Source organism: Urocitellus parryii, chromosome 9 (genome assembly GCF_045843805.1).
Source record: "Urocitellus parryii isolate mUroPar1 chromosome 9, mUroPar1.hap1, whole genome shotgun sequence".
Classification (NCBI taxonomy): Eukaryota; Metazoa; Chordata; class Mammalia; order Rodentia; family Sciuridae; genus Urocitellus; species Urocitellus parryii.
Genome location: NC_135539.1, coordinates 10,576,040 through 10,864,397, shown reverse-complemented (window position 1 = coordinate 10,864,397; position 288,358 = coordinate 10,576,040). Strand labels below are relative to the sequence as shown.

Here is a 288,358-nt window from a genome sequence, read left to right as displayed (position 1 = left end):
CCAGACCTCCTCCATAAGCGTTGGAAGAAAGATGCTTTGTCAAGAAACAAACCGGAAACAAGCCCAGCCTCCATCTCTTGGTCGTTCTTGACCTTGGTAAGTTCTATGTACCCGGGCACCTCAGTTTTCTATTCCTCAGTTTTCTCTGTACAATACCAGTTTGTACAATGGGGGTCAAGTTTATGGGACACAGGGCACTTCTTTTTTTATTTTTTTATTTTTTTGGTTGTCAGTGGACCTTTATTTTCCTTATGTGTGGTGCTGAGACTCTAACCAGTGCCTCACACCTGCTGGGCAAGCGCTCTGCCACTGAGCCCCAGCCTCAGCCCCTTATGCCACATTCTGGTTTTTTGGAGGCCCCTCCTCTTATCTCTCTGCCTTAGCACAGTGAAAGGTCCCTGTAGTCATCTCCTGGGACCCTGACCCTCATGGAGGAACTGGGAGAAAAGTCCAGAGAGTGTACCCCTGGGTCCCCCAATAACGTGTGCACCTAACTCAGGTCAGGACTGAGACCCTATTATTACCTTTCCCCGCAGGATGCGGGATTTACATCAGCCTGGAAGAATGTGGACTTTCAAATCATTTCACATACGATGAAACCTCAGTATTTCAGAATAGCTTATGAGAAAGTAAATGTTCTGGGGAGTTCAAAAGAATTGATAAATCTCAAGATTATTTTCCCCTTTAATCTCTTTTTAAAAAAATATTTTGTTTTTAGTTGTAGTTGGACAAAACACCTTTATTTTATTTTTATGTGGTGCTGAGGATCAAACCCAGCACCCCAAACGTGCCAGGTGAGTGCTCTACCACTGAGCCCCAGCCCCAGCCCCTAATCTCTTTTAATAATTTTAGAAATGGCTGGGGTGTAGCTCAGTGGTAATGTGTGAGCTTAGCGTGCACCAGGGCCAGGGTTCAATCCCCAGCACCAAATTACACACACACACACACACACACACACACACACACACACACACACACGATGTGCTGATGTTCCTGCTCCCTATTTATATTGGGGAACTTAATAAAATATTCAGAGAAGGCTCCGCTGCATTATTAAAAGTCTTTGCTAGTCTTTTGAATTTTGTAAAAGCAGCAATTTCACTGAAAATCAGAGATTGGGGGCAAATGGATATATATGCTGGGTTTATCTCTTATTGAATGCTGTGTTAACATATTTTTGGAGGCTTTAAAGATTGACATTACTAAGTGCTCAGCATGAAGCTGCAGAGGCTCATTAGGGTCCTGCTTGTAAAACACAGAGAGCCCTAGCCACGTGGAAGCTGCAGGAGCCCCTGGTGGCTACCGTCCCTGGGAGCAGTGGACTTAAAAAATCCTCTGTGAACTGGAGGGATACACAGAGACCAGCACTGATTCAGAAGATGGTTGCAAGAGAACGCTGCGTGGAGTTTGCACACCTCTCCTGGGACAACAGACTGAGCAGAAACTGCTGTGTGTGTGGTTGTGCACGTGAGTGTCTGCGAATGCGTCCATGTACGTGCGTGTGCAGAGCGAGGCTTTGGGTGGACAAAGAGGGAAAGGAGGCAATGGATACTTCTGATGAAGAGCAGCTGGGAGCCGGGGGTGTGTGTCCAGCTTGTCTTCACAATGAGTGTTTAAGGACCCTCCAGCTTAGCGACAGAGTTGGGGAACTGGTCCTCCGTGATTATTTTCCTAAAACTGAGTTCTGCCATCGTGTTCCCTGGTGGGAATCTGAGATGCTGGAACGATATAATGATTTGGCTGTTTGCTCACAACTGGCTTCTTGCAGGTAGTGTCTGCCACAGGAAGTATCACCACTGGGTTTTTGTGACCCTGCATGGCGTTTACCTGGTGGCAAAGGTCCCCCAGCCCTCTCCTTCTCAGACCTCACACGGTGGCCTTGTAACCCCAGAGCTGAAGCTGTGTGCACAAAGGTGACTGGTCCAAGTGTGCTGGCATGGGGACCCCGTGGGGACCCCGGGTGCTCCAGCAGTCAGTCCCCGTGGCTCTCTCCCTCAGCCCCGCCTGGCCCCACTCTCTGTCGCCTGTCTGGCCCTCAGTCCTGCGGGTGATCACTGTTGCGATGAGCCATGAGTGTTCTCCTCTGGTGATTTCAGAATACGAAGTCGGTCTCAACCAGAAGGTGACTGGGAGGATACGCTGTCTCACCTGGATGGGGGAACAGGCCCATGAGGACAAGGTGGGCTGAACCTCATTTGTGGGGTGGGTCACAGGAAGCTGCGGAGCTGTAGAGAGACCCTGGACCTCCGAAGAGATTCCCTAAGAGAAGGCCCCAGTTTCAGGACCGCAGCAGCAAATGAGTGACCGCTGATGTGGCCAATGGATGGCCATGTCTCTCAAGCCTGGACAATCGGAAGCCTGGAAGAAGTGACTCATGGCAAGAGCAGACCGGATGTCAAGTCAATGGCCCAGGGAGAGAGGTTAGTCCTGCGGCTAATCCACGTGGACACCTCACCTGAAGCTTCTAAAGAGCTACGGGGTGTGATACCGCATTAGCGAGAGCCCCTGCGCCAGGCACCCTAGGACAGCCGAGGACAGGGAGCTGCAGGGGCCTCCAGAGGCTGCTGCCCTCCCAAAGCACGGATCAGGTGGACGAGTTCCACCCCACAGACGTGGCGGTTTCCAGTGTCATCATCCACCATGTCTCTAAATCAAGTGGAATGTGTGGTGAGCCTCCATCTGTTCTGGATTGGGGGGTCAGCCATCCTGCCCCAGAGTTGGGACAATATCTCAGGAGCAGACAGGGTGGGATACGTGTGGGAAGGCCCCCCACTCTCCAATCCACCCCCAGCCTGCTCTGTGCTCCAAATCCAGGCTCCAAGGGCCTCGAGACCAAGCTTGGGACCTTCCCCAGCGGCCGAGGCCCAGAGCCCTGTTCTTAGTCCTGAGTGCTCTCACTCTCCCTGGGCCCCGTGGCAGGGGACGCTGCCAAGCCCCAGGCCTCTTCCCAGTCTCGGGGACTGGTCCCAAGCCTCCTCAGCCATCTGCACCATCTCTCCATCCCAACCCGCGCCCCTTCCCTTTGCTGTCTAGCCAGTCAGTCTTGCCCTCAAGGGAACACCCAGAAACTGAAATGCTCAAAATGGGGGTGTCCCTGGACGCTTCCTTGTGTCCATTAACCAGGGAGCATGTTTTCCTAGCCCGGTGCCCGCTACAAAGTCAGAATGGCGACCTTGGGGGAGATGGCCCACGCTCAGCAGACCTCGGGTTCCATCTTGGTCTCCCTGGATCCCTTCCACACCACACGTCAGCTCCTTCCTGTTCTCCCTGACAGAAAACCATCTCAAACTCGCTTAAGCAAAAAGGGTCCCTAATGGCTTATGCCACAGAGGTGGCTGCAGAAATCCTGGAACCGGGTGCTCAAACGTGGCTCCCGGATCCCCCCTGGCTCTTGTCTCTCTCTTCCCTGAAGCACAAGTCCCCTCCCCACAGTGGCAAGTTGGCTGCTTGTGACACCAGGCTTATGTTCAAGCCCCCAGGGGTAAGTTCCCCTAGAAGCCCCAGCTGCATCGTGTTGGTGCTGACTCGTCATCTGTCCACTGTGTCATGTTGTTGGATTGTCCAGGCTCGAGAGACCCGGCCATCCCTGGAGCTAGGAATGATGTCATCTCCACCCAAACCCTGAGCACTGAGAGAGGAGGAGGGGCAAGTGTTCAAGGGAAAACCCGCACTGGAAGAGGAGGAAGAGGTCGGGCAGACTTCTGCCCCTTGCCATCAGCTCCTGCCCTGGCCAGTGGTGGCTGATCAGTCCTTCCTGTCCTTCCGCGGTCAACCAATATTCACCGACTGTCTTGGATGTCTGAGTGTGTGTGTGTGTGTGTGTGTGTGTGTGTATGTGTCTCGGGTCCCAGGGAGACTGGGGTGGAAGAAGGTAGACACAGTCTTTGTCCACGTGGAGTTTACAGTCCGGCAGGGTGGCGGTGGGCTGAATCGTGGTCCTAAAAGAGGTATGTCCAAGCACCAACCTCGGGCAGTTGTGAATGTGACGTTATTTGGAAAAAAGAGTCTTTGCAGATGTCATTCAGGATCTTAGCATGAGATCATCCTGGATGTAGAGCAGGCCCTAAAACCAATAACAAAGTGTCCTTACAAGAGAAAGAAGAGGAAGGTCTGAGGCACTCACAGAGGGGACACACAGGACAGGCCATGTGACAGAGGAGGGAAGGCTGTGATCTACCAGCTGGGAAACCCCAAGGACTGCCTGCAGCCACAGTAAACTAGGAGAGATGGACCGACTCCCCCACGTGGAGCCTCCAGGGGTCAACCCTGCCAACACCTTGAGTCCCTCCAGAACTGGGAGACATCCTTCCTATTGTCTTAAGGGACAGAATTTATGGTGATTTGTTGGGTGCCCCTAGGAAACCAATACAGGAGCAAACAGACTGATCAGTCAAGCAAACTGTGAAATTGCACGGTGGCAGGGAGGTGCAGGGTGCAACGAATTCCTGAAACTTGAAGTCAAAGGAGTTAATTAATGGTGTCGGGGGACGGACGTTCCAGGCAGCGTGGGGGCGGCACAGGCAAAGGTCCTGGGGTGGGCAGCTCCCTCTGTAAAATCAGCAAGTCTTCGGGCCACGTAGGTTTCTCGTAGGAGTTGGCCTGGCTGCAGGCGGCTTTAAAAAGCCATGAAACTGGACAGGTGTCCCTGCTCATGGTAGGAACGGCAATTTGGCGTCTGTGGTTTCAACTCCACCCGTTTCAGATGTTGACGTTACCAGACTGGCCCCTGAAGGGAATCTGCTTGCCAGGCCCTGACCTGCCGGGCGCTCGAAGCGGCCTTCGCCAGCATCTTCTGACCTCCACCCTGTCTGGCAGAGCGAGCGCCTGTTTGCCCAGGCTGGCTGGGTGGGGGGCCGCGGGGTGTTCGCTGTTTCCAGCAAACAAAAGCACAGAGTTTACTGCTGCTTTCATGGCCCATCGCCTTGTGAGAGCTCTGAGCCTGGCTGGAGGTGTGGCTGGCATGAAGGGTGCCAGACCCGCTGTTTGGAGGAGCACTCTCCCTGCAGGAACTGGGACAGAGCCAGTTCTGTGGCTTCTGGTCCTGGACCCGGGCTGAGCTTGGGGCGGGGCCTCCCCATGTCTAGGGGCGGGGCTTCCCCTTGCCTAGGGGCGGGGCCTCCCTTGCCTGGGGGCGGGGCTTCCCCTTGCCTAGGGGCGGGGCCTCCCTTGCCTAGGGGTGGGGCCTCCCTTGCCTAGGGGTGGGGCCTCCCTTGCCTAGGGGCGGGGCCTCCCTTGCCTAGGGGTGGGGCCTCCCTTGCCTGGGGGCGGGGCTTCCCCTTGCCTAGGGGCGGGGGCTCCCTTCCTAGGGGCGGGGCCTCGAGTACTTGAAAGAAGGAAGCTGCATTCGCTTGGGGGCAGGGCTGCGGGCTGCCCAGGACAGGCAATGTGGTGGGGTGGGGTCTCAGGCCATTTAGGAGGTAGGAATGATTTTGCTTCCTCCGGAAAGCTAGCTGCAGGGCCTGGGACGCGCCAGCTCCCTGCTTGTTTTCCCATCAGTAAATCCAGAGCAGTCCCTCTCATCAGCTCTTCTCCATGGAACAGGGTCTAAGACTACACCCCCTCGGTAAGCAGTTGTGAGAATTAGGTGAGGGGACTTGCTTTCATTCAACAAATATTTCTGGAGCAGCTACCAGGTGCTAGGCCCTGTTCTAGTTACAAGGAATGTTCCAGCAAACAAAATCAGACAGCCTTAAATGCTCCTGTAGAACTGGTGTTCTAGAATGGGGTCTGCAAATTGGGGCTAGTGGGCCAGATCTGGTTGGCTGTCTGATTTTGCATGGACTGTGAAACAGGAATAGTTTCTTTCTTTCTTTTTTTTTTTTTTCAATTTTATGCACTTATTTATTCATTTATTTATTGCAGCACTGGGGATTGAATCCAGGGGTGCTCTACCGCTGAGCTGCATCCTTACCTTTTTTATGTATTTATTTAAATTTTGAGACAGGGTCTCACTAAGTTGCCCATGCTGGCTTCAAACTTGCAATCCTCTTGTCTCGGCCTCCCAAGTACCTGGGATTACAGGCGAGTACCACTGCACTCAGCTTTATATTGTTTTGAAGAAATGTTTCAGTTTATGCTTCGGAGAGATCATCAAACACCCCCCAAACCTGCCCCAATTTTTTGGCATGCTGCTGAAGCCTGTATCGTATCCAGGGCCTCATGCATGCTAGGCAAGTGCTCTATACTAAGCTGTTCTGCAGTCCTTTTCTGTATTTTTAAATAGTTAAAAATAGTCAAGGGTAACAGGATTTCTCCGACATATACAAACTCTAGGAAATTCAAATTTCAGTGTCATAAATTTTAAATAAGCTTTTTTAAAAATGTTTTTTTAGATGTTGATGGACCTTTATTTATATGTGGTGCTAAGAATCAAACCCAGTGTCTCACACATGCTAAGCAAGCGCTCTACCACTGAGCCTCAACCCCAGCCCCATAAATAAGCTTTTATGGTAACATAACCGTGCCTATCAGGTACTAGCTGACTGCTTTTCTTTTTACTTTTCTTTTTTTCGTACTAGGGATTGAACCCAGGAGCACTTAACCACTGAGCCACATCCTCAGCCCTTTTTTATATTTTATTTTGAGACAGGGTCCCACCAAGTTGCTTAGGATCTCACTAAGTTGCTGAGACTGGCTTTGAACCCATGATTCTCCTGTCTCAGCCTCCTGAACTGGAATTACAGGAGTGTGCCACCACGCCTGGCTAGCTGACTGCTTTTTTTGAGGGGGAGTGTACCAGAGATGGAACCCAAGGTTACTTAACCACTGAGCCACATCCCCAGCCCTTTTTATATTTTATTTTGAGACAGGGTCTCCTAAGTTGCTGAGGCTGGCTTTGAACTCATGATGCCCCTGCCTCAGCCTCTCCAGCCCCTGGGATGACAGGCGGGCGCCAGCACGCGCAGTTTAGCTGAGTGCTTCTGAACCTCGGCAGAGTTGAGTGGTAGAAACAGAGCCTACGTGTAAGGACCACGAGGCTGAAAATATTTGCTGTGAAGCCCTTTGCAGAAGAAGTTTGTCGACCTCAGTTCTAGATTCTTGCAGTTCCAAGTGTGGTCTTTGGATCAGCAGTCTGGGTGTCACCTGGGCACATGTTGGAAAGCCAGACCTCGTGAGCCCGAGTCGGGGGCTTAACAAGATGCCCAGGTGATGTGGGTGCAGCCCTGAGATGACGCGCAAAGCTCGTGCCGGCACTCAGCGCTCTGCACTCCGTGACCACTAGCAATTGTGGGAAGTGGAGTAAAGGTCCCGGGAGAGGGCCCAGCCTCAATCCTTGGAACCTGTGAGTTTGTCCATTTACGTGGGGAAAGGGACTTTGCAATGATGGTTTGGACCCCTCTGAATCTGAGCTTCCTCACCTACAAAATGCGGATCTGACGGTGCCTCCCTCCCAAGGCTGCCTTGAGGCTGAAACGGACCCTGAGCCTAACTGCCGGCCCAGGCTATGCCCAGGGGAAATGGTGTCTCACGCCCGACACAGAGTGGGCTCTCTAACCCGGGCAGGCCCTTCCTAGCTGCTCTGATTCAGGTCCCAGTGTCAGCTGGGCTCACAGGGGCTCAGATGATTCCTGTTCCTTGTGCCCTTGCCAGAGACTGCTGCAGACCCTCCGTGGGGTCTCTGCGCTCAGGGGGCCAGGGGCACAGCCAGCTGGCCGAGGAGGGGAAGGGGCTGCTGAGCCACGGGGCATCTGTGCTCAAGGGCCAGTCCTGTGCTGAGCGAGCAGGGAGTGGCCCTCGGAGGCCTGGCCAGGGAGCCCGCTTTCCATCGGGCTGGGCTTTGCTGGCTTTGCGGCTGCGGGTCCTGGGCTGGGCTCCCTCGGTGTCTGTTCCACTGGCTAGAACCATCTGTCCCCAGGGGCTGCTCCTTAAAGGCAGATTTAGTGCCACGGTCCCCCCATGCCCAGCACAGGGTCTGGCACATGGGAAATACTCGCTGGACCCCTGAATGAATGACCAAAGGCTCTGAAAGTCCCCAGCACAGTCTCGTCTGGAGTTGGTGTTAGGGAGCCTCTCCAAGGCCCCCGGAAGTGTTGACTGGCCAGGAGCTGGGTGTCATGGAAGTGGCTTAAACTCTGAAGACGGGAGGTGGCATCTGCCCAGGGCCTGCTGTGTGCCAGGGGTGAGGCCAGGGCTAAGCCCAGCGCTCCTCTCGGCCTCGTCCTTTCCCGGTGAGGGCCTCTCTTTTCTATTCCAGAGACCTGGGGCTCAGAGAGGGTGAACAACATGCCCGGGGCTGTACAGCGGGAAGTGAGTGCGGGCTGAGGCTGGGGTTGGTGGCGTGGATGCTCCCTTAGGGACCTGGGCAGCGTCCTGCAGGAAAAGTGGGGTCGCTGAAGACTTTGGGCTCTCTCTCCTTCTTGGGTTGTGCTTTTCCCCAGCAGGATTGAGCATCTTTAGGGAATTTGCTCTGGACTAATGGCGTCCAGAAGCCTGGTGCAGACCCTCGGAGAGGAGAGATAATCTGGGAATCAGGGCCTCCTGGACACTCGCACCTCACCATTCAGTCCCCTAGGATGACGAACAGTCCCAATTTGCCCAGAAGAGTCTTATTCTAGCACGGAAATCCCCACATCCCAGAAAATCCATCGGTCCCCATCACACAGGGATGGCAGGTCACCCAGTGACTTCAAGCTGGCCCTGAATCAAGACTGCAGGTTAATGGAAGAGCGTTGGCCCCCCGTGGGAGCCAGGGGACCCCCTTTTTGCTACAGGAGGACGAGGAGGGCTCAGGTGTGTCTGCCCACTGCTGACCCCTGGGGAGAGGTTTCCACCCAGGGTCTGCTCCTCCCCTGCCTGTACCCCAACTGTCACCACCCGCCTGCCCTCCGCCTGGCCAGCTAGTGGGCTGTGGGGAGGTGGGCAGCTTGGCTCCATTCTGCAGCCTCCTCCCTCCTGTGTATCGGCCTCCATCGGGGAGCACGGTGGATGGGTGATGCTGGAGGGTCCTTCTTTGACCTGTCCTTTGTCCAGGGGAAGTCTGCTGCCATTCTGAGACCTGGGGCCGGGGGTTGTTGGGGGAATTGTCAGCTCGGGTTGGCAGGCCTGGGTGGTGCCGCAGGCCCAGCAGGTTGTGAGCTAGGGACCAGGTGGGAGGCGGGGGATGGGCAGCTGGAGGCTCAGGGGCTGCAGGCGAGTGCCCTGTCCCCGGGCAGCTCTAGGACCAGGGTGCCTCCTCACCTCTGCCCCTCCTGCTCATCGCGGGGCGTGGCATGTGTGGCTCTGTCGATCCTTTTCGGATGGGTGGGTGTAAGTATGGGGCCCCCTGGGCGAGTCCCTGGTCCCCCTGCGTCAACGCTTCCCGCTGCGGGAGGGACACACACCCCTGCAGAAGGCCCGAGGTGTCTCCAGCCCCCATCCGGAGCCGACCGCTCCACCCAGCTCCTTTGCATCGTGGCTGCTGGACGCCCCCAGGGCTGGTGCCCCATCACCCCCACGAGTCCCCTGCAGTCCCTGCCCCCCAGCTCTCCTGGGTGCCACCCCAGCTCTCCTGGGTGCCCCCCCAGCTCTCCTGCCTCTGGGCCTCAGCTCTGTGGCCCCGTCCCAGCTCACGCCCAGACCTCTGCCCACACAGGCGTCTGAGCCCCTTCCCGACCTCCCCGTCCCGAGAGGACACCCCCCATTACTCCCTCCCAGGCACCTGCTCTTCTCCCTTGTGGGACTGTCCTGATCTTTCATGACAGGTTCATTTTCTTTGGGGGCAGGGCCAGTCTGTCTGCGCCCCAACTCTACTGTCTGTCTGGCAGGCAGCGGAGGATCCCCCCATACTGTTGAGTGAGTACCTGGCCGAGGGGGACGTTACTGGCCTCTGCTCCCCGGCTGCTGCCCACCCCCCATGTCACGTCTCAACAATTCTGATGACAGGGGGGTGCATCTTGGGTGCCAGGCACTGTGCTAAACCTTCTAGGGCGCAGCATTTTGAGGGAAGTACTGCCACTTCCTGAATTTCACCGGTGGGTCAGCTAAGACACAGAGAGGTGAGGCAACAGGCCTCGGGTCACACAGCACCCTGTGGGGAAGCCGGGATCCTATTGAAGTTGTTCCAACTTGAAACCCATTTATGAGTCTCCACCTAGGCCTCCTGAGGTCCCAAGTGGCTCCCGCATCCTGGCCCCTGCCCTTTGCAGAAGCAGGCTCCCTCAGAGGCCCCACCTGGTCAGTGGCCTGGCTCGGGCTGACATGCCTCCCGGGCCCCAGGTGGGCTCCACTCTGCTCACGGGCATCCCGGGCCCGGGGTTTCCACTGGGAACCGGCCTGCTGGGCCCACGGCTCAGCATCCTGCTCTGATTTCCCCCTGGCAACCGCCTTGCTGGGTGGCCATCCCCACTTCACAGCTGAGGAGCCTAGAGCTCAGAGAGGTTGGTGGATCTTCCCAGAGCCACACAGAAAATAAGGGACAGGGCAGAATCTGCACCTGAAACTGCTGGTCATGACATTGACCTCTTCTGCCCTGGTCCTTTCCAGCTCTAGGCACAGGCAGGACCTGGCCCAGGGGGCCCAGAGAAGCAAAAACCCAGAGGTTGCCCACCAGGAGCTCCAAGACATCCAGAGACCAGATCGAGTGCCCCTGGGGATCAAAGCTGCGCCCGCCCACATGAGATGATGCGTATTTTTAGACGGAGGGTGAATCAGTCCTGGCTGACTCACAGGCCTGGCGAGGCTTGCAGGGCAGCCCCAGGCCACGAAGGGCAGGGCACAGGGAGACCTGGAGGGCTGGCCAGCCGGGCCGCCTTTCCATTTTCCGACGTTCTGTCCAGGGCTGGAGCTGGGCCCCACAGGCCTTCCTCACGTGTTAGGAGGATGCGTTCTGAATGACTCTGGCGGAGAGCTCACGCTCACAGAAATAGAAAAGGAGCCGAGTGGAGCCTCACGTCACCTGGCAAACATCCGCTGGGGCCTGGGTGCCGCGGGAGCGGTGGACGGCAGAGGACCCACCGACGGAGCCCAACCCTGAGCGGCCAGTTTTCTAGAACAGACATCGGTGTGCCCTCTCCATAGAGGGCCAGAGAGTGGACAGTCCAAGCTGTGCGGTCCCCCAGGCCTCCACGGCCCCGGGGCCACGGGGAAGCAGTGAGTCGGCAGCACAGCTGGGTTCTGATAAAGCTTTATTTAAAAATCAGAGGGCCGGGCCGGGCCTGTGGGTGGTGGGCACCAGCCCCTGTTCCAAAAGACGCCTTCACCCGCGTCCCGGCTTCTCTCATTTGCTCTCCACTGTGCGTCCTTGATGGACCAAGTGGTGAGCAGGATTCAGCGAGGCCCCTTCCTGGAGGGTTTCATGGAGAGGGACCTTTGGGGGCAGTAGCATCCCTGCGTCCTTCTGGTGTCCGGCTCAGTGCTTGGGCCACGGTAGGGGATGGACAGATACTTGCAGAATGAACTTCCCGGCCCTGCCCAGCCCTCTCTGTCTTCACTGTATTTGAAACTGACCAAAAAAAAAGGGACTCGGCCTGGCCTCTCGTGGGCAGGGTAGCTGAGCGGCTCCCTCCTACACGATGGCTGCTGAGGCCCACGTCCACCAAGGAGGCTCAGCCGCTGACAGTCAAGGAGAGCTGTCAGGTGGCCCTTCCGAGGGGTGGAGCTGGCATCACGTCTACAGAGGCGGAACAGGGGCTGGGGCATGGAGGGACTGGCCACCTCTAGTAAGAGCAGGGTGGCTGTCGGAACCTGCCTCCCTGGTCTCCTTGACCCTGGGCCACCACCGTGAGTTAGCGGCCTGGTGTCGGGCCACCATGGTTTCCCATCAGGCAGGCAGACTTCTCTCTCACACCTCCCTGTCCCCACTGAGCAGCCAGGGGATGGCTCCTCACCAGCGGGGCCCTGGGAGCGGGCGGGCGGGCGGGCAGCAGGGTGGAACCCTCCAGTGGCCCCCTGTCTGCAGGCGCCTGAGGCCTGGAGTCCGGGGGGTGGCCGCAGGGCTGGCGTCCACAGGCCCGGGGTTCAGGTCCCTGCAGGATGGCTAACCCTGACCTCAGGGAGCGGCGGCCCTCCCCCAGTCTGCGTCATGGCCATGGGAATGACGCTGGCGGGTCCCTGGAGCTGGTGGGGTCTCTGTGAACAGTAAAATGGCAAACCCTGAACTGTCACCCAGGGGAATGAATGGACCGTCCCCGACTTAGGGCCTGGGGATTTTTCCACTTTACGACGGTGCAAAACCACAGGCACCCGTGGAAACTGGGCTGGGAACGGGGTCTCCGCCCGGCTCGCAGCCTGTGCGTAGAGTCCTCTTCCATGAGGCTGGGCAGCGGCAGCTCGTCCCCAGTCGGCCTTGTGATCGGGAGGGGATGGGGGTGGTGCGTGTGCTGTGGGGCTGTGGCATCCAGCAGGCCCGGTGTGGCGATCCACCCCAGCTACTGAGACTTACCACAGCTTCTTGGGGTGCACCCCCCACTCGAAGCTCTTAGCCACAGGAGGTGGGGGGGGGCTGCGGGGTGGGACCCCTGAGCCTCTGTCTCCTGGTTCAGAATCTGCTCTGTCCACGGTTCCCAAAGCCTGGGCCCTGAGATGGCTGGGTGCTGCTTCTGAGCCTCACGTGTGTCCACCGCGTCTTGTGTGTGACGGTTGCTACCGCTGAGAGGAACCCCCCACTTGGGCAGGTGTCACCTTATGCTGGGTTCCCAGCCGACCTCTGCCACCGTGCCCCCTCCATGGATACCGCGTGCTCTGCTTCCAGCTCCCCCATCTGTTACGCCTGCAGTAAACCGGAGCTGTCATCTCTACCGGCAGTGGAAAAAAAACTGTCAGTAAAACGAGGCCATCGTTCCATTTTCTCCTCTCAAGTGGGATTCCCATATTGCTTCACAGGGTATAGCACGTGCAAATGCCCGAGGCAGTGCACAGAGATAGTTAAGTGTTCGATCAAAGCTTGTCATTGTTGCTGTCAGTCTTGGATAAAAATGAATCCACATAGATACTTTTTCTCGCAGTCCCTAAGAAATCGCCATCTCACCATTCTCAAGGTCCAGCTATAGTTTACTATAGACGTGTGGACGCGGGAAGTATATGGTACGTATCTACGTATCTCGACCTGGACAAAGTAAGAAATGATCAACCCAGAAAAGCAATAGTGTGTGGATCATGGGAAACAGTCTTGCCCTCACGGGGCTGGGCTCTGCCCTGTAGGGGACCCCCAAAGCGAGGAGGGTGGCTGAGAGTACATTGTGGGCCTAAGGATTGGACAGAGAAGGGTCAGTGCTGTGGCTTGGCCTCCTCCTGGCCTTGGGACAGGGGATGGCTGCTCAGTTACCCTGTAAAGGAGGGTGTTGATTGATGTCACAAGTGCTCCACCCCCTGCCTGGTGGACGGGGACATTCAACAGTGGCTTCTCCTCTCCCTTGTTTCCGTGGTCAGAGCCTGTTACGTGTTGTGGTTACGTGACGTCCTGGTTGAGAAGAGTCCTCTGCCGAGCACCGCTGGGTTCCCGGATGGCTGGGCCCTGCGCAGGTCGGGCAGACACACCCCCTGGCTCCCTCCCATCACTGCCTGCTCCTCCCCTCTCCCAGCCGCCTCCCCAGGCCTGCTGTCTGTGCCTGTGTCCTCCGAGCTGACCTCCTGCGTCCTGCCCTTGTGGCTCTGTCCTTCCTGTTTCCTTGGGTCCCTCAACCTTCCCTCTCGTCACAGAGTCCTTCAGTCATCTGTTGACTCAATGCCCTTGATTGGACCCCTGGTCCCTGCCAGGCCCAGGCTCTGGGCCACAGAGTTGAGCCAGGAGGACCCTGGTCCCCTGAGGGCACAGTGCAGCCAGGGAAAGAGCCTGCTAGGCCTGAGTCCTCGCTCCGCCCACAGCCTGCTGTGGTCCCCAGTTAGCCGAGGTCTGACCTCCTGCCCACTTGGGGCCGTGGGATTCCACAGAGCCTCTCTCTGCTGCCTCCAGAAAGATCCAGGCTCAATGCAAAAGATGGCCCACTTCCTTCGCGCTCTGGCTTCTTCTCATCCTTGGCCGTGACCTTGACATGTGACGCTGGGATGTGCCAGGGCTGGGTAACTCCAGTTCCCGGGGAACCTGGGAGTGTAAGAGGGGACTGTCCCACCCTAAGGTGTTCCTTGGTGCTACCCCATGACTCAGTCTCAGGACCCTCCCAGGACGGGAGGAGGGTGAGTGCAGAGAGAAGACTGTCCCCAGGCACCTGAGTGTCTCTAAGGAGGCTGTCACAGAGGCTGGCTACCAGCAAGGGGCTGGACCTGGGGAGCAGGGGCCCCCATACCATGGGTTGTTGAAACCACAGAGGGTCTGGTTACAGTGGGGAGGGATTCACTGGCCCTGTGACTCCCTGTCCTGTGCCCAGCTGTCCCTCAACTTGCCACAGCAGTGCAGGAGCCCCCGCGCCCATCCTAGAGGCTCATGAAGCCCTTTCTGAGCCAGCGCCCACCCGACCTGGTTATCTGGGCCGTGTCCCCAGCCCTGCGGCCGGCCTGGTCGGCTAAGTCCCTTTCCTCTGCAAGGCGAGGACTTGATTCCTTGGGTGGCCGGGGACCCCTCCGCTGTCTGTCTGTCCCGTCTGTGGACATAGGGGGCGTTTCCATTTTTGACCATTTTGAATAACGTTGCTCTCATTTTGTGTACAACTTTTCGGGTGGGCTTTTGTTTGAAATCCTCTCGGGTACGTGCCGGGGAGTGGGCTGGGTGGGTCCCGGGGTAACTCTGCTTTGCATTCCTATTTATTCTGTGGCCCTGGGACCCGGCCTTGCCCACTGAGCCCCACCCCAGCCCTCCACACTCCAGTACCAGAGGGGCCGCCCACCTGACTTGAGGGGCCTGTTTGCATTCTCTAGACTCTCTCCCCTCTTAGGGTTCCCAGAGTTTAAAAAGCAGCAAAAAATGACCCCCTGTTTTGCCAGACAGCCTCAGGGATCCTTCAGGCCTGCCTGTCCCTTCCCGCCCTCCAGTTCCACCTTCTGGGCTCTGCAGTGGGCCAGCGCCTTCATCAGGAGATCTATGAGATGATGAGATTTCCAGAACATTCTACGCCTACTATTTCAATCCTTGCTGTAGGCTCCCAGGTGGGCACTGTTACCCTGGGGGCCTTTTTTTTTGGATAAGAACTTTGGCTCAGAGAGGTTACAGGTCTTGCCGGTTGTTGAACAGCCACAGAGAGGCCCAGCTGGGATTCGAACCCAAAAACCTGACTCCCAAGTCCATGCTCACACCGCCAGCCCATCTTGCCAGTGTCCTTGTCCCTGAGTGCGCGGGAGCTGAGGTGAGGGAGGCAGGCCCTCTCTGTCCTCTGGCACATCGTGGGTGGACGGACCCTGATCTGTTTGGACAACCTGAGGGTGGAGGGTCACTGCCGATGGCCAGAGGCCTCCTGCCCTGACCCCAGGGGAGGAAAGTTGGGGGAGGAGTGTGCTCCTCTCTGGTGCCCTCGCCTCAGCTGGCACCGATCTCCCTGCTTGCTGCCCAGGCCAGCTGGCTGAGGAGCCACGGCTGCCCCCAGGAGGCTCTTGCGGCATCTGAATGAGCCGATGACCCACAAACCCTGGCGGCTCCCCTGCCCGCTGCCCCTGGGCTGTGTCCTCAGCTCGAGGCCCTGGCAGAGGGAGGGGCAGCTGGGCTCGGCCCACTCATGGCTCCCCCTAGAGGGAGGTGCCCTCATCTTGCCCAGGACTAGGAAGGCCACCTGGCTGGGTCACCAGGTCACACAGGGTCGGCCTGGGCCCTGGGAAGCAGACTTCATTTCAAGAGCTTTATTGATGTGTTTTACTGCTGTGGTTGAGATATGAGGTGTCCCCCAAAAGCTCATGGGTGTGACAAAGCAAGAAAGTTCAGAAGTAAAATAATCGGGTTGAGACCCTTGGTGGAGTCGGTGGATCCATCCACTGATGTGGATTAACTGTGGTAACCGTGGGCAACTAGGGTGTGGCTACAGAGGGGTCCCTGGGGGCTTGTCTTTGGGGTTTATACTTGGTCCCTGGTGAGCAGAGCTTTCTCTGAACTGCTTTCCTCGTCACACCCTTCTTCCCTAATGCTCTGGCACCCTCGGGGCCCAGAGCGATGGAGTCCGCCGTCTGTGGACTGAGACCCCTGAAACCACGAGACCCGGAAAAACTTTTCCTCCTCTAAAATCGCTCTTGCCAGGTCTTTCGATCACAGCAGCGAAAAGCAGACTGAAACATTTACCTACCGTTAAAACTCACTCGTGGAAAGTGCATGATTCTATGAATTTTAGTGAACCTGTCGGGTTGTGCAACCATCACCGCTGTCTGATTTTACACTCGTTCCCTCTCCATCCATGTTGGCTCTGTCCCCAGGCCCTCAGTAGATGCCTGAAACTCAAATAGTGCCAAACCCTGTCTAGATATGCTGTGTTTTCCTGTATGTACGTACCTATGGTAAAGTTTAATTTATAAATTGGGCATAATAAGAGGCTAAACATAATTAATAATAAAATAGAACCATTATAACCAATATACTTTAATAGAAGTTATGGGGATGTGGGCTCAATCCTTCACCCTTTCATTTCTTTTTCAAAATATCTCATTGTACTTTTACCTTCTCACCTACAGGAAGCACTTGGCTGCTTCTCTTTGGCATACCCAAAATTGTTAGCATTGCTACTCTTGCACTTTGAGACCATTATTAAGTAAAATCAGGATTTCTCAAAAACAAGCCCTTCAGTACTGAACTGAGATGGTTACTAGATGACTAACGGACAGGTAGCATATATAGTGTGGATACTCTGGACAGAGATGATTCCTATCCTAGGCATGAGAGAGCAGGACAGCACAAGATTCCATCATCCTATTTAAAATGTATAAAATGGTTTATTTCTGGAATTTTCCATTTACTATTTTTGGGACCCAGGGTTTAGCTACAGGTCATGGAGACCTCTGAAAGGAAAACGGGGGGTGATTCAGGGATTCCTGTATAACATTTCCATTATTCTAAAAATAGAACAGTTGTCCACTTGCAGTCATTTCCATTCCGACCCCTAGTTCCAGGCAGGTCACGAGCCGCCTGTCTGTCTCCCTACAGATTGTCTTTCCTTTTCTGGGCCTTTTATATAAATGGGATCACATAACACATGGTCTTTTGTGACTGGCTTCCCTTAGCATGTTTTCAAGATTCATCTCTGTGGTAACACGTGACCGTACTTCTTTCCTTTTTATGCATAATAAGAGTCCATTGTGTCGATTGACCACAACTTGTTTACCCACTCAGCTCTCAATGGACATCTGGGGTATTGAACTGAGTCTTGAACCCAAGAAGTGCACTTTATCAAAGAGTCACCCAGTCCTTTTTATTTTGAGACAGAAACTCACTAAGTTGCTGAGGCTGGCTTTGAACTTGTGATCCTCCTGCCTCAGCCTCACAAGGCAGTGGTATTACAGACGTGCAATATTCCCCTTTGGGACTATTTGTAATCGTCAAATATTACAAAGAGTCACACTGGAGAACTGTCACACTGTTTTCCTGGGCGGCTGCTCTGTTTTACCCGAGGGTTCCAGTTCCTCCCACATCCTTACCACCATTTCTGATGTCTGGGTTTTGACTTACAGCCTTCCTGGTGGGTGCAAGTGGCATCTCACGGTGGCTTTGCTTTGTATTGCTTGGTGGCTAATAATGTTGAGCATCTCTTTCTGTGTTTGTTGGCCACGTCCCTCTCTTTTGGACAAATGTGTCTTGATACATTTTGGTCATTTTCTATGGGGGTATTAATTGTCATCTTATTGTAAGAGCTTCTGTGTATTCTGGAGGTGGCTCAGGCCCAGGCTCGAGGGTAATGAGACCTCACAGAGTGCCTTTGCCTGGGCCCCTGAGCCAGCACCTGCCAGGGCCAGAGGCCAGGGCCAGCTTGGCTGTGGAGGCCTTGGATGAGCACCTCAAGGGCTCTCAGGCGCCTCCTTGGGATTGCAGTCAGAGTGGTGGTGGGTGGAGACAGCTAAGGCTAGGCGTAGGCTTCTCGTACCTGCTGGGGGTGGGGGTCCTCCCCTGGCCCTGAGTGCTCCGTTTTAGCAAGTGCACTCTAACTCTGTGCCTTTCTCTCTCAGAGCCTCCAAGCTCCACCCTGACCCTGGCTCTCCCCAGATGATGTCCAAATGGCCTTTGGGGTCATGTCCCCTCCAGAGCCCCAGACAGGAGCCATCAGCTCTAGGGTGTCCTTCCCTCAATGGCCCCCCCTCTGCCTGATACCAAGCACCAAGAGCCACTGGAATAAAGGGCTCAGTGTGCGCCCAGAGGCAGCCAGTCCCTCTGCGCTCACCAGCACAGACTCTGGGGGAAGGGGAGCGTCTGAGTCCACGGCTGTGTTCCGCTCTCAGTCTGGAGCCTGGGTGCTGAGACATGTGACCTTCTGTGGCGAAAGTCCCACAGCAAAAGAGGGTCTTCTAGCCAGGCACCTGGTGCCCACCTGTCATCCCAGCAGCTGGGGAGGCTGAGGGAGGAGGATCACAAGTTCAAAGCCAGCCCCGGCAACTTAATGAGTCCCTCAGAAACTTAGCAAGACCCTGTATCAACATTTTAAAAAATGGCTGGGGATGTGGCTCAGTGGCTAAGCACCCTTGGGTCAATCTCTGGTACCAAGAAAAAAAAAAAAAGCGGGTTTTCTACTCTCTCAGCTGGAAGCTGGACTGGCTAGTATCCAAGCTGACATTGGCTCCGATGTCTGCTGTGGAGTGGCCACAAAGGTCCCTCTGAACAAAAGAGATGTCCCACCCCAAAGTGCTTCCCAGGGTAAATGAGTTGGAGGCCCCGGGTTCGAGCCCCTCCACCCTCGCTGCTTGGTAGGAGGCAGGGTCACCTCCCTGTTTCCTCCCCCATCAGATGGGATGTGAGACAGCCCACCGTCTTGTCAGTGGTCAGAGAATCAGGGGGTCCGGCTAGTTAACTGTCACCTGAGAAGGTGGCTCTGGGGTGTCGCTCCCTGGCCTCGCTGCTCCCAGGTAGGGCAAGGGCCTGCTCCTCTGGACGTCCGCAGCCCTGTGCCTGGTGCAGGTCCCTGTGCTGGTCACACGGGAGCGTCCTTGCCTCTGTCTCCCTGCCTGATCTGGGAGTTCTTGGGGCCAGGACGTGCCACCCCCTCTGTGTCCCCAGATCCTCTCAGCAGGTGGCCGGGACTGAAGGTCTGAGCCCACCATCCCTCCTCCCACGGTGGTCCCTGGGTTCGAACCTTCAGAAGGCTGGGCTCGGGGTCCCAGGAGGGGTGGGCTTGGGCTTCATCCCTGTCCCAGTGGCTGAGGACAGCGTCAGGCCGGGCTTGGGGCTGGCGAGGGCGTGCCGGGAGCCCTCAGTGCACGGGCAGGTCAGCCCTGTGTTCCCGGCCCTGCTGTCCCTGTTGGGGGTGAGCTTGGAAGGGGTGCTCCGTTTGAGTCAGTCTTTTTACCACTGTGACAAAAGACCTGACAAGAACGATTTTAGAGGACGGAAAGGTTGCAGTCTCAGAGGTCTCAGTCCCCCGACGGCTGACCCTGTTGCTCTGGGCCCGAGGGGAGGCAGATCGTCTGGAGGAAGGGTGTGGAGGAGGAGGGCAGCTCAGGACAGGGCACCAGGAAGTTCACCAGGCACAACATGGAACCCCCCAGGCACGCCCCGTGACCCTCCTCCTCCAGCCCCACCCAGTTAGTCCATATCCGTGGATGAATCTAGGGATGAGGTCAAAGCTCTCACAACCCAGTCAGTTCACCTCTGAAACGCTTGCATCAGGTCACACGTGAGCATCCGGGGGACACCTCGCAGCTTATGTCTGGAGGGGACGCTGGGAGACCACCTGGCCCACGGTGAAGAAGGGGCCAGTTATTGTGGGTCCTGAAGGCCACCTGAGTCTCAGGAGCCTCAGTCCCTTTGTGTCCCTCTTAGACAGGGGTCTCACCACCCTCACAGACGGAGGGGCTGAGGCAGGGAGCCCCTGTCTGACATCGAGGGGCCCCTGAGGAGCTGGCTCTGGAGCGCTCTGTGTTTGCCTCGGTCGCTCTGTCGGTGCCTGAGAGTTTACAGGGCTGGGCTGGCACGGCCCGTGCCTGCCAACCGGGAGGGCCGGGCACCTGGGTCCCTTTCACCTGGGGATGGGAAGGTGGTCGCTAGGCACCGCCACCCTTTGCCAGGGCCCACGGGAGGCTGGCAGCTACATTCCAGTAGCGGGGGGATTATTCCCGCTCATAAGGGTGGCCCCACCTGGGGAAATGACAGCTCAGGGTGGAGTGGTGACTGGGTCTCCTGGCTCCTTTCCAATCCAGGTGGGGTTCCGCCGCCTCGGCAGCCCGCTGCCAGCTGAAGGTGGGTTTCCAGGTCTCGTCTGAGGGAGGAGGGGGTTCAGCTCTGTGACCTCACAGGACCAAAGGAAGGTGCTGGAAAGCAGACCTCTGAGGGCTGGGGGTTGAGGAGGGAGGGACGGAGATGCCCTGGGCACTTGTACTCCTGGTAAAACCGGTGGTGGCCCTAGGTGGGCCGGGGTGGGCCGTATTTTCGCTGTGTGGCCGGTCACTCACCATAAAGCCATGGGGGACAAAAGCGTAAGTTGCCCTTCCAACGGTGACCTCTCCAGGTGGCCATGGCTCGTGTCCAGTTCTGATGAGCACAGGCCATTTCTGTTGAGGTGGCCTTAGGGTAAGTGATGGTGGATGCTACGCGGGGACAGGCCAAACCTCAAGGGACCTGGAGCCGGGGATGAAGTCTGGGAAAATGTTCTCTGTGGAGGCATCTGGAAGCCGTGGCCCAGAGTCCCCCCACCCTGGGCTTCCTGGCCCCGGCTGCAGCCAAGCTCTGCTCATGGGGTTGGAAAGAGTGACTCCCTGCTGGCCTGCCTTGGAGGTCAGGGTGACTGTGAGCCGGGCTCCCTGCCACCACTCAGCCACTGCATACCCAGCCTGGCCAGCAGCTCCTGTGGCCCTGGGCCCTTCCCCATGACCTGCACTGGTCAGGTGCCTCTGGGCCAGGGCCCCACCGTGCAGACTCCCTCTGCTGATGTCTGGGGACCTCTGGGCCAGTCCCACGTTCCCTGGGTGAACCCTTCTCCCCCACCATCCTCCGGCAGCGAGGGAGGGCAAGCTGGTGCCCGTTCCACAGAGGTCCCCTGCTAACCGGGTGCCTCCAGCAACCAGGGCCGGGGTCCCAGCTCCACCACCTGCTCAGAGTCTCCTGAGGCCTTGTGCGTGTGGCTGGCGCCGTGCAGGTGTGTGTCACCAACGTCACTGTTGTCCAGCTCCTGGGCTCCAGCCACTGCGCTTCCTTGTGTGTGGTCACAGCATCTCTGGTGTCAGACCCCAGAGGTGTGGAGGGCGCCGGGCACTTCTCCAGGTGGTGACTGGGTTCTGCCCCTCCCCCAGCTCCTTCCTTCCTTTGGTTGGCACCAAGCCAGCTGGATGGGGTGGGGCACTGGGGAGGGGGGGGCGAGGAGCAGAAAGAGACCTTCAGGTCAAGCCTGGAGTTGCATCCCACCCCGGGGCACCTGCTTGCTCCAGACCCTCCGTCCTGGACAGGTGGGTGGCAGGGAGGCCTTGGTCCCAGGGCCTGCCTTGGCCCCACATCTGCATGACCCACCTCCCTGAGTCACGTCCTGGGGTGGCGAACCTGGCGAAGGTTCCTGGGGGACTCACCACCTGGGTGGGCGCTTCTGCAGAGACCAAAGCCGCCCAGTCCTCCTGGGGGAGGCTGCAGGGCTGGGGGCAGTGTGCAGCCAGCGTCACCCTGACCGCACGGCCAGCTGGTGCAGGACGGCTGGGCACAGGGGAGGCGCAGCAGCTGGTGTGAGTCTGACCCTGAGCCTTGGGACGTCCCTCCAGGTGCTTCTCCTGCTCACCCTCACACGCCGCCCTCTTTTTCTCACAGGGTGTGACCTCTGTCCTTCCCTGTAAGGAAGAAGTGCTCCAGGAAGCCCCATTGTGCAGGGGGAACTGAGGCTTGGCCACAGCAATGAGCCAGGAGTTGGACGCTGTGGCAGCTGGGCTGGGGACACAACACCACCATTTTATTATTTTTACGAGGTGCTGAGGCTCAAACCCAGTGCCTCCCACTTGCCAGGCAAGCGCTCTGCCCTGAGCCACAGCCACAGCCCCTGGACCCATTTATTTATTTATTTATTTTAAGTTGAGGAAACTAAAGCCCCTGGTCAGGCACATGACTTCTCCCCAGATCAGGCCTCATTTTAAAATTCCGACATCGTGACATCAAGGGGATCAGACAAGGTGCACTGGCACAGCCCTCCCCGTCTCCCACCAGGCACAGGGGGCTGTTCTGCCGTCCCTACAGTGACGTCTGCAGCCCCCAAAACTCCGGGGCCAGGGACTTCCCAGACCCTTCCCATTAGGAGCCATCTCGGTCCCACCCCACCCACCCAGCTTCAGAGAGTTCAAAAACCACCCTGGACCCCTCTTGCCCCCGCCTGCAGGGGGCACAGCTGGAGTCCACGCGGGTGCTGCGGGTGCTTAAGCTTTATTTGCTCCTTGACTGCACACGTGCGTGCGTGCGTGCGTGCATTCCTGGGCTCGGAGCAGCGAGTCAGGGCCCTGGGCACCGGCCTGCGGGGGGGGGGGGGGGGGGGGGGGGCGGCTCTGGTGTAGTGAACCCACTCACGCATGCGCATGCGGGCTTCGTAAGCTTCACGTCTTTATTATGGGAAAATTTGAAAAATGCACGGGGAGCGAGGACCTGCCAGTGACTCCACCGTCCCCCCCCTTCTGCTCTGCAGCAGCCACACTATTTCAGGCAGATTGCCAGCTCCATCCCTTGCCTGTCAGTTCTTGGAACTCTTAATTTTGGAATCATCATAGATGGACAAGAGATCGGGAAGAATGGCCGCGTGATCCTGACGGTCAAAGTGGTCACCTGCTTTCCCTCCCGGTTACACCTCACATCATCTGCAATATCACATCTCATTAGCCACGGTACCGACAGTCAGAAATGGACTGTGTGTGTGTGTAGTTCTGTGCATGTTGTCACCGTGGCCATCACGGGGGAGACCAGAGCGGTTCTGTCTCCACCAAGATCCGTTACAATCAAACCAACCCCCTGCCCCCTGCCCCCTGCCCCCTGGCAACCATGAGTCTGGTCCCGGTTCTGGGTTTTTGTCATTTGAGGCTGCTAGAGAGGTGGACTTGTCACCGCTCAGTGGTATGGACTTACCGCAGTTGGCTGAGCGCTGGCCGGCTGAGGGGCATCAGGACTCTGGCCAGCCTGGGGCTACTAGGAGTGAGCCTGCTGCTGCATGGTCAGTTTTCATTTCTCTGGGACAAGTGCCCAGGAGTGTGATTATATAAACGTCTAAGTTTATATTCAGCTTTTAAGAAACAGACAAGCTCTTTTTTCCAGAGTGACTCTATAGATACATGATTGTAAGGAGAGGCATCTGTTACTAAGCGGCCCCCCGGGGTGGAGGGGGCTGGCCCAGGGATCCAGGCTCACACCTATGAAGCACTGGGGACCAGGCGCGGGGCCAGGCTCCTGGTCCTCAGGGGATGTTTAGTGCCCACCTCACAGAAGAGGAAAGTCCTTTGGGTGGCAGGAATCGGTGCCAATGCTGGGGGCCCGGAGAGTGAGCAGACTTGGAGTGTCAGAGTGAAGGAGGAGGGCGGGGCCTGTGGAGGCTGGCCCCGCCCTTCTCCTGGCCTGGCTGCCCTTGGTCCCCGCCCCTCCCCTCTCATCACACCCAGGGCTGATGCTCTACTGGCAGCTGGGTCCTCTTAGCCTGCAGGAGTGGCCCTGACCTCCCTGGACCTCCAGCCTGCAGGAAGGACACCCACCAGTCCTGTCCCCATCAGCTCGAGAAGCTGTGGGGGACGCCAACTGTCCTTTGCTGTTATCCTTCCTTCCTTGCAGAAAGCCCTCAGCCCCCACCTCTGCGAGGCTCCGAGTGGCCGCAGGGTGGGAACATCTCCCAGCACTGGGCTCTGCGCTGGCGCCTGCGTCTGTGGGCCCAGGTGCTCAGATGACCACTCTGCAGCAGGCATCACCTCCCCGCCTTTACAGGGTACCACGGAGGCCCACAGGTGACACTCGCCCAGGGCACAAGTGGCGGAACTGACACCAAAACCTGGCTGCTTCCCTGCCAGGCCAGTCGGGATGGCCTGTTGCCAGTCCCACTGAAGAAGGCTTGTTTTCATGCCCAGGACAGGGCCACCTGGACTCAGATCTAGGCTCTAGAGCAGTTGCCTGCCACCCTGGCTGAAGGGTCCTCAGGGGTCCCAGTGCCCCCCAAGGGGACTCCTGCTCAGAGTCACAGGAGGTGCCCAGCAGAAACCCCATGGTCCTGCTTCATCCATTGCTCAGGAGTGAAGTCCCCGCCCAGGGCTGAGGTCCCCGGCCTGCCTTCTCTCACTCATTACCTCCCTAAATTGTGAGTGGCTTGAAGTCACCGGAGCAGGTGACTTGGGCTCCGAGCCTCCTTTCTGTTCCCCGTGGGGAATCAGCTTTTCCCCTCCCTGCACCCTAATCCTGGCCTGGCCCTGGTCCCTACTCACAGCGCGTCCCTGAGCCAGTTGCTCTCGCTCTGGACCTCTGTTTCCTCTCAGCCAAAATGGCTGTGACGGTAGGATTTGCTGAGCTGACTCATGAAACCGCTCTTTGTGAACTCCGAGGCACTACACAAATATGGAGTTCTTCCAGTCTACCAAACCATAAGCCTGCGGCTCTGCATTTGTTAATTTCTGAGCTTGCTTCTCTTCTGTGAATTCAGTTTTGTGGGTTTTTTTTTTTAAAGTTCTGTTGGACACACATATTTCTGACCAAGTCACAGTGTCTGCCCAGCTGCAGGAGTCGGGATGGTTCTGGCTCCTCTGTGTGCCTGGTTTCATGTGGCAGCAGTGCTGGGGGTAGAAAGGGCGTCTGCCCTGGAGGGACCCATTGGGCAGTGTGTGGCAATGTGGGGCCAGGTGCACAGCAATGGAAGGACGCTGCAAGAGGGACCCCAACAGCCCAGTTAGGTGGAGGAAGGGGAACTAGAGGAGGAGGAGCTTCCTGGAGATGCAGAAGCCCAGGATGAGCTGTAGGTGACGGAGTGGGGCTTGGACAGGCAGAAGAGTGGAGAGGGATGTTCTAGGCTGAAGGAAAAGCCTTCAGGTGCCAAGACACACCCCTCCCCACCCCACCGTCCAGGAGTGTGAGCTGTCCACTTGCCCTCCCCAGGGGTCTTCTTGCTAGGTGCTAAGTTTTGCCTTAAGCCTGGGCTGCTTCTAGCTCTCCCGGCTGGCACCTGGGGACCATAAGATGTCCTTCCCTATATTTACAGTTTTCCAACACCGTCCATCCATCAATCCATTCTTCTGTCCATCCATCACCTGTTCACCCATCTATTTATTTATTTATATGTCCTTCTATTGCCCATTTATTCATCTATCCATCAGTCTGTCCATCATCTTTCTACTTACCTGTAAATACAAACATCCATTCACCCATCCATTTATTCATCCATCTAGCCAATACAGCCACCTATTTGTCTACCCACACAGCCATTTGTGTGTCTGTCGATTGATCCATCCATCCAACGAACACTTATAGAGTGGGGATGATGTGCCAACCCTCCTGGGCTGAGCCCACCCCAGGGAGGTGCAGGGCAAGTGATGAGCAGCTGTGGGCTGGGCTTAGCCTCCTCCCCAGCCTCCACCCTGCCCAAGATGGGCACAGACTTGCTCCTGGAGTTCCTCCCACTCCCGGGCTGCCTGGTCTTGTCAGCAGGTAGGCGGCCCTCGCTTCCCAGCTTGGGAAAATGTCCCTCATCACTTTCTGCACTGAAGGGCATAACCTCCCCAGACAGAGGATGAGGAGATCAACCCAGACTACAGACAGTGGCTCTCTCTCCAGGACCCGGCCCTCCTGCCTGGCGCTGCCGAAACACCACCCCTTGCTGCCTTTCTAGGGATGGCTGAGACTCTGGGCGAATTTAGTCGCTGCCCCACCCACCCCGGTATCTGGGCTCCCAAAGCACCCATATTTGTGCTGTCCATTGAGCGTCTTGATAATGGCTTCCCAGCGGGGCCCAGAGTCTCAGAGTGGCCTTTTTAGTGGTGTCTTAAAGCAAGTCCCCACCAGTGGTTCTTGGGCAACCAAAGTCATAACTAACCTGTCAATCCCTTCTGTTGTCCCTGAACCTAGAAGTCCCTGACCCATGGTTTCTCAGGCTCATGGGGTGGAGGCCAGGGGTTCCAGGGTGCAGATGGGGCTGGGTGGGGATGCACCCTTGCAACAATGAGGTACCAGGAAAGGTGGGCAAAGGGGGGCCCGGTGGGCTGTGATGGAGAGGGGAGAGGCTGAGGCAGAGGTCAGAGGTAGGATCTGGGCCAGCCTTCCAGGGTCAGGAGGAGCCATGGCCCACACATGGCCCACTCCTGTCATCAGGGTCCGTGTTTCCCCTGCCGGGGGTCCTTCTCCCTCTGGCTGGGGGCATGGTGTGTGGAGCTGTCATCCCTCATCTGAGGCCTTCCCAGTGGTCCTGGGGTTAGAAGAAGAGACATTCCTAGATCAATCCAGAGCTTGCACAGGTGTCTAGGTGAGAGGTGAACCTGGACGTCTTTCATAACCAGAAAAAGCGTTGAATTACATGCATCAAATGTACCAGTCTCCTAGGCCATGACCAGCCACAGACCAGTCTCCTAGGGCCATGACCAGCTGGCGTAAAACAGCAGAAATTGATTCTCAGTTCTCTGGGGGCCAGAAGTCCAAAATCAAGGTGTGAGTGGGGCCATTGGGTACATGTGCAGGTGCCTGGGATTCGAATATCAAGGTACCTTTTGGGGGGACACAGCACTATGGGATCCTGATTTTGTTTTAAAAAAATGCACACATAGTGGTATTTCTCCATCTGAATGCTCTGAAAATCCATCGAGCTATATGTTTATGATCCATTTACTTTTCTGCACATCTGTTTCAATTAGCGTATTATAAAACACAGAGACACTCTGCAGACGGACAGGCAACGAACACACGGCGGGTTTATAGATCAATTCCATTTTCTCCCCCATATGTTCCAAGTTTTCTACAATAAACCTCCATTAACTTGGTCAAATAATAAATACAGGCACACAATGAAAGGCGAGCTTCCAGATCCTTCCCTGTCCTCAAAGCTATTTTTAATAGGAGGTGGGAATCTGAATGGGAATTTGGCTGTCCCTAGAATTCTTTCCAAGTTAAGTATTTTTAGCACCATTACCCATCCTGTTCAAATGCCCAGCTAATGATTTGTGCCCTATCTGAGTCGTGTGGCTTGGGCAGTTAGCTCACCCATGTCCTCTTCCGGAGGAGGAGGGTAATAATAGCACTGAGCTCGGAGGTGGCTGTTGGCTCGGCTGGGATCATGCACACGGAACCGTGCGCAGGGCTTTGGCACCGGGCGCAGGCGGCCACGAATACCCTCCCGATGAGAACATCCTGCGGTGTGGGGCAGGCAGGGCGGTGTCCTTGTGCGCAGAGGGCCCAGGGAATGATGGCCACCCCTGTTCCACGTGGTCATCCCGGCCCTGGTGAGCCTTCCCATTTTGCCTTCTTGGTGCAAACCTTGGTGCTTTTCCTGCCTCCCTCCTGGCTTTGCACCTTTTCTCCTTGTGTGTTTGTGCCCTGGTCATGGTTCAGAAGATTCAGGAGGAAGCTAGGGGCGGGGAGATGGTGGCAGGCCAGGAAGAGATAGGGAAGGTATCTTTCTGCTTCCACTTGGGCTCATCCAGGTCCCGCCCTCTGGCCCCTCCCTCCACGGACACGCCCCCCAGGGGCGGGCCTTTGGCTCTGGCTCCCCCGCCCACCCCAGCTGCCCCAGGGCCTTGGGATCTGGACTCTGCTGCGCTCCAAACCAGGTCTCTTTTGGCTCTATCTGCCCAGAGGAGGAATGCAGAAACTATGTCCCAGCTGGGCTGCTGCCACTGGAGCTTGTGAGACCTTATTTATGTACAAGGTTATTGTTTGCAACATTGTTTGTAAGAGCAAAAAACAACCGAAAACCCCATCAGTAGGGCGCTGGTTAAGTAAATATCACGCTCCACATGATGGAATCTGTACTATAGAACTGCGGGAAACCACCTCTGAGGTTTATCAGGTGAGACAGGGAAGATTCCAATCAGCAGGCCGGCTATACCCCTTTTTGCAAAAAAGGGGGAGGGTGTGAGAAAATTTGCATTAGCTTGTATTTTGCAAAGAAGCTCTGGCCACACACTGACTGACCAATAGGCTCTTGTGGTGAGGACCATCCCTGTTCCCTCCAGTACCCCCCCATCCTCCCCCGCCATAATATCCCTCCCAGCATCCTCCCCCTCCCTCTACCCCTTGCTCCCTGTTGCTGCCAGCACTTTCCTGGCCAAATTGGGATGCCTCACCCCAATTCCCTGAAGCCCTAAGGGCTAGGGCCAGGTTTTTGCACAGTGCCAGGTAGTAAACATCTTAAGCTTTGTTGGCTCCACCATCTCCAGGTAGGTCAGAAGCCGCCATAGACATAACAGATGGGTGTGTCCCAATAAAACTTTATTTCCAAAAACAGCCCCCTGGAGAAAATCATCCACAGAGTGAAAAGTAGCACCTCCAGAATGGGAGAAGATGTTTGCAAGTCGGAGGTCTAAAAAAGGGTCAGTGTCCAAAATCTACAAGGAATGCCTGCAACTCGATTGTAAAACAAATCACCCTCAAATACTAAGTGGGATAAGCCAGGCACAGAAGGGCAAATACGCAGGGTGCTGCTTCTCGGAGGTTTTGCAAATAGCCAAACTTGTAAAAACGGAGGGTAGAGGGTGGTTGCCAAGGCTTGGGGGGAGGGGAAATGGAGAGTCATTCTTCAATGGGGTCAAGATTCAGTTGTGCAAGATGGGAGAGTTGTAGAAATCTGTGTAACAAGTGCTGATGGTTGATAGCGCTGTGCGGAACACCTGGGATTCTGTGGCGAGAGAGGGTCTGCTGGTAGTGATTCTCACTAGCACTGGAAAAGAAAGGCAGTGGCCTGAGTTTGGCTCTGGGGCTCTCCTTGCTCAGAGCTTTAGAATAACCGGCCCTGGAGGCAGTGAGCAGGAGCAGACTCTCAGCTCAGAAAGAGCCAGAGGATTAAAGAAAATCCGATTTCCATCTTTAAGGAGGGCTCATTGGGTGAATTCTTTTCTAAGTCCCATGTCATGCCCTGATTTACCTGTTGAGGGAAGACTCATTTTCCCATGAAGATTTGCCCAAAGCCACCTCTGCTAGGGGCTCCCGGGGTCATCAGACTCCCCAGAGCTGCTTCCTGAGCATTCTGAATTGTCTGCCTCCTGGTGGGTCACAGGGTCCAGATGGCCTGGGCTGGCGTCAAGTTCCCACCACTTCCTGCCTGTGTGACCTTAGGTGAGCTACCTGGCCTCTCTGAACCTCAGTTATAAACCAGAGAAAACTCACCCCACGGGTGCAGAGGGTGTGTCACAGGCTCCAAGGAGACACTGTCAGATGCTCTCTGGGGCCAGGTGGAGGTGGGTGTTCAGTGAATGTGAACCGACCACCCAGCACCAAGCTCCAGTGTATTCTGGAGGAGAGACTGGATCAGAGAGAGAGTTAGGAGGTGGCAGGGGCAGGAGTCGGCAGGGAGCTGTTCAGATGCCACCCATGTCTGGTGTGCCCCTGGGCAGGCCCTGTACGCTTCTCTGAGCCTCTGTTTCCTCATCTGTGACACGGGCATAATAAACTGGACCGATTTTGTGAGGGCTTCGGTGACAAGGTGTGCAATTCCTGGTAGACAGTAGGTGCCTAGCGAAGGGGGAGCTGTTACCTTGGAGGCCTGGATGTGACTTCGCCAGCTGGCCTCAGAACCCCCCTTCCCTGGTCAACTGTAGCCCTTCACCTCTGTCCCTTAGAAAGTTTTAAAAGTTGTTTTGATTGGAGAATAATTTTAGATTTACAGGAGAGTCACAAATGCAGTCCAGAGCGGTGTTCCCAGGTCCCTTCATCAGCCTCCGCAAGGCCGGCCCTCCCTAGCTCTGCCTCCCCTGGGGAGCGGACACCGGTCCTTCCTCTGCACTTCATCCTGACCCCGCCATTTTCCTGCTAACGCACCTCACCTCGGCGGCGGACGGCTCATCTAGGCTCCCCACCAGCCAACCCCTGGGGACAGTCTTGGGGAGATGGCCTCACTCAGGGGTCTCTGGCTCCTCCGGGCGTCACCAAGGGCCTGGCTCCCCCTTCCTGGGTCTGGGGCTCCCCTCTACGTGGGGCCGAGGTGCAGCTGGGTGCTTTTTGATGAACAACAGCAACAACAAAAGTTTTTTTCTGGAAAAATATGAAGCAAAGAAAGCTCGGGGGGTGGGGGGGGGTCCTGCCCCCGTGGGAAGCTGGGGGTCGGGTGCTGGAGGGTGACCTGGGAGACAGCAGGGAGTGCCTCGGGGCCTTTGGGACAAGGAGAGAGATCTCTGGCCTCAGCTGCTCTACAGAACAGGGCAGGGGGTGGCGGGAGAATCCAGAGAGCTTATCAGCAAGGGGTGGGGTTGGCCCAGGTCTGACGCTTGCGACACCCCACCCCACCCACCCGGACTAACTTCTAGGTGGGAGGAGAGCTCGGTGGAACTTGGCCTGGCGGATCGGGTCGTGGAACAGGAAAATGGGGGGGTCAGGATGAAGGCAGAGGGTGGCTCCTAGAAGGACCGGTGTCTGCTCCTCAGGGGAGGCAGAGCTAGGAAGGGCCGGCCTTGCGGAGGCTGATGAGGGACCTGGGAATACTCTGAATCGTATTTGTGACTCTCCTGTAAATCTCAATTTATTCTCCAATGAAAACAACTTTTAAAACTTTCTAAGGAGGGCTCTGCTGTCTCCAGGAGAGGGGATGCAGGGGCAGGCCCTTCCCCACGACTTCCTGTTCACCTGGCACAAGCAAATGTCACTTCACCCCAACCACACTGGGTTCCACTGATTGCCACACACTTTCTGGGCCCCCTCTGCTCTCACTGCCTTCCCCGATTCCACCTTGTCATCACCTTGTCCTGGGTGGGGTCTGGGAATGGCTTGGTGGGTGTGCAACCTGTGCAGCTGTCCGTGGCTGTGTTCAGAGAGGCCTGCCCTTGGCAGAAGGGCTGTGGCTGTTTCTAAATTCTTAATATTTGAACAAGAGAACCTGCATTTTCATTGATACTGGGCTCCCCAGTAAGTGTTTTTTTATTTTTCTCTCTCTGTGATAGGTGGATGCTGATCCAAAACAGGGAAGAGGGGGAGGCATGGGAAAAATGGAGGATCTTTGATTGGGCCAAAGGGAGGGAGGGTGGGGAGGGGGCATGGGGGCAGGAAAGATGGTGGAATGAGATGGACGTCGTTACAGGCAAGGCCGCACATAGGGTGCAACACTACATTGTGTGCAGCCAGAGAAATGCAAAGTCGTGCTGCAGTTGTGGACATCCAATCCCCAGTGCATTTTGCTGTCACATGTACCTAATTAAAACAAATACATAAATAGAAATTATTATCTATTTTAAAAATTTATTTTAATTTTTTAAATTTGTCCCAGTAAGTTCCATAGCGGATCCTGGCAGGATTTGAGGGTCACCCCGTCCTGCTAGAAACTGACGCTGATTTCCGATGGCTGCTGCCACACATTGGCAGTAAATTCCTAGTTGAACGCAACGCTCAACGTATTTATTATCTCATGGTTCTGAGGGTCAGAAACCTAAATCAGGCCGACCAGGCTGCCTCCCTCCTGCGGGCTCCGGGCGGGCCTCTTCCTCACCGTCCCTGGCCTCTCAGGCCGCCCGCCTCCTTGGTTCCTGGCCCCTGGTTCCACTTGCAAAACCAGCAGCAAGCTGTCCACTCTGCCTCTGCCTCTGTCCTCCTCTTTCCTCGCTCTGACCCTCCTCCCTCCCTCCCTCCCAGGACCCTTGTGATGACACTGGACCCTCTGAGATGTTCAGTGAATCTTATCCCCAAATTGCTGACTTACTCACGTTCTCCACGGTAAGGGGGGAAGGGGCGGTGTTCACAGGTTCCTGGGGTTAGGATGAGGGCATTCTTGGGGTGTTGTGAGAACTGGGAGGGCAGGGCCTCATCGGCTGCCCCCACAGCCCCCTGACCTGGCACAGTGCTGGCATAGAGTAGGTTCTCAGTAAATGGTTGAATGAATGAGGCGTCATGGACGGCTGGTGTATCTCAACAGGGGACCAGGGGACTGGCTCCAGCGGGGCCTGCACGGTCTCTTTTGGGGGCTGGAGCTCTACCTGTGGGTGGTGAGCCAAAGTCATCTCCCAGAAGTGACAGAACCCAGGAGAAGGTGGCTGTTCCCTGGGGCCGGCCCTGGGGCTCCTCATCTCTCCTGGCCCGTGGCTGGGCTGGGGTGGCCTTGGCTGCCTGATGGAAGCCCATGTGACCCCCCCCCCCAAGCTGCTGCCTCCTGTTCCCCAGGGTCACGGCCCTGCCTCTGGGGGAGGCAGGAGCAGGAGCCTCCCGGAGGTTCAAGGCCCCCGGCTGAGATGTGCGCAAAGGGAGTTATGTCACCAGTGGAGACGCAGGACCTGGTGACCTGGAGGTCACACCCTAGCCGCTGGCCTTGTCCTCAAGGCGACCTCGGGGTGTTTTTCCCTTCTGGTTATGGTAAATACTGAGCACCAACTGCATACCAGACATGTGCCAAGGTAGGGACAGAGCAGGGACAAGGCACTCTGGAAGCTGAGCCTCCTGGCGGGGTGGGGAGGGGGCGCTCAGCCTGTGAAGGGGAGGGTGGGACCACCACTGAGAGGGCAGAGCACTGGGAAGGAACTGCTAGGTGACACTGATGAGAGGAGCAGCCGGTCGGTGGGGTCCCCTGGGAGCTCAGGAGATGGCTGGGGCAGAGGGAGGGGGACCCTGAGCCTGTGCAGCCTGGAGGAGCCGGCTCCGGGGAGGGGCGGGGGGGGCATCTTTGTAAAGGATGGCACTGGTGGCCAGGAGTGGTGGCTTTAGTCGGCCTGAGAGGCAGGGAGGGGTGTGGGGCCGTGAAGCCGGGAGGAGCAGGCTGGTGTGGACGGTGCTCTGGGGTCAGCCTCCCCCGCCCGCCCCTGGGTGCTTGAGATGAGATCCCCTTCCCACGAAGTTCCCTCGGGGGTCCCCCAGCAGGCCCCATGCAGGCTCCACCCCAGGAGGAAGGGTCAGCTGCTCCTGGGCAGGGCGTCTCCCCAGCCAGGGCCCAGGGTCGGCCCCTCCAGCCCCTCCGGCCTCCTTCCCGCACCGTCTGCCTTGAGACGAAGCCGTCGGGGATGTCGGCAGCCACGGGCGCTAGGCAGGGCCCTGTCACCTCACCGTGGGTGACATCCCTCCAGGGTCCCCTCCAAGCCCCTAAGAGGCAGCTGGAGACTCTCAGGGTCCCTCAGGAGGGCCTCACGTCCCAGAGCTCAGCTGGGCCCGCTCTTCGCCCAGGGCAGGCACGGCTGACCCCGACACGGTGCCGGGGACAGCTCAGAGACAGTTCCGAGCCCTGACTAGGGAGGACACCGGCCCAGGAGCCGGAGCGGGCAGGCCTGGGTGTCCACGGGACCCGGCTCACCTGCCACGCAGCCCCCGTCCCAGCTGTTCCCCCTGCCGGCTGTGTCACCCGCCAACGGCTACAGCCCGGGACCACCGTCCCAGACCCTCTGGCACACCCCAGGACGCCTGTGACCCAGAGAGCCGAGGCTCCGCCCGGCCAGGGGTCCCTGCGCCACAGTGCGCCTGGCTTTGACTGGGGTCTGGCCTGGAGGTCACATGCTTCCGTATCACCTGGCCCCGTCCCCCGCCGACTGACTGAGGCCTGGGTCCACAGGGCTGGCCCTGTCCCTGCCTCTCCCCGTGCTGCCCAGGCGGCCGGGTGACTCGCGCCCCTGCGTCTCCTGGGTTCTGAACTGGCCGGGGGCATGGAGCAGGGGAGCCGCGGGGCACCTGCCAGGCGAGGGCCTTACGGATGTGGCCCGGGAAGCCCCCTCAGACCTGCCCCTTCCTGATGGGCTCGTCCCTCCTCCAGATCCCACAGGAACAGGCGCCTGGTGGGTCGAGGGGGCCGCGACTTAGCAGCAGCAGCCACCGAAACTCCGCTCACCTGTTCACTTGCTCACCCTCCGGCGCGCATTCGATGTGGGTCTGCTCCGTGTTGGCCACGGGTTTGGTGGCCGAGGGCCTGGCAGCGAGCGCGGTGGGCTAGAGAGCTGGGGTGTGGCCGTGGGCCAGGGCGGGCTTGGAATGGGGGCCGGATGCAGAGGCATGACCCCGGGGGTGGGTCGCTAAGATGGGGTGGGGGACGGCAGGGAGCCCGAGGGCCCACCCTGATGGCCCACAGGAAGATGGCAGGGGCAGGAGAGCCGGGGCCAGGAGCTCTGGGAACCCGTGGCGCGGAGCTCCGTGGCCACCTCCTCCTCTCCAGCTTCATCCTCAGAGCGAATCCTAGCAGGCAACATCCCTACCCTCCTCACTCTGCAGACGTGGACACTGAGAGGCAGAGAGGGCCAGGCCTCACCCAGGGGGCCGGCCCCTGTGTCTCTCACCTCAGAAATGAGGGCTGGGGTCCGACTCGAGGCAGCGCACCCGGGCACCCTGGGCTCCGCCTCCCCCGGGCCTCCCTGGGCCACAGCTCGATGGCTCCTCTGACCTCCCAGAGGCAGCCCCACCTGCGATTTCCTGGTATCACCTGTGCTGCTGGAACCACCCCTGTCCCTTTGGGGCATTGGCAAGGGACAAGGGTGACATGTGTCTTTGTTAGTGTGCCCAGCTCGGGAGCCAACCATGGCACCAGCCTGGTGTCAGGAAGTGAGTGCCCCATGGACACCCAGGTCCAGGGCCAGCTCCGGGCCCCCCAGTGCTGTTGGGTCACCGTCTTCTCCGGGTGCTCCTCTCCCTCCCAGCGGGTGAAACCTGCTCCTGCCATTCCGTCCCGTGTCCCGCCTGCCGTGGAGGCCATCGGGAGACTGACAGAGGTGGCAGAGAATCCTGGGCCTCCCAGGATCATCCAGTCACTCAACACACACTCACCGGGCAGCACGTTTTTATTAAAAAATACAAAGTGGAACTGTCCCTCGGACCCAGAACCACGCTGTGGGACTGTCCTGGAGGACGGGGCGACGGGTCAGGGCGGTGCTGCTGGTTAGAGGAGGGCTGGGAACAGCTCACCGTCCCTCAGCTGGGGGTGTGCTGAGGTTCATGGCCCAGGGGCAATGTGACCTCTCCGTGCTGTAGCCCCCGGGGAAGCTGCCTGTGGAATCAGCCAGTTTCTGTACCATGTGAGCCACGCGCTCGCGGAGGGATGCCTGCAGAGAGAGTGCGTGGAGGGCTGCCTGGCACTGCCACCTCCGGGGGGAGCTGGGGACAGGGAAGGGCCAGGGAGCCCGTGAGGCCCCAGGAGGGGAGGGGGCTGCGTTTTCTCCTCTCACTCCCTGCTGATGGGCTTGTTGGGAGGGATATAGACATTGCTTCTGGGGCTTAAAAGGAAAAATCCAATAAAACATATTTTTAGAAACGTCCCGAGCTGGGCTCTGGGCTAACGGCAGGAGCGTCCTTTGTGCCTGGAGCTGCTGGGCTCCTGCAAGCCGCTGTGAGTACCAGGTGGGGCCTCTGGTTTATCACCCCAGGAGACCAGGGCTCAGAGAGGTCGAGTGACTTGCTGGGGTGGGAGGGGGCACAGCTGGCCAGCATCACAGCGGGCATCTGGGGACAGAGAGGGAGGAATCTTATGTCACATGAGTCAGTGGCCAGGCAGTGGGGTGGGGGTGGGGTGCCACACATGGGGCCCCGTCTGGAGGAGCCTTGGCGGTCTCCCGGGGGCACCCACCTCTGCAGTGCTGGCTGAGCCAGGCTGCCCCTAGTCCCCAGAGCAGAGGGAAGGGCTGCTCGTGTCTGGCCGAGGTTTCCCGACTCAGCGCTCAGCTGGCCCGGAGGAGAAAGGCCGGGCAAAGCCCCCACCTGATCCCCGCCTCTCCCCCAGAGAGGAGCTTCCAGATGTGGGTCTGGGTCAGAAACCGAGATCTGGAAGGCAGCGCTTCCCTCTCCCCACTCCCAGAGCCGCCTCAGGGTCCCAGAGCCCAGGACGTGGCCAAGGAGACCGGTGCCAACTGGAGGCAGCTCTGGGAGGAGCAGGGACGTGGCTCGGCTCTGGTGACAGTTGCCAGGTTCCGTTTCTCTCCAGACTCTCAGCAAATGGTCCTGATGTTTACGGCACGAAGGGGGCAGGGGGCTTGCTGGGGTGTGCAGAGAGCCGACCCGCTCACCCCCAAATGCAGCCATGGTTCAGGGCAAACGTGGAGAGAGGCTGGAAATATCTAGCCGAGGCTCCGAGTCACGTGGGGGAATATGGCATCTGTTACCACTGCCATAGTCCACTCGACAAACGCTCTGTGAGTGCTTGTGGGACCCTGGGCACATTGTACACCCTGCCTTTGGTGTGTGGTGGTGAGGGGGGGAGGCCCAACCTCATGGAGTGTGCACTTGGGGGAGAGGGAGCAAAAACCATCATGTGAACCAAGGAAGGAAGAAATTGGCATTTGAGTTGAGCCATAAATGATGAGAGGAGTTGACCTCGCAAGCTCTGGGGGAAACCATGCTCCAGACGAAAGGAACAGTGCATGCAAAGGCCCTGGGGCAGGAAAGAGCTGAATGAGTGTGAGGAACAGACTATGAGGGAGCAGAAATGAGCTATAGGGAGGGGCTGGGACTGGCTGGGGCTCAGTGATAGAGTGCTAGCCCCATGTTTAAAAAAAATAAATGAAATAAAGATATTGTGTTCAATTACAACTAAAATACATATATATTTTTTTAAAAAAAGGAAATGAGCTATAGGGAATTGATTGTCAGGGGTTGGGATTGGAAAAAGCAGAATGATGTGGTCTCATTTTCCATAAAAGATCACTTTGGCTTTTGGACCAAGGAGGCTATCTGAGTCTGTTTTCTGTTGCTATAACAGAATACCTGAGACAGGGAGATGTATAATAGAAAAGAGGTTTCTCTTGACTCACAGTCCTAAAGGCAGGGAGGTCCGAGTGCATGGTCCTGGACAAGGCCTCCTCCTTCTTTAACTCACGGCAGAAGGTAGGAGCACAAACAGGCACAGGTAAAAGGAGGAAAGAAGGAGGAATGGTCTTGCGTATCAACCTGCTCTCAAGGTAACTGGCCCAGTCGGAAAAGAGTGAGCTCCTGGGGAACCCCGACAAGGAAGGCATTCGCCCCGTTAGCCACCCGAGCAGGCCACCCTCCCAACGCCCAAGGGCCGTTGAACCTCAGCACAGGTTTGGCGAGGACAAGCCACATCCAGGCCACATCCAGGCCAGAGCGGAGTGGGGGCGGAGTCAGGTGGGGAGGTGAGGGGGTGGTCCAGGTGAGGGGTGGGGGGGACTGGAGGAGGGAGACCTGGTTGGATTCAGAACCTTTTAGAGGCTGAACCAAGAAAGGACTCTCCCGGCAGCCCCCCGGGAGTTTGGTCTGAGGAGCTGGGTGGACAGTGGAGCCAGTGACCGGAGGACAGCAGGTTTGGGGAATGAAGCTGGGGCTCTCATGGAGGAGGAGAGTCACTGGAGGGGGAAGGTGAAGCCACGTGTCACATGTTGGGGACTCCGTGAACCTGGAACTGCTGCTGCTCAGAGCAGGAGTCCGCGGCTCATTGCTCACGGTGGCGGGTTCTGGCTGTGACCTGGAGGCCTCCCGTCCACCTGTCCTGCTTCAAGCGTCCTGGACCTGGTTCCTTGCCTCCCGATGTTCCCTGGTTCCTGGAGCCCGGCCGGCCCCATCGGGTGGGAAGTGAGAGTCCTGGGAGGCCAACTGTCTGGGAGCAGCCTTCACGGCTGACTGACGGGGAGATCCGGTGTGTAGATGCCCAGCTCCCGCGCCCCTCAGCTGGAGCACGGTCTCCTGAAGTCCCCCAGTGGGACTGACCACCAGCTGCCCTCAGAGGTGACCTGCTCTGGACCAGTCCCCTCCTGGATTCCTGTCTTGGCTCACTTCCCCCCAGCTTCCTGGGGTCCTGTACAACCCAGGTGACGCTCACCACCCAATCCTCCTTCTGGAGGAGATCAAGCTACTACCCGACGATCCTTCACACCCGCCTCAATCCATTCTCTAAGTTCTGTCCACTCTCACTCCATCTTTTTTTGGTCGTGGTGGGGGGGCTGGGGATTGAACTCTGGGACACTCAACCGCTGAGCCACATCCCATCCCTACTTTGCATTTTATTTAGAGACAGGGCCTCACTGAGTTGCTTAGCACCTTGCTTTGGCTAAGGCTGGCTTTGAACTCACCATCCTCCTGCCTCAGCCTCCAGAGCCACTGGGATGACAGGTGTGCGCCACTGTCTGAGTAGTTGGATGGACAGTTACTGCACCCAGCAACTCTTACTCCAAAACATACCAAGTCCGTGTAGCTCTCAACCCTCCCCTGCCCTGGTCCATGCCACCTGGCATCTCTGCCCCAACGACAGTGACCTCTTCATGAACGTCCCTCCTTCCTTTCTTGCCACCCTTTATAATCTGTTCTCCACCCAACAGAGGAATCCATTGAAATTTAAATAAGATCATGCTCCTCTTCTGGCCCACACTTCCCACCACTCTTCCAGAACACCAGGAGACAATGTCCAATGACCCCTGTGGCCTCCAAGCCCAGCACCGAGGGCCTAGTCCAGCCTGTCCTGCATCTGTGTCTGAAGCCACCTCCTCCTCCATCTCTCAGCTCCGGCCGGGCCGAGAAACCCACCTTTGAGCGTCCCCAGGGCCTTTCCCGACCTGGCTCCTCTCATCTGGGTTATTTTTTTGCAACTCTGTCTCTTTCTTGTGGACCAGCTTAAACCTTGTCCTCTTGGAGAAATCCGTCCCCATCACTCGGTTGACAGTGACCCCACCCTGCTCTTCCCTCCGTCTTCCCGGTTTCTCTCTCGGTGCTCCTCACCATTTTGGACATTGCTTGGTCGTGGCTTCCTTGGATCCATCTGCTAAATTTCAGGCTCCATGAGATCAGAGGCCACGCCTGTCGCTCACTGCCGACACCTGGTACAGTGACTGTCACATGGTAGGTGGGCGGCAGTGCTCCCTCTAAGTGGAAACACGTAGATCTGAGTCCCGGGAGCCCAGCTGGAGACACGCCTCTCGGCACCTGGGTGACCCTGCAGGTACTTGGTATTCGTGGGTATCTCTTTCCCTGGAGAGGAAAGGGGCTGTGTCCTCTTCAGCTCGGTGGCTACAGTCTCTGCCTCGGAGAGGCCCAGATTCTAGAAATGGGTGACCCGGGTTAGAATCCCAGCCTGGCCTCTTGATGTATCTGTTAGCCTCTGCCGCCTAACGAGCAATCACCAAAATGTAGTAACTTAAAATAACGGAATGTGATTTTTCATGATCCTCAGGGTGGGCTGGATGGCACCATTGCTGTCTGTATCTGGCCTCGCTCACAGCTCATGGCCGGCTGGAGGACCAGCAGAGCTGGAGGGGCCACAGTGGCTGTCTTCCCCCATTTTGGTGTGACCACTGGCTGCAGTTATTGGCCAGGTGGCCTCAGTTCTCATCTCTCAGTATGGTACACGGGGCCAGCTTCTTCTTACCAAGCAGAACTGGGGGAATATTCCAAGTCACCAACATAGAAGCTTCTGGAACATGACTGTAGTCAAAGTAAGTCAGAAGGACAGCTGGAGAGAGACTCCCCCTCCACGTGGGCAGAGCCCTGGGAATTCCTGGCCATACTGGATCTCCCGTGGTAGCCTGGGAAGTCTTCACCTCTCTGTGCCTGCTTGCCCCCTGTGAACTGGGTCTCAGGGCATCTATTTCCTAGGACCCTGTGGAAATTAAACCGACCGCCCATCCAGAGTGCTTGATGCCATGTCCTTGTCCCTTAGAACCACGGTTACTGTCACAGGAATCGTGGTGGGAGCTTGGTCATCCTCGGGCGGATGGCGAGTGGATGGCTTTTGATGTTCAGACAACATATTGTCCCCGATTGATCCGGTAAGTCGTTTCACTTCCTGGGATTGAGAATAAACAGCAGCCTGTTTTCTGTTGAGTTCAAACACCTTGATTTCCAAAGAGACCCGACCTGTTGCTCAATTGACCTTTTCATCATCTGTATTTGTCTGGGAAGAGGGTGGGAGGGCGAGGGCCAGGGCCACGCCGTCCGACTTTGTGTGTGAGAAATTATACAAGTAAGTGTGCGCTCGCTCGTGCTCTCTCCCTCCCTCCCTCCCTCTCTCTCTCTCTCTCTCTCTCTCTCTCTCTCTCTCTCTCACACACACACACACACACACACACACACACAGGGGCTCCCCTGCCGGCCCCTCCAAAGCAGAGCCTACCTCTTCCCAGGTCCTGCTTCATACCCTCTGGAGTGACAGCTGTCCCCAGGCCACCATGGTGGGACTGAGAGCTGTCCCCAGGCCACCATGGTGGGAGTGGAGGTCATCTTCCAGGCCAGGAGGCTTTGGAGGGCACTGTGCTCAGGGTTGGCCAGGAGAGCTGTGAGGAGGTGGGGTGTTGCCACTGGCTAGTGACCTGTTTTCCTGCACCAGCCCAACTCTGGGCGTGGAGAGGGGAGAGACGGGGACCCAGAGGAGAGGTGCCCGGGCGTGGACCACAACAGGAACACATCCCCTATTACTCTTCCCAGGGCTGGACGCTCAGGGGTGGGCGGGGCTCGCTGCCCAGGCCGCTCCTGGCCTCCCACGGTGGAGAAGCCAGACCCTGGTGTCCTCTGGCTGGTGGCTGCGACATTCCCACCTTTGCCCGTGTCACCGTACGGTCACTTTCTTTGTGTATGTCTCCGTGGGACCTCTCCTCTTCTTCGAAGGACACTAGCCATCAGATGTAGAGCCCACCCCAGTCCAGTGTGGCCTCGTCTGAACTTGATGACCTTCTGGGCGGGTGGCCTGCCTCTGTGCCCAATGCCAACGTGCTGGGGGGAAGGGAAGGAGGGGAGAGGCTGCTCTGTGGAGCGTTCCACCGAGACGCGGCCTTCCTTCCGTGTTGTGGTGAAGGTGTTTGTCAGAGAGGGAGCACAGCGTGTGGCTCCATGGGTTCTTCTAAGCACACAGACACCTGTGCATAAGCCTCGTTTGCATCCTTGCTTTGCACATGTTAAACGATCTGAATCAGGTTGGAAGCATCTGGAATCCTCGGGATGCACAAGTCCAGGGTCCTCCGGGGTTCTCCTGCTCTCTGAATCATGGTGTGTGTGTCTGTGTGTGTGTGTGTGTTTGTTGTTGATCTCCCTCTCTAGAAATATGAGCTTTATGAGAATAGAGGCCTTTTTCTCTTTGTGTCTGCTATGGGTTGAGCCTTCCTGCCTGTCCTTACTCCCAGTCGTCCCCGGAGCCCCAGCTCAGGGGAGAGTGCCGGGGAGACCCCAGCAGGTACCAGTGAACCAATGGTGGAATGGCTGAGGGTGCGGGGAGCTGTGTCCCTCTTCATCCTGGGGACCTCAGGCCAGGTAGCACCAAGGTCGCCTCCTCCTCATGACCTCTCCAGGTAGGAAAGTGTGTCCCGACGTCCTGAGACCCAGATGCCCCCAGCAAGGCAGTGTGACCAAACTGGCTTGTGAGACCCGTCCCCTCTGGATGCCGAGGAAGCTGTGTGTGTGTGTGGGGGGGGCAGGTGTAGGCTCAGGAGAACCAGCAGGGAGGCGAGTCTAGAAGGCCAAGGAGAAAGAGGGTGGTGTGGACGGAGAGAGAAGCGAGCCGTGTCCAGGGCTTCGGAGGAGCCCCCGCGGGGCTTGGTGAGGCTGGATATGGAGAGAGGGACAGGGATGGCACCTGGCTTAGAGGGACAGGGATGGCACCAGTGGACTAACAGCTGGGGACCCCAGAGGGAAACCAGGTGGTGGGGGAGAATCTTGAATTCCATTTTGGACGAGCTGAATTTGAGGGGTCACCAAGACAGCCCAGGTTTGAACCTCTGAGCATACGCGGTGACAGTTTTACCAGTCTCCCTTATCCCCTCCCGAGCCTCAGCTTCTCCATCTGTAAAAGGGAACACCCCCCCCCAGTGATTCTGAGAACCCTGAGTGTGGATATATGCAGACTGCCCACCCAGAGCCAGGCAGCCCTGTGGGGAAGTAGGTGTCCCTGTTTCTCAGCATTCGTCAGAAGCAACAAACACACTTGACCAACCGACTTAAGCAGAAAAAGAATTTACTGCTTCTGGCACCTACAATCCAGGGAGTATATCTGGCTTCCCCTCCAGCTGCAGCTGGGGCTCAAGCATTACCCCAGGGGCTCCATGTCTTTGAGGGCTTCACATCCTCCTCAGGCACCTTCTCCACGTTCCCAGGGGCCATCAGCTGAGCACACACGACCATCTGGGGTCTTTTTCTATAGCTGGTGCAGAAAAGTCTCAAGGAAAACTCCCATTGGCCCACCTGGGTCATGTGCTCATCCAAGAGCCAATCAGTGTGTCCAGGTCTGGTTCCTGTGACTTCCTTCTTCCTGCATCACGGCCCCCATCTGTCCCATGGGGTTTCAGGATGGGAAGTGCTGAGAATACTCCTCCTGGCACACAGTAGGGATTCAGTTGATGGTGGTGGTTTTCATTGAAGTTCTGGAGGTGACACACCTGAATTGTCCTCCCATCTACATTTTAAAGTCCTTTAGAGCCCGTAGTTCCAGCTACTTAGGAGGACAATGGCAAGAGCCCAGGACCTTCAGGGTCCTTTTGAAATGTAGCCTTCCCCCCAGCGACTCCAAGTTCAGTAGCGTGAAGTTTTCCTTCACCTCAGACCGGCCAGCCTGGGAAGTGGACATGAGAGGTCAGTCCTGAGGAGACTGAGGCATCCCTCCTGCCCCCGGTGGGAGGTCCCCACGGTCATCCACAGACAGGTCCCGATCACCCGTTAAGACCTGGAGATTCCCCGTTCCCTGGGGAATTTCAGGACCTGTGGCATCTCTCCTCAGCCGGCTCAAGAAAACAGGTTCTGCAGAGTTAGACAAAGACTCGTGTGGTTCATGACATCACCCAGAACATTCTGAAACCCCCGGGGAGGCCGGGAGGTGGACACTCCTTCCTGCAGCCTGGTTCTGATTGGAGCTGCCCAGGAGCTCTCGGCCAATTAGCAGCCACACTGCAGAGCCTGGAACTTTATAGCTTAGCAACGAGAAATCTGGAAGAACTCTGGAATTAATTTAAGGAAAGGGGAAGAAAAACATCAAGAAGGGAATTAGCAGCCAAGTAATCAGGCTGTGCATTCATATTATTACCTTTGTGGCCAAGACGAGGAATGAACGTTTTTCCATGTTAATTACCAGCAGAGCAGGAACCAGCCAGCCATCTTGACTTGAACTTGGGCTCCTATTTTTTTGCCTGGATTTTTTTTTCCTAAGCTAGTGCCAGGTGAGGGATGTGAACAGAGCTAAGGAGTGGGCAGAAGAGGGACACTAATTAACAACAAAAAATACCCCTGATCCAGGCTGCCACCGGTCATTTGGGGGGGATGATCTTCCATCCGGTGACATCATGAAGACCTTCCTGAAATTGAGATCAGGGGGTCTCGGTGGCTTCTGTGACTTCAGGTGGAGGTCGGGCTAGAAGGGGAGACTTGATATTAATAGTTGATTAGGTCAATCAACCTGTGATTCCAGTTATGCTGGTATCTTGGAAGAAAAGTGGTGGGGGTGGGGTGGGGGAGTCCTGGGGAGAGGGACTGTGGGGGAGGGAGGGAGTCGCTAATGCGTCTTAGGTGAGCCTGACCCTGCTTGGAATCTTGTAAGGGCGAGGTTGGTGCAGAGGGAGGTTCGGACAGGTGGTCAGGGACAAGCCCACCCAGGGGTTCCTGCACCTGCAAAGCTTCCAAAGCAAAAGAAAAATCTCAATGGGGAGCCACCAAGGTTTGTAAACCGAGGCAGAGGGTCATCCGATTGCAGTGTATAAAGGACAATCTGGCTACTGGGGGCAGGACAGATGGGAGGGACCTAAGAAAGGTGCTAAAGCCTCTCATGATGAGGGTGGTCGGCTTGCAGGGTACCAGCAGCACGGAGCCCCTAACCCTCTGTGAGGTCTCCCTGGCTCTCCTTAGCTGGCTGCATCCCAGACCCTTGGTTCCTGACGCGCCTGCATTTAGATGCCTCCCCTCTGTGGAAGGGAGTGTGAGTGAGGCCGTTGCACCCCACAGGTGGGGCGATGGCCAGGACCTTCCTGATTTAGCCCGGAAAGTCCCCAGTCCCAAGCTCAGCAGTCCCAGGCAAACTGGCGCAGCTGGTCACCCTACTCTGGGACAGGGTCAAACGGGGCAGTTAAGAGTTGGCTTCCCCCACTGTGTGGGGCTTCCCTGCCCTTGTCCCCAAGAAGCCTGGACATGGGCTTAGCTGCTCGTTGACTGTGTGTCCTCAGACATATGACTTGGCCTCTCTGGGCTACTTTGTTCCTTTGCAAAATGAAGCTGGGTCTGGGGAGACTTTTGGCTTCCTAGTAGCACTGATTTTCTGCTGTTACAGGACACAGACCCCAGAGCATAAGAGACAGGGGCCGTGTACCAACAGTGTGGCCTGGGTGGGCGACCTCTCTTCTCCAAGGCCACTGCTCCCTCCAGAGATGGTCCTTGCCCCGTGGAAATGGAAGCACCAAGCGAAGTTCTTCCAGTGTTTGCGGTAGTGAGGTGATGAGTAGCTGGAGGGGTGGTGACTTTGGCTCGTGGAAGGTGGGCTCGACTGCCAGTTTGATTCAAAAACTGGGACCTGACCTTCGATAGGGTCACCCCTGCCTCTCAATTTGATCCTGACTCTTCTGCGGTACTGAGATCACCCTTCATTCTGGGGGTGCCTGCCGGATTCCACCAGGTAGAGCTAGATCCTCCCCCCCCCTTTGCCGTGGATCTTCCTTTGCAAAGATCTGCTGAGTGCGTTGAGGGACCCTTATGCCCACTTTACAGATGAGGAACCCGAGACTCGAGGAGGTTGAAGGTCCGCATTTGAACCTGGATCTGATTCAGGGTCTCTTCTTCCCGCTAACTGGCCTCTCCTCCTTCAGGGGCTGCACAGAGGCAGAAGGGGGACAGGGTGCCGAGAGGCCTCTCTGGTCGAAGACCCATCTAGGGGACTCTCCCAAGGGAGCAGCGGCGTGTGTCCTGCGTGACCCTGGCAGCCTGGCCTGACCCTCTCGGGGGTGCGAGGCTTCTGGATGCTGGTTGCCATGGAGACGGGGGTGGGCTGCTTCAAGATGTCTATACTGAGCTTGCTGCCCAGGCTGGTCCCAGAGAGGCAGGCCCTGGGTTGGCCGATCAACCTGATCCCTTTGAGAGAAGGGCAGGAAAAGGCTAGTTTTCCTTATTTTTTCCTTTTTATTTTGAAAAGCTTCTTGCACACACAGGGGGGTGGGGACAGAGTGTGTGGTCAGGAGTCAGGAGCCCAGCTACGGCAATCGCCAGCCCTCGGCCGTGGACACCTCCTTCCCCTCCTCCCCTTCTCTCCTCCCAGACTATTTTGAAACAAATTCCTGACGTTGGTTATTTCTTTTGCAAATATTTCTGTATATGACTCCCAAGAAAAAAATTTCTTTTTACCTCCTCCACTCCTATAAACAGTAACTTTTTACTGACCTACGTCCCCAGTCCAACAGTGATTTTTTTTTTTTTTTTTTTTTTTTTGGTACTGGGGATTGAACCCAGGGGCACTTAAATCCCTGAGCAGCCACATCCCCAGCCCTTTTTTATAATTTTGAGACAGGGTCTGGCTAAGTTGCTCAGGGACTTAGCTAAGTTGCAGAGGCTGGCTTTGAACTCATGATCCTCCTGCCTCGGCCTCCCGAGCTGCTGGGATGACAGGCATGCGCCACGGCGCCCCCGCGACAGTGATGTTTTTAATATCAGCAAATATCAGATCAGGATCCCAATTTCTCTAGTTGTCTCGTCGATGTTTTCTTTATAGTTGGGTCCAATCGGGGTCCAAATGGAGCTCACAGATTTGGAGGATATTGAGAAACTACGTCTTCATGGAAACTGTCCCTATTAGATGATGTGTGTCCTTCGTCTCTCTTAATCTTTAGGTTCTTCCCCTCTCCATGTCTTCCCTTGTAATTTTTTTTGTTGAAGCAACAGGGTTTTGTGGAGCTTCTGGGGGGTCTGGATTTTGCTTGGTGCGCCCCCTGAAGGATCTTCTCTGTCCCGTGCTTCTTATAAGTTGGTAGAGCTGGAAGCTCACTTAGACCCCTGTCTGACTTCTCTCTATTTCCTAGTCTCGCTCTTTTGGATTCCATTCATTCAGGGCCCGAGCTCTGGTTAGCTTTCTCCATGACGTCAGCCCCCAGCACCACTGTGCGGTGACTACTCTTGTGGATGTCCAAGCTGTCCCTTTCGGCCAAGCCTCTTCGTGTGGTCTCCTGTGTCCTCGTGGATTTGACCCCAGGAGTCGCCAACACCTGCCTTGCTTCCCCATGACAAGATGTTGGCCGCTTCTCCACTGGCCGCTTCTCCACGGAGCCCCGAGTTCTAATGGACAGTGGTGTTTAGAGACCGTCACCCCGGGGTGACAGGGTGCTCCCTGCACACACAAGGAGCCGCTCGGTCTCACTTCTCCGTGGAGGGAGCCAGCAAACACGCGCTCCTGTCCGTAAGGATCATGAGAGCTTCCAGTTCAAGCCACAGGTCTTCACCCCGTCTCTGTGATCCCACAGGGACACGTGATCAAGTCTGGTGCCTAAAAGCAAAGCCCCCACTGTGTCTCGCATCAAGCTGGGAGCGCGTGAGGAAGCCCTGAAGTCTCCCATGGGCTTGAGCCTCGGCTCTCCCCCGAGGCTGCCCTGGGAGAAGCCCACCTCCTGGTCCCCAAGAGACCACGCAGCCCCTTCCAACATCCCGAGTGCGGATCCTCCCATCCAGCCGGTGTCCTTCCTGGCTGCACACTGGAGTCTCATGCGGAATTATAAAACCTTCCGATGCCAGTCCCTGTCCCCATAAATCACAGGACAGAATCTCCGGGCCTGGAACCCTATAATAAAAAAAATATATATATTTAAAAAAATTTTTTTAGTTGTAGATGGACATAATATCTTTATTTTATTTATTTATTTTTTATGTGGTGCTGAGGATCGAACCCAGCGTGGTGGCCACTGACCACACAGGACTACCGGGCACTTGAACTTGTTGCTAGTATCCCCCAGCCAGTGAATTTTTAAATATATTTTTAAATATCTAATTTATGCCAGTGGCTAGCAGCTACTGTCTTGGACCAGGTCGCTCTCGAAAATCACCTCCCGTGCCCCGGCTTCCTACGGTCACACAGGGAATAATGAAGGGTTATTTCACCGGGAAATTGTGGGGATTAGAGATAATGTATATAAAGTGCCTGGTGCACACGAGGCAGTCCATAAAACACTGCTTATTTTCTTTATTAACATCAGCCTGCCTGGATAAATGAGGGCTCAGAAGCACCCCACCACAGAGGCTAAAGATCCCAAGCTGTTCCAGAAAAACTCCTGGAAAACAGCCCTGAGTTGCAGAAGTCCGATTGCAGCAGGAGGCGATCGGTTACAAGGGCTCTGTTTCATTGCAGCCCTCGCCAAAAGCAGCTCAATAAATTAAGCAATCACTCCAAATAGCATGTTGCTTTAATCCCCTCCCTTGGCACCCGTTCAAGTTGTTTGGGGTTTACATCAGCCCAAGCCCTGAAAGGCCACTCACGGTGTCCTTGTGCCTCTCTCCCCCCTGATTCATCACCGGCTCTGGGAACAGCGTTGCAGCCTCCTGATTGGCAGGAGAGCGGATGCCAAGCAAAGCAGGTCTCCTTTTATCAGAACCCGAGTCTCTTCCACCCTCTGGCCTTGACACGCCGCACGGTCCCCCGGCTGAGATTTCTGGCAGGTCCATCTGCAACCGAGACAGGGACACCTCTCAGCGGCCGGCCGGGTTCTGGGCGTGGACAGCCAACGCGCCGCGCCGTGGCTTTTCCATTCCCATCCCTCTGTCTCTAGTGGTTTACAATCTCACAGCAGAATTTCGTTTCCCCTAGAAACTTGGCATCGGAGGTGTCAGCCTGGGAACATATTTGTTTGTGTAAATTAAAAAGAAGAATATGTTTTGACCATATTTAACTTCTAACCGTGCTGGAGAAATAAATACTGGCTCTCGCAGTGCTTCTTGCTGCACAGTTCTGGCTCACCTCCCCAAACCCTGTCTTTGTTTATAAAACCCCAAACTACCGAACGCTCCGAATGGCTCTTCTCCTAGGAAAGCTACAGGGTCAACCTCAGAGGCCACGACCGCCCCCAACCTCAGCCCACAGGAGAAAGTTCAACTTACCTTTTTGGGAATTTTTAGCTTCCGGCCACACGGCATCCTTGCTGGGGTAGGAAAGGGTGTCAGAAACAGGTCCCCCCACGTGACTTGTTCAGGGGCTGGAGAATGCTAGTGTGTTTTTAAAACTACACTGGGCAATAGTGTAGATTTCAAATGCACATATTTTCTGGGAGAGAAATTGCACTTCTAGGAATTTATCCTAGGTGGGTAAAGCAAAATCCTGGAGCGAGCACAAGTGTTAGCCAGTAGGGGACAGGTCACGTATGGTGGGATGCCGGACCCCGTTAGAAGGATGAGGTGGAGCTGAGTGCTGTGTGGTCTGCAGAATTTTTTGAAATGCCCTTGATCTTTTTTTTTTTTTTTTTTTTTGTATCAGGAATTAAACTCAGGGGTCCTTAACCACTAAGCCACACCCCCAGCTCTTTTTAAAATGGTTTTATTTTGAGATAAGTTCTCCCTGAGTTGCTTAAGGTCTTGCTAAGTTGCTGAGGCTGGCCTCTAACTTTTGATCCTCCTGTCTCAGCCTCCCCAGCTGCTCAGATTACAGGTATGAGCCCACCGCACCCTGCTGGATCTTCTTCACATTATGAGCAAAAGAAAAAAAAATGGCACACACCTGACCATGCTTACAAAACGCATGGAGATTGTACAAACTGCTCACAGTGGCTACTTCTCAATGAGGTTGGAATTAAGAGAAAAATTGCATATTTTTATTTATTTTCTCCGTTATTCTCTTTTGTACTATTTCCCTTAACCATAGGGCGGTGTAACTTTTAAATTTGGGGATAATTAAAAAACATAAAATGGTACCTTAAAAAAAAATCACTTCTACACTCTGAGTCGGAGCAGTGGAATTCAGTGACCCTTCTTTTTATTACACGGCTGTCAGGAGAATGGGGCGGGGGGACCGTGTCTGGCTCGTAGATGACGAAAGGGCTCCAGGGTCCACCTCCAGGGTCCACCGGGCCCAGGAGGCCATGAGGAGCGCAACAGGTGGATGAGGCCCTCCAGAGACCGGAGGAGCTTCGAGGCCTCCTCTTCTGGCCTCATCGAGTTCCGTCTGCCTCCCTCCTTCCCAGGGGAGCCGTTCACCCCTTCCCGCCAAGGCTTCCGGTGTGATGCACCCTGGGGGCACCCCAACACTTGGGGGCTCTGAATCTCTGGGTGTCGGAGTGGAGGACACTGTGAATCCTGGGGCTGAGGTCCAGGTGGGCACAGGAAGTGAGGCTCACGGGGTGGGTGGAGGCTGTCCTCCGAGGAGGATGACGGGCTCATGCCAGATCCGCTGTCACGGTGGGCTGCTGGCATCTGTCATGGCCACCTGCTCCTGTTGGGCATCCCTGGTCCCCTCTGCACCTCCTGCTGCTCGGCGGGTCTCTGTCCTCCACACTGCAGCCCTGTCACCCGCGGGGGTCTCAGAGGACACTCAGAATCCAGGACAAAATGGTGTGGCCAAATAAAACGACCGCGAGCTCTTAGGGGAGAAGGCTTAGGACAAACGGTGACTTATTTATGTTTTTTGTAAGTGCTTAGAACCCGCACATCACCCGGGGTCATCTTACTTTTGGAGATTCAAATGAAATGGCCTTAAATTTTGTCCCACATGCCATCGGGGACCCAGCAGTCCTCGGAAGCCTTCCTGGGATGAGAGGTGAGAGGTGTTTCTGTCCCCAGGCACCGAGGGCCTGAATTCCTGCATCTGCTGAATCAGGGCTGCTGGGCACCTGGGGCTGGCCTCGGGGCAGGGCTGGCTTGGTGGACCTGGAAGCCATGCCGTCACAGGGTCGTGCTTACCGCTCGGCTACGGCCACCTTGAACTTCTTAGTGTCTGAACCAGAACTCTGCATACTCCTTTCACCCTGGTGCCCCCAAACCACATACCTGGTCCTGCCTCATTCAAGGTGATTCCTGTCCCACCCACAAGTGACCCGCTGGAGGCAAAAGGAGGACCATCGCCCACCCCGGACGATGGGAACCTGAGGGTTTGGACAACATTTTCTCTACTTTTAGATATGGTGGGAACTTTCCATAATACAGTTGAAAAGACCTGGTCCCGGAAGTTCCTCAACATGTCAAACACAGGGTTGCCCTATGACCTAGCAAGTCCGCTCCCTAGCTCCATGCCCCAGAGAGATGAAGATTGTGCCCACACAAAACACACACAAATGTTCACAGTTATATTATTTATAATCACCCAACGTGGAGACAACCTTTATGTCTATCAATTGACAAATGGAGAGACAAACTCTGGTATGTCCATACAATAGAATATTATTCAGCCACAAAAAAGAATGACGTTCTGATATGTGCTACAATATGACTGAACTTTTGAGACCGTCATGCCATGAGAAGAGAGCCTGACCCAAAGGAGCACATATTATATGATTCCACTTATATAAAATGTCCAGAAAAGGCAAATCTATGGAAATGAAAGTAGATTAGTGATTGCCCAGGGTCAGGGGTGCTGGGGGATGTGGGGGATGGGGGTGGACTGCTATAGGGCACAGATTTCTTTGTGAGGAGTTGATAATGTTCTAAAATTCACTGTGATAGTGCTTGCATGATCGAGCATGCCCAAAGCCATCAAACTGTACACCTACATCGAGCATGCCCAAAGCCATCAAACTGTACACCTAAAACGTGAATGGATGTTACGGGAATTATATCTCAATAAAGCTATCAACAAGAGACACCCTGTTCCCCGATTCTCCTAATAGTCATCCTCTGGCTGTGGCCTCCAGCCCTGGGACCCTCCTTCTCCCTTGACTTCCCCTGCCTGGAGACCTTTCTGTACCTGAAAACATTTTCCTTTCTCTATTTTCATTCTCAATTCAAAGAAGGGCTTTCCACAGTAAAGTGCCTTCTGTGATATTATTCTAAACTACGACCCTTACTTTTCTCTTTAAAAATTACTGGGGGAACTGGAGTAAGTCCCCCAGGGTGTTCTAGGAGAGCAGTTGGTCACTAGTAAGTCCTAATAGGTGTGACTTCTGCTTAGAATTTCCCCCAAGGGAGCTAGAGTCAACTCAATCTCTCCAGAGACAGTGGCCATCTGCTCAGAAATGTGACTCTGAGTCACCTCACAGGTGAGGAGAGAACACGGCAGGGGCCAAGTCACGTTGGTCTTACTGAAAGGCAGGCTGTCAGTGTGGATCAGGGATGGACCAACCATGGCCTGTCGGCCACCTCCGGCCCACTCCTTGTTTTTATAAATAAAGTTTTATTGGAACACCGGGCCACAGCCATTCATTTCTGTACTCTCTGTGGCTCTGCTTGAGTTATTGTGGCAGAGTTGAGCAGTTGCGGCAGTCTGCAAAGCCTCCAATAGTTACTGGATGGCCATTTTCAGAAAATGTCACGGACACTTGAGATGGGAGATTTGGACCTGGAGCCCCAGCCTGTCCATGCCAGGTGTGAACTTGGACAAGTCTGGTCATCTCTCCAAGCCCATTCTCTTATCGGTAAGCAGGGGCCAGTGTTAGTACCTCCCATCCCTGTTAAACTAAAATGACTTCACACACGTAAGGTGCTTGGGGCATGCAAAGCACCCAATTCACGTTGATGGTGACACTTACTTCATAAGTTGTCATCTGAAGTGACGGATCTCGCCTGTGAGGACGTTTGTTATTATGATACCTATCTGAAAGGTTTTTGAGACGGTTCTTGGCTTCTTGGAATCATTGACACTTTGGACTTTTGAGAGTGTGGCTGAGTTTCAATTTCAGAGGAAAAAGGGATCCTTACCTTAAACCCTCTCATTTGACAGACAGTCCAGGAAACCGAGCCCTGACCTCCAGCTGGCTCAGAATGGAGACCTGAGGATCGTCCGCTGGGCACCCAGCCTCTTCCCCAGTAACGAGTCCCTGGGACTCTGGCCTGTGTGCCCTTAAGTACTCGTGTTGCCTTCAAGCTCCCACCAGCACCTGTGGGACAGTCACCCACTGCAAGGTGCTGGGACAGACCCCGGGCAGGGAGGACCTTAACAGACGGGAGCCTCGGCACGCCCAGGGCTGTCCAGGAGCCAGCGGGGGTGGCCAGAACTGAGACGGCAACGGCCACCTGCTTTCCCAGAAGGCGTCGATGAAGGAGGGTGGTTTGGGAGTAGCCTCCACTTCACGGCTCTGGCTCACAGCTCTTAACTGAGCACCTAATACATGCTAGGACCCAGAGACAGAGCCATGAGGGAGACGCGGGCCCCACCCTCCGCGGCCACGCGGCCTGCCTTCTCTTAGGAGCCAATGGGCAGCACAGTCTGTAACGGCCTTCAGTTCTCCTGGGGATTCCAACTGTCCTGCAGACGCTGTGGACGGACCCCGCTGGGTGACATACCGACAGCTTGACAAACAGGCTTGGCAACCTCCCTGGTGTCCCCAGCCTCTGTGGTGACCACAGTTCATTTTATAATCATAGTTCACCTTGATTATCAGGGGACAGCTAAGACCCAGCACGAGCGTCACTGCTTCTCGGTTCTTTATAGAGATGTGGGTTCATTCCCTCCTCACTGCGCCCCTCTGGGTGCCCCATTATTCTAGACAGAGAAACCGAGGCACAGAGACATGTCCCTCACCAGAGGCCACACAGCCGGTCAGCAGCCACGCTCAGATTCAGACACGGGACAGCTGGCTCCCGGGGGCTACATTCTTGACCGGCCCTGCGTCCCGGGAGCTGACACCTTACCGAGGTGCACACGTGCCTGACACGGAGTGGCGTCTTCTCCGTGACGGGGGACTGTCCATTACTTGGCCTGCTCTCGTGCCACCTCCCCTGGTTTCAGGGAGAGCCCTGAGAGGGCAGGGGCTATGTCACACCCCTGCCCCACCTCTAGCACCTGGCCCAGTGCCCCCTGCCTCACCTCCAGCACCTGGCCCAGAGCCCCCTACCCCACCTCCAGCACCTGGCCCAGACCCCCTGCCCCACCTCCAGCACCTGGCCCAGACCCCCTGCCCCACCTCCAGCACCTGGCCCAGTGCCCGCACACAGCAGCAGGCCTTTAACAGATCTGCCCCGGGCAGGAGGCAGCAGCCAAGGATCCGACTCGTCCCCGCGTTTCAAGCCTGCCTGGCCTAAAGACAGGTTTGGGGGAGTCCCCACCGGCTCAAGGGACCACCTGCCTGGTCTGGCTTTTCTCAGCTGGGGTCCTCTCCCGATGTGGGCAGAAAGGCAGCGAGGGGGCTCGACGGCCCAGCCCCCACCCTGAGGCTGCAAGGCAGGGGCAGGGGGTGTGTGCCAGCAGCTGGGCCAGCAGCTGTCCATGGGCCTCTGTACCGGCCCCAGCTGGCCAGCTGGGCCCCTCTGCCACCCCCCACCCCATGACGCAGCAGAAAGTGAAACCGCAGTGGCCTGCTGGCTGGGACTCAGTGTCCCCCGGCTGCTTCCCCGCAAAACCAGGGTCCTGGGGGGTTGGTGGCCCTGCCCTGCCTGGCCTGCTGGACCAGCGTCCCTGTGGCCTAGGGTGCCGTGGCACCCCCACCCACCGCAAGGCCCCCTGCTTCTGTGAGTGTCTCCTTAACGGGTGGTCCCCCGCGGGCCTGCCCGAGGCCTCCTCTCCTCACTTCCCCCTGAGGGAACCTGGGTGCAGAGAGGTGCCCGGCCAGGAAGGAGGGTGCTGGGTCACGTGACCCCAGGATGGCCACAAACCAGAGCTATGGGTGGGCCCCTAGTGCTGGTGAGCAGGGACGGGAGGGTCCACCCCACAGCGGGGGCCTCCTCCTCCCCCTCCCCTCCCCCTCCCCTCCCCTTCCCCCACCAGCTACAAGGTGCAGGGAATCCCCAGGAGAGAGAACAAGTCCTTAAAAAGTGGATGCGAGACTCCACAAACTCCCATCTGGACTTCTGCCCCACCTGTATTATATTTGCTTCTTATTTGTCTTTGGAGAAACCCACTCTTTTTTTGTTTACATAAATTGATGTGAAAAAAGTCCTATGCTCCTACCCTAACTGGAAACCTAGCTGATTGCCACAAATAGAAATTAGCTGCACAAAGAGATGCCTATTAGAATAACATCTCTAGGGGCTGAGGCTGTAGCTCGTTGGCACGGTGCTGGCTCACCCTGTGTGAGACACGGGGTTCCATCCTTAGCACCGCCTAAAAATAAGCAAATAAAATAAAGGCCTGCTGACCACCTATAACTACAAAAAATAAAAAATAACACCTTGACCCAGTTACCACTCAAAATCAGTAGGTATGCTCAAGAGACCTGAGAAACTTGTGAACCAACCTGTGGGTTTCATGCATGAAGAACGAGAGGCCCAGAGAGGTTGAGTCACTTCCCTGGGGTGACACAGTAAGACAATCACAGAGCTTGGGCTGGAATGCAGGTGTGGCTGCTTCCATAAACCCGTGCTCACTGCTAGGCTGTCTCCTCCTCCCGTCTGAGTCGACTCCGTGTGTTCGTGAACGTTAATATTCATCCCATCCAGGTTTTATGCATTAACTTCCCCATTTTCAAAATTTCCAAACCTTCAGAGCTTGTGTGTCACTTGAGCTCATGACAACACTGGCTGCGTCCAAAAACTTTTTGAGGATAGAGCAGAGGTGTGCCTCGCCCCCAACATGGCGGATGGGGAAACTGAGGCAGCGAGTGGCAAAGTGCCCTGTCTTAGGGAGTTGGCAGGAGGGCAGGACTGCCAGGGGCCCCCTGCCAAGGTGAAGCTCCCAGAGGCCCAGCTGGAAGACCAGCCTCGTCAAACAGGTAGCGCTTGTTTTTATTTCTCCCCTGCACCCCCCCACCCCCTCCCCCCACTCCCTGCAGAGGAGGACTCCAGCCACGGCACCTTTTTTCCCAGGCCCCATCTCAGGCTGTGCCCCTGGAGGGCAAAAAAGCGTGTTTAGCAACCAGTGTGTGTGCGGATGGCGGATGGCGTCCTTTTGTGTCTCCTGGTACCAGTCTGAGCCCAGCGAGGGGAGAGCTCCCAGGGAGCCCGAGGAGCCGTGGCAGAGTCTGGGGAAGACCTCTGTGTCTTTGAGCTGCTGGAGGAACTCAGATCGGCACATCTTCCAGGCCCAGGGACCCCCGAGGAATACTGCAAGAGCAATAAGGATTTTTAGGGGCATTATGATAGTGGAATGGAAACACATCTGCCCCCAAAAGTCCCTCATTTTCCCTGCGGTAACCAACCAGCCGGCAGGAAACGCTGGTTCTTAGAGCACCCGGAGCCAAGACTAAAAAGGAGAAAACGGACAAGGTTAGAGGGAGCTTCTACAGTGGGCGCCCGCTTCCGGGGAGTGCGGGGGAAGGAAGCATGTCGGGGTGGCAATCGTGGGCTACCCGAGACTCCACGACGCAGCTTCCGTTCAGAGGCGCCCCTTTCCATGTCCTGAGGACCCCACAGCAGGTTCTGGAAACGGTCACACGGATTATTCCTTAAAGTTGGGCCACCTGCAAGGTTGCGCCCAGATGCCAAACGATCATTCCAGCCCCTCCCTGATGATCCACGCCAACAACCACATCCATCAAGATGCCCCCTCTGCACCGTGGGAAGGCGCTCCGCTTGGGGACCCAGGGGAAACTATCTGGAAGGTGAGCAGCTAGTTCCGAGGCCAGACGGCTCGGGTAGGGAAGCCTGATGGTTATCGCTGAGAGGGCAAAGTCACTGCCAAGGTCGCGGTGCTCCTCTTGTGCTGGCCACTAAGTTCTGAGGATTTAGGGATTTGGGGGACAAATGATCTCAGAGGTCTTTGCAGAGAAGTGTCCCTGTGGCCAGCCAGCGCCCAAGGGCCCTGAAAGGGTTAACCCCTCCCAGCAGCTGACACCCGAGAGGAGGAGGCTGTTGGCTGGCCTGGCAGCTGGCATATCACCCTGGGCCATCTCGGAGAAGAGAGGGGCTCAAACAGCCTCTGTCAGTTCTGTGAATGGACGTGGCCTTATCGCCGTCAGGAGGAAAACGGGGTGAAAAGCCATCCCAGCACATTCCCGGGGTGCTCGCTGGCTCCCTGGCACCCGCCGCGTGGCCCTGAAGCTCTGGCACAGTCTCCAGGCATCTGGGCCAGGCCTGAGAGGGAGTGATCCTATCCCTGCCATGTGACGGCAGGCAACCCGGCCCACATCTCCCCTTTCAGGCAGCACCTAAAATATTCTCTGGGTGAACCTGAGACTAAATATGGCATGTCCCACAAGCGCCCGGTGGGGACCTTTTAATGCCATCTTAAGATACAGTCAGGAACCCACGAGGCCTTTCGGTGGCCTGGAGTCCAGTTACCGGGGCCAAATGGGAGTCCCAGGGCTTTGGCTGACTCAGGGCTGAGCCCAACTTCCCGGAGCGGGCATGTTCAATGCCAAGGCACGGTGGGCTGCAAACCTTTTCCCTGTAGATTTTGGCCCAGCAGGCCCACCCCCAGGTGGCTCAGATGTGAGCCCCCTTCTCTGTCCATCTGGCCCTCCTTCCGGGTCCTCCCAGGGCCTTCTCAGCACTTCCAGGCTCAAGTCCTGCCCCTGCTGGCCTGGATCTGCCTGCCAGTCTGATGACAGGAGTCGGCCCAGCTCCCAGGGTGGGTGGGTGGCTCCTGGGGCTGAGGAAAGCCAGCAGACAACTGCACGGCCACTTAGATGTGCTCCAGGGGGCTGCACCACACTGCCCACCCCAGAGAGAAGGGTCGCAGCCCTAGACAGAGGCTGCCAAGGCCCAGTCCGAAGGGGAAGCCCTGTGTGCTCAGAGTGGATCTGCTCCCGGCCTGTGGGGCCACCCCATCTGTTTCTGAGCATTTGGAAATCCGCAATGAGCAAAGTGGGGTTCTGCACGCTGACCGCCAGATCACCAGGTCACTGCCCTGGGGCGCCAAGCAGCCCACCTCATGGCTGAACCGGAGGCCATCTTGGTCCTAGGAGGAGGGAGCTTTAGGCACCTGTCTGGGATGTGTGTGGGCTCTTGGGCTCTAGCAATGGCGACAAGGCCGTGTCTGGGCCTGGGCTGGCAGCAGTCCAGACTGTCTTGGGCACAGATGCCAACAGGCCCTAGCACTGAGCTCGTGTAGGAGTCTAGCATCGAGCCCAGCTCGCTGCATGCATCTGAGGAAACTTCCACAGCCCGCTGAGCTGCTGACCAGGCTCGCACTGGCCACTCACTCTTGTCCCTGCCGAGGCCAAGTCCAGAAAAGCCTAAACAGGCCATGGCTCCCGTCTCCCAGAGCATTTTAAAAAATGGCCTTCGGTGACACCTTGGCATCTTCCAGGGAGTCCCTCATGCAGTGGTGCACCCAGTCGGGGCCACTCGCCGAGGGCCACAGTTTACTTTGTGGTTCCAAAAACTCAAGATGTTTTACATAAGAAAGAGGATATAAAATCAGAACCTTTGTTTTCAAACGTTCTAAGTGTTTGTCTGCATCCCATCTCTGGGGATATTGAGAAGGCGGCATCTGAACACCGACTGCTTTGGAAAGAGACCCTGAGCGGGGGAGGGGGGCTGGGTCTGGCAGGGGGGTGAGAGAGGGACCCCAAAGTCAACTCCCTGGAAGCTCCACTCTCTCCCTGGAAAGGCCTGAAGCTTACAGTTGTTTACATCATGCCGTGGGCATCCGTGTTGTTGCTTGTAATTTATTTTCACCTCATTCCAAATCGAACAAGCAAAAAGAATTTTATATTTTCCTGTGTTTGGTGGGCAAGACAGAAAATTCCAGCATAAAGGGACTCTGGTCACCCATGTTTTGTTTGGGCATACACACATTTTCTGGCAAGTGACTCCAAGTACAGAGTTTGTCTTAACTTTTCACTAAACTAATTTTTATCCCCAGGCCTAAAATAACTGTATTTTAAGCCACAGTCCAAATTAAGGGAGGGTGATCTACCCACCACGGAAGCTGTAAGTTGATCAGCTTCAGAATTTCTTGTTCTGAATGTTAGAGTTGGTTTGTGCCATCAATGCATGCTTTATTTTGAAGGAAGTATCATTTTTTTTTATTACAGCCTAGTCTCTATTTTACCCCCAACCATATTTTTTTCTCCTTCTATCAAAATATTTTTCCTGTATGCCTTGTGTATTGCTAAGAACTAAATTCAAAGTTGCTATTTTTGTTCTCTATCTCAGCACTTCTTTGGGGGTGGGGAAATAGCAACTACTTAATGAAATTTCCCACACACAGAGGCAAAAGGAGAAAAGTTCAAATGTGTTTAGCGTATTCAACAGTTGCATGTTGGATATTTTTAAAATTATTATTACTGGGGGAGGGTGGCAGTAAAAATATAAAAATCAGGGAGGGTCCTTTGCTGAATTAATGAAGAACCCTCCCTTCAAAATACTAATTTATGATCTCTTCTCTATACTCCTTTTCCTGTTTGAAAACTCAGGGAGGGGGGGAAGTTTGCTAAGTGTATTCATAATTACATGCACGGTTTCAGAGGGCTGGATTTAGGCAATGCCTGTGCTTTGGGAACGCTCACCATTAAAGCAGAAATCGTTTCACATTTAGCACTAAATTCCGTCTGATTTTCCACACTTAACAATTCAGTAATTTTAACATTCGGCTTCATCGCCTCAATTATAGCTCAGTATCTTGGCGCAACGTTCAGTGTTCCGGCCTCGTTAATTCACGTAAAACACCCTATTTGTAGACGTATCATTAAAGGCTAATTTGGTGAGATATCCTTATTTAGCAAAGCAAATAGGATTTGACAGTCAGCTCGGGGTGGCGATTCAGCAAAGCACAAACACAATTCACAATGTGACCATTTCCCATGGACGAGCCACGCTGGAATTGTGGACTCCTGAGAATTGTGCTGTTTCATCGTGTCCCATAATAAAGAGAAAGAACTCTGCAAGTGAAGAACTTTCTGCTAGGGCAGCACAAACCTCCCCTGTGTGTCCATGTGCCACGTCTGTCTATCAAATCACCACATCTTCCACCCTGGGACTCTGCTGTTCAAAAGTTGTTCAGGGACAGCTCCATTTTCTATTCCCTGCTGTGAGCCCTTCCTTAAAAATAATTTAGGCTTCAGGGATGCCTATATAGGTTGCAACTGGAGATCAGATTCAGTGAGAAGCACTACAACTTCATAATGTTCAAGTCCTGGGGTGGAGGGGGGGGGCATTTGTACTCCCCACTAGCCTTGCCTTAGAGATGCCCCCTGAACACACGATGCACACTTTATCAAACGCCTTCCACAAAGAGTCAGCAAAGAATTGCCAGAAAACTGCGATTCCAGGTGGAAGCCAGAAGCAGCCTGCTCCCTTGAAATCTAATGTCATCGCGATTTATGAGCTCATGGTATTTTATGGGGGGGGGGGGTTGGTTCAGACACTTGAATACAGCCAGCCCACGTGTCGCTCATCCCCCGCGGGTCCTGTCCACTACAACATCTCAGCAAGCCACGGTGCGGGTGGGTTGAGGGGGAGACCTTGTGCTCTCCACCTTCTGGTATCTCTTTGGCCTCCCGGGGAAGGAGAGGCCCTGGAAATCACAGCGGGGCTCAGCAAACCCAGAAGACACTTGCAGATCAGCACGCCCCCTGCCCACCGGCCTTTGACTTTTGGGAGAGTGACGAGCCTCCTGCTCTCCAGCCGCTCCACGCGCGCAGCCCCCGGGGCCTGAACCGCTCGCTGCAGAGCATGACCCCAAAAGCGGGACTTTGTGGGCCAGTTGGATAAAACATAAACACATCTCGCCCTCAAAACCCCGATTCTGGGCCCACCGCCTCGGAACCTTCCTCCCGAAGTGAGTCCCCTTCACAGCTCACCCCGCGGGGCAGGCTGCCCGACAGGCAGGATTTGGGAGAATCCTGGATAATTAAAGGAATCCTGGCTGGCTGCCCCCTCAGGAAAACCAGGGAGTCGCTGTGGGAGGGAGGGGCGCATTTGTCCACTCCAGGGAGTGTCCTCTACCTCCGGGGGACAGCCAAACACTCAGGCCTGAAAGCGTCCCCCAAATACCAGGGGCTCCCCCAAAGTCCCTTAGCAACGCATAAATCCAGTGTCTGAGGTGCTGCTTAAGCCCCACCCCCCCACCCCCAGCTAAATAAAGTTTAGATATTTATGCCCTTAATTGTCACTCATTAAAGTCAAATTTGCTGCTCGTCCAGATGGGGAGAAATGATTTCCACCTTAATAGCTCAATTAGCCTTCAGGTTCCGGAAAGGCCACCCTCCCGAGCACACCTTTTCCCCCCTACTTAACCCCCCTCCCTTTTTCACAACTTCTCCTAAAAATAAATTATAAATATGGATGTGTCCTCAGAGGATCCGAGCGGCACATTCCAACGCTCCCCTCGGTGGGGACTGGAAGCAGGAGAAACCAGAAACGCCACCCCCCTCCCAAATCAAAATGCCTTTCCTTTTTCTTTTCTTCTTTTTCCCCTCTAACTTTTTTCTTTTAAATTCTAACTTGGCGTCGTCTCGGGCCCAGACACCCCGATCGGCACCCCGGAACCGAGTTCTTCTTTATTTCACTCCTGTCCAGAGAGGCTGAGGCCAACGTGCTATGGCCGCCTGCTCCCAGAGGGAGGGGGCGCCTAACTTTATTCTTTGGGGGGGGGGTGAGATGGTAACTCTCTGGGGACTGTCCTCCCGGCATTCCGGAGTCCCCGGGGCCGGTCCCCCGAGGCGCGCGCGGCCCCCGCCGCCCGTGCCAGTCCGGCCCCGGGCGCACGTGGAGTGGGGCGCGGCGGGCGGGCGGGCGGCCTGCTCTCGGCACCGCATTGATATCGGGGTCACGCAGCGAGTCAGTTTCCCGAACGGGCTTTCCGGGGTGGGGGCGGGGTGCTGGCTTTCTACCGCCTGGCTCATTTCCCAGCCCCGGCATTATTAGGGGGGTGGGGGGCTGCCTCGCCCCCGGCCCACCTCCTGGCCTAACACGCCCCTCTGGGGACAGGGCTGGGGTGGGGGAGCCCGGCCCCGCCGCCGGGGGTGGTGGCAGCGACCGCGATCGCAGCCCAGACCAGCGTCTCGCACCGGGTCCCAGGAGAGCCGCGCGCTACCCCCGCCGCCACCTTCCTGCTCGGGTTCCCACCTCCCCCCACCCCCAGGCGTCCACCCCGCACCCTGCCGCGACCCGTGCCGGGGCTCGGGGAAGGGTGCCACGCGGGAGAAACCGGGAAGACTCACCGCCGCCGCCTCCTCCCGGGTGCGGGGAGCCCCCGGGGCTGCGCCTGCCAGGGCTCGGGGCAGGCGTGCGCGGGGCGGGGTGCGCCCCGCGGGCCCCGCAGCCTCCGCCGCGATCGGAGCCCAGCCTCGTTTCCCTCGCCGCGGCGGGGTCGGGGGCACTTCCAGGGAAAAGCCGCCCCTCCCCAGACAAGATCCAAGTGATGGGCAGGGGGCGCAGAGAATCCTTTTCTGCAGGGAGCGCCGAGCCGACGGGGCTGCACCGGGCCTCCGCGGTCCGCGGCCGCCACAAAGCCGCGCCCCCGCCCCGCCGGCCCCCGCCCCTGCTCCCCGCCCCCCCAGCGCCCTATGGTCGGCCCGGGGCGGGGGCTGGGCCGGCCGGGTTGGCCGCGCTGGGGAGGCGGCGGCGGCGGCCCTGGCGGCGGGGCGGCTCCTCCCCGGCCCGGAGAGGGCGAGAGCCTGGAAGCCAGCGCCGCCCGGGGGGCGGGGGAGGTGGGGGCGGGGACGGGGGGCCTTCCTAGAAACCCTCGCCAAATATAGTCTGCGGATAGGGGCATTCCTAGAAATGCGGCGGCGACGTCAGCCTCGACCCGTGGGGGCAGAGCCTGGGGTTCTCCAAATTGGGGGGACCGAGGAAAAGGGAGACTCCCCACTTCCAATGCCCCCATGGCTGGGACAGGGAGCCGAGGCTAGGCTTTCCTCCTGGGGGGCGGGGGGCAAGATTCCTCCCAACGCACTGGAGGGATCCCTGAGCGGGGGTCCGCGGGGGTGCCCGAAAGGGGGACGCATCCACTTAAGATTCAGACCCGCCCCCGGGTCTGCCCCCTTCTTTCGGGAACACCCACTGACGGTACCAGCAGGCGCTTTTAGCCCTTCCCCCAATTGCAGCACCCCCAACCCCCAGGTACAAACAGAGGCAGGAGCAGCATCCAGCCAGGCGGGCCCCCACCTCTTCCACCCACTCCTCGGCATCCCCTAACCTCCCGGGATTCTGCAGCCCTCTGGAAACCCCAGGTCCGAAATCGCAGAACTCCCCCAAATTCCAAACCACCTTAAGACCAGAAAATAAAGTTGTGTTTCCTTCTCCCCAATCCAGTGTCACTTTGTTAGTGCTTCCACAGCCCCTGGCTTTGAGGGGTGTGCTGGGAATGGGTCGGGGGTGGGGCCTGAAGGTCCACTTCCCACCTGGCAGAGATCTGACCTCTAGCGCTTACAGCCCCACGCCCAGAAGGTACGTTTGGCTTCGGCAGCGAGGGGAATGCCACTCCAGCTCAGCCCCCGCCTGAAATCAGCCCCACCCACACCCCTTCCCAGGGATCCCCAGATCCATTGCAGAAGCCGCTGCTTATCCAAAGAGGATCCAAATAACTGAGACATGACTTGTCCCTTTCCACCGCCCAGCCTCTCTGCGCGAAAACGTGACTGGACTGAGCCTCCCAGGATCATAAAAAATGTATTTGCTGTCCTCTGTTGGCCAACGGGTGTCACACTCAGAAAACACATCACCCAACCCAGCTGGTGTTCTAAGGATTGTGGGGGAGGTTCCAGAGGCCCCCTCCAGAGGGAGTGAGCCAGACCGCCCCTCCTCTCCCTCTGCCAGGCTACACCCCTGCCTGTTCTGCTACTTTGGGGTTCCTGTCGTGGTAGTCCCTGCACAGGACTTTGATTCACAGGCCCTGTGGCTCTTGTCCCCTACCCCCCAGGAGCTGTTCATCCCATAGCAACCTGGAGAAGGAATCTGGCAAAAGAGGGATAAGGTCAGACCCCTCTAAGGCAAAGGGCAGATCACCGATAACCACCCCCATCTCCTCCTGAAGACCTACTATGTGCCACACATATCAACTGTGCTGAGAAGACCAAGCCTTAGAGAACCAGTTGTTCATTGGACAATTTGTCCTCTCTGCTAGGCACGGCTGATCCTGGGACCACGGTGAAAGCAAGACACGACCCTGACACAGGAATCTGTCATCTAGGGGAGAGACCTGAGTCAACAGTATTTGTCATGTGGTCCAGGGCACTCACTCTGGAGCCTGCTTGTCTGGGGTCAGGGCACCATGAGAAATCGGGGCTGGGCGGGGACATCCCCACTGTGGGCAGTCTTCATGGTCGCTGCAGCAGCCTCACTAACCCCTCTTGGGGGGTCTGTTGCTATGTCCCCTCTGCTGCCTCTCCCCTTGGGAGACCCTGGGCACTTGGTTTCCTTATTGATAGTAGAAGTACGAGGCCTGCTTTAGAGGACTCAGGGGGATGGAATGAGATGACGCCCTGGAGGAGTCATTGGTGACAATGGTTGCTCATATTGGGCTCAGTACCTGGAAAACAGGAACCAAGCAAAGGAAAATACTGGGCCAGTGGGGGGTGGAGTCCAGGCAACAGGTACGGCAAGTGCAGAGGCCCCTTGGGCAGCTGAAGTAGCTCCTTCTTGCTGTGGTCATGCTAGGTCAGGGTCCTGCATGGTGCTGGCCTCCTGGCACTCCCACATCTGTACGCTGAGCCACAGGATTCTGGAATTTCATCATCCCCAGTCCAGCCCAGACCCTGGGGTTGGTTGGATGCTGCCGGAGGGAAAATCAGATTGCAGTCCACGCAGGGCCCTGTGGGTCGCACCTGGCTGAAGGCTGACCCTGGCCAGGCCTGCCTTGGTGGCCCATGACTCAGGCTGACGACTGGCCTGCAATTGTTAGGCGCTGGAAGTACCAGAGACTCCTCAAAACAAAAGCTCTTTGGCTTGAAGCCCCAGAGGCCCATGCTGCCTTCTCCCAGAAAGAAGCCCCACTTGTACCCAGGTTCCTGGCCAGAGGGTGATGTTAAGGTCCCAGCCAGAACGGTGGAGAAGCCACACCGGGGAGCAGGAGTCCTGGAGAACTTGGCCTGAGCCTCGGGAAAGCCCTGGACTCGGGCTCTTGGCCTGTAGAAAGACTCATGCCACCTCTCTGTGGCTTGGGGGAGGGGTCAGGAAAGAGCCCAGTTTTCCAAGATTCCCATAACATAAAAGCAAATTTAAAAACTTCCAAAGCAAGCATACAAAAATCACATTCACATTGAACAAATGTAAACCTGTAAAAAACAGGCAGAGAGTGGTTTGCAATGCAGGTACGTGAGATGCAGGAGGGACAAGATGCATAGAAAACGGACCCTTTTGCACCTCCGTTGGGATCTTGGGACAGAGTTTGAGGAGGCTTGATGGCCCCCTGCCTCCCTTGACCCCTTCAGGAGGCTGTGACCATCTTGTGATCTCCTTGAGAGATAATGTGAAGAATCTAATCTAAAAAATCCTTCTGAACACAAGGTCTTAGGCAAGTGGCTTTCACTTGACGAGGTCTGAAGTGCTCTGAGAGCCAGGGGTGCCCTGCCCTGCCCCAGCCTCGGGCCCTCTGCAGGAGCAATGGAGGGCCTTCCACTGTGCCTTGCCCACCTGCTCCATGATGTTTGTGTCCCCCACCCCCACCCCCCGCCACTACACACAAGGGCGGCAGAAATCCAGGTCAAGGGCAGCAAAGGAAAAAGACTCTGTGTCTCGGGTCCTCAGAGTCTGTGATGACAGGTGGGCAGAGACTTTCAGTCTTGCAATTCTTTGTGAGGTTAAAAAAAAAAAAAAAAAAAAAAGATCAGAGCAGAGCAGGTCAGGCGCAGTGGCACAGGCCTGTAATCCCTGCAAGGTGGGAGGCAGAGGCAGGAGGATCACAAGTTCAAAGTCAGCCTCAGCACCTGAGGAGGCCCTAGGTAACTTGCAAGACCCTGTCTCCAAGTAAAAATAAAAAGGACGGGAGACGTAGCTCACTGGGAAAGTGCCCTTGGGTTCAATCCCTGGTATAAACAAACAAACAAACAAACGAACAAACAAAACACTCAGGGCAAGTTGGGGCCCTGGGTGCCTCTGCCCTACTTGGTTGGCATCCGGGACGGACCCTATGATACAAACGATCTCTGATGGAGCCTGCGGTGTGCCGTCCTTCCACACCCTGAAGAACCCTCCACCATCAGGTCGACCCCAGGGAGCAGGAACTGTTCTCTAGGCCCCGTTGGCAGATGAGGAGACTGACATCCTGGTGGCAAAGTCACTTGCCCTAGGTCCTCTGACAGGAAGTTGCTAGGAAGGCTGGGGGGACCTGTGGATGCTGCCGGGGGTGGGGGGGCTCTGGCCCAAGGCTGTCCACTCTTGCATTCCTTGCGGGACACTCGGTGGTGTGTCACGGCAGCTTCCAGAGGTGGGGTTGCTCCCCCTTGGCAGAGAGAGGAAGTGACTTGGGTAAAGCCGGCTCTGGGCTTCCACATCTCTGATGAGACTCCCCCATGCCTCCGATGCTCAGATCCGCCTGGGAAACCTCTGCCCGCCTCCCCCGCCCCCCCACTCCAAACTCAGCCACGGGCTCTGCTTGGGCGAGTCCTCTCTGCTCACACGGTGCTTCTGTCCCTTTCTCTGTGTATTTATTAACCCTTTGCCATTTGTCCCTGAGCCCCTGGGGGTGGCCATGGGTTCTCTCTCGCGGTCTGTACCCTGTGAAGCCCCCGGCAGGGCTCAGAGCAGACTGAGCAGAGTGGCAGGAGGCCCTGGGAGAGAGACTGGGCTCTGGGTCATGGTGACTTCCCCTTTGTGGGTCCCAAGGTTCCCAGGAGAACCCCAGGCCCTGAGTGACAGAAAGACACGCTACTGTTTGGTTCCTGGTGGGCTGGGACACAAGTCCTTACCTGCTAAGGGGTAAGGACCCAGGCATGTAAGTCGCCGGTAAAGAGCCTGGCTTTGCCAGGAGGGGAGAAGCTGGAAATCCCTCCCTGAGTGGGACAAATCCAACGGCCCTCCTGAGTTTCAGTTCCCTTAGTGACAACCAGGGGGAAGTTAAAAGAACGACTCTGCGTGAGACCCAAGGAGTGCTTGTATAGGTCTGGCGCATACTAAGGGTACTAGATTGTAGTACACAATTTACATACTAAATTGTGGCAATTGTCATCAGCAATTCTATGCGATGATGATCATTTTATGCTATGGATAGTTTTACAATTGCAAAGACTTCTCCCTCCTCTCCTTTAAAATGTGGTGGCTGATCCCTGGCCTCCACTTCATCCCGCCCCCTAGTCCAGGGGAGTCAAAGTGGATGAGGCACTCGAGTGGCCTGACTGGCCTGTCCCTGGTCACCCAGAGACTCAGAATGGACTTCTCAGAGTTTCAGCAGAGTGGTCAAACTGTGTGGAGAAACTCGAATACCAAGAAGTCTGGCCCAAGTGGAAGCGAAAAAGTCCACTTCCCTGTGGGCGTGGATGGCTTCCCTGGAGCCCACGGGACGGTGACCACACCACTGACTCTCAGACCAACGCCAGTGTCAAAATAAACGCTGGTGGATTTGGAGCGTTTTGCCCAGAGGTTGCAATGGGCAGAGCACAGGGCCAAATTGAGCCCACAGATGTGTTTAATTTGGCCTGCAGAGCATTTAAAATAATAATAATAATAATAAATTTGATTCAGTGGCCAATATTTTTAAATCAGGAAATTTCATATATTTTTTTTAAAAAATCCAGACTTCTGGCTTAAAAAAAAATCAGATGATCTAAATATTTGGCAGCAAAGGGCCAGCTTCCTAGGGGACAATGGTCAGGTGGAGCAGAACAGTGGTAGCTGCTGTAACAGCTAGCCCCCATCTTTCGTTGGCTTAACACAGTGCAAGTTTATTTCTTGCTCATATCACAGTCCAAGCAAAGCGGGTTGGGGCATGATTCCCAGAAGGCCAGAGGCAAAAGGGAACATGGAATCGTGGGAAGGGTCTCTTGTGCCCCAGTCTGGCAATTTGCTCAGCAAAACGGAAGCTGCTTCCAGAGGCCTGCCACAGTATTTTCTTTTAAGTGCTACTCGTGCCTGAAATATGGTTCTGGTTTTGAAATGTGGTTCTCAGCTCATGAACGTATACAAACCACTTGCTCCCTTAATAAGCATCTCATTTTTTTAAAAATTCTTTAATGTAGTTTTTTAAGCACATGATGTCACACCAGATGGGGGGGCCTGCCAAGGTGGTGTGGACTGGAGGCCTCTTCTTGCAGAGGGTCACTATGGAGCAAGACCGAGCTTTGTCACTGGGGACTTGGCATCGTCTCCATGCAAGCGCCTTCTCTGTGTGAACAACCCTGCTCTCCAGAGGTCTCCCAACTGTTGATTCTTTACATTTCTTCTTCTCCCCTCACCCTGCTCCTGTGGTTAACTTTATAAGTTTGTACTGCAAAGGTTGTAAATAATAATTAAAAAAAAAATCACAGTGCTTCTCTTGGTCATGATACTAGGAAAAAAGTAGTGATTTTCCCCTGCAATTCTTTCTTCCTCCCGCCACATGTAGGTCTTCATTATCGATAGCCTGCTGCATGGGGCTTCCTTGGCATGGAACTGGAATTTCTTTAGAGCCTAAGAATTCAAAATCAATGCAGGCACATACAGGTAAATCTCTTGATAGATGTGGTTTTGTTTTTTGTTTTGCGGTACTAGGGTGGATCGAGGGCCTCACGCATGCTAGTCAAGCACTCAACTCCTGAACTGCATCCCAGCCAAAACGGGACCTAAAGTCACAGTTCCCTAAGAGCAATATATTCTGAAATCTGTTACCAACATAGTGCCTAAGAGTCAACGCATGATAGTGTACAGTTAAAAATTCATTAAGAGAAATTATTTCATGTTAAGTACTTTTATCACACCCAAATAAATGAATAAATATGTTCAAAGGGACTCAGGGAAACTCTCGGAGGTGATGGATATGTTCATTACCTTGTTTGTGGTGATGGTATCAAGGGAGTATGCACATGTCCAAGATCACCCAATTGTGTACATTAAATATGTGCAATTTTAATGCATATCATCATATTTTATTCCTTTTGGGGGGTGCTGGGGAGGGAACCCAGAGCCACTTGAATACTAGGCAAGTGCTCTACCACTGAACTACATCTCAGTCCCTTAATGCATCTTTATTTATTTGTTTTAGTACTAGGGATTGAACCCAGGGTGCTTTACCACTGAATTACATCCGTAGAGCTCTTTTGGATTTTTTTATTTTGAGGCAGAGTCTTGCTGAGTGCTTAGGGTCACGCTCAATTGCTAAGGCTGGCCTCAAACTTGCAACCCTCCTGCCTTGGTCTACTAAGTCACTGGGATTACAGGTGAGCACCACCGTACCCGACTTCCTTAATTCATCTTTAAAAGGCAAGATCCAAAATATCAATTTCTCTTACTCATCTGCATTCATGGTCACCCCTTCAGGTCAATGAATTGGTCACTCTTTCCAAGTCTACCTGCAGGGCCATGAATGGCTCTTTACCAAACCATCCTGGCTGGTGGACAGAAATGTAGGATGGTCATTAGAAGTCCACTACAGAGAAAGCCGGTGAGTGTGTGTCATTCTGATTTTACAGTGGGAGAAATTAAGGTACAAAGAGATTATTAGGTGGCCAGTCGAGATTCTTTTTTCTTTTCTTTTTTTTTTTAAGATGACATGTCCATGCCATGGAACATGTCACATGGCCTCTTTTTTAAAAAATTTATTTCGTAGTTGTAGATGGACAGAATGCCTTTATTTTATTTGTTTATTTTTATGGGGTGCTAAGCATCAAACCCAGGGCCTCATACATGCTAGCAAGTGCTCTGCCACTGAGCCACAACCCCAGCCCCAGTAGAGATTGGCCCCACTGAAGCCGTCTGGCTCTGCTCTTGCTTCATGCGGCCACTAGGTGTCGCTGTTGAAGTGGCTGCAGCATAGCCTCTGAGGGCAGAGTGGTGCTCCCTTGCTGACTCTGGGATGCTAGTGGGAACCTAGGCGCCCTCGGCCTCAGACACCAAAGGAATTGTTTCTCAGGCTGCAGCCTGGTGATCTGTCTCAGCAAAACTCAAGTTGATGCCTGCCCATGATTGACCTTGGATAACAGGGAGGGAGGTGGGAAGCGCTTCTCTCCCCGTTAGCCACTGGATCCTAATGCACATCTACCTTCTCACCATAGTGTGGTTGTCTTCGGGTTCTGTCTCACCTGCCTCCTTCCCTGCTCCACCCCAGCATCAGAGGCCTTCCTACCTTCCCCTTACCTATCTAAAAGAGACCTGGGGTGGGGGGAGCTGGAGGTGCTGCTCACTGACACGTGGGAGGCACTGGGTTCAATCCTTAGCATCACATAAAAATAAAACAAAGGTATTGTGTCCATCTACAACAAACTAACTAAACAAATAATAAATAAATAAGAGACCTGGGAGTGATTCTTCAAAGAACAAAGGCGGCTGACTCCAAAGTGACCTTCAGACATGAGATTCATACAAAAGTTATAGAAATCCAAACAAGGCTTTATCTATTCAAGAGCACAAGTGGTTTAAATAAACACAACACATCTTGCCTATTCCATCACATGATCAGCTTTATTCATCGAAGTGTAAACGGAACTTGAATTCAGGATTTTGCTCGTGAGTGTCTGATTCTACGCCGCCTGCCAAACTGGTTTTACAGCTCCATGGCATCCCCAGATTTCCACCAGAGGTGACAGCTTTGGGATTTGTGCATTACTTCCGAGGTTTAAAAATGAGAAACAAAACAGCAAGCACTTCTCCATATATGAATTTATGCGCTTAGTTATTTCATGTAATTTTTTTCTTTGCATATGTGGGGTCCAGGATACATTATAAAAATTGCCTTTTGCTAAAAAACATTCTTCACCCGAGACAGAGAAGCAGGGGTGTGAGAAGGGAGGGGTGGAGTGGGAAATCAGGGGAACAGCACCATGCTTTATAGATACTGGCCCACCTGCCCAGAGCAGAGGTATTTTTACCTTTTTAATGGGGAGGAATCTTAGGGGACAATCTTTTCTTTTTAATGATTTTCTTAGTTGTAGTTGAACACAATAGCTTTATTTTATTTATTTATTTTTATGTAGTGCTGAGGATCGAATCCAGGGCCTCACGTGTGTGAGGTGGGGGTGCTCTACTGCTGAGCCATTTGGGGGACATTCTTAATGGTGGAGAACATAAAGAACATAAAGAATATAAATGCTCTTTTGTGGCTCTTTTCAAAAGAAGAAGAAGAAGAATGGATGCACCAGTGGAGAGAGCCATCATTTGCCTATTTCAAATCTGGATTGTTCTAATATGCCTGTGTTCCATCTAATAGGCTGTGTGTGTGTGTGTGTGTGTGTGTGTGTGTGTTTTCCTTCTTTCTTTTTTTTTTTGGCACTAGGTATTGAATAGAGGGGTGCAGGGGTGCTTAACCACTGAGTCACATCCCCAGCCCTTTTAATTTTATTTTTTAATTTTGACACAGGGTCTCGCTACATTACTTAGGGCCTCACTAAGTCACTGCTGGCCTGGAACTTGGGATCCTCCTGCAGTGTGCGCCACCACATCCAACAATGACAACTTCCTCCTCCTTCTGTTTCTTTGATAGGGAGGATTTGTAGGTGACAAATTACCCACGTAAAACCGTTGTCTTGAAGAAGATCCAAACATTGTCCAGGGTAAGAAGGGAAGGAATCCTTTCAACAGCTTCCCTATTCTACTTCTTCACCATAAAGCAACAACAGTTATTTTGGTTTACCTCCTTCTCTCCATTCCCTGGCTGCAGCATCTCAGGCCCCGCCGCCCCCCCCCCCCAACTACAAAGTCAGAACCTGCTTGTGTGTGTGTGTGTGCTCTCACTCACACTACTGGGCATTGAACTCAGGCATCCTTTATCACTGAGCTACATCCCCAGCCCTTTTTATTTTAAAGTTGGTCTTGATAAGTTGCCCAGGCTGGCGATCCTCCTGCCTCAGCTTTCAGAGTGGCTGGGACTATAAACGTGTTTGGCCAGAACCTGCATTTTAAAGTGACCCTCAGGTTGAAATGTGAGAAGCTGCTCACTATTTTTGTGTGCATTAACTTATATATTTATATATGAACATACACATACGCTCCTTCCTGGGTTGAGGATGTGGCTTTAGAATGTGGCTCTTGGCAGAGGAATAATTCTCAAAGTGTGGCCTGGGAATTTTGCAATTTTAGCACCATTCCAGAACTTGTTAGAAATGCAAATGACCAGTCCCCGACCCCAGCCAGTGAATGCAGAAGATCTGGGGGTGCTAGCCTGCCGTCTGTGTTTTAACAAGCTTGCTACAGGCTCAGCTTCCCTAGCTCCTCCCTTGCAGCATAGGAGAGCCTCCTCTGGTCGGGCTGGTTCATCAAGATATGCAGAGTCCAGTTCCACCAAGCACACAGCAGGAGCTCCATTAATACTTTCTGCAGTTAGAAAGCTCAGCCTGACCTAGATCACGTGATCTTCGGTTTACGAGGCCGACGCCTTCCCCATTAGGAATCTCAGGGCGCCAGCCAGACGCCCGTTTTACGGAGGGGCCAATGGAGGCTCTGAGCAAGAGGTTTCTTTTCTCAAGTCAGAATTTCTTCAAGTCTGGGCAGGGCTCCCGCCCTCCCTCCCGAATTGCAATGCCTACAGTGGATTTCCTTTTAAAAATAGCAGCCAGACAGACACCAGCTGACTCTGGGTGTGGGCTCCATGTCAGGCAACCGCAGTCCTCTTATTGGGGTGGATAAGATTGGATTTTAATGTTCAGAAAAATGTGAAGTGGCCCGTAAGCCAGCTAAGTGCCACCAGCCAGGTGGGTCTGCTGGGGTGACCCCGGCCCCCGGAGCTCTGCACCTTCTCCCAGAGGTTGACGTCAGTAGGGGCCGTCTGCCAAGTTCGCTGCCCAAGCTGGACCACGCGGCCCTCCACCTTCTGCAAGACCTCGAGGGAGCAGCGATTAAGGCCAGTTAAAGAAAAAACGATCGCACCCCTAAGCATTTCAGGGAAAGGATTAAAGGCGGAATCGGGGGCGTAGAGGCCCTGCAGGAACCCTTTGGAGAGCTCATTTCCGCCTAAAAATTCTCACCCCCCCTGGATAAAGGATCGCGGCAGGCACGGACGGGGTTCGAACCCGTGATCTTCGGTTTACGAGACCGACGCCTTACCACTTGGCCACCGCGCCTGCGTTAGAATGGCGGCCCCGCGATCCTCTATCCTGGCGCCGCTCCCGCGACCAGCCCGCGGGCACGAGCGCGGCGCGAGCGCGGCCCCGCCCCTCGGCCCAGCCGGGCGGGGCTTCGCGGACGCGCGCCGGCGGCTCCCCGCCCCCACGGCGAGTGGGTGTCCCGGGCTTCGCTGGGGCGGCGTCCCCGGAGTCCCCGCGGGCTGCCCAAGACGCGTATCTGAAAGACCGAGCCAGTAGGGAGCCTGTTGGGTCTCGGAGTTCAGGGTTCGAATCCCGGCTCCGCCGGAGCTCGAGCGACCTGGCTCGGCTGGTCTCGGGAGCTAGATGGCAGCTAGTGGCAGCTAGATGGCCCCCGGAAGCGGAGGGGTGACGGCCGTGGTCAGGATCAGCCCGACCGCGGGGCCCACCGTGTCGCCCTGCTGCTGGTCGGGAGTGAGTCCGGACATTTAATAAGATAAGCCCCCACGCTCCTTCCCGCAGACTCCCCTGTTGGCTTTCGGTGTGTCCCTGGTCCCGGGACCAGAGCAGCGCCACTCCTCGGGTCCAACCCGACGGGATGAATGCAAAATTCTGGGTGCAGCCCGGCCCCTGGGTTTCGCGGGTGGCTGCTGCTGTGCACGGTCTGAGCCCCACCGCGCTCCAGGATTCATATTCACGGATTCCACCTCGTGTTCTTATCCCGATCGACTTCCCCGTCCTCTGCACTTTGATGTTTTCGTGTATTAATTAATGTGCGCTGTGCTAATCTAATGACTCGTGTGTAATACGGTATGATCACGATTAATACAAGCACGTGTAACTTAATAAACACGCGTTCTGTTACTCAACGTGTTGCATAATATCGACGCATACGGTAAATTATACACCCTGAAACATGTACTAAGATTCATGTGATCATGATGCGTGAGTGGGTTACCTTATCCCCTTTAATAGCCCCATGGCTTTCGGCTGAGTGTTTGCACAAGGGATTTAATCTGTTTCTGGGAGCTAGACGTTCGGTTGACTATTTTTTTTTCTTTTTCCTGCAAGAACATTCTACTACATGTGTCTCTGCTTGCTGGTACCAGTGACACCATATGATCCATAGAGACATCTATTAAGAATGTCCCCAGCTCAACATGCAGGTACAGAGGCAAGGAGGAAACTTCAAAATAACTAAGATCCTGTGTTCCCAAGTGGCTTTAAGGATCAGTGTTTGGGCAGGTGAAGAGAAAAGGCACAGGTATTTTCCCTCCAGACACGGGGACTGCAGCCCTGAGAACTTGCACCTGGAGTGTTTAAGATCCAAGTGCAAATCCCCCAAGCAGCTCCTTAATTAAAAAAAAAAAAGAAAGAAAGAAAAAAGAAAGAAAGAAAGAAAAAAACCAACATGATGATCCAGACCTGTAATCCCAGTTGCTTGGGAGGCTGAGGCAAGAAGATCTTAAGTTTGATGCCAGCCTCAGCAATTTAGGGAAACCTTGTCATAAAAGCAAACTGAAAAGGTCCTGGGAGGGTATCTAGAGGTAGAGCCCTTGTCTAACATGCCCCAGGCCCAGGTTCAAGTTCCAGCAACACGAAAATAAATAAATAAATAAATAAATTGGAGAAAATTTTTAGGATTAAAACACAAGTGAACGCCGAGGGGTCCGTGACAAACGTTGGCTTCATTGTCCTCCTCCTCTGTTGTTGTTGTTTGTGGTTGGTGTGTTGGAATCACTGTGCAGAAGCCGCAGGGACTTATAAAAAGTGAAAAGAAATTAGCAAATGAGGGGAAAATCACAGGGCAGCTGAGCCTAGAACTAACTGGAGGGGAAAATCAGATTTTAAGAGGTAATTTTTTTCAACTTTTTCTTCTGAGATGGAGGGAGGTGAGAGATCAGGGACATCAGGCACGTGAAAGGGTGTGTGCATCTGGGGGGCAGACAGGACGCCTTAGATACCCATAGGTCCAGCAAGGTGCAGAGGTATCTGACCTTCTACGAGCCCTAAACTGCAGAACACGGGTGCCAGGTGGAGGGTGTAAAGAAGCCCCGAGAGGTTGCAGATCATGGACACCTGGGACCTCGTGTCCCACGCCCTCATCCCAGAGTGCCTGGGAGAGGGAGGTTCTCAATAAATATGGCCGAAGGACTCAACCTGCGGGACTCTCTTCCAAGCAGTCCTGGGACTCTCGTAGGCTGGCACCCTCTACCTGTTTCAGTGGTGAACTTCGATGCTGGCCGGTGCTGCGGGTGAGTCGTGAGGGCACGCAAATAAAAGTGACCTCATCTCGGGTGCTCGGATGCTGGGGTGGGAATCAGGGTAGCTGAAGCAGGTGGTGTCTTAAGAGAGAAAGTGTCAAAACTGATCTGGTGGCAAAGCCAGGTGACGTGAGGAACACCTTTGATCTGTTTCATCTGTATCATTGAGTTGCCTCAATATGAATAATTTATGAGCACCTACCTTTCCTTTGTGTTAAAAGGTAGGGACTGTTTTTTCTTAAAATACATACATATAGCTTTTAACCTTTCCCCTGCTCTTTCTTGCATGGATTTCCTATGCCTGTCTCCAAAATAGGAATTTGAGTGCTACTCGGGCTCAGACCCGGGCTAGGGGCTCGAGGAACGAGCTCTTACCGAGCTACACCCCCAACCTCACCGGGTTTGGAAAGGACCTCCTGAAGGGCCACAATCCCTCCAAGCCCTTTTCCCTTCCTCCCTCCCTCCCTTCCCTCCTGATGGTTTGTGATTCACCTAAATCCCAGTGAGATGCAATATCCATCTAAAGCGGTTTGGCCAAGTCAGGTTTGCTTGAACACTCGTTTTCAACCAAGTGTCTCCAGGGTACCCCTCTCGGGGACAGCCTGTGGTCAGCTGAAGCCTCTGTCCTGGCTCCCTGGGCCTGTGTTGTGCCCTCCACAGAGCAAGGAGGAGCAGCAAGGGCCACCCCAGTCTACGTGGGGGCACCTGTGTTTTCTCAGTCACATCTTGGTCCAGCTGGGAGTCTGCCGGAGATTCCCACTGATGGTGCAGTGGTGCCCCCCCCAGATCTCGGTGAACACAGATGGATTGATTGGGTGGGTCTGGGTGGGGCCCCGGGTTCGCCTATCTAACCTCCCCAGGAATAGTAGTGCTGCTGGTTTGTGACCTGGATTACAGAACCTCTGAAGATGGTTTCAAGTATTGAAGTTTTTGCTCATGGAAGTGTGTGTGTGTGTGTGTGTGTGTGTGTGTGTGTGTGTGTCGGGGGGACTCCTCAGGCTTGGATTGAGGTCACCTGAGGTACTAACAGCAGGCTTTTAACTAATACACTAAATTAAGGCTTAATTTAAAGTGAGCCACTCACAGAATCCCAGCCCCTGGAGGCAGGGACTGCCTTGTGAGTGACAGTTTAGCTCTGGCTGGTTGAGTGGTGTAGGGCAGGGAGAGTGGGCCACCTGGGGCTGGGCGGTGTCGCACTGTTTAACGTCCTACCAGAAACACGGGGGTCCAGGCACCTCCCATCCTGCACGTCCTGCCTTTTCCAATTTTAGCCGTGCTGGAGGGCATGAGGTGCCCTTGGCTTCTCTGCATTTTCCTGGTGACTAATGTTAAGCACCTTTTCAGGTGCTTGTCAGTCATTTGTTCTGTCTTTTGTGATGTTTCCACTCAGTTCCTTTGCCCATGTTTATAGTTTGTCATTCACTATTGAATTATGAGTGTCCGTTTACACTGGACAAGTTTTTCAGGTATATATATATTATGAATATTTTTTTCCAATCTGATATTTCCTTTTTTTGTTGTTGTTACTAGGGATTGAACTTGGGGTGTTTAACCACCGAGCCACATCCCCAACTCTTTTTTAACCTTTTATTTAGAGACAGGATCTCACTGAGTTGCTTAGGGCCTTGCTGAGGCTGGCTTTGAACTCTTAATCCACCTGCCTCAGCCTCCTGAGCCACTAGGATTGTAGGTATGCGCCGCTGTACCTGACTTTTTTTTTTTTTTAATTTCCATTTTCTTTTTTTTTTTTTTAATATTTATTTATTTTTTAGTTATTGGCGGACACAACATCTTTGTTGGTATGTGGTGCTGAGGATCGAACCCGGGCCGCACGCATGCCAGGCGAGCGCGCTACCGCTTGAGCCACATCCCCAGCCCCTAATTTCCATTTTCTTAATGGTGTCTTTTGAAGCACAGGGAATTTAAGTTTTGACAAATTCCTACTTAGGTATTAATAGTGCTAGAGATCGAACCCGGGACCTCCTGCATGCTAGGCAAGCCCTCTACCATTGAGTTACATCCCTGGATCTTTTTTTTTTTCTTTTCTGCTCCTTGCTTGGTGCTGGTTCATCAAGATTGCAAAGCTTTTCTCCCAAGTTTTCCTCTAGAATTTTTCTCGTTGAACGTTTTACCCTTAGATCTACAATCCATTCTGAGTTGGTCTTTGTGTGTGTGGAGGTAAGACTAACGGCTGGGTATTTTTTCCTCCACATGCGTGTCTACTCGCTCCAGCACCATTTGTGGAGATGACTGTCCTCTCCCACTGAATTGCCTGGGCACCTTTGTTAAATTCCGCTGCCTGTGCCTGTGGGTCTGTTTCTGGACGTGGTGTCCTGCTCTGTGCCCTGGAGGTCCATCTGGATGCCCATTACCGTCTCATTATTGTCATCTTTATCCGAGGACCCAAGTTTTGTAAATCTTCCAACTTTATTCTTCCTTGGCAAAATCATTTTGTCTCTTCTCCACTTTTTGCATTTCCATGTTTTGGAATCCACTCATCAGGGGGTATGAAATGCCTCCTGGGACTTGGGCTGGGATGGCCTTGGATCTATAGGTGAATTGAGGGGAAATGGGTGACCCAACAATATGGTTCTCCTCTTTGTGACTGTTTCATTTCCCAGTTGTTTGCTGCTGATGCTGGGTCTTTGGTTCTGTTTTTGTTTTGTCTTTGGCATTGCATTAGGTGGATTTCCTGCGGATTCCTCCCCCCACCCCCAGGGGAGGAAAATCGCTTCCTTTTGGTGCTGTCTAGGCAAACCCCCCTGCCAGGTGTGGTCCTGTGCTGGTCTCTGCAGAGTGCAGCACAATGTGCTGCCTGTGTAGCCAGGGACCTCCCAGCCTGGAAGGAGGTGGTGATGGCTGGCTCAACACCCTTAGTAAATAATGGTGGCCACGCACAAAATGTTACTAAGACAAAAAAAAAGTCCACTTTTCTGCAGAGAAATGGCAGCTGTGTAGGGCATCCTGGTGCCACCGCGTCCAATCAGTCTTTGAACCTCTCACCTTGGCACCTTGTTTAAATTGGTTCATTCCAGAACAAGATCAAGTTGGCAGCTATGAATAATAGTTTTTTTTTCTTTTTCCCCCTCTTTCCTTTTTATCCCCCCCCCCTTCCCAGATAAGCTCTAGAAAGGTCAATCAGATTATCTGAGGTACAACATTAGCATGCTGCGTGGGCCGCGGGTTGCTGTATATAAGGAGTGGTAGACAGTAACAGAATAGAAAGGTATTTGTTTTATCAATCCTGCATGTAGCAGAGAACTTCTCCCTCCCAATCTTTCCCCCCTCCAAGATGACAACTGTTATGAGTTTATTTTGTCTAGTTACATATCTTTTTTCTTTGCTTTCATGTGGCCATGTATTATCTATAGAAATGGGATTATTTTACCCACAGATGTCATCGTACTGCACATATTTTTTTTCCCCTTTCAATACTTTATTCACACAAATTACTCAATACAATTTCACTCTATGGGTTCTTAATCAAGAAAATGACAATCCTTAATGTTAGGCACTGCAATAGACATGATCAACTCACAGCCAACAATTCTAGATTAATTAATTCATAGCAAACAATTCTAGATTAATTCTAGAAAAACACTTAATCATGATAGGCTAATGACAGACTTGCCCTCTGCAGGCTAAATTCAAAAGTCTTAAGCCTTAGGCTTTATGTCCAGCAGATGCACACTCACTTAGACGGTGGTGGCCAGGTCCGGAACCAAGGCGGGCCTTTCCTGGTGAGGAGTGGACGACCGGTTGAGGAGAAGGTCATAGGGAGGAGTTGCGGCTCTCGCCAAGGTCCAGATGAGGAGGTAGAGTTTGAGAGCTGTGAGGATTGCGCAGAGGATCAGGAACGATGACAAGGGATGGATGTCGGGTCCTTGCCAGGCTCTCCAGCTCAAGTGTACCCTTGTTTCAGCTGGCTGAATCCCTGTTCATTTGCTCTATTACTTATACTAAATTTTGGGGTTTTTTTTGACACCCCCCTCAATCCTTATCAGCTATCACTGGATTTCTCGATATCATTTACCCTGGGGTCATCTCTCATACAGCACATGTTTTTAACAGGTCGTTTTTATTTTACAACGTATTGGAAGGCCAGTGGGTTCCCCGTGGCTCCAGTTCCTTCCCCCTTCCCTGGGTTCTCATCCATTAGGTGACTGGACCAAGGTTTTCAATGGTTCCCCTGTGGCTGGCCACCTAGGTTGTCTCTGGTGTCTTTACTGCAGCACATTCTATTACGCGCTTCTGCACACGTGTCTCCATGGCCTGTGTGGAGAGTTCCTGAGCCCGGGAATCGGGGCTGGCTTCCTAAGGTAACTTCTCTGTCTAGGTTTCCCAGCTTTGAGCCACAGTTCTGTAACTACCGCTAATGGGTGAGTCAGCTGGCTGTCAGTCCCAGGGCTGGGGGACAGACATTTGATCTGGTGGAGCCTCATTTTTAGCTTGTGTGGGGTTGGGGATGGAGGCAGAAATAATCAGCCCCATACTTTGTGTGACAATGTGGCTGGGGCTTCCCAATGGGTTGACATGTGTTATGGATTTTGGTGTATTGGTATTAAACCATACAAATTCTTCTGGTTCTTTTCAGTGTTATGAGCTTGTAACAATATACAAATGTTAAAAATTGGTTCCTTCACCTGTATTGACGCTTCCTGTAAATTGCTATGAGCATCTCACATGATGGTGTGTTTTTCTTATAGGAAAAAATCATTTATTTTCCTTTAGGTTTATTGATATTATGTAATATTTCAAAATCTCAAAACTTATGTTGTCCAGGGAAGTTATTTTGATGGATAGGAAGGTAGATGGATAGAGACCTTTTTCTAGACCTTGTATGTTAAGATCATTGTTACATAAATGATACTTGATCTTCCAGGTTGCAAGATCCTGGTTTGCATTTTTAAAAAACCAATATAAAATGTTGTTGAAAAACTTCCCAGTAACAAGCATTAATTCATGTATGTGCCCCCTGCCTCCACACCTTTTCAATCTAGGTGTCAAAGCACTATATTCCCAATTAAAGATGGAATATATGTGCTGAAATTTTAAGTGACTGTTTAAAAATGTCATCTCCTGTCATCAGACACCAATTATCACCTCCCCGGCTCTTGGTGTGGGAGGTGATTATTCCCAGGGCGGTTCTTGGCAACCTGAAAAGATAAACGGGTGGAAGGAAAGGAAAACAAAATGTGCTGATTAGTTTGCTTAGAGCCCAATACATGCATACATATATACACACACGTATGTGTTGTATATAAAAATATGATAAATAATATATCATAAAACACACTTACTGTATATATTTTGCATTTCCCTCTTGTGACTCTGCTTGAGTGTAAAACAGGTAAAAATGCCAAGCGGGAAATGCGACCTTTCCCTTTTTCCTCCTGCCCTGTGCATGCGTTAGTGCGTTTGTGGATCTGTGAATAGGAGTTCATCAGCAGCTTTTCTTGCTGCTGCTCATGGTTCTTGAGAAGTGGTGGTTGTGTCCTCTGGGACAGTCTCCATGGCTTGCTGGACGCTGGCTCGCTGCTCAGGAATGGTTTTCCTTGGGTGTTTAAGCTGTTGCCAGTCACCATGGTGTATCAGTGCTATTAAAATATCACAAGGAAAAATCTGCATATGCTTACAGCCAGACCTCACCTTGTCTCAAACAAAACCCACCAGTTCCATCTGGTCGCTAAACCACTAAGCCACATCCACAGTCCATTATTATTATTATTTATTATTATTATTTATTTTATATATGATAGCAGAATGCATTACACAGCCCCTTCTTATATTTTATTTAGAGATGGGGTCTTGCTAAGTTGCTAAGTGCTTAAGTGGCTGAGGCTGGCTTTGAACTTAAGATCCTCCTGCCTCAGCCTCCAGACTCTTCATCTGCTTTTGAAATCCTTTCCTTACACACCCCCCATCACCTGCTGCCTTCTGTTGCTGTGGGCTCATTGGCACAGCTGAGGATTTATGTGACTGGCATCCAGCCGCGGATTCCCTCTGCCTGGCGCTCTGTAACCAGCATCAGTATCTCGAGGCCCGTCTACTATTGGATGCTAAGAACCCATCCCTTGCTGGAGCCCAGTGGTTTGGCCGTGTGAGTTGCTTCCAGTGTCTGGCTGTCACACATCACAGCAGTCTTATTTGTAGGTGCAAATGTTGGACACATGGAGGTTTCGCTGCCCTGGGGTAGATACAGCGGTGGCATACCTGTGTCACACGTATAGCTTTCTAGGAAATGGACGGACTGTTCCCAAGTGGTTGTGGTTGTACCATTCCCACCCGCAGTGGAGGGCCGTCTGGCTCCTTCACGTCATTGTCCCCGCTTGGCCACTGTTGTCTTTCAGCCTTTCCCATGAGGGTCTAGTGGTGTCAATTTTCCTACCTCCAGTAACTGAGCGTTTTCATGTGTAGATTTTCCTTTATCTTTGAAGTCTCTTCAAAGGCTTCATGCATTTTATGAGGTTGTTTATTGAATTTCAAGAATTCTAGATAGATCTTAAATATGCATCCTTTATCAGTTATTATTCATAAATATTGCTTTACCACTAAGCTACCTCTTCATCTCTTTTAATATCTGAGGCAGAATCTGTTAAGTTGCCCAGGCTGGCCTCAAACTTGTGATTCTTCTGCCTCAGTCTCCCAAGTCTCTGGGAGTAAGGCATGCACCACCACGCCTAACAATTTGTTTTTTAAAAGTTGTTTAGAAACTTTGTGGTCATGAGGGATATTGGTCAGTAATTTACTTTTTTGTAGTAATGTCTTTATTTTGGTCATTATCTTGATGTTGGCAACGTATTCTAAATTAGGAAGCATTCCTTCCTTTTCAATTTTCTAGAAGAGTTTGTGTAGGACTAATATTTCTTCCAAAAATGTTGATGGCATTTGCTAGGAAAGTCATCTGATCTTGGGTTTTTCCTTGTGAAAAAGACTTCTCACTGTTATTATTTACTGGGCAAGTCAGTATATGGATCAAAGAATAAATCAAAGAGAATACTTTGAACTGAAAAATAAAAACAGTATCAAAAGGTGTGATGTGCTGCTAAGGCAGCAGGGGAGGGGACAATTTTTAGCACTCAGTGGTTATATTAGAAAATAAGAGGGGCCTTAAATCAATGCTATTCCCTCCTTTAACTAGAAAAAAATGAGGGTCCCTAGTTGTATTTTTCAAGGACATTTTCTGTTTCATCTAAGTTGATGAACTTATTGATGGTTTCCCATGAAGACTTTCTGGCCCTGTTAGTCACTGTGTTTAGATGAAACTGGCAATGCCACCTCGCCTGTTGTTGGCAATTGACCTTTTCTCTTCATGGTTTCTGTGGTAGAAGTCGGTCAGTCTGATTGATCTTCTATGAGAATCTGCATTTCATCCCCTGGACTCTCCTCCAAATCTTCTGTTTTCTAGTTCATTGATTTCTGTGCTGATGGTTATTATTTCTGTTCCCCTTCCCTGCTGCCTTGGTAACACATCCCACTTTTGATACTCTTTATTTTCATTCAGTTCAAAATACTTTTTTAACTTTGAACTGTGGGTTCTATTTGGTTTTGAAATATTTAGGGATTTTCCCAGGGATCCTTCTTTTATCATTACCCTTTTCCTAATTTAATTTCATACTTTAATTTCACTGCGGTCGGAGAACATATTTTGTATAGTGTTTTTTTTTTTTTTAAATACAAGTGCATTGAGACTTGTTTTATGGCCCAGGAGATAATCTTCTTGATAAATTCTTCATGTGCCTTTGAAAAGAGTGCAGACTGTGTTGAGGAAAGTGTTTTATAAATGTCAGGTCAAATTGGTTGCTAGTATTGTGGATTTTCTTCTTATCCTTCATAATTTTTTTTTTCTTTTTTTTTTTTTTTTACTTCTGCCACTAAGAAAAGGGATTGAAATCTCTGACTGGATTTTTCTCTTTGACGTTCTGTGATCTACCCCACCCCCCATTGTTTTGAATTGGTTAGGTATGTAAACATTTAGTATTCTTTTGTCTTGATAAATTTATTGCTCTGAAATGGCCATCTAAACCCTGGTAATATTTTTGCTCTAAAAAATTTCTGAAATTTTGTCTGATAACACTAATCCATTGGTGGAATATTTATAACACTGCATACCTTTTATTACATGTTTACTTTTTGTGGTGCTGGAGGTCAAAGTTGGGGCTTCGAGCATGCTTCGTAAATGGTCTACTGCTGAGCTCTACCCCAAGCCCTCTGTATTTTTACTTTTGACTTACACCCACCCCACTTCAAATGTTAAGACATAGGGGTGTGTGTGTGTGTGTGTGTGTGTTTGTAGGCAACATAATTGGATGTTTGTACATTTTGAAAATCTCTGCATATTAATTGGGTTACTTATGCCATTTACATTTAGTGATAAATTTAAACCTAACCATATGGATAGTTATCTCCCTGTTGTTTTTTTTTTTTTTTTTGTCGTCGTCTTTTTTCTACCACCTTTGCATTTGTTGACTTTATTGTTCCATTTATCCCTTGCTTGTCTTACTAGCTATGACTGTCTTGTTAGTTTAGTACTTGCTATAGGATTTAGTATAAATACCTGTAACTTACCATAGTTGTCTTTTAAATGATGTTATACCAATTTGGAAAAAGTATATGCACTAAAGTGTGCTCCCATTCCCCACCATATGCCGTTTTTCTCACATTTTACATGTTAAAAATACCACACAACATTGTTATTTTTTTGAGATTTAAGCCCTAATAAAAACTGTTATGCCTATGTAGTTACCATTTATTGTTCCTAAGTTCTTTGTAGATTCAGATAATGTCATTTTCCTTCTCTCTGAAGGACTTTTCCAGAATGGCCACATGGTTCCACGTTTCCACGAGCAGTGTCTCACTATCGTCTTGATTATTCTAGTGATTGGAAAGTGGTATACTATGTGGCTTTGATTTTTGATATAAAAGCATCTTTGTGCATGTATTGGCCATTTGTAGAAACCAGAGTTGATTCCTTACCCATTTTAAAATTGGGTCTGTCCTACTGAGTTGTAATAGTCCTGTGAGGGAGGCTGTTACATCATGTGACCAGTGTTTTCCCCTCCTGATTGGTTGAGGCACTGTCAATCACCCCCCCCCCCATGATCTGGCTACTCTTAAGTTGCTGAAGACAGTAGCCCCAATCTTGAGGGTAGAAATAATGCAACCAATGTGTCTTCATGCGCAGGTGTGCCTTCTGCAGCCCCATGGATTGAGCTACGCTCACCTGTTCCTTTGTGATATTACCCTCTTGCCCTGTTTGGGATAGAATGTTCCATGGAAACGCCCCTTGTGTGTCCCCTTCTCTTACTCTGCCCTTGGGTGTGGCCTTCCTAGATGTCAGTCAACCTGCTGACAGTGGACATCGTGAAGATAGACTCGGCCCCCTGAAACCTGACCCCTTGCCCCATTTGAATGGCTTCTCAATAAAAGGGGTCGGCGCGAGCTCCCTTGCCCTTTCTGCGGACCCTTAAGGTCAGAGGAGCTGTCACAGGACCCCCAAAGAAAAAGGTCTCTGTGTCCTGTGTGGTTATTTCACGCAGCGCAGCTCCCCTGGAGTGACCCCCGAGTGTTTTTGTCGCCAGGAGCGCGGCAGTCCTGTGCATGTTTTAGGTCAGATCCTGTTAGATATGATTTAAACAATATTAATCTTCATGGACATGAGATGTCTTTCCGTGTATTTGTATTTATCTCAGTAACACATTATAGTTTTCAAAGTGTAAATCTTATAATTTTCTTGTTAGCTCCATTCCTAAGTATTCTTTTTGATTTGTTAGAATAAATTTTTTTGTCCATGGTTTATTCATTATTAACATACAGGAATGCAGTGGGATTTCATATCCTGTAAATTACTATGTTTAATGGTTCTCCAATTGGATGGCACAGGAGTTTGCAATTTTTGCGTTGTGATTTTGCGTGTGATTTCCTGTTAACGTTCTCAAATCTCTTACAAAATTTGAATTGCTGTGTCAATTTATGTATACTCAAGTTTGTTAGCTATTTTATTTTTGGGGGACCAGGGGTTGAAATAAGGGGCATTATAGCCACTGAGCCACATACCCAACCCTTTTTCATTTTTTGAGACGGGGCCCCTCACTAAGTTGCTTAGGGATTCACTAAGTCTCTGAGGCTGACTTTTGAACTCAGAAATCTTCCTGCCTCAGCTTCTCCTGAGCTACTGGGATTACAGGTGTGCACCATTGTGCCTGGCTGTTGAGATATTTTAAGAAAGTGAAACCACTAGCTGGGTGCAGGGGCTCACATCTCTAATCCCTGCAACTTGGGAGGCTGAGTCAGGAGGATCATAAGTTCAAGTTCGAGGCCAGCCTCGGCAATTTAGTGAGAGCCTGTCTCAAAAAGGGCTGGGGATCTAGCTCTGTGGTAAAGCATTCCTGGGTTCATTTCCCAGTACAAATAAAAAACATTTGTTTTAAACCACCACAGTTCTGCAGACATTTTTTTTTTTTTTTTAGTGCTTAAAGAATTGTAAGCAAGCCACTGTACCCCCCCTCAAGTGCAGATGAGCTCCCTGTGGCGTTATTTTCTCTGCCTGGAATAGTTGATGTTCAGTGTGTCTCCTGGGGGGCAGGATCTGTGTGGTGAAACGGGGTGGGGGGCCCATTGTGGATGGGTTGGCCCTGTGGAGGCATCACGACTTGCCCTTCTGTCCAGCTGCTCCCCTGCACCTGGTGTCAGTGAAGGTTTTGCTGTTTGGGTGAATGGGATTGATGGTCTGACCCCCTCTTCCCCCGCCGATTTCTTAATCAGATGGCAATGTCAAAATTTTGGCTGTCAACCAAGTTTATTCATCATTTTGTTTCTTCCAAGCAAAGAGGAAAATATGGTACTGTTCTCCTCAAAACTATTTTACCTTAGGCTTTCAGGTTGAAATTAAGGCTCATCTCAAAAAAACAACAAAACAACCTGAATTGTAACAACCATGTTTTATAGCTTATAAAAATGTCTTGGTTGCTTTTGGAAGTTGGTTAAATTGAAGGGTCCAATGCTGAGTCATTTAGGGTTTTAAAATTTTTTTTTTGTACTGGGATTGGATCCAGGGGTGCTTAATCACCAAGCCACATCCCCAGCTCTCTTTAAAATTTTGAGACAGGGTCTCACTAAGCTGCTGAGGCTGCCTGGAACTTGCCATCCTCCTGCCTCAGCCTCCTGAGCCCCTGGGCTTACAGGTGTGTACCACCGTGCCTGGCTCTTTCAGGAATTTTGTTGGTGTTTATTGCCATCAGAGTGAGTTGGTTTTCAGTGGGCATGTTGTGCAGTATGATCTGTGTCAACCCCTAGTGAGAACTACATATCTCACCCTCTTGCGTTTAGTTGATGCCTCCCCATGATTGTGGAGGAAAGCAATGACTGATGTGAATCATGGCGGTTTTCAACGTGGGCTTGCAGGTCAGGGTCTAGGACCTGATCTGTGAAGCACCCTGACGCTGCCCTTGCTGTGCTGTTGTGGGCTGTGTTCCTAAGGTGGCATTTTCTCCCCAGTCTGCGGCAGCCCCACTGACATATAGGGCGTGGTCTCTGCTCTGCACAGGAAAAACCACAGTACATCAAAAAAAATTTTTTATTTGAGACACAAAAATGCAAAATCGCTGAGATATATCAAACATTTCCCGATCAGCTACTATACTGCCACTATGTACAAAAGATCTGATGATAAATGTGCGCACATATAAAAATACAGTATGCTTCATCTATGTACAGTACATGTGCAAAATGTATGGCATTCAGACATGATGTGGAACTGGTTTCAGGGGTGCAAAAAGCAAATGAAGGCATCATGGTTTAAAAAAAAAAACACAATAGAAAGGCAATACATGAATGGACCCCCGACTGCCATAATTTTTAAATTTTTTAAACTAGTGCTATAATGAGCAGGGCTCTGCAGATTGGTATCTTTCTCCTTTTTTTTCCCATAAAGTGAGATGCTAAGACATAACGTGACAATGAAAATAAGAGAAACACCTATCACGCTGCATTTCTATTGCAAGCAAAAAAACTGATTCCTACAGGGGAAGGAAAAAAAAATTGTTGTTACTATTGAATATGTACTACTCCTAAACCAACAAAGCAACTCTAAACTATTTTACATGAAAATAGAGAATATCTACATCTGTGAAAATTACAACCTTAAATGGATAATACCTTTTTGGGACTGATATTTTGAGATCTCCATAGTCTCAAATTTTAAATAAAAAGTGCCTCCTTTTGGCAAATACTTGGCAATGCCTTTGGTTCCGTTTTAAAGCATTTTGCATCACTATGGGTTGCTTGAGGTCAAGTACTCTTGGTAGACTCTAAACCTTTTCCTAAGTGCTTCCTCTTCCTACCAAATTAGCAAGATTTCTTACAGCATAATGCAGAGAGGTAATTGTTCTGTTGGGGATTCTAGACACCTGGGTAAAGCTTAGTCTCAGCAGTTGGCATGAAGCTCTGTTACCCTGTGGCTGTGCTGACATCACCAATGGCTGTTTTGCTGGAGTCCAGGTAGCACCCGTGGATCTGCCTGCCATCCTGCTGTCACCAAACTCCGGTGCTTCCCATCACGTTCACAGAGCAATGTATGTGCATGGAGGATGAAGCTCTTTTGTAAACACGTGCAGCTTTTTGATTTACAGGCCTTAAAAAATCTCAGGTAGAAACCTTTGCAAGGATGCATTTTCTCAGATACTGCAAGAAAGGGTGAATGGGGAAGAAACATGGGCCTGCTTATTGCCACATGGTCACGTCACAAATAAGAACAGCAGCCCAGAAAGATTGTTCAATGAGCAAGTGATCAAAGATTGAACCAGAAAAAAAAGACTATTTTAATTGTTACTTTCCAGTTTTGGTTAAAGTCGCTTAAAAGACTGGCAGAAGTACAGCGAGGGTGCTCTCCAGACACACTTATGAACTTCGTTGGCGGTGCTCCTCGACAAGCCTAACCTTCCAGTTCATGTTCTTGGATCATCTTGTGCTAATTCTGCATCCTCTGGGGCAGTGGGTCAATTGCACTTGGCGTTCTGTTGCCAGTATTTGACATTCATGTGTATAGTGAATGATAGTGAAAAAGGGAGCTGTTGGTGAATCTGATTAAAGGACCTCGTGTTCTCCTGCTGGTGACACTGAATACCTATTCTCTTCAAATGTCCTTAAAGTCTCCAGTGTGCCACAGGCTCCTGCCTGACTGGCCAGGTACTTCTGGGGCTTCGACCTCATGGCCTGCAGAAATGGCAGGGAGGGTGAATGCTGACATGTGGGTTCCTCTGACATTTTCAACCCTGCCATAGTGCTCTGCCACCTCTGAGCTCAAGTCCTTCTCATCATCTGTGGGGACAGCTGCCGTGACTTGGTCAGCCTGGGAATTCTGAAAGGACTCTGAAGATGGCTGTGCTGCCTGGAATGACTGGGAGCAGGGGTGAGGGAAGCCCAAGCTGGCTCTGGCCACAAAATGGGAAACGTCTTCCTGTGCGCCACTGGGTGTCTGGACTGCATGGCCTGGGGACGCCACCTTATTTCTGTGACCTTGCCTTCTGTAGGCAGCAGCTGGGGCAGCACCTCTGCCACTGTTCCTGAATAGCACTCACAAGCCGGCAAGTGTCAGTTACACGGGTCACAGAACCCCATGGTTTTTAAAAAGGTAATTTAAATAAGACCTATTAATATTACAAAGATATTCATGAAACACATAGTAACTTCACAAAAAAATTCCACAAATTCTGAATCTATGTAGGTATGTGGCAAATCCTATAAGGTAGCTTGCACATTTCAGGGAAGATGCTGGAACATGATCTACCAACGTCGACCTAAGACAACTCCCAGGAGACGCTACAATGAGATGTGCAGGATGATACCCCCCCCCCCCCCCCGCCAGAGCCTTTCTAGGAGCTTCAGCATCGTTCTTTTTATCTACCCCACCCCCAATAAGTTGACCTGATTACAGTAGAAGGGAAGGTCTATGCTACTGTGTTGAGACTATGCAGGGAAATAAGATGGGTGTGACAATGTTTCTAGGCCTGTTTCCTTGGCAATGGAGTACTTTGCAATATGATGTACAACAGCAGCACATCTGAACCACACACATGCATAGCGAGAATTCGACTTTGTCCTCTTTTGTCCTGTGCTTTAATGGCTATGAAACTAGCTTCCAACAGCAGAAAGCCACCTTTAGTACGTGCACATCACCTCTGCCAGGTCAAAGGCCTGGTGTGCAGAGTGGTCTTTGGTTGTGTCACATGCGTGCCAACACACTGCCCATGTGCTCGCCCTTACATGGACATGGGGGTGAGGCCCTGGAAAGTGGCACTGTGTCCCAGGTGCCTGCTGGCTACTTGGGCTGGGAAAGGGGGGCCAAGTGGAATGGTGCGAGTGGGATGGCTGCTGGCGGGAGGTGCTGCAGGCCCACTGCCTTCTGGAGGACGAGACGCTGCACACCAAGGCTCGAGCGCATGTAGGCTGCTCTTTGACTACACACTGCTAACAAGCCGGCATTCTTTGTGCTGTGTGATGTGTTTCTGGAGAGCAAACTTTCGGTGGTGTTTCAAGTTCTCAGGTCCCTACTGATGAAGGGACCCGAGGGCTGGAAAACGATCTGTGCATGCAACTCAGGATTATGGAACCAGGAAGTCACCCAACAGGCGTTAGGAGCACAAGGTGTTCAGTTGCCTTCTACAGTCCCACTGCTAGTCGGTGCTAATTAACACACTATTAAGATCTGAACAAAGAAGGTGCTTGGAGACTGGACCTGATGAACCCCAGACAGAAGCCCTCAGAAAATCCAGGGCTAAGACCTTCCATAGGGAAGGTCACTTCCCAAGTGATAACCTGGCTCTGGAGACCATCCCTACCCGGGAACTGACCTGGGTCCCATTAGCTATGCTGGGAAGCCCTCATCTGCCTGGGTGGGAGCTGGTCATAGACTTGCCGTACCCTGGGGTGGGTTGCCAGTTTCATCACTGACTACGTTGAGCACAGTGGCCTCTGCCTTGCATGTCAGCACCATCAGCACCTTCAAGCCAGAAAGTGCAGTTAACAGAGGGCTCCAGGGAGCTAGTGTTGGAAAGGTGGACTTTTCTTACATATAGTAAAATTTATAGACCAAAAAAGAATTATATTTTTAGGCAAAACGCAAACCCAGAAATGATTCACAAATTCTTCCCAAACAATGGGTCAGGCTGCCTCTTGCGTGTCACTTGTGTGGAGCATCCACCATCTAATGACCCAGGAATCAACCTGGCCCTTGGGCCTACACAGGGTGAGGAGACGGCACAGTGTCATTATTTAGTAAAGCCCTCCACCCTTGTTTGGAAGATTTCAGTTTTTTGTTCCATTATTTACATTTTATATATACATAAAACTACTAGATCAAAATAATTTGGGAAATCTTGTGATAGTTGGCATTTCAGAATTTCTTAAACTACTTGACAAATGTGATAGTTTTTTTTTAAATATAGAAAAACATTAATAAAACCTCCAGTTTTTTGATATTTAGGCTTGATAATATAGTGAGAGCTTGGGTAGGACATCCAGTTACAAGCCTGTAAAATGATAACCAGGGACTGGTGACAAAGACGGCCAGAGCTGGGATCTGGTGGCCGAGCTCATGGACAGTCTAACTTGGACTTGAGGTGGGAATGTCCTGGTCCTGGTTCACAGAGGACTTTCCCCTTACCTTCCATTCTTCTAATTCACCAGCTCAGAAAGACATTTCATGCTAGCCTTTTCTTGGTTCATTGAGATGGGTCTGGTTACCTGAAAGTTAGTCAGCAATTCTTTAAATATGAAAATACATGTGGCTCAAGTACTCTAGAAATATTGAGTTCTTAAAGTAGGACCACTGGATACCCATTTCCTTACCCTAACGTCAGCTATACAAGTCACAAAGTCAGAGTGTACATATAAATGCCTAATATACACATTAAAACCAATCGAATCAACCCAGAGGGCTGCTAATAGAATTTTCAGTGTTATCAATATACCTGGACTTTTTACAGTGGATTGTCTGACAATATCTTGTAGACATATGGTTGTGGTGAAATATCTTCCATTTAAATTTGGAATTCTAAAGTAAGATTCCAAAAATTGCAAAATAAACTACAACAACAACAACAAAAAAATCACAGGTTTCTGAGTGGAGCAAAAGTCTTCCTTTGGAAGCTGTCGCACCAAGCTGGGCAGCCCTCTCCACTCTCCAACCCCCCGCTGTGCCCGGCTGGCTCAGGCCATCTCTAGGAAGTGGCTCCTACAGAGACCTCTCCTCTCCCTCACTGCGGCCTTGGTTTGTGAGTGGAGCTGTCTGCCTTTTATTTAGGGTCCCAGTGACCACAGAGGTTTACATGTAGTTGATTACCAGAGAATCCTAGTGTCATTTTCCTGCATGTCTTACCCTTTCTTATGTCTTTATCTAAAGGTACTTTTCCTTCTGTACTGCAGTCTGGAGAACCAGGCGAGTCTTCTTGGACTAGTGTTTCAGAAGGCCCTGTGCCATGTTATATTGTAGGAATTCACTGCTGAATGCAATGAAAGGTTTCAAACTTGGTTTCCAGGCCTTGACCTTCTTAGCTACTCTATCACATGTTTTAATTGCAACAATGCAACTATGGATCTATCTCTAAAAACTGACCTCTTAGAATCTTCTTCATATTCTGAAACCTCATGAATTCTGAGACAAGCAGCCTATGATGTTAGTCCCATGGCAGTGGGAGGTCCTGTGGGTCTAGAAAGTCCGCAGAGAACACGCTTGGTGCAGTGGTGCTGAGGGGAGTGAGCCCCGAGGATGTGTTGGGCATGGTGATGTCCAGCCACTCCATGCTGTCCAGGTGGGAGTCTGAGAGGTCGAGAGACAGACAGGGAGCCCCTGCGGCACACTGGGCCTCGGAGGTCTCCATGGGTGAGTGTGCGTGGCCCAGCATGCCAGAGTGACTCAGCAGCTCGTTCTGGAGATCCTCGATCAGGGAGAAGGGTTCCCTGTCTTCACTGCTACTTTGTAGTGGAGCCATTTCACTACCTGAAGGTAAAGTTCCGTCCAAGAAGGCTTCTAGTTGGTTCTCTAAGCTGGCGGATAAACTACTCATAGGTTCTAAGGACACAGGTGGTGCCATTTGAACTTGGGGTGGTGGCCGGGACACCACTGTGTTGACTGGCATGGTGGTGATGCTGGCTGTCACTGGCCTCATTTTGGAAATTGGGGAAGGCTCTTCTTTTATAGGGAGGGAAATCTCTGGAAAATAATTGAAGTAAAGATTTACTACTATTTTAAAATTTCTATTAGTAGGGCAGTTATTTTGCTATTTTGTGACTCTTATTCTCACCCCTCTTAGAGATGAGAGAAATGCTATTCGTCAAGTTTAATCCTTGATAATCTTTAGGATGATGAATCATTTTAGCTAAATAGATAACACATCAGAATGTAATAAGCTTTTATTTTTTCAGTTTTTTCTCAGTAAGACTAAGCATTGCAAGCTATAATATCCTACTTGACAGGAATCAAGGGCTTATTTAATTATTGGGTCCTTATTCTTAGTCATTAAGGTTTTAAGGAATGGCTCCTTTCTTATCTGACACTGTGAATCTGCTGATAACTGCATGAGAACCTCAAATTGAATGGAAATATTTCTCCTGAGTTTGCAAAGAGACCTGAAGTATATTCTTAATATTAAGAAAGATCTAATATTTTCTTTGAAAAAAAAAATCATTATAGTTGGACTGTGTCCCCAATTCAGCCATATGCATTTTGTATAAAGTTCTGAAAACATAAATGACATTTTCTTAAAAAAAAAAGAAAAAAAAAGAAAAAATAAATTTAGTTATAGGTGAATTCAATGCCTTTATTTATATGTGGTACTGAGGATTGAACCCAGTGCCTCACATGTGCTAGGTGAGCACTTTATCGCTGAACCACAACCCCAGCCCTACAAGTGTAAGCTGAGGCACAGATAACCTTGACACTTTTTTTTAAGACTACATATATACAAAGTTCTTTAGTATTATTGCTTTTGCCCAAACAGGGCAACATGGTTGTCACAGAATTAAAGTAGAACTGGAATGTTCTCATCCCTTGAAAACGAGTGATACTCGTGGGATACAATTTGAAATTTTCAACACGGAATTTAAATCCAGTTTTACTTTGTTTGGCAAGGAATCTTTTTCAGCAGGCAGATCTCTATGGATAAATCTAATGTAATATTACTGTTTGGAGCTGAATCAATGACGTTTCCTTGTTTAGGTAAATGACCTAAAGCTCTGGAGGAGACCTGTCACAGATGTGTGGAGAAGCTACTTCCTGGGGAGGCCGTGGGCAGCATGACCTCTGACCTACCTCCACTCTTTATGAGGATATCAAATAGGTCGTCCATCTGCTGACTGTGTGCGTTGGAAATCTACGGCAAAGGAGAAGATGTGTTAGCAGCCTTGCGTACGAAGGTGGGGGAACTGAGGGACTTCACAGAACATCCACTTCTAATCTGTAATTTGATGATTTGGAAAATGAGGTCACCCAAGAAGTTCAGCCATTTACCCCAAGAGTCACAGCTGGCTAGGTTGGCTAAGAGCTAAGTAAGAAGGGAATAAGATGTTAGCCCAGCTGACTTCCACACTTCCCTTATTTTCTATCACTGAATTGAATTTCAAGAAGTCTCTAATACAGTATATTTCATTTAGGTAAAGTTTTAAGTGTCTAAAGACGATCATCTTCGTTGAATTGTTAACTGCTGTGTTTCTGGTCATTACTGATGTGGTTAAATTTGGGTTTACCATTTTATTATTTACTAGTCGTCCTGTCTGGTTTTTTGTTTCCCTGTTCTTTCCTTCCTGTCCTCAAAAAATACTTTAGAAAAAGTTAGAACTTTTTTTTTTAAAAGTTTCATTTCATTATATGAAAAAAAATTGCTCCTATAGATATACAATACATATTCTTAGCTTTACGTCTACTTGATGTTGTAACAATACATAAAAAATAGGGAATACTGTAACTGTATAGATCCATTTATTTCCTCTCATTTATCAGTTGTAAATATTTAAGTTATAAAATCAAGACAATGCTATCTTTGATGAATTAGAACTTCAAAAATGTTATTTTACTCTTCTTTCCATACTTTTTTTTATGAAAAGTTGACATTAATCAACTTTTTGCCCTATATGTAATGTGTTGCTTTTTTCTTTATGCTTCCATTATTTTTTCTTTAACTTTTGCTCTTGATAATTTGACTAGGTCTCCTATTTACCCAATTTGGTGTTTATTGGGTGTCTCAAAGCTATAAATTTATCTTTCATTATATTTCTGGAAGTTTTGACATTACTTCAAATATCCATCTGTTTCATTCTTCCTCTTCTCTCCTTGTCTTATATCTGCATCATATTGTTACATAACAGGGCTCTGAGGCTTGGTAAGTAGACTGGGTAAGTTCTACTGAGCTGTCTTCCAGTTCACTGACTCTCTCCCCCCCCCCCCGCCCCGCCAACTGCCAGAATTTCCATTTTGTGAAGTTCATCTATGATTTTTTTTCCATTTCAGATATTTTAGTTCCAGAATTTCCATTTAGCCTTTAAAAAATCATTTCTGTATCTGTATATGTTTAGATCCCCTGTCTCTTCATTATAAATATATTTTGTTTCACATCATTGAGGAGGTGGCTCCTTTAAACCCTTGTTTGCAAACTCCAACATGTAGATCTGCTCTGAGTTGGTCTCGCCTCAGCAGCTGATGGCCTCTTCTGAAGACAGGCTGTTCTCACAACCTTGATGTTGCATGTTAGAAGTGGATGGTGTGGATGTTCTCATGGCTCTAAGATGAGCAGGTTCTTTTGGTTTAGCAAGCTATTAATGTGGTTGGACTTCGACTGAGAAACATCTCTGGGGTAGCTAGCTGTTCCATCTTGGTTTAGATTTGTCTTCACCTGAGCTGCTGAGTCTACCATGCCTATGTGGCTTAGGGGTCTGCCAGAGAGGCAGACAAGGTGGGACTCTTTCTGTTTCCCTTTGGCTGCTCTCAACCCTGTCCTCTGGTATCTAGACCACAGAGTGTCTAGGTCACTTTCTAAGAGTGACCCTGACACTTGGCATGACCCTGGAGCAAGAGGAGGGAACCCCTGCCATGTGACTTCTCTCTCCCAGTGTGGACCCTCACTGGAACGTGACTGCTTCTACTCGTCTTCAATGCCTTCATGTAGCTGCTTTTTGTATCGTGATCAGGATTTACAGCTGTTACCTGTGGGAAGACTAAACCAGGATAGCCTTGTTGAGCCACCCATGGCACTGGATGTCTGAGTAAATGTACTTCAGAAACAAAAAAAACCCACTGAATTTCTGGAGTTTGGGTGCTCAATGGCACATAAAGAGGGACTGTAGACACAGTGTTACTCCTACTCACAAACGGAGAACTCGTTCCCTAGGTCTGTAAATATGAACCCAGAGACACGTAAACCCCATGGGTTCCAACAAGTTGTCTTAGGTTAAAGAGAAAGCTGCTCCTTTCTTGTTACGTAAATCAAGGAGGCAGTGCTAATAAGCCTACACATGAAAGCCAGGTTTGGAAGGATCAGTTCTACCTTTCTATTTTCATAAAAACACTAGTTGAGCACTTGCCAACTCATTTTTGCTCCCTATGAAGAATACATGCTACTTTTGAGTGGACCATGGGGGAGGACAGTCTAGTTGACTTCTAGGTGACTCTTAATTGTTTCGATTTTCATTCTAAATGTTTAAACCTGTTTCTGAAATTTGGGTTTTTCCTCATGGGTCCCTTGTTGAGTCTGGAACTGAGGGAATGTTTTTACAACTAGAGAGGCCGTCTTCTCTTGGCACTAAGTGGATACTAGAAGCATATGGCAACTGTCTGTTTCCTCAGACAGGCAGTCCACCACAGGCCTGAGCATCCATGTGCCCTCCATGAGGGTGCCCAACTGCACACTGTCATCTGCCAGTTTCTATAGATGCTCACTTTGGCTATAAGGTAGGTTCAGCCAACTACGGTGTGATGACACATCCCCTTGTGGAGGGGGACCGGTTTATATGCTCTATGGGGCTGGGGTCCTTTCTAGAAAGTAAGTTAAGTTTTAAGCTTTGAAAGAGCTTTGGAGAGGTGGGGAGAGTCGGAGGTGTGTTTAGGGTAAGGGATGACGAGTGCTGCTAGGTCTGGGCTTTCGCCACAGGCCAGATGATTTATACACAGGGGCAGCTACAACTGTTCCTGTTTTTTCAATGAAACAAGGCTCAGAGGTCAATGTTGGTGGGCATAGGTATTGCAAAGCCTGGAGAACTGCAGGTCTGTCAAATCCACAGTGTACCCTGAGGGGCAGAGGGTACTAGAGACTAGGAGAGATGATGCAGGGTAAGGTGGCTTTAGAAATGAGGAAGCTGAATAAAATATGTGCCCTGCTATGGAGTACATGAGCCCCTAACATAACTGATCCCTCTGTAGCAAAGGAAAAGTTAGACAAACCCTGGATTCTGAACAAGCAGTACCTACAGGTAATTTCTCTACAGAAATGTTTGGGATTCTTCATAATGAGATCGAGATTTTAGATACCAGTTAAAATATGAAGCTCCTGATTATAATCTTTGTTTCACTAAGGCAAATCGGTCTCAGACAAAGGATCTGGTATGGGGCTGCTGAGGATGGGTGGGGGGAGCTCATGAAACACCAGTTTCATGAACTGTGACTGTCCACACTCACCTCTGGAAGGGACTGTGCACTGCGTGTCTGCTTGATGGCCTCTTCGTAGCGGGGTGGGTCTTTTGCCTTGGTGACTGGGGTCCCAAACAGAGAGTGCTGGATGACAAACTGTTGGGGTGGAGGGGGCGAGCTAGGCTGTATCAAATAGAGGAGGAGCATGAATTAGCTCTTGGCAGCAAGCTTGCTCCTGCCCTGGCTAGACTCCGCTCTGCAGTTCTTGCCAATCAAAGATCTTTAGCAGCAGCTCTTTAAGGACCTGGGCAGCTGAGGTCTCTGGTGGGCCACCTTGTGTGACCACAGCAGGGCTCCTCCTTAACAAGGTGCCATCACCCCACCAACACTGACAGGTGGTCATTCCCAGCCTAAAGGGTGGGGAACTGGAGTGCTGCCAATGTCGGCAAGCCCTGTTGGCTGAGGTCATTACAGGGTTACCTTGCTGGGAGCGCTGGGTCCGTTTTGCAGGGATGAAAGTGGAGGGTTTCTGGCCTGAAGAACAGAGTTGGAGGCCTTACTGATGAAGGGTTGCTGGACTCCTGGAGCCGGTGGCCTCTGATATGGAAGAACTGTATTTGGTGCCGAGTTTGTGAAAACCTGTAATGAATAAGTTATTTCTCATTCAATTTGTTCTTTTGCTTTTCCTAATGAAGTATTTAAAAAAAAAAAAGCCATGCTTCAGAGCAGGGTCAGCAAACTTCTGTAAAGGGCTGAAGAGTCCTGAGGTTAAGACGTGTGGGCCACGTATCTTCTCGGAAGTGCTCGCCTCTGCCATCCTAGCAGGAAAGCAGCAAGGACACCATGAAAAGAACAGGAGTGGCTGTGAGCCAACAAAATGCTACCTATAGAAACAGGAGGTGGGCTGCATCTGCCTGGCCTGGGGCTGCCTGACCTTCCTTTGGAGCACACACACTTCTCCTGAGCAACTTGCTGGTGCAGACAGCCCTGTGGGAGGTTTTCTCCAGGCTTCCCTCTAAAGTGACAGCTGAATTTCTGACCACCTTATTAGGTGATCTCCTCTCAGGTTTCAGGGTCAGGATGAGCTAATCATCCTCAAGCCTCTCTAGTCTCTTAACTTTACCCATCAGCACCAAGGCCTCTTCCACATCACCTTCCTGGACACCTCAAAAGTAGTATGAATTCTTCTCTGTATTCTCACTGGCCCAGCCTCTGAGCGGCAATAATTCTTTACTCTGCTTCAGTTCTATTTTCCTTCTTACACCTAGGTAAGAGTAGTATCAGGTCACTCTCGTCCCCGCTCAGCACTTGCTATCTAGTGATGCCTCTGGGCTTGGGCCTCTGTCCTGTCGTCCTGGCCCAGGTCCTTACTCAAGCTGGGAAGCTGCGGAGCCTCCTCGTTGCTCCAAGCACACACTGATGCGGCCCCTACCACACCCACTGGCTCTCTTGCCTTTAAAATCTGCCCCCTTCTGAGAAGCTGTTTCTGCTCTGTTAGAGGTGAGAATTTCCTCCTGTGGAAGGAAATTGCTGGGATTACAGGAACATTTTGTTTAGTTATATGAAGAGTCAGGCGTTTTGAGGATTTTTACAAATTTATATATTTTTACAAATACATGAGGATGTTGCTGATAGAGTACTGTATTTCATACAACTTGGTTTATGCATAAAAATATTTAATACACTTTCTTAGTGTTCTGAAAGAGGAAAAACCTCCATTTTTATCAAATGAGTATTTTATTTATTTATTTTTTTGGATACCAAGGATTGAACCCAGGGGTGCTTTACTACTAAGTCACATCCCCAGCACCCCTCTTCCCTCTTTTTTATTATATTTAGAGACAGGGTCTCAGAGTTGCCGAGGCTGACTTTGAACTCACAATCTTCCTGCTTCAGCCCCCTAGGCTGCTGGGATCACAGGCATATACCACTGCACCTGGTGCATGAGTATTTTTTTTTTTTTTTTTTTACTTGGAATTGAACCCAGAGGTACCGAGCCACAGCCTCAGCCATTTTATACATGTGTGTTATATACACATGTATATATATATGTATGTGTGTATATATACATATATAATTATAAAAAATAAAATTTAGAGACAGGGCCTTGCTAAGTTGCTTAGGCCCTCACTAAATTGCTGAGGCTGGCTTTGAACTTGAAGACTCCCAAGCTGCTGAGATTACAGGTGTGCACCACCATGTCCAGCATATGAGTATTTTCTTAAGCACAAAAGTTATACTTTTTGGATGGATACACATATATAACCTCTGAGTGAAGAGCTCTATAAATATGCTCCTACTGGAAAAAGCTGAATTTCCTTACATTTGGTAAAACATGATTTCCTGTAAGCTGGAAATGATGATTCCTAATTCTAGTATTTTAAGACTTGGTGAATGAACTTGTCATTCTGTGTCTATTTTCCTCTTTCTTCCCTAACCCAAAGAAAACTGTCTGAACATGTGAACACTTACTGAGCTCATAACAACAATACGACAATGGTACTGAGCTTTTCTGAAGCTCAGTGACATACAACTGTGGACAGTTAATGCTGTGTCTCCGAGGGGACCTGAGCCACAGCATGTCAGTATGACTGTTACTGCTAAAAATGGTCGTTGATCTTTGTCCTTCATATTGTCTTGGGTCCAGCAGTTAGGACTACCTCAAGGCGTACTGATAGCAGACCTAACTGCCTAAACCCTGGGACTCGGTTCTCAAAGTTTAAGATAGTGGTACCTGTTTTGGGGGCCTTTGGATTTTTCTGGCAAGAAGATGTGCACACAGCTCCACCTACTGGACAAGAGGGAATGTTGTTTACTTAGTGCACACCCTGCCCACCCCACCAGCCTGGCACAGGGTAGCCAAGTGCTCCACCTCTAAGCTACCTTCCCAGCCCACTGAGGGATGATAAAGATCGGAGTCTGGGGAAGGAATCTGTATTCAGGATGAGTCCTAGGCCAATACCCTCATATGAAGATGAGGAAGTGAGTAAACTGTGCAGGAAGCCAAGCACCCAGCAGTGGGGGCTGTGATGGTAAAAGCCTCTGGTTTCTGAATACCTACAGCATAAAGATCTTACTTGAGAGAGAAGTCAGAAGTATCCTTTCAATCTTCACATATCTTTCCCCAGGGAATAGCACATTTAACTTTACTGAGTTTTAAAATAAATTTCTTTAAATCTAGTGTATAAGGATTAAAAAAATACTTTTGAACCTTTTACTTGGGAAAGGATTTAATTGTTAAGCTATTAGTACTAAAGAACTCTCTCAATTCCAAACAACATCTGACCCAGGGCATGTTCTGTGGCAGAAAGACCATAAGAAAGAACAGTGGGGCTTCCCAAGGAGCAGGTGGGGAAGATGAGGAGATGACCTTTGGGATCAGCCACCAACCTTTCTGATTTGCTGGGGCTGGCTGAGCACGTGCTGCGGGAAAGCCTCCTGTTTCTGAGGTACGGTTGGGGCCAGGCCTGAGGGCAGGGCCGCAGCTGGTATTTGTGTAGCAGTTGCTGTCTGAGGCTGAGTCTGGATTCCTGTTTGTGGTGGAGTCTAGGAGGTCAAGAAAAATCAGTGAATTGTCAGAAGCAGAGCTGGATTCAAGACGTTAGATGTAAAATTAACTGAAAATCAAATCTAAAATGGAATAAGTATGTTTACAGGTACACACTCCAATTCATTTGCATAAAGCTGAAACTTAATAATCCATTGGAAATTTTTTGAACTTACATATAAAACAGAACCTAGACATATTAATAGGCTACCCATGTAAGGTTCCAATGCACATACTACTGTGTAATGTTTAAATCTGGTCAAACAGTAAAAAAAGAATGTTCTTGTGGTGCTGAGGATGGAACCCAGGGCCTTGTGCTTGCTAGAAAAGTGGTCTACTTCTAAGCTACATCCCAATCGCCTATCATTTCTTTGTAGTGAAAACATTCAAACTCCTTTCTTTTGGCTTTTTGAAATATATGGTACACAACTGTTATATACACTCACCCTCGTCTACAATAGCATGTTAGAACTTCTTGCTGCTATTTGACCAAAACTTAGTCAAATACCCACTGACCAACCTTTCATCTTGGAAACTTAACAATTCTAAATCAGTATCAAACACTAAACCAGTTATTTTCATGCCCTTAAATTTCTTAGTCGCATAAGAAATGATATCTGAAAACTGGGAAAATTAGAAAATGAAAATAGTAATACATAGATACTACATTTCATAGGTCAGGTACTGAAAAACATTTAATAGCAACTAGGAAATCTGAGGCCCATCTGCCCAGATTCCTGCTTCTATAAAGCTGCAGCAGATACTCCCTGGGGATGGCCTGCAATGCTCTAGGGTATACAAAGGCACAGAACAAAAGTCTTTGTTCCTACAACAACTCTAATAGAAGATTTGGATCAAAAAAACTTTAAAAGATATATTATGGAGTAGATCTTCAATGGCATAGATGCTGAAGAGCCAGAATGGGGAGACAGACTTTGTGCACATGCCAAGGGCCTTTGGGTCACGCCCCCTAACTACAGGGGGACAAGGGTATTCCTCTCTGCTATTAGAAGTACTTGGGTCATCAAGTACTGGTCCAAACGGCTTGTTTACTCCTGACCCACATTTTGTGAAAAACCTATTAAACTTTCATATACAAAACCTGCCTGTTTACCTGAGGTGGTTTATGTAAACACAAAACCTACCCTTGGGCGTTTTATCCCCTTTTCATGATATCCACACTCCTCCATCTGTGGTCATGGCCTCCTTAGTTGAGGCACCTTCACATTAATATGTGCCTTACAAGAATTAAGTCTGGGAGGCAGAATAGAATGGAGTAAAAGCAGACGTTTAGAGTCTGGAAGATCTGGGTTTAAACATCAGCCTTGTCCTTGAGCTCAACTGTTCTAGGCCTCAGTTTCCCCATCTAGAATTGGGCTACATCATGTGGCTCTTCTGGGGGAGGAAAGGTTAAGTGAAGTAAGCCACTTTAGTACCTGATGGGTATGGAAGCTGCTGCCATGGAGCACTTATCATTCATGACAATGCCACTGACCTTGAACCCATGAAGTCCCAAACTTTCAAATCTGCCAATATTTTGATGAAATTGTGATATGGGTACATTAAAATAGGTCTAAATTAAAATAAAATTAAAGGATTTATAAGCTCTAAATCCTTATTTTCATCAAGAATAAAGATAAGTGGTCCTATAAGTAGGACACTGAGATACTATCCTGACTTTCACATATATAAACTGCCCTACATATAGGACATTGAACAAATATACAAGGTGATGGGACAAAAATGGGTGAAAAGCATCTGTACATGATACTGCATTCATTGAAGGGAAGAGGTCAGAGAAAGGCACCTGTGTCTGTTTTTCACCATTTAAAATGGTCCTAGCTATTTTTTTTTTTTTTGAATGGTTCTCCTCACCTACATGTGTTCTACAGCTGTGACTCCTATGGATGTGTTCTGAAAGGACTTGGGGGGGTTCTGTCACTGGTCTCCATTCTGGGTGTGCTGTAAGGCAAATTCATGACATGCTTCCCACCTGGAGTTTGAGGCTGCCTACTGGCAGCTGCACTGAGGTGACATTCGAACCCTGGATAGACACCGGGAGCAGCAGCTGAGCAGTCTGCGTGGTCAGTAAAGCCTGGGGCTGAGCGACAATGGCAGAAGGCTGTCCCTGGGAACTCACATAAAACTGCGAGACCACACTCTGCTGTTCTGCTTGTGCCATGGGGACCTCTTGCTTGATGACTACAGCCTTTTTAGCAACCAGGGTTTGGCCACCTGTAGAGATGGGCTGGCCTACAGAGTGGCTGGCCACAGGCATATGCTGCTGGGGGCTGGAGCAGTCAGGGAGTGAGGCCTCGTCCTTGATGGAAGAACCAGGGCCGCCATGTTTCTGATCCGCTGTGACAGAGGGAGCAGGGGTGCCAGGCTGGGGTTCTGGTGGCCGCTGCTGCCCTCGTTTTTCCACCTCAAGTTGCATTTTCAGAACCTCCACAAGCTTCTGCTCTTGTTCCAGTTTCCTTTTCAGCTCTTCGATTTGCTTCTCCTTCTCCTGAAGCTTGCGATCCTTCTCGGCAGCATCCAGTTCCAGGTTTGACAGGGTGCTGCTGGTGGGGCTCAGGCTGTCTTCGTGGTTTGCCACTCTCAAGGGAGAGGAGCATAAGAACTGTGAGGGAGACATCATGGTCATGATCTCGGTGAAAGTGTCTGTCATGTTTGTGTCGTCAGTACTCAAATTGGACTGATCGGAGGGCGAGGGGGAGATTGGCATAGGGGAATGAATATTTTCAGCATGGGCTGTGTTGTTGGGTGCAGTAGTCGGCACTTCTGCCTTCAAAGTAGAGACTGAATTAGTCACAGCGTTTTGTGGGGTTGTGACTGGCAATGCCACAGTGACTTCTGGGTTATTGGTGATGATGGCCGATGATGACACTGCCACGATACTGCCAGAGGCAAGGCCACTGCTGTTGACCTCCTGGTAGGGTTTCAGGCGCTCAATGAGGTCCGGTTTGGTGCCCGACACCGGCAGACCCCTCAACTTTAGTTCTGTCTTCAGTTCCGATACCTGGAGGTACAGACAAATCAGGTCTCTTGGTTTTTATAACTTTCTGGCAGATCAAGAGTACACAGTGGCCCCCTTATCCATAGGGAATAAGTACCTGAGACTGTGGTGAGCACTGAACCCTATACTTGCGATGTTTTTTCCTATACACAAATACTGATGTTTAATTTATAAATTGGGCACAGTAAGACATAGCAATAATTAAAAATATGGAACAATTGTTAATACACTGCAATACAAATTATGTGAATGTGGTCTCTCTATGGTGCTTGTACAAAGCACATGCTAGGTAATTAAGAGCTCCTATTGTCCATCTTGAAAGATGCACAAGGGAAGTAGAGAGAAAAGACCTCTATAAGGCTTATCATTTTGCTGCTAAGGTTGAATGGCCACTGAAAACTGCACATGTGACAGACAAATCTGGCCATTTGTTCCCATTTTCTGGGCACTTACGTAAGAGTGGGGTCTGCCTGGAACCCTCACCTTCAAGTCATCCAAGCTGGAGGGCAGAGGTCCTGGCTTTCTCGCAGGGGCACATGGATTCTGTCTTGGTGTGCCGGGCATGCTATTGGTCAGAGCTGAACTCCCACTGTTATTTTTGTCATTTCTTCAAAAGAAAAAGAAAATTAGAGCTTATAGTAACTCATAGGTTTGCTATTGCTTCTATTAATAGTTTAACTTGGAACAGCCACGTCATGGTCATTTCCTTGAAGGACAGCAACACTGGAAGAGCCCTACCACCATGATCAGCATGTGATAGGAATCCAGTTATTTCAACAGTGTGGTGCTGAGGCAAGGACAGTACAGCAGACAAATGGGAAACGGGAGAGACTCCTGAAACAAATCTCTGCATACAGGGCCCCCGAGTTATCAAAAGGTTCGACTGCCATGTAGCAGGGAGAAGAGGGTTATCCTTCCCATAAACGGTGCTGGCCAAACTGGACCTTTACGTGGGGGTGGGGAATGTTCCATCTCGCATCATTCTCCCAAATCTAAAAGTGAATCATGAAAACAAGAAAGCTCTTATAAGAAAACTTAAGATAATATCCTCATGTCTTTTAGATGGACAAGGATTTCTCAAAATAGGACAGAACAGGCAGTAAATAAAAGGGGTATCTTTAAGATAGTGACAACTCAAGCCACAGAATGGAAAAAGGTGGTACTTTTATGTTCTGAGTCCCTTGTCAGGTATTAAAGAAAGCCTTATAAGTCAATGTTGTGTGTGTGTGTGTGTGTGTGTGTGTGTGTGTGTGTGTGTAGGGGAAAAGCTCACAAAAATACAAAACCTAATGGATAAAAGGGATGGGGAGCAGGAAGGAATCTTGGACAGGTATACAATAAAGTATATCTAAACAGTCACTAAATAGGTGAATAGGTGCTTAACCTCATTAGGTATAAGGAAAATGAAAATGCACATCACAAATAGCCTTGTGTACCTAGCAGAATTGCTATAATAATACCAAGCAACTGAGACAAACGGATCTCTCGGCACTGATAGCAGAGGCTTGATACAACCAGTTTACCCAACTGTGGAAATGGCTAAAGAAAAACGTGGCTACCCTATGACCCTTGCATTTCTGTTCCTAGGTAGATAACTGACTGAAAGACATACCTAACCCAAGAGTATGGTGGGTAGATAAACTATGGTATAGTCATACATAGAATACTAAGCAGAAATAAACATTACTGCTATTTGCATCATGAGGATGTATTTCATCAACAATGCTGAGCAAAAGAAGCTAAGTACATAAGTTTACTGTCGGGTTGCATGTATATGAAATTCAAAAACAAGGGCTGGGGATGTGGCTCAAGCGGTAGTGCGCTCGTCTGGCATGCGTGCAGCCCGGGTTCGATCCTCAGCACCACATACCAACAAAGATGTTGTGTCCGCCGAGAACTAAAAAATAAATAATAAAAATTCTCTCTCCTCTCTCACTCTTTAAAAAAAAAAAATTCAAAAACAAGAAAAACTAATTTATGGAGATAGACGTCGGGACCAAGAAAAGCCCCAAAGGGGATCTCTGAGGTCCTAGTGATGTGACCTTCTTTTGCTGGGTGGAATGTACTTCAGCACAGGTGTTCACTTATGACGCAGTTAGACTTTATTCGCAAGGAGCTAGTGGATCAGCTGTCAAGCTCTGGTATTAGGTGCTGTATCCGTGTCCTTATAATCCTTCCCATATCAAGCTGATCCCTCTTCAACCTCCTCCACCTGCGAGGCTTGTGGTGACCACATCATACCTCTCCCCCACAGTTGAAGACTCAGTGAGGGCGGTGGTTGGCATGCTCGCCCCAGGAGCTGCAGGGTGCCTGTGGTGGAAGCTAATGCAGCTTGGTCAACAGTTAACTCGATATTCATCTTGGGGTCTTATAAACCTGCCTGAATTTTGTTGAATATAGACTTAAAAAGTCTTGGAGATCAAGTTTCTTGAAATTTGGATGAAATGACAAGTATGTATTTTCATTTCTAAAATCACAACTTTGAAATCTCATGTTGGAGTCATGAAAACATCTTATTTAATTGGTGTTTTTCAGCCTTGTTTTTATTCCCTGTTGTTCTCCCCAAGGAGTCTCTAGTGCCTTCCCCAGGTCATTTTGCTGTCAAAGGTACTGCATGCACTGTGTGTGTGTCTGCTTAAGAGCATCCTCATCCATGGACCACCTGTTGCTCCCTTGTGATACTAATTCTTTTTGATTGAGATTCTACAATACTTGGGACCATGATTCAGAGTTTGGTTCAACGTTTAACAGAAATAAGTTAATCCATTTTCACTCAAAATCAGGAAAAGGAGGAGGAAGCTGACAGATATGACTACTGTGCAGTCTGAGACCTGAGGTTCTGAGGACTGCGGTGGGCCTTCTCCACCCTCTGTAGCCTCTGTCTCCTGACAAGGTGGTTTTAACTGAGGCCCAGCTGCTTACTCCTTCTGTGGCACAAAGGGCTACATGATGCAGGTGAAATTCGCTGCTATAGGCACGGTAAAGCTTCAGTTTTTCTGTAATGGGATTTTGGTAAAGATAAGCAATGTGTTACTAAGTCTCCATTTTTAGGATCCAGAAACTAGACAGAATTTAATTCAGGCTTCCTGTGGTGAAATAATACACGAAACAAGTATGCTTTCCTCCTCTCGTTCCTGGATCATATTCCCCAGGCATGTGGGTGTGGTTACTTTAGTGCAGGAGTGTATAAGGAGCTGGAGCCTTGGGGAAGGATAGGAGGAGCTCAGTGGCATCCTAGTGCAAGTTCCCATCCACAAAGCTGTCCATGCAGCCAAACTTTGTCATTATAGAAAAGATGGTTGCATTGACACTTCGGAAGAAAATCCTTCAACAGTTTCCTCATCAGGAATGGAGTAGCAATTCCTTCTGGATTAAGGGAGGGTGGTGATTCAGGGCACGAAGCACAATGTTAGAGCATCCTGAGTGGTAAATAACAAGGATGGTAACCATGACTGGCAGTTATTACTGGTGCCCAATACAAACGAGGGCAGCAGTACAGGGTACCTGCCCGGTCCTGGATGGAGCTATAAAGTAGCGGCAGTTGTCTTGGATACTGTTCTAACTCTCTGTAGCCTTCCCTGGTTCCTTTCCAATATTAACACCTCCCTCAGGCCTGGAGCTCTTAAAATATACTGCAAAAAAATCTTTATTCATCCCCATGCCCTGATATCTTAGACATGTACTTCACAATAAGGCCTCAATTACTAATAGGTCTGATCTTCCTCAAGATATTTGTATTTTCAGAGAAAAATAGTGAATTGATAATCCTTCACCTATGAAGGAGAGATTTCTTCACAGAGAAGCTTGTCAGTAGGTTTCTATCCTTCTCCTAGGAAATGGGGGCTATCTCTGGAGGGAAGTTTAGGTTACAAGAGGGAACAGAAGTAGCTTCTATGGATCATGTGATCCTAAACTGAATGGCTAGATCACAGAACACTTTATAATGAGGTTTTTGTGTTGTCTTCTAGAGTCGAATGCTGGCATTACTTCCTGGAAATTGAGGGAAGAGGACAGGTTCTTTGTATTTTTATTTGAGTACCAGAAAAAGCATAGTGGGAATGTGCACCTGGAAACTTCCTATATTACATCATCAAAACAAGTCATGGGCATCTTGCTGTGACTGTGGATTTGGTGTCGGACGCCTTGCTTCCCTAAGGCCCTCATTATGGGATCAAACTTCGGAACCATATTCCTTCTCCATAGCTGGGGCATCTAAGCCTTCACTGTCCATTCACCTGTTTCCTGCTCCTTTCATTCTGTGCTCTTTGTCCTCTTGGGTCTGTTCCCTAGTCTTGTGCACCACCACTGTCCTGAGCCACTCTGTCTACCACATCTTCCGTCCAACTTCAAATTCCTGCAGACACTGACTCTACTCAATTATCTCTCCCTTTCCTTAATCACATTCTCCATTCAGGCATTTTTCCTTACCATCCAGTACACAGTATTGCTTATCCATTCCTGTTCCTGAGCTGTCCATGTGAACATAATCTTGCCAATCTCACCAAACTATGTTTATACCCATCTCTCCTTTGTAGTTATGTTGCTTAGGTTTTCTCATAGTATCTGATACCTTTTTGAGTATACAACAGGCATATCTTTCCTCAATGAATAATTGTGAGAAGGTATGTCTAACTTGTGAAAGCCCAGCTCCTACTTTAGAGGACAAAACCTGCACTGAAATGTAGCCCATTCTCACTGTGTGACTTTAGACACTATGGTGAGGTGAGCTTTGATAACAAACTAAAAGTAATCACTGCTCACAAATAAGTCAGCACATCTGAACTTTGGTAACTTGAGGTCCTCCTAAAACCCACAATACAATCCACTTTATAAGTGCATCAACCCCGCCCGTACTTGATTGGTGCAGGCAGGATGGTCTGGTAGCTGTAGTGCTGCTGCTGCTGGCTCAGGATCTGCAGCTGCAGGAACAGCTGCTGCTGCTGGAGCAGGCGGGCGTAGTTGGAGTCCATCTGTGGCTCATTCTTCTCACCTTTCTGATCGGGTGGAATGTATTGGTGGTACTTTAACTTCTTTACCCGTGGTTTAGGATCTTTGCACTTTTTGCTACGGTGTTTGTCATTTGGATTCTTGGGATGGCTTTGCTATTTTTGAGGGGGAAAAAATATTTTTAAGAGATGTCATTCCATAAAATTGATTCTGCTATGAGTCTGAACGATAAAAAAGCAGTGTACCTTAGAACCCACTGTAACTACTATGGGAAGCAATATACTAAATAGATTTCAAGAGCCATAAAAACATCTCTATACTTACATTGACCAAGGCATTTTCTCCTGCCCCCACTGTTCCCTAAGGGTGCAGGCTGGATGCTTAGTCCAGCATTACCTCAAATTCCTCAAACGTGCACTTTGGTTCTGCTGTGTACACACACGTTATCTCCTAGTAAAAAACGGGCTGTACGTGAAATACACAATAGAGAAAAGATTAAGAGTATTTCACTAATTTCTTTTTAAATATGGAGAATATATAAAAACAAATGATTCTAATGAGAGTAAAGCAGAATATAAAAAAATCTAAAATATTTAATGTGAATTTAAAGACCTTTCAAACATATTACATTTTTACTTTGAAAATGGGGTGGGATACCATGCATCCCTCATCTTATGATTAAGAGTCGTAACTTTTTCTTGAGTAGTTCTTAATTTATAAATTATCAAATCTTTTTTTTTGGGGGGGGTACTAGGGATTGAACTTGGGGGCATTTAACCACTGAGTCACGTTCCCATCCCTTTTTAATATTTTAATTGGAGACAGGGTCTCTAAAGTTGCTGAGGCTGGCTTTGAACTTGTGATCCTCCTGCCTCAGTCTCCTGAGCTGCCGTGATTACAGGCGTGCACCACCCAAACTAGGTTCAAATCATTTTGTAGTTTTCAGTATTCATAGAGTAATTTCATCTGTGGAAACAGTCACCCCACCTCCCCCCAAAATGGAAAATCATTAGGAAATTATTTCTAAGTTGCTTTAGGTAACAATACAACTTAATAAAAAGTAATTTGAGAAGTACTTAAATGTTGACTGGTCACGTTATATATGTTCATATATAATTAGGAAACTGCACAAAAAGCCCCAAGAAACCAAAACAAAACTGCCACAGTGTATCAGACCAGAAATAGTCACTATTAATGTTCTTTTATATATTCTTCCGATATTATCTATGCTTACTAGAAATGTGCCTTTTTGTCCTCCACTTGATATATCAAGAATTTTCCCCTTGTCAGAACAACTCAGCAACATGGTTTTTGTGGCTATATCACGAAACAGTTTATGAACACAGTTAGTGAGGTCTGAGAGCCAAATGTATGCAGCTTTCCCAATTCTGCACTCAGTGATGGAGGGAACTTATACCAGGAGAACTGGCAAATGCTATGACTTATCTCTCTGACCCTCAGCCAAGTTGTTACACACTGACCAGCATGTCACTATAATAACATGATCTAACTAGTAGCCTAATTTTGAACACTTGTAAGAATTTATAAAAGGTAATTGTGGCTGGGCGCGGTAGTGCCCACCTGTAATCCCAGCAGCTTGGGAGGCTGAGACGCGAGCATAGCGAGTTCAAAGCCAGTATCAGTAATGGAGAAGTGCTAAGCAACTTAGACCCTTTCAATTAAAAAAAAAAAAGGCTGGGCATGTGGCTCAGTGGTTGAGTGCCCCCGAGTTCAATCCCTAGTACCATCTCTCCCTGCAAATAAAAAGGTATATGGAGAGGATTTATCCTCGTGACTCGTCCTCTCTCAGACTGGACCACATGACCCGGCTGTCTTCCAGTTCTTTATCAGGTCCGTAACCCAGCAATTCCTGTCTTACTTTCTCCAACACTTGTCATTACTCCCGGTGATTTTTGACAACCCTCCGATATTCTAGTATCAGTTCCTTGATTTCACTTCCTCTGGATAGCTCATCTCCTCTCCCAGCCACTCTCTCTGGTTAGAGCGAGATCATGTCTTCTACCTCCCAGCATCCTAACTGAATAACCACCACTTGTTATGTTGACTTGTTCCATCCAAGGTGCCACTTCCATTTCCCCAATGCCACCGAAGGCTACAGTCCACTCCACTCACACCTTTACACAGCTGTGCTCTCCTCTCCTTACCATCTCCCACGCTTCACTCACAGGCCTCACCCACCTTTGCCACTCTCACCTCCCAAACCCTAACCTGATTCTTTGCTTACTCTTGGGATTCTCAATAGTAGCTCTATCAACATTTTAAACCAGGTAATACTGGCTGTGGGGGCTATGCTGTGCAGTGCAAGATGGTCAGCAGTGTCCCCGGCCTCTCTCCAACAGATGCTGGTAGCCACCTTTTCCTGATGCTGTGACAACCAGAAATGTCTCTAGACATTGTCAACTGTCCCTGTAGCAGGGTGGCAGACTAGTGAGAACTGTTGGTTCATGCCATGCCTGTACTCACGGAGGTAGAAGTGCTGCAGGCAAAACACTTCCAACCCATCTCCCTTTAAATTCACGACCATCAACTTCAATGGCTGGTCAGTGCCACCTGACCATTCTACTACCTTGTTTTAATTCCATTATTTTCCTACTCTTCCAGAATATTACCATCTATCTTCTCCCCATGCTCACTGTCACCTGATGGCACTGTTTCCTAAACACTGAGGAAGTGACTGACACAGAGCTTCCTCACGTACCCAGTGCCCACCTGTTCCTGACACTGTAGGTGGCTTTCTTTCCTGTGGCTGAGAACCAGCAGTGGGTGCTGCTGCCTTAGGCCAGCACCTCGGCACTTTGACTGAGGCAACGTTCCCTTGCCCATACATAGTGATCACGTAGCAATGCCTGCCGCTCTCCTGGTTCTTCCCCGTGGGCTCACACAATTTGGCCCCACAGTCCAGTCAAGCTATGGGCTTCCTTTCTAGTAGAGGTCCTCAAAAAGGCTATGACACTCTCTCCTGTTCTCCCTTTTAATTTTTCACTCTCTAAATTTTTGCTTCTAGCACATAAGTGACGTTGCCAAGGAACAGATTCTCTTAACTTTGACGGTGCTAACCGCAGCACTCAGACCCAAAGCCGTGTCTGACGCAGCTCCTCTCTCCCTCTTCCTCGATGTTTCCCTTGGCTTTGTCCCTGGCCCACTTCCTTGCTGCTTCTCGTTGGGCTCTTTTGCCTGTCCTGCCCTTCCCACGTCCCCCTGGTGGCATGCCCAAGTTCTTGTACCACCTCTTCCTCTACATTGAGCCTAGGCAGTTTTTCTGGGCTCTTGTGGCTTTCGGGACTCAAATACAGTGATAACTTCTGTGTTTTTTGTCCTTAGCTGCTTAAGGTGTCTGCTAAGCACCTCAAACTCAGGTGTGCTCCCTCCATTCACAGTAATCCCCACTGCTTAGACACAAATGGCAAATGGTCCAGGACCCCTCTTACCCATAGGGCCAATCTGTTGGCAAACCCTGCCAGCTTATTAGCCTTCAAATTCCACTCAGAAGCCGGTCACTTGTGACTTCCCCGACAGATGCCACCTTCACCAGTTCTCTGCTTCCGCTGCTGCCCCTCCACGGTGTGTAACGCTGCAGATCTCGCCCTCCAGCAGCTTCTCCTGACAGCTATAGGCTCAACCCTTCTGTTCTCACTGCTCCCTAGCTATAGGGTTTGCTTTTTATCCTGGGCTGTCCCTGGCCAAGTTGTACTGGCTTCTTTCTCAGACTCATGGCTTATACCTTCACCTCTGTCAGATCTCCATCCCAAAGTCACCAGACTACCCTATTTAAAACAGAAGCACACCTTTGCCCCAGCACTCCCTATCCTGTGTTATTCTTTGTGGTCTGTTTATTCTAAGGGTGGGCTTTTGAGATTTTGCTCATTGCTTCATCTATCTCCTAGGACCCGGAACAGTGGCAGGCACCATAGAAGGTATAAGTAGTATCTAGTGGAGGAATGATGACTGTAAGCAGAAATCATTTTAATGATCAGGTACTTGAAGTACTTATCACTGTCAGAAAACATCTTTGCCTGATTAAGTACACCCGGTAGTATTAATTCACTATGAGCTGCTTATTTTTTATTATCAGTGATTTTAGTCTTTTCAAACTGATCATAAAAAATTAATAAGGATTATTTATACTCAAAATGTGGCTTGAGACCTATGACCTGCAGGTAGGAGCAGTGATCAGATCCAACAAGATGGTAGTGTCTGCAGCTTTGTTTTTTCTTTAGGGAAACAACTGTGATTGATTCTTTCAGCCCACAAGGTAAAGTTGGGTCTTAATGGCAATGTACACATATCTATCTGGTACTCTTGTTAAGGCTTTAAGACACTGCTCAGTTTACTGTGGAACAAAGTTAGTACCCTTTATAATTTTTTTTTTAGGTTGTAGATGGATACAACCCCTTTATTCATTTTTAGGTGATGCTGAGGATCGAACCCAGTGCCTCCCACGTGCGAGGCGGGTGCTCTACCACTGACCTACAGCCCCAGCCCAGAGCCTGGATACTTTTTAATCCTTTTTTTTTTTTCCCCATTTCCAAATTACTAGTATTTAAACACTTTTAGTTACTTTAGCCAGAAGGAGCCTACCACCTACGTGGGGTAGGGAGGGTGTTGCTTTGTTCTGGTTTTGGCCCTTTCTAGAAGGGCCAAAAAGATTAACAATGTGGAGAGGAGTTTAGACATTTTTCTTAACTAATTTAAGTATATTTTGAGTACAATTGTTACAAAGGGACCCAACCTGGAGGATTCATAAACGTAATGGCCAGTGGATTGCAGGCTCCATCTGCTATCCCCTAATGGCAGCACATGTGTTCTTTTAGTGAGGGTAGGAGACCGCTCCCCTCATAGCAGAGCCAAAAGAATCATGGTCCACTTCCTAACATGACCTGTCCTTCCTTTCTTGCCATTGTCCTAGGGTTCCCTACTCCACATTCTCCAACAGCTCCTCTAGAACCAAAGACCTCCTGAAAGACACCAGTGAAAAGCAGAAATTCAGAGGGGGAAGCAGGGAGCTAATTTTCACTGTTAGTAGATAAAGATGGGCTGGTATTCAGAGCGCTCTCTCTGCTGTCAGTGGAGAGTGTGTAGAGATGCTGGAAGAGGTGGCAAGGGCCGATTTTATTGGTGTAGTTGTCACTCATCACTCTTCCAGAGATGGTGACATATGCTTACGTATGTCCTAAAGCTACAGACACTTGGTCATGCTGACAGAGTGCCTCTCAGTAAGGACAAGCTCCAGTAGAGAGACGGGAGGGAGGAATATGTGCCACTCCAGTCTGAAAGCTACTCCCTTGCTTCAGAAGAGGTTGCAGTAGGCTGCAATGGTGGGAAGAAGGTTGAACCCAAACGTGGGAGGTGGCCCAGCCCCTTCCTGGCCTTGTGGCTTCTTGCTGCCTCTGGACCCCAGGGAGAGATCGCCTAACTCTCTAATGTCCCTCTTCAGTCCTAAAGGGCTGAGATATGTATTCTGGCAGTTTTGGCACAAGCTACCTAGGAAATGTTTAGACTGTTCCTTAGTTTACTCTCCCCATCTATTTCATTAAGAAGTTCAAAAAGGTACTGTCAAATTTTCTTTCTTGGGATTTATTCCGATTCACTCTGACCAAGTAAATGCAGGGAACAGAGCCACAAATCTAAAGCTTATCTGAGAACAAACCAAGCTTCATCTGGCCAAATCTGCTAAATGAAAAAACATTTGCTTCTCTAAAACCTTTAATCTGTCATGTAATCTATCCAAAATACCACGGAGATCAACCTTGTACACCAAGTTCCAAACCATGCTGCCTTAAAGACATCTGTTTGGGAGGCTTTGAGTCTCAAGTGCTGTGCTGAAGCAACTCCATCTTACCGTGCCCCCCATTTCATCTCTGTAGCCTGAGTGGCAGAACTTGGAACTGCTGATGAAGGGATTCCTGAAGCCTTGCCACTCTGCCCCAGCAGTTTTATGTAGGCCAAATTCTGTGCCCTTTTTCTGTGACTATAGAACAACAGGTCTCATGTTAACTGTGGCAGTTTCAAATGAAGGCCCCAGTCTAGCTAGGCTTTCATGGGTTAGTTTTCAAGGCTTCGGGCTTAAAGGCAGGTTGGGAAGCTCGGGTGATGCCTCCGTGTTTTGTCCGGACTCCAGACAGAAGTGCAATAAGCTCTGCAAGGCTGTGCAGCAGAGTACCCACCTTCACCAGTGCTGGGCCAGGTTTCGTTGAGGACACAGTGTTCGTGGGGAGGACAGGAGCAGTGGACCTTGTGGGAGGCTGGTCCACAGCTGGAGGAGTTTTCAAGAATTCAGGAACTGCTGGGGACACTGAAGTAAACTGGTGGAACAGGCAGAAAAGGAACAAGTTTGTGAAATCAGTGACCATAAAAAAACAGAGTCAGAATTAACAGGGAATGACCTCATTAGAAACAAAGGAAAAATATACTATTGTCTGATATCCGGATGATGGATCAAGATGCTTTACCTCACTGGAGCCAGTTATTCAGTCTTTGCCCCTGTAACACTCAGTGGCTGAAGCTAAATAAGGTTAGAGTGACTAAACTCTAGCATTTCTCAGAGAACCACCCTTTTTTGGCAGGAAAAAAAAGTCCAAGATTGTAAAAAATGATCAAAACAATACATGGTATTTATGAAGGTTTCCTTGCTAGACCGGTCACACTAACCCTGGCCAATTCTAAAAATACTGAGATGGTATTTTTGTCTTTGTTGCAGAGCCCAAAGGATCCATGCCCTGTTCCCACACTGGGCAGCATCTCTTCATGGAGGCCCACTTCACCTGTGAGTCCTTAAACGTGCTCTCCAACTCCTGTCTGCAAGCCTGACTAGCACTCTCATGAACCACATTGCCCTGTTTCTTCCAAGAGAAGAGTTGAGGATATCTTCTGGCAAGACTGACTTGTTTTTCTGACAATGCCATCTCGAAATGAAAAGCTGCTTTGTTTCCCAGGTCCAAACAACAGCTACTGAATCTCAATATGGAGCCCACAGATCAACAGGGAAAGCCACAGAAGGAAAGGGCTTTATCAATCCTTGCTAGCAATCTCCTTTCAATAGAATTCATTACGATAAATCAGCTGAATGTTATATGTTGCTATTACTTGGACTTACTTATTACCTGTTTTATCTTTAAGAAAAAGTCTTCGTTTTTTCACTTTCACTTCCCCAAACAACTCTCAAATTCATTACACCAACAGTCAAACTCATACTCCTATTTAAGTATTCGGGTTGTAAAATAGCAAACTATATTCTTCTTAATGAGTTTTCAGGTCATCTATTTTTATTAGCAGCAAGAAATATGAAGCTTGGCACATAGTTACTCAACAAATATTCAGTTATCCCTTTGGCTTTACTCAGCTAGGTTATGTTTTCCAGCTCAACTGAGACCATGTGTGTGAGACTGCCATTAACAGTGCATGCCCATGTCTGTTTTCTCCTTGAGGTTTTGCTACTGACTTCAACTTTTAAGTAATTATTGACAATATAAATGAGTCTACTTTGTAAAGATGTCTGTACTCAATTTCATTTCGGGAGGTAAAGGACTCATCTAAGAGACTTTATCCTCATGTTCCAGCAGACTTCTGCCCCTAAACAAGCCTGAGATGTCCAGTTCCTCAACAAACCTCTGACCAACCAAACTTACACACCAGATGAAAGGTATTGTCTTGACGACCTGTTAGAGGATCTTGTTTTTCCTATCTTGCATAATTTTTGGAAATGAGTATACTTATCTCTAGGCTCATTTTCACAGAGGGGAAAACTCATTCCTTAACTGTTATATAACCAGCACACGAAGTAGAACCAAATGTTTGAATTTTATATAAATGAGAGAGAGAGAGGGGAGCCAACACCATTTTCTATAGTGGCTGCACCATTTGACATTCCCACTGGGGTGTCTTGTCTATGTTTGTTGGGCATTTGTATATCTTTGGAGAAATGTCAAGACCTTTGCCCATTTTGGAATAAGGTTGGTTATTTTCTGTCACTGTGGGAATTTTTTTTATATATACCAGATACTAGCTCATATATTATATTTAAAAAAAAATGTTTAGATATTTTTTAGTTGTAGTTGGACACAATACCTTTATCTTATTTACTGTTTTTTTTTTTTTTTTTTTAATGTGGTGCTGAGGATCAAACTCGGGGCCTTGCACATGCCTTGGCGAGCGCTCTTCCACTGAGCCACAACCCCCAGCCCTGATATATGGTTTTGAAATATTCTTTTCCCATTCTTGGGTTGGCTTTTCACATTGCTGATACTACTCTTTATCAAAAGTAATAACTTTTGTACAAAACCCAATTGTCTATCTTCACTTTTGTTGACTTAATGTCAAATCCAAGAAATCATTGCCAAAACTAGAATCAAAGATTTTTCCTCTAAGAGTTTTTATAGTTTTAGCTCTTACATTTTGAGTTAATTTTTATGTTTGATGCTGGGGTAAATATAGTATAATTTCATCCTCTGCCTATGGATATCCAGTTTTCCCAGTACCATTTGTTGTAGAGACTGTCTTTTCCACATTGGATAGTCTTCATACCTTTGTAAAAGATCATCTGAAAATGAATGTCAAAGTTTCTAATTACTGTAGCTCTGTAGTGAGTTTAAAAATTAAAAAAGGCAAGACTGTCAACATTAAAAAAAAATTTTCAGGTCCCTTGACTTTTTCTGCCAAAACTTATAATCCCTATAAAAATAGGAATTACATTGATGAATCTGTAGATTGCTTTGGGTAGTATTAATACCTTAAAAACACAGGATGTCTTTCCATCTATGTATTTGGTTGACTTTGTAGTGACTTGTTTTGATTCCCTTCTCCTGTTCTTTTACATAAATTCTACAGATATTTTCTTTGTAGTTACCACGGAATTGGACATTTCCTTCCATTGCCCTGCTATATGGTACTGGGGTGTTCTACCACTAAGCCACACTCCCAATCTTCATTTTATTCTGAGACAGGGTCTTGCTAAATTGTCCAGGCAGGCCTTGAACTTGCAGTCCTTCAGAGTGTCTGGCATTACAGGTGTTTCACCATAGCCTGGCATGACATTCTATCTTAATACCAAATTTAGTCACATTAAAAAAAAAAATGCTACTTTAGTGCTGGGGTTGTGGCTCAATGGTAGAGCGCTTGCCCAGCATGTGTGAGGCACTGGGTTTGATTCTCAGCACCACATAAAAAATAGTTATTGTGTCTATTTACAACTAAAAATATTTTTTTGAAATGCTACTTTAGAGCTCTACCCCCTGTGAATTACTGAAATCACAAATTATTAGCCAATATTAGATAAGCAAACTCCCATGTTTCAATAGTTCCACGGGCTGATGACCAAGACTTTGCTTTGGGGGACATTCCAGACCCAAACTATAGCAGTGTTGGAAAATAATCTTGAACTATTGGTCTAATGAGAAAATGGTCATTAATTTGAACCCTCAGTGAATCAGATGCCCCTTTTGCATGATAGGTAATACATTCAAAGCAAGCAGCTTAGTGTCTGCCTCACAGTGAGTGCTCAGCATGTTTTATCATTTCAATGAAGATTCATCATTATAAATAGGTGAGGTCTTTTCTGCATAATGCACTATTCTAGGTAGTTTGCTTTTAATCACAGAAAATTGAGTTAAAACTTAGAACGAGACAGATTTTCCAGCCTCTATTGTGAAACTGTAAGAGGCAGCATAACCAAAGGGGATAATGGAGTCTATGTCTTATTCAGGTCCTTATTGATAAGTACTTGTGATCAAAGTTCATCTAACTTTGATTATTTAATATATGTGCATATGGCTTGCTGTAGACTCTGCTTACTTTCCTTTTTAGCTTAAACCTAAGATTTCTACATTTGACAAAAGATCATATACCTGAGTGTTACTTGGCACAATGGGAAAAAAGTAGTTTATGAAAGGCTCCTAAGTGTATGTCCCCGAAAATACACTGAATAGTTGATCAACAAGTTTCTTTTAGCACTACTAAACTTCACATAAATCCCATTAGGTAATGATTACGGTTAAACAATACTGTATTTATAACAAATGATTAATTTAAGGGCTTAAGAACTTGCTAAGAATCTCTGTATTGAAAGGACCAGTGTAACCACTTCACATGTAGCTACAGCCATTTTTAATTTTCTACAGCTTTCCATTGTTCAAAGTTGCTTAAGCATAAAATAAGTTGAGCTCCAATTTCTGATGTATATTCCATTAATATTTGGGTAAATTCCTTTCTAACTGTAGTTTGAGCAGAATGGAGTAATCCAGGAACAGTTTTGGTGTTACAGACCAATCAGAAATGCCTACTTCAAAATAGTTTTTTGTATTACTATGTCATTAGCATTTTGGTTGTAGGAGCACAAGAGAAGTGCCTGAAAAACTGGTTCTTTACCTAGGTGTTGTATGTAAAACTTTTTGGTAAAGGGTGTTTTTAATATTTGGATACTGTTCTGTGGATACTGTTAATCCTCTAGCAGCTAAGAATTAAGGAGACTATTCATCCTACATTTTTTTCATTGTATTGGGAATTGAACCTACGTCCTTGTGGGGTACTCCAAAGGCTTGAAAGCCTCAGTTCAGGACTGACCCAAGCCTTAATGTGTGTGCCTCATTAGCATCCAGGGGCACTTAATCACATCCCCAGGGCCTTGATAAGTTGCTGATGCTAGGTTTGAACTCGCGATCCTCCTGCCTCAGCCTTCCAAATCACTGGGATTATAGGCGTGTGCAACCATGCCCGGCTTTTCATACTTATTCAATGAAAAAAAGCCATTTCTATTTTTCTCCAAATAATTCTGGAATGTCAGCATTGGGTGTGACTCCCTCTGGTTAAAGCCTGTCACTTATAAACTTTGTCTTCAGCCAAGTTGCAAAGGAAAAAATGCAATGATATAAGCAATACACGGAAAAGGAGAATGATAGCCTCTTATGCAGGCAGAACTATAGTGAAGCCGCTGACAGATGACAAAAATTTTGTGTCACTAAGGCCATACTAATAGCCATCTGACATCCTGACCTACTCCGAGAACAGACAATCCAAATGGATGAGAACTTTTTTATGGTATTTTCTTGCATACTTGACATTCTTTTTAGCTTTATTTTTAAAGCTCAAACCAGGGTGCAGCAAATACGTGAAAACCCATCAGGGGCTGGTCACTGACCCTCATCCTTCTTCCAGGCCCAGTCTCTCTTGCCTGTGAGCTTTGGTAGGAGGATTTTATCTCCATTCATATGGAAGGAGAACAGAAATTTCTATAGCATTCCACAAGTAGCATCAGTCTGAACTGCTGCTGAGTTTTCTGAGTATCTTTCTGCACCAGGCCCTGTGCTAGCTGTTGAACACATACACATCCCTCCAAGGACTTCTAGTCCTCTGCGAATTAAGATCCCTCTTGTAATAAGCTCACATTTTAGTTGGAGGCACAGAGACAACAAATGAAAGCAATAAAGAAATTAATGCTGAAAGACACTTTTCCTAATAGATGTTCACAAGTAGAAAGAAATGATGAAAAAAGTTTGCTCTCCAAACTCTACACCTCTGTGAATTCAGGCTGCCTTTTATGCAAGGGGTTAAGCAGATAATTCTTAAATTCCTTTCCAAATTAGTTCTATAGTGCTTACAATATAAGAGCATGAAGAGCATGTTTTGCTGCACTGGACTACTTCTATTAAGCAGTTCAATAGTAAGGCCCAACACTATAAGGAGAGATGAAGAACAAATGATGTGCACCATAGGAATTCTTGTCAAACCAACAAATATGAATACTCACTCATTAAAAAATGTTAATTTCCAATGAAATTATCAAAATATTCATTAGATTCCTTTGCATGTGCTAAAATAATATCTGACAGAGGTGCTTAAATAGTTTCTAAACAAATGAATTCAATGTCAGTAACAACAAAAATCCAATTAAAACACTCAATTCTCAGAGCCAGGTGTGTAGCTCAGTAGTAGATTCTCAGCCATCTCATGGCTGGATCGTCACAACATTTCACTAAAAGTGAAAGAAACCCGTCATAAAGGTCACATAGTATATAACTGTTTATATGCACTGCCTACAAAAGGCAAATTGGACAGAAAGCATGATTTCCCAGGCTTGGGTGGAGGGGTAAAGGCGCAACACTGCTAATGGATGTGGATTTTTTGGGGTGATGGTTGTACAACTCTGAATATATTAAAACTCAACAGAATCTTCAAAAAGGTGAATTTTCCCTGAAAAAAGTTTATACTAAGATTCATATGGAATTTCAAAGAACTTTACTGCAGAAGAGGAACAAAGGGTAGAGTTCTCACACTTTCTGATTTCAAACTTGCTACAAAAGAGTGATACTGGCCTGAAGACAGACGATGGAGATCAGTGGAACAGAACCGAACAGAACCCAGAAGTCCACCCTCCTGTACATGGTCAAATGACCTTCAACAGGGTGCCAAGCCCATCCAATGAAGAAAGAACAGCTCTTCGGAGAAAACAGGAAAGCTTAATGACGTTGGCAGTGATGTTTTAGATGTGACCAAAGCACAGGCAACAAAATAAAAACAGACAATGGGAGTAAACCAAATCTAAAACTGCACCAAAAGCAACAGAGTGAAGAAGCAATCCAAGGGAGGAAGCGTTTCCAACCACATGAAACCATATATCTGGCAGAGGATTAATACCTAGAATACCTAGAGAATTTCAATTCGGCACAGCAAATAACCTGATTTAAAAATGGGGATAAGACTTTAATAGACATTTCTCTAAATATGGAATATTATTCAGTTTTTAAAAAGGAAGGAGATCCTGTCACATGCTGCAACATGAATGAACCTTGAGGACATTATGGTAAGTGAAATAAGACAAACATTGTAGGATCCCACTGTTATAAGGTATGTAGAGTAGTCGTAGCTCACAGAGCAGAAGACACATGGGAATGGAAGAGTTTATTGGGTATAAAATTTTAGTTTCGCTATTTAAAAAAAAGTTGATCTGTTGCACGATGATAGAAAAAAAAATCTTATGTGAAAACACATGTCAGGAAATGTTGAGGCTTTTAAAAAGCAAGTTGCAAAATGTATGTACAGCAGAAATAATAGGTAAGAATCACTGAAAACAGCATTCATAATGCTGAAAAGTATTTTTTTTAACCTTTCGTTTTTCTTCTCATAAAAATGCATTGCTTTATACACTATATAAAAAACAGGAAACTTTTTTAGGGGTCAAAACCAAAAAAATAATACCTGGGCTGGAGTGTTTGTAGTCACAGGAGATGGGGATTCACTAACTTTTGGCTCACTCGGGGATGCGGCTGACCCCTGTGATTCCTGGCTCGCTGGCTGGTCTGGAGATAAAGCGTCACTGCTGTCTTCATCAAATGAGAAATCACCCTGAGTGTGGGGATAGTCGTCCTTCCCAACACCTGAGGAAGAAATGAATGTTAACTCACAAAGGCCCTGGAATATCAAGCTTACTATGAAAGAGGAGGAACACTATTTCCCAGAAGAATTGAGAAGCTCTTAAATTACAATTGAATATAAAAAACTTCCCAATGGAAGCACACACCACTACCTGTGATGTATTCTGTGGGAAGGGAGGAAAAATGTGGATCCAACTATCAGTTGCAGGAAACACAGGGATAGGAATATTTTTAGTGACATCTGGGAATGCAAACAGGAAAATGCAGAATGAGGCATGCTAGAGGACAATACAAGCCCGTCTTGTCCACCAATAGATAAAAAAGGGAAGGAAAAAGAAGATTGAGATACACCAGCCGAAGGCAATGAGTAGACCTTGTCTGGACCCTATCGTGTAATTCAAGTACTAAAAAACATAAGGCTGCTGGGGATGTGGCTGGTTTGATCCTCAGCACCACATACAAGCAAAGATGTTGTGTCCGCCGATAACTAAAAAATATTAAAAAAAATTCTCTTAAAAAAAAAAAAAGGCAATGGGGAAAATGAGGTTATTACGGGGTATCAGTTGAGAAGCTCCCATTTCAAGGAAAAGCCCAGCCCAGCTAGATTCTCATTTTCTGGAGGGTCAATTTCCAAAACTGAATAGAGTCATACTTGTCTGAGAATTCACGAGTATAAATTGCCAATGTGTTAAAGTCACTAATGTAAAATATGAAAAGCCCAGGTCTAAGGGAAGCTATAGCTTTTAAGATAGGACAGTAACTTTTCAATATTGCTTACAGAATAAGTAGCATTATTCTTGAAAGGATTTTTCTCCATTAAAGCTTATACCAGAAAGAGTAATACTCGAGGTGAGGGTGTAGTTCAGTAGAAGAGCACATGCATAAGAAGTGCAGACCCTGTGTTCAATCCCCAGCACCAGGGGAAAACAAAACAAAAATCAGTAAATATGATAAGACCAGGATAAAGCGGACAGATAACTACCATTGAAAGAATACATCCATATTCATCTGCTATTCTCCTTCCTGAACAAGCTATCTTTTCTAGAAGAAAATAGAAAATAAAACAATGAAAAGTTTGTAAAAATATTATACATCCTAAATAGTATAATATAGTGATTTAACCTAGAAAATGTGATAATGAAATAACAGCAGGCTTAAACCTCAATCATAAAGGGGACTCTGAGTTAACTGGTAGCAGATGCTAACCTAATTAGTAGTAAGATAATAGTAACAAGAATTACTGTAAGTGTTAATTTCTAGTTAAGTGCTGGCCTTTCCTCTAGAGCTCCAACCCTCTCTCAGAAGACGGTGAATTCTGCTCTTGCCTATCATTGCCTCCTTGACACCAGAGTCCACAGCAAGAATGTTCTTCTCCACCAGCTCCATGGGTCCCGGCCTTTGCGCAATCTTTTCATTCAGATCATCAGCTAGTCGAGCTCTTTTCAACTTCATCTGAGTAGCTTGCAGGGATGGCTCAGCAAATGTTTCTAAAAGAGGAAAGTTTTAACCATTACTTGAATTACTCTTTCTATTTCATGATGTTATTTCAAGTCAACTCACTAAACAGATTTCAACATATTTAGGAGTTATCATCTTTATGGAAAGAGAACAATCTGTTTAAGAATGCACCAGCATACAGTCTGTTAGCTCTACAGACATTTACCCATCTATACAAATGGATGCCCACAGACTTGAATTAACATGGCCATTAGGGAAAAATGGACTACTGCTATTGTTCACTTAACAGTAGGAGCTTTAGGCTGAAGGAGACCCTACTTGGAGTGGTAGAGACCAGCTTGGTACTTGGAACTTCTTTTATTTTTGGTACCTTCTGATCTCAGGGGCACTTAATACTGAGCCACATTCCCAAACCTTGGTAGATTTTATGTTGAGATAGGGCCTTGCTAAGTTGCTGAGGCTGGCTTTGAACTTGAGATCCTCCTGGCTTAGCCTCTTGAGTTGCTGGGATTACAGATATGTGTCACTGTGCCCAGCATACTTGGAGCTTCTTCATGGTATCCTATGTAGTGTCATCCTGGATGTTCTCTTTCACAAAAACCTGTTTATTCATAGTCTGTAATTTCACAAGTTTTGTTTGTTCATTTTCTCTCTCTGCCACTATGAACACAAACTCCAGGAAGGCAGGCATCTATTTGTCTTGCGCTCTCTCTCGGTTTCTAGTATGCTGGCCAGTGGATGAACACCTCTAAGATTTCATTTTTGGACAAGTGTCTGGCCTTTAATATGGTTATTCCTCATATTAAGCTATAATCTAATACTTTCTGTAAAATCAACCTAATTCTAATTCTAATTCTAATTCTAATCAGGCCTATATAGAACAGATCTTCTTTCTACCGGATAACTGGCTCTAGATATTTAAGAAGTCTTAGACACAACTATCACAGGATTAAGCCCCTAGTTTCAACAGAGAAGCAAAACAATGAAAGAAAATGTAATTTGGGACTTTTTGGTAGAGGTGCTAGCTTTCAAGAATGCTCTCTTTAGAGAGGAAAAGTACCTAGGCCTGAGCCATGTGTTTAGCAAGAATGGAATGCAACTATTCCTCCAAGGACCCTAAGTGATGAGGTTAGATCACTTACTTTCTGTGTGTTGGTAGGGGTGTTTATGGTAATTTTCATATCAGGCTGGATATTTTAGGAAAGTTGCAGTGAGGAGTTGAGCCAGGTGGACATAAACAAGGTCATAGCTGAAATTCTGGGGTTAGACCTGTTGATGCCCTCTATGACTTCATGAGTAGAGCACATGTTCCTCAATGATAGATAAACTCTCTGGATCAAAAAATGTCTGCCCAAAACAGAACAGAGGAGGCACCAGCTGGTGGAAAAGCCATCCATCAATTGTTTACTTGGAGATTCAAACCTTGCCCTGTATATAACACAGAATTTTAGCGTTTCTATCCAATTTGGAGAATGTCAGCCTGGGGTGGGGGCAAAAAGTTATTATAATTGGAATAAATAGTAAGGAGGCTTTCCTACTGCTTGAGAAAACACAACAAAATAAGTAGAAAAAAACCTTTACCTTCTAAAATGTGCATCCTGACAAGTTCAGAACGATCTGGTCGACTCCGTATCTTGTGTTTCAAAAAGTTTTCAGTCTTTGTGGGGTGGGGGGAAAATGGTAAAAGTCTTATTATAAGTTATTTATGATCTATTTTAATTTTTTTCAAGGTACTCCATTTAAGTAAATTATATGCCCTTTTTTGTCATGTGTTTGAGAGAAAGATTAGAAATTAATACCTATAGAAACTATTACCCAACACATGATTTAAATTTCAGATTTCAAAATCTTAAAGTGCATGGACTTTACAGACTTTTAAAACTTGGCAAAGTCAAAAGCTCATGATTTTGAAGGTGATATTTGGATAGACATAGGATTTAATTATTTCGATATTTAAAAAAAATCAAAATCTGCATGTTAGTACAAATAGAAATCCATTTAGAAAACAAATTTCTTAGTAATGAATTTTCTCAGTTGGAATTATACTTAAACAACAGGGCTTTAAAATGAACTTTATAAGACTCTCAGAGATCATTATTGCATTCTGGGAAAATTCTTAAGGAATTTTTGGAATATGCTTATTTTCATGCTGCATGATATTATCCACCCCCCACCAAAAAAAAAAAAAAAAAACCAGGAAGAATGTATATAATGGCACTTTCAGAGAAAAATAATAAACACCAGTGAGCTATGACACTATGACAGTCATCTCAGAGTTGAGTTCAGCAATGCTCTATGATTTAGCCAAACTCTCCTACCCTCAGTCGAAATCATGGCCAATAGAGACCAAGTAGGGAAATCACCCAAGCATCTGGAGTCAGCACATCGCTTGGCTGTCCTCCTTGGCAACAAATGGCAGAATTCTGTATTATGTCTCTAAAAACTGTTGTTATACCCTGAAAGCAAGGAAGTGAAGAAGTATGATTTGTCTTATGTATAAAAGTACTTGTTGGTTTAAAAAATTTTTTCTACAAATCTCCAAGATCAAGCTACCCCAGAATACATGCTGTCTACACCATGTACCTTGAAGACATACTCCTAAATATGTCAGAGAAAATACAGTAATATTGCTATTTGTCCACAGGTAAACTTTAAAATAAAGCAGAGAAGCAGAACATTTTTAAAGTGAAGTTTCTTACTCTGGCTCGTTCCAAGCTTTTTATCTGTTCATGGAATGCTGCTGGGCTCTTCAAAGCTGTGAGGGGAAAATAGTTTTCCACAGTATAAATAGAAAAGTTTACACTTCAGTCCAATCTCATAGTATATCATACTGATAGTCTAATCAATGCACAGGTACAGTTCCATTATTTACTAGTTCCTTCCTTTAGGAGATCCACTAAACTTGAAGCCTTAAGAATTAAAATAATGTACTTCACAAATAAAATCGGGAAACAATTAAAATGTAGTTGTACACAAACTGACAATGAAGGTATTAAGTCAGACTACTTCCAACTACTGGGGCAAATTTCTATTGCCCAGGGGACTGTTTGATGATTCCCTAATAGGTTTTTGCTCTTAATGTCCATATTTGCTACTGGAAAAAGCCCACATGTCCTTGAAAGTACTGTGAACAAGAGGTTTCGGGTCCATTTATTTAGAACACATACTGGGATTAGCTCCGTGGCCAATTAGTTACATTGCTGTTGGGCCTTCACAGCAACCCTGCAAAGTAGGTATTAGACCCAGCACAGATGAAAGGCTAAAAGAGGTTAATTGAATTCTTGAGGTCACATAACTAGCTGATTGTCAAAACGGGATTTAAATCTAGGATTCTGAATGATGACATGTTTTTTCTACCATACAACAATGTAGCTCTAAAAAAATTGTATGAGTGAGAGTTAATATGCTAACTGCCAGTATTAAATATTCTAGAATCTTTGTGTGAAGAGAGTGTTTACTAAAACACCACCTATCACATATTTTTGTATGTGTCCACTATGTGGACAGGATACAGGACTAGAATCCTTGGTCTGCTGACACATGACCAATAAGCTTGTAAGCACTGTACTCAGCCTTGGTCCTATTAAAACAAAGTAGAGACTCCCAGGATCCTAGCTCAGGCAGATTTGGCTAGGGCCCAATTTCCAGAAGCAGACTAGAGCCGGCCTACTCGTGGTGTCGTCTTAAACATCATAATCAGATCCTGTTTGATTGGCTCAAAGAGAGGAATGTGATAGTGAAGGAATCTGGCAGATCATCATAGCAGCTTTCGACTCCAACACTAGATTTAAAATATTCAGATACTCAATAGTGGTCCAGAAAAAGAATTTCTCTGGGGGAAAAAAAAAATCAGCAACATGTTCCTTATAAACCAATAAATGATTTGTAGGCTAGCAGTGATTTAGAAGACTAAGAAGCATAAATTGATTTTGTAATTTCTAGTGTTTTAAAGCTGAATAAGTTATCTTTAGGAAAAGTTATTTTTTAAACAAAATTCAAATAATAACCACTCCTCCCCTGTAAAATATAAAATTTCCTCTAAAGTTGTGATTAAAGACAACTATTCTAAAATTAATCAACTTTCAAAGGTCTCTATAGGGATACTTAGGGCAGAAAGACTTTATTAAAGAATGTTTATTAGTCTTGTACCTGGGATACATTTAGTTATATTGACTACAGTATAGCGTCAAAGATAATCTGAATTATTTAAGAAGAATAAAGTTGTGATTTTTATCACATTACTTTTGCAAGTGTAATCTCTCATTACTTCAGTCATTTTAAAACTAAAACCACTTTTAAAGTTCAAAGGAAGAATTTTAGTGCCTTGAATTTTATATAAATAACACCTTTAAGTCCATCTCTTAACCTACACCTGGTTTTTAAAATGTATTCTACATGGTTTCCTTAGGTTGGTCATGCGGTGCCTGGCTTTCCTCATCAATTGGCTGATATTTGTACGCCAATTCAGTCTATATGACTGAAGTGTGGGTGGGACACAGGTTCTCCTCAGACATGCACATCTTGTTGTAAAGCACCAAAGGTGAAAATAACATGGGTCTTACGTGGCATGATGCCCTGGTCCACTAGTTGTTCTCTTGTCCTCCTTTGTTGCAGCCTCAGTTGGAGCACTGTGGAAAGGAAATAATTGCCATTGGAATTTATTTGCAACCACAGGACCTAACTTATGCCGTTCCAGAGGGGTACTTGTTGAGCTTTACTAAACATCTAGTTCATAACTGAATAAAGATGTTACCTAGTATAATCCAACTGATATAATTACTTTTTTATTTTGCCTGGTGCATGTATTCTGAAGTTTAATGAGAGTAATTTTTTTAGTTAATAATCTTAATTTGATGACTAAAGCTAAGTACTTCCTATTTAAATACATTCATATGGCACCAAGCAAATAAAAATAGTTGGCTTATACATTAAAACTTGTTCATAAAGAAATCTCATTGATAAACAGAAATGTGAGATTTCTTGGCATTTCCTTTGTTTTTTAAAAAATAAGTTAGTAGCAAAAATATATCTTCAGGAAGAACCTGAATAGATTTTGTGAATAAAGGCTAAGTAATAAAGATTATATCTATAAAATATTACTAATGACCCAAGGTGAAATTTTTAAATTAGGAGTTTAAGTTTAATAATATTTGCACAAACATAATACCATATCTCATTTTACAAGTTCTCAGAAAGGTACCAAAATCATTTACACCAAATCATTTTAATAAAGAGTAAACTATTATAAGTGGTAGAACAAAATATGTATCATGAAATGTGGCATATATTTCTTCCTAGGTTTCTCAAGTAGATGACTTTTATAGCATCTATATATTTTTATCTTGGAAATGAGCCCATTTCAAAATAGAGGAATACATGAAGTGACTTTGAGTAATATTTGTCTTAGTTGGACTTATATTCAATTTTAAGCTTCCATTTTGGTTTTTGTGTCAAACTATGGATGAAAACCAAAGATGATTAAGGGTCTGCTTAATGATTGTTAATATTCTTAAAAAAAAAAAAAGCCTCCTATGTGTGTTTCTTAAACGGTGGGGAGACATTTTAAATTTTTTGCTGTCGTGGCCAAACCAGACAATAACAATTCTAGAAGAGAAAAAGTTTATTTAGTGCTCCAGGTTTCAGAGGTCTCAGTTCAGACAGCTGTTTCCCTATCTGCACATCTTTGGGCCCCAGGTGAGGAGGAAAGCTGTTTAGAACATGGCAATCAGAAAGCCTAGAGAACTCCACTCACTAAGGACAAGACATGAAGGCCAAAGGCACGCCCCCAGGGACCCACCTCCTCCAGCCATACTCCACCTGCCCACTTACTGCCTATTAATCCATACCAGCAGATTAATCCACGAAGAGGTTAAGGTTCTCATAACCCAATCATTTCACCTCTGCACATGAGCTTTATGAGGGGACATCTCATATCTAAACTATTACAGGGCAGAAGACAATTTTCTAGTGAGGGAAACTGGAGCAGGAGGCTGGTTTGGAATGCAGTAAGCTCTGAAGACGCAGGGACCATGGTACCGATAGTCTTGGCCGTTTCTTGGCCTTGTGCGGACTACAGAGTAGAACCAAGTCTTAGCTATACCTCAAAAAGAGCCTAAATTATAAAATTAAAAAGTTTCTTGGGCTGGGGATGTGGCTCAAGCGGTAGCGTGCTCGCCTGGGTTCGATTCTCAGCACCACATACAAACAAAGATGTTGTGTCTGCCAAAAACTAAAAAATAAATATTAAAATTCTCTCTTTCTCTCTCTTACTCTCTCTTTAAAAAAAAAAAGTTTCTTTTCCTTGTTAGAGATGAATTCTATCTTCATATGTTCCCACTTTATTTTACTAGGAACACAAATAACCAAGGAGCAGACCTATGAATCCCATAGCACCCAATGCCTACAGTCTCCAACATCCTATGAATGCTAAAGATAATGCTTGATGGCATTTAGGGTGTTAATATGCAGGAGACTGAGAGGAGAAAAAGGTTGAGGTGATTTCCAGCTCAGAAGTGGGCACTGAGAGTGGAGTCTGACCGAGGGAGAAGCTCCAGCAAGACTCTTTCCTTTTTCCCCAAGGGGATCCACAGTGTCAAAAAGGAAGTGTAATGAAAACATCAAAAGCCTTTCTTTTTGTTCTAAACAAACAAACAAACAAAAAACTTAAAAAGAATATATGTACTTGCTAGTCAAATATATCAAACATACTTCTGGGAGGGAAATGGCATTTTTGAATGAAACATGTTTGCAACTTGATCTGTAAACCAATACTACTGACAACAGCTTGTTAGTCATGATTATGTGCTAGTCATTTCAGGAGCCCTCATGAACCAGGAGAGCAGTCTTGTGGCTCTATCACTGAAGACCACAAATCACTTTCATGCTGACATGCAAAAGGTAACCACTACCATGGGGGCAGCACACAAAATGGATGCATTTCACTTTGAACTGTCTCCAATTCCAACACTTTTGACACCAAATGTGTGGGCCTTTCTCCATAATGTCAACAAATTCACCAACTGAGTGTCCAACAATTCACTTCAATTCTGATACTATGTACATGGAGTTAGGATCAGACTAACAAGAATGCTTCCATGGCAGACACGAGTCACTAATCTAGGCACTCATACTACAAACTTGGGGGTGCTTCCATAATACCCTATTCAGGTTTGAGAATTTACTAGAATCTAGGCTTACAGAATTAAAGAGGGTAGTTTGTTGGTTAATTACTGGCTTGTTATAAAGAATACAACTAAGAAACAGCACATGGAAGTGATGCGCAGGGCAAGGGGCAGGTCCTCTCAGGCATATCACCCTTCCTCTGGCCATGCCTTGATCTTCCTGGGACTGAGCCTGCAGCCTAAAGCCATCTAGGGCCTCCAGTACCTGTCATCTTGGTAGCATACCAGATCACTCATCGCTTTGGAGAGTGCAAGGATCTTAGAATGAAGCTCTTATGTCAGAAGCTGAGCACCATGATAAAATATTGTAACAAAAGATGTCCTTATCATCCATTACTCAGGAAATCACAAGTTTTTGGAGCTCTGTGCCAGGAACCACAAACAAAGACCAGAAACAAATGTGCATTTCTTCTTATTCACTGGTTGTTAATATAAAGCAGATCATTTACATTTTCCATATGTCCATACAATCCAATAAACTGCCCCACCTAGGTTGTACTGCTTAAATAGAATGACCTTCCCAATTAATGCTCTAAAAAATTGCCTCCAACTCTCCCAAGAAGCAAGTATTCAAAGCAGTTGAGGCTATCAGCTCCCCCAGGCACCTTCATTTGTTTACTGCACACCTCTCGGGTGTCTGCAGGTAACTGTATACAGGGTGCTTATGAGATGCAAACCTATGGAAAAGAACAGCAGTAGCTGTGATTGGAAGACCCATTTTAAATCAAAGACACCAGGAGTTGGGTGTGGTGGTGAACACCTGTAATCCCAGCAGCTCAGCAGGCTCAGGCAGGAAGATGGCGAGCTCAAAGCCAGCCTCAGCAAAAGCAAGGTACAAGGCAACTCAGTGAGATACTCTCTCTAAATAAAACACAAAAAATAAGGCTGGGATGTGGCTCAGTGGTTGAGTGCCTCTGAGTTCAATTCCCTGTAACCTCCACACCCCTCCCCCCCACAAGAAAAAGACATTAGGAAGAACAAGAATTGAGGGGAGGCAGACTTGAAGTAACTGGTAATGTTTTGTTAAGTCTGTTGATTATTCAACTTTTCTATTTTTCCACCTATACCAGTAGATGAATAATGCTGTGGACACATTATATTCCTCTATACCATTAGGTGGACAAATATGAGGCCCAATGTTCTATGGAGAGACTCAGGTATGCTAGGAGTATAGTTTAGTGGTAGAACATTTGCCTAGCCTGCATGAAGTGCCAGTAACACCCAAAACAAAAACAAAAAACCTCAGGTACACTGACACTTTTGGTTGACTTTAAACTGCATCCTCTCCTTTTTTTGCAATGCTAGGAACTGGGCCCAGGGCTTCCTGCATGCTAGGCAAGTGCTCTACCACTAAGCTGCTATATCTTCATCCCTGATAAAGTCTATTCTGAAAACTACTAGTTATAAAAGGTACCAAACAGGTTCATTATTTTAGAAAATATCAAACTTCCTTTCAGTACCTCCCATTTATCAAATTAGTTAAAAAAAAAAAAAAAGTGTAAGTGGCAATAGGTAGGTAAACCTTAGAGGCAAAATGTCCGAGGCCAGAACGATACAGCGTGAATGCTATACACAGCTTAATGGTCATGCAACACTGAAGAGAGAAGTTGGGTAGAAGTTGTTGGTGCTCCTCTAGGACTGTGAAGGGGATAAAAGACCTGGATATAGAGAACCTGACACTTCCAAAGATCAGAGAGGTATTTGTGGTTATGGGCTCAAGATGTCTTACCAAGTAAAACCTCTTCCTCCCTTTGCAGCCTGCACACTCACTCAGGGGTGTTCCCATTCATGTGGAGAAGGCCCAAGCTACTAAAAGTTACTCAGCCCCTCGTACAGCTATAGTTCTTGAAGAGCAATAAACGAGCTACTATGTTAGTTGATCTATGGAAATCTCAATAAGATTTGATTCCTGTAGTCCCAAACCATAGACTAGACACTGATCTTGCACTCTGTCCTGGTGGCAGCACAGCTGCCTAAGAAGCCAGTCTCCTTGGTAATAGTTTCATATCTGTAAACTGTAACTTAGAGCCTTTCCCCCTGTTCCTCCCTGAGTGGTAAATGTGCTACTGAGCCAATAACATCAGCCTCCATGCTGTTAGAAAACTGACTCATGTTCAGTATCTTCCATGGCCATCTTGCAAATAACTGCATGAAAGAAAACAATACATGTGAAGCTCTACAATTCTCAGTGGAAAAAAACGGTTTGAGAGACTCAGCGACTGTTTACATCTTGGAGAAAACAAAGAATATAAGTAATAGAATGAAATAGAATTTGTGTTAAACTGCTCACATTAGAACACTTTGAAAGAATGTCTTTTTGTCTTTATCTTTAGGAAATCTAGAAACACATTGTCTTAAGAGGTTCTTAGGTTTAAAATTAAGGTTTGGAATAGAGTTTAAACCTATCTTATTGTTTAAGGGGGGAAAGAAAGTAAAAAATGAAAAAAGGGCTGATACAAGAAAGTATTCCTCCTACAGGCAGCACTGTATTCTTGGTGCGAAACAGTTACCCCAAGGTGTGAACCCTACATCAGCTGTGAATTTCCAGATGATAAAGCTCAGAAGAAGCACATGGGGGGCACCCCATCAATGAAGGGAGATGAGGGCACAATCCATTTGCTTCTTATATATACTGTATCTTAACTAGCCCTAATTCAAATAATTTTTTTTTTTTTTTTTTTTTTTTTTTTTTTTTTTTTTTTTTAAAACATTACAAAGCTCATGATATATCATCTTTCATACATTTGACTCAATTGAGTGAGATCCAGTCTCTCTTTTTTTTTTTTTTTTTTATTTAAAGAGAGAGTGAGAGACAGTGAGAGAGAGAGAGAATTTTTAATATTTATTTTTTAGTACTTGGCGGACACAACATCTTTGTTTGTATGTGGTGCTGAGGATCGAACCCGGGCCGCACGCATGCCAGGCGAACGCGCTACTGCTTGAGCCACATCCCCAGCCCTCAAATAATTTTTTTAAACTAAAAAACATTTCACACATTATAAAAGTAATATTCATTACACAAACTAAGGAAATAGGAGAAACCAAAAAAAAGGAAAATTGCTGATTATATCCCCCAGAGACACAACTGCTGTTACCACACTGTATATTTCTTCTGTATTTAATTTAAGCATAATTTTTGACACTCTTCTTCAATATACTCCAATCATATACTAAACACAACAATAACATTATTTTAATGGATTTATAAAATATTCTGTTGGGTGGATATGCCATTGCGTGCTAAATATTCTCCATTTACCACTTAGATTGTTTCCAATTTTTGTAACTATAAATAATGCTGTAGTGGGATTTTTATATATAAAGTTTATTCCTCATTTCTAGTTATTTCTTAAATTTAAAGCCCAAGGTGGAGGAATACTTTTATAGATCCCTATTAGGCATGATCATTAAGCAATGAGACTATTTTCTTCTTGTAAAACCATCTTTCAAAATTATAGTATATATGTAAGAACATGGATACAGATGACTTTATATCCATTTCATTTAGTGAAAAAATTTTCATGATTTCCTATTACATGCCAACAAGGAGAAAATTGCATATAATTTTGAAAATTTTACTCAATCCTTATTTCTTGTCACAACAGATTAAAAACAATATTAGGTCAATAGAAATGTTTTGAACTTGCTATACATATATTTTTTTTACAATCAGAAATTAGATTTTAATTACCACTCCAAAAGTCAGTTCATCCGATGATAAACTGGTAATGTCCTTCTTAGCACCACAAATAGTTTAGAACCTGGTGTGCTCTACCACTGAGCTACATTCCCAGCTCTTTTTTCTTATTTTAAGAGGGTCTTGCTAACTTGCTGAGACTGATCTCGGACTTGTGATACTGCTGTCTCAGCTTTCCAAGTCACTGGGATTATAGGTGTGTGCCACTAAATAGAATAACTTCAACCTTGTTATGCTTAAAACCCCAATTAAAAAACTTCAGCAGTGTTTTAAACCAAGATGGTAGGTTCATTCTCTTTTCTTTCTATAAGTAGAGTGTTTGAAATATTGCCTTAATATGATATGATTAAAGTAATTTTCACTCTAAAAATACTTTATACAATTACATATTAATAATCAGAGGGCAGTTTAGCATGAGTTGAACAAGCCAACAAGAAGCATGGCTTTGGCCAGGGAGTCTGCAAGGGGACACCTGAGGACTGTATATACAACAAAGGCAGAAAGGACACTCTCTGGGAACCAGAATGGCAGGCAGCAGAGTCTAGGAAATCCTCTTTGAACAGCCCAATTTCAGGAGGGTAAGCTGGGGTGGGGAAGGGGAACGAGCAGTTCTCTGCAAGTTAGAGGAAGGATCTAAAACATATTATTTTATTATGGGACAATGGATAGAATAAACCACAGAATCAAGAGGGGTAAAAAAAAAATTACCGCCACCACCAAAAACCTGAGCAGTCAAGTAAAGGCTACGGGAACCAGAGGCAAGAAGGAAGATGAAAATCTAAGACTTTGCTAGAATCGACTCTGGATTAACTCTGAAGTCAGTGTGGGGCAACAAACAGATCCTATTTCCCTCCCCCCCAACAGATGCTTGAGTAATTAAGAGTACGAGGTAATCGGACTTTGGTGAAAATGTATTATGCCTTGTTTAAATAGTGAGGGGTCCAAAAAAAAAAAAAAAAAAAAAAAAGGAAAATTTCTAAGAGCTAACAGCCTCTGTTACCTCTCGTGTTTGGTGTAGGAGGGTGAACTGACCTCTGTCCTTGCTCTGGAGTTTCATCAAGCAGCAGTTCAGAGGTCAGACTGACATTTATAATCATTTTATCAGATAAGGACAATCATATCTTGAAAAAAAAAACTATACTGAAAGGACAAAAGACTGATGAACTATCTATTTTTACTTTCCACCAAAAATAAATGTTTAAAATGGTGGCGGCTGTTATTATTCTTATTACTCACTATTATGTTAGACACTTGCTGGCGATACCCGTATTTTTTTTCCCCAAACACAAAATCCTAAGGTTTAAAAAGACAATTCCACACAAGTTTGTGGATTTATAATTTTGTAGTGACTGGTTTATTTTGTAGTCAAATCAGAAGAAGTCATACCCTGAAGGGTTTCCTTCTGAGCTTGGACTCAAAACCAGACTGATATGTATGTTGCTAATGCCTTGATTTAAGAATCCATGTTTTATATAAAGTTTTCCCATTTGCTAAAGTGAAAATATACATGCACATGAAAGAGACATTAAAAGGAAAAGTGAAAGTCAATCCATCCAACAAAGACCTCCTGTCCTTTTTTCAAAACATAACCAGTTAAATTTCTATGGGTCCTAAAAATGTTTTGTAAATATTCCATCTACATTACATACAAAGTATGCAAAGGAAATACATGTGTGGCATTATCTTATTCATGCAGTTTGGGAATTTGCTTCAAATAGGGAACAGGGAGTCTAGCCCTTTCCTCTTCAAGCCTATATCTAACATGTGGATGTATTAATAATATAGTATATACTTACCTTACCAGGTTGGTTTGTTTTCTTAATGTAAACAATGATACAATAAAGAGGCTCATTTAGGCATCCTTTGATGATCTATCTATAGATTAAATTTCCAATACTGGAGCATGCACTTAGAATCCTGATAGAATCATTTTGCCATCTAAATGACCATACCAACCTAGTCTCACAAGTCAAGAGAGTACCTTTTTGTTCCTATCCTTTCCGGCATTATACATCATTCTGTTTTAAGGTAACTTTGAATTTAGAAACAAACTGGGTGTGGTGGTCCATGCCTGTAGTCTCAGCTACTTGGAGGCATGAGGTCAGAGGATCACTTGAGCCTAGGAGTTTTGAGTCCAGCCTATGTAACAGGTAAGACACAGTCTACAAAACAAAACAGAACCCTAAAATACAATAATAAACAAACAATTGCCCATCTAAGGTACTGGTGATATCATGTCTAATAATAGTAGAATTTTATAACTAATCAGCAATAAGGGACCATACGATATGGAAAGAATTAGGGTGATGGGGCTGTGTTTTTAAATCAAGGGGAAATATTTTCAGTGGCCGAGCAACTCAGGTTGAGTACTCTCTTCTACATAAGATATTTACACTTAATGGAATATTTCTGATGTTCTAGAGTAGAAACCTTGAACACAGAACTAAATTTTTCTTTTATTCTAAATTATTTATTCTAAATATATCTCAGGTGATATGAGATATATTTAGACCCAAATCAATACTGGATGGTAATGTGACAAGGTCTTAGAGGTTGCTTTTTGCTAAAAAACAAAAACAAAAATAAAAAAACCCCCCGATTCTTCACTTGACCTGCAAATGTAAACAACTTGGCATCTCTGCCTCCATTTTGCATCTGTCTCCCTTTGCTCTGAGTCACCTTGGATTCTAGGAACATAACTGATAAACATCTTGTCATGAGTGGAAAGGTACCCTAGCCGTAAGAAAGTTACTGTCGCCAGTAAAGGTACCCTACCGGCGACAGTAACTTTCTTACGGCTAAGGACAAGGCCCCTCCTGGCCTGACCAATCTTGAGATAACGACCAACCAGATCACAGTATGACCAAGACCATTTAGGTACACCTCTGGTGCCCCTTGTCTATATAATCTGGGAGCTCATGTCGGTACCTTGAAGACAGGGCTTGAAACTCAGGTCCACTTGCTTCCCAATAGAGCTATATTGATCAAGGTTTCTTTCCTGATTTTCACCATTGCTTTTCAGGTTGAGGGGCTGGACCTTATTTGTTGGGGCCCCCAGGGTTGGGTCTCTGGCCCAGGACTCTGGGAACAGTAAGGAATTGGTCTGGGGTTTGAAAAAGGAAAGACCACATAGGTGATTCCTGGGTTTAGGCTTAAGCACCTGGTAGACAATTTACTGAGATAAGGAACATAGGTTTGCCATTTGGAAGCTCAATACTGGGCCTGTGTGAATAGGAAGTGGAGATATCAAAACAGTGACTGGCTTTTTGGGTCTAGATTTCAGAGACTGGAAAGAATCTGGGAGTTGTCACCTTTGTAGTATTTAAAGCTACTGGAGTTTGCTGAGGAAGAGGATATAAATAGAGAGGGCAAAAGAAGCCCAGGACTGAGGTCTTAAGAAAGTCAACAATTAAAAGACAATCTATGGGTCAGATATGGAAGAATGATGCAAGAAAGGAAATCAGAGGAAGCTGTGTAAGAAGGTGGAAGAACCAGGTAAAGGTATTTCTAGAAGGAGGCATGAATAATAGTCAAATGCTGCTGTTTTAACACAGGAGCTGCTTGAGTGATGAGTGCAAGTTAGGCTGGAGGAGGTTAGGGAGTGAGGGAGGTGGGAGCAAGGGTACAGTTAATGGAAGCATACTTCCCAGATGCTGTGGAGGAGGAGCAGAGAAGGGAAACTTGAGGGTGTGGAACTTCAAGTGGGAAGAGACTCCAGCAAATTTATAACTGATAAAGAGCCAGAGAGAGGAAAAGGCAGGGAGGGAAGGAATGAATATGAATGAGAGGAAGGGTGAGGGTATAAGAAGACAGCCGGTTCCTTGCAGGCTGTGGGGAGGGGATTCAGAACAGGCAGGGTGGCCTTTGCTAAGAGCACTGTCACAACAGCAGGGAGTGAGGACTGGACACCACTGCAGGAAGTTAATACTAACTTCATCTCCACTTACAATTCATGTGAAATCCATGCTTCATTAAAGATAAAGCAGTTGAGTACTCTAATGGATGCTAAAAAGGAGCAACCAAAGATCATAGATTTTTGGTGATATTTTCAGGGGTCTAATTTGCTCACTATAAAATAAGATGCAAGGATTTAAAAAAAAAAGCCAAGAGGCCAGAAATAAAACAGTAGTGTGTCCTGTAAGAGCTGTGCCATCTGCACTGATTAAGCAGACTTCCATCACTACTTCCTGTCCACAACAGCAGCAGAGGTACCCAGTGTGCACATAAATCTAAAGTTCAGACACTATATAACAGGATTTTTTTTGGGGGGGCGGGGGTGCAGTACTGGGGTTTGTATTCAGGGCCTTATACATGCTAGGCAAAACCTCTAACACGAGCTACATCCTCAGCCCTTGAATCAGAAATTTGTACATTATGACTATTTTCAGATAAAAAGGGACAACATTTAAATTAATTAAAAACATTGTGGCAATTATCATTTGAAAAAAGTTGGTCCTTGTAGGAAATACTGGCTTTCATTTCAATGTAAGACCAGAGGGCTGGGGATGTGGCTCAAGCGGTAGCGCGCTCGCCTGGCATGCGTGCAGCCCGGGTTCGATCCTCAGCACCACATACCAACAAAGATGTTATGTCCGCCAAAAACTAAAAAATAAATATTAACAATTCTCTCTCTCTCTCTCTCTCTCTCTCAGACCAGATCTACCATATCCTCAAGAAGCATATGAAAGTGGGGTGACTGCGGATGCCTGTGAGCAGGTCCTACAATCCAGAATGCAGCATTTACCCTGTTAGAAATTAAAGAGCAAAACTGAAAGAAAAACTAAAATGCCAGCAGAACTGCCATTATTCTAGGCGACCACACTGTAGGTTTCCTGCATTACTTTGCCGCATGAGCTTAGGAAGACAATGTTTTCAACACTCAGCTTGGAAATTTACAGGAACTCTGATAACTCTCTGGTTGGCTGTTGCTTCCGTTGCCATGGAAACAGACTGCTAAAAATGGGGCATGTTTCTTTAAACTGATCATACCTTCACACAAATTCCCTTCTCCTTTCTGTCAAAAGTATGCTTCTCGTGGTATGACAATGTGATATTTAGAGTGGGGCCTGGTATAGAATGGCCCAGTATAAAAAATCTCATTTGGTTAAGAAGTAATAGAAATAAAGTACACAGTGGCATCAATGGAAACACACTACAAATAACAGGCACTGCAGAAAGAGCAAAAGCATCCACACAACTGCCTGATCACCAGCAATGCTAAGAGATTAAAACAATATTTGCCTTTTTTTCAAATAACATCTAACAAGAACAACCATGAGTTTTACATCAGAACTTCTAGATTTCTTAACTTATTGTTCCAAAAGAAGTTAACACCTTTTTTTCTTATTTGGGAGGCAATAAAAATTCTACATCCTATCACTGCATTAGAATTACAGTGCAGAGCTCTAGGCAGAGGTGCCTAGGGTTAAAGCTCTGTTTCCTGATCATTCTGTAATGGCAAATGTACATTGTCTAAAAGGTCCTATAATTTCTTAATGGAAATTCCTAAGATAATTTTTCTTTTGTTCTTAGAACCTAACAACGAAACAGAAAAAACAGGCAAATATTGTTGACCCTCCTTTCCCACCCCCAGAATAGTAAGTACCTACTGCTGTATTGAGGCCACTTGATCCAGGCTCAGTATTTTGGTTTTTCTTTCAAGGAACGGGCTCATACATGCATACTTTTCCATATACGTAAATATATACACACTTCAAATATATGCATTTGTGTATCTATATACATAAGTGCAATGAGCACACCAAAACATAAAATATCTGAAATATGTCACAGTTGTATGTTATCTTCACATCATAGTAACTGTGCATAATGATCCAAATGACACTGACCAAGCAGCTATGCAAAGCCTGGAGGGTCACCCAGCTACCCTTGCCACACACAACAGTCAAGCATTGTTCAGGTATTGTGATAGCATGTTTTGTAAAGTAGTACATGCTAGACTCTGCTGTTAATATGGGTTTTGGTGTTTAGGCTCCAATGTAGACAATTTATTGCTCCACTCTTTCAATTCAAATAAATAAGAAAAAGTGTAATTCTAGGCAGTGAACATGCATGCCAGAACTCACAGATTCCATAAACGTAGGTGAGAAATGATTCTTACTAACCAATTGACAGAGACTGGACACTCAGAAATGGCCCTGTGTTCGCCTGCTTCAGCAGCCTAGAAATCGTTCTGACTTTGCCCCAGTCTGGAAAGGATGGCCAGGTAAGGCAAACAGAGCTTTCAAATTTAGGAGGGCCTACTATGTGTCAGGCACCATCCTGGGAGATTTATGTATCATAATTCCCTCATCTCCTAGAAACCTCTCAAGGTGGGTACTCATATTTATTTTTTTCATTTAATTTTTAATTTTGTTATGTATGACGACAGGATGCATTACAATTCATATTACACATACAGAGCACAATTTTTCAGATCTCTGGTTATACACAAGGTAGAGTCACATTCTTTGTGTCTTCATACATGCCCTTAGGGTAATGATGACCATCACATTCTCCCATCTTTACTACCCTTAATCCCCTCCCTCTCCTTTTCCCTATCTAGAGTTCATTTAATCCTCTCATTCCCCCAACCCCCGCAACATTTTATGTATCAGCATCCTTAAGTCAGAGAAATCATTCAGCATTTGGTTTTTGGGATTGGGCTAAATTTGGGCTAATTTCACTTAGCATTATATTTTCCAGCTCCATCCATTTACCTGCAAATGCTGTGATTTTATTCTCTTTCATTGCTGAGTAATATTGCATTGTGTGTATATACCACATTTTCTTTATCCATTCATCTACTAAAGGGCATCTAGGTTGGTTTCACAGTTTAGCTATTGTGAATTGTGCTGCTATAAACATTGATGTGGCTTTGTCCCTGTAGTGTGCTTTGGAACTAAACATTTCTCAGAAGAAGATATATAATCAAGCAACAAATATATATAAAAAATATTCAACATCACTAGCAATTAGAGAAATGCAAATTAAAACTACTCAGATTTCATCTTACTCCAGTCAGAATGGCAGCTATTAAGAATATAAACAACAATAAGTGTTGGCGAGGATGTGGGGAAAAAGGCACATTCATACATTGCTGGTGGGACTGCAAATTGGTGCAGCCAATATGGGAAGCAGTATGGAGAATCCTTGGAAAACTGGGAATGGGATCACCATTTGATCCCACTCCTTAGTCTATACCCATATTTATTTTTACAGAGAAAGTAAGCACTCATCCAACACCACACAATTAGTGAGAAGCAGAACCAGAATTAGGAAAATAATCAGTGCTTCCATAAGGTAGTTTTTCTTAAAAAATAAATTTAGTAAGCAAAAAGAAATATGCCCCACTATTCTATTGTCTTGGCTATGGTATCAAACAACCTCAACAGTGTTTTAAACCACACTGACTCTATTTAAAAAGAAATCTGTACGCTATAATTCCAATAGAAAAAGTTGTATGTGCCAGGAAAAATTCACTGGTGTTACAAACTGAACTGAGTCCCTCTCAAATTCATATGTTGAAGCCCTGAACCCAAGGTAACTGTATTTGGAAAAGTTAAATGAGGGCATAAGGGTGTAGCCCTATTCCATAGGATTAGCATCCTTATGAAAAGAAATACCACAGAGCTTGTTCCTTTTCTTTCTTTCTCTCCCTGTGCACTCAGCAAAGAAACGCCATGTGAACACACAGCAAAGCTATAAGCCAGAAGAGAACCCTCACCAGAAAATGAACCCTACCCAATTTTCCAGGCTCCAGAAGTGTGGGAAAAGTAATTCTTGTCATTTAAGCCACACAGTTTGGGGTATTCTCTTATGGCAGCTTGAGTAGACTAAGACAACTAGGAAGGTACAAAGGAGTTCTAAGTGTATACTCTTCACCACTAAAAAGGCTATTTTTTTTTTTAAAGCCCTGATTATTAGAAAACAATTGAAGGAAATAACTGAAGGAAATTAGAAAATAACTGAAGAATGAATGTGTCAAGCTTAATCTGTATTTTTCTGAAACTTTTTATAATGAAAGCAGACTGGTGTCATGATAGTGTACTACATTACTGTGGAGAGACAAATATGATACAGCGATAGGCACTCAATGCCTATCCCAGTACTGCACACAGACTTTAACCGGGGCCAAGTGGCAATTCTGAAGCACCCCTTCTCCTTTGGATGATGGAATTGGGGTAAATACAGTGGCCCATGAGCATGTTCCTGATGAGCCACCACTGCAGATAGTACCCTTCTCTGAAACAGAATTCACTGAGGGAGAAGCACGGGCACCAGGCTATGAGCTCTGAACACAGAACAAAACAGGCTCAGCCCTTTTCTCAGAGACCCTGCCATTTGGAAGGGAGATGAAGACTTAATAAAATGATCGTGATGGTTGCTTATGAGGACTAAGAGAATCCAGGTGAGTCTGAGGAGGGGCTGGTACAGAGAGGCCTCTGTGAGGAGGTGGCACCTGCAGGGAGGTAAAGGCTGGGCTGAGGGCTTCACAGAGTGGGCAGGACAGGCGTTCTGAAAGAACAGTGCTAGAGGGAAAGTGGAGGGGCGTTCCTGGAGACTGACAGGGCCTTTGGCTCAGGGGTTTTGGATTTTGTTACCTACAAATAAACGGGAATCCATTACGGGGTGTGAAGTAGTGGCCCAACTGAGTAAGCCTTCATTTCAAGACGCCTGCTTTGGTGTCCCTGGAGCGTGACGGACCAACGTGGCAGGACTGTAGGTAGGGGAGAGAAATCGGTTTGCAGCTCTCTGCTTGGGCAGATTCCTGCCACTTGTCTGTTTGAGGAAAGGGGCGTTGCCTGAGTGATGCTGTGCTGTGGAGAGGTGAAGCATTGCCCCGAGGAAGAAGTGACAGATCTGGTGACAGGCTGTGAGGAGCAGGTTAAGAAAAGTGTCAAGGCTACCAGCATGAGCTGCTGGTTGGACAGAGATGGGAAATCCTGGAAAAGTATGTTTGGTGGGAAGAAATAAGAGGCCCATGGGTGACATCAGGGTGGTAGAGAGCTGTGCAGGAATGGAGAGAGGCCCATCCCTTGCTCATCTGTACCAAAGCATATAGCTTTCTCGTGTGTGTGTGTGTGTGTGTGTGTGTGTGTGTGTGTGTGTGTGTAACTTCTACTTGAATGTAGTAGTTTACAACATCCACCATGGGGCTTTTGGAACATTTCTGCTAAATAAAATTATTTCCAATAAAAATTAAACTATATGATTCTATATCAAAAGTAATCATGTCTGGGAGGGGAGAATCTTTTGCTTCTTTGTTCTACCTGTATGTTATTTGAATATGAACACCACATCTCCTATTTTCCCAAACTTTCTTTTTAAAAAATACTAATTTAGTGGTAACTCACTGGTACTAGAATATTGACAGAAAACAAAGGAGTAAAAATTCCCAGATAAATTTAAACAGATATTGCAAAATTCGCATATTATACTTATAGAAGATTTTGTAACACTATTTTGTTTTCGTTGCCTATTTATTTATCTGCTTCTCCACTGTGGTTCAATAAACTTTAATGGAATCAACAACAGCATCAGAATTCCATTATTATATTTTGGCTGTTGACTTTAAAGATGGTCAGAGCAGCACATTGGGATAGGGAGAGCAGCACGAAGTGGCAGATGACAAAAACCAAACACTAACAATTCTACCTAGCCCAGGCAAGCAATCTTACACATCTTGGCAATGCCTTACAGGCACCAACCCATTATATTTTGGGTAAGCCACTAACTTGTAATTGAATTATAAATTATATCTGAAGGTAGTAGCTCAAATCATTATATCCTGTTTAAAATGACGGGGCATAATATTCTTTAAATATTTGGTGCATTATAACAACAACATGTTTGTGAGAGGCAGGACCTTGGGGATGAGGAACAGAAGTGGACCAGACAATTTTATCCCCAACAAATGCTACAGTTTAATAGTAAAGGCAGGACAGATGTATATCACAATGGACTATGGGGAAATGCTATAAAAAGACTCAGATAAAATTCCGGGGAACATACAGGGGAAAATAAGTATTTTCAGCTGATGAGATCAAGTAACTGTCTTTAGGAAATGGCACAGGAACTGAGTTTTAAGAGACTCTGGGCCTGCAAAGCCAGGTGTCAGGAGAAAAGCCTAGAGCAGCCTTATGCAGTAGACACTCATTGATGGAAGACTTTAGTGGCAGCAGCTGACAAATCTCACAATTCAACCCAGTAGCTGAAATGTGGCAAATTAACTGAGGACAGGATTTTAATTTTTTTTCTTATTTTAATTATTTAATTCATATATATATATATATATATATATATATATGAATTAAATAATTAATTTTTAAACAAACAAATTTAAATTTAATTTTCAAACAAACAAAAACTAACCTTGCCAACAGTGAGTAGAAAACTGAACATATTATATTATATATTTGAGACAGGGTTTCACTAAGTTGCCCAGGGTGGTCTCAAATGACCCTCTTGCCTCAGTCTTCTGATTAGCTAGGACTACAGGTACATGCCACCATACCCAGCTTCACTTCAAGTGGCAGATGACAAAAACCAAATGCAGGTCCTATTTTAAATTTAAATGCCTATCTGTGGCTAGTGGAAAGCTCAGGTAGAATTATATATGTTTATTTCCATTACTTCAAAGTTTTGGTGCTTTGGCAAAGATATTTAATCTATATTACTATACTGTCACTATAACCTATATTTCTAGGATCACTCAAAACATGTCAAATGTTCATTTTCTTCTAAATAAATCTACCACAGATATGTACCAGCACAACATATTAAATTACTCCATGTTTCCTGGGCAACTACCACATCAAATGCTCTATCTCAGCTATTCTTTGTAATTCCATGGCAAAATTGAGTATGTGGTTTGTGGGGATACCCCCCAAATCTGTAGCTCCTCCTTGCTACCCATGCTATGGTTGAGCCACACAATAAAAGGAGCCCAGATCTCCGAGTCACTTCTTAGAGGACAGTTGCCTAAGACACAGTACCCAATTGAGTGTGTTCTGAGCAAGAGCTGCAATTTGAATGATTAGAACACTGCATTTTGGGGTTGTTAGAGCACTTTAAGCCCAAGAAATTAATACACAAGTCAGTTTTCCTTCTGTGGTGCCTTATTTTCAACAATAGAGAGTTCTTTATATGGAATATCAATCTTTCCTTTTTTAAATTCATTTACTATCATTTTACCTTTGATAAATATGGAAGATAACTTATTTGTAGCAATGGAATTACGATTTATTTCTCTCAATGACATATTAAAATGTTTATCTAAATAAATTAAATCATCTCAATTTAGTTGATTTTTCCTGAAAATTCATAATTATCAATTTTTTGTTGTCACAGAGTGATTTGTAACATCCTTCTTGGTTGCTGCTGTAGAAATTAAATTTAAATCTCGTGTTCAGCATAATTAGAAATTGTTCAAAGTGTTTTGGAGACAAATTAGAAGCTGAGATTTCCTATTGCTGCTTTGAACAAAGAAATTAATTTAAAGGGACTGCACTATTTTGAATTTGTTCAGGGGAATGTATGACTTTTATTGCTACTCTCATCTGGAGCAGAAATTAAGTTCTCCAACTACACATGTTGGTTGGTATTTATCAAAATGTTTATGTAAGCATTAACAGAATTGTGAGGTGATGTGCTTTATTGTCCAAACAATTCCCTGGCATATGATGACAACTTTTCATTCATAGGTGGTGAACGTAGGACCTTTCCTTCAGACTGAAGATGTGGCTCAATGGTACAGAGTGCTTGCCTAGCATGCGAGAGGCCCTGCGTTTGATTTTCAGCACCACAAAAACAAAACGAAACCCCAGAATGTATTACTACATTTTCTTGTTAAGATATTACATAAATTCTTGACTCCTATGATTATTTCTTACAAAGTATATTTTCTTCCCCTATCCCACAATAATCTCAGACAATTAGCACTGTCAATAATTACAGGAATTCGAAGATATCTCAATATCAGCAAGCCAGTAAGAAGCAGAGTACATTTATAGTCCCTTAGAGTCGTTGTAAGTTGGCAACTCCAGAGACCAAATTGGTGTCCATATGATTAGGATCAAACTAACATTTATTCTTCTTTTATTACGAGAAACTTACAATTCAAACATTTTAAAAAATTCTAGAGGTTGTTTTTCCAAACAAAAACTAACCTTGCCAACAATGAGTAGAAAACTGAATAACACTGATGTGAAATATAACACCTTTAGTAAGTGTCCCTTAACCAAGGAGGCATAAACTATGAGGCAGTGTTAACAGTCGCTTGTGTATTTGTCCCATTTGACAAAACAGCATAATTAAACTCTAGGGCATTTTGAAACCATTCAGAGATCTTTGAACAACTGCTGTCATATCATGTCATGTCATATCATAGTCCTTCAGGAATTAACACAACTGATGCATATGACCCAATACCTAAAAGCAGACAAAGCTGCCCAGGTGCTTGTCTTGATTTTGTCTGCCAACCTCTTAAGCTGACAACTGATGGTCAATCTGCAGGCAGTAACTGTGACACACTGAAATTCAGTAGTTCAGTTTTTCAGAGGAAACAAAGTCATTTTCAAATGACTCCCAATTAAAAAAAAAAAAAGCAGCTTTCCACAAGATGTCCCTGAATTAGCAGACCACCTTTTATATAAGTCTGTATTATTTGCAAAAAATGAGCAGAGATATGATCTGGTAAGATATTAATCAAAATCCCGTCAGTGAAAACTGTGGTGAAACAGATGAATTTTACTATCCAATCATTTCTGTGGAATGTTTTGAAACATGGAAGTTCTTCTTCTACCTCTTTATACCTATGAATTTACCAGACAATAATATACAGACTACTTTTCTACTTTGAAACTATATACCAAATTTTAAATAGAAGAAAAAAGTAACAAAGGATTAAAATTAGGTAAATAAGAGGGGAAGATGAGAAATTGATATTAAACCTGGTATCTCATAAAAATAGTAGGAAGTTAATATTGTATATCCTCTTTGTAAAATTGAGGAAACTGAGGTTCAGAGCAGGGAACCTGTCCAGCGACACAAAACTAGTAAGCTATGTCTTGATATCTGAACCTGAGGACCTCTCGCTCAGTCCATGTTCTTTTGCTCAGTCAACATTACACTACTGCTCTTGTATAAGCCCCAGAATTGTTAGGAAGACTCCATACATTATGTAATCATCTCGGCTCTACTTCGCTGTTGACTCCTACCCTGTTTTCATCTACCTACTTACCAACTAGCGTATTAGGGACCGAACCTAGGGCTAGGCACACACTCTACCACTGAGCTACACCCCCGTTCCCTGTCTTTTTACTTTTAATCCTTGCTTTCTAAGCTCCTTAATCATACTTGGCTGTTTTGATTCTTTTTATTTCATTTTCCTCTACTTTGCTGGGTTTTCAAGTAGCACAAAACCTCTTTTCAATATATGGTATTAATAGAAGCTCAGTGCTTAAACTTGACATAAGTGATACATAGATAAGCCTTATTAAACTTTTAAATTTAACATTTAAAAATTTTTAAGTTCCTTTCAATGAGTCTCCTGAAATGTGTCCTAAAAATCTGACTGGCATTGATTTTTATAAGAATCTACAATAAATGCATGCTGTGCACAAGCAGAAGCAACCCACTGTTCAGTTCTTAGCAACAGCTATTTATATTTTATTGTGTGTCATTTGTTTCGATCTAGGTGTTTTTTTACCCATACCCAAAAGTAGTTCAACCCCAGCAAGTCCAGCTATTGTTTCTTATCTTTTAAGTCTGTAATACTCTTGTCATCACATTCATCCATTGTAAATGCCTCAAAGAAAAAAAGGAGATGTAAGCTTTTGGAAGAAGCTCAAAGAGTGACTTAGGCTGACAAACTACATTTACACTCTGGGTCTCTGTATAAGATGAGCAAGAGCCAGAGGGGAGACAAGGGGGTGGCTAATGGAGGTAGAAGCATAGAAAAAGAAAAAAAGAGTTACCATGGGGGTCTGTGTCTCCCAAAGAGGATGGAAAAAAAAACAAAACAATTTCATATTAAATCGGTAGAGGTGGCCCTCATGTTTCAAATTTAGGAAAAACTTACTTTCTACAGACCCTGAATTTCTTAAACCATAGCCCTAGATCTCTGGATGCTACAGCAAAGCAGCCTTCCATAGAGCTTGCCACACTTCAGTATGATCAGACAGGACAGGGAACAGCAATGCCATATCTTTGGCCATTTAAAAAAATCAATCAGTGAGGTACATGTGTTAGCAGTGGTCACCAACAATAATTGACAGTACAAGCTTATTTTTTGATTGCTTTGTTAAAATAAACAAACTCCAAATGTTTTTATGCTTCTTAAAACAAAATGATGCAATGCACATCACAACCAAATAATCCATCGTTTTAGGACTTAATTCAGAAAGAGCTAGCTACCTTATTGGCTTCAGATAATAAAATATTATCATGTTAATTGGGGAAAATTAATTTCCTTGGAATTGTGTGTTTAAAAACCTAAAAGAAGCCGTGTTTTGGCTAATACTGAAAAGGAAATGTCCTCTCCAAAAAACCATGATGGTGGGGGAAAAAATTAGGAAAAATGAGAAAATATACAAAATGAACCTGGAAAGATTCGGTTAAAATTAAGACCGGCTTCTTAAGTCCCCTATCAATCACTGCAAAATCCCCGGAGTTCTATCAGCTAATGAATCTTAAGTAAGTGCCTCACGCTTTCACTGCACAGAACTTGGACCACGTAAGGGCTCTGGGCGAACAGAGAGCAGACACATGGATAGCAAGCAGACAGACAAGCTTGCCCTGTAGATGGGAATGGGAACCTGGCCATCCTGCCCCTACCCACAGACAGACTGACCTTCCTTGAGACTTTTCTGGTTGCTCCCCTCAAGGCATTCCTTTTCTTTTAAAGGTTCAAAATCTCCAGCAGTTAAAATTTCTGGGAAACCCTGTTGCTGCTTCTTGGAGCTATCGATCATGGTGAGAGGCTTCCAGAGACAGGCAACATCCAGCAGGAGAAAGGCTCGGTTGGCAGGATGGCAGAGAGTGGTGCTCGGAATACTCTGGCCCCTAGTCCTTGGTTGCTCCTCACAATACCCCGATTGCTGGCAACTATGTCTTTAAGTAGCTGAAGGCAGCCATTACCCTGGAGTTCCCAGATTGACCTGCAAACACACTCATGCTGCTGGAAAGCCTCGACTCTCTCCCACATCGGGAGGCAGAGCTTGTGAGGCACGATTCTAAAATCCCACCCCTTTTCCCAGCCAGCCCCCTTCCTCTTGCCATTCCAGCTTCCCCCGCACTGGGTGCTTCAATCTGCAGTTTGATGGTCCGAATCATCTGACAAACACTGAGTCAAGCAGTTAAAAATAAATCCTCTAGTTGTTAGAAGAGAAGACTATGCTGATACCTAAGGAGACAAACTGCTGCCTGTGGTCTTTCTCAGTCTCTCCATAAACACAGCCGCAGGCTGTGGAAATGCTTTGTATCGACCAGAGGAGCACATTCATTACTCATTAAGTTCTCTAGCTAAACAAACCGCAGGCTAAGACATCTAAAGGAAGCAGAGGCACCACACTGAATAAACCTGCTACTAACATAGCTGGATGAAATGCAAGTCACTGAGCTATCGAAGTCTTTTTGTGGTGTGCTGTTTGTTGCATAGGGCTCTCCCTGGCAGGGTCAACGCTCTTTGTAACAGGGAAATGTTTAGTAATTGCAGTTTTCTTCCTTTGGCGATTCAGACCTGAGCAGCAGTTTTCCTTTGTGCCACTAGTCGGCTCAGAGAGTGAACATTACCATGATTTTTATTTTTAAAGGAAAAATCTCCTCCCATTTATTAAAAGCAACAACATCACCAGCTTCTATTTCATAACAGATTCAATCAGCCATCAGCCCAAGTTTAATTTCATGGGAACTACGGACATCGGGAACCTCTCGTGCAAGTCACACACTGCTGTTCACTGCGCATAAAGAATGCTGCTGGAAGGAAATCTCTGTCTGGAAAGTCCAGGAAATGTGCAAACAAGCCTGTTTCCATGTACACCAAGTATGTATCTGTAGCCAAAATAATACGGTTTTAAAAAATGGTTCAAAGTATGCTCCTTTGCAGAGAGCTTCCATAAAACCCACCAGAGGTTATAACAGCAGTAGAATCTGAATCCTGTTCCATGAGGTGTTCTTTCTGTAAAGTTTTTTAGAACTAACATTCAGCAGAATGCCTCGAACTATTAAGAGTTTTCAACATATGGCATAAGTTGAAAATGAATAAATAAAAGAGTGAATAAATTAAAGCAGAAGGAAGTGTAACAGGAAAATGGTTAATAAAACTCAAGAGTTCTAAAGATGTCCTAGATCAATAGCCAAAAGCCATTAATTTGAGGTGAACAAACATTCTCTAAAGCAAGCACATTTTTTCTTTAAAAGAAAATGTACAAGGGTTCATTTTCTTTTATGAAAATGAATCTTTTTGTGGCTCAGTGGGTAGAGTGCTTGCCTAGCATGTGCAAGGTGCTGGGTTTGATCCCAAGCACCACATAAAAATAAATAAATAAAATAAAGGTATTGTGTCCAACTACAATTAGAAAATGTTTAAAAAATAAAAAAAAAGAAAATGTACAAATACACTTTAATTATGCAACTGACATAACTCTCCTGTGGGGTAGAGCTTCACATCTTTAAAGCCAAGAATATCAACATGGTTTTCACAAAGATGGGGCGGGACTAAGCATTCTGTCCTGTGTCTCTCACTCCAAGGCTGGTATGCATTAAACCCACACTGTTCTAGAAAGATTGCTATCTTTCCTTCTCCTGCATCTCTTGAAAATGGCATTACCCAACACATGACATGCTTCTTGTCAATGGAAATTCCCTCTGAAGCAACTTAAACCCATCCAGGGATGCCTAAACTTCTGTAGGAACAGTAAGGAGCTTACCACACATTTCAATCATGCCCTCAAGCCTTCTGCTGCTATCTCTGATCTCAAGGATTGTTTTCTAATGAAATTACTCCTTTATTAAAGGAGTAATTAAAATATCACTTTTTAGCTTTTTCTTAAATTTCTTATGGTCTATGATAGTCAGAAGCATTAGACTTTATTTATTTAGGTTCTGGGGATTAACTCAGGGGTACTTTATCACTGTCCTACATCTCCAGTCCCTTTTATAATTTTTTTTTAAATTTTATTTTGGTACAGGATCTTGCTAAATTCCTGAGGTTGGCCTTGAACTTGGGATCCTCCTGCCTCAGCCTCCCAAATTGCTTGGATTATTGGTGTGTGCTAACATGCTTGGCTTGAGGATATTCTTTAGGTTGGTCACTCAAGTAGATGTTCTGCAAAGATTATCTCACTTAACCACCAATAATCCTTTTTTTTTGGCAGGGGGGTAGCAGGGATTGAACACTCAGGGGCACTCAATCACTAAGCCACATCCATAGCCCTATTTTGTATTTTATTTAGAGACAAGGTCTCACTGAGTTGCTTAGCACCTCGCTTTTGCTGAGGCTGGCTCTGAACTTCCAATCCTCTTGCCTCAGCCTCCCGAGTTGCTGGGATTACAGGTGTGAGCCACCATACCCGGCTACCAACACACCTTATGATCACTATGATTATATGTACATAATAGACATTTTTACAGATCAAGACCAATGCCATAAAGTCTGAATGTGGCAGCTTGGAATTTAATCAGTGTTAGTTCTCCAAAGCCCAAGTCCATTGTTTTGCACTGTATTATCTATTGTTCTTTGTTTGTTTGTTTTGGGTACTGGGGATTTAACACACAGGTGCTACACTCCCAAACCTTTAAAATAATTTTTTTTATAGTTTCATATTTTTTGTTTTAATTAGTTACACGTGACAGTGCAATGATCTTGACATATCATACATTTGAATGATATAATTTTAATGCACCCATACATACAGAACCAGTTAGAGGCTCGTATAGTTGTGTATCTACTCAGGTTCCTGGATTTGTCAGAATATAATTTCTCATTTTTCTGAGTGTACAGGTTGCAGAATTGCATTGGTCATGCAGTCACATATATATATAAAGCTGGGTTTTGCTAAGTTGCTAAGGACCTTGCTAAGGTGGCGAGGCTGGCTTCAAACTTGTGATCCTACTACCCCAGCCTCCTGAGTCTCTGGGATGAAGTCATGCACTACTACTCCTAGCTTGCCTATTGTCTTTTAGACTATGCCCCATTTCTAGACTTCAGTATGATCTTTAGGATAGGCTTAAGAGCAGAAGCCACAACTTTTAAGACCTCTGAAAGGATAAGAGAAAAGAAAGCCAACATAATCATACTGGAATGATTTAATAAAAGCATTTTAACTTTTTATGAAATAATTACCAACTTTATAGAGTGTTTATACATGTCACAATCTAAGTACTTTTAAATATATTATTCTCATTCATCCGATTGACAGACTTGTGAGTTCAACATTATTATTCCAATTTTTCCTCAAGACCAAGGGAAAAAAATCAAATACTTTGTCAGAGTCAGATATCTTCTTTAAGTTGTAGCCAGGATTCCAAAGCAGGCAGCCTGGTTCCAGGGCCTACATTCTTACTTTGCAAAAAGAACAATAAAAACAAAAAACTCAAACATTCCCTTTTCTAGGATGTTGCTCTTAAATCCTGAAAAATGCTCAAATGACTTTAGGTGACAAATCCAGGAACCTGAGTAGATACACAACTATACGAGCCACTAACTGATTCTGTGTATATGGGTGCATTAAAATTTTTTCTTCTTTTGTGGACTGTCTGTAAGCTTACTGCTTTCACCAAAATCCCAATAATCCCAATAAGGAAACACTGTCCTGTGGTAGGTTTATATCGTCTTTGTAGTTTTGAAAGGAAATAAATTCTCCATAGTAAAGGTGCCTGGAAGAACATTTATTTTACTATTTTCCAGAAAACAATTTAAAGTAATTTCAAACTCAGAGCCCTTTTCCCATGAACCATTTGAGTAGGTTTTGACATGATACTTCTTTTCTTCTTCTTTTTTTTTTGGGGGGGGGGGACACCAGGGATTGAACTTGGGGGCACTTGACCACTGAGCCACATCTCCAGCCCATTTTTGTATTTTATTAGAGACAGGGTCTCACTGAGTTGCTTAGCATCTCACCATTGCTGAGGCTGGCTTTGAACTCTCAATTCTCCTGGCTCAGAGGAGCCACTGGGATTACAGGCATGCGCCACCACGCCTGGCAACAAGGACTGCTGGCACATAAAACCTAAAACAAGGATATTCTCCTTCAGAGATACAATACAACCACCAGTATTGAGAAATTAATACGAATATGACACTGCCAATGATCCAAAGCTCCATTCAAATTTCACGAACTGTCTCAACAATATCCTTTATAGCAGAAAGATCCAACACAAGATCACAAAGTTATCAAGCCTCTTGTTGCTTCCATCTCAGTTTCTCAGTCTTTCTTTCTCTGAATTTTGATTACAGGCCAGTTGTTTTATAGAATCACCCACAATTTGGGTTTGCCTAGTGTGTTCTCACGGTTAGTCAGGAGACGTACCCTGGCAAAATTGCTACCATTCCTTCTACATTTACAGATGCTCTTCAACTCACACCCTGTTAACCCACTGGAAACTAAAAATACTGTTAAGTTGAACATGTATTTAACAATACACATAAACTATAGAACATTATCAGCAACACAGCACCCTGTGAAGATCTGGCTGTTTCCCCTGGTGATCCTAGGGTTGACTAGGAGCAGTGGCTCACTGCTGCCACCCAGCATCACAAGACCAAATCAGAGTGCTTACTGCAAGCCCAGAAAAAGTTTAAAATTCAAAGTATGGTTTCTGCTGAACATGTCGCTTCTGTACAACTATAAAGTTGAACAATCATAAGCTGCACCATTGTAAGCTGGGGATACACTATATTAGTGGCACATTCAACTGTAAGAAGAATACCTGGTTTATATTGCCTATTTACATCAGCATACATTCATGGTTTGCTACTTCATGCCTTGTGTTATACCTGTTACTCTTATTATGTTCAAGTTATCCCTGTTTTGCCAATAGAGACTCTCACAGATTCTTGTCATGGCCCTAGCATTCTTTGAGCACTTTCTTACTTTCTGGCACAAGATGTTCCAAGCTTATCTTGTACTTCTGCCCCATTTAGAAACAGGTCTGGAGACTAGGTGTGCTCACTGCTCTTAGGGTTGTCAGCGTTCCCAGACATTCTCTGTAGACACAGCTGGAAAATAAAATATGTCTGTGAGTTGGTGTGTGTGTACACACACACTCACATTTACATCTCTCTCTGTTAGGAGACGTACAATGCATCCATAGTTAGTCCCGACTTTCTACATATATATTGAAAACCACAATTCACTATGGTGCTTCCAAATCACTCATTTTCTCTTTTCTATATTTATGGCCACCTTTTCCTACAGGGAGAAGTTTTCTCCCATGGTCTCTCCCACCTAACTCATGGATGCCCTATAACCCCCACCCCTGCCACTGCTATAGCCACCCTGTGCCCCTGCTACCTGGCCCATCACTTCCATCTGCAGAGGGCAGCTGCCTTGCTCAGCTCCACACAGTCTTTTGTATTGAATTAGGGAGGGAAGGGGATATGCATTATTTCTCAGTAAGAGAAGCCCACAGTTGTCACATAAATTGCTCTCTAGATTTGTTCTTGTTCCTTACTGTGTATGCTACATCACCTTCACTGTCATTTGGCTCTACTGTCAAGAGGCACTGAACTTCAAATGATATGTGATTAAAGTCACTTCTGCTATGACAAACTTGCTTCTACAGTGTTTGTGTGTACGCATACTCCGAAGGGCTAATTTACTATGCAAGAGACTGCCATAAATCAAGTCAATTTTCCCACCATCCCAAACACAGATATTTAATAAGCGTGAGAAAAACTGTATGGCTTAGAGTAGGAACAATCCAAGAAAGGCTTCAGGGAATTAGAACACAAACAAACCGGCTCAAGGGACCTACACAAAAACTTGGCAGAGCTAATGTATGCTCACAAAACTACTGACGAGAAGATTCTCGCTGTGATGCCGCTGCACTCCATTAAGGAAGAATCTGGGTATATTACTAAGGCTTTACCAATGCAAAGCATTTGAAATCAAACATAAAGAGACTGCTAAATTCTTTCACAGCTCACATTAATACACATGTATATACACATTTCTTCATTTAAAAATTAGCCTCCATGAAAACCACTATTTCATGAAGTGATAAAATTTTCTGACATTTCCAAGCTAATGAAGTTCTGAGCAAAAACATCGGTGATTTCTGCAGTTAAATATTATAGCATAACCAAATCCTAAAACGGGGCAGACAGCTTAGCAGCTTGCCTTGTGACTGGTGCTGATAGTCTCTCATCCAGAACATGCAATGAGGCTGGCATGGCAGCTGCATCCTCTTGGGTTTGCTTTACTCTCTAGAGATGTGAACTGAGACTATAGCAAGGTTTTTTTGGATTGGAATTTTACAATTACTAGTTTGCTGACTGACCTCTGCTCAGACCCAAAGAAGAGAATTGTATGGGATGGGGCAAATAGCAGCATGGGGCGGAGGAACATATTTTACAGGCTCGTCCTCTGTGGGGCCAGCAGCATCACTTAATGGAAATGTCCTGTTGACCTGAAGGTGACTGACTCCTCCTGCTGGACTCATTGGGGTGGATAATCAATAAATGACAGAATATACTTGCTTAAAAAAGTCATTCAAATCATTTCTCTATTTCTAAACTTTATAGTTAGATAAATAGAACAAGCTAGCTGGAAGATTTACAACAAAGAACTTTCTTCAGGTTAAATGTTACCTTCAGGTCCGTCTTCCTTGAATTCTGAGATGACTTCCCAAGTCACACAATATAAGGGAGAATGAAATGACTAGGGCTTTGAAGGGTTAGCAAACACAGATGAACAAAAAGTTGAGACGTTCAAACCCTAGCAAAGAAACCATCTCAATTGTGTTTCTCAAACTCTTTTTACATTATTGCCCCTTGATCTTTTTAAATATATATTTTTCAAATCATTTTTCATGAAATTTTTATACCATAAAGTTATATACTGTATGTATATCTGTGCCTTACAAACAGACTAAGATTTTTTCACTTATCCCACAAGAATCAATTTTTACTCACTCCGGTTGAGGATGCTTAATCACAAGAGGGAAGTCAATGTTTCTTATTTTGTGGAGAAAAAGACTACGTTAATGAGAGTAAACTATATGTAGGAATCTCAGTGAGAAAATAACAAATGTTTACCATCTGTAATAATGACTTTTAAATCACAATTTAGCATACTTTTGAGGATTCTAAGCATCTTTTCATCCTCAAAATCTTAAGTACGGGGAGATTAGTATTGACGTTTTATTTTTTTTAAAAAAGTTCAAATATGAAATGATGTTTTTAAGCCATTCTGAGGTGAATACAAATCCTTAACTCTGTTCTTCTGACTCTAATATTCTTTTCAATAAAAACAAACAAAAAATGCTTATATTTTTTTCCTTCTAATTCTACATGTGAATTCACAAGCTTGCATTATTTAATTTTAAGGGGGACAATAACATCAAACATAAAATGACAAAGGGTAATAGGCAGGATGGTTTTGTAGAAGGGGCATTATTTCAGAGCTAAACATAATTTGGTTGTGAAATCTTGGAAGAGTGGCAACATCTTTGTGCCTTGGCTGCCTCATCTATAGAAATACAATAGTAACAAGAACAATAGCTATTTTCTATGATTATAAAAAAATAGGGAAAAAGGAATATAAAATGCCCATTACATGCATGATGCTCCTCACATGTGTGAAAATTCACTTCTAGATTATGTCTTTGCTAGGTTTGAGGTTTCTCTGGTAAGACTGTGCAGATCGGCAGACCAGCCAGGACGCCATACAGGCAGGCCTACATTTTCCAACCACATCCCCTAAGGTTCAGGTGCAGATGACCTTTTTTTTTACTTGTTTATTATTTTCTATCTTTTGGTGTCTTCCTACTATATTTGAGATTTCATATGTTTGATTAAATTTGAATTTGTTACACATATAGAAAGCCCTGCTGGTACTTTTTCCCTAAACTAGAATAATGAAATAGGAAAAACAGTTTAAGAAGTATGAGAATTACTAGGGCTAAGAAATGAATATTTGAAGGATGTTTTGTTTTAAGTGCTATTTTTTGTTAATTTATTAATACAAATAAATCTGTGACCTCATCATCATGAAGAACACCTCACTGAAGGCCAATGAGCATTTATGAAGAGTATTCTGTGTGGGATTAGAGGTGGGGAAGACAAGATTCCTCAAGGAATATGGTCTAGAGCTTCTAAAAACATCTGACACCTTTCTCCTCGATTCCATTTTCTTAGTCTTATTAGAATGTTTTCCTATCAGTGCTTCTATAACTATGGTTAAGAGAAATAATTTTAAACTTTCAATCTGCTCTGGACCCATATGGGACCCTACTGTACAGGACTAGTAGGGACATGCTAAGTTTGGCATAGACATACCCAGACAGATCTGCACTCTGCTCAACATGGGGTTCACAAATCTTGCACTTGAATGTCTTATCAGTGTCACACTGCCACAAAAATTTCTAACCACTCTAGATTCTCAGGTCACCTTACAATGAATACTTACAAAAAGCTTTGGACTGGCACCATTGTGGGCCACACTTTGAATAGCAGTATTTTCTACTCACCTTAACTCCAGTCCAGTTCTCTGATGTCTTCCAAATGACTAGTTCACATTACAGTTGTAGTTCTATGACTAGTTCACATTAAAGTTGTATTTCTCTTCCTTGGTTATCTTTACATTTAGATAAACTATTTCAATCGCCCTAAAATCTTCCAATATCTTCATATTCTGCATTGTTCCTTGCCTATCTGTTGCTCCTGAGTGACTAATCACGGCCACATAGTCATTTGTGAGGCCTGAGAAATGGGTCGAAGAAACACTATGTCATAAATCTCAGGAGGTCAAAGATATTCTCTCACAGATTCATGAATTCTTTTAGGAAACTTTAAAAAAATAGTGTTTTCATTTTGTTAACCCAGAATTCCTCACAACTTAATCACCTGGATAGCTATTTTATAATCAAATGTTGTCATACAGTAATGAAAACCAAAGAGCCAGATGTTGTAATGCTGACAGTTAAGCCTAGAGAAGGCAAAATGATACCCAGCCTAAAGTAGTTTAAATAGACAATGGAGCGGGAGAGATGAGTCCCTATGGCATGTGGCCGTACAGACTCTGAGCCTGTGCTGGAGCAGCAAGTGTCCCTGTCAGCCATTGAGCAGCAGCCACACTTATGCAGAGGTGTATCACGCCATGATAAGTTGACACTGACTTGTGTTTCACTAGTGTGGTTGCACTAATGTGCAAAGGATTTTATAGTGGTGTAAGTGCTGCTAAACAAAAGGGGTCTTATACTTCATTTATCGTTGTCCATAATTCATCAACATTACAGTAATAAACGTTAAGTCGTCTACTAGCCATTTTTATATTACTTAAGTTTGGAAATGTGTAACTCAGAGAAAAAGGATCTATTTAATCCAAAGTTTGGCTTCCACAATGTTATCTCAAGGTGGAAATTAAACATTTGGCTTTGTTTATCTGAGTGGCTGTCTAATGTTATCATCTTGGGAGTCATGACATACAAAGGTAGAGATAAAAAAGCCAAATCCAGTACAAAATCATGCCCTGACCTCACATAAGCTCCAGTTTTTCCTTTCTCTTGTATTGACTTTCTTTGAATTACCTGCACAGCTGTTCTAAAGCATTTTCATTTTTCTCAAGGTATTATACTACTACCTTCCTTTCTTTCTCTGCAAGTACCTGCGGCCCCCAGATTCACTAACAATATTGAGGTCTTCAGACATAAAGTCTACTCCTCCTTTCTACTACAACCTTCCACCCATTTTTTAAGGAAGAAGAAACCTGTTTCTTTCCACAGGGAATTAGGATCCCTTTTGGGACTACAGTTCTTCTTGCCCATTTACAAAAACTGTAATCAATGAATTACATTTCTCTACCATATCTTTCGCTTGTCCTCTCTCTCCTAATTTTCTAAGATTGTGACTCCTCGTCTCACTCTATGCACTAGGCTCAACTGTGAACTTTCCATACTCACTGAGGTACACATAACCACCCCCAATACATCTATCCTCGATTTGGGTCATAAACTTCTTGCTTTCAAAATGGTAGTTTCCAAATAAATTTTCTCTTTGGAATTAAGATACTTTTGAATTTTAAAATCATATGCTATACTCAGGACTAAATCACCTTTTCTTGATTTTACTGGAAAAAAAAAAAAGAGGAAAAGAGGGATAACAAATGGCTAGCCCTGACCTCAGGTTAGCTCAATTTTGGACAGTGAGTGAATTTAAACACCAAGGATGTCGTCTTACTCATTGCTGCAGTGCCAATGTCTGGGACACTATCACTGCTCAATTAATGCTGTCCCCCAGAATAAACATACGTCACTCTACTGATGATAACTCCTCCCCGTCCACTCTATTCTGCCCACATCTTTCTAGGCTGGCATTCAGGGATGCCAGTGTTTTGTCTCCCGTCTTCCTGAGCGGTGTTATTAACCCCTGCGTGTTCCTCGGATCTCAGTGAAATCTAACTGCTGAGCATTCCCTAACACACAGGGTTGTCCTCATCTTTGCTTAAGCTTTTTCCTCTACCTACCATCCCCTACTTCTGATCTCTGCCCATAAAAACTACCCAGACAGACTTCAAGAACTAGTCCCAGCATCAATTTCTTTCAGCAGCTTTCCAGGATGTCTAACTTCACCCCAAAGACTGAGGTCTTCTTCCTCTGTATACACCTACACTCATGGTCCTGCCATCTGAGGACTCACAATCTGCCTCACGACGGTAACGGAGATGGAGACGCACATTGCTGAAGCTCGCGGAGTTCTTACTTTTACTACAGTATGTATTCACGCATGGTGTTAAGTGCTCTGTGCATATGAACACACTTCACTCCTGAATCTACCTCCCACTGTCTTCATTTCATAGTGAAGCACCAAGAGGTTAATCTGTTCAGTTACATAGTTTAAGTAGAATAGCGTTATTTCTGCTTTGTTGTTCTGTTTTGTTTTGCAGACTGAATTCAGGGCCTCATGCACTCTAGGCAAGTGCTCTACCACTGAGTTACACCCCATCCAGAACAGAGATATTTAAAACCTAGGTAGTAGGGCCACAGTCTACTAGCTTTTCTCAATAAGTTCTGGGAAAGAATTAAGCCCAAATGTATCCCTTATACATGAATTAACTTCTTTCCCAAGTACCTAAAACAGTACATGCTAAGTCATCCTTGGAAGAATTGAGAAAACAGATATTCAAATCACATCTATAGGGTTTAATTCTCTCCTGGTGCCTAGAATGAGGAATCTGGATTCTTTCAGCTATTTATCTTTCCCTCAACACTTATCTGTATATTTTGCATATTCCTGATATTCTCTACCTTGGTAAATTTTAAAATCTTCAAGAGCTAGAACTGCATCTTATCCATCTTTCTGATCCTGTGAAATTTTTCTACTATTTTAATAATTTTACATGATCAACTTTCTTTTTAATTAAGTAGATTCTTACATTCAGTTTTTGGTAATAAACTAATAACCAAAAAAATCTGTTATATTTTGGGGAGTTATGTCTGAGACACATTTCAAAGTCAATTTTATTGAGGTATAATTCAAAGATGATGTGCATCCCACTTAAGTGTGCAAATTGGCGAGTTTTGATGAGTTTTGATGAAACACCTGTGAAATCCCAATCATATTTGAGACTTGGGGCGTTTTCACCATTCCCAAAGGTTTCCACTTTTCCCTTGGAAGTACTTCCTTCTGCCATACCAAATTTCACCTAATCACTGATCTGCTTTCTCTCAAATAATAGGACAGAAGGCAGATCTATGAGTACGGGGGCTGGTAGTATACCTTTTCTAAAATTTCAAGTAAATGAGAACATACAGTATGTAATCTTTTGTGTTTTAATTCTTTCACTCAGCATACTAATTCTGAGATTGATCCATGTTACTGCATATATGAAGAGTTGGTTCCTCTCTATGGCTGAGCAGTAATTCACTGTATGGACATACCACATTTGTTTATCCAGTCATCTGTTGATAGACACATGGGAAGTTTCCAGTTTTGAGTTATTATGAATAAACTAGTTATGTATATTTATGTAAAATGTTTGTATGGATATTTACATTCATTTCTTTTGATCATATAGAAGGTATAGGGTTAGCTTTTGAAAAAACTGTTGTTCTTTTTATAGAACTTTATTAGTAGCTTTATTTGTAACGGCCAAAATCTCTAACAACCATCCATCCCTAAATGAATAACTTTTGGCATATCTGTAGAGGGGGAATATTACTCAGCAATAAAAAAGAACTACAGCCACGTGAATGAATCTCAAAATAATTATGCTGAATAAAAGAAGTCATATAAAAATAGTACGTACTAATTATATATGATTCTATTTTTATAAAATCCTAGAAAATATAAATGGTGACTATAAGCAAGTAACAGGCTGCCTGGAGACAATTATGTAAAGAGGAATGGATTATAAAAGGGTGTGAGGAAATTCCTAAAGTTCATGAAAATGTTTGTTATCTTGTTTGTGGTAATGATTTCAGAGTTGTATACATATGCCCAAATTCCTTACCCTGAATACTTTAAACATGGGCAGTTTACTGTATGGCAATTATGCTTCAATAAATTTGTTTTTATGAAAAACCCACAATGGTACCTGAAGGAACAGACGGAGAAATTCCTTTATATAATATAATAACTCTGAAATAGTCTCTACTATTTACAAAAAGTTAATGCAATAGAGGTTATTTTTTTCTTTTTAGTTATACATGATAGTACAATGTATCCTGATGTATCATACATACATGGAGTACAACTTCCCATTCTTGAGGTTATACATGATGTGGAGTTACACTGGTCATGTATTCATATATGAACATAGGAAGTTATGTCTGATTTAGTCTACTGTCTTTGCCATTACCAGCCCCTCTTCTCCCTCCTTTCCCCCTCATTCCTCTCTGTGAATCCAGTGAATCTTGACACTTTCCCATCCCCAAATGCCTCCCCACCATTGAGAGTTAGCATCTGTATATTAGAGAACATCTGGCCTTTGGTTATTTCACTTAGCACAATAGCCTCCAGTTCTATCCATTTACCATCAAATGCCATAATTCCATTTTTCTTTATGGCTGAGTAATATTTCATTGTGTATATGTAACACTTATTCTTTATTCCCATTCATCTACTGAAGGACACCTACATTGGTTCCATAGTTTGGCTGTTGTGAATTGAGCTGATAGGAACATTGATGTGGCATCACTATAGTATGTTGATTTTAAGTCTTTGGGTATATGCAGAGGAGTTGGATAACTGGGTCAAATGGTGGTTTCATTCCAAGTTTTCTGAGGAATCTCTATACTGCTTTTCTGAGTGGTTGTACCAATTTGCAGTTTCATCAGCAATGTGTGAGTGTACCCTTTCCCCCCACATCCTTGCCAACATTTATTGTTATTTGTATTCTTGATAATTGCCATTTTGCTTTATACTATTCTTTTTTTCTTTTTGTTATATATGACAGCAGAATGCATCACATTTCATATTACACATATAGAGCACAATTTTTCATATCTTTGGTTGTACACAAAGTCACATCATTCATGTCTAATGGAAGGTTATTTACCTGGTTGTCTAAATGAGCAGCATAACTGTTCTAAATGATCTCAAAACAACCACCAAAACCCAAAGCAAACCAAACCTATTCATCTATTAAATTAAATCCCATCTGTAACTGAAAAATGGTTTCTTTAAAATTTTTTTTTTGTAATTGTAGATGGACAGAATGCCTTTATTTTATTTATTTTTATATGGTGCTGAGGATTGAACCCAGTGCCTCACACATGCTAGGCAAATGCTCTGCCACTGAGCTACTGCCCCAGCCCTGAAGAATGGTTTCTAAAGTGTGTGTATGGCATAACTCAGGGAGCTGTGACTGACAGCCTTATATGTTATGGTAGACTGGTGTGTGTTATAGATCAAAATGGCGATGGGGCCGCGATCCTAAAAACAGAAAACATAGAATTCAAGTTAAAAAAAATTATATGTGACTAAGAGCATATATTTTAATGCTAAAGCCATAGTCAATAATAAAGATAAAACAGCTATGACCATGCACAAAATAGCACAGCAAAAGAGCTGTTGGAAAATCAAAAGCACTGGAGATCCAATGTGACAGACAGAAACTCACATATAATAGTGATAATCTGCCACTCTCAATGTAAGACAAAGATAAAAGAGACATAAAATAAGTCACATCTAAGACCAAAATTTTATAATTATAAAAATGTGTTATTGGTGTATATTTAACTTTACATTCTGATAATATAGACTATATCTTCTCAAATATAGTGAAATATAAAAGGTCACTTTTTAGGTCACAAAGAAATGTCAACAAGTTCCATAAAGTAAAAAATATCATAAACACCTCAGTCTCAATGTAATACAACTATAAATTATCATAAAATTAAAAAACCTAAAAAGAACTATGTACCCAGAAATCAATTATATCTTCTATTAAGCCACAAAAAAGAGAAAAACTACCAATTGAATTTCTTAAGAAAAACTGTTAGTAATTTGATATATCAGAATCCATGGCACATATTTAAGTGGTGATCAGAGAAAAATGCAAATATGTTAATCATTATATCAATAACAATGAAGGGGGCTGGGGCTCTAGCTCAGTGGCAGAGCACTTGCCTACCGCGGTGAGATACTTGGTTCAATCCTAAGCACCGCATAAAAATAAACAAAATAAAGGCATGCTGTCGATCTACAACTACAAAAATTTTTTTAAAAAAAGTAACAATAAAGGAATGAAAGTAAGGCATAAGGCAGAGATAAAAGGATTAAAAAAAAAAACCCACAAGGAATAGACCTCAGTGATTCATCAGATGGTAAGCAAAGGGTTTATTTTTTGTGCAATTGGGAGTCCCAGAAAGATGGCTTAGAGATAATGGGGGAAAAACATATTTGCAAGAATAATCCTGAAAATTTCCCAAATTAGTTAGAAAACATAAATTTACGATTTAAGAAGTTTGGCAAACTCCAAGTAGGATAAATTCAAGACAGAAATGAATAGCCTTTAGATGCCCAAGAAATAAGCAAATAAAGAACATGTACTCCATTCATGATAGCAAAAACAAAACAAAAAAGACAAAAACCCTGAGGAATAAACTAAATAAGAAATATGTAAAACTTGAAAAACACAAGAGTGAGCTAGAGATGTCCGTTTTCTCCAAGTTAATTTACAAATTTAATGTAATCCTAATAAAAATACCAAAAAGTTTTAAAATAGAGCCAGGTAAGTTGATATATAAACTCACATGGAAAAATATCCCAGGGGAGCCAGAAAAATACATAAAGAACAGCTGTGAATTGGGAGGGGGAAGAGCCTTAACAGACAAACTCAGAGGATCAGGGCTCTAATTATGGGTGTGAGCATGTGCACACACACACATGCGCACACACAATTTTAAAATGTGAGTACTCCGGATAAATATTGATAGGATTCTTTTATTACCTGAGCATAAGGAAATGTTTTCAAATTATGACCCAAAATCCAACCAAATGCAAAGAAAGAATGATACACATTGGTAATATTAAAAAAAGTAAAATCCTAAACTTTTCAAAAAGGAAGGGAAAGTACCCCAGTACATAAGTAACTTTTAAAACTGAAAACTTCAAAAGCTTGACAGAGAAATAGAAAAATAATTCACTCCCCTACAAAAAAAAAAAAAAAGATTAAAAATGGCCCTTTAACATGTGAAAAGACATCCAAACTTACTCATTATTAGAGATTTAATCAAAATGGCAAAAAATGTTTGACAACACATTCTGTTGGTAAGGCTGCAGGAGAAACAAGCATTCTCATACATTCCTGGTTGGAATGCAAGAATAAATGTATGGCTGGGTGTGGTGGTGCATGCCTGTAATCTCAGCAGCCTCAGAGGCTGAGGAAGGAGGACTGCAGGTTTGAGGCCAGCCTCAGCAACTTAGTGAGGCTGTAAGCAACCTAGCGAGACCCTGTCTCAAAATAAATAATAAAATAAAGTAAAATAAAGCACTGGGGATGTGGTTCAGTGGTTAAGTGTCCTTGGGTTCAATACGTGGTACCAAAACCAAACCAAACATAAATGTATTTAGCAATTACAATGGTGGGGGACAACCCCAATCTGAATATAAACAAAATAAAGGAACTCAAATGCATTTTAAATAACATGGACATACTGAAGAGGACAGAACCAACTTTGAATACAAGATTTTGACTATATACCTTTGGGTAAAGATAAAATAGTGAACTCTAACACACCCCCCCCGTGTGTGTGTGTACACACATATAAAACAGCTTTATTGGAATATAATTTTCTAAACCATAAAGTTTATCTGCTTTAAATATAGATTTATTTTTACAGTGGAATGGGCTAGGAATTTTGAAAAAATTTCATGTTTATTCTAGAATTAAACACATAAGAAAATATACTGTGGATAATGGGAGCCAGGTTCTCCCAGAGAAGGGAGTTACAAAATATGAACAGGGGCAGACCAACTGAACTCTGTGATGCTGGAATGGAACTGAGGTATCAATAAGATATATACGAGTTGAAATATACAGAGTGACTGAGACAGAGACGGCTGCACTGTGTTTTTTACTTCTGCCAATAGAGAGGACCTGGAATCAATGGATACACACTAGCAATGAACACATCTAGTTCTCAGATCTTGGTTTATAAATACTCCACTAAAGGGACTCAGGCATTTTTGCAGATTAGGACTAATGAAAAATAAATTAAAAAAAGAATGATGAGCTAATCACAGTGTCAAAGAAGCCACCTTGGTGGAACTGCCACTGGTCAAATCAAAGATGATTTGTAAAAAAGAATTATATGAATTAAAAGAAAAGATCATACAGAGTGACTGAGACAGAGACGGCTGCACCGTCTCTGACAGCTATCTCTGAATAGCAGGACTGATAAGTTTATTTTTAAATTCTTTATCTTTTATTATTCTAAATTTCATAGTCTGTAATGAGCATTGTATCTATGGAGAAAAAAAAAGGTCAAACCCTAAGATTTTTAATATAAAAATCTCTATATTAAGATTTCTTGAATTGGTAGTCCAAACTGTTTCTTCATAGTAACTGCATGTGTAACTGATTTAAATACATTTTGAGTCCTAGTTAATTAAATGTATTTTATCAGTTTCAAAAGTGGTAGTATATTATGTACAAAGTTTTTAATCTATAAAATGAAAATAATCAGGAAACAAATTTATGTAAATAACCTCTTAAAACTAAAATGCCTACACAGAAAAAAATTGAAGAGCTACCACAAAGTTTAATAGTGATTAGAGTGGTGGGATTCCACAACAGCCTTTTTGTCTCTTTTCACACAAATTTGCCAAAAGTATAAATGACTGCTACTTTATAATGAAAACTCAAAAAATTTTAAGAAGACTAAAAGGTTAAGTATCAAAGTACCACAAAAAGACCAAAGGAAAAGCAAAACCAAGAATGAGACACACAAATAGTCACTGACAGTGAAAACATTTTTCATAAAAACCACTGTTGGCTATTTATGTATGGTTACTATGACTCTACTTTTCTAGAGTACTGTGCTGTGGTTTTGATTTTATTAACTTTAGGAAGCATTACTTATATGTTAACTTGGGAGTTAGGAAATTACATGGAGGATGAGGAAGAGAGAAACAGACAAAACAGGAAAGAGCACAAATTTAGCTAGGACATTGCCAAAGAGAAACAAAAAAATTAAAAAGGAGGACTTCGATGCATTAAGATTTTACATATACATATACAAGCGAACAGTATTTTATAAGGAGGGGCCCAAACCCTGAGAACTAACACAGCAAAGTACATGTCTATTTTGTTTAGGAGGTTACATACAATTTTCAAATGAACTAAGGAAAAAATGCCAAAAAAACCCCCCCACAATATTTGGAGATAAGACTTAAAATATCAGGGCAAATACTCGAATATAGAGACATGTAAATATTAAATTGTGGAGGTGTCCATCACTATCTGTGGGGGATTGGTTCTAGGACACCCAAATCCATGAACAGTAACACAAACCCCTTATGTCAAATGGTGAGTATTTGCACATAACCTGTATATATCCTCCCATATTCTTTAAGTCATCTCTGGGTTATTTATAAAATCTAATATAATGTAAATAAATGTTCTAATACAATGTAAATAGATGTTATACTGTATTGTTTGGGGAATAATGACAAGAAAAAAGTCTGCACATAATCAGTACAAATCTAATTTTCCCTCCAAAGTTTTAATCCAAGGGTAGTTGAATACACAGGCACAGAACCTGCAGACACAGAAGACCAACTGTGCATTCTTTTCAAAATAAGGTTTGTTACTATTTCAAGCATTCGTCATAGCATGAGACTTCATGAGCACTGCAATGCAAAGAAATTATAAAGCCTAAATAGCTGGATGCACCCTCTAAGGCCTAAGCACAAGAAAATACAATGCTGCTGTTCAACAATAATAGAAAAGTTCTATTTTTTTTAAGATTTAAAAAAATATCTTTATTTTTTGTGGTGCTGAGGATTGAACCCAGTGTCTCACACGTGCGAGGCAAGCACTCTACCACTAAGCTACAGACCCAACCCTGGAAGTCCTATTTTTAATAAATAAAAATTAATTCAAAAACATATGGTATGGGCTGGGGTTGTGGCTCAGTGGTAGAAAGCTCACCTAGCATGTGTAAGACCCTGGGATGGATCCTCAGCACTACGAAAATAAATAAATAAATAAAATAATGTTATTGTCTGTAAATAAAATAATAATAATAATAATAATAATAATAATAATAATAATAATAAAGGGCTAAGTATATGGCTCATTAGTCAATTCCTAGTACACACACACACAAAATGGTTGTGGCTATACACCTGTAATCCCAGCAACTCGGGAGGCTGAGGCAGGGGGATCACGAGTTCAAAGCCAGCCTCAGCAAAAAGCAAGGAGCTAAGCAACTCAGTGAGACCCTTTCTTTAAATAAAATACAGAATAGGGCTGGGGATGCAGCTCAGTAGTTGAGTGCTCCTGAGTTCAATCCCCAGTACTAAAAAGAAGAGAGAAAAAAAAAAGAATCCAAACTAATGATACGTGTGATATCAACAAACAACAGTCATAGCCAGAAATATAACAGTTACTGTTTCTTTTAAATTCACATATCTACACATACACTTAGACATGACTATAACAAACAGGCACAAATAAACACTCTGGGAAGTTTCTGGCAGCTCTGTCAGAAATAAATCCTCACCTGAACAGACTGCAGAATGTGACATGTCTTTCAAAGCTTTATGCTTCACAGAAACATAAGTTAATACATGACTTCCTGTACGGATGCCCATTGGTTAAGAAACGGCTATTAAAAATCTATAAAATCACCAGCTAAGCGGAGTAGAAAGCAATCTTTAGGCCATATAATCACAGTATCCAAAATAAAATTTAAAAACAATGTCACTGACATTGTTAATGTCAAGATTAATTTTCTGTGTAAAACTTCTACAAATAAACACTACTGAGAGAAATTAAGGAAGGCATATGTGAATGGACAGATAATACTGACACACTGAAATTAAGATATCAGTTCACACCAAGTTAATCCACATATTTAATATAAGCTCAATCATGTTTCTGCAAGAATTTTGATTTTAATAAGATGATTCTACAACAGAATTGCAAATGCGAAGAACCAAGAATGTCCAGAGCATTTTTGTAAAAGGAGAATAAGCTGGGCATGGTGGCGCATGCCTGTAATCCCTGTGGCAGGAGGTTAAGACAGGGGGATGGAGAGTTCAAAGTCAGCCTCAGCAATTTAGTGAGACACTGTCTCTAAACAAAATGTTAAAAAAAAAAAAAAAAGGACTGGGGATGTGGCTCAGTGGTTAAGCACCTCTGGGTTCAATTCCCAGTACAAAAAACGGGGAGGAGGGACAAAGCCGGAGGACTTACTCTACCTGCTCTTGGGACTAGACTAGGCAGCTACAGCAATGGAGCAGTGCTGGCCCAAAGACTGATAAATGGACCCACAGGACTGAATCAAGAGCCCAGACACAGATACACACTTAAATGGGCACTAGGTTTTAGATGAAAGTGTGAGAGAAATCCAATGCACAAAGGGAAGACTTTAAAACTACTAACAATGGAACTTTTAAACTAACAGTGCTCAGATTTCTTTCATACTTGTATGAAGTATTCAGAATCAGACCCGAGTAGGGCTGACTAAATACAGGAAAGGTAGGCAATGAACTGGGGTGAAGAACGTGAGAAGGAGAGGCATGGATAATTACTCACTGAGATTACTCACTCACTAATGTTGGCAACATTTGAGGTACTTCAAAAAATTTGATGGATAAATGTATAGAAGGATGTATATGCAATAATCAAGAAAATATTGTAGATTCTAGGTGCTTATTATGCAGATATTAATTGAATAATATTTAAATTTTTTTCTACATAAGCTGAATTTTTCAAGACAAGACACTGGCAGCCTCCTCCTCAGGTATCCTTTAGTTTCTGTAGACAGAGAGTAACATGTCATCCTATTCTTGTTAATTTTAAAATGATAATATGGACATGCACACATCATCCTATTCTTGTTAATTTTAAAATGATAATATGGACATGCACACTTGGAAGTAAATGTTCTATTTTTCAAAGGAAGCAAATATTATTCATTTCTTTCCTTAAAGTCATTATGTCCTACTTTTACCTTTTCAACTATGGGGAAGGAGAAATAAAAACATACGGTTCAAACTACAGAAAAAGTATCCCTTGTCATTTTCAAGTAAAACATTCAGGGAAGGCTAAATTACAAAACAGTATCTGAAAAACAGGGAATGCTAAACATTTGCTATAACAAAATGTACCAGAACTAAAAAGATACACATAATGATAATCACAAATTCAGGTTTAAAACTGAAGGCAAAGGTTAACCATTTTATGGCTTCAAATGACAAACTAACAACTCTTTACTCTGAATCATCTAGTTGGATGAAAGGGGAAAGAGCAGGAGTGTTGGGAGGATGGAGCCTCACAAACAAGGTTGGGTGTGGGGGGGTGGGGTGAGAAGGCAGGAAAGGAAAGAACAGAGAAAACATGCAAAGAAGAACAACATGTACAAGAAAAGAAGATGAATAACGTATGGAAAGAGCTAGCCTCTGAGCAAGGCTTGAGTGGAGGCACAAAGGAAGACTGGAGAGCTGGGCAAGTTCAGGATGAACAGGACTTCACCTTAAAGGCAAAATGGAATCACGGAGGCACTGTGAACAAGGTGGCATGCCTAAGCACTCTCATTAGGGTGATCCCTTGGCAGCTGTGTGCAGCGGAAGTGCATCAGACCAATGAGCAGCTCTCCAGAATGGCAAAGACCAAGGTGGCAGGGAGCAGGCCAGAAGTACCTTCCCATGGCTGGTGAGGGAGGCACTCGGCACCTCGTGAATCCTAGACTGGCAGTGCAGACTACACTTTGGAGTAATAGGTGATATCAAGCATTAAATGATCTAACCTAACAACCTACAGATATTAGACATATCCCCAGCTGAGAGGAAGTACATCACAGGGATAAAAGATTCATGATGTAACTAATGTTTCCAGGAACTAAGAGAGCAGCAACTGACTGACTGACCCTTTTGGGCCTGGAAAGAAGTACTTAAATCTCAAATCTGAATATCAATTTTTATCTTCTGTTTTTCTCTTTTCTTCTTTCAGAATCAACCCTGAACTTCAATAAAAATGATTTTTCCCCTTCTAAGAAGGGGAAAATGCTCATAACTCAACATCTGCCTTGGAGTCATATAGATCTGGGTTTAGATGAAGCCCAATCTGGCACTTCTAGCCATGCAATTTTAGGTAAGCTTCTAAATCCCTTGAAACTTCAGTTCCTATTTATTCTTGACTTGTAAAACATGAAAATAACTGACCCATTTTTTAAGAGTATTGGGAGAATTGAATGGGACAATGTAAGGAAAACACCAAGCACGGTGGCTGGCTTGTATGAAGCCATCAATAAAGATGGTAACCTTCCCATTTCTCCTGATAGCTGTTTTCTAGTGAGAATTAACTACAGGGAAAGGGGATAAAGGTTTGTTCTTTATGTAAATATATGTGAACCATTTGTAAAAAAAAATGGCTTTCACATGGACTTGATATTTTAGTAAGTATCATCAGTGAATAGAAATTCATTAAATAAAAATGTAGCTTGAACTTAGATACAGGATACATTGATAGAGCATGCTAAAATATTAGGAAATGTGTTATAGATGATAGAAGTATAGGCTATACTGACTATTGTTTTTCCTGCACATTAAAATGTGCAAGAAATAATGTGCAAGAAAATAAATCACTTCTTTAAGAAGTCTTATGGTCATAGCTTATTTGTTTCCAACTGGGCCCCAAGAAAATCTATCCACAAGATACATAAATATAAAAAACAGAACACAGTGAAATCTGTTACTTATTTCAAGAAAAAAAAGCAAGCAGGCAAGCAGACAGAAAGAATTAAAGAAACTTTGGAATCGTCTTGGATATACCCCCCATGATATACAGTTTAAGGATGAAAAGAATTGCTAAGAAGTTTCAAGCAAAAGATTTGTTGTTAGTAGCAGTACTGATATAGTAATTCTGAAATTACTTTTATGTAGGATTGAGCAAGAGAATAAATATATCAATGTTTTCAGAAATCAAGGTTTTTTTTTGTGGGACAAAGCTATACAAGGAAGAATTGGAGGACGAGAAGAAAAAAGTCTACGATGTTGGGCTGAAATTAAATTTAGGATTTTTATTTTTTAACATTTTGTTTTAGAGTAATATATATACCAAAAGTCCAACTCACTGAGTTTCTACCAATGGAACACATCAACACAACCAACATCAGGAAACCAAACACTTCCCGTATGCCAAGACCTCCTACCAAGGCTTCCCTTCTAGTCACTTTTCCACATAGGGCAACCATATTCTGGTTTCAAATAACACAGAGTAATTTGGCCTCTTTTTTACTTCATGTGCATGACTCATGTAGTGTATTCTTTTTGATGACTACCTGCCTTTGCTCAACATTAATCTGGGGAGACTCATGCATATTCTTGCCCACAGTTGTAGATTATTAGTTCTTAATGCTATATTCCACTTACGATATATCATAATTTATTTACCCATCCTATTGTAGATTGGTATTCTAGTCTTTACCACTAATAAAAGGTGTTGCTATGAACAGACTAGTAAATTGCATCACAGAACTGCTGATGGTACTTACAAAAATGGCAATTTCATATAATTCAAATTAAAATCTTTTATTTAAATAAAAATGCCACTTTTTTTTTGCTGGCATTAGAACTGAGACACAAATTCATATGGAAAATTAAGTGCCTAAGAATAACTAGGATAATACAGAAAATAAATGCTAAGGGACTAGCCTCATAATATAATAAAATATACTGTAATTCCTCAGTATGGAACTAATTAAAACAGTATGGAACCCACAAATGAATAAACAAATATATCACCTGAGTAGACTAGTGTGTATAGAGATAGACCCAAGGGAACATGGAAATTTAATACATGATTAAGATGAGTGTCTAAATACACAGGGACAACATCAACTTTTGATGAATACATACTTCACATGCATTTCTATTGAGTGTAAATTAGGGATAGTGCTACTTGTATTTCAGTAAAGAAATTTTTGTCTACTGCAAGGTCATAGAGATGTTTCCTCCCAAAGTTTTAGTACTGTTTTACCTTTCAGTTGGATTTTCCAGATACATTTCTTCTACTAGATATTTAACTACTCTAGAACCATATATTTAAAAGATCACCCTTTCCCCCTGCACATGTGTCATTTTATAATGAATCAGGTGATTGTCTATTTCTGATTTCTCTGTTTCACTGATCAGAGTGTTATCTGTTTAACTACTATAGTGTTATAATAGGTCCTCACACCTAGAGAAGTAAATCCTTTGGTTTTGTTTACTTTCTTCAAGTCTGTGTGGCTATTGGCCTGTACTCATTGTTATGTTCTGGATTAGAAATGTACCCCAAAAGCTTATGTGTTGAAGGCTTGGTCCCAAAGACAGCAGTATTCAGAGGTGGGGCCTTTGGGAGGTGACTGGGTCATGAGGCTCTGACCTCATCACTAGGTCCACACTGCTGGAATGGTAACTTAATGGGCTGTGGAGAGGTGGGAGACACTTTAGATGGTGGGACCAGTTGGAGGAAGTAGTCACTGGGGCATGCTGGATACATTTTGTCTACAGTCCCTTTCTCTCATCCTCTCTCTGCTCGTTGGCCACCATAAGGTAAGCAGTTTGCTCTAACATGTGCCTTCCGCCATGATGTTCTGCCTCACCACAGGCCCGACAGAGCTAAGTGACCATGGACTGAAATCTCTGAACCATAATCAAATAAGCCTCTCCTCCTTTCAGCTGAATTTTTTCCCTAGGAATCCCAACACAGTAACAGAAAGTTGGCTAATACACATGACTTTTAAAAAATTTTCCAAGCTCTGAGCAATGACACTCAACTAACAATGACTATATCTAGCTTTCAGGTCTTGATTTCTAAATACCAATCCTCAATAAAAGGAATTACTGTGTATGATCCTCATCAAAAATATTTAACCTGAACTGATCATAATGACCCAATCAGACAAATCCAAATTGGAGTAATTTTTGCAAAATTACTGGCTTGGACTCTGCAAAAATTGCCAAGTTGTGAAAGATTAGGGAAAAAAATGGTAGAACTGTACCATAGGAGAGTAAATGTATATGATGGCTAAATGACATTACAGAGTGATGCTTAATTACCCCTCAGATTTTTTAATTAAAAAATTTAAGGGACATTATTGGGGAAAGTAGAAAAATATGATATGAGTGTGTAATGAAAGTGATTAGCTGCACTCATGATGAATCTACAATACAACTTAGATGCTCTTTTTTATGGGTACATAATTGTACAGAATAGTGACTTTCACTGTACCCTATTTGTACATGCATATAATACAATGTGATCAGCTTCACTCTCCGATACCTCCACCTCAGCCTCGTTCCTTAACCCTAATAGTCTCCCTTCTGCCTTCAAGACATTCTTCTTCTCTAGCTTTCACATATGAGAGAAAACATTCAATACTTCTGGAGTCTGGCTTATTTCATTTAACATTATATCTCTTTAGATCTATTCCTAAAAATACCATAATTTTCATTCTTCTTTATGGCTCAGTAAAACTACCTGTGTATTTTTTTTCTTAAATATTTTCTTAGTTGTAGATGGATACAATACTTTTATTTTTATGTGGTGCTGAGGATGGAACCCTGGGTTTCATACATGAAAGGTGAGTACTCTACCACTGAGCTACAGCCCCAGCCCTACATTGTATATTTGTACTACATTTTCTTTATCCATTTATTGGTTGATGGATACGTAGGGTGATATCATAATTTGGCAATTATGAATCATGCTGTGATAAACAGGGGAATGCCTATATCTCTGAAGTCTGCTGAGTTTAGTTCTTATGTATAAACACTGAGAAGTGTTATAGTTGGGGCATAAGAGAGTTTTAGTCTTTTGAGGAACCTCTATACTGATTTCCACAGTGGCTGTACTAATTTGCATTCAATAGTGTATGAGACTTAATTTTCCCCCCTCCATCCTCAGCAGCATTTATTGTTATTTGTATTCTTTTGTTGTTGTTATTGGTAGTACTGGGAATTGAACCCAGGGGTGTTCTACCACTGAGCCACATCTCTAGCTCTTTTTATTTTTTATTTTGAGGCAGGGTCTAAGTTGCTGAGACTGGCCTCATACTTGTGATCCTTCTGCATCAGTCTCCCAGGTCATTGGGATTACAGGTGCATGCCACTGCACCAGGCTGACATTTGTATTCTTGATGATTGCCATTCTCACTGGAGTGAGAGAGAATCTCAATGTAGTTTTGATTTGCATTTTCCTGATGGCTAGATATCAAACATTTTTTCATATAATTGTTGGCCAATTTTTACTTTTTCTGAAAAGTGTTCTTTCAGTTCATTTGCCTATTTATTGAACAGGTTGGGTTTTTTTTTTTTTTTTTTTGAGGGGAGGAGTGCTGAAGTTTTTTAGTTCTTTTTATATTCTAGATATTAACCCTGTCAGAGAGTAGCTAACAAAGATTTCCTCTCATTCTGTAGGCTCTCTCTTCACAATGTTAAGTGTTCCCTTTGCTGTGCTGAAGCTTTTAAATTTGATGCTATCTCATTTATTGACTCGGTATTATTTCTTGAGGATAGTCTTATTCAGGAAGTCATTGTTTGTGCTTATATGTGCTTCCCTATGTTTTAGTCTAGCAATTGCAAAGTTTCTGATTTCATACCTAGGTCTTTGACTCAATTTGAGTTAATTTTTTAATATAACCTAGATGTTCTTGACAAGAAAATGCCCATTTAATACCCACATGACAAGAAAAATTACTCCCTAGTTACCTCTTTTAATGACTGATTCTGACGAGTTGAATCAAATTAAAATACTGAGGCAAAGAAAAAAATTAATTTCAATATTCCTTTAAGGAGAAAAACATATACAATCAGTTCTTCATATGCCCTCCTTGATGTTAAAAAAAAAATAAAAAAGGCTCGAACTATCTGCATAGCTATGTCATTGGTTCCAAGTTATCTAAGAGGCTCCATCTAGCAGAATATCTTTTATGACAATATTGCTGACCCTGCTGTATCAACTACAAAGCTATTTGCCTCAGTCTTTAAACAACAATTTGGTTTTATTCATTCACTGATCAATAAGCACAGAACAATTTGGCAAACCTAGGAAGGGCTGTTTGGTTCGATCTAAAAATAAAATGACATTGCTACTGTAGTCTAGTCAGAGAGCTGAATTACATGTATCCAGTTATATTTCAGTCGATAGGAACAGACTGTGTGTTAAAATCCCAATTTCAGACCCTGTTTTTGGCTATGATGGAATAACATGCACTAGACTTAACCTCCTGCAAAAGAAACTAGCAAATGGCATAAAATGCATGAAACAATTACTCTCTCACACAGGAAAATAGGTAATGCAAGACCATAGCTCCTAAGAGAAGTGAAATTATGGGATGAATCCACAACTGCCCTAGCTTTCTGTGTGGAGACAATGTCCACACTGTGGGTAGGAGGAGGAATAAGTCAGAGCTAGTTTCACCTACTAAACTGAGGAGATGAGAGCTTGGGGAGGGGAAGGCATCTAGAAGTTGCAGGGCAGATTTATGGAAAGGAAGATCTATGCTGAAAAAGAGCTGCAGAAATCCAGTTGAAGGTGCCCATGAGTCTTTGTCAAATAATACACTATACATACATGGGGGTGAATTTCATAAGTCTGGGTAAGAAATGACCAAGAGCTGTAAACCAGTTACAGAGTACGTACAAGGTTGAGAAATATTCAAGCTCCAACCAACCTGAGTGAAAAGTCCTCCCTGGGGCATTTAGCACAGCATTCAGCAGCAATTCCAAAGGGAATCAAGTAAGCCTTGGTCCTTAAAGCACCCTCCCTTGAATGAATGCTACCCTCGATCTTTCCTATCAATATTTTAAAAAGGCCTGAGGGAGATGCAAAAGTAACTTATCAGGCTACCAAACCAAAGTCCAACATTCTTTAAAAGTAGACAACAAAAATAAAATCCAGACACTCAGCAATGCAATATCCACGATATTATATTCAATAAAAATTACTAGACTACTTGCCATAAAGCAGGAAAACATGAATTTATAGGAGACAAATTAACCAATAAAACAGACATAAAAATGACATAAAAGAACTATTAACAGCTATATAACTATGTAAAAGTTTTAAAGGAAAACAAGACTATAATGCAAAAAAAAATGCAAAAAAAGAACAAAATGGAACCTCCAGAGATAAAAGCATAGGCTCTAAGATAAGCATTCTCTTGGGTGTGATACACAGCATATGAGACCTACACTGGAAAAGATCAGGGAACACTTGGAAAAAAAAAAAGAGATATAGCTAATAAGACACAATAAAAATAAAGTGAAATACCTAAAAAACTGACTTTAAAAAAAAAGGCAAGAAAAGAGGAACAGACTGGACAACAAAGCGTAAAGCAAGATGGTGAATTTACATGCAACTGTGGTAGGCAGCTGCTTAAAGAACCCTTAATGATCCCTGCCACCTTGTATTTATAGCCTTGCATAAACCTCTCTCCTTGAATAATCTGTTTCTAATTAACATAATATAGCAATGTTGAGGGAATGTTACCAAAAACTATAATTAGTCTTGCTAGAAGACCTCTCCCTTACTGGCTTTAATGAAGTAAGCTTCCATGATGGAGAGGCCTAGGTGGTAGAGTACTGAAGGTGGCTGGCCTACATTCAACAGCCAGCAAGGAGTTCAACAGAGCTCAAGGAACAGAATTATGTTGAGAACAGTACAAGTAAGCTTAGAGGTGAATCCTTCCTCAGCTGAGCCTTCAGATGAAACCCCAGTGCTGATTGGTACCCGTCTGACTATAGGCTTTTGCACGATCCTGAGGCAGAGGCAACTTGCTAAGCCATACCTTAATTCCTGACCCACAGAAACTATGAGATAATAAATGGGTATTGTAGTAAGCTACTCAGGTTTGAAGTAATTTTTTCTTTTACAGAGTAATAGATAACCAATACACTAGACATATCAATAATTACCCTAAATATAAATGTTCTACACTGCAATTAAAATAGAGACTATTTTAAAAAGAAAAGATTCAGTTGTATTCTTTAAGAAACCCACTTTAAATATAAACACATAGATTAAAGATAAAAGCCTGTAGGAAAAACACCTCAGGTAATGCTAAGTATTAGAAACCCAGAAGGTTCCATTACTATCATCGAAGTAGACTTTAGAAGAAAGATCATTAACAAGGAGGGAGGGATAATGTAAAAGGACCAATTCATCAAGAACACACAATTGGCCTTAAAATATATGGAGCAAAAAACATACTGAAGGAGAAATAAATTGGAGTTTTTAGTATTCCAAAATACATAAATGGAATAAGTAAAAAGAAAATCAGTAAGAACTCAGAAGACTCAAACAACCTTAACTAACTCCATCTAACTGACATAACGTTCCAACCTTTCAGGCACATAAAGCATGGTCATTTATAAAAGGCACATATTTTCATGAAAAGCAAACCATAAATAAAAGTAATAATTTCAGGGCTAGGGTTGTGTCTCAGTGGTAGAGCACTTGCTTGGCACGTGTGAGGCACTGGGTTTGGTTCTCAGCACCACATATAAATCAATCAATTAATAAATAAAGGTCCATTGAACTAAAAAAAAGTAATAAAAAAGTAATAGTTTCAGTGTAACAACTGAAGAAAACAAAAATCAAAGTACTTTCTAAAACCACTAGGGCTGTAAGCCATTTTTAAGATTAAGTTCTTGGATTTAAGTTTCCATTTTGTTAGTCCTCACTTGGTTTGAGTGCTGTTAAGTTTAAATTCCTTTATCTTGAAAATCCTCCAAATGATAACATTTGAATATCTAAATAAAATCTTCAACTTTCTGAAGGTGAAGCTTCTGCTTCTGTGGAGGGTCCAAAATGCGCCCAGCAGCCACGCCAGCAGTCATTCTACTCACACACACAAGCAGACAGACAAGTGTGCAACAGCAAAAGTAAGAACCACAGGCCTCAATGGTTAAATCACACTGTGCTGATGAAGCAAAGTCCATTTCTTTGAAGGGAAAAAAGGGAAGAAATAACAAAGATCATGTATAGAAAAAACTGCTAGAAATTATATTAGAAAAGTCATACTTTCTTATACACTCAATAGAGTGTATGTCTGGTTAAATATCATCACTCTTCTTGACAAGTACCCACATATCTTTGTTAGCATATGAATTTATTTCTATTTTAAACATTAATCAAGAGCCCCATAATTCTCTATACACATTCAATAAACTACTTGTGACCAATTTATTATTTCACGTTTTTTTAAAACTAAGGAGATTTAAAACATCCTAGGTTTCTGACAGGTTTTTTAGAATATGATTAAATGTTTTGTTTTTACTAGTCTTAAGAGGTTTGGTTGAGATTATAAACCAGTTTACTTGCTTGTGTCCCCCCCCCTTTTTTTTTAAGTAACAGGACATTTAAAAAAAAATTTTTTTTTAGTTGATGAACTTTATTGTCTTTATTTTTATGTAGTGCTGAGGATTGAACCCAGTGTCTCATGCATGCTAGGCGAGCACGCTACAACTGAGCCACAACCCCAGCCCCATTGTGTCCCATTTTTTAAATGCACTAAAAATATATTCCTACAACAGAATCAAATATCAAACTGTAGGAAATTTTTGATTGTATAGGACTCTTTAACAGAACTTTGTGGGTTTTTCTAAAGGTTTAACTCATTGAAAAGAAACATGCAAATGAGGAAAGAAACCATACAAAATCTTCCAACAAATCCGACCTCTCCACTGTTGCACACTATTCACCTCTGGAATTTCATACATGCCACTCAGGCTTCCAATGGGATGTTCATGAGACTGTTAGCAGTTACGAACAACTACAAACTAAATAGATTCTAATTAACCATTTCCTTAAGCTTTCCAGGCCCCAAATCTCTTGGGTTCTGCTCTTTATTTTTAGCACTGTATTCTCTTTATAAAAAAGAAATGTATAATAATACACAATAAAATATTTTTGAGGGGATCCAGATTAACTGAAAAACAATTTGTAGACCCGCCTCTGCCAGTGACCTTAAAGCGTCATGTAAACAGATGCTGTCACCTCAAGATCTCTCAGGAGAATAGTCTAAGTCACTGAACTGTGACTGCTTTTATGCATTCCAGAGGTCACTATGAAACAAGTAATCATGAACATAAATGTATTTTTAACACAAAAATTGGTTTTTTAAAACATGATTTCTGAATTTAATCCATTTCTTTTTAAATGAGTCTTAATGACAAAAATTTAATAGAGAAGTGATTATGACAGATTTCCTAGAATAAAAATGAAAAAGAACTTAGAAGACGACTCAGAACAAGAAATCTTTAAACATTACAAATAACTGTTTTATTACTTCAAAATACCAAAAGTCTTCTGTATAGTACTTATCATATACATCAAATGCTTTAAGAGTCTCAGAAACCATATCTACTCTCTTAATCTCTTCAGAACTAGTACATAAGAGGGAGAAAAACCTATAAATCAGCCCCTGATGACAGAGGGTTTGTTTAGGAGTTTACCAAATGGAATGACCCTACTGGAATTCCTTCAAGCAGCCTGTGAAAATGTCAGAACACAGTCCGTTTTAGAGGTCACAGTCCCTAGAGAGCTCTGAGTTTGGGCCTGTTTGTCTTTTCACATGCTTTACCATTTGAAAATCCTTCCTTGCAGACACTGACTGATGCCCAGGGAATGCGAGGATTGTGGGAACTGGCAGTACCAAGGAGAGAAGAACTTCATGGGAAACCCATGCCTGCTGCACTTGCCCTCTAGGGAGCTCATCAGATAAACTGCTCTTCAAACATTACGAAGGTACACAGCGAGACATGAAGAATATGCATGTCATTTTACCTTCTTTAGAAATACACACTTGTGGAAAGTGGAAGCAAAAATTATTGTAGCTACTGAAAGAAACACTAATTTATAAAATACCATGGAGAAGCACTGAAAAACTATATCCATTTAGTATGAATTGAAATACTGCATTCTCAAAATACATATATTAGTAACAAATAATTCAAGTGCTAACTCTATGCCCACCCTGCTTTAAACCTGACTGAGATGAATGGACCCAATCATCATAGCGATCATATGAAGCAAGTACTAGTATGATCTTCACTTTGTAGACAAAGAAACCGAGGCAAAAAGAGTAAAGTGCGTAGCCAGTAATGGTGTCGCCAGGACCTAGACTCAAGACAGGGTGGCTTCAGAGTTGGTGCTCTTAGCCACTGTGCTTACGGGCTCCCTTCAGGGTATTTTTACATCTGACAAGCAATGCTAGCTAACTATGACATGGCTGAGCACTGAAGATGTGCCCCATGTATCCTAAGCACTTTTTAAAAAAATATTTATTTTATAGTTGTATTTATGTATTTTATTATTTATTGTATTATTTATTTTTATGAGGTGCTAAGGATCGAACCCAGGGCCTGGCACCTGCTAGATGAGCACTGTACCGTTGAGCCATAACCCCAGACCTATGCTAAACACTTTAAAAGCTTTATTTCATTTGCTCTTCCCAACAGCCTATTGGTATATCTAACATCATTTCTATTCATAAGGGAAACACAAGCTTTGAGTAGTCTGACGCTACACCCTGGAATAACGGGTCCTCCAAGGCCTGATTTCACAACCCTCTTTCTTTAAAACTAGGTTCTTCTTCTCTCAGTTATCTGCAAGAATCATCTCTAAATTAACTTTAAGTATTTAACTTACATAATGTATTTAACTACCTTAAAGATTTCTATATCCAACAATTTCATTTTTAAAAATATTTTTTAGTTGTAGATAAATATGATATCTTTATTTATCTTTATGTGGTGCTGAGGATCACACCCAGGGCCTCACACATGCTAGGTGAGGAGTGCTCTACCACTGACCTACAAACCCAGCCCTCAACAATTTTATGAGAATACGTTATATTCTGAGCTTCCAATATTATACTGGAGGCTTAAAGTTTAGAAATTTTAGGGTGAGAGATGCAATGGTCATTCAATAAATGTTTGCTAATTATAACTTTTGAAAATTATCCTATTTCCATTTCTGAAACACCAACTTCTTAATACTTTAAGAGCTAATTATTCTGATGTGGCAAACTTTTTTTTTTTTTTTTTTTTTTTTAACACACACAGCACTCAACAGTGGTCTGACCAAGTAGTCCAGTCAATATTCTTCTTAACTGCTATGTCAGGGATAAACCTTTTGTCAAAGAGGGTCTTCTATTTTGTAGCTATAAATCTCAAATCCGCAGAATGCTGTCCATCCTACCACTTGTCAGTCTTTATACTTAGCTTATAAGACCTTGTAAGTGGTAACATCAGACTGTTCGCTTTTCTTGCTATGTCTTTATTAAACACAGAAGCCACATATCAAAATTGTAAGTTGGAAAAAGCAGATATTAGCATTTTTCTTAATGAAAACAGCATAAATGACTAAGGAAAAATACATAAATCATTTGGGTTTTGAAAAAAGCTGAAATACTGTCTTTTAACTGATACTCTTATGCCACTCTTGGAAACGACAGAAATAGGAAAAGAATGCATATTTAAATTAGATTTTTTTTTTTTGAGAATAACAATTAGGTAAAATTCTCATTCCTTTTAAAAATGAAGGAAAGACTGAGAGCTGCACGTATGTTTAATAATACCGCTATGAAGAATATATTAAACAGCAACATGGTTGATCTATGAAAAATTCCACCAGTTAACTTAGGTGGAAGTTATTTTCCATTCTTTGTTTTGGGTGCCCAATGAATATTACAGGGCAAAAGTAATAATGAGATATAGGAAAATGTGCTGTAAGGAAGGAGGGCCTCTGAGGAAGACACCTGGGCTAGAAGCTATCATACAGATGCTACAAAGGGCATACTGTAATGCAGAAAGCGTCTCAGACTTACCTATGCTCACAGACTGCATCAAGCAGAGGAGGCTGATGCCCTGACTCCCACAAGACTACATTTTGTTAATGACAGTGAGGCAGCAAGTAGGAGTAGGAAGGCCAACAGTACGAATCAATTTAAAAGAGTTAGAAAAATACTGAGTACGATATTTGCTCATTAGATGAGGTATCTGTTAATTACAAACCAAAGAGAAAATTCCAATACATCTGTTATTCCAACATATTTGTCTTGTTGCTTGCTGTCCCAATAGTATTACATTATTGACATTTTAAACTATAAACTAAATAACAAAGAAAAAATAACCATGGATCATGTTTTCTAGAATACTCTCTATACTTAACAGGCTCTTTTTAAAAGTTATAGTAGAGAATAAGTGTCCAATATCTATTTTTTTTCTTCCTTTGTTTGGCTAGAAGAAGTCTTTGAGGTTAGGTTAAATTATCTTTTATAATTGTTTTCTGAGGGACAGCAAAGACAACTTCTTGATAAACTTGTTTATTCACCAGTCCAGTATCTAACATAAATCATATGGTTGACCTTAATTTTAAGAAAATTATTTCAAATAATCTATTTCTTAAAATAATATATTATGATAATTCTAGAAAATTCTTGTAAATATTTTTGGTAAGCACTTTTGTAAGTTCAAGACAAAGTTGTCTCACTGGTGGTTTAAAATACTAAGTATTATTGTGTTCTAAGTCTTCCTTTTAAAAAAATTTTCCTTTTTTAGTTGTAGATGTATACAATATCTTCATTTTATTTATTTATTTTTTTATGTGGTGCTGAGGATTGAACTCGGTACCTCACGCATTCAAGGCAAGAGCTCAACCACTGAGCTATAACCCCAACCCTCTTCCTTTCAGTAAATATGTTTGTTGTTGATGCCCCAATGGCCTTTCTATAAGAGACACAATTTAAAGACTGGATAAATTGCTCAAAATGAGCCTTCAGAGGTGCTATAACTTGGGAAGGGGTCTTCAGAGGTGCTATAACTTGAAAAAGGGTCTTTAGAGGTGCTATGGTCTTGCTGGTTCACCTTTTAAACTGTAAGCTTCATCTGCTTCCACCCCAAGTGGTAACTAAAGCATGCTCACATTAGCATTCTGACACCACTACACGGCTGCACAGATCAACCTCACTGCCAGCTATAAATGTGATAAAGAAAATTACCACAAAATTATCCTTGTGCAGTCCTCCTTGCCTCCACACCCACACTGCTTGTGCGTTTCAGCAGTACAGTGAAGCAAACTAAATCCTCAGTAAAAACAAAACAAAGTAAGAAACAGTAGAAAAAAGGTGGTGGATGGGTAAAAAGTGCTTATTTATACTGTGAAACAAAACATGCTATTTAGATTTTCTAAAGGCCATTATGAAAGAATGTACCTCACCCTTAAAGGTGCTTATAAGGCTTTTTTTCACTCTAAAGAGTTCTAGAGATTGTCATCAAAAAAAGCATAGGAGAGCTGCAGCAATTAATTAAGAACTTCACTTGCAGTTGTTAGGAGGCTTACAGTTGCTTCTGAACTTTTTTTTAAATATTTAATTTTTAGTTATAGGTGGAAACAATATCTTTATATTATTTTTATGTGGTGCTGAGAATCCAACCCAGTGCCTCACACATGGTGAGTGCTCTACCTGAGCCACAACCCCAGCCCTGCTTTTGAACTTCATAATTGGTTTAGCACTGCATCCTAAAGCCTAATCTAAAAAAAATTACATATATAATATGAAATATAATATGAAATATTATATACAGTACATGTATACCATATATTATAAATATAATATATAAAATACTATTTTATATATATATATAGAGAGAGAGAGAGAGGGAGGGAGGGAGGGAGGGAGGGAGGGAGGGAGAGAGAGCGTGTGCAAGCGAGCGCCTGGCATGGTGGCGCATGCCTGTAATCCCAGTGGCTTGGGTGGCTGAGACAGGAAGATCTTGAGTTTAAGCCAGCCTCAGCAACTTAGCGAGGCTCTAAGCAATTTAGCAAGATCCTGTCTCTAAAAAATAAAACATAAAAGGGCTGGGGATTTTGTTCAGTGATTGAGTGCCTCTGGGTTCAATCCCCAGTACAACCCCCCAAAAAAATATAGGACTAGGCCTGAAGCTCAACAGTAGTGCACTTGCCTAGCATGTGTGAGGCCCTGGGTTCGATCCTCAAAACTAAATAAATAAAAGTTCAGTGTCCATCTATAACTAAAAGAAAATATTTAAAAAAACATATTGAAAACATGACTCAGGAAAATTATACTCAGAGTATATGTACGTATTTCTCGGTCTTAAAGCAGGAAGAGAGATTATCAGAAAGCATTAATGTTTATTAATGCTTTTGAGAATTACAGTTAACTACTCCAGATCCTAAATGTTAACTGCAAAGTCAAGGTAAGATAATCTTAAATGTTAATGAGGAATGAAAAAATGTTTTCAGAGTAAAATCCAAAGAAAAGACCAGCTGTGAATATATGCCATTTATTTTCTAAGGTGTAAAGCAAGCAGTTTTCTTTGGCTTGATTCCATAGCCAGGCAAAATTCATCTAACTTTTTTCAAATATAGAACATATGTACTGAATCCAAAGCAAAGAGCCATCTTGTGTTTCTTTATGTGCGACCAACTTTTGAATAAATTATTTTCTTTCTTCTAAGTGATCATTCAAATGGTCTAAGACTGTTCATTGTAATAAATTTAATGGATGGAAGTCTTAGAAAAAAATTTCAGGATGGGACCATAGCTCAGACCCATAACAACTTCAGTAACTATTAATACCAAAATTTAAAAAATAATAACAAATTAATCTTTCCTCTTTACCAAGGCCAAAAATACACTATTTCATAGTAAAGAGTTTCATAAAGCCTTTTAGAACAGGAAGAAGGTGGAAGCCAATTTTACTCCTACTCCATACTACTGACAGCTGGCATGTGGGCTGTCATTGTGTTGAGGTGGCTGATCTTCACCTTAACACCTAGACTCAGAGGTATACCAAAAAGTATTAAAACACCAAACAGCCTTTAAAAATAGAATTCATGTTAACTTCTCTTCTTGTTCTGTACTAATACTGGCAATGATTTAAAGCTTAAACTCACCACCAGCACTCTTTGGAGTTGCTCTGCCTGACAGCTTACCAATCTTCAGGCAAAGAGCTACAACTCTCTGGGGTGTTGTTTCCACCTGCACTATCTTCCCCTGCCTTTATGAAGCTGTATTCAACTTACAGCACCTGAGCTTTCACTAGATGATCTGTTGTTTTTGGCTTTCCTTTCATTCCCAGTGCTGTCCATCTGAACAAATGTTATTATTGATGTGTGAAGAGGGATCTGTTATGTGTATAAATGTCACGAAGCTCAGGGCCCTGTGCATGCACTGTTTTAGTAATGGTCCTTGTGTTTATATTCACTTTCATTTATGAGGGGCTAACCTGGGAAAAGCTAATTACCTAAATGGCTGCCTTACTTTTACAGAGCTACTCGCTACAGAATTACTTACTTAACTTTTATGGAGCTACTCACTACAGAATTATTCTTTATGCCACATCCAGGCATAAAGAAAAACTCCAGTTCATCTTTACTAAACATCTTCCACATTTACTTCAGTAGTGGGAATATCTTGCCACTCCACTATCATTACTAACATAAAAACTTATAAAACATGAGGGAAGCTGGGCTTGGTAATGCACACCTGTAATCTCAGCGGCTCAGGAGGATAAGGCAGGAGGATCCCGAGTGCAAAGCCAGCTGCTAAGCAAATCAGTGACACACTGTCTCTAAATAAAATACAAAATAGGGCTGGGGATATAGCTCAGAGGTCAGGTATCCCTGAGTTTAATTCCTAGTAACCCGTTGCCCCGGCAAAAAAATGAGGGAAGACCCTGAAATTATTACTTAAAATTAATTTTCCTTGTAAAGTTAATTTATAAACAGCTACATGACATAATCCTCCCACTCACTAATCACAACTTAAAACACCTCTATTTTCCCCCCATAGAAAAGAACATTGGGGGGCTGGGATTGTGGCTCAGCGGTAGAGCACTCACCTAGCACAGGCGGGACCCGGGTTCGATTCTCAGCACCACATTAAAAAAATAAATAAATAAAGGCATTGTGTTGTGTCCATTTACAAAAAAAGATACTCTCTCTCTCTCTCTTTAAAAAAATTTTAAAAAGAAAAGAACATTGGGCTGGGTTGTGGCTCAGTGGTAGAGTACTCGCCTAGCATGCGTGAGGCACTGGGTTCAATCCTCAGCACCACATAAAAATAAAGATACTGTGTCCAACCTAAAACTAAAAAAATAAATATTTAAAGAAAAGAACACTGTTCTATTAAATGATATTCAAAGGCTAAAGAATAACAATAAAATGCAGTAACAAAAAAATGAATTTGATTATTTAATAATATCTAAATGGTACTTTGCAGTGATTAATTTTTAGACAAATATTTACATTTTGATATGATTTAAATGACATTAAGATGATATAAAATTAAACAACATAAAGTTAAAAAAATAATTTAAGTTAAGAAAGTTTTGGTCTTTTATGTTAATTGATAAGAATATACTCACATAACTGTCAAAAACTAGATTTTTCTTTTAACATTTTTATTTGTTTTTTTAATTGACAAAATGGTATGTATTTACCATGTACAACATGATGTTCTGAATTATGCAGAGTCTCTGGGGTGGCTAAATGGAGCTAAAAACACATCCATTACTTCATGTACTTTTCATTTCTTTTGAGGTGAGGACACTTAAAATCTACTCCTCCAGCAGTTTTCAAAATTATAATACACTGACCATAATATATGTCACTAGATCCCTTAAACTTATTCCTCCTAACTGATCAACACATTTCTATAAAAACTAGATTTCTGATAGCTGTACGAAGACTGCTTTTACATCTTGGAATGTACATACACATAAGGCTAACTTGCCATGAGCCTAAAATTACAATATATGCATGAATATAAGGTAAGGCTTATAATTTCCTGAAGTTGTTTATTAGAGAAGTGAATTATCTTCTTGTTGAGTTCTTCCATAGTATCTCATCTTGAAATTTTCTTTCATTTGCTTAATATGGAACAAAGAAATACTCTTGGGAAAAAAACACTAGTTTCAAAAGCAACTGAATTCAAAGCTAGCTTTAGGTTTATAGAAATATTAATGAGAATCAGAAAAAGAGGAAAAAAATCAATACCTTAAGTATTCCCAAGATATAACCTTAAAATTAAATATGTTGCACATTGTTACAAAGAAGCTTTTAAAATTGCTTTTTAAAAAAAGTAGTCAAGGGGCTGGGGTTGTGGCTCAGCAGTAGAGCGCTTGCCTAGCACTGTGAGGCCCTGGGTTCGATCCTCAGCACCACATAAAAATAAATAAATTAAAAAGGTATTGTGTCCAACTACAACTAAAAAATAAATATTTTTTAAAAAGTAGTCAAATATTCCCTCAGAAAGGACACACGTAAGTTAATTCTGGGAAGTAAGTGGGCAGGCAAAGGAAGAACTGGAGGGCAACCTGCTTATGTTCCCATAATATTTTAAACCATGGGAATGCATTATCTAATAAAAATGAAAGCACAAAACAACACCACAAAAGGTTAAATTCTAAAACAGAAACGACACCCCCATAAAATGTTGCAAAAATGACAAATCAGTGATGAGGCTGTAGAGACTATGAATGTGCAACGATAAGTCAACTTTAAAGTCTTATCATGCATGTATTTTAAAAAAACTGCTGAACCTCAAAAAGAGAAACAGAGATATGTACTGGAAATCAGAGCTAGATAGATGATGCATGGGGTATCTGTTGATAAAACACACTGAAGACAAAGATTCAATACAGGGTTTTATCAACAGAGTGAAAAAGCAATCCTTCTATATTATTGCATTGCTTCATAAAATGTAACTAATAAATTTTTACCTTTTCATAAACTATCCTAAGAGCTAATAAGGGAGACTAAACTACATTTGGGTTTAGCATACATTTAGGCATCTATATTAATTTCTGAAAGAGAACATGGTGAATGACCAAAAAGTGTAAATTTTCCTCACACACTTCCCCATCGCCTGGTACAGATGACCAGTTTCATGAACAGTTTTACATTTTGATTATTTTGGGAGGCAGGGTACTGGGAATTGAACCCAGAGGCATTTAACCACTGAGCCACATCCCCAGCCCGTATATCTCCAGCCTCTCTCTATATAAAATGTACATATGTATATTTCAGAGACAGGTCTTGCTAAGTTGCTTAGGGCCTCACCAAGTTGCTGGGATTACAGGTGTGCACCACCATGCCCAGCTCCATTCTAATTTTATATAAGTACAACTTCTATTTTGTTTTAGGGTAATGATTTGCACATTATATTGATCCAAGTGTACTGTGCAAAAATGTGGTTGTCTGTATCATTGTTTAAGGTAAAAGCAAGGCTCCTAATGACAGAGTGTTCCAAAGCCATTACCATAAATCACAGCATCCAGATGGCTTTGGCAGCAACCTGGTGGAGATGTTGCTTTGAACCAATCAAAAACAGTCAACAGCTGTGCCTTGTTTCTGAATGAGATTCAAAAACTAAGTAAAACATCTTATTTGGAGAAGAAATTCACATTAAAGACCTGTACTAAGGAACTAAACATAGTAGTAGATGCCTTTTATCCACTTTGCTAAATAAAGTAAGACCATTAATGAATAAATCAGGAAACCCCTCAGGACACAGAAAAGTAAGTAACTAGGTACATAAGGAAGCATTCTGAAGAAACAGTTTTATTTTTTTCCAGGTTTTAAAACTAAAATTAAAAAGATGTATTTATAAAGGTAAGCCTCACCAGAACTGTGAAAAGTCTAGAAAACCCACTTGAAATACTTAATTCTGCCTTTACAAAATATGCATATTTACTATGTTTATGAACTTTAACATTACTTTTTCTTTACGCTGGAAGTATTAACAGTAAAAGTACATCATTTATCTCCATTCATTTATGTTAAAATTTGACAGTTTTATTTTCTGGAGACTCTGGGATGGTTCTGTGATCAATAAAAATTTGCTAAAAAGGTAAGAAATTAATAGAAAATACTCATTTTGTATGCAATGATGAGCTAGCTAAAGACAGAATCTTGGTCAACATTTATGCCCATTTATATCAAAATATTCACATATGAAATTCTTGTCTTCAGTCATCACTGAGAACATAAATCTCTCCATTTCCAAAGGAAGGTGTATCGAAAGGAGATGGGGAAAGGGGGAGAATGTACTCTCAGCCACATGCTGCTTCCCTGGCACCAGCACAGGGAAGCAATTTCCAATGACATTCCAGCATGAAATCTGCTGGAATCTGTGTGAAATGGACTGAAGCTAAAACTGATTTCTAAAGGTAATGTTGCTAGCAAAGACACTGGGTAAATAATGAAAGATCTGGAAGGAAAGTGAAATACTACCTGTTATTCAAAACCATCCTATGACAGTGTCCTCCTCGACTCACTGATGAACTGAACTGACAAAAGCAAACTGAAAAGGAATAAACTGGGCTGAGAGGGTGACTCTTTAACAAGGTTCCCACTGCACATGTTAATGAACTCACCGTTCTTCCTTTCGTTCAGAGGGGGTAAGTGCTGACTGGACTGCAAGGAGAGTTCCTGGAATTCGTGAGCCACGGCCTCACTTTGAGGACTTGGAGCAAGATGGGCTAGAGGTCCCAACTCATCCTCGGTGTCTAAGGCCCCCACGTGATCCATTGTGTTCCAGCCACTGGCAACAGGGAATACGAGACACCTCTTCACGTGGCCTGTTGAAGAGACTGTCAAATAAATAATGTGTAAATAAAATAAATAAATGGTACACTTGTTTTTCTCCAACTTGCACAAAAGTATTAATATAGGATCCCTGGGTACTAGTCTGGTTTTATTGTTGTGTGGTCATTACCATTTGCCTAGCCAAGGCAAAAAGAACTAAGATTTCAGGACTGCCCTAAAGGGTTTGCAAAAGTGAGTTCAGCAAAGTTAATGCCCTACTAAAACAAAACAACGCTCTTAAGAGGGAGCCTAACAGAATCTAGCTCCCTCTCCGGACCTCATGGTCCTTGTCCAACACACAGGAATAATATATTTTCCATCCAGCAAAGCACTTACATGGTAAAGAAAAGTTAAAAACTATGTTGTAAACTTCTTTTGTAGCAAGGATTAAAGAAAGCTATTGCTATTGATGTCACTTAAATATTTCAATGCATGCTAAAATGAGAAGAAAGTCAACTAACGCCAATGAAAATAAAGCAGCAGGCTGGCTTTAAAATGTATGTTAACTCCTTCATATCAAACAACTTCAGTCAAAATTCATAGCAACCAGCAATGTTTCAGATAAAAACTCCTCTGCCAGCCTGGGTCTCAGGGTGAAACCAAAAGGAAACAGAACTTTCAGCTCACCCACAATGCACATATAGTTCATGTCAAAGAAGCAAACCTTTATTTTATATCATGAAGATTTGAGATTATTTGTTACTACAGCATAACTTGGACTATGCTGACTGACACAGAAATCAATAATGGTAGTACCAATGACACAAACGTTATTGGAAGCTATAAGGATTGCTGTTCCAATAACAAAAACTATTATTGGAAGCTATGAGGATGGTAGTCTATGTTACTCAGTAGTAACACATTTGGAAGACTACTGTCTACTTATTTAGTAGTACTTCATACACAGCTTGTCCATTCATTCACCCATTGATGAACACTTGGGCTCTTTCTAGTTTTTACAACTATTACAAATAAACATGCTACGAACACTCCTGCACAGGTTTTATAGTTACATGCTTTCATTTTTCTTAAGTAAAATGCCTAGGAGTGGGATGGCTGAATCATATGGCAGCTATATATTTAAATTTTAAAGAAACTGACAAAATTTTCTGAAGTCGTTGAACCATTTTGCATTCTTATTGGCATAGTGCAAGAATCCAGTTGTTCCACATCCTTGCTAACACTTCATTTGCTCAATCTTTTTCCTTTTGGTCATTTAGTGAGCACATGGTATTTGACTGTGGTTTTAATTTGTATTTCCCTAGTGACTGATGATGTTTTAATGAGCTTAACTAAAGAAATAAAGGGATGGCAGATAAGTTTCTGATGAAATCTTTTTGTTCATTTTTAATATTAGGTGGTTTTCTTGTAATCTGAGTTTTTATCAGATATGTGATTTGTAACTATTTTTCCCAGAGGCTTACCTTTTCATGCTCTTAACAGTGTTTTGTAAAGAGTAGATATTTTGATTGAATAACGTCAAATTTATCAATATTTTTTGAACCACATTTTTGTAGTTGTTAATACAAGTCTTTGATTAGTCCAAGGTCACAAAGATTATCTCCAATGTTTTTTTCTAGATATAGATTTGTGTTTTACATTTAAATCTATGGTCCATTTTGAGTTAATTTTTACATAGACAGATATGAATCAAAGTTCTTTCGGGGAGGCATATTGATGTCTGATTGTTACAGCACCATCTGTTTAAAAGATTATCCTTTTCTACTAAATTCCCTTTGCACCTTTGTTAAAGTCAATTAACCATGTATATGTGAATCTATTTTGTAACTCTGTTTAAAAAAAAAAAAAAAAAGGAGTGAGGGCCTCAACTTTTTGGGTGATTCCTAAACTATTACATGTGCAGGGTAGACTCCATGAAGCCTAGCCAAGGCAAAAAGAACTAAGATTTCAGGACTGCCCACCATAGGAGAGACAGGGTTTGCAAAAGTGAGTTCAGCAAAGTTAATGCCCTACTAAAACAAAACAATGCTCTTAAGAGGGAGCCCAACAGAATCTAGCTACAACTGTCAACCAGAATTCCACATCCAATGAAAATACCCTTTAACAAAGAAGGCAAACATGTCACCAGTGAATACATACTATAAGGAATGCTAAAAGAAACTATTTGGGATGAAGAAAAGTGATACCAGATAAAAATTTAGATCTCAGGAATGAAAAGCATTAAATACAAATAAATAACAGATTAGCTTTTCTTTTTCTTAATTTCTTTAATCTTATCACACTCTACAAAAAATATAATGCTTTCTTGTGGAGTTTGTAATACATGAAGCTATCATGTGATAACTATAGCAGAAAGGATGAGGGGGCAAATGTATTTAATGTTTTGCATTTCTATATATTATAAAGAAGTTGCATAATTATGACTTTAGAAAGACTGAGAAATTAAGGTTGTATATAATTCCTAAAAATAAAATTTGAAAATACAAATAGCTTTAGCTAATAAATACTCAATTTTAACAACAACCAAAGAAAACAACGAGGTGTATACGGGGTAAAAGTGGGAGTTCATAACCCACTTGAATCAAACTGTGTAATATGATGTATTAAGAACTATGTAATGTTTTGAACGACCAATAATAAAATTAAAAAAAAAAAGAAAACAGAACACCAAAGTAAAATGGGACAAAATAATTGGCCTTAATAATTATATTAAATATTAATGGGCAAATCAATCCAACTGAAAGACAGAGACTAACAGAACAAATTTTATAGAAAGTCTAAAAGTGTATGTTTATAAGCCACATACTTTAGAAAAGACGACACAAATGGGTAGAAGAAGATGGATATAAGAAGGCAGATCATGTAAGCAAGAAGCCAAGAAGGTTGTAATGACTATCAGATACAAGTATCATCATTCTCTTATAATGCAAGATATGTTGACACCAAATTATTTCTCAGATACAAGAACCATAATGCCCTTATAATGGCAAGATGTACTAACTTTGAACATTAGTGCTAATGATTTGGAAGATCCTTTAGGGGCAGATTTTAAAATATTTTCATGGAAGAATTATCTGTTCTTAATATTGAAGAATTTTTTTTCAACCTATTATGCCTTGACATTGTGTTCACCTTAAACTCCCACGCATCCCTCCAAATTAAGAAAATTATAAGCTAAGCAAATCTTAAAATCTAGCAAAGGGAAAAGAATAAATTTTCAAAAAATTTTAACTTAATATTCATGAACATTTTTGATGGAGTACAGGCTATATTCTAAAATTTTGTAAGCTGTCATCTTAAAGTCTACTTAACTACTTGATAATTTTTCTTTGAAACTGAAATCTAACATCAAATATAAAAAGCACTCTCTTGTCTAGTAGGAGATAATTGAGATGTTAAAGAAATTGCATCAGAATGGATCCTTTCAGGGTCATAATTTAATCATGAAAGTAAACTATAGGGCTGGGGTTGTGGCTCAGTGGTAGAACGCTCGCCTAGCAAGTGAGGGGCCCTGGGTTCGATTTTCAGCACCGCACAAAAATAAATACACTGTGCCCAACCATAACTAAAAAAATAAATATTCAAAACAAAAATTTTTTTAAAAAGTAAAACTAATTTAGATTTAACTGGACAAACAGTGGTAAAATGGTAATTTGTCTAGAACAGATGAATGAATAGGAGAGTTAATACCTTCAAATCTCAACAACATAACTATATTCCAAATGAGCTAAATCCAACATTTATCTGGAAGTAAAAGCACAGCACAATACAAGTAAGATTAACCTGGAATACAGCTTCTGTTTTCAAGAAACAAACCACTAAGCTAGGGTATCTTAGTGGGAGAGCACCTACCTAGCATACCTGAGGCCCTGGGTTCAATCCTCAGAAGCACAAAAAACAAAAAACTAAAACACCCTTACAAAAAACCACTTCATTGTCAGATGCTCCTATAGTGATAGGAAAAAACACAGAAAAAAAAAAAAGAGACAGTACACTTTCATTTTTTCATCTATTCATTTCCTTTTATCTAAATGGAGCCAGAAAACACTAATGAGATCATATTTTAAAAAGTGATGGGCTTGTTTTAAGAACTATGTAATGTTTTGAACGACCAATAATTAAAAAAAAAAAAGTGATGGGCTATTAGAATAAGGTGATCCCTAAATCAGCCCTAACATTTGTCTTGAATTAAGTGTGAATCCAAAGCCAACATTTTTTCCACTGTACCTTATTGCTCATAGTGACTAATGACTAATTTATATGACATACCTGTAAATAAAGTGGTATAGAATCACTGCTATGTACAAGAAATGTGAAATAATAAAGAAGTTGAAAGGATATAAATATCAAACTTCAGAAGTTTAATATACAATCAGTCAAATGAAGAGAGGTAGACGTTTTAGCAATAACAGAGCTATTGTCCCTGCCCTTCAAAGCTCCCCTGAATTACAAACATTAGGGAAATACAAACAAGATCAAGCAGCAGACTTGGATGAAGAAGTACAAAGACAAAGTTAACCACATACCCACAGTAATTCTGTGATACAAACAAACAAACCAAGGTAAATTAATGATGTCAACCCTGGGTTATTTCACATTATCTGTTCTTCCCACCAAAACTCCTGGTGGCAATTTGTTAGATATCTAATTCAAAATTTATTTACTATTATATTTATAAAATCATGTCAACTGTATGTATGAAAATATTTTCTTAGCAATATACGGTAGTTTTCTATATTATTCTCTTCTAAATGAAATTTCTTAAGTGTAACAAGAATTCATTATCAAGGGACTGGAGCTATACTTCAGTAGTAGAGTGTTTACCTAGCATATGTGAAGTACTGGGTTCGATCCTCAGCACCACATAAAAATAAACTTAAAAAAATTAAAGTAATTGTGTCCATGTACAACTAAAAAAAATTAAATTCATTATCAAATACATTTATATATTTATATGAATAAAATTCACCTCCCAATTTTATAATTGGGGGGAAAAATCACAGAAAGGAACACTTTGTTCAAACTATTTACTCTTAACAATTAAGATAAAAATCAAATAATTGGTTTAAAACTACATATTTCTACACAACTATTTCATTACTCCACATACATTTTTATTAACTGTTATGAAAAGTGTTTTCATCCTTTGGTTTTTTCCTAATTTAACTCCTGGCTTGATTACCTACATTCTCTTACATTTAAAAGGCCACAGATTCATAAAATGACAGGATATTTTAGCTGAAAGCTTTCTTAGAACCAATATCCAGTATAAGTATTTCTGAACTCTCCTCACAATATGTTACTTGAGAAGGTTTAAAAGAAAAAAAAAATTCCCAGAGAGGAGAGGAAGAGGAAGGGAAGAATCTCCAGAGAGTCTGCTATAATTGGTCTGGGATAGAGCGATTTTAATTTGTTGCTAGTGTTGACGATCATTGCCTAGAGTAGTTAGAGGTCAGAAATTATTAAAGCATATAAACAGTAGAATATAAGTAGATATAAACTGCTCTGGGAACCTAGACAATTAAATGTCCAGTTGTATTAATGTAGTTAGGAAAAGTCAAAAGGATAAGCAGAAGTTTCCCAGGCATGGAAATTTTCTCATCAGTAAAAGTAAGAGGCACAAACATAAAAGGGCTGCTGCGGCCATGTGGGGCAGCTGGCAGGGAGTGGCAGAAACAAGGCTGGCGAGGTCAAGACAGCCACAAAACTGAGGAGAGTGTGTACTCTAGAAGAGTGATGTGACCCGAGTAGGAGTTTTAAAAGATAATTAGTAACTTGTCTCTGCCAGAATTAAGTCTCAGGTCGAAATGCTAGAAACTAATATAGCAAAAATGCAGAAAAGCAAATAAACTCAAAAACTCTTTAAGGGGCAAAATTTCAAAGTTTGATGACTAGCCCATTTGAAAGGTAAAGGAGATTAAAGAATGGAGACAGCGGGTAAGAGTTCCAGATGGGCAGCTGGAATGGCTGGTGGCATCACTGCAGCAAGGCAGGAAGAGGAGTGATGGGCAGAGAGCTCACTTTGAGAAACCAAAGACCAAAACTGAAAAAAAGAAAATGGCTGGAGAGATAGTGTCCCACTTCAGGCAAATAACTTACCTCTTAATTTTAAAAAATGGGAAAGACAACAAAAAGAAAGAAAAGGAAAGAATATTTACTGTATTTCTACTCTGCTCAACACTAAATTTAATCTAGGCTTTCCCTAATTGTGCCCTGATGACTTTTCTATGGGATCATTATGCCCATTTTATAGATGAGAAAACCAAAACTTGACTAAATAAATTTAAGACGTTAATATCAAAGCCAGGTTTCCAACTTCAGGGCCCTTATTACAAAACATGGATGTACCAAGAGGCAAATAAACTGGAACAAAGAACGGGGAAAGAGAGATTGCTGAGGAAGGAGGTAAGGATGAGGGGGATTAAGCCATGAAAAGAGCCATGTGTACAAATCTGTGACACACAGACTGAAGGCTCATACTATCAGGCACTGCACTGAGCTCCAGGGTTCCAATGATGAATCCACCATAGGCCCTGTTGTCAAGGAATCAAGGCCGTATCAAATGGCAGCCATGACCCACCAGTGCTTAACAAGAGCTTCATGGCAGATGAAGGAAATGCTCTTCTATTGTTCCATTTTGGCAAAACACTGAAACTGTGACAGCAACTGCACTCAAGATGAGAAGAAAATGAAATCTGCAGTGATGATGTACCACTACATATAAACAGGATATCTTTTTGACACTAGGTTACAATTCTTTCAAATAAACAAATTCTAAGTGTGTATTTATTTGTAAAAGTTGGATTTTATGTGTAACTATTAAATGTAAGGCAAAAATGAACAGTAAATGTACCAAACACTGACAATACACTATAGAGGAAAGTCACAGTCTTCCTATGCTCCAAGTGGCTGTTGTTCGAACAATGTGATGATTAATTTTTTAAAAATTGTTTACCAAAGGGGTTGGGGTTGTGGCTCAGCGGTAGAGCGCTTGCAGAGCACTTGCCTAGCACATGCAAGGCCCTGGGTTCAATCCTCAGCACTACATAAAAATAAATAAATAAACAAATAAACAAATAAATAACAAAGGTAGGGGGGAAAAAGTCAAACAAATTAAAAAAAAATTGTTTACTGAAGAATAAGTTTCACATGAACATAAATATGGAACAAACTGCATACTTAGCCTCCCAAATGATGAATTCTTAATAAGTACTATAATACCTAATAGGGCTTTTTAAATATTCATTATGATCACCCATCAATAGAGATTTGAATTAGCAAAAGTTTAAAACACACATGGCTTTTAAATTACTACATAAAAAGACAAAGAATTTAAAATGCTATTTGTTCTCTAAGATAAGTGGCCAAACCCTGTGTCTTTTTAGCTTAAACAACTAACTGCGTTTTCTAAGTTTATTCATAACGAATGATTCTCAGAGAATAAGAATTGATTAGAGGATTATTTTTAAGATAGAATAATCTCCACAACTACTGGGTTAAAAACAAACTCTAATTTTGTTAAACCATAATTAGAATTTGATTTAAATACTAAGAAGTAAATGTTTGTAAAAGATTAAACAAATATTTCATTGAACAAGTTAAAAAAATATATTGTATTCCTATTTCCAAGTTCTCTAAGGCAGGGGTAAAGGAAGAAGGGAAGAAGGAGAGAAAAGTGAAATGGAAATTTAAAAAAATCTCTCCTTTTTATTTTCTAGCTTTTTACTTCTTGATATTAGCGATCAAAAGAATTTACTTCTTTACTTTTACACTTAAAATATAAAAAATAATGTAGCCTGACTGATACGGATCACAAACAGTGTCCAAGGTAGCATAACTAGTTAGATAGCAGGACAGGAACCACGAACCACGAACCCCTAATTTGTAATTCAGTTCTTTAGCACTTATTTAACTATATTCATTAAATAAGTTAATTCGTCATTTTGAAATGTACAATTCAGTGGGTTTTAGTACATTCACAAGTCACCCCTCGTCTGATGCAACCATACCAGTTAATTGGTTAGTAAACTGAAAATCTGAGTTTAAAAAGGAGTCATTAAAAACGATATACATAGATCTTAAAACACTTTCTTTTAAATTGAAGTGCATAAATGTTGATTCATTTGCTGGTCTTCAAGTACAGGGTCAAGAAGGCTCTTGTTTCTTTGTGGAAGTGCTGGCTCTCTGGCATAAATCAGTAATGTCTGTGATTTCCAGTCTGTTTTTTGCAAAGTGGAACAAAAACGGGAAGGATTTTTAGTACAGAATTTATGTTTTTACAAATTTTAACCCATTCTTTTCTCATCTGCACCTGGTTTGAAAGTATTATTTAAGCAACATGCCTTTTTGCTTCCAAACATTTAAGCTTTTTGCACTTGTATCTCATCAGTTTACACAGTATTTCAACTATTATAAATGGCATAAACATATTTAGGAACAAACACAGCTGACTTTTGGCTAACATACGACTGCACTAGTAAGAAAAGAAAATGTTTCACCAGACTTCAGCATTACCCTCTGGCTACAACCTTTAAGTCCTGGGACAAGGGAAATGGAGAAGGTTGGTAATTCAGTGCATGAGTCAAGTGGAGGATGAATACCGGAAGCTCTACCACAAAGTAGTTTATAAAGATTTATGTTGAGGCCAAAAGTATCTCAAATTAGAAACTTGGGTCTTTTAAAGTTTTCTGATATCTGTTAACACAAATTATTATTTAAGCAATATTATTTTACTACTATTGAACTTCTTGCAGAATTTCTTAATATTGCACTCACAAGACAGCTTGGAGTTCATACCAAATAAAACCCAATCTTTAGAGTTTTTAAAGAACTCTAACAGGTAGAAGAACTATCAAAAAGTGCCGAACACCATTGGTTAAATGAGATCAACTATCCTAATTTTTATCAGATTCCTTCAAAATACTATTGAGTTCTTCCCTGCATTAAACATACTCTCATATATAAAACAGCAATTTTAAATCAGTTGTAAAAATTTTGACTCATGCTGTAGTTGTGAATAAGGTATTCTTTTTTGTTTGTTGAGATATAATTCCTTTGCTATAAAATTCGTCATTTTGAAATGTACAATTCAGTGGGTTTTAGTACATTCACAAGGTGTACAACCATCACTATCTAATTTCAGAACATTTCATCACATATAAAATAAATCCTGAACCCATGAGCAATCACTTCCTAATCTCCTCTTCCTTCAGTCTCTGGTGACCATGAATTCACTTTTTTTCTCTCTGGATTTGCCTGCTCCAGTCACTTCATATAAACAGTGTCAAAGAACAAGTGGTTTTTTTTTATGTGTAGCTCCTTTCACTCAGCATGTTTTCAAGATTTATCCATGTTGTCCCAAGTAGCAGTATTTCACTCCTTTACATGGTTGAGTAATAATTCATCATGTGGATTTACCACATTTGTTTATTCATCTTAGGATGAACTGTACATTGTTTCTATCCTTTAGTTTTTATGAATAATGTTGCTGTGAACATCAGTATACAAGTTTTTGGATGAACGTATGCGTACAATTCTCTTGGAACTACACAGAAAAGTGGTACTCCTGGGTCACAGAGTAATTCTATGTTTAACTATTTAAAGAAATACCCAAATGCCTGTAATGGTCACATCATTTTATATTCCCAAGAGCAAGTTAATAGGGTTGTGATTTTCCCACATTAAAAAAAAATTAGAGCTATCCTAGTGGATATGAAATGTGTGATTTGGACTGGCAGTTGCCTAATGACTAAAAGTGTTAAACATCTTTTTATGTACTTATTGGACATTTGAGTATCTTCTTTGCAGAAATATTCATTTTTAAATATTTGTGTTTTATTGTTGATTAGACAGTTCTTGCTATTTAAATATATGGAATAAATATAAATATATATAATGAATAAATCTTACAGATTGTCAAACATCTTCAACTCCGGGTTAACTTTTTACTTTCTTCATAATGTCTTTGACACATAAGTTTTTATTGCTGATTAAGAGTGATTCATCTTTTTTTTTTCTTTTGGTTGTACTTGTGTTCTTGATATGATATTTAAGAAATAAGCACCAAATCTACATTCATAAACTTTTGTGCCTAAACTTTCTTTAAAGAGTTATAGTTTCAGTTTTCATATTTAGGTCTTTGATACATTTGTAGTTACTTTTTGTATATGGTACGAGGTAAGGATACAACTTCATTATTTTGCTTCAAGATACCCAGTTGTCTCTGCAAACTTGTTAAAAAGATCACCCTTTTCCCTTTGAATGGTCTTGGTACTTTTGTTTTAATTTAATTTACCATAATTATTTGGGTCCATTTCTGCACTCTCAATTCTATTCCATTAACTAATATGCCTATCCATATGCCAGCACCACAATGTCTTGCATACTGAGACTTCCTCGTAAGCTTTGAAATTAGAAAATGCGAGTCTTCCAACTCTGTTTCCCACCCCTCCAAGATTTTTTCATTAACTGGGTCCTTTAAATTTCCATATGAACTTCAGCTTGCCCATTTTGTCAAAACAGAAATTAGGGTTTTGATGGGTATTGTGTTGAATTTGTACATTAACTTGGCAATATTGGTATCTTGATAATAGTAAGTCTGGCAACCCATAAACATGGGATGCCTTTCCATTTATTCACATCATCTTAAATTTCTTTCAACAGTGTTTTATAATGTTCAGTGTATAGGTCTTACACTTTCTTGGTAAATTTAGTCTTATTTATTTAGGATTCTGTTGTAAATGAAATTGCTGTCTTAAATTTTTATTTTTTATTTGCTAGTACACAGAAATACAACTCATTTTGTATTTTAATCTTGTATCCTGCAACCCTGCTGAACTACTTCATTAGTTTGAACAGATTTTTTTTCCTAGATTCTTCAAGGATTTCCTATTTATAAGATAATGTTATCTGCAAATATAAGTTTTAATTATTCCTTTCCAATCCGGAAAATTTTTATTTCATTTTCTGCCTAATCACTCTGGCTAGACACACTGTATGATGCTGAACAGGTCAGTAGTTATATCTCCACATTCATTCCTGATTTTGGTAATCTGAGTCTTTTTCTTAGCCAATCCAGCTAATGGTGTCTGCCCACTTTTATTTTTTTGATCTATTCAAACTACCAACTTTTGGTTTCACCAATTTATTCTATTATTTTCTGCTTTAATCTTTATTACTTCCTCCACTCCACTTGCCTTGGGTTTAGTTTGCTCTTATTTTTAAGGTCAGAGGTTCAGATTTGAGATCACCGTATAAAGTTCTAAACTTTTCACAAAGTGATATGTTATATTTGAATGTTATTCATATTGTTTCTTATATGGTATTCATAAATTTTTAAAAATTTGATTATTATTATTATGTTTAAATTAGTTAAGCCAAAATGTTTTCTGAACAATTTCCCCTATGCTGGAGTACAAGGAGACCAAAATCACTTCAGATATTAGAACCATTGTCTCCTCTGGATAGCTAACCTTCTGAGAATATCTAACATGAAAATTCCTTATCCCTCTAGAGGTAGTCCTTTGCCTCTCAGAGAGTTCCACCAGAAGGTTACTTCCATTACTGAAAGGAAACTACTGTTATGGCAGATTATTTTTCAATGAAGAACATGACACTATCTCTCATTCCACATATTGTTCCTACAGTGTGACTAGGACTTTCTTCTCATCAAAAGATGAAGTGCAAGCTTGTTGAATCTGAACTAGTCTATTCTGCAGGAAAGGGACACTACACATGTCTCTTAGGATAGGTCATTATAGTTCTGCTTGGTTCTCTTTAGAACACTCATCTTTGGAGATGTTGAGGTGCCATACAAGTAATCTGACTTTCTTGAGGCTGCCCCACCATGAGGAAGCCAAAATTAGCCCATAGAGGGACCATGTGGGGAGGTCTTAAGATGACATGAAGAGAGAGACAGATGCCCGGCCAGCCCCCACCTTCTTCAGCTTCCCTTTTCCTTTGCTGTCTAGTTCCAATCACTGTTTAAATGTAACTACATCAGAAACCAAGCCAGAACTAACTAGATAAGCCCTTCTCAAATCCCACAAAAATCACAGAAGATAATAATTGCTAGTTTCAGTCACTAAATTTTGAGGGGATTTGTTATATAACAATAGCAAATGGAATATTCTTGCTATATAACTTGAAGCCTTGGGATCATAAAGAAAAACTCCAATTACATTCTTTCATAATGAAAGTACTCAAACAGAGATAGTTAATTCTCAATCTTCTGCGAGTTTATTTTAAAACATGCTTTTACTTTTTACCATTCTGGTTATGCCAACCTGAATTAGTTAAAAAACAGTTTATCTAAATTTTCTTACTTATGAGATCTAAAACTAAATCCAGTACTCTAACTGGGGTATAAGGGAACTGCTGAGAAATGCAGAAAAACTGTCTCACCCACTAGTGAGGTTTTTATTCATTTGATTTGAATTTATGTTAAACTTGAACACAATCCTTTTCTGCAAAGAGAACTGGTATAGAAGGTATTAATTCAGAGCTGAGGTTCTGGAGTCAGATAAGGAGGCAAAAGTCAGTATTAATGAACTTGAGTAAGATGTATAACCTCAATAAGGCTTAATCCCTCATATATATAAGTTGGGAACATAATACCCAAACTCAAGGGATTACTGTAAAAACTATCTCTAAGCTTAGTAAGTCACTGCTATTATAGTGGTTTCTTTAATCAAATGCTCCTCATCCTCTTCCTATTGCACTCATTTTTGTTTTAATGTAACAAACATTTGTTTGTTTGAGCCTCACATTTATCATGATTAAATTAGATCTTGTTATGTACAGTCCTCGCTCCATTTGCTTCTGATCTTTTAGTAAGAGATGGAGGGGGAAAATCCCATTAAACAAAAAGAACAGATAAAATACCTAGAAATTAATGTAACTAAGAATGCATAAAATCTTTTTGATTGAAAATAAAGTCAAACATTACATTGTAATATTTTGAAGAAGTCAAAAGAGAAAGGGGCAGGGTAAAGTGCCAGGTTGAATCCCAGGGCTGGGGATGAGGTGTGTGTCTTAGTCCTTGATACCTGAACAGAACTAAGGAAATCCTTGCAATAAACTAATTAAAAAAATCTTTCTTAAACTGATGCTAATCCATCACTTCACAGTATTCCAACTTCACAAGTTACAAGCAGCATGACCGTGGGCAAGTTAGTTAACCTCTCTATGCCTCTTTGTAAAATGGGTGTAAATAATATTTCCCTTGCAAATTAAAGGAGAAAACACACATTAAGTGCTTGAAGAATGCCAGGTGCTGAGAAAGCATTTAGTAAGCACTCGCTGTCTTCATTTAGTCAGGCTCTTCCTTGACTGATGTGCTTACCTCACTGTCAATTGTGTTGCCCTGTTTTGCGAGAGATCCTGGCACATTAGAGCTGTATAGGTGAGAGCTTACAGTTGGCCTGGATTCAAATTCAGCTTTGGAATTTTCCAGCTGGTGGGCAGCCACTTACACCATCAAAGCCACAGGATTTTTAGTTAAAAATGAGGGCAGCAAAGGTACTCACTTCATGGGACTGATGGGAGCACTGAGGAAACACGTGATGTACAGAGCAGAAACTTGAACAACTCAGTAAATGTCGATAATGTGAACAATTGGTGTTATTATTTTGCCTACCACATTCTTGGTTTCCTGCATCTAATATATGAAATAACAAAAATAATAATGATTTTTTATGATTTCCAGCTGCACAAACTTTATTTCTAGCTTGTCTTCGATTTCTAATTATACTTCAAACTTCCAAACAGAAAACTTTATTCCTACCAACTATTCTGACACATACACAAAATATTCTGATGAATAATGATAATAGAATTTTTAAATTCCTGGTACAAGAATATAGGTTAGTTCTAAAAGTAATAGGGATTGAAATTAATATTTATACTTTGCACTATGTTTTCTAATATTTGGGATTTCACAGGCATTTGAATTTTGAGATATTTGGCTACATTACATGGCTATATGTATAATCTAGAAAATTTTTTTTTAACAAAGAAAGAAAAAAAGAAAAACAACTTATAGATTTTTCAAGAAAAGGTATTTTTCCTAAAGTTATCTCTTAAAACTAGGGACCCAAACTAATCTCAGTGGATTATAAAAGTTTCCCAAAGTTTATTTTTTAAGTTCAGTCAGAAAAACAATATTTCCATGTACCTTTTATTTCTTATTACATTGGTATCTCTGACATTTGCTTAAAGTAGCCAGAGAAGCTCACGATCTTGAATTTAGTCCTTAAAAGCAATTACTAAGGGTTATAATTTCTGTGCTGAAAATGACAGAACTCATGAAAGGGCATGCAGTTCAGATTTTTGTGTTTTGCAAAGCCTTTGCTTTTCAAACATTACTTTCATTATTTTCTATAAATACATCACTATCCTTAAGGAAAAATATTTTCAGATAAGATTAAAGATCTTTAATTATCACTGGGAAACCACCTTAGCATATTATCAACTTTCTAAAGGCAGACTTAATGCATGAAAACTTACTTGCCAAATAGGAAAAGGAACTATTAGAAATAATTTCATTAATGATTTATTCCAAAAATAAAAGGTCTAAATTTTTACCACAAGTGGCAACAGAATATTTTCAGAAAATTTCTGGAAGATATTGTTTAAAAAAAAAAAAAGACAAAACTGAGATGTTGACTAGAGAAATCTGCTTATCCTCACCCATCACTACTGCTTCCCTCAACGACTTCTTTCCCTGGCATGACCATTCTCTTTGCTAGGCTGGATTTACATGAACCCAGTAAGTCCCAAGTTTTCTATTCTGCAAATATTTTAATGAAATTGGCACAGGTGCATTCAAATATGTTGAAAAAATCATAATCTAGAACTTATACATCTTAATTTTAATTATATTATAATTGCTGTATTATTATAGTATGATTGAATTACATAGTTATATTCCATATTGAATTCAAGCTTTTATAGATGTTCCACATCTGGGGGAATGGAACAGAATGGGTTAAGCCATTGGCTAGAATTCAATTTCCTTTCAAATCTAGGGGAGATCTGGAGACACACATATTTACTCCCAGGAATCCTGACTGTGAAACAGAGATGGCCTTCTGGAAGGTCTGGGCAGCAGGTACTCATGGTGCTGCCACTACATACAACCTTGCCATGATTGCCTCATGAAAAGTAGAGGCAGTTGCATCTGGCCTGCCTCTCTGGAACAGACTGCAGAAGGCTAACATTTATGTTAATATAGCATTCCAGTCTCTCTTTTGTGCACAATGAACAAAAAGCAGTCAGAACCATGTTACTGCACTAGAAAAGGCTTCAAGCAGATTCTCATGGGGTCTTTATTTCAAGCTCTAAAGAAATTCCCATATATTCCAAGTACAAATGAAAAAGCAGATTTCATAGTTCTGAACAATCCAACCCAATCCAAACCATGGGTACTCAAAGAACACACAAGAAAAAAAAAATGTAACAGGAAGGGCAGTGGTTAAAAAATATTTTAACAGAGAAAAACTGAAAACAACCTATTTCTCATTAATAGGTTAAATAAATGTGGGTACATTTATTCCACTGAAATTGTGCTACAATCGACAAAAATGAGATGGATCTATAGGTACTGAAAAGGGAAAATGTCCATGATACATAATTAAGGAGAAAAACTTGGTCACTGAGTAGAATGTATAAATATAGCCACTGAGAGAACAAGAGAAAGAACAGGGCAGGAAGGGAGAGTGGAGGTGGGCAGGTAGGCAGGGAGAGTGTGTGTATAGCAGGGTAAATGTCAAAGAAACAGGAAAGGGGAGAAAAATGGGAAGGCGGAGACAGAGACAGATGTGGAAGTGTAAGTACAACCTGGCTCTCTATCACAGGGTGTCCCATACAGTAGCTGCTTGTCACATGTGTCTATTCAAGTATAAATTAATTAAATAAAATTAAAAATTCAGTTCGACAGTTGCACAATTCACTTCAAGTGCTCAAGGGCCACAAGTGATTAATGACTACCAGAGAGCATAGTCTAGAACATTTCCTTCACTGCAGAACATTCTTTTGTGGAGTGCTATTCTGTATCTTTATTGCACAAAATTTTTATCATGAGTACACAGTGCTTTCATAGTCTGCAAAGATAATAAAGTTATTTCCAATTTGGAAAAAAAATGGTTTGGGGTTTTTCTTCTCATTCTGTATTTCTTTTAATACTTCTGCAAACACCACAGAAGCCCCAGAGGTTTCATAGGCCTTAATAAACTGTATACTAGCCAATTTTCTCTGAGTTTTTTGATTCTTACTAACTTGGTTCTACTCAAGAAGAGTTCAAATGCCATAAAATAAAGAATACAACAACATTCATTTGAAGCATCGTGACATTGCTCTTGTTCTCTGAAATCTGGAAAAGGTCGTGTTACTCATTCTTAGCAGGAATAGGAGCAGGTGATAGAAACCTCTTGCAGTTTAGACAAACATTTTAAATTGCAGCTTTTCTTCAAAGAAATAATGGCATTTAAAAATAGCATTCATTTTTTTTCTGATTCAATTCAGTACAAAGTAGAGGGGGATAAACTAAGCCTAAAGCTTAAGGGGGGAAAAAAAATCACATGAACTGAAAAAGAAAATGGCAAGGCTATGAACCACTTTTCAAGAGGGCATAACACCAAAGCAAGAAATGTTTATAATAACCAGTTCTAAGGCTTCTGATGTAACAGAAGTGAGGCATCTGGTGAGGTTTTAGGAGGGCAATCTTTTAAAAAAAGAGCATAGATGAATTCTAAATAGGGAAGAGGGGTGGGGAAGGAAAGGGAGGGGGCAGGGGATTAGCAAGGATGGTGGAATGTGATGGACATCATTATCCAAAGTTCATGTATGAAGACATGAATTGGTGTGAACATACTTTATATACAAACAGAGGTATGAAAAATTGTTCTATGTGTGTAATAAGAATTGTGATGCAAAAAAAAATTAACTGAAATATCTCCAAGGGGGGAAAATACACGCAAGTTTATGGGGAAACACACAAATAATAACATCTTAAGACTCTTAGTCCCCCTGTGAAAATACCACTGACTGTTGCCAAAGATCACAGCCCCAGATACTACTGCTATATCCACTAGCACCCAGTAACCCACTGGGTCCCTCAGGCAGATCTAATCTGTGCCCTAGTCTTCAAAGCCCTCAAACAATATCAGGTCCACATACTCTCCTAGGGTAACCATTCACTGTTCTATCCCCAGACCCCAAGTTCCAATCATTACCATCTTTTTACAGAGGGGCCTTGCATAATACATAAATATGTAAAGCCACAGAAATTAAGAGAACATAGAAGTAACCAAGAATATATCACAGCACAATGAATCCATGCATACTGAGCAATCCAAAAACATGACAAGGTGGAACTACAAATCAGTGAGGGCAAAGATGGACCATGCAATCAGCAACACTGGCTTGGCTTGTGCAACCAGTTTATTTGCATGGAAAGTTATTTCCTATCTCATATCCTCACACAAAAATAATTCCATGTGGATTAGACTTACACTAAAAAAAAAAAAAAAGAAAAGAAAACCAGAACTTTTAGAAGAAAATATGATAGGATCTCTTTGTGACCCCAAAGTATTTAGAATTCAGAGGCATTAAATCTCATACAAAAAGCCCCCACCATAAATGGAGACAAATTTGATTCAATTAAAGTATAAAATTCCTATACAGCAAAATATATAACAAAGTAGAAAGATAAGCCACCATGGAGAACATATCTGAAATATGGGAAACACATCTGAAATGCAAAATATCAACAATAGATGAATCTAGAATACATAAGAATCTAAAACAAAAGAAAATAGACACATCACAGAAAAGGAAATTGAAACAGTTAAATAAACATAAGAAATGATGCTCAAATTCACTAGAAATCAAGGAAATGCATTATTTCAAATTACTGGCAAAAATTTCAAAGTCTGACAATACCAATACTTAGCTAGAATATGAAGCAATAGGAATTCTCAGACAGTGCTGTTAGGGGTTGAAACTTCAACAGCTACTGTGATCTGCTAATATCTAGTTAAGCTGAGGACAAGCAAACCTTACGCATCAGCAATTCCACATCTAGGTGCAAACCCTACAAGAGCTAAAGGGATACCTCAGTGGTAGAACATTTGTCTAGGATATACAAGGCCCCAAGTTCCATCCTCAGCACCGCAAAAACAAGTAAACAAATAAACCCTGGAGAAGGTATCAAACATATTCACAAGAAGGTGTACTACAATATTCCCAGCCATACTGTCCAATCACAAAGCAAGAAACCAAAACTTCCATTGACAGAATGAATAAATTGTGGTATAATCCTGGGACACCATATGGCAAAAATTAAAGTGTATATATCTACAGAGATATATTTCACATATAATGAGAGAGAGAAAAAAAAAGTCATAGGAAGATATACACAGTATGATGCTGTGAAAACTTCAAGATACATAACCTAAATACACTGCTTACAGCAGCAGATACATGTAATGTAGGTACAAGGCCATGCACTGGGGACAATGAGCAGCCACTTCAGGACAATGGCTCTTCTGCAGAAAGAAGATGGGGACATGGCAGCTGGAGGGGTCCACAGGGGATACCATCTACCTATGCATGTGCACTAAATATGTTATTTTTTTATCATCTTTATCTTTTAATGTCAAACAAAGGTAGTGAAATGTCATGATTTGACTAAACTGGGCAGAGATTATGGCATTCTCTAAATTTTTCTGATTTCATGAAATATTTCAAAGTATGATGTAATTTGTATTTTAAAGAAAGAAAAAGAGAGGAAGAGGCCACATTTTTACCAAAATGATTGTCTCCTGATATTAAGCCTATTAATAGCTTTTTTTTTCTCTTTTATGGTCTTCTGTATTTTCTAATTTTTTTTTCAAAAAGTCATTCCAGATGCTTCTAGTCCATATTATTCTTACATCTTCACACCCAAACCCATCACTGCACTTGCTTGCCTCTCTGATACAGAACATGGCATTGCCATCAGTGCAGTCTTTTCTGCAGGAATATGGGCTCTTAGAGGAACCAACACAAGCATCCTCACTTTTATGTAAATTACGCAAAAATGCCCAGCATGGGCCAGTTATTGTGCCAGCTGCTAGAAAAACGTGAACAAAACTGACATTGTCCCTTCTTCCAAAGAGCTTAATCTTAGAGAAAAAGAAACATTACATAAATATAAAAAAAGAACTATAAAAGTGAAATTGTGAGGAATTCTATTTAACATTGTATATACAGTGCATTAATAAATGTTTCCTGGTTGATTCTAAGGCAGACTCTGAGCAGCTCGGGAGGATCTGTGGCCTATGACTCTAGGGCAGGGAAGAATTCCTTGTGGTGATGGCCAAACAGGTAAAAATAGGAGCCCATGGTGTGTGGTACTTCAATTCCCTGAAAACCACTTGCCATACAGTGAGACAGCAGAGACAGCATCTCCATTTATCTGTCCATCTATCCCCTTCCTTGCCTGATTCCCACATCCCCACCTTATTCATTAATCTAGTGCAATTAATTTTAGGGGATCTACATGTGCTAAGGTAGAGATATGAAGACACACACAAGCATATTCCTGCCTCAAAGAGTTTTCCTTTTAGAATAATAGATCTCAACTGGGGATGGTTGGGCCTCCAGGACATTACTGACAATGCCTGAAGATAATTTTGCTTGTTATAAATAGGGAAGGGGTTGCCAGCATCTACTGAGTAAAGACCAGAGATGCAGCTAAACATACTATAATGGTGCTTACTACGACAGCCCTCTACAACAAATATTTATTAGGGTCAAAATGTCAATAGTGTCAAGGTGGAGAAACCTGGTGTAGGTTATTTAGAACCATCTCTAGAAATCGACTGCATAAAGCAAGGCAAATGTGGAGAGCAACAGTAAGTGGCTCAGTAGGCCAAGTGTCAGACACCAAAGACTATTAAATACTCCATAGTGAGATGAGCCTGTTTAAAAAATAAAATCACTGCTGAGATTAAAATGTCTGATCTGAAGAATCAGCAATATAATTACCTCACAAAGCAACAACAGTAATAAGATGTTGCCCAAATACAAAGGTAAGGTACCTAATCTAGAAGTAGAGAGGGGTAAAAACATTTCCTTAGACGTGACATCTAATTTGAGACAAGAAAGATGAATGAATTAGCAAAGTGATGTGAAGGCAGAGGCAGGAGTAAAGGACTATTCCAGACAGAAGATGAAATGAGCAGGCAAGTAGAACTATGATACACAAGAAATGTGTTTTAATGAAGGCCAAGTAGGGAGTGGCTACTGAAGGGCTTGAGAGGTAAACTGGATGAGCCCAGATCATAATGAGAATTGCATGACAGATTAAGAAATAAGAAGCATGTACTTATCTTCAGGGCAATAAGAGGCTACTGAAAGGATGTGTACAGAGACAAGGTATGAACAAAATTTGAGTTAGAACAATCACCATGGAGAATGGATTGCTAAAGAACAGGAGGCAAAAGAGATTGAGGGAGGTGGTGGTGCCCATGATCCAGGTAACCGAGTGCTGACATGAGCTAATGGTGGCACTTTGGAGAGACAGGAGCATTCAGGGGATCCTAAGACAGTAGTCGTCACACCAAAGTGTGTACTTAACCTGCATATCAACTCCAAAGCTCCCAAACTCCAAAACCTCAAAAGTTTTTCTTAATTCATCTGTGGCCCAACCTGGCAGCAAAATAATAACCTGAACTGACCTGAGGTTACTTATAGTATTTATTCTATTTCAAGTTTGATTATGGGAAATTGTCCCAGACCACACCATGTTGGGTAGCATATTATCTCTTTAAAATTCAAAAAGGTCTGTATTCTAAGCATGCAGTTGGGCTTCAGGTTTAAGAAAAGGGATAATGGTTCTATATAATGTGAAAAATAAACTTTTGTTAGATTAATTAAATTGGGAAAAATGAGTTACTGATTATTTGTTCAAAATGTTTATATCCCTCATTACCCTTACTTAACAATAGTATGAAACTTTCGGAAACCACATATAAGCACATCACATGATTAACTTCTTTATGGAACTTTGCCTTAAAATCTTAGAAATTTGGCAGTGTGATCCTAGCAGACTTAACAGTATTAGCATTGGAGAAAGAACTAAAACAAACAAAAACAAAACAAAACAAAAAAAACCTATTTCACAGAATTTACTTTATAATTCTTCCTCTTCGGGCTGCCACACAGAAGACAGATTAGGTAAATTTGCAAAAAGGACCAGATCTTCCTCTCAGAGTAATTCCAAGTAAAGCCAGCTGGGAGGCTGGAAGAGAGTTTGAGGTCACCCTCCCAATCACTATTAGTAGCATAGCCTCGAACACAGCGACTTGACTCTTTCTCAGTAGAAGAGACCTGATCCTTTCTGTACTTGTGTCAAGTACTACAAACACTTGTATCAAGTGGTGCTGCAAATAACAGTGGTCACCAGCCATGACTGTATGGTAAGGAGGAAGAACCTAGGACTTTCACTCATTCATTCAAAAAGTTTCTGTGAAGGGCTTTCCATGTGCCAGGCATTATTTATTCTAGGTGTTGAAAATACAGAGATAAATAAGATTAAAAAAATATTCCCTTGGGGGTTATAGATTTTGAAGGACACAAGGATATGAAGCACATAATCACAATAGGGTGTAATGAATTATGATGGCAACCATAAGGATGACAGTCTACAGTAGAGGGACCCAACGTAGAGGGACCAAGAGGAAAATACATAAAACCTCCCTAAGAAGACGACATTTACACTGAGATCTAAAGTATAATTAGAATTTATTAGTCCATGTGGACTAGAAAGAAAAGAAGAAACGGAGAAAACCAAAATAGCAGAAAATAATGGCTGAAAGCTGAGGAAAACTCAGTGAGGCTCTCACCCTGCACAAAAGTCAACTCAAAATAGATACAAGACCTAGAAATTAGACCCAAAACATTGAAACTCCTAGAAGAAAACATAGGGTCAACACTCCAGCATATAGACACAGGCAACGATTTCCTCAACAGGCCTCTTAAAGCTCAGGGAAAAATACCAAAAATAATAAATGGGATGGCATCAAATTAAAAAGCTTTTGCACAGGAAACAACTAAGAATGTAAAGACAGAATTTACAGAATGAGAGAATAGCTTTGTTAGCTCTCCTGACAGAGCATTAATATCCAGTATATATAAAACTCAAAAAACAACACCATCAGGGGCTGGGGTTGTGGCTCAGCGGTAGAGCGCTCGACTAGCACCGGGGAGGCTCTGGGTTCGATCCTCAGCACCACATAAAAATAAGTAAATAAAGGCATTGTGTCCAACTACAACTAAAAAATACTTAAAAAAAAAACAACACACAATACCATCTCTCTCTCTCACTCACACATACACACACATAACCCCAGTTAATAAATGGGCAACTATAACTTTTATATATAAAAATATAAATTTTTTTTGGGGGGGTACCAAGCTGCTCTGTCACTGAGCTACATTTTTAGCCCTTTTTATTTTATTTTGAGATAGGGTTTTGCTAAATTGCTGAGGCTGGCCTCAAACTTGCAATCCTCCTGCTTCAGCCTCCTGATTTGCTAGAATTACAGGCATCTACAGATAATGACTTGCTCAATAGGACTCCTAAAGCTCAGGAAACAATACCACACCTGGCAAACAAGACACTTCTCAAAAGAATAAATGCAAATGGCCAAAGTGAAAAAATGTTTTAGCAATTAGGAAAATGCAAATCAAAACTACACTGAAATTTCATCTCTCTAGTTAGGATGATAGTCATCAAGAATGCAAACAATAAAAAATGTTGGAGAGGACGTTGGATAAAGGAACACTTTTACACTGTTGTAAATTACTACCACCACTATGGAAATCAGTATGAAGGTTCCTCAAAAGTCAGGAATGAAACTACCATATGACCCAGATATTCTGCTTCTTGGTGTTTATCTTGAAGAATTAAAGTCAGCATACTATAACGATACATACTAGTATATACTCATGTATACATGTATACAGAAGCACAATTCACAACAGCCAAAATATAAAACCAACCTAGGTGTTCATCAACAGATGAATGGATAAAGAAAATGTGGTCAATGAGGTATATGTACGCAATTAAGTTTTTTAAAAATTTTTTTTAAATTTATTTTTTAATTGTAGGTTGGACACAACACCTTTATTTCACTTGTTTACTTTTGTGTGGTGCTGAGGATCAAACCCAGGTTCTCGCACGTGTGAGGCGAGCGTTCTGCCGCTGAGCCACAACCCCAGCCCCACAAAATTAAGTTTTATTAAGCCAAACAAAGAATAAAATTGTGCCATTTGCAGCAAAACAGATGAAATTTGAGAGCAAAATCAGCCAAACTCAGAAGGCCAAGGGTCATATGTTTTTTCTCATATGTAGAAATGAAAGAAGGAAAAAGGAAAAGAAAGGTTTTCTTCATGAAAACTCAAGAGACCAGTAGAGTAGGAAAGAGACCAGGGGCAGGGAAGAGGGGAAGAAAAGGGGAAATATTGAGGAATGATTTTTATTTACATAAAAATAAGTAAATAAAGGCACTGTGTCCAACTACAACTAAAAAATACTTGAAAAAAAAACACCATCTCTCTCTCTCTCTCACTCACACACATACACACACACAAATTATATTGTTATATCATGTGCACATACAAATATATAACAACAAATCCCACTATTATAATCAAATTATATTGTTATATCATGTGCACATACCAAATTATATTGTTATATCATGTGCACATACAAATATATAACAACAAATCCCACTATTATAATCACAATGAGATTTGTTGATATATGTATAGTTATACAAAAATATTCAGGGGGAGCCGGAGTGCAGCCTCAAGACAAAAATATTCAGGGGGAGCCGGAGTGCAGCCTCAAGACAAAAATATTCAGGGGGAGCCGGAGTGCAGCCTCAAGAGCAGGCAGGAAAACAGTTATGGTCCAGAAGAAATCCTATTTAAAAGTGGACTATTCCTTCTGATGTTCTGGAAGGCACTTCAAACCTAAAAATAGAATAAATATAGGAAATGAGTTTTAAATGCTTTGTTTAGGCTTTGCTTCTTGGGCTGGGGTAAAATAATCCCTCCATGTAATAAAGTATACCTAAAATGAACTTCCAATGGTCAAAATGAATGCTGTATATTGAAACATGTAGAACACTTACAATGAGTGTGAATAATAATTAGGCTTTGAGCAGTTTTTTGCCAATTTTGTTAAGTACTATGGTCTGACAGGGCACTTTAAAATAATAAGTTTACCAGAAGCATAATTTGAGATATTCGGTTGTCAATTGGGAAGACTTTGGCAACATGAAAATTTCCAACCACAAACAAATCAGTATAAGTCATACTCTGTATTTTGAACCTGTGACAGTTTAAAAAGCAAATGCTAGTACTCTACCCCAAAGATCCAAAGGAACTAGCAAATATTACTATTTTTATTGACAGACTCTTGATATCCCATACAAGAGCAACAGACTTGTAAAAACTAGTGTCAACAGATTTTAGTTTCATATATGTAAGATTTCTGATTTTGAGAAAAATCAAGAGGCCTAATAGGCCAAAAGAGCTCACACTGAACTCAGCATACTTGGGAGAACTGGGGGTGGGGGGGAAGTTTGATGTGAGGGGAGGGCAACACCTCACAACTGCTACTTTGGTTCTTGGTGAACATGCTTTTCTTAAAAACCATCCCCTCCCCTGATTTTTGTCAGAGTCATCTATGTACCACTCGGACCCCTCCTAAATTGTTCAGTGGCTTTGGCTCGAGTGGTAGTTTTTCTCTGTAATCTCCTGCCATTATGCTATTGAAGTGGGAATTCCTTCTAATTATCCAACGCCTCAGTAACTCAACTTCCTCAACAACAGGAACATTCCCATTCTCTGCACTTCAACCTCCCACAATAACAGTCATATCCTACGCCCCGCCGGGATCCTGAATTCTGAAATTTCTAATGTGAATACATACATCCTTGCCGCCTGTGTCTGTTTGCTGATCTGTTCACCCCTTCCTCCATTCACTATCTTGGTCATTCATTCATTCATTCATTCATTCTACATTCAACTAATATTATACACACCCACTGTTTGCCAAATTCTAGGTACAGGGAAATGTACTATTAAAAAATAAAGATCATAACTCAGAAACTTCTCCCTCGTGCAATACACCAATAATAAATAAAATGTATACTGTCAAATGATGACAAGTTCTGTAGAGAAAATTAAGGCAGGAAAGGTGGCCGTGAATGCTTGACAAATGAGTGCCATTTCAGAGAGTGTGCTCAAAGAAGCACCGACACTTCTGTCTAAAGAGGCACTTGAGTGAGGTGAGGGAGCAAGCTTGACAGATACCTGGAAAAACAGAATTCCAGGCAGAGGCAACAGCAACGGCAATGGCCCCATGGCAGGAACACTCGTGGTGCACACCAACAGGCCGAGTGCACAGAGCAGAAGCAGTGAAGGAGACGAGAGGCTAGATCCTAGAGGCCTCTGAGCTGAGACAGGAACGAAGATACTGGACTTCTACTGCCAAGTGACCACTCTGGCTATAAGTTAAGAACAGACTGTGGTGGCAGAATAGAAGCAGAAGACCTGGCAGGTGCCTGGCAGCCCTTCTGAGTGGTGCTGATCTTCCTTTCACATCCCTCACCCTGCTGGGCTTAGACGTGGAACAAGCATCAACCAGTTTATCCTTGTTTCCCAAACATTCTCTCTTCCTAGCATCCCTCAGCTCTGACTCTGCCATCATCAGATAACAGCCTTCTCCTCCTCCCCATGGCTGGTCTCCAGCAACCCTTCCCCCTCCCCCAGCTACTCCACCCCACATTCAGCCCCTAAACAAGAGCACTCTTCACCACCCTAATTTCACATACCTGTCGTCTGACCAACTCCCCTTCTCTCAAATTTTGAATCCAACAACTAACCGTACTGGGGTCCCCATGCCACTGATCCTATGCTGCTTTCTCCCCTGATATTCTCTTTCTACTACATGACTGATCATTTAATCTCCACTGCTTCTTTGCACCTGCTCGGCAGAACCTCACTGCTGACAGAATTGCACTCCACCCCTGCTCCACTCCTATTCCGAACAGGTAAACACTGATGGGGAAGAAGACACAAATTAATGGAGCAATGCCCTTGAGGAGGAGAGCAGGCGGTAGCTGTACAGGAGGAATGCCTTAGAAGGGAGCCCAGATAGCTGAGTACACAGGCACACATCTGGATAGGTGGGGGGTGTGGGGCAGCAGCAGCTCACAGATGTTCTCTTCTGGGAGCGTCTATGTTTAAAGTGTATAGAAGCAGAGTCATCAAGTGGGCATGAGGATAAAAATGCTAGAAAACTGAGAGGAAGAAGAAAAAGTGAAGAATGAATGGAGATGGAACCTCTCTGAGGACTCAGCACCTCCCTCCTCTAAGTTAAACAGCCTGCTCCACTCTCACTTGCCTCATTATTCAGTCTAGACCCTGGCAGGCGGTGGCAGTGCAATACAATGCCCGACTCTGGCTTTCCCTGTCCATATCCCTGAAGATAAGCACTGCTGAACAAATCCAGAAAACTTAAAATGAGTCAATCACAAATCCATGTCAATTAACTTCAACTGAGTTCCTGATGCTTCTCAGTAAACCCTTTATTCACTTCTGGTTGATCCTACCCCAATGCCCATCCCGGGCACCACACATCACCATCTGAGTGCATGAACTTGGTTTCTATTTTATTGACGACAAAAACCACTTGATGTGAGTGAGCTTCCTAAAACTTCCTTTCTCTATGACTCAAATCCCGTACGGTTAACATTTACCTGTCCTTCCCTCCTGGCTTCCAAACGTTCTTCTCTTCTAAGGTAACTCTCCCTCTCCCCCTACCACTCCCACCATCAATCTGCAGTTTTATTCCATTATCCTACCCTCCTGCATCTTGACTTCTTTACTTTATGGGCTTTGAGGAGGAAAAAGGTGTTTTAGGTGAAAGAAGAAACAAGTTACAGAAAAAGGAAAAAAAAAAAAACATGGAATGTAAACAGTGATGAGACTGATCTTGTTCCACTGCAGTGTGTGTGAAAGGTGACTGAATATGAAGTTAAATGAACAGGGTGGCATAAGATTGCAGAAGACCTTAAAAACCCCAGGAAGCAGGTGACCATGTCCAAGCCAGAAAGTGTTAAAGAGAGGTGACACTCAGCATGAGTGGGGCAGGGCTGAAAAGGTATAAAAGAGGAGGACTGGAGGGAAGGGACTGGAGGGCTTCATGCTGGGAATGGGTGGATGAGGCCTGGGGGCAGGGGCAAAGGACAAAGTAATCATCCTGACAAATATGAGAGTCTGATCAGACCAGACGTGGGACAAAAGAAAAAAAGACAAAAGACATTTCTAACAGGAAAACAACAGAATCTGGTGACTGGCAGCATACTGTGGATGAGTTTTAAATTCCATAACTCCTACAAGGTGAAGCACTACGCCCCACAGGCCACGTTCTTGGAATCACAGGGCTTTTGAGTTGGGGGAAGTACTGGGACTCAGACCACAGGCTTCACAAATGAAGAGGCAAAGACCAAAGTAGTGATTTGTTCCACATCACAAAACTAGCTGCTGACAGTTGGGATGAGAAGCTGTCTCCTGACTACTCTCTGCACCCCTTCCACTGCTCTCTGCTTCTTTTCTGCAACCCATTCCCACTTCCCTATTGCCCACCCAGGCCTCTGGGTGCCATTCTTCCACTGAAAAATATGACCCTGTGGGATCAGCCACCTGGTTTGGCCTCTGCACATATCCGGACCAGGAGAGTCAGCTCTTGGCCATCAGGGCTTCAAAACTGCTGGCCTGGCTCTACCCCAAGACCTTCCAGAAGATAAGCCAGCCTTGCCCTTTAATATGGATCCTGCTCAGTCTATAAAATATGCAAAAATGCTTCTTTGGGAAAATATTGAAAATTTTATGCTTTCAAAAACAAATTTTCAAAGTACCAGTCCCTGCAGTGATGACAATACTGCAATTAAAATGTCCCTAATTCAGGTATGAAATCTGACCCTTTTGTTTATATTTTCTTCTTATCTATTTCCTCATACTATTCATTTTGAAGATTTTTTTTTTTTTTTTACTGCATGCTTTGAGCATTTCAAAAACTTAAACTGAGGACATCTGTCTGCTCAGCAGCCTCAGATATTCTCTTTGTGACTAAGTGGCAGGTGTTGTACAGTTTATTTTCATGCATGTAAACTAAGCCCTTGAACTTGAGGGCGAGGAAAGCATTTGGCTTAAAGTTTAGAAAGGAAGGAACTACACAACAGTTTCCTTTAGAACAAGCTGCTTTTCCAGCTTCCTGTATGAAAAATATTGTATGTTTATAGAGATTGCTAAGAAACAACAAAGAAATGATATGTAAGCCTTTAAACAATTAAGCTTCAAATTCTTTAAATAGCAAACAATTTCTTCTAATTTTGATATTTATATCAAACCAGGAATAGAAAAATAGTCTAATAAAACAGAAAAGTGGGACAAAGCTTAAAATGAATTATACAGTTTTCAGATTACTATAGAGGGGTTCCTATTTTCTTGCAGAAAAATGGGAGTCATTAACACTTTGGGCTTTAAAAGTCCCAAATACCAAACTACTGCATGGGGAAAGATTTTCTTTGTTGATATAGTTGCTTTTATTGTCATCATGAAACTGTTTTAATTAAAACAAACACACATACATATATCAAATTCATAATTATAAACAACTTTTCCGACTCCTATAACATTCATTTGTTTCTGAAAAATTCTCTTTCAAAATGAAATAAAATGCATACAGAGTCTTGAATCTAAGTGGAAAGAGAAGTGACCTCCTCAGGGTTCAAGGTTTAAATGTCCTCTCCCACACTCCTACACAGTGACCAAGTTCCCCACAGTCTGCTTCCACACCTCTCTCAGCTAGCAAGAACCCACTCAGAAAGATGACCATGTTGTCCACTGGCTCTCCCTGCATAATTCAGTTACCTCTATGCTCTTAGAAATTTTCTATCAAGGGTTGTTAAATGAACTTAGACTTATAATAAAATTCAACCTTGAGTTCTGAAGTATTGTTTCTGGTGCTACAAGTTCCATTTTATTCAAATACCCAAGTTTCATATGTGGTGGTGAACATCATGCCTTATATCATTCAGGAAAGAGCAATTTAAACATGCAAATTTATAAATAATCCAAAGTCTCCAGGATGTTTTTAGCCCAGCCCATTCTTACTCCTTTAGAGTACCTAGCATCAAGACCAGCAGTGGTTTCAAAGTCAGAGCTGTGAGAAGTCTAAAAGACTGAGGCCAGGTAGAAAGCAGCTCAACTTACTGTAAGCTCCAGCTCTGGGACAACCACAGTCCTCCACCATGGTGTCAGCCCACAGAACTAAAGAGGTCCCTGGAGGAGAGGCAATGGCAGGAACAGAGGCAGTGCTGGCCAAATCTAGTAGGAGTTCAGAGTCTCCTATCCTTCCCTGGCACCAGATAGTTAAGAAAACAACAAAGCTGTGTTAGACCAAAGGTGAGCATGTCTTCTGGCATTCTCGACAACATTGTCCGCAGTGTACCTTGGACTCAGTCCCTATTTGCAGCCTCCTCTCCAGCAACTCACCCCCTATGTACAAAATTTACCTTCCCTCTGCCTACAGAATTCCAAGCCCACTGAAGTGGAAGAGCTCATCTTTTCACCTGTGTCTCTTCCTAGTTCCAACACAGCAGGTGGCAGGGGGCAGTCATTCAGTATTGGTTCTGGAACTCTGTTGGAGACAAACATGAAGTCTATCTTCCAGTAAGTTCCCACCTCCTACCCCAACTGTGCTCTCATTCCTATGTCTGATCAAAAACTACTGTCAGAAAAGGATGCATCAAATCCTTTTATTCCAAAAGGAAAACGTAAGATATGTGGTTGACTCTGTAAAATGAGGGAATTTCAATGACCTAGATGAGAAGTTCTAGCAGCAGCCCCAGAACCACACCACAGGCACTACTGCTTCCCACTATGGCTGGCAGGTCCACCATGCAGAAAAGCTTTCTGCCTTTTTCCCCAGAGTCTAACTGCCATCTATGTTTGATTCTCTGGTAACCTAGGCCTATACCTCCCTGAAAATAATCAATGAGCCACATAAGCAATTATACTACTTAAATTAATATGCTGAACAGTTGAACTCACAGTCCTCTAATATAGTTTGACATACAATTTTACTTTCTTTTGTGTTTGTCCTTTTTCATTCTCAGCTCAGAGGGAAGCTGCACAAGGACCAGGGCCATGTGTACTTCTCCATTCTGAGTCCTAGTGCAATGTTAAGCATACCATAGGTATTCAACAGGAATGTAATGTAGCAAGCACGGGAAATGTTTTTAAAACACAGTACCCTCAAATCACACAGACAAGAACATCCTCACTCTCAGAAAATTAAAATTACCAGAAAGCTAGAATGAACAATGATAGCATAAACATAAAACTTTGAGCCATGCCCTTTACAAATGGTATCTAACTTAATCTGCAAAGCAAGCAGAGGTAAAACCACTCACAGTTACAAGTCAGGTGCAGCAGCTGGCAGGCTGACTTTAGAATTTACGTTCAACCATTTCAGGAATTAAAAAATTTAAGATTCCCCCAAATACTTCCTAGCAGTATGGCTAAGAAAAAGTACAGTGATTTAAAAGGACTGATTAAAATTAACTCTTCACCTCAACTCATACCCAGGCACTTTCCTCTGTGGAAACATCTTCTTCATCCCACCTCCCTGCCTGTCTGGCAGTTACTACCCACCTTTCAAGTCACCCGACATATTCCCTAACACTTTCTACAACATCCCCCTGCAGATGGCACACACAGCCATTTGGCCACAGTCTTGCTGAGTCCCTCTGTTTGCTAGGTACTCCCCTAGGAGAACCTATGCTCCTTGAGGCTCAGAACCTTGCCTTTGCACCTTGTGCCAGGGCTCTACACAGTAGCTACTGCATAGCGAACGCACAGGAAGCATCTGTCTTTGAAGCAGTAGGAGATTAAGATTATCAGCTTGGCCTGGGTGGTGGGGCATGCCTACGATCCTAGCAACTCTAGAAGCTGAGGCAGGAGGATCACAAGTTCAAGGCCAGCCTCAGCAACTTGTGAGATTCTCAGCACTTAGTAAGACCCTGCCTCAAAAAATAAAAAGGGTTCTCAGTTTGTAATATCTATCTTTCACAGATTAGCATCAACATCTACACTATAACTTTCAATGATTTAAATTTGTTTCCATAGCAACTGGGCAAAATGTTCCTTATAATACTGGGGAAGGCAAGTTCTACCTTAAGGTTCAACCCACTGAAATCCTTCACAATCATTTGCTTTTGTTCTTACTGTGAAGAGACAGAATGACAGCATTTAACTTCCTCTAACTCTCTAAGACACTTTATTAGTAACAAAAAAAAAAACCCTATATTTTCAGATATAATTAAACTACAATTTTCGCTAAATGAAAAAGGACAGTATCTCTTTACTTCACAAATCAAAAATATCCATGAGAAAAGTGAACCACGGCTATATTTTAGATCCTACAAGACCCATGAAGTCAAAAGATACAAATTGTGATACTTTAAAGTAAACATCACTTCTTTTTGACAAGTAACCTTTTGTAAAATATGTAATCGGCTATTCTATAAGAAAAAGATCTAGGGAGAGACTTCTCTGGGTTAATTTGAAACAAATTTAGGCAAGGTGGGGTGGTGGTATGAGATGAGACAACTTCCCAAGACCTCAACCAACTCGGTAACTTTTTAAAATTTCTATTTTTCTCTCCATATTTTTATTGGTACATTAGTTGTACATAATGATGAAATTTGTTGTTACATATTTGCTTGTGCACACAATATAACAATATAATTTGGTGAATATCACAGTTCAGTAATTTTAACAAAGGAAAGGAAAACTGGGTTCAATTTTTCATTCTGAATTAGATCACTTACTTTATGAATGCTTACTGGCTTACATCATTAAATTTCACTGGGTGTAAGTTCACTTAAAAAAAAAAAAAAAACAGATTGCCTCTTTCCTTCCATCCATCCCTTCTACCCCTAAGGGCACTGATGGCATCTTAAGGTCCCAAGTTTATTTACGAATAAAGGAGATGTTATAGTTTGGATGTGAGGTGTTTTCCAAAAGTGCATAAGTAAGAAGACTCAAGAAGGTTTACAGGAGAAATGACTGGATTATGAAAGCCTAAATCCAGACAGTGAATTAACCCCCTGATGGGAATTAACTGAGTGGCAACTGAAAGTGGGTAAGGTGTGGATGGAGGAGCTGGATTATTTGGGGCGTGCCTTTTGGATCTATATTTTGCATCTGGTGAGTGAAGTCTTTCTCTACTTTCTGATTATCATGTGATAATATGAAAATTATTTAGTTAATTATTAAATTAGCAAGTCATCTCTGCTTCCCTCCACCACAGTCTTCCGCCATGATATTCAACCTTACCTTGAGCCCCAAAGAATGGAGCCAGCTCCTATGGACTGAGACCTCTGAAACAATGAGCCCCTAAATAAACTATTCCTCCTCTAAAATTTTTCTGGTCAGATCTTTTAGTCACAACAGTGGAAAAGCTTCTGATTATTTATGACAAATGGGATGCCCTTTTGGTTTACAAGGTTTTTAAAAGCATAACAATTTGGATAATTAGGGTTAAATAATGAGACAGACAATGCATTTTAAAGCTCAGAGTCAGCTAGATGAATAGAGGAACGGATCTTCACTGTTATCCTGCCCATTTACAAATTCTGAAAACATCAATCTACTTCAGGAGCTTCCCTTAACAAGTTTACACATCAGCACTTCTGCCACTTTGCAGCAGCATCTGATGCACTTGAATTTCAGGAATCAATGAGACAGGCTATATCACCTTGCTCTCTAATGGCTCTATCATAGACTAAGAGATGTGGACAGGGAGAATGAGCAAACATGCCCAGCCCAGACATTCAAACAATCCAGGCCTTTCTAGATCTTTTCTATCTGAATAAATACACAGCATCTGGTCTTTACAGCTAAGCTTCAGCTCTGGATCTCATACTTAAATACGCTCTCTACATTTACAGTACATCAAAATACATTTGTGATTTGTCTTCTATAAGATTTTACATTCTGGTTCAAGAGTACTCCTTAAAAAGAAATTGTCATCTATTGATTAGGTAGATTATACTTTGATATATATATCTCCTTATGTGATTTCCTTATTTTTTCCTCAATATGAGCCAATACCAACTCATGGTATCTAAGCCCAGTAGCTAGAAAGCAGGAAGTCACAGAGGTGCCTAACACACTACAGCAGAGCCTAAATTTTCCATGCTGTTCTACAGTAAAGATAAGGGAAGGAGACCATTGCTCCTTTAAAAATGCTTCTCTTTTAATTTTGAAAAATTGCTATTTCATCTTCAACACCTAATTTATCGTAGCTTTGCTGGATTGGCTTGTGAAGACATTCAAAGTAAACTTTGTGTGTAGCCACTTGGCCAGTATGTGTAACACGAAAGTGCAAGCTTTTATTTCTCCTGATTTTGGGTAGTGGAAATGGGAATCTCTGATGTATTCCAGGGCTCCACAAAACTTCTGGATCTGATCAGCACCAAACAATGCTGCAAACGGTGTCAAGAACACTAAGGAATCCCCTGAACTCATTGTTGTGCTTCAAATGTTTCTGTAGTGGAAACACATACACACACACACACACACACACCCCTGGAAGAGGCTGGAATACGGAAGAAAAATACCTTTGTTAGGATAAATCATATGTTCTTATTACCTGAACTTAATGCATTGAACTCAAAGCCTTCCTATCCAACACAATTTCCCTGAGCATCTTCATCTGGGAGTTTTGCTGGAGACTGGGTATGGAGATGAGTAAGACCTGTTTCCTCATTCTATGATTTGTTAGAAAGACAGAAGACAGACAACCATGACATAGCGTGTAAAGCATATTAGCAGAGCAAAATGCTGTGAAAGCAGGGGGTGCAGGAATGGACATTAAACTGGGCAAAGACAATAATGCTGGATTCCAGAGGATGAAAGTGCTGGAGCTAAGTCCTAATGAATAAGATGGATAATGGATGGAGAGGCTGGTGGGAGGACAGGGTACTCCAGGAAGAAGCAGCTGATATACCAGTGGTCTCTACTACAGAACTTTATACCACTCAACATTCCGCATCTCACTACCCTCCTGTAACCTTAAAGCTAAAGCAACAGGAAGCCTCCACCAAGAGCAAACTACACATTCCACAGAACCTGTCATAACAGGGAAAAGTGTGTGCACACACCATGCAAACACTGTGCAAATTTCAAGGCATTTAACATGAGATAATATTTATTCATATATTGTTTACTGAACACATCATTAGAAAGTTTAAGACCAAACAAAACTGAAGAGCCAATCTTTAGCACTGAAAAGCTAACAGCTTTAAAAGAATTATGAATACAGGGAAATTCACTTGAATTTGTCTAATGAGAAAAAAATACATATTTGTAATTCTCAATAGATGGAGTGGGCAAGTTAGATTCACTTTAGAAAATGCAAAAACTTTAAGTAGTTTCTTATCTGCATATGACCCTTAATCATTTCCTTGAGTACTTGAAATGGAGAAAATGATTCCCTAGGCAAAATATTATCAAATATGTACTGAATAATAACTCATAGTTTCTCACTTAACCTACAAACAGAAGAAAAGTACCATTACCATATCCTTTTACAGATGAAAGATGCAAGGGTAAGCCCATGGCTGAGGCAGGTCATCAGAATCAGTTTCCTAACTCGAGTCTAGGTCCTTGCCCTGCCCTGACCACAAACTAGTTGCTTGCCACCCCCCACTGTTCTTTTTTCCCCTCTACAGATTCAGGGATTGAATTTTCTTAATATTGAGAATTAAGTTTTGAAGGAGTACCTTGTTGTCTCAACCACAATTTTTTTTAAAGGAAAACGTAGCATAATAACACAACTCATTGCTCTCATGGCCAGGGAAAATAATACCTCTATTTTTCCTTTAGTTTCTTGCCTACAATTGACCACTGGCCACAGGAGTGCCTCTCAGCAAACAGCTGTTACATATTTTTTTAAATCCCTAAATATAGTACCTTGATTTAGATTTAAGAGAAATTCAACTGTCTAACATGGACAAGAAAAAAATGTTATTACATTATTCTGGTTTCAATTCATTTACAAAAGAGTCAGAATTAAGCCTTGTTAATGATTAAAAATAAGCTATTTTTTTCAAACTTCTAACCTATGCTAAACAAAGGATAGCTTGTTAGATACATACCTATCAGTGAGATGGTTTTCAGTGAGATACTGATATAAATCTTTGTAAGTCTCTCCTATTCCACCCCCATGATTTCCCTCCTATTCCATATATTGGTAGAGACACCAGCCAACACTGTTAGTTATAGTTACCATAATCACCACAAATGGAAATAAAAGCTAGACATTAATAGAAATTAAAAAATTGCTAATAGACCCCAAAAGTAGATTTGTTCATTAAAGTCCAAGGAAACATTAGCTGTGTTCAGAATTACTCCTGGCTATTCTAATTCATTTTTCAAAAGACAGCAACAGAGAGAGAGATCTGTGACCATTTTTTTTTTTTTAAAAAGCTTTAAGAACTAACACCTGGAGCTGCGGTTATAGCTCAGTAGTAGAGTACTTGCCTAGCATGTGTGGAGGCATTTGGTTTGATCCTTAGCACCACATAAAAATAAATAAAGGTATTATGTCCATCTACAACTGAAAAAAAGTAAAATAAAAATAACTAACACCTGGAAACGGGGCACACAGGTGCATGCTTACAATCCCAGCTGCTCGGGAGACAGGCAGTAGAATCATAAGTTCAAGGCCAACTTTAGCAACTGAGACTCCGCCCCAAAATAAAAAATAAAAAGGGCGGGGGATGTAGCTCAGTGGCAGAGCATCCCCGAGTTCAATCCCGGGCACTGCAAAAAAGCAAAAGGAAACGAGAAAAAAGTAACACTTGGAATTGCTCTCAAACTTTTTCCACAGACTTCAACAAAGTAAGGTACCTCAGATATCAGTTTCCTCTAGGACCTCTTTTTTTTTTTTAATCTTTATTTATTTTTATTGGTGCTGAGGATGGAATCTAGTGCCTTACAGGTGCGAGGCAAGCGCTCTACCACTGAGCTACAGCCTCAGCCCTCCTAGGTCCTCTTAATTCCACTCTTCACAAGCTAAGCACTGGCTCTCTGTATTCTCCATGAACTTTACTTCCTCTATTACATTTATTAAACTGGAAGAAAAAGAACATAGGCTATTTTTGCACACAGGTGCAAAAATCCTATAAAAAATTGTTGGGGGTGGGGGTGGTAAAGAGGGATAGAACCCAGGGCTAAGCTGATGTTCTAATGTGGCTAGGCTAATGCCACATCCTCAGCCCTTTTTATTTTGATACAAGGTCTCACTGAGTTACCCAGCCTAGCCTTGAACTTGTGATCTTCCTGCCTCAGAATAGCTGGGATTACAAGCGTATCCCACCACATCCAGCTCCCAAGCAAAATTTTAACAAATTAAATACGATAATATATAAAAAGAATAATACCTCATGACTAAATGAGATTTATGCTAATATTGCAAAGCTGGTCTGCCACTCAAAACATATCACTATATTAGCAAACAAAAAATTAAACAATTTCAGTAGATTTATAAAAAGATCTAACAATCCAATATCCATTCTTAGTTCAAAAACAACAATAAAAGCCTTAGGAATAGAACATTCTCATTCTGATAAAAGGAATCCACAAAAAAATCTCTATAGTTAACAGCACACATAATAAGAAAAGACCGAATGTTTTCCTTTTAATGTAAGGAACAAGACAAGGATGACCACTCCCATCATTTCTATCCAACAATATACCACAGATTCTCCATAGTTTAATAAGGCAAGAGGAAAAAAGTGACATTCAAGTTAGAAAGGAAGAATTCAAACTATCTTTATTTTTAAATGATGAGATTATCTGTATAGAAAAACCCAATGAAATCTACCAAAAAAAAGCTACTGCTAGAAGGTGAGTTTGGCAAAGCTTCATGATACAAGAGCTAGATACAAAACTGAGTTATCGTTCTATGCTAGTAATGAAAAATTTTATATTGAAATTTTAAAAGATGCTATAATAACACCAAAAATGTCAAATATTTAGGACAAACTTGAAAGAGATATGCAAAACTTCTACTTTAAAAGATTGCTGAGAGAAATTGAAGAAAATCTAAACAAATGGGAAGAAATAACATGTTCATCTGTTGGAAGACTTAATGCTGTTAAGAAGTCAATTCTCTCCAAGTTGATCCATAGAGCCAATATCTCAAAATCCCAGCAAACTTCCAATGGCTATGCAAAGGACCCAGAACAGTCCAAAGAACTTTGCAAGAGGAAAAATCTGGAAGGCAAACACTATTAAAAAGGTATAGTAATTCAGACAATGTGGTAATGATATAAACAATAGATCATGGTACAAAACACAGGCTAAAATAGACCCATGTACACAGAAAACTGATTTTGACAATGGTACAAAGGCAATTCAGCAAAGAGAGAATGTTCATTTTTAATAAATGGTGCTGGAACTAAATACCCATATACAAAAAATTTGAACTTTGACCCCTACCTTGCACCACATACAGAAATTAACTCAAAATGGGTCATACACTTAAGTGTAAAACCTAAAACAATAAAACTCTTCAAGGAAACAGGAGCTAAATTCTGTGACTTGGGATTAGGCAAAGAGTTCTTAGATATGATACCAAAAGTGCAATATGTTAAAGAACAAATCATAAATTGAATTTCATCAAAATTAAGAACATCTGTTCTTTGAAAGACACTGTTAGGGGAATGTAAAACATGTCACAGACGGACAAATATCATAAATCTGATAAGGAATTTGTATCCAGAATATATAAAAAAACTCTTATCTAATAAATAAGAAAAACAAATACCTCAATAAATAATAACATACAAGATTTGATACTTTACCAAGGAATGGCAATGCATAAGCACATGGAAATATGCTTGACACCATCATCAGCCAATAGGAAAATGCAAATTAAAATCACAATGAGGGGCTGGGGTTGTGACTCAGTGGCACAGCACTTGCCTCGAACATTGAGGCACTGGGTTCAATCCTCAGCATCGCATAAAAATAAATAAATTAAATAAAGGTATTGTGTCCATCCTACAACTAAAAAAATTTTTTTTAAAAATCACAATGAGGTAATACTATGTACCTATCAGAGGACTAAAATTTAAAAAGACTGCCATAGTAAATATTTAAGATAGAGATTTGGAGCAACTGAATCCTTGTTCATTGCTGGTAGGAATGTAAAAAGAAACAACAACTTGGAAAACAGTTTGGCAGTTTTAAAAATTAAAAATATACCTACCACATGATCTACTCATCTCACTTCTGGGTATTTACCAAAGAGAAAAGAGAGGCTAAGTCCACACAAAGATCTGTAATACAGGTGTTCAGATTGGTTTTACTTCTAAGAGCCAAACACTGGAAACACCCAAATGGCCATCAGTGGTGAATAGGCACATCCATACAATGTAATACTTTGAGCACTTAAATAAACTACTGATATAATCAGAAACAGAGATAAATCTCAAAATAATTACACTGAGTAAAAGATGACAAAAAAAAAGAGTACATGTGATATAATTCCATTTACATAAAACCCTAGAATAAGCAAACTAACCCACAGTGACAGCAGATTGGTAGGTCGGTGGTTGCCTGGAGAAAGGGACAGAGGACCATGAGGATAGGAGTACAAAGAAATTTGGGGTAGTGATGGATCTGTTCATTCTCCTTATCGTGGTGATGGTTTCATGGGTGTGCACCTGTGTCAGAACTGATTAAACCTACACTTTAAACATGAAGTTTATTGGATGTCAATTAGACCTCAATAAAACTATCTTTAAAAAGAGCTACCTGGGCTGGGGATGTGGCTCAGGCGGTAGCGCGCTCGCCTGGCATGCGTGCGGCCCGGGTTCGATCCTCAGCACCACATACCAACAAAGATGTTGTGTCTGCCGAGAACTAAAAAAATAAATATTAAAAATTTTCTCTCTCTTTCTCTCTCTCTCTCTCTCTTTAAAAAAAAAAAGAGCTACCTGAATTTTATAATATCTATTTTAAATTGTCCCTTCCATCAGCATACCAAAAATCTTTCACTGTAGCAAACTTACTCATGTAACTGCTTCAAATACACCTTTTCCTTTGACCTTTACTCTATATAAACATGACTGTAAAAGTAAATTACTATTGGATAGAAAAGTGAACAAACTGGTCTCCCTGGATTGCATAGTGGTCTGTTTACTGGCTTCAAATGAAGTCTGAATGTTTAGCTAAACTACCAGTACTGAAGGCTCAGTCACTGAATACTGAAAACATTACTTCTGCAAGCTGCCCTAAAGCAATTCATTAATTCAAATAAATATTTATTGCACATGTGCTCTCTGTATGGCACTGTTGAAAGTGCTGGATTTCATGCAGAATGGACAGTACCAAATTATAAAGTCATTCCATGACTTCTTTTGGAATTACTTGTAAGGTTTAGCAACACTTAAATCACATGATGAAAGAATAGCAATGGAAACAGGCCACAGACAGCCTAGAACAGCGACTCTTCTAATTAAAGGTTAAAATAATAAATTTCAATGATAACATGACTGAAGAACTGTATCCTAACAGCTTAGAATTCCAAAATGACAAGTATCTCTCATATCTTAAGTGAACTCAGAACAAAAATTAAAAATTACTTCCACACACAGCAAGTATGGAGTCTGCCAGCTCAAAGAGGTCATTCTGGCTTAGAAATATAAAAGCATGTGAAAAGACAGACCCCAAATATTTTTTTAAAATACCAATAACAAATAGGAAGTTTTAAGTAAATTCTCTAACAGCTGGTTTCAAAGATAACACTCTGTAACAGCATATTCTTCATTACTGAGCTCAGCCAACTGGACCAAGAATGGAAATTACTATATCTTATAGAAGATACAAGCTTAATTATTCATCACAAATAAAACCATCCATAGCTCTGCTACAATATACAAGACATTTTACAGCTTAGCAAGGGCATCCATTTGAAAACGAAGCCAACAAACTCATGTTAGGTACATAAAAATCTATAAAAATCACTTGTTAGCAATAACTGTGGATGGCATGTGCTTCAGATTCCCTTAGAAAGTTACTCTTCTTCTAAATTTGTTTCAGGTTGTTCAGAACTGTCATGTTTTGTGTACTCAAAGGTACAATTTTGCTAAACAATAAGCTTTTAGTGAATTTTGATTGACATGATTCCTCTGCCCGTGTTCCAAACACATCATACCCAAATTCATATCTATATTAAACACCACTAATCCTGAGTGTTCAGTAACCATGGAATCCAGACCACGAGTTCTGCAAGCACAATATCCAAGTATTCTCATCTTCACTGAGAAACAATATCCACTAAACAAAAGATGAAACCAACCATAGTATTCAGTTATTGAATCTTCTATTTATTAATTTTTAGAGTTTTACAAATGAAAATGGTTTGCTTTAGGTAAATTGGTGATAAAAAGCACAGACATTTAACAGCTTATAGTTAAAATTATGAAACTTTACATCTCACCTCTGATACTGATTTTAATTAAAATTGTGAAATAACACCTGCTACAGCTTGAGTTCCATTGAAGCTCAGAGCCAATTTCTGGTTCCTCATGATACCTCCACTGTCAATTACTGCCCTCCTGTTGCATTTTACTTTGAAGAAAAACACTGTTCAGTGGACTAAGATCTACTTATAATTTGTAATGTGCTTGGCACTGTGCTTACCAGTTTATATGCAGCAGCTCTGCTCATCCTCACAACAATGTATGATGGAGAATATTATAGATAGGTAGAGTGTCACTGACCTTAAATAACGTGTCCAAAGTCACTGAGCTACTTCCCATTACTAACAGCACAGAGTATATCCTGAACCTTTTATCAAGAGGGACCCAAATGGGACCACACCTGCCAGAGAATATGGGTTCATTCCACTATGAGCATCTCCCATTTAATCTCAGTATAGTTATTTTTCTCTAATTCACCTTAATCTGACCATCTGCCTCAGCATGGAGGAGAAACAACATAGTGGCAGAGCTGGGTGTGTGCAACAATTTATCTTCCAAGTTTTGGCTTTCAGCTAGCCTTTATTGTCATATCTTGCAAAGTCAGGCAAAATCAAGATCTCTTTAGTAAAATGACATCTATGGAGTAGCCTTACCAGCTGTGCTATTATTAATCCTGACCATGTTTAAAGTGACTTTAAATAGTCAAAAAAATTCTGATATTAAATGTAGCAGTGTTTATCACATAAGCAAATGATTCGTTGTCAAGTTATAACAAATATGATATATAAATGAGTAATTTACCCTTCATTCCTCCAAAAACGACTTTGCATTTCATTAATGAAAATATAGAACAATGATTTGTTTGTGGAACTAGGTATCAAATCCCAGGCCTCACACATGTGAGACAAGCCACATCCCTAGCCCAGAATGCTGGTTTTTGAATGATCCTGTTGGAGTAACAGTGTAGTGCCAGTCCAGCCTTCCACTGTCCTCTGACCAAAATCCCTATTTAACTGCTACACACTATGACGTTTCATGGATAACATCCAGAAAAGAAGTTTACAAAAACCACATAACTTCCACCCTTTTAGAATTGCTGTACACTATTTTGTTCTCATTGAGATGCAGAAAGAAGTTTAAATTCAGACTTCACTAACATAGGAGCAAGAACCAGTTAAACAGCATCTACTGTTCTTTGTCCATTAAGAAAGATTGGTCAGCCAGGATGATGGCACACACCTGTAATCCCAGTGGCTCATAAACCTGAAGCAGGAGGATTGCAAGTTCAAACCCAGCCTTAGCAATTTAGTGAGGCTCTAAGCAACTTAACGAAACTCTGTCTCAAGAAAAAAAAAGAAAAAAGGGTTGGGGATGTGGCTCAGTGGTTGAGCATCCTGGGCTCAATTCCTGGTATTAAAAAAAAAAAGTCAGAAAACAGAAAAACAGAATAAGCTGCATTGTATAAAATGAATTTTAATTACTTTTTCTAGAAGCTGATAAGAGTACCTCTGGAAACCCATGCTCTTTAATTTCAGCTCTGTAACAGATTTTAAAAGTGATAAAATGTGTAGGGGTCTAGGACCTTGGTACAGAAAATTTCCATGTAATTATTTAACTGACATACAAAATTCAGACTCATGATTTTGATCTCATCATTAAAATCTGAAATGTACTGTTTCCAGACTGAGTAGCTTTGTTCAAATTTAGATCACACAAAGTCTCTATTTTATATTTATTCAAACTATCTAAAAGAACAAGCATTAATCTATAATTCAAATGAAAGTTAATCTGAGTTATTTTAAATAATGAATTATAGCAATATATTTTACAGTAATTTAAAAAGCTGAGATGCTATAACTTAATTTGAATTCTTAGAAATGTCTATTACAACTTGTTAAAAGACACTGCTGCATCTGAAAGTTCTTAGGCAAAAAAAAAATAAATTTTTTTAAAAGGCTCACATCTACTGCAGGGAGTGGGAAGATTCGAGACAATAAACATAAATGTTAAAAATACATTGGTCTGGGCTGGGATTGTGGCTAAGCGGTAGAGCGCTTGCCTAGCATTAAGCAGGACCCGAGTTCGATCCTCAACACCACATAAAAAAATAAAGGCATTGTGTTGTGTCCATCTACACCTTAAAAATAAATATTTAAAAAAATACATTGGTCTTCAATATTCCAGGGTTCTACATGCATGGATTTGACCAACTGCAGATAGAAAATATTTGAAAAAAACATGCTTTTGTTCTGAACATGTACAAACTTTTTGGAGGGTCATTATTCCCTAAGTAATACAACATAACAATTATTTACACCATATTTATACTATACTAGATATAAGTAATCTAGAGATGATGGACAATATTTGGAACAAGGGGCATAAGTTATATGCAAATATTACATTAAGAGTTTAGCATCTGCAGATTTGGGTGTACACAGGGGATTCTGAAGCCAATTTCCCACGTATACTAAGGGACAAATATGCAACTCACTATGATATTGTGTTATATGGTTGGGTGGTAGGACAAAAATATTTAGCCTCTAAGTTAATATAATTGTATTTTTGCCTTAAATTTTTAAAAGACACAAACAGCCTCTCCCAAGTAGGAGAGTAATATTACTACTTTATATAAACACAATTATGTTTTTCTGAAATTTAAATAAAAATTATGGCGTACCCAAGCTAACAATACTTTGGCTTTACTGAATATGGAGTGAAGACAGAGTTGGAAGCACAGTCATCTCAAAATTAAAGAGTAAAAAAATCAAAGTTGAATTCCATTCTAGACTGGTATTCCAATAGCTATTAAGAGATAGAAATCAGGAGTCAGATTTCAAGATGCCAAGATCTGAAATCTGTAATCATTTTATTTTTTTTTTAAAAACTGGAACTATGTTAACTTCTGCTACTCAGAATACAAAATTTTGATGTCAACTGAATTCTTACTTTTAAGGTGAACTTTCAGTCCTTTCCATTCACAAATTGACCTGATTTATTAAGTTCCCTGCTTTGTATCTCTAGAGTTGATCAAAGCACATTTTCTTAGTACAATCTGTATTGTTCCAAGTGTTTTATAAACATTTTTGTGAGAGTTTACAGGAGTGATCTGAAGTCGCTTCCAAGGTTTCATCCTATGAGTCAGTTATTCTTAAAAGGAAATAGAGTTTCTCTGCCTTTATCACTTTCATTTCCCTATCTATCACAAGTCTGATTCTAATCTGTCTCACACACACACACAAAATCACTGGCGGGATTGTCAACAGATAATTACAGGCATTAAATTCTAGGCAGGGCAAAAAGGAAAAAAGAAAACAGGCACAATTTTGTTACTTAGACATGAAAATTACAGGTTCACACAACAGCTGAACTTTCATAAATGTCTTTTACCCAATAAGAATAAATCTCAAGACTTATCAACCACCTAGCTCTACATTGGGCTCCTAAATCTATATTTCCTGATTAAATGACCCATCCAGTGCCTGCTATGCATGGTCACCTGTATGCATTTATTCACAGATGTGCCAAGTACAGTAATGCTAGGCTCTGGAAAGTCACAGCAAAGAAAATAACCAGTCCCTAGAGGGGCTTCTTTTTTTCTTCTTCTTCTTCTTCTTTTTTTTTTTAATTATTTTTTACATACATCACAATAGAGGAGTGTATTACATTCATAATTTTTTTGCATTGCAATTCTTAATACACCTTTATACCACAATTTATCAAATCTCTGTATATAAGGTATGTTGACACCAAATTCACATCTTCATACATGAATTTTGTATAATGATGACCGTGAAGGAAGTCAACTGAATAGTCACAGAAATGTAACATCTGGACAGTCACATCCCAAACTAAGCTGGTCTAAAAGTGAACTCTGTTTACTTCCTGCATTCTAGTCTACTCACTTGTGAACCTTGTTCTTGCACAGAAATGCTGTCATCACAGGCTACCCAGGCCACAAACTTCTGAGGCATTCTCAACCTTCCCCTTCAGATCTTAACAACTGCCCAAGTCAGCTTGAATTACCAAAGAGGAACAGATGGCTCTGCTCCACAATCCTTCCCCACTTCTGGGAATGCAAGTGATGATGGCAGGGAGCTCCCAGCTAAAGCTTCTGCCCGAGCAGGGGGCACAAAACCCAAGGCTAAGAGTGCTCTTGGGGGCTGGGTTGTGGCTCAGAGGTAGAGAACTTGCCCAGCATGTGTGAGGTACCAGGTTTGATTCTCAGCACCACATAAAAATAAACAAAATAAAGTTCATCAACAACTAAAAGAATATAATATAAATTTTTTAAAAAGAGGGTTCTTGGGATTTTAAAAAGCACAGCTGGGAGGAGACACTCTTTCCTCCCTATTGTGGGAGAGCCTGAGGATAGCCCCTGCTCTGTCACTTTTAACCCCCAAGGGCCTAAAATCAAGCTGGCTTCTGTGACATTTCATTCCTTTGAAATCTTCAGAAATCTTCCATCTTCAGTAATCCTCCTTTTAACTTACGATGATTGATTGCAGCTAAGCTTCCCGACTTGCACCTTCTAAACATTTCCAGGCTGTGTATCCACCTCTACCATCAGTGCTCTACCTCAGGTCCTCATTGGCTCTCATCTGGACTAGTCCAACAGCCCCACAAGTCTCCTATCTCTACTCCTCACAAACCAGTATCTGTGGTACAGTAACAGGAGGGACCATGTTCTCCACACACACACACCCAAACTCATCAATGTCTCTCCATTATTAAAGAAAGATCTAAATTCCTTAACAGGACTCGCCCAACTCTATACAATCTTCTCTCCAGCCAAACAGCTGTTCCTCCTTGACTCACATATTAGTTCTGACTACCCAGAACTGCTTGGGTTTGGGCTGGGGTTCAGATACACACACCCACCACAATGAATTAATTAGTAAGTAGGATGTTTCCATTCTTGAAAACCTGAAGAAATCAAAGAAAAGTGGCTTTCTTCAGGCTTGCTGCTAGGTATCAAAGTCATCACACTGAAGTCTACATTTCATTACATCGATATTGCTAAATATTGCTGTTACAGATAACTGGTGCCAATGTATACAACACACACAGCAGCAAGTGTTTCAAAGGAAGAATCACAGACTATAACAAAAGGTTCTGATCACCCATGCATCTCTGCAGACGGAGCACCAGCAGTGACTTCCTGTGAGCTTTCTCAACCAGACAATGCCCCTCCTCCTCCATTGGTGCCTTCCACTACCCTCTGTAGAAATCTGAAGACCGGCACATGACCTCTTATTCCTTAAGGACAGGACCATGTTCCAAGCATCCCTGGTTCTCCAAGCCCAGTCAAGTCCTCAGAATACATTAGACATCTATAAATGTTTATAGAATAATGTGTGCATTCTGAGCTAAGCAGAACATTTTCTGATTTTAAAAAAGTGCACTGGATATCAGGTTAGAAAACTTGGGCTTCTTTCATTAAATGTGATGAAAATATTTGAAAACACAAAGTATTTTTTAATGTCTCTAACCCATTGTGTAGTTAACCAAATGATCATTGTTTCTGTAGAAATTTTTTTAATGGGAGATGTTGAGAAATAAGGTTTGTTTTTTTTTTTACTTATAGAAAATTTGAGAAAACTGCATAAGCAGTCAAAAAACTGGTAAATTGTACTCCAACAAAAAACCTATTTGCTTCATAAGAAGTGAAAAGACAATTTATAGAATAAGAAAAAAATTATACTTCACATATCTTATAAGAGTACATTTGTGTGTATCCAGAATACATAAGGACTATTACAACTGAACAAGAAAAGGACAGCTCAATTTTAAATTGGGTAAAGAATCTGAATAGGCATTTGTCTCCAAAGATAAACAATGGCTAACAAGTACATGAAGATATTCAATATCATTAGTTATCAGGGAATTGCAAATCAAAACCACAATGAGATGCCACCTCATACCCATTAGGATGACTACTATGGAAAAATACCATGGCAAAGTGTTGGCAAGGATATAGAGAAATGGAATCTTCAAATGTTGCTGATAGGAATGTAAAATGGTAAAGTCACTTTATAAAACAGTCTGGCAGTTCCTCAAAAAGTTAAAACAGAGTTACTTATGGCCCATAAATTTCACTGCTAAGTATCTACCCAAAAGAAAACATAAGTCAACAAATATTTGTACTCAAATATTCACAGCAGCATGATCATAAGAACCACAAAGTGCAAGTCACCCAAATATCCATCAACTGATAACTGATATGTATCTATATAACAGAACACTATTCAGCAATAAAAAAAGGAATGAAGTTCTGATATGTATTACCTCAAAAACAGGCTAAGAAGCCAGACACAAAGGGCCATATATTGAATGATTACATTTATATAACATGTCCAGAACAAGTAAATCCACAAAGAGAGAAAGGAGATTCATAGCTATACGGAGCAAGACTGAGTGGAGAGTGACTGCTAAAGGGTATGGGTCTTCTTTTGAGGTGATGAAAGTGTTTCAGAATTAGACAGCAGGACAGGCACACAACTGTGAGAATACACTAAAACTCAGTGAATTGCACTTTTAAGGAGAAACCTTGTTGGTAATGTGAATTATATATCAATAAAGCTGTTATTTTTGAAAATGGCTGCACAAAGTCATATAGTAACACCTCTGCACAGGGTCTGGTTGAATCACTCTGCCTGTGACAGGATAATCTGTCATAAAAACACACAATCTGTTCAAATGGGGAAATAATCTATGTTCCTACCAATAAATCCCTATTGCAACCAACCATAAAACCAGATCCAAAGTAAAAAGAGCAAAGAACAAAAGGGCATGCAATTCATAATTAGCTGGCAGGTTACAGAATGAAACTAACCAAAGACTACAAAAAGACAAATGTTTATTAGGACTGCCCACTTCTTTACGATTACACGGATTTAAACAAGTCAAAATCCATTATACTCAAAAGAAAATCTTCCAGCTTCTTTATTAGCACATAGCAAGGAAAAACCAGCATTCTCTTCTATAACCAAATTAACAACCCACAGAAGGTCTGTTTGTACTTGGCAGCATGAACCTTTCATTTTCGGAGTGCTGCTAAATTAAACAAGCCTATGTTGTATTGAACACAATGAGCCAGACAACCTGGCATTCTCCTAGACTTCATTAGTTGATGCTGAAGAACATCAGAAATAAAGAGGATAATATGAATGATGGCGGTGGTGGTGACAGAATATTGTTATTGTCAGTCTTTTCAACATTCTCATTATCCACAACAATAGAAACATTCTAACAACTTTCTTCTTTTTTTTTTTTTTTCTTTTTTTGTGGAACTGGGGATTGAACCACCCAGGGGTGCACCACCACTGGGCTACATCCCCAGACCTTTTTATTTTAATACAGGGTCTCACTAAGTTGCTGAGGCTGGACTTATACTATTCATCTTCTAGTCACAGCCTCTCAAGTCGATTACAACTTTTTAAGATTCTACCAACACCCTTCTCTGTATGCATAAGAAAGCACTGGACCTTAGAGATACAGAGATCTGAATTCAAGTGATAGTTTGTTTTTGTTTTTAAACCTGCTAGCTACATGCCCAAGGACAAATTTCTCAATTTTACTGAGCCCTTGTTGTTGTGAGAACAAAATGAAGTAATGCACACAAAGAGCACAGTGCAATGCTCAATCCACACCCCACCACAAAAATCCTCACTGTTCACAACTCTTCACAGCAAATACTCATTTCAGAACTTATACTAGAGTAGGGGTAATTAACACTGGCCATCCTTCTACATTGTGGACACCTAAAGATCTATGAAAGTTTCACATTGAATGAATAATCTTCCTCCTTCATCCCCCACCCACATAGGTTTTTTAAAAAGCTATCAATAAAGTCTCTTTTAAATGTATTAAATCAGGGCATGACACAAAGCATTCATTCACCTAAGAGGTATTTAAGAGCACTGAACTGAGAGAGAGAAAAAGAGACATGGAGAGAAACACTCTCTATTAGAAAGAAATGCATATTTTGCAGTGCAATAATTGGTAACCTTTCCATAAAGATTGATGCAATCTGATTATAATTCCCAAGTGTCAGTAATCGGTTCTTAAGGTAAAAGAAAAAGGAAGTGGGGTAGTTTCAAGCACTGAGAAAAGATGTGGGAAGATATCCTTTTCCACTGACAGCAATTAATGTTTGAATGATGGCTGCTAGAATGTTCAGACTGAAAAACTTTGTTACATTAGAACAGACTGAAATATATCTAAAACAAAACACATGGGGTTTAACATACAAACACAACCTGCACCTACCGTCCTCTCTAAACAAACCAAAGAAGGAAAAGCTTGTGTGAAATTCCAATTGCACTGCTATAGATAAGGTGTGGGGAGGGGTATAGTGATTTTCAGCCATATTCTCATGCTGGATGTCTATTTAAAAATAGACAGCATCTAGACTCTGTAGTAATAGACTCGCTCTGCCTAGCTCCACACAAATTTGCCTCATGCCACACACTGGACAAAACTTTCAGGGTTAGGAGGGAGGAAATTTCTCAGGGGGATGGGACGTTCAGAACTTTGGGATATCCCTAAGGAGTTTCACTAAGCTCTGAGCTCATTATGGACCTTGGGCCCCAAAGCTGTTCTTTCCTCCCCTTTCTAAAACTCCACCCATAAGACTTTGAGTTAACAGTGCCCCTGGGGGAGCTGGTCAGTTGCAGAGTCTATAGAAGAAAGCCCAGAGTGGCTCTCATCTACACTGTACATGGGCACTTGGCATCTCTCCTCCCACTGCAGCTCAGTACTACCACCCTGATTGCAAAGCTGTTTCATTTTTTTTTTTTTTTTTGAGAGAGAGAGAGAATTTTAATATTTATTTTTTTTTTAGTTTTCGGCAGACACAACATCTTTGTTGGTATGTGGTGCTGAGGATCGAACCCGGGCTGCACGCATGCCAGGCAAGCGTGCTACAGCTTGAGCCACATCCCCAGCCCAAAGCTGTTTCATCTTGAAGAGTCCACAGCCTCAGATTCTGCACAGGAAGACCAAACTTCTCTGTCTACCCAACTTTCCAATCAAATAACCACGTACTCTGCCAGTCTAAACTAAGCTTTATGCCTAACATAGGAAGAAACTGTTTCAAATGCACAAAATCCAACCCATTTAATATGTAATAAAGTCTTTTTTAAAAAAAAATTTTGGTAGTTGTAGATGGACATAATAGATTTATTATTTATTTATTTATTTATGTGCTGAGGATCGAATCCAGTGCCTCACACATGCCAGGCTGGTGCTCTAAATCTGTTTAAATGTAGTATAAAAATTTTAACAAATGAAGCTCACAGGAGACATAAAGGATAAAGCCTTCATTTTAATTACAACTTCTGTTTAATCCCTCACTTTCCAGGAATATTTTTAGTAGGTTTTAGAGCACACAATTAAATAAACTAACTCATCAGTAAAATGAAAGGCACTGTATAAACAAATTCCTGTACTGCCAAAGAAAAGAGATTAAAAAACCCAGAACTTCAATATTTTAGGAAAACAAATAAGATTATATCATTAGCCACAATAAGATACCCGAAGGAAAAGTCCAAGAAAACCTCATTAATTTGGCCCAATAATGAAGACTCAGTAATTTCAAGTCTGCCTTGATAAATCAATTTCAGACTATGTATTAAGAAACACTTGCCAGGGGCTGGTGTTGTGGCTCAGTGGTAGAGCACTTGCCTGGCACATGAAGGGGCCTGGGTTCAATACTCAGCACCACATATAAATCAATAAAATAAAGGTATTGTGTCCAACTATAACTAAAAAATAAATATTAAAAAAAGAAACAATTGCTAGGCAGATTAAAGTGTAAATAAAAATTGCTAGAGGATTATTTGATTTTAAAAGTTTCACATGCAAATGACTTCTGCAAAAATACTAATTAAAACTAGTTACATGCATTCTTTAGAATCCTGTAGTCCAATAGAAATAAAGTATTTAAAATAGAGACTGAAGCACTGCTTAAATCTATTAGATCATTAATTGTTCCACCTCTCTGTTTACTTTGGCTGTGAAAAACTGGTTTAGGAATCAGAAAAGCTTCACAGGCAGGTCCCAGACAAAAACTTATTCATTCTACTCAAAGTTTGGCAATCTAATTGTCTGCTTTTATTTTTAAAAATGTGAACTATCTATACAATTATATTTACTTTATGGGGGGGGGGGGGCATTTACTTTATCCTTATTGTGAAAAATATTGCCATGTCTATACTGGGGAACATAAACAGACCTTAAACAATATCTAGCAGCATACCTAGTTTAGATACTTACTCTGACCTTAATGAAGAAAAAAAAAGGTTTAAAATACAGGGCTTATGTGATTCTAAAAATTAAACAGAATATAGTCCAAATCAAAATTTGAAACAAAGCACCATCGAATATTATGGCAGCAAGTGCCATATAGCTATGAACATCTAAATTTAAATGAAACCACATGTTAGTCTTCTCTAAATTAAAATGTACGGCTATTCTCTTTTGCATCTTTAACCTAATAATGACAATACACATCAACCATTGGGAGGTTGAGGCTGAGGCAGGAGGATCCTAAGTTCAAAGCCAGCTTCAGGAACTTAGTGAGGCCCTAAGCAACTTAGCAAGACCCTATTTCAAAAAAAAAAAAAAAAAAGGGCTGGGGATGTGTTTCAGTGGTTAAGTGCCCCTAGATTCAATCCCCAGTACCAAAAAATTAAATAAATAATAATTTGGGTGTCTGTGGATGCCTACCAGGTAGGTAGGTAGGTAGGTATTCAGTGCTGAATGAAAACTGGTGAATAAAAATACTAGTTGGACCATATGGTCCCAGCCTTGGGGTATTCAGTAAACAATGTTAATTGAAGTGAAAAGAAAAAGACCCTCAGGAAAGGCAATCCAGATGTACCTTATATATAGAAAACAGTTTAATGTTTTTTATTAAGCCAAAATATAAACAGTAGGTCAATGACAAAGTTGTGCACCTGCTTCTTGTGAGACCATCCTTATATGTATCTCTTTATTTGATTGAAATAAAATCTAAAGCAAACATAAAATTAAAAATCATATTTACATCAGGAAGTGACAAAATCTTTTGGACAGAAAAGATACACATAGGTTTACACATGAACACACAATCACATAGTTTACATAACTCAAAAACACTATATTGGAGCTGGGGATGTGGCTCAAGCGGTAGCGCTCTCACCTGGCATGCATGCGGCCCGGGTTCGATCCTCAGCACCACATACAAAGATGTTGTGTCCACCGAAAACTAAAAAATATTAAAAAATTCTCTCTCTCTCAAAAAAAAACCACACTATATTATCACCCAATTATGGAAATCATATTCTGTATGTGATTCAGCAATTGGTATCCATGTTTGAAAAATGTTAAGAAATTTACTTTGAAAGTTTCTTTAGGCCTCCCTACAGGTGAATAAAACACAAAAGCACTGCTCTTTGCAGAGGAAAACATTCTGTATTCAAAACAATTATAGCTGGTTGATCAAGTTTTCAAATATTAATAATGAGTTAAAATCGAGACAAAAGACCTAAAATATTTTCATTACATTTAATGCCTAAGAATATCTCACACATAAGAATCACAACTATGTTCTTAATGAAGAGAATTCTTTGTGTTAATAAGAATACTGAATGAAAGAAGTCTTTGAATAACACAAGGTTTCCTTCAATAGTGGGGTACAGTGGAACACACCTGTAATCCCAGCAACTCAGGAGACTGAGGCAGGAGGATCACAAGTTCAAGGACAGCTTCAGCAACTTATCGAGGTCCTGTCTCAAAATAAAAATAAGTAAATAAAAGGTGCTGGGATCTAATTTACTGGTGAAGTGCCCCTGGGTTCAATCCCCAGGACCAATTAAAAACATGTTATCTCAAAAAGGTACACTTTTTTTTCCCTATTGGATTAGCAAAGATTAAAAAGATTAACAAAACTTGGTGTGAGCAAGGGTTTTGAAAATAGGACTCTCATGGACATTGAGGGGGATAGTTTTTATAGATAACAGCTTAGTCATATTTATCAATATTTAAAATGTATATAATCTTAGACCTGGCAGTTATACCTCTAAGAAGAAAAATGAATGAGTATACTATCATCAACATACCATTATTCACAAGAAAGAAAAACTAGTAACAATCTAAATGTTTATCAAAGGAGTGGCTAGATAAAGTATGATGCCTCTAAATGATGGAAAAATAGGCAGCCAGGGCTGGTGTTATAGCTCAGTAGTACAGCACGTGTGAAGAACAGGGTTTGATTCTCAGCACCACATATATAAATAAAGATCTACTGACAACTTAAATAAATAAAGAAAGAAAGAAAACAAAAAAATTGTGCTCTATATGTGTAATAAGGATTGTAACGCATTCCACTGTTATTGTGTATTTAAAAATAAGAATAAAATAAAGAAAAAAAAAGAAAACAAAACTAGACAGCAAGTAAAATGATCACCCATGATTACACACATCAGTTTCAACTCAGAGATATATAAAACATACATTAAAAATGACCACATAGCTTCATATATGTAGAGAGACTGCTGTTTATTTAAAGCACTATTTATACTTTCATATCCATCAATAAGTTTCCAAAAGTGTGTTAATGGTGACCATTTCTTTGTGCAGGAGTTGAGGGCTTAGTTTTGTCATTATGTTGTTTTATATGGGTGGAAATTTTTCTAATTATTATAATAAAAAATCACAACAAACTTTTAAAATAAAGAAGTGCCTCTATATCACCAAAATTACTTCAAATATTTTCAACTTCCTCTTTAAGAGGAAAGAATTCATTGAATGTTACAAGTAGATGTAATACAGAATCTCCTCAGTACCACACTTTAAAATGATGAGATGACAGAAATTAAAATATTAGATTCAAAGAGATTGAATAATGACGTTTGTCTTTCCCTAACAGCCCACATTACTGGCATCCACCTTACCACTCATAGGTTCTATGAACTCAAACACTCCTAAAACAATATCCCTTTTACATCTTAAAGAAGCAGACTAAAAAAAAAATAAAGAATTTTTAAAATGTAAAATCATAAAACACTTACCACAGTAAAAATATTTAGTTATTTTCCTGTCTTACATTCTTTCTTAGCACCTTGATTATGAACCTGAAAAAAAGAAAAAAAAAAAGGCAAAGTAAAGAAAAGATTATTTTCTATCAAACACTTAGAAAGCCTCATGGAGGATGTGAACATCTGAGATCAATCAGAACAAAACAGAAGTTAACAGGACAATTGGGAAGTAAAGTTGAGCACTACTACAAATCTAACCTACGTAAATGATTGCATTCAGTGCGCACGTCTGGGGCACCTGGACCCCACCTCTCCTACCTGCCTGTGTGTGACCGAGGGCAAGTCACGTCAGCCCCCCTCTTTGGGCCTGTTCCTCGTATGTATAATAACAATGCCCAACTAGGACGATTGCTAAGGAATATGAGGGATAATCCACATCAGAGGCTCCAAAATAGTTCTTAAAACATAACAAACATTCAATTTCTTTACTGTTATAGCCTCTCATGTAATTAAAAAATCTGCCACTCACCACCTCCACCCCTTTTATTTATTATATTTATTATTACTATTATTGAAAAGCAGCATAGTCTTTGTATTCTAGAGGCTAATGTGTAATGGGCGAGATGAGCTACCCAGACACGTAAGGCGAAAGTTCAAAGTGAATTCTTCATTCACTTGTTTAACAAACATCTCAATGTGAACTTTGTCAGGTATTCTACTGGGTTCTGGCATTCTTTACTATACAGGACAGAGCCAGTTTCTCTCAAGGAGCTTCCCATCTACCAAGGCTCACACCACAACACAGGAAAGCTGCTTGAAGTGACAGATACTGGTTTTCACCGGGCTGGGGGTAGAACATATCTTAAGTGGCAGAATGAGGTGTGGAAGACTCTGGATGGAAAGGATGGCATCACAGGCACACGGGGCCTTTGGGGAATGCTGAGTAGCACTGTTATTAGGGTGCACCCAAGAGAAGAATAAGCAGAAGGGCCTTGAGGGCAAGACTGTTTCCTGTTCTGAAATGTACCGATTACCTTCAAACAGAAAGTTTTAGCTTTAACTTCAACTCCAATATCTTTTTATTGTCTTTCTTTCTCTCTTTAAAAGTGAGAGAAGTACAAGCAGGAAAAAGAACCACCCACTTGGCACATGGTGGTGGTGGAAGAGACAGAGATGAGTTCCACACGTTTTCTCCTTTAATTTTCCCAACATTCTTATAAAAACAGTATTGTTCTTCTCACAGATTAGGAAACTGAAGTTTGGAGAAGTTAAATAGATTTTAAAGGTATACATTTAATCTGATTTTTATTTTTATTTCTTTTAGGTTTTTGTTTTTCTGGAACTAGACAAAACAGTTCTGAAGTACTCATGGAAAAATAAACAAGCAAGAATTGCCAGGAATATGAGACGCAACAAGGGGAAACTAGTTTTAAAAGATATTAAAACTTTTTATAAAACCAATAATGTGATACTGATATACGAAGAAAAAGACTTATAGAATTCAAACTCCCGAGACACCCCAATACATCCAAAAGTTAACAATACCATAAGAGTATTCAAAGAAGGGCTCTAAAACCAACAGGTGAAAATAACAAGCCCACAGAACGCCAGAATAATTCCTAGTTTGAACATAAAAGTACTAAAAGAAACCATGGGCATATTCTAAAAATCTAGGAGGCCTTTCTGTGACTTAAAATCCAGATACCATAATGAGTAATATAAACTGTAAAATTCAAAGAAAAAAAATGTAAGACTTCTGAATATCAAAATATGTGAAGGTAAATGAAAAATAAGTGACAATCTGGGGAAAACTACAATTTATATCACACAGGGCTAATTTCTCCAATTTATAAATTTCTAGAAATTGATAAGGGGAAAAAAGCAATCCAAAACAAAAATGTGCAAAAGACATGAACAGAGAGTTCACAGAAAAAGAAATACAACTAGTTTTTAGGCATAAGATGCTCAGCCTCATTAATAATGATATCAATGTACATTAAAACTCCTCTATATTGATAATTCTCATCTATCAAACTGTTACAAATTCAAGGGTTGTAAACACAGTACATTGGAAAGGCCCCAGAAAAACGGGAACTCGCTTACACTGCAATCTGCCCTCTTGTATCTGTGGTATTCAGACTGGATTCAACAATCATAGGCTGAAAATATTTTTTTAAAAATTGTCATATTGAACACATACCAACTTTTTTCCTTGTCCTTAGTCCCTAAACAATACAGTGTAACAACTATTTACATGGCATTTACATTGTGTTAGGTCTTATAAGCAATCTAAAGATGATTTAAAGTATGTGGAGGATATGCATAGGTTATATGCAAATACTATGCCTTTTATATGAGACTCAAGCATCCTTGAATTTCAGTATTCACAAAGGGGTCCTCAAACCAATCCTCCATGGATAACGAGAAGCAACTGTACTTGTGGGAGTTCAAAACAGTGCAACACTTAAGGGAAGTATTTTAAAAATTATAAATGCACTGCCCACTGGCGCAGTGATCCCACTTCTAGGAATGTATCCCACAGATTTACCTGCACATGTGTAAAATGATCAGTGATAAACCTAGAGACAACCCAAATACCCACCAGGGGGGCTGGTTAAGTAAACAAGGCACTTAATAGACAATGTTTAAATATAGCTGTTTTTTAAAAAGTGTTTTCTATAAACAAATATTATATTCTTTCTAAATAAATACTAATAGGAAAAGATCTCAAGAGCATATAAAGAAAAAGCCATGGGATAGAATTGGTTACATAATATGCTCCATTTTATATAAAAAGAATATAGTACACCGGCATTTCTCCTAGTATAAAAGGAAACAATGGACATCTATAGGAAATAAATTAAAGGGGGTTATCTAAGAAAGGGGGGTGAAGGGGGAGCCAAAGCAGTTGGAAATCAGATTTTCCCAAGCATGTCTGTGTCATTTTAAGTTTCGAACCATAAGAACATGTTATGTATATTAAAAGAATTTTTAAACATTAAAAGAATACTTACAGGAAGAAGAGAAAGAGACACCTATAAATAAAACTTAAAACCAAGCTTCTATGTAATGTTATGACCGACCAATAAAAAAAAAAAACCAAGCTTTAAAGAGATTTTTGCTCTGAAATTAGATGCTGAAAAGCAATCTTGGTGTGGTCATTGCAAAAAATATGCTTTTTCCCTCTTCAATCAAGTTAAAGGATATGATAATCAATTTTTAAGAAGCTATTTGAATGAGTAAGAAATTAGGAAAGAGGAGAGAAACGTACAATGAGGACACTCTAGGATAATGGTTCTCCAAGTATGGTCCCTGTACCAGCAGCATCAGCATCATATGATAACTTGTTAAAATTAAAATTCTCAGGCTCCCACCCAGACTACTGAATCAGAAACTTTGTGCTAGTCCAGCAATCCTGGTAATACCCTCAAGTCTGAGAGTCACATATCTTGTCTGGTGCTTCCCACAGTTCACATACACTACCAGTCTGCATTTCAAACAAGTTCCAGGATGCTTCAAATATGCTGCTGGCCTAGGACCACACTTGGATAAGCAAAGCTGAAGTCCTCCTGGGGGAAAAAGGTACGTAACCTTCATATAGTTGAGTTTGCTAAGAAACCTGCCCTCGGTATCAGACAGAAAAAGTCCTTACACAGGCTTCCTAGCCAAGAGATATCATGGAGCTAGTTTCCCACATAAACTGTGTACACAGAGAATAAATGTTTTCAAATACATTCTTAAAAAAACAATAACAACTATGAATCATTGAAATTCAACTTAAGGATGTCTCACTTAGAAAAAAGTATAAGTGGACCTACAAACTTTCAGAAATAGGACAAAGAAACAAAAATAATACATATTTCATAAATTCTGCTCGTGTTGTCTGAACCTCAAATGCATTAACTGCCCACCATGTGCTCTCCATGAAAAAATACCAAGAAGTTTGTTTCCCTCAAACCCTTTTCAAAAAAATGGTGCTCATGTTTATGAACACTGATCTTCCATTTGTTTTACATGAGGAAAAAGATCTCTATAGAAATCTTCTGAATAAAGAATTCTAGTTTAGACAAAAGGATTCAGAAGTCAAACATGGTGGCACACGCCTGTAATCCCAGCAGCTCTGGAGGCTGAGACAAGAGGATCTCAAATTCAAAGCCAGCAACAATGAGGCGCTAAGCAACTCGGTGAGACCCTGTCTCTAAATAAAATACAAACTAGGGCTGGGGATGTGGCTCAGTGGCCGAGTGCCCCGAGTTCAATCCCTGGTACTCACCACCCTACCCCACCCCTGACCCCCACAAAAAGATAGTTTTTAGCTCCAAAAACTATTCAAAGGTGACTTGCAAAAAGAAGATACACATTTCTATAAATCACCTTTGAATAGTTTTTGGTGCTAAAATAAATAATGTGCTGACATTTTTATATATTTCCTGTTTCATTGCCTCTGAGATGCCATCACCTTCAAGACACTTAGAACATTCTTATTCTATGTACCACTCAGAAGAAAAATTGCCATGTGGTTACAACATGCCAATTTTAAGATTCCATCCATCTCAGATGAGCATCGTAAAAAAAATCAATGAAATGCCTTAATTATAAACCACAGAATTGTATGGTAAATTATTTGTTTTCATTCTAGTTAACTCTTATGTCTCTCAAACATAAAACTCCATAAAGGCATGCATGTTTTGTCTGTTTGACAACGTATCCTCTATGCTTAGAAACTGGAACATTTTCAACATCTTGGTAATTCATTATTTATTTAGTTTACTTAGGAACACGTGAATATGAAAAAAAAAGTAATGATTCTTAACAGTATTTTTTAACAGTATTGACCTCTTTTACTCTGGAACATTTTACTTGCTCAAAATAATAAAAAATAATTATTTTCAGTTTGATTGACTTCTCAGGTCAAAAAGATTCAATATATCACTAGACAACTGAAAATATATCCTCTGCATGTTTGTTTTCACAGCACCTTTCAATAGTAATAAGCAACAAACACCTTACAAGATTTTTTTTAAAACAAAATAAACATCCTTTTTAGAGTTAAACAAGTTGGAGAAATTTTTGTTACACTGTAGCTAGTTGGAGCTAAACTTTATTTTAATTTTTCTCTATCATAATTAGCAGTGTTCCAAATGAAAAGATAATTCGTAATGAGTCATAACATGAGGACTGGTATATGTATATCTGTCTATATTTTCCAAATTTGCTAATAAGTAATTAGAAAAGGTTATTTTAAAAGTGATTACAGCTGGGCATGGTGCTGCTTGCTTATAATCCCAACAATTTGGGAGGGTGATGCAGGAGGATCCCAAGTTTGAGACTGCTTCAACAGCTTCAGAAGATCCCGTTTCAAGAAGGGGGAAAAGGGCTGGAGCTCAGTGGTAGAGCACCTCTGGGTTCAGTCCCTAGTAAGTAATCCACCCCCCAAAGTGATGACACGAATGTATATTCTACTCAACTCAGACCTGCTATCGCACACACTGCTGTCACTTCCCAACTCTGTTCTCACATCAAACTGCTAAAATGATTCTAGTGTTTAGTTGTCAACATTTCTAATGTTGACATTAGCAGCATGAAGTTCCATTAAACACAGACAAAATTTTCTGACAGAAATTAACCTTACCTCCCAAGATTCTAGAATAATTGACAAGTACCAAGACCATGTTTTTTTTTAATATGTCAGACACTTAAGAATAATTTTCCCATAAAAAAGTTGTTTGTCACCCCTTTCCTGTTAAAATTGAGTAGACAATGGATACTGTTCTTAATAGTATTCTCAAAGAGGCAGAACTGTCCTCATGGAAAATTTTTAGTTATCAGAGAGATTGGGGGACACCCTAGGCATTTAGTGTTTGGGGGCCAGGATCTAGGCCTCACACAATGCTTGGGTGGGATGGATCTGTATCATCAAGATTTATCCTGGTCACAAGAATTTTGATCTTAAAATGGCTTAATCAAGCCCACTTTAAATGAGCATTACTTTCACACACAATATTTAAAAGTTTTTATAGGAAACCACACCCCCACCCCTTGCCTCTAATTATGTAAAACAAAGTAGTAAGGGATGCTTCAGGAGAATAAGGAAACGGTCTGAAAATTAATGCTCATTTATTCACTACACATTAACATAAATTTAAATTATAATAATGAGTATAGACTAGTAAATATGCTAACTGTGTGAGATGGCACATACATCTCACCCTAATGAATCCAAAAATTTCAATCTTGTTACTATTTTACTTGTTATTACTAGCAACTGAAGGAATTCAAGTAGCAGGAACTCAAAGCACAAGACACAAAGCATGTGCTCCGACATGGTAGGAAAAGAAGGGATCCATGGAAGGGTCACAGTAAGACCTGTGGGTAGACTGAGGCAGCCTGTAATTGACCTTGGCATGTCATCCCTAGTTCAATCTAGCCTCTCCTTTTTTATTAGCATAAATAAGGTTGTCCCAACACTAAGTGTTTTCTCCCTAGTTTCCATCTTCATCTCCCTCTTTGATCTTCTTGTTTGAACTAGATCCTAATACTTTTTTTTAACCAACTCAAACTTCTTCATTAGCAGCAGGTGCAAGCACTCGAACGCATGCTGTCTTCCACCACAGCTCAAAGTTCTGATTATAAGTGATTATAAGCAACGCATGTCATATATTGTCCTCCCTTTATTTCTCTTGTGCATGTAAGTGAAAGTATCACACCCACTTTCACTTATGTGTGTGTAGGTAGGTTCTGTTATTTAGGAACCTCACTGCTCAGTAGCGAAGTGGGCTCCACAAACGTTCAACACCAAGGAGAGGGGCCTTGGTTCTGGGGTTGACAACCAACTGTTCCAGACTGGAGTCACATGCTTCAGTGGGAATCAAACTTTCCTTTGCCTGAGGCATGCCTCGGGCTCCAGTATTCCACTTTCCTTGGGCAAGTGACCCCACCCCTGGCATATACAGGTCACTCTAAGCCCACCTCTGCCCTCTCACACCCAGGGCCAAACGATAGTTTAGGGGTGGAAGACCTTCTGGGAATCGGACAAAAGGCGTGGAAAAAGCCTGTCCCAACCCACCCATATACCATGCTGCACCCAACTTCAGAGTGGGTCCCAGACACACCCTCGGCAGCCCCACCAGGACCCCAGGGAACCAGCTGCGCGCACCGCTGGGAGAAGAAGAACCCGAGGCAAGGAAGGGGCGCGGGCCCGCGCGGGTGTTGGAAGCCCCATGCCACCACGTCCCAGCAGTGTGACTTTGGGCAGGGCGCTGCACCTCTCTGTGCAGCCCGAGCGTGGAAGCGCACAAGTTAAGTGCCTGGCACACAGCAAAGTGGAGCTGCGACGGCCAGCAGCGCCAACCCCGCCGCCCTGAGAAACTGAGGCGGGTCCCAGGGTCGCACCCGAGCGCGAGGACTGACTGGCCAGGGGGACTGGCCCGGCGGCCCGCGGCCCCAGCCGCCCCGCCCCGCGCGGGTCCCGGGACGGCGCGGAGCGGGCGGCGCCACTGCAGCTGCGGGGCGTGCTGGGCTGCCTCCGAAGACGCGGGCCACCCGCCCGCCCCGCTCCCCTCGCCCGGGCCTTGGTCTCTGCCGCTCTCACCCTCCTCAGCCCCCAACGGACGCCGCCGCCGCCCGCTGCTCACCTCTCAGGCCGCCGCCGCCGCCGCCGCCGCTACCGCCGCCGCTGTGAGATCTCGCGAGAGTTCTCTCCTCTCCGCACCCCCCCCCGCCCTCACCGCGGCGCGCGCGGACCCCGATCTGGAACCAGCTCGGCGCGCTCCCTTGTACACCGCCCACTGCGCTCGGGGTTCCAGACTAGCCGTTCTCGCGACCTTCTATTTGTATCCCCGCCCCTGAATCCACTCCGCCCACCCCCCGTGACCCTGAAGGATTAAAACCCAGGTGCAAGGCGGGCGCCTCGGTCTCACCTGGCCGGCCGGGTGCTTGTGCGCATGCGCCTGCCGGGGCCCTGGACCCGGGGGCCTCAGCCCGGGCTTGGATCACAGTGAAAGTTGTAATGGTAGCAGCCGAGAACTTTAAGGACTCCTCTTGGGTCCTTTCAACTGCCCTAAGAAGTGGGTATTACCAGCCTCCCCATTTCACAGAGGAAAAATTGGAGGCATGGCAAGGTTAAGCAATGGGCTCCAGTCACATAGCCAGGAAGTGGCAAGAGCCCACGCTGGAATCCGGTGCCCAAACCAGCGCCCTCCATGACAACCCCCAGGCCCTGTCCCTGCTTGCGCCAAGGGTGCTGCCTCTTAGCCCCGGTCTTCACTCCCCACCCATCCCTGGCCCCAATGTTCACCAAGGTGAAAAGAGACACGCTTAGGAGGTCATTTGCTACAATACCCCTGGTCTCCATAATAATTGTTATCAATAAAAATGTTTCAGCTCCATTGCACGAATTTCCTAAGGCCTCCCTGTGCCATTTCTTGGGCAGGACCCAGAAAACGATGAGACTGTATTGAATTCTGTAGTCTCCTTGGGTGACATTTTGCTGATACAAAGTACGATGGAATGGCCTACAGGACATAGAATATACATGACTTTAGGGAGAAGACACGTGGAACTTCTTCCCAGAGGAAATCTTCATAATTGTTTCTAAAGAAGAGGAGCTAACATTTATTAAAGGTATATATTCTTCCAGTCCTGGAGATGAAGAAACTAGCGTAAGTGTTCATATTTAGTCAGAATTTGAACCTGAGTCTGTGTTGGATGCTGTTCCACAGGACAGTGTAGGCTACTTCTTCTGGATCAGCTTCTGTAAAATCATGAGCCTTGAAGGTTCAGTTTACCCCTTTGTTGGGGTCTTCCTGGGCTAGGCAGCTTATCTGATAGTTATATCTGTTAGCAAATGCAGGTCCACTCACCCTCCAAGATTGTTCACTCTCCAGGAAATAATTCTGCTATATGAGCCAGAGCACATGGGTCCCCTTCTACATATCAACACAACCCAATCCACCAGCTGAAGGAGTGGGTAAGGAGGTGAAATCACATCAAAGAGGCAGCTACAAGGTGTCTAGCACAGCTCCAAGTGCTGTCCACTCACTGACTCATTTAGCCTGACAGTCCTGTATCAGTTAGTGTTCCCCAGAGAAACAGAACCAATAGGATATAGATATAGATATGTAAGCAAGATTTTATTATGGAAGCTGGGAAATCCCACAATATTCTGCCTGCAAGCCGGAGAACCAGGGATGTCTGTGACATAGCTCAGTCCCAGTACAAAGATCTGAGAAACAGGGGAGCTAATAATGTAACTCTCATTTCAAGAATGAAGGCATGAGAAACTGGGGAGGCTGCAGGTGCAAGTCCCAAGGTCTGAAGATCAGAGATCTGAAGTTCTGATGTTGAAGGGTAGAAGAAGATCAGTGTCCTGGCTCTAGAAGTGAGAACAAACTCACTTTTCCTCTGCCTTTCTGTTTTATCTAGGTCTTTAACCAATTGAGGTGAAGGCCACTGATATATAAACTGCAGTCTTTTTAGAAACACCTTCACAGACATGTCCAGAAATAATGTGTTACCAGCTATCTGGGTAGTCCAGTCAAGTTGATAACCTAAAATGAACCATCATGTATGGAAGTTATCATTTCCCCATTTTACAGATGAGGAAACTAAAGAGCTAAAAGGTGAGAGGACTGGCCTAAGGGCACACAGTGATTTAGAGGCAGAATTGGAATAAATCTGAGTCAGTCCAGTTCCAAACCTACAAACCTTGACCTCAGTGACCAACAGGTTCTTCTCTACCAGGAAAGCGTAGAGTTTTATGAAATGGAATGCCTAAAAATCATCTCAAGTCAAAACTCCAGTCTGAGCTACTTACTATATGTTCTCCATAAGGTAGCTTTTGCTTCAGATGGTGCTTTAGATTCTCATCTAAAATAAGAATATGAATAGATAGTTGGGAAGATTAACTGAGTTAATATATGCAAAGTATATGCTCAGTAAATTACAGCTGTTAGGCACTCAGTAAATTATAGCTATTATGACCATGGGTGAGTTTCTGTGATATTTTACTTACTCCTTATCTTCCAATATAAACTCCAAATCATGTTGGAGGATGTGCTCAGATGTGGGGATAAAAGTAGTGTCTAGTGCACTGAAAATAAGGATAAATGAACCAAGTGACTCTAGCAGTTCCTCCTAATCATGGAAGGAAACAACTTCTCCACAGCTCTTTCTTCCCAGTTTCCCGGGAGAGGGTTTTATAAAGAGCTCCCCTTATATAGGAAAACCCACCCAAATATTTTTAAAGACCTTACTCTGGAAGTCACTCCAAAGGAAAAATAAATAAAGAAAGAAAGAAACCCTAAAATGAAAGTTCTTAAGAGAACTTTGGCAAGGTTGGGGAGGAATACCACAGTGACATCATGATTAGAGGGAAGGTTTGTATAGGAACAATCCTGCCACCACCCTCTGGCATTGGTACTCCAGATTCAGGTTTCTATCCTGACCCAAAGTCTGCCACATGCTCTTGTCAACGGCAGAATTTTTCTGTGGGACAGATCTTCATAGGGAAGAAGTGGGCACAGGGATATTATGGTCTGACAAAAGATGCACAGGGATATTATGGTCTGACAAAAAACTGGGGTAATTGTAATCCGAAAACCCCTAAGGGTTCAAGGTATACTGGTGTGGTGTAGTTTAAAGGTATAAGGTATTAACACATCTTTGATCCAAGAGAGGTTTTATAAGTGCCTCTAATGGGGTTTGCTTAATGCTCATTCATTCAATAAAAACATATTAAGCACTTAAGTGCTAGTTACTGTGTTAGTGGCTACAAACGAGGCAATCAGAGTTCATGGTCTCATCACATATACGACCTAGAGGGAGAGAGGTAGTAGTGAAATAATTGAACCAAAAGCTGTTGAAATACAATGTGATAAATAGGATGGAAAAAAAAAAAAGAGAGAGAGATGATGATTCCCCCCCCCCATCAATGGCTGCATGAAAGAGTAGGAAAGAACTCTGATTGGAATGAGTTCTGCAGGATGCATAGGAGCCAACGAGGCATGGGGGAGAGAGGACCGCATTCTAGTGACAAGGACGGCATAGACCGGCAAGAAATAATAAGCGTTGGTAGCAGAGGCAGCCAGCTTCGGGTATGCAGGGTGGAGGTCCTGAAGGAGAAGCAGCACTGGGCTGGCAGCAGCAGCGGTTGAAGCAAGGGCAGGCTCCTGGCACCTGGCGCTCCAGGGAAGCAAGGGAGGAGCGGTGGTTAGTTCATCTGGCCAAGCCTGCAGTGTGGTTTGGGGCATTTTTCCTAGAAGCTTAGCCTCCAGTTCTTTTCCTCCAGCCCTACCCAATGATTCTGTGGGATGCCTGACATCCTCTAGTGCACTACCCTTTCTACTTAAAGCAGCTAGTATTTCTACCCAAGAACACTGACCTCTCATAAACCAAAGCCCATTAGAGCCCAGGATATTTGGGGGAAGCTTGCTAGAGACAGCGGTAAGAGAAACTTTATCTGCTTTAAGAGAGAGCCCCAGGCAGATGCGGTGGCACATGCCTGTATCCCCAGCTACTTGGAAGGCTGGGGTGGGAGGATGGCAAGTTTAAATCTAGCCTATGCAACTTAGGGAGACCATATCTCAATATAAATGTATTTTAAAAGGGCTGGAGATGTAGCTAAGTGGTAGCATGCACATGCAAGGTCCTGGTTCAGTCCCCATACTGCAAAATGGAGAGAGAGAGAGAGAGAGAGAGAGAGAGAGAGAGAGAGAGAGAGAGAGAGAGAGAGAGAGAAACACTGCAGGAAGCCAGCATCCTCTCCTAACTTACACGGAACCTCAGTTGTTATCAGTGGCTTTATCCATGGGAGCTGGCCTTAAGACAGGCTTGCATGGTGGAGAACAGAGCAGAGAAGCTAAAAGATTCTGGGCCCTGGATGACATCACCATGTTGCTGGACTAGCTTCAGACCCACAAGGCCCTGGACATCCCCTTTCCTAAGCTAATGCATGTGGTTAAACCAACTCCACTTGGCTTCTCTGTTCCTTACAGCCCAAACATTCACACTGGGACAGGCAGGAAGGCAGCAATTATGGGGGATAAACATGCATCCTCCCTGCCACCTGGAGCCACCCCAATTCCTGTGCAACCTCCTAAGGTAGCCTTCTCCCCATCAGTCCTACTCAGGTAAGCCCTGTCTGGTTCCAAGGACTCCATTTGAGAAAGCACCTCCTTCCTTGGCCTCTCGCATCCTCTGATTATCTCTTTGATGGGTATAAGTGGTCTTTTATTCGCCCAGCTCACACATCTGGTAAGTGGCAGAGCTGAAGGTCTGGACACCATCCAGATTCCAGGCTTTTAACCACCAAGTTTAGTGCCATGTATCATCTAGCCTCATTAAGTTAAAGAAAGAAAGAAAGAAAAAGAGAGAGAGAGAGAGAGAGAGAGAGAGAGAGAGAGAGAGAGAGAGAGAGAGAGAGAAAGAAAGAAAGAAAGAAAGAAAGAAAGAAAGAAAGAAAGAAAGAAGAAAGAGAAAATAGGGCCCTGAGCCAAACAAACAAAAAATATCAAATCCCACTCCATATTTGCTATCTGGTCTTGAACACACCTCGTAAGTGTTGCTGTGAAATGAAGTTCATGATGCCAACTTTGTAGAGTCTGGTAGTCATTTGCACTGCTCACCAATGACTTCTGGCTCTCCACCTTCTGGGCACCTGCAGGATTGCACTTCCTTGTCACGTGACTAGTCCTGACCAAAGAGGGTGCATGGAAGGAATTTGTGCCATTTCTGGGAGGAGCATTTAATGCTAGTGAGAGACGAGCCCGAGATCTGTCTCTCTGATAGGACAAACAATAATGTCCGTGATGGGGGTTTTCTCCATTGAGCAGAGCCTTCAACCAATCTATCATAGTCGCATAATGTGAGCAAAACAGACCTTTTTGGTTTTAAACCATTGAGATTTAGGGGTTAATGACTGTCATAGCAAGCTGTAGCCTATCCCGACTGATTCAACTGGTCTTCCATATCCATAGGTTCAACCAGCTAAGGATCAAAAACTTCTTTTAAAAAAAAAACTGCATCAAGGGCTGGGGCTATAGCTCAGTGGCAGAGTGCTTGCCTAGCATGTGTGAGGCACTGGGTTTGATCCTTACCCTGCATAAAAATAAACAAATAAAATAAAGGCATGCTGTCCATCTACAACTACAAAAATAAAAAGAAAAAGATTTTTTTAAAAACTGCATTTATGGGATGAGGTGGTGGCTCAGTGGTGAAGCACTTGCCTAGCATATGTGAGGATTTGATCCTCAGCACCACATTAAATAAATAAATAAATAAATAAAGCAAACAAAATAAGGGTGTTGTGTCCATCTATATCTAAAAATATTTTTAAAAATGCATGTATACTGAACATGTGTAGACATTTCTTCTTGTCATTATTCCCTAAACAATATAGTATAACAACAACTACTTTCTTTTTTTTTCTTTTTTCGTTGTCATGGACCTTTATTTTATTATGTATTTATATGAGGTGCTGAGAATCGAATCGAGTGCCTCACACATGCTAGGCAACCACTCTACCACTGAGCCACAACCCCAGTCCCCATAACAACTATTTTCATAGAATTTACATTGTACTATATTTATAAGTAATTTAGAGAGAGATTATTAAAAATATACCAAAAAAATATGTATAGGTTATATTAATATTATGCCACTTTGTAGAAAGAGTTGAACATCCATGGATTTTGGAGTCCAGGATAGATCCTAGAACTGTACATACAGGATGATTGTTTACTTATTGATTCAAACATTTTTCTGCCCAGCTGGACAAGAGCGAAAGCTCAAGCCACAGTCCTGAAGGTCCTAGTTTAATATATCTGGGAGGGGGAACAGATCTCTGCAGCTATCTGGTACTCCCAAGCGATTCTGATGCTCTAAGCAAGCCTGAGATTCCTGCATGGCTACATCTTGTGGTGGTAGATTAAAATACGGTGTCTACCCTGGAGGGCTACCTAGACTAGGAGAACAAACCCAGAGCCAGAAAAATTTCACTACTAACAGGGTAAATGATCTGAAATATGCAAAAGTAAGTAAGAATATATAATAAGCGCTCTATGAACAATGAAGCTTTACATGTAACAGAAAGTAGATATGCTTCTTGGCAAATCCATTCATCAACTCTGTGACCCCCGACCAGGTACCCAAGCTGTCAGCTTAACATGTAGACTCTTATCTGTCACTATGATTTCCAGTTATGAAAACCAAAGCTTAGAAAAGCTCTAAAGATGTGGCCCAGGGTCAAAATAGCTAGCATCTGGCTGAATTGGACTCCAGATCCAGGCTTTTATCTATCTAGAGCCCAAGGCCTTGGCTGGTTCACCAAAGGCCCCTGCTTCTCTTCCAGTTTTCTCTCTTGTCTCCCCCTTTACCTTGAACCCTATCTTCTGGCCACATCAAACTGCCCGTCACTGCGGGCCCACACCACGCTACCTACTGCACACTGCAGTGCTTTGGCTCCTGCTCCCGTGTCTGTCTGGCTTGCCTTCCCTCCATCCTCACCACCTGGTTTCTGAACCCCAGCCAGGTCATTGAATACTTGGTTGGGTGGCCCCATCCCTGGTTCTATGACTGCTCCCCACAGCACATTCCTTTCCTGGCTGACTGAGCGCCTCCATCATTAGATTGCAGCCACGTCCAGTTGGGTCTCAGTTTCCTTTCTCTGAGTCTTGTGACTAGCATTGGGGACACTGTGCTAAAGCACCAGCCATGGCCCCATGAATACTTAACTCAGCTAAATCAAATCCCTACAGCCCACAAGACAGATCCTTCCCACAAGCCCACACGGTGAAATATTTATGAAAGGCCTTTGTTGTCTTGTAGTTTTGCGACTGCTGTACAATTCTCCACCTCTGTGAATCTCAGTTTCTCAGATGTAAAATGGACTAATGGGAGTACCCGCCTCACAGTTGTGAGAATTCATTAAGATGTAAACTTAAGTGCCTTGCCTGGTTCATAAGGGAGACATGAACTAAAATCCCAACCACCTTGGTGGTTATGAGTATCTTCTTATGACAACACTGCTGTCATCCCCACTCAGCATGCCCCCGGTAGATGTCATCATTAATATTATCACACTCACACATCCCACCAAGTCTAAGTGACTTTGCTAAACATTCCTCCCTAGAATGCATAGTATTCTCAGAATCCTCAAAATGAGTTCTTCACAGTCTTGTGATGGTTTGGTGTCCCAATCATCAATTATCACCCTGCTGCCCCAGGAAGCGGCCCAGTGCATCCTCAGGAAGTCTGTGGCTCCCAGACAGTTCCATTCAGGCTTTCTGGATATGGCTAAGAAAACATAGGTTCTCTTAGGCTCCCACTTTTGCTGACCTTCTCCCCACTACGGGTGGTTCCCGATTCATTTGTGGTCATCCCAGGCCACTGTGGAGGTGGCCCCCACCTCTCCCTACGGGAGGGTCAGGATGGCCGTCAAACAGGCCTGTGGGCTTCTGGAATCATTGATAACTAAAAGGCCTAATACCTGCAACAAGCTTATTTTCTTGCTTACTAGAAGGAACTCAAAGAATGGGGATTTCAGTTGGGAACAATAATGCTCCCTAGGCCCTCAGAGTGATCTAACCTCGTCCCCCTTCCCTCCTCATCCATATCTGGGGCACAGTAGGCAAAATTGGGGTTTGGGTGAGGCATTCCAGTTGAGGTGGCCTGTTGAACGAGTCGGGGCTGTTATAAAAGGACAGGAAAAAACAGATCATTTCCCCACACCCTAAATGTCCTCCGAACAGGCAAACCTATGAGGGAACCCAAAGCTCAAGCCACAGAATAAAGAAAAAATGTTAAGCTTGGCTTTTCTGATGGAAAAGATTCTGAAGACCCAAGCGTTGAGGGGTGTTTGCTAAGACCCCACACCGAGACGAACACCAGGGGGGTCTGTGGAAAAGGAAGCAGACCCCCTTTGTAGGAAGGAAAGAAGCAGCAGGTATGTTGGGATTGTTGGAATGAGAAAGAGACCAGAAATCAATGAAGAGATAAAGAGGTGGCCCAAGAGGCAAATGGCCTCCAGGGAGGACAGTGGCCAAAGTGAGAGGGCCTCAGAGCGGGAATCTTCCCCAGGGGGATGGAATGAGAAATAGCCTTTTTTTTTTCTTTTTTCTCCAGAACCATGTTGACACACAACTGCTTAAATAAATTTTCATTCCCATCTCATCTGACTCATTTGGCTGGAACAATAAGCTTACATTCCACAGCCTGGGCTGACCCTCCTGCACCCCACTGCCGATAAAGCATAAAGAGTGTGATTCGTACTTTTTGCGTGAAGAGGGACCGTGAAATCACGTGGCTTCTCTTTGGTGTAGCTTCTGACAGCAACATCTAGCAACCTATGTTGTGTCCTCGTGTCAGCCATCTCTAGGGGAGGAAAAAAGTTGGGGAGGCACGATCGAGGAACATTTTTCACAATTTAGCAATATTTAAGCAACCGCCTTTCAATTAAAAAAAAGAAAAGGAAGGACGAATTCCCCAGTTACAAGTAAGGAAAGAGGACATTAGCTGGGTGTGGTGGTGCAGGCCTGTGATTCCAACTACTCAGGAGGCTGAGGCAGCAGGATCGAAAGTTTGAGGCCAGTCTCAACAACTCAATGAGACCCTGTCCCAAAATAAGATAAAAAGGGCTGGGGATGTAGCTCACTGGTAGAGCACCCCTGAGTTCAATCCCAGTACCAAAAACAAAACAAAACAAAAAAAGGCAAAGAAAAAAGATGACTTTAGGCTGAACACGGTGGTGATGAACTGAAATCAGTAGTATCCTTATGAACTAAAGAGTTTGATTAAAGGAAAATGAAGAAATAGACATGTATGTGTATGCATGTATTTATAGACATAACATAGTTCCAAATTCTGAACACCAAGAGGACTTAGAACTCCTGTTCCCTAGCAATGAGCAGGACAGATCTCCACCCAGATCTGGCTTCTAAATACCATTCTCCAATAAAAGAGACCAGGGCTCTTGGAGAAATGGTTGCTCCCAGAGCTGGAGCAGGGAAAATGGAAAATAATCCTGGAACACCTTGTGGTGTCAGAAAATAGGGAGCTGATTAATAAGAGATAGGGGCTTTAAAATTTTTTTAAAAAAAAATTGGTAAATTATAATTACATATATCAGGAGGATTCATTGTGACATATTTGTAATGCATGCAGCTTAACTTGGTTGATTTGATAGGGGCTTATTGAAAGGATACAGGAATCAATCTGAAAGAGTTCCCAACAGCCAAATTTGGAACAGTTTGAGCAACTAAATAATGATAGTATTGGATTACAAATCATACAATTAAATAGATACCTATGAGCCCATATGAATAGAAAAAAGAAGAAGAAGAAAGGAAGGAATAGAGAAAGAGAGAGTTTCCTTAAAGAGAATTACAATTTATAAATGAAGAAAGGATGAGAGAAATAAAATAAAGTTTTGTGTTTTTTTTCTCTAGTACTGGGAATTTAACTCAGGGCCTCCTCACCCATGCCAGGCCAGTGTTCTACCACTGAGCTACATCCCCTAAATGAGTAAAAATTCAGGGAAAAATAAGATATTCTCAAGGTATCTCCCTCAAGATATTTATTAATCACAAAGAGGGGAATAGTAAGTTTATAGTAAGAAATCCAAGAGGCATCACATTAATCAAATGATTGAAGTTAACATGGCTCCTAACCAGTCATGTCGATGTATCCCCCTCTCTGCCAAATAATCCCATAAGGACCTTTCATCTCTGTGGCATCTCCCTACAAAACCCATAACCCGGCCCAGTCATAAGTAAACACCAAACCCAAGAGGAGAGACCTTGTGCAAAACATCTGACCAGCATCTTTCAAAAGGATCATGTTCATAAAAGACTAGGAGAGACTGAGGCATTGCCACAGACTTGAGGAGACTAAGGAGTCATTATGACTAAATGCAACACGAGATCCCAGACAGAAACAGGACCTTAAAGGAAAATTGGTGAAATTCAAATAAAGTCTATAGTTAGTTGATAGTTTTGTACCCTGGTTGATGTCTTTGTTTTGATCTTTATAATTATTTATTTATGTATTTGTATTGGGGATTGAAGCCAGGGGTTCTTGGCCACTGAGAGATATCCCAGCCCTTTTTATTATTATTTTTCCTTATTTTGAGACAGGGACTTGCTAAATTGCTTAGGGCCTCGCTTACTTGCTGAGGCTAGCCTTAAGCTTGCCATCCTCCTGCCTCAGCCTCCTGAGTTGCTGGGATTACAGGCATGCACCATTGTTCCCCAGTCTATTTAATTTTTTTTTGAGTCAATATTAGAGGAAACTGGGTGAAGGGACTAGGGGAATATTCTATGGTTTTGTAGAGGGGGAAGGAAACTTCTAACAGCACCAAGACAAAACCGTTGGTTAATAATGGTAGTAACTAAGTGGTGAGCTCCGTGCCAGTATTTTAGGTTAGGTCTGTGTGAGGGCGTGTGACATACTTCATCATCAGTGGGCAAATAAATCTCTCTGCTGCTCTTTTTCCCTTGCAAAATCTGATGTGAGGGCAGGAGACCAAATCAGAGGGTGTTTCTCAGCAGAGCGAGGTCATCCGAAGAGAGAGGTGCCAAGGGAAGTCCAGGGCAGACTTTGAAATTAGGGAGTTGAAAAGAAATGGATTGTTCTGAGAAGGGAAAAAGTGGAGGAGAATATTGGGGAGGGGCAGGGAATATAAAAGGTGGAAGGGGACAGATGTTCAGGGAGACAGATGTTAGGAAGATTCTTAACATTCATGTGTAAGTTGTTTGCATTGAAAACTCCTTCCAGATCCCCAGAACCTTGAAAAGTCGGCTGTACACACAGGCCTGGTGTGTGGGTCCATGGGTCTCTGTGTGTCTATCAATTTGTATGTGTGTACATGTCTGAGTACGTGAGTGTCTATAAGTGTGTATGTCTACATTTCTGTTTCTGTGTGTCTGTGAAGCAGTCCATGTCCGTGTGGGTGCATTTGTGTGTCTTCATTTCTATGTGTTTGGATCCATCCATAAGAGTGCATCTGTGTGTGTATGTTGGTCTAAGCCTGTATGTCTTGTGTGTGTGTGCGTGTGTGTGTGTGTGTGTGCGCGCGCATGCATGTGTTGGAAATCCCAGCAAAGGACTGATTTCTTGTGACAGTGCATTCACATAAAAAGCCACAGGACTCAGAGGACCAACAAGACATTAGCCAAGACAGGAGGAAATTGAGCCCAAGGTGTCAGAAGAATGTAAGGTCCTAGGAATTCGATGACATCTTTGCACAGGCATTGGAATTTCCCCAGGCACTTGGAATGCGGGTGGGGGTGGAGTTTCAAGTCAGTAGTAGCTAAAGACTTCAAAGGGCAGGAAGACCCTCCCCCAAGTCAGCTTATGCTGTGCTCTCTCCATTTTGCGGCTGGGGAAACTGAGTCTCACAGCAGCACTTTGATGAGAGTGAAGAGAGGCAGCCAGCTGCCGAGCCAGCAGAGGCCTCTGGGTGAACTGAACTCAGTGAACTGCAGTGAGGAAAATCAGCGCCCTGTCTGTTTGCTTTCAGTCTTTCTGATGAGATAGTCTCTTGGGCATAGTCCACCTGCAACACCTCCCTCTCACTGCTAGTGTCTCTTTATTATCAGCCAACACCTGCTAGGAGCATCACAATCTCAGGATACCATTCTCCCATGAATGTGCAAAATGATGGCCCTGCAGATATTTGATGTCACAACCAAAGCACATCCTGCTTCCCTCCCCCAGGAAAAAAGAACGAGTCTGGTTGGATTCTTAGATAACTCGGCTGTCTTATCTACATAAACCTAGTGACAGGGGAGATACTATTTTTTTTTTCCATTTAGGAGACATTTTAATTTTTGTTAATAATTTTGGGAATAAAACATGAAGCATTCAATTCATTAGAAACCATTTAACATCTGAAGGCCTCCTGAGCTCCTAAAAAAAAAACTTTTTTAAAAAAAACTTTTTTTTTTTTTAGTTGTGGATGGACACAATATCTTTTTTTTTAATTTAGTTTTTTTTAACATTTAATTTTTTAGGTGTAGATGGACGCAACACAATGCCTTTATTTTTATGTGGTGCTGAGGATTGAACCCAGTGCCTCACACGTGCTAGGCAAGTGCTCTACCATTGACTACAGTTCCCTAAAAAAAACTTTTGAGATTCGTGCCATGAGAAGTGAATTCAAGAGAGTTTCTGCTTGCTTGTTTAATTTTTATTTTGGAAATATTCAAGGCTAAGGAAGAGTTACAAGAACAGCACAATAATCATTTATACACTAGATTCGACGGCTTGTATTTCTGCCTGATTTACCTTGTAAGCTCTTGTGTGTGCATGCCTCTTTTTCTGTGTATATAGGTTTGTGTTTATGCACATGCATATAACTAACACATACACTGTTTTTTTTTTTTTTAAAAAAAAGCATTTAAATTTCCAATATTAGGATCTTTAGTTCTAAATATTTCATGTATTTCCAAAGACCAGGGACATTCCTTTGTATAACCACAAGATGGTTACCAACTTCAGGAAACATAATATGGACACCATGTCATTATTCAATATACAATCTATATTCAGAGTCTGCTGGTTGTCCCAATGAAGTCATTTCAATAATTTTATTTCTTTTTTCTGATCCACAATCAACTAGGAATCAGACTACATGTATCTTTCATTTAACCTGGAAAAGTTCCTCAGTCTTTCTTAATCCTTAGGACCTTGATCACAGTCTGTTTTTAACAAAGAGAAAGCAAACTTCAGTTTTGGAGTCTTGAGCTGGTCACAATATCCAGCTAGAATGCCACAGGTTTTAGTGTTCTGAGTATTTACCTTCCAATTATCTTATATTTACACCAAGTGACATGAGTTTCTTACTTGGGGGAGTAATGCATGGTACCTTTTAAAATTTCATTTTAAAAGTAAATTAATTTAAAGGAAAATACTAGGGAAATAACAAAGCAGGCAGGTAAATCAGCCACATTTTCCCAGCCTCAGCACTATTAGCATTTGAGGCCACAGAATTTTGTGTCAGGGGTGTCCTTTACATTGTAGGATGTTCTGCAGCGTCCCTGGCCACTACCTACTAGAGGCCAGCAGCACCCCCACTCTCTCTCTGGTTATGACAGCCAAATATGCCTGTGATATTGCCAAACATCCCCCTGGAGGCAAACTCACCCAGCCAAGAGCCACTGATCTGGCCAAAAGCTGTGAGCGAAGGGTGAGTGGCAGCAGCTCACGGATCTTGGAGAAAAGTACTCGCTCCTGTCCAGTTCAGTTCAAGCCATGTTGACCCAGCGCTGGCCACATGTCTGACCCTGGGCGAGGCCCTGGAGAGACAGATGGGCAGGGCACAGTCCAGTTCTTTAGGAGCTGCCTTGAATTAAGCAGGAGGCAGGGGGTGTGTAAGAGGCAGAAAAAATAAATCCAGAGGAAGGAGCTGTGGAAAACTATACCATAACCTGGAATTGGGTCTCCTTATTAAGCCTCATATCTCTCAAAACAGCTCTTCTGCCCCAGTAATTCTTTTTAAAACATGAATCAGATCATGCCGTTCCTCTGATGGAAAGCTCTCTGCTTCCCACTACACTTGGAACCAAATAACTTTCAAACTCCTTGTGGGACCTGCACCGTCTAGCTCCTGTCTCCCTTTTGGCCTTAATTTTGTTTGACCTCTTTTGGTCTTGGGCTGCAACTACCCTGGGCCTCTCTCTCCTGAGATCTCCCCATGATCATTTCCAAACAAGGGTCTTTGCATTGTGATGTTCTCTGTGTGGAAAACTGTCCCAAGTATTTGTAGGGCTAGCTCCCGGTCACAGAAATTCAAATGTCACTTTTCCTGACCACCTTCTGTACTGGAGCCCTGTATCCCATTAGCCCATGTAAATTTATTCCATGGTACTTTCTGCAGCAGGTACTGTTGGTCAGTGGACCCAACCTCCATTGTCACTGCCCTTCTCCTTTGTGGCCAGCTGGGCAGAGGTGGCCAGCCATCTGACCCAGATTTGGCCCATGAGAGATGCAGAAATCTGCTGGCCCTGCCTGATACAGACACTATCTCTGCCTCTTTACCTCCTGCTGAACTACAGGAATGAGGACAGGAGGGGAGGTGTTTGGCCATTGCATGACCCAGGGAGGATGCAAATGTCAGAGCCACATAGCCAGTACCAGCATCCTCCTATCTTCTGCTCCAGGAGAAAATCAAAGGCCTGGGGTGTGAGCCATGGTAATCAGGTTATCTGGTACTTACTTGCCTCCAAAAGCATGCCTAACTAAAATACTATTTGAAATTACTGTGAATTTTGTTGCTTTCTTTAAAATGTGTGTGTGCATTTAATAAATATGTGTATTTGAATTTTAACTGGCACATAATTGTCCATGTTTATGGGGTCTAGTGTGACATTTTGATACATGTATACAATGCGTGGTGATCAGGCCAGGGCAATTGGCATACTCAATCACCTCAAACATTTATCATTTCTTTGTGTTGGGAGCATTACAAATCCTCTCTAGTGGCTATTTTGAAATATACAATTGAATGTGGTCAAGCATAGTTACCCCACCATGTTCTAGAACATTAGAAGTGACTGTTCCAATCCCTCTGCAAGCCTGTACCCATTAACCATCCTCTCTCCTTTCTTGCCCCCAGTTGTTTGACTTTTGCCCATATCCCGCCCCTAGGCAGGACGAGGAAAGCCTGTCTTACCTATTCACTGCTACCTCTTTGGCCCCTGGGCACAGAGCTAACTCAGGATAGAGTTCCATAGCTACTGACCTATCTGTTCTCTAATTCACCTCATGTATAAAATAAGAATCATCGTGGCACCTTGAAATATTGTGAGGACTGAATGAGCTAATCTGCATATAGCACTTAGAGCAGCACCTGGCACACAATCATTGCTCAAAGAATTTCGAGTATTTGTTGACTTAATGGACTAATTAACGTAGGGAAGAAAGGGTTCTTTCTCTGCCTGCTTTTGCAGCCATGTCCTTTGGCTCCCTCTTTCTCTTCAAATCAAAGCTGTGTTTACTTGGTGCTGACAAGTCAGGCTATTGATTAAGAAACATGACCGCACAGTGAGGAGAAATTCACACTGCTTACTGTGAGCTGCTGGATTAGCACCTGCTGGAGGTGGGGAAGGGACAGACATTGCACACAAAAGGACAGGGTGCATAAAGCCCAGGGCAGGAAGTGCTGGAAAGGAAATTCAATATGCGACTTTGCTGTTGCACACCGTGGGAAGGGTAGAACCCAGCTCTGCCAATAAGTGCATGACGAAGGCCACTTGGAGGTCAAGTGAAGGTTATCGGGAACAGAGATTCAACATGTACTGGGGGAGGCTGAAACCCATTTGAACCCAAGAGGTATATGTATTCATTCACTCAACAGAATATTAAGCACCTACTGTGTGTGGTGTAGACAGGGATCTGGCAGAGACACAGTAAGGGGATTCCCACGGGGATTCCCACGGACTCCACAGTCTTTCTTTCATAATAGCCTTGCCACCAAGTAGACACTAATCCAAAATTTCAGATTCCATGTGACTTAGTTCATGATCAGTATTACTGCCACTAACTCATAGTTCCAGCACTTACACTGTACTAGGCACTCTGCTGAGACCACTTTACCAACTGTGGTCAGGGCCACTTGCTAGGAACCTAACCTGCATCTACTTCCTTCTTCCTTACTAGAAGAAAAACTCACTCTTATTCAGGGTGGCACCAAAGAACACATATCCCTCCAAAACTGACACTCAAACTTTGTCACTAGCATCCAAACACACGTGTGAGTGGGACTCAGAGGCGTTATTTCACCTCAGGGGTCAGTGAGGTGGGGGTTAATGTTATCCTCATTTTATAGAGGAGCATACTGAGGTTTAGAGAGTTTAAATGAAATGTCAAAGGTCATACAGCTTCCTGCTGGTGGAGGTCGGATGTGAATCCAAGCAATCTGTTCTTTGGGTCTATTCTTATTTGCGCAGATAGCACATGTATGCACAATGCCATTTAGTCCTCTCAAGAACCTCGATGGGCAGGGTAACAGGTTAAAATTTTCTGATACCTGCCTCCATATGTTCTCTGATCAGCTGGCTTCTTTCCTTGGGTCACCTCTCTGCCAGCTTCTAAGGCTAGCTCCTTTCCAGCCCAGGGGAGCCCAGAGTGTGGAAGAAGAAAGAGAAACGGGTGGGGAAGTGGTCAGTTTTTAGATGTCCATCTAGGCAGAGCTCTTAGCAGAAGATTGCAGATAGAGGGCATGGAAAAGTCAGAAACAGAGAAGAGTTGGCATCATTTCCTATGTGAAATTCTGAATAGGGGACAATGTCAAAATAAAACCAGCATACAATATTATTAGGCAGAAGGAGGGTTTGGAGTTTACATCCAGAAGCTTCTAGAAAGTTCCATGTGTCCTGAAGAGGGATACTTAGTTGACTGAGTGAATGAATGAATGATTAAGTCAGGGACTATGGGAGTCATGCACATCAGTGATGTCAAGCGAGGCTCTGATGTGCTTTTGGTGGTATTGCAGACATTTTTCAGTCTCAGTTTGAATGTCACCTTCTACAGGAGCACTCCCTGATACCCTCATCAGGTTTAAGATCCCACTCTGTGCTCTTCTCTACCCACCCCCCATATACTAGGTGGTTCATTGTGTGTTTTCACTTAACCTTGTTCTTAGAGACAAGGTTACATCTCATTTAATCTTCCTGCATCCCTAGCACAGGATCTGGACCAAGAAAACAACAAGAACCATTTATTGAGTGTTTTCCAGGTAGCAGGCACTGTGCTAAGTGCTTTAGCTACTGATATGCCAGGGTGGCATTATCCTGCCATTGTGCAGGTAAGAACACTGAGGCTCAGAGGAGGTAAGAAGCCTGGTGTTTCTTCCTGCTTTCTGCATCCTTCTCTACCAGACAGCCTGGCCTAATTCTTGAGGTTTGGGAACAGTATGAAACTCCCTGTGATGAGGCAGTCTGTCTGTCTGGCTGAGTGGGTGGATAGGAAGAGAGAACAATGAAGAGACAGCACATGTTAGCAGCTGGCACCCATGCTGCATGCCAGACACAATGCATCCTCCGTCACAGAACCACAGCACCGAGACCACCGGAGGAGCCGTGCCTCACGGATGGCCTCTGAGTGGGGAGGGTTCACCTTGGGCACTACAGGAACCATCTGCTAGTTGATTCAGAACAAATGGGTACATGGATGCGCTGTTAGGTGCATGACATTTCTGGCAGAGAGAGCAGGGAAAACAAAACCAAGAAAACGTCTCAAAACTCCAGCAACACACATGGAAATGTGCAGAGGTGAGCTGACGTGGAATAGAGGCGGTAACACAAGAACATCGACACCCACAACCAAGAGGGCAGAGAAGTTCACCACCCCGTGCGGCACATCCAGTTTCAAAAATAAAATCAAATCGGGCCACAATCTTGCTTTTGGAGGGAGCTCCAGAAGTCTCCCAGGGGATCTGTTCTTTTGTAGACCTTTCCTGCCCACACTCCCTGCTACCCGTAAATCTGACCCTCTCCGCGGCAAGGGGGCCTCAAGAGCTTGGAGATTTACCGGAGCAAATAACTTTGCAAAAACAATCTGTCCCATAAACAAAGCTGGTGGAAAGCATCCAGCCCCACACAATGGAGCTAATCTTCTGGGCACACATTTCCCGTCCGGGGTATTAGCTGGGACGCTGCTTCCTTCTAGGTGGAGGCAAAGGCCACTTAGCCTGCGTGTCCAAGAACAACAATGCTCCGCAGATGCTCTACCCGTCTGCAGTGCAAAAGGCAGGAATTCAGAAGCCTGGAGCAGCTCTTTCCTCCCTCCTTACTTTTCTTAAAGAATCACTGTGAATTTGAGGGCAGGGTGACATATTGATGCATGTAGCTTTGGGGGCCACGATCCTGACTTCTACTTTCACTGAGGAGCCCTGTATTCTGGGACAAGTGATTTAACTTTCCGGAAGTATAGTTTCCCATTGTTCAAGAGGGATTGTGTCTAGATGCCCAACCCCACTGGTGCTTGGTAAGGTATAAAATCTAAATGTTGAGTGGTACCGTCAGCACAACAATGACGAGTGTTGATGAGGATGTGGAGAAATTGGAACCCTTGTCCCCTGTCGGTAGTAATGTAGAAGGTAAGTGCACTTGAAAACAGCCTAGAGGTTCATCCAAGAATTAATAACAGAACTGCCATGTTATCTAGCAATCCCATCGCTGTATATACGTTGGGAAGAACTGAAAGAGAATTGTACACCTGTGTTTATAGCATCATTTTCCACAATGGCCGAGGTATGGAAAGAACCCAAATTTCCACCTATAGACAAATAAGGAAAGAAAATGTGGTATATACATACAATGAAACATTATGCAACCTCGGAAAGGAGGAAATCCTGTCACATACCACAATTCAGATGTATACAGAGGTCACTATGTTGAGAGGGAAAAAAAAAGCCAGATGCAAAATACAAATATGTACTATATAGACATCTTTATGTATCTTAAGTAGTCAAATTCGTACAACAGAAAGGATTGTAGTAGTCAGGGGCTGGAGGAGAAGGCAAATGGAGAGCTGTTGAATGAATGTGGGTTTCAGTTTTGCAAGAGGAAGAGGTTCTAGAGATCTGTTCCACAACGATGTGAATATAGTTAACACCACTGAACTGGTCACTTTAAAGATGGCTACACTGGGAATTTTTATGCGGTTTTAAACCACAAATAAATGGTTTATTTTTAAACCACAAAGAAATGAAAACATTTCTTTATCTTTCAGATTGGCAAAAATTAAAACGCCTGACAACAGGGAGAGTTGGTTGTATTGAAGAGAAATGGGAACATTCCTACTCTGTAGATGGCAGTGAAATCAATGTGACTATTCTAAGGGACAATTGGCAATTAGATACACAGACTCTACAACCCAGCAATTTCTCTTCTCATTATTTATCCTAGGGCAGGTACAAAGGTTTTCACTGTTATAAGAGCAAAAGCTGGAAACAATCTAAATGACCATTGATAGTAGTTAATCAGAAGGTAAAACTTATGAACTTCTAGTGTACCAGTCTTGAGATGCTCCCAGTGATCCCTGATACTCATGCCTTTGTGGAGATCCTTCTACAACCAATAGGGCTCAGCTGTATCCTATTCCTGATAGGGTTCTATGACAGTGGCTCCCAAGGCTAAATATAAGAGATGCTACTTCCTCCTTGCTCTCTGGTTTTCCCTGTTGCTCATTCTGAAGGAAGTCAGCCACCATGCTGTGAAGATACTCAGGCAGGCTGTGCAGAGGCCTGGAAGATAAGGAACTGAGGACTCCTGCCAGCTGCCAGCACCACTTTGAGCCACCTTAGAGGTGGATGCACAAGTACCAGTCAAGCCTTCAGATGACTGCAACCTCATGAGACAGCATGAATCAGAAACACCCACCTAAGCTGCTCTCGAATTCCTGACCCTAGAAACTGTGGTATAATAAAGGTGCACTTTTTAGGACTTAGAGTTTGAGGGTGATTGGTGACACAGCAATAGGTAACCAATATGTATATATAGTTGCTGTCTAAGGCTCTGTGCCTGCGACCTACTAGGTGCCTGCTGGGGTTATGGCTCAGGGGTAGAGCACTTGCCTCGAATGTGCAAGGCCCTGGGTTGATCCTCAGCACCACATAAAAATAAATAAATAAATAAATAAATAAATAAATAAATAAATAAATAAATAAATAAAAGTTAAAAAGAAAGAAAGAAAGAAAACAAAAGATTAGTACACAGGTACATGGCAAGGGAAAACCATGTGAAGGCAGGGGAGATGCTTACAGCACCTGTAAGCCAAGGTGAGAGGCCTCGGGAGAGACCAACGCTTCTGACTCTTTGGTCTTAGACTTGTGGCTTCCAGAAGAGTGAGAAAATAAATTTCCCTGGTGTAGGCCACCTGGTCTGTAGTCCTTTGTTAGGATAGCCCAGACAATGAATGCACCATCGAACATCCTTGCTTTACACACGATGATCTTAGATCCAGAGGTAGAAGTGACTTAGCTAAAGACAGAGAAAACAGAAAGCAGAAGCACAGAGAGCCCATATTTCCTAGCTCAGGGGTGGTTCCTCCACTAGGTGAGCCCAAGGCCCCAAAGGTGGAGAAGATATCTCAGGAAACAGTGGAAGCACCAGATGAGCTCCTGGTTCCATTGCCTGCAGCCTGCACTGTCTCTTCTGTCTCACATGCGAGTTTCTCGAGAACCAGCCTCTATTGGACTTTTTCTTTCTGGATGATCTCCCAGCAGAACAGCAACCAGTTCGTGGAATTGTACTACTTTTCAGGAAGCCATGGCAAGCATGCACCATGGAAGGTGGTGGCCAGAAGCCCATGAACTTTTCAGAACTTGCAAAGGTATATAAAAAGTGGAAGGAAAAAAAAAGTGTCACTTCTGTGTAAAAAGACTCTCTTCATGGAAGACATCCCTCCTCCATATGAAAATCTCCAGTCCCCACCCACATGCCCAACTGCCTCTGGACATCTCCATCTGCGTGTCTTCTCAACACTTAGAACTTAACAAGCTCAAAATACTCAGTTTCCCTCAAACATCTCTGCCTACCAGAGTCCTGATGTCATTGAATGTCACTGCCATAATTGTAACCATCACACATGACCACCTGTGGAGTGCCAGCAGTATGCCAGGTGCTCTACATGAATCACCAATCAATCAAATTCAACCACACAAAGTGGGAATTATCATTGTGCCTCTGCACATGAGGACACTCAGGTTCCCAACCATGTCACGGTCACAGATCTTGGAAGGGGCAGAGCTGGGACACAAACCCAAGTGTGCCTGACTCCAAGGCAAACTGGTAGCCCACTGACTACATCTGAACTGCAGATGGGTTTTGTTTGGTCTCCATAGTGAGATTTTTTTTCTGTTGCTTTAAAAAACTCCTAATTAGTTGCTAAATTAAAAAATAAGAATGCTTCCCATAAAAATCCAGGTTTCTGGAGTCTCCAGGAAAAGAAAAAGAGAGAGAGAGAGAGAGAGAGAGAGAGAGATGATCTAGCAGTGTAACCTTACAAGACAATCAACATCTCAACATCTCAGGACTCAGTAGGAATAAAAAGGGGGCAACTGATACTAAATTCTAGGTAGTGTTTTGGGATGTGGCAGGGGCTGGGCCAGAGTATCAGATGATGGTAATCGTCCTATTCTGTCTTATGCTGCTATAACAGAATACTTGAGACTGGGTAACTTATAAAGAACAGAAGTTTATTTGACTTACAGTTCTGGAGGCTAGGATGTCCAAGATTGAGGGGATACTTCTTGCAAGGGCTTCCTTGCTGCCTCATCTCATGGCAGAAGGGCAGAAGGGCAAAAGAGCATGAGTAGCAGAGAGAAGGAAGGGACCAAACTCATCCTTTCATTAGGATCCCACTCCCTTGATCACTAACCCACTCCCTTATAATGGTACTAATCCATCCACAAGGGCAGAGCTCTCAGAACCTAATCCCCTCCCACAGGTCCTTCCTCTCAACACTGTTGTGTTGGGGATTAAATTTCCAACACATGAATTTTGGGAACATATTCCAACAGCAATAATGGCTAACATTTACTGTACGATCAAAAGAGTATGCGGTAGAACCGGGAGGCTTTCTCAGGTCAGATGCCGACACTAAAGTCCTACGAACCTTGGATGCTTACAGGCTTAGGTGGCCCAGGTAGCAGCTTCCTGGTGCCTAGATAGTTCCTTAGGGAACAGATTGTGAGGATAGTATTCAAGGCTCACTATTCCTTTGGCTTCCCAGGAGCCATTTGTTAAGTCACATTGAATAGGAATTGGCCGGGCAAGGCTAGTTTACAGCTTGGTTTCTATTCCACTCACTAATAAGAGAAGCAAAAAATCATGGTTAAAAATAAAATCATAACACATTCACATCTTCCTGCTGTGAGAACAGAATACCATGAAATGAGTAATTTATAAATGGAAATGTATTGGCTCAGAGCTCTAGAGGCTGGAAAGTCCAATACCAAGACCCTGGTAGCTTTGGTGATTCTGATTCTAAGGTGCCTTGAAAACTATTTTGAGAGGGGCCAAAGTCACGCTTTTATAATGGCATTAAGCTGTCATGGCCCAATCACCTCTTAAAGATCCTACCCCTTAATACTGGTATCATGACAATTTTAAATTGCACTGTGAGTCTTGGAGAGGAAACGTGTTCAAATCTTAGCACACACATATGCTCTTTGGCCCAGCAATTCCATTCTGAGATGCTATCCAAAGATAAATAGGCATGTATGCAGGACTCACACGCAGACAAGTAAATTCATTGTGGCATAGTAAGAACAGAAGATTGGATGATGGTGAAACACATTTAAGCCTCTCTGCCGAGCAGACACTCTTACGTGGGAGACAGAGAAGCATGGTTGATAGAGAGAGCTCAGACTCTGAGGCCTGTCCCAGCTCTGCCTCTTATTCATTGTATGGCTTTGAGCAAGTCACCATGGAGCCTCCATTTTCTCATCAGGAAAATAGGGAAATGACATTATCTACTCATTTGGAAAGTGTTTGGCACACATTTTAGTAAGCAGGATTTGGGCTTTATTATCAGTTGTGGTATTATTACTACTACTCTTCTGCTATACAAAGGCAAGACACAGCTCTCCATTTCGAATTAAGGTCATATAAATTGCCTGTTCACTAATTTCCAAGAGAAAAAGCACAAGGGGAGCTGGGAACAGACCAGTTGGAATAAAAGTAGATTTGGGGTCAGAGGATTCCTGGCTCATCTGCCACCTGCAGGTTTTGTCCTCCAGTAGTCACACAACTCCTTTTGCACTTGTGTGCCTGGTTGATGGGAAGAGGATTATCACAAGGGCTTGGAGGAGATGACACTCTGTGGGATGGGTCAGTGCAAGGGCTGCTGTTGTCAGGATAAGGGAGCAACTTTGAGGACTTCAATTACTCCAGGGATTGGAGAATATCTTGGAGTAAAGCCACCCCAGAAGCGAAATCACCGAATGCCAGGTACTTCGGGACTGTATTTCTGTCTTAGCTTAGAGGAAGACATGTTCTCTCTGGAACCAAAGGTGGGGCAGCAGAGAAACTTCGACAGCGGTGGGTAGAATGCTGAGGCTGAGTCAGGGTTGCAGGCATGTGACAGTGGGACCCTCTTCCTGCTTGCAGAATTGGGTCTGCTAGGGGTTGGATTGCATCCCCCCAAAGATGTTGAAGTCCCAACTCCTAGTACCTGTGAGTATGAAATAGGGTCTTTGCAGATGATCAAGTGAAGATGAAGCCACACTTGATTTTGACACTAATTCAGTGGGACTGGTGTCCTTAGGACAAGGGGAAGTGAGGCCCCAGAGTCAGACATACACAAAGGAAGACCCTGTGAAGACCCAGGGAGAAGCCAAGAGACACCGGAGGCTACCAGAAGCCTGGAGAGAGGCATAGAAATGCTCCGTCAGAGACCTCTGAACGCACCAACCCTGCCAACTTATTGATTTTCACCTTCTGGCTTCCCAGATGGCGAGACAATAAATTTCTGTTATTTAAGTCACCCAGTTGGTGGTACTTTGTTACAGCAGCAGTGTATTTGCAAAATAGCACAGGCCCAAGGGCCAAAAACCAGCAGCAAGGCACTGACCTGGGCTCTATCTACCCAGGCCCAGGGGGGTCAAGGCTAAGAGGGGAGAGAGGACCACCCGTTCTGAGCCACCCAACAGGGAGGAGGAAAATAGGGCACCTTCTTCTTTGTGCCCCATTGTTGATCCCTCTCAGGTGATGATTTTCTCTTTTTCAAACCACTCACATCCCAAACATGGCTTTTTGATGTCTATTTTAGGAATGCAAGGCCTACCTGGGAACATCCCAGCTGTCCGTCATTTTCCAATAACTTTCCCGAGTTTTGCTCACCAATGGAAAGAAAAACCACAGAGAGAATTGAAATGTCTTCTGTTCCCTTCTCACAAGACTTCTGACACCAAATATGTGGATTTTCCACACAAAGCCGTCCTCTAAACCTCTGTAGATGACCACAGAGTATCATATCATTTAATCCAATCCAGGTACTCGCTGTCTCCCAGGTTGAGGGCTGTCCCACCAGTCAGCCCGACCTCAGGTGCCAGTCATAAGCACTGGGTGCCCCGATTCACCACAACTACTATCTGGGAAAATGGGGTTCCCATGATACGCTCAGGTTTGATCATTTGCTAGGACAGTGTTCAAAACTCAGGGAAACATTTAACTAAAAGAACTGGTTTATTATAAAGGTGACAACTTAGAGGCAGCTCCATGGCAGAGATGCAGAGGAGTGTACGGAGGGAGCTCCATGCCCTCTCAGGGTGCCCACCCGCTCAGCACCTGGATCTCTTCAGAAGCTTTCTGAATTCCCGTCCTTTTGGGGGTTTCTGTAGGCTTCATTCCATAGCTATGATTGATGACATCACTGGTCCTTACTGAGTAATTCAACCTCCAGGCCCTGTCCCCTCTCCAGAGTTGAGGGGTGATGCCGATAATTCCAATCCTCTAATCCCAGGGTGGGTTTCCCTGCCACTAACCCCTATCCTGCAGCTCTCCAGGGGCCCTTCACGGGTCACCTCGTTTACACAGTGTGGTTGAAAGGGTCTTATTGTGAAGAACACCTCCATTGCTCTGTCTGGAGCTGTTTGAGGAACTGGGGACAAAAATCCAACTTTTATAAGAAAAGATTCCCCTTTCCCTCTTATTACTTGGGGAAGTACAGGGGTTTTAGGAGCCAGGATAAAGACCAACATATATATGACGTATATCATAACATCACACCCAGACCCCTGGCCCTGTGAGTTAATGTTTTCTATTTACTGAAAAAGCAAATATAGTCAGCGCTTCATACACTTTGGTTCTGCATCCAGAATTCAACCGTGGGGGGAAAATGCATTGACATGGAACAGGTAAACTTTTATTTTATTTTGCTTGTCCCTATTCCCTAAACAATACAGTCTAACAGCTATTTATATACTATTTACATTGTATTCAGGTTTAAAAAAAACATTTATTTTTTTAGTTGTAGGTGGACACAATACCTTGATTTTATTTTTATGGGGTGCTGAGGATCGAACTCAGTGTCTCACGCATGCTAGGAGAGTGCTCTACCTCTGAGCCACAACCCCAGCCCTGTATTAGGTTTTCTAACTAATCTACAGACGATTCAGAGTAGACAGGAGGATACATGTAGCTTATATGCACTTACTATTCCAATTTTTATAATGGCCTTGAGTATACATGTGTTTAGGTATCTATGAGGGTCCTGGAACCAATCCTCTGTGGATACCAAGGGACAACTGTACTTCCTTTAGATTCATCTTAAGTACAGTAATTATATTCACTTAATCGTGGATCGGGTATTATTTTTCAATATTATTTACATGTTATGCTATATACATATTAAAATGATAAATATACCAAAGTTTGGGCTGGGATGTGGCTCAAGCGGTGGCGCGCTCACCTGGCATGTGCGCGGTGCTGGGTTCGATCATCAGCACCGCATACAAATAAAGATGTTGTGTCTGCTGAAAACTAAAAACAATAAATATTAAAAAAAATTTTTTCTCTCTCTTAAAAAAAAATCATGCCAGAGTTTGGGAAATATTGATTGAATTGAATCCTACCCTTTTCCTACATGACTGAAGACTGACTCTTTCCTTAAGTCTGAAGGTGCCTGGATCCTCCTCCCCAAATTCTTGGCTAGGTCAGAGGCTTGCCCTTGGGCCTATCCTCACAAGAAAGTGCCCGGATCGACATTTTTTTTTTTAAAAAAGTATTTTTCTTTATTTGTAGATAGACACAGTGACTTCATTTTTTATTTATTTTATTTTATGTGATGCTGAGGATTGAATCCTGTGCCTCACACATGCTAGGCAAGTACTCTACCACTGAGCTACAACCCCGGCCACCCTGGATATTTCTTAATGTACAGATTTCTCAATGTGTGTGTGTGTGTGTGTGTGTGTGTGTGTGTGTGTGTGTGTGTGTTGGGGGGTAGTTACTAGCCTTTCAGGCAGGACAATTCTTTGGGTCTGTCCTATGCATTGCAGGACATTTCCCACCTGGGACCCCATCCCTTATATGCTATCAGTGGGCCTCTGGCATCATAACCAAAGTCCCCCAACCTCATGTTCAAAGCCCCCACTGAAAACCACTTCTAGGGAGCCTCCTGGTTGAGAGGATCTAGTTCCTGGCCCTCCCTCCAGGATGCCTGCTCTGTAAATATTATCATTTTACTGATAACCCAATGCACATTGCACAACCCAACACGCCCTGGGATAAACAGCTTTAATCCCCTGGGGCCCTGGGGTCTCCCGATGGCACTAAGGAGGAGTGAAAGCACTGACCCAGGATCCAGGCCGCCTGATCTGGCTGAGTTACTCAATGAGCCCCTGCCTCCATTTCCCTTTCTGTGAAGTGAGGGTGAATAGCACCAGCCTCAAGAGACCATTGGGAGGATGGAATGAACTCATCCATGCAGAACATCTCACTAGCACCTGGCACACAGAAGGCAGTTAGGGTCAACTCAAAACCCTACCCACATGATTTTTTATTGCACCCTGCAGACAGTCCTGTGAGGCTTACAATAGGATTCCCCTCCCCTCCCCTCCCCTCCCCTCCCCTCCCCTCCCCTCCCCTCCCCTCCCCTCCCCTCCCCTCCCCTTCCCTTTCCTCCCTTCCTTCCTGAGTGCTGCATAACCTAGGTGTGCTCTACCACTGAGCTGCACCCCAGCCCATTTCATTTTAGAGTCAGGGTCTTGGTAAGTTGTGCAGCTTGACCTTGGACTTGTGATCCTCCTTCTTTAGTCTCCCAGCTACTGGGATTGCAGGCATATGACATGGTGCCCAGATGTTTGATTCCATTTCACAGACGGTTAATTGCCTTGACTCCCTCAGGCAGATAACGTCGGCACCGGGGCTTGGCCTGGTTGTCTCTGATTCTGCTGCAGCAGGTTAGAGGCTAGATGGGAGCCCTGAGTTGGAGTCAGGAGGAGGAGGGTTTCAGGGGCTCCTTGACCCTGACTGTGCAGGGACATGGCTAACTGCAATGGGTCTCAGTTTCCTCATCGGCAAATATGGGCTGTGAACCAAATGCCTTCTGAGGCTTCTACCGGCTCCCCAGTCTTGTGTCTTCTGTGAAACCCCAAAACTGTACGGAGGGGAAGTCAGCTCAGGCCCTGCAAAGACAGCAGAGCCACCCTCTGGGGACACTGGGCTCCCTCCTCACTGTGCCTGGTGAGGCGACCTGATGGCTGATCACAGGCGCATTCATCCTCCTGCCCTGCCAGGCATCTACCCGACTCTCTTGGGGCATCTGAGGACACAGAGGATGTTATCTTGGCTCAATAAAACCATTGGGCCCAGAACGCTGGGGCCCAGTTTCCAGGGAATGTGTCTGGTGAGGCTGCAGGTGACCCAGATTGCTGCTCTGCATCTTCCCCAGAGGGTACTGCCCATGGGGACTGCTGCACCCAGGAGACCACACACAGGGGCAGCCGCCTTGGCTCAGCTGTGAGAACCAGGACAGTGATTCCTGGAGACAGCCAGCGGGGTGGGGGAGGAGGCAGTTCTAGCTGCTAAAAATACCTGCAATCCTATATCACCATTCTCTGTGTGTTCCTGCACACAGCCAGGGTGAAGATGATGTCCGTGATCCATACTAATTATCTCTACCAATGTATTGAGCACCCACAAGGTGCCCGGCATGATACTAGGGCTTTCCCCCCAGTGTGTATGTATGTGTGTGTGTGTGTGTGTGTGTGTAAATATAAATAAATAAATAAATAAATGTATATATAAATATCTCACATAGGTATATGTGCGTGTGTATATATATGTATGTGTATTATATATATGTAACATTTACAGTCTTGTGAGTGGGAGACTCCACCCCCCCATTTTAGAAGGGGAAACTGAGATTCTAAGACCTTAAACAAAGTGTCCAGGAGTTGGTAAAAAGCAGTACTAGAATTTGAATGCAGGCAGCCTGCCTTGCTACCAGTGAATCCACTCTGGCCAACCTTGCCAGGACCCTGGCCACACCCCTGCCTTGATGGCTGCCCTTCACGGACCTCTCCCTTCCTCAGAGATTGCCCTGGATGTTGGTTTTCACTTACTTGCAGCTGGATACAAAGGAGGAGTCAGCCGAGAGGATGGGAGGGAAGAACAAACCATCCAGAATGTTGGGGCCGGTTCTCGCGGTTGGCACCTGATGCTCTTTACAGAGAAGAAGGTGAAGGTCTTCACTGAGCTCCCCTGTCCCTCCACTGAGCCCTGGACCTGGATGATCTCAAGATCTGCACACAGTCTAGCAAGCTAGGGGGATACTGTTCTCAATTTATAGATGCAAACACTGAGGCTCCGGGGGGTGACTTGTTCCAAGATCACAAAACTGGGAAGCTGAAGTTGGAACTCAACTCAGGCCTGAGAGGTTCCCAAGGAGACGGTAAACTTCAGAGTTGCAGGCAAGCCTAAGCTCATGGAGAGGAGACAGCATGTGCCAGAAGAAGGGACTCCCTCTTCCCCAGGCCATCTGCACCCAAATGGCCCAAATGGCCCAAATGGAACCCGGGAAGACCCTGTTCCCTGCCAGGCCTGGGCCAGGCTGGTGCCCACCACCCACCTACTTGTGGCTCTTCCAGGAATCCCTGGCCTTGTCACTCATCTGTCTCCCTGCTGCAGGAAACCAGAGCCTTCCTGCACCTGCCAGCCAGAAGATGGGGGAGGGGTAACCTGAAGAGGAGGACCTAGGCCTGGGCTCCTTTTTCTCCCCTTCGGAGGCAGACTAGGGTCAACACTGCACTAAGTTATTCCTTCATCCCACGGCTACCTGTTAGGTCCACTTACTGCACACGGTGTTATGTGCTGGAGAAACACCAGTAAATAAGGTAGAGCTAGTCTATGAGAATATGTCACCTGGCCCCCAATTTTTATGATGGAATCTCCTTGATGGTTTAAAATATTTCATTTTTAAATAGTTTTAGACTCACAAGAAATTGCAGAAAGAATCAAGTTGCTACCTACCTTCTCCCAGCAGCCCTGGTGATTACATCTTGCATAATCCCTCTACAAAACCAGGAAACTGAGCCTGCTGCAAGAGTATTCACAAAACTATACACTTATTCAGATTTTTCTAGTTTTCATATGTATTGTTGTTGTTATTATTATTATTATTATTATTAAGGTTTTTTTTTGGGGGGGGGGTTACGTGTGTTGTTCTCTGGCAAAGTCACCATCACAATCACAATAAAGAATAATTTTATCACCACTAAGAAACTCCTCCTTGGTACTCTCATGTAGTCACTCCACCCATTGAGCCCCTCACCCACTGTTCCCAACCCTAACACTTGGCAACCACTGATCTGTTCTCCATCTCTACAATTTTGTCATTTCAAAATATTTTATTTTTTAAAAAATCACACAGTACATAACTTTTTGAGATTTTTTTTTTCTGAGATCCATTCCAGTTGAATGTGTCCATAGTTATTCTTTTTTGTAACATTTGTTTTTATGCATTTGCCTGCTGAAAGACATTTGGATTGTCTCTGGTTTGAGGCTCTTACCAATAAAACTACTATGAACATTCTCATACTTGTTTTTGTACGAACATGCACTTTGATTTCTCTAATATAAATATCCAGGGGTACAATTGCTAGATCTAATGGTAAGTGCATATTTAACTTTATAAGACTCTGCCAAATTATTTTCCAGAGTAGCTGTTCCATTTTACATTCCCATCAGCAATGTATGAGAGATACATTGACATTGCTTCACACCTTTGCCACTATTTAGAATGTCAATATTTTTTACTTGAGTCATACCACAAAGTGGTTAGTTATATCATGTGGCTTTACTTTGCTTTTCCAAAGATGTTGACCATCTTTTCTTGTGCTTACCTGTCATCTGTATATCTACTTCAGTGAAATGTCTATTCATATTTGTTGCACTTTTTCTAATCAGAATTATTATTTTTTAACTTTTGAGTTTTTGAGGTTCTTTATGCTACCTGGACCCAAGTCCTATGTTAGATACGTCTTTTGCAAATATTTTCTCATAGTCTGTGGATATTTTCTCATCTGGCTCTTTCATAAAACTTAAGTTTTCAATTTTGATAGTCTAACATCATGTTTTTTTCTTTTATGGAATGTGCTTTTGAAGTTATATGTAAGAGCTTTAAACCTAACTTGTCATGAAGATTTTCTCCTGTTTTCTTGCAAAAGCTTTAAAGATTTGTGGCTTACATTTATATCTTTGAGCCACTATGAATTAATTTTTGTATAAAGTAGGAGACTTAATTGGTTCGAGGTTGTTATTTTTGCATATAGATGGCCAGTTGTATTTGCATTTTTGTAAAAAATCAGTTGGGCAGAGAATATGGTGGTACACACCTGTAATCCCAGCAAATCAGGAGGCTGAGGCAGGAGGATTGCAAGTTGGATCCAACCTCAGCAACTTAGCAAGGCCCTGAGCAACTTAGTGAGACTGTCTCAAAATAAAAATAAAATGGATTGGGGATGTAGCTCATTGATGAAGTACCCCTGGGTTCAAGCTCCAGTATAAAAGAATAAAAATTAAAAAATTAATTGGGTATACTTGTGTGGGTTTATTTTTTTAGTTAGTTTTTTTTTTTTAGTTGTAGATGGACACACTTTTATTTATTTTTATGTGGTTCTGAGGATTGAACCCAGTGCCTCACATGTGTTAGGCAAGCACTCTGTCACTGAGCCATAGCCCCAGCCCCTATATTTCAGTTCTTAATTCTGTTCCATTGATTTATGTGCATATCCCCTGCCTATATCACACACAATCTCAGTTATTTTAAATGTATGATAGGCCTTAAAATAAGAGGAAGCCTGTTATAACCTCCCACTTTCTTCTTCTACAATATTGTTTTAGATATTAATAATATTGTTTTAGTTCCTTTACTTTTCCATTTAAACCTTAGAAATATTTTATTTATATATACAAAAACCAAAACCATTGCTGGGGCTTCTTATAAAAGTTGTGTTAAAATATAAAAAAACAATTTGGGAAGAACTGGCATCTTTACTATGTTGAGTCTCATGCTTCATGAACATAGTACATCTCTCTCTATTTATTTAGGTCTTTTTTGATTTCTTCATCAATGATTTATAATGGTCAGTGTATAGTTTCTGTATATATTTTGTTAAGTTTATGTCTGAATAAATTTTTCTGTGATTGTAAATAGCACTTTGGTATTCTTTTTTTTTCAATTTTTGAGTTTCTTTAAAAATTTTTTTCTTTTTAGATATACATGACAGCAGAGTGTCTTTTGACATACTTAGACGGAGTATAACTTATTCTAATTAGGATCCCATTTTGGGAATAGGAAAGACAGTAGAATGAATCAGACATAACTTTCCTACGTTTGTATATGAATATACCACCAGTGAAACCCCACATCATGTACCACCACAAGAATGATTTTCATCTTGAATCCAACTGTTCCTTGCTAGTATTTGAAAAAGAAGAGCTCTTCATGCTGACCTTGCATCTGTGACCTGGCTATGATTCATCAGTTCAGGAGTTGTGATTTTAGATTTCCTTACTGCTCCTCCAGGAATTGCCAACTTTGCTACCAGCCTCACAGGCATCTGTCTCCCAGCTCCAGGAAACCTGAACCTCCTACACCTTCCCAGCCAGAACCCGAAGGTCAACGTACCTGGGGAGGGTAGCAGGGAGCACACAGACTGAGGTCTGGGCTCTTCTTTCCACCTGCAGTCAGACAGCGCAAAACATTACATGGAGGTTATTCCTTCCCCCCCAGAACATGGATGACCTCTTACTATGTGCAAGGTGCCTGCTGAACATGGAAAGACAAAGAAAACAGGAGAGAGCCAGCCACCAAGAATGATCGTCCTCCTCCTTATGGCTGTAATATTAGTCTACAGCTGTCTTGAAACTTTTGTGATCGAGCACCTTATAAAGTTTTAAACTTTGAGCTTTCAGGTTAGATCTAGAATGAATGAGGTCAGGGAGAATAAACAATGAAACACGTAAATATTTAAAATACGCCCCATGCTATTCTAGATGCCACACTGGAATTAACATGTGTATCCTTTGTCGCAGCCCCACAAAGCTAGATATTAATATTCTCTATTTAAAATTGGGGAAGTTGAGGCACAGAGAGGCCCAAGTTCATATAGTTAGGATGGGCAGAGCCAGAATTTACACAAGCCAACTGGCTCCCACATCTGTGTTAAGATGTGAACTATATCCTATTACTATATTATAAACATTACAGAAAAGGAAAAACTGTATAGCATAGTGAGTAATCTCACTTACTTGGAAACTGGCCATTTAGAGTCCAATCCCAGGTGCACTAGATGACCTTGGGGGAGGTTACTTAACTTCTCTGTTACTTAACTTCTCTTCTTCTTCTTCTTCAGTTTCCTCATCTATAAAATCCAGGTAGTAATAATACCTAGCTCATAAGACTGTTGTGAAATTTAAACATAAAAATGGGACTTGATCCATAATAGCTTTGCTTTTCTTATGAATGCATGTCAAGTACAAATAAAAATATGAAATTGAAAAACAGAGAGAGAAGTTCTTCATGTGCTTCTTGTCTGCCTCTCAGGGGCTGCTGTATTTTATTTAAACCTTCCTCTTTTGATGAACTATAGGCTGTCCCATTTCTGCCGTCACGAAGATCGTGGCCTTGACCACCCAGCTTTGTGACTTCTCAGGCCGAGGTGCCAATGTGGCTCTAAGGTGTCTTCTGAGAAGTGAAACTGCTGGGTCATGAGAAATGCTCATTTTTAATTTTAAAATCTACTGCCCAAGCTGTCCTGTGTGGTGGCCGTATCAGTTTACATGGTCTGGGCATTTCCATTTCTCCACACCCACAGCAACACTTGATATTGTCAGACTTTGATCTACCTCCCTCTGGGGAGGGACAGAAGGGACAAGTAGGATACATGGTATCCAGAGGAGATATTACCTTTACCCTCAATGTTTCAATCTGTTTACAAAATGAATTCTCAATGACTGAGGTAATGAAAAATTAATCCTAAGCAACTCCCTTCAACTGAATACCCCCTATGAAGCTTAAATCTAATGGGAGTGATATACACTGAGCAAATACATATACAAAAATGATGATTGCAAATGGACCAAAGAACTGTGAAGGACACTGGCGGGAAGTGGCAATGTGGTTGATGATGATGAGGTGAATGATGGTGATGACTGCAGCTGTCACGACGTGCCAGGCACCATGCCTTGTGCTTTGCAAATATAAATTCACTTACTTCTTGCAACGACTTTACAAGAGACCATATTATTCTTTCTATTTTACAGATGATGAAACTGAAGCACAGAGCTTAAAAATTTGCCCAGGGTCACAAGGTAAATAGAAGAGCTAGGATTTAAGCACAGGCAACCCAGCTCCAGAGTCTATGTTCTTAACCAATTTTGCTACAACCACCCGCTTCCTGCTAGAGAGTTGTTGAGGGTGGTGGAGGGGCACCACACCACATGAGAACCATCAGAGGACCATGTGGCGTAAGACCAATGGGACAATAACATCTGTGTCCGCTGAACTGATGAAAGTGCTTTAGCATGTGAATTTTATTGAAGCTGAACTTATAGAGTGTATGATGACAGGATTGTTAAGCTCTGGCTCCCATCCTTCTACAGAGATAGAAATTGGAACTCGGGCAGTTAACAGCTTCATCCACAGTTAGAGTAAGTGTTGTAGCAAGGGTGTAAATCCCATCATTCTGCCTCCTTGCCCAGTGTGGGAGGCAGGAGGGCTCCCCAAAGATGTGAGTGCCCAGGTCCCTGGAACTTCTGAGTTAACGTTTCAAGGCAAAAGGGATTTTTGCAGATGTAATTAAAGTTAAAGACCTTAAAATGGGGAAATCATCCTAGATTTTGCTAGTGGGCCCATAGGAACAGTTAAAAGCAGAGAACTTTCTCTGGCTGCAGTCAGAGAGATGAAGCAGCCGAGGTCAGAGAGATTCAAAGGGAGGGGCTTTCATCCTGCTATGGCAGGAGGGGCCACTGGGAAAGCTTGAAGAAGAGGGCATACAGCCTCCAGGAACAGAGACCACCACCCCCCAGCTGAAAATGGGGACCTCAGTCCTACAACCCCAAAGAACTGAATTCAGCCTACAATTTAAATGACCTTGGGAGCAGAGTCCAGCCCAGAACCATCCAGAAAGGGATGCAGCCGTGCCAGCAGCTTGAAGTCATCATTATGAAGGGCTAGGCAGAGGACCCAGCTGGGCCAGGCTATCCCAAATGTGACATAATAAATGGATGTCGTTTTTTAGCAGCTAGATCTGTGGTAATATGTTACAGCAGCAATTGTAAACCGATACATTTGGTGTTGCCCTCGACGACACTGCAGGCCACCGGTGATTGACAGGGCTCAGTCTAAAAATATCTCTTCCCCTAACCTGCCAAACTGTCTGATATTTCCGCTGTCAGAGGCACACCTTGAAATGAAGGCATTTTTTTTTTCCTACAAAAGTCTGGTTGCTAAGCTCAGACACTGAGATGAAATAGATAATGCTTTAGCAGCGAATCAGGAATGACCCTGCCGCCAGAGGAGCTTGCCACCGCGGAACGCAGACCAGGCACATTGAGAGGCAGAGTTCAGAAGTTCCAGGTAGAAAGGGTCTCGCTCCGGAAAAGGGACGCTGTATGCAGAAGGCAGAAGAGGGAGGGCCCTGGATGGCACGCAGGGACAAAGGGCTCATTAGTGAAGGGAAAGAGCGTGTGAAGAGCTGTCATTTCCACCCACAACAGGACTGGGAAGAATAAAGAAGTCCTTCTGGGAGAGCAATAAGGAGGCAGCCAGAGGAGAGAATGTGAGAAGGAAGGAAACGACCAAGAGTTAGACATCCTACAGAGCTGGGAGAGCAGACTCAAATGTCTGCAGGGGCCAGACAGTAAAGCAACAGAAGGAAGTATTTGCAATGTGAAAGCGATATGCATATTTTTTTCTTGCACAAATAAATGGATGCTTTATATTTTAAAAAGGGTCATACCACTGAGCCCCTAACCCAGTGCTTGCCTGCCATGTGTGAGGCCGTAGAATCAATCCCCTGCATCACAGTAAATAAATAAACAAACAAATAAATACTTTCCTTGGCCTAGCTTTCGTTTTTTTCTGGTTACAAGAACATTTCTGGACCATAAGTCTGGGTCAGTGCCCTCTACTGTGAATTTGTGGCTTTAGTTCTGGGGACAGGGAGGACGGTCATGAACTGAAGAACTACTCAGGTCCAGGTGGAAATGTGGACCCAGTATTCTCAGATTCGATTCCCCAAGAGAAGCCAAAAGGCCAGATTTTCATGTGAGCTCCTAATTTCTCAATATTGTCAATGGATTTTAACAAACAATACTACGGAGCCAACAAGGGACATCTGTGGGTCAGATATGGAACCACGTTGGATCTAGAATTCACGAGGCTGGTGAGGATAAATGATAAGACTGAAATGTTAAAGAGGATGATGATGGACATGTGAGTATTTAACGTACACTGAGTCCTGTTCTAAATGCCACGGAGGCTTCGCCGCAACAGCACAAAGTCAAACATTACAATAACCTATTTAAACTGAGGGAACGGAGGCCCAAGTTCATGTAACTGGGAAGGTGGAGACAGGGTTTATAAATCCTGTGGTGCCCCAGGTTTGTATTCTTCATCCCCAAAATGGTTTGAAGAAAAGACCTCTGGATTCCGTCCTCAGGAAAAGGGTTATTATCCTAGGGGTAGAGTGTGTTTTCCCAGGAAAGAATGTCCAGAGCTTTCCTAAAGTACTCAGAGAGCTTAGAGACACCAGAAAGGATAAGAGTGACTGATTTAGGGCCGAGAGTGAATTTGGGGCAGAGTAGCCTACCCCAGAGACTAATGGATAGAAAGTGGATGGTCAGGGGTTAAAGAGAATGTACTGCAGGTGAAGTTCTAGAATACTGTCAATGGAGAATGAGAAGTGGTGGGTAAGGGAAGATGTCTTCAGATAATTAAGACCTGGGCATGTTTTTCTGTTGGAGAAGGAGAGGAGAGAGAGAGAGAGAGAGAGAGAGAGAGAGAGAGAGAGAGAGAGAGAGAGAGAGAGACACACGTGTAGACTTGGAGGGATTCATGGTTCTATAGGGCAAGAACACTTTGGGAAAAGTCCATGCCTTATCTCCTAGCGTGAGGATCTCAAGAAAGCTGGTGAGCCAAGCTAAAGCAAGAATGAACAGAAGGAAGAGCAATTTCCCTCCTACCTTCTGGCTCCCCCAGGAGTGAAGCTCCTACCCACCCACTCCCGTCCTGCTTTCCTGTGGGGCTCCTGTCAGCAGCCCCCTCATGCCACAGAACTGGGGTCAGCGTGCCCTGGAGGAGCGACGGGAACGTGCTTCTTACCAGCTTCTACTTTCATCCAGGACCAGGAGAATGGTAACCACCCACCTCTTCTCATTCTCCAAGTATGCTGCCTTCTCCTGGGGTATTTATTACTGATTTCTCTTGATCTCAACCCTATACCAGGACCATTTCCAATAGCCAAGAACTGTGTGGTCATCGGTTGTTGGGATGGAAATCTAAAGTTCTCCCTGACATCAGTCCAGGATGGCTGGATCCACTCAGCTCATTTCTATCCAACTGCCATTTAGGGAGTACATGCCACGCTGTGCCAATCAGGGGGCCAGGGCTGAGGTAGGTAGGGATGGACCAAACAGGCGACTTGTCCTGCCCTCATGGAGCTTAAAGCCCAGGAAGGGAGATAGGTATCAAAATTCATAAACTATGATAACTAGATGCATTTTCAAAGACAAGATACCATGAGCATACACCATGGGTAGGAAAAGCATTGGCTTTTCTAAGGATACAGTTTTTGAGGCAAGATTAAGTTACCCACATGGAAAGGTGGAAGGGCTGGGTCTTATAAATGGAGGAAGAGTGCTGTGAGGTCCCTCGAGAACACAGAAGCAGCACCTCACTCTGAGGAGTCGTCCTGGGAACAGGTGGGTTAGTGACAATGGTGACCTCTTAGTAGCATTAGGAAGTGTCAGGCGCACCTTCTTGAGGGTTTGACTGTACCTCTTGCACACTGTTCCTAGGTCTGGGGGAGTTCACAGCTTAAAGAGTCTTTTTCTTCTAAAAGTAGAAACTGGAAGCTCACTTTCCCCTCACTGGGATGGAGAGTGGGATTCAGGAGGCACATGGAGTCCTAAATTATATATGAATCATATATGACAGCTGCCTCCATCCTATC

At 43.6% G+C, this 288,358-nt stretch overlaps 1 protein-coding gene, 1 long non-coding RNA gene and 1 other non-coding gene across 11 annotated transcripts; all 3 read right to left on the bottom strand.

Annotated features, from left to right (window-relative positions):
• Nucleotides 1–44,769: 44,769 nt before the first annotated feature.
• Nucleotides 44,770–61,330, bottom strand: LOC113197055 (uncharacterized). 3 transcript variants are annotated; one of them, XR_013344280.1, is made up of 3 exons: nt 61,036–61,330; nt 47,393–47,744; nt 44,770–46,700 (listed from the first exon to the last, which is right to left on the bottom strand). It is a non-coding gene; the product is annotated as an uncharacterized LOC113197055 (long non-coding RNA). The 3 variants fall into 3 exon arrangements; XR_013344279.1 differs by having other exon boundaries at nt 47,393–47,578; XR_013344281.1 differs by lacking the exon at nt 61,036–61,330 and adding an exon at nt 48,011–48,909 and having other exon boundaries at nt 47,393–47,578.
• Nucleotides 61,331–71,925: 10,595 nt separating this feature from the next.
• Trnat-cgu (transfer RNA threonine (anticodon CGU)) lies at nt 71,926–71,997 on the bottom strand. The gene has a single exon. It is a non-coding gene; the product is annotated as a tRNA-Thr (tRNA).
• Nucleotides 71,998–85,783: 13,786 nt separating this feature from the next.
• Mrtfb (myocardin related transcription factor B) lies at nt 85,784–243,275 on the bottom strand. Of its 7 annotated transcripts, none has more exons than XR_003302649.2 (17): nt 243,211–243,275; nt 189,356–189,571; nt 126,751–126,816; nt 124,888–124,943; nt 123,770–123,845; nt 122,056–122,217; nt 120,555–120,733; nt 113,534–113,671; nt 107,256–107,503; nt 102,885–103,008; nt 101,376–102,404; nt 99,226–99,381; nt 96,316–96,474; nt 95,884–96,018; nt 92,530–92,590; nt 90,835–91,431; nt 85,784–89,963 (listed from the first exon to the last, which is right to left on the bottom strand). XR_003302649.2 is itself a non-coding variant. In XM_077802986.1 (17 exons), exons 3-17 carry the CDS (start codon nt 189,507–189,509, stop codon nt 90,896–90,898), a joined length of 3,279 nt encoding a protein of 1,092 aa, XP_077659112.1. In that variant the 5' UTR covers nt 189,510–189,571; nt 241,850–241,926; nt 243,211–243,275; the 3' UTR covers nt 85,784–90,895. The 7 variants fall into 7 exon arrangements, 5 of the variants coding, with proteins under 5 accessions (XP_077659112.1, XP_077659113.1, XP_026265022.2 ...); XM_077802986.1 differs by adding an exon at nt 241,850–241,926 and having other exon boundaries at nt 85,784–91,431; XM_077802987.1 differs by adding an exon at nt 241,850–241,930 and having other exon boundaries at nt 85,784–91,431; nt 243,211–243,271.
• Between the last annotated feature and the right edge of the window lie 45,083 nt (nt 243,276–288,358).

Coding starts and splice junctions, on each gene's coding strand:
- Mrtfb (XM_077802986.1), bottom strand. CDS start 189,509: ATGGATCACGTGGGGGCCTTAGACACCGAGGATGAGTTGGGACCTCTA. Junction 126,817..189,355: donor TCTGAACGAAAGGAAGAACG/GTGAGTTCATTA, acceptor TCCTTTCCACAG/TGCTCCAACTGAGGCTGCAA. Junction 103,009..107,255: donor ATCCTGCCTGCACCAATCAA/GTACGGGCGGGG, acceptor TTTCTTTTGAAG/AAATGACAAAAATAACAGTG.